This window comes from Eubalaena glacialis, chromosome 6 (assembly GCF_028564815.1).
Source record: "Eubalaena glacialis isolate mEubGla1 chromosome 6, mEubGla1.1.hap2.+ XY, whole genome shotgun sequence".
Taxonomy (NCBI): Eukaryota; Metazoa; Chordata; class Mammalia; order Artiodactyla; family Balaenidae; genus Eubalaena; species Eubalaena glacialis.
This window is the reverse complement of record NC_083721.1, coordinates 2,826,400-3,109,697: the sequence shown is the minus strand read 5'-3', so window position 1 is coordinate 3,109,697 and position 283,298 is coordinate 2,826,400. Positions and strand designations below refer to the sequence as shown.

The 283,298-nt window shown below is 51.3% G+C and overlaps 6 protein-coding genes, 2 long non-coding RNA genes, 1 other non-coding gene and 1 pseudogene across 24 annotated transcripts; 4 read left to right on the top strand and 6 right to left on the bottom strand.

Annotated features, from left to right (window-relative positions):
* Positions 1 to 1,303: 1,303 nt before the first annotated feature.
* On the bottom strand, positions 1,304 to 1,410 carry LOC133094214 (U6 spliceosomal RNA). The gene has a single exon (XR_009701427.1). It is a non-coding gene; the product is annotated as a U6 spliceosomal RNA (small nuclear RNA).
* Positions 1,411 to 21,920: 20,510 nt separating this feature from the next.
* WDR4 (WD repeat domain 4) lies at positions 21,921 to 47,786 on the bottom strand. Of its 5 annotated transcripts, XM_061193874.1 has the most exons (12): positions 47,652 to 47,696; positions 45,829 to 45,911; positions 45,654 to 45,719; positions 44,510 to 44,653; positions 37,485 to 37,641; positions 36,789 to 36,901; positions 33,366 to 33,426; positions 27,853 to 27,951; positions 26,340 to 26,404; positions 25,392 to 25,575; positions 24,613 to 24,682; positions 21,921 to 23,724 (listed from the first exon to the last, which is right to left on the bottom strand). In XM_061193874.1, exons 4-12 carry the CDS (start codon positions 44,635 to 44,637, stop codon positions 23,528 to 23,530), a joined length of 1,074 nt encoding a protein of 357 aa, XP_061049857.1. In that variant the 5' UTR covers positions 44,638 to 44,653; positions 45,654 to 45,719; positions 45,829 to 45,911; positions 47,652 to 47,696; the 3' UTR covers positions 21,921 to 23,527. The 5 variants fall into 5 exon arrangements, with proteins under 5 accessions (XP_061049857.1, XP_061049856.1, XP_061049858.1 ...); XM_061193873.1 differs by lacking the exon at positions 45,829 to 45,911 and having other exon boundaries at positions 47,652 to 47,786; XM_061193875.1 differs by lacking the exons at positions 45,829 to 45,911; positions 47,652 to 47,696 and adding an exon at positions 47,768 to 47,786.
* Positions 47,787 to 56,460: 8,674 nt separating this feature from the next.
* On the top strand, positions 56,461 to 66,623 carry NDUFV3 (NADH:ubiquinone oxidoreductase subunit V3). 3 transcript variants are annotated; one of them, XM_061193870.1, is made up of 4 exons: positions 56,461 to 56,601; positions 57,824 to 57,944; positions 62,961 to 64,055; positions 66,381 to 66,623. In XM_061193870.1, the coding sequence occupies exons 1-4, from the start codon at positions 56,548 to 56,550 to the stop codon at positions 66,542 to 66,544; spliced, it is 1,434 nt and encodes a 477-aa protein (XP_061049853.1). In that variant the 5' UTR covers positions 56,461 to 56,547; the 3' UTR covers positions 66,545 to 66,623. The 3 variants fall into 3 exon arrangements, with proteins under 3 accessions (XP_061049853.1, XP_061049855.1, XP_061049854.1); XM_061193872.1 differs by lacking the exon at positions 62,961 to 64,055; XM_061193871.1 differs by lacking the exon at positions 57,824 to 57,944 and having other exon boundaries at positions 56,518 to 56,601.
* A 20,153-nt stretch (positions 66,624 to 86,776) lies between these two features.
* Positions 86,777 to 96,886, bottom strand: LOC133093108 (uncharacterized). Of its 3 annotated transcripts, XR_009701229.1 has the most exons (4): positions 96,528 to 96,886; positions 96,241 to 96,343; positions 95,552 to 95,605; positions 89,309 to 89,600 (listed from the first exon to the last, which is right to left on the bottom strand). It is a non-coding gene; the product is annotated as an uncharacterized LOC133093108 (long non-coding RNA). The 3 variants fall into 3 exon arrangements; XR_009701230.1 differs by lacking the exon at positions 89,309 to 89,600 and adding an exon at positions 86,777 to 86,863 and having other exon boundaries at positions 96,241 to 96,886; XR_009701228.1 differs by having other exon boundaries at positions 96,241 to 96,886.
* Positions 96,887 to 97,272: 386 nt separating this feature from the next.
* Positions 97,273 to 146,037, top strand: PKNOX1 (PBX/knotted 1 homeobox 1). Of its 4 annotated transcripts, none has more exons than XR_009701314.1 (13): positions 97,273 to 97,373; positions 114,531 to 114,599; positions 115,567 to 115,673; positions 119,177 to 119,304; positions 121,316 to 121,487; positions 123,299 to 123,469; positions 127,595 to 127,694; positions 128,585 to 128,682; positions 134,521 to 134,649; positions 138,102 to 138,178; positions 140,349 to 140,521; positions 142,857 to 145,260; positions 145,641 to 146,037. XR_009701314.1 is itself a non-coding variant. In XM_061193867.1 (13 exons), the coding sequence occupies exons 4-13, from the start codon at positions 115,623 to 115,625 to the stop codon at positions 143,066 to 143,068; spliced, it is 1,311 nt and encodes a 436-aa protein (XP_061049850.1). In that variant the 5' UTR covers positions 97,273 to 97,373; positions 114,531 to 114,599; positions 115,008 to 115,102; positions 115,567 to 115,622; the 3' UTR covers positions 143,069 to 146,037. The 4 variants fall into 4 exon arrangements, 3 of the variants coding, with proteins under 3 accessions (XP_061049850.1, XP_061049849.1, XP_061049851.1); XM_061193867.1 differs by adding an exon at positions 115,008 to 115,102 and having other exon boundaries at positions 142,857 to 146,037; XM_061193866.1 differs by having other exon boundaries at positions 142,857 to 146,037.
* On the top strand, positions 105,550 to 109,205 carry LOC133092902 (small ribosomal subunit protein eS26-like; annotated as a pseudogene).
* Positions 146,038 to 158,036: 11,999 nt separating the features above from the next.
* Positions 158,037 to 188,629, bottom strand: CBS (cystathionine beta-synthase). 2 transcript variants are annotated; one of them, XM_061193865.1, is made up of 16 exons: positions 188,541 to 188,629; positions 184,584 to 184,800; positions 181,240 to 181,346; positions 179,102 to 179,236; positions 177,675 to 177,754; positions 177,445 to 177,579; positions 176,836 to 176,905; positions 175,480 to 175,571; positions 174,588 to 174,713; positions 173,997 to 174,081; positions 173,567 to 173,672; positions 165,917 to 165,994; positions 165,604 to 165,738; positions 164,786 to 164,894; positions 160,826 to 160,910; positions 158,037 to 158,893 (listed from the first exon to the last, which is right to left on the bottom strand). In XM_061193865.1, the coding sequence occupies exons 2-16, from the start codon at positions 184,790 to 184,792 to the stop codon at positions 158,784 to 158,786; spliced, it is 1,662 nt and encodes a 553-aa protein (XP_061049848.1). In that variant the 5' UTR covers positions 184,793 to 184,800; positions 188,541 to 188,629; the 3' UTR covers positions 158,037 to 158,783. The 2 variants fall into 2 exon arrangements, with proteins under 2 accessions (XP_061049848.1, XP_061049847.1); XM_061193864.1 differs by lacking the exon at positions 188,541 to 188,629 and adding an exon at positions 188,227 to 188,458.
* An 18,217-nt stretch (positions 188,630 to 206,846) lies between these two features.
* On the bottom strand, positions 206,847 to 219,712 carry U2AF1 (U2 small nuclear RNA auxiliary factor 1). Of its 4 annotated transcripts, none has more exons than XM_061193861.1 (8): positions 219,578 to 219,712; positions 216,083 to 216,170; positions 213,567 to 213,633; positions 209,244 to 209,293; positions 208,993 to 209,091; positions 208,330 to 208,463; positions 208,159 to 208,251; positions 206,847 to 207,131 (listed from the first exon to the last, which is right to left on the bottom strand). In XM_061193861.1, exons 1-8 carry the CDS (start codon positions 219,619 to 219,621, stop codon positions 206,990 to 206,992), a joined length of 717 nt encoding a protein of 238 aa, XP_061049844.1. In that variant the 5' UTR covers positions 219,622 to 219,712; the 3' UTR covers positions 206,847 to 206,989. The 4 variants fall into 4 exon arrangements, with proteins under 4 accessions (XP_061049844.1, XP_061049843.1, XP_061049845.1 ...); XM_061193860.1 differs by lacking the exon at positions 213,567 to 213,633 and adding an exon at positions 212,684 to 212,750; XM_061193862.1 differs by lacking the exon at positions 213,567 to 213,633 and adding an exon at positions 212,684 to 212,750 and having other exon boundaries at positions 208,342 to 208,463.
* Positions 219,713 to 250,961: 31,249 nt separating this feature from the next.
* On the top strand, positions 250,962 to 253,761 carry CRYAA (crystallin alpha A). The gene is made up of 3 exons (XM_061193859.1): positions 250,962 to 251,230; positions 252,437 to 252,559; positions 253,452 to 253,761. Exons 1-3 carry the CDS (start codon positions 251,042 to 251,044, stop codon positions 253,659 to 253,661), a joined length of 522 nt encoding a protein of 173 aa, XP_061049842.1. The 5' UTR covers positions 250,962 to 251,041; the 3' UTR covers positions 253,662 to 253,761.
* A 4,235-nt stretch (positions 253,762 to 257,996) lies between these two features.
* Positions 257,997 to 260,339, bottom strand: LOC133093824 (uncharacterized). The gene is made up of 3 exons (XR_009701313.1): positions 260,220 to 260,339; positions 259,433 to 259,624; positions 257,997 to 258,227 (listed from the first exon to the last, which is right to left on the bottom strand). It is a non-coding gene; the product is annotated as an uncharacterized LOC133093824 (long non-coding RNA).
* Positions 260,340 to 283,298: the final 22,959 nt, after the last annotated feature.

Sequence of the window (283,298 nt, the reverse complement as noted above, 5' to 3'; positions counted from 1 at the left end):
CTCTTGTGATCTTTTTTATTTAAAGTTTATTTTTTCTGATATTAGTACAGCCACCCTGCTGTCTTTTGGTTACTATTTGCATGGAATATCTTCTTCCACCCTTTTACTTTCAATCTATTTGTATCTTTGGATCTAAAGTGAGTCTCCTGTAGACAGCATATAGCTGGATTGTGTATTTTCATCTATTCTGCTAAGCTCTGTCTTTTGACTGCAGAGTTAATCCATCTACATTAAAAGCAATGATTGATGAGGGACTTACTTCTGTCATTTTGCTATTTGTTTTCTATATGCCCTATAGCTTTTTTGTCCCTGCTTTCCTGCATTACTGTCGTCTTTCGTGTTTAGTTGATTTCTTGTCATGAAATGTTTAAATTCCTTTCTCATCTCCTTTGGTGTATATCCTATAGCTATTTTCTTTGTGATTACCATGAGGATTACACTTAGCATCCTAAAGTTATAACACTCTAATTTGAATTTGTAGCAGCTTAACTTCAATAACATACAAAAATTCTGCTCCCTTACAGCTCCACCCCCACTCCTTTTCCTTGTCAATTTCACAAAATTACATCTTTATACATTGTGTCTCACAGGGCCCTCAGGCTCTGTTCACTTTTCTTCAATCTTTTTTTTTTTTTTTCCTGTTCCTCAGACTTGATAATTTCAACTGTTTTATCTACAATAGCACTGATTCTTTCTTCTGCTCAAATCTGCCTTTGAATTCATCTTTTCATTTGGAGCGGTAAGCTCCATTTGAAGCTTTGTAAGCTCCAACTTTTCATTTCAGCTCCATTTGTAAGCTCCAACTTTTCGTTTCAGTTGTAAGCTCCAGAATTTATTTTTGGCTTCTTTTTAGGTTTTCTTTATTGGTCTCTCTTTAGGTCTATTTATTGATATTTCCATTTTGTTTGCATATCATTTTCTTGACTCTCTCCACATCCTCCTCTAGAGCTTTGAGCCATCTTTAAGGCAGTTGCTTTAAAGTCTTTGTTTAGTAGATCTGCCCTCAGGTCTCTCAGAGACAGTTCCTGTTGATTTTTTTTTTTTCCTTTGAATGGACCCTGTGTCCCTGTTTCTTTGAATGCCGTGTAATTTTTTGTTGAAAACTGGACATTTGGATCTAATAATGTGGTAGCTCTGCAAATCAGATTCTGCCCTCTTTCCCAGCATTTGCTGGGTTTTATTGTTGATTTGTTTATTGTTGTTGTTGTTGTTGTTTTTTTGGAGTATAGTTTCTTTACAATGTTGTGTTAGTTTCTGCTGTACAGCAAAGTGAATCAGCCACACGTATACATATATCTCCTCTAAAAATATGGAACGCTTCACGAATTCACATGTCATCTTTGCTCAGGGGCCATGTTAATCTTCTCTGTACCATTCCAATTTTAGTATATGTGCTGCCGAAGTGAGCACTATTTGTGTGTGTGTGTGTGTGTGTGTGTGTGTGTGTGTGTGTTTTTAATTGTTGTAGGCTGTCTCTATGCTCTGCCTGAGGTGTAAACTTAGTCTTCTCAGGTCTTTTCTGAGCCTTTCCCTGGGTATATACAGTCACTTTCTAGTTTTCCCCATATATGCAGTTGTTTTTGGATGTTCTAATCTTTAACGTCTGGCTCCAAAAGAGGAAAAAGCAGAAAACGAAGGACGATGAAAAAAGATGCCAGCCCTTTAAGTGCTCTGGCAGTCACTTTGGTCTGAGGGGGAGGGACTTGCAGCGATGGGGGAGGTACAACGATGGCTAACCCCCCTCTGTGGGCCCCTCTGGGGTCGGAAGCAGCAACCTGCCGTCAGATCACAGCCGCCTGTATTTGGGGGCAGAGTCCTGTTTCCCACCCTAACTCCCACAATCTATGCAGGTGGCTGCGAGGGCGCAGCTGCCTGCCCTGGGCTGGTGATGGGGGTTGAGTAGCCACTACTGTGCAAGAGCTGAATTTTACCAAAATTAACCGCAATTTACAACCCAGCCCTTCCCCCTTGAAGTTGCAAGGCTTCAACAGACTCCAGATTTCGAGAACAGTTCCATCATTCAGATGCTGCCGGTGCAATGGTCCAGGTGGGGTGACAGATTCTGCCACTTCCTACTCTGCCGTCTTCCCAGAATCCTCCCACATAACTCTGGGTGCCTCCTGCATGGGGGAGAGAGGAGGCTCAGGGACGTAAAGATGAAGAAAACTGTGTCTTGTCTCAAGGAGACAACAACTGCACATGGGGGAGGTTGGACTTTGGAGCCAGAAAAACCAGTGCAACCCCTGGCTCTGGCGCTGCCAGCTGTGTAACCCTGGCCACGTCCCACGTCTCAGGCTCCTGACCCAGAAAGGGTGATAACAGTAACTGCTGTGAAAATTCAGCAAAATGGCCCATGAGAGCACCTCCCGTGGTGGTCAGCAAGTCAGCAGCTCAGCACTCAGGAAATCATTTTCTTCCCATCTCCATGGAAACAGCCCTCAAAGTCCTCAGGCTTGCTCTCCGCCAAATCTGAAGCTCTCAGAGGGGAAACCATTTTCAAAATCAAGAGTGACCACTCACAGCTGATTGCCCCAGCCTGCTGTGGTCCCATGGCTAGGTGTGCCCTGTGCCTGCCAGGGGACAAGCCAGACCTGCCCAACAATAGGTAAAACTTAGGAACTAAATAGGAGTTCCAAAACATTTAAACCTGAAAATTTAATCCTGGGTCTCCATCCATCCAATCAATCCATCCAATCCATCCATGTGATCAATCCATCCAATCAATCCTCCAATTGTGCTGTGACCACACTCACACACCAGGAAGGACATGCATAGGCATGCATCAGGCAGGGCACACACAAGGACAGTCACAGCGGCTCAGATGCAGTGGCCCAATGCTCCAGCCAGCACAGCTGTAAGGCAAGGCATCCTCCCAACAACGTGATGAATCTCATGCCGTGATGCAAAATGAAAAAGCCAGACACAATGGAGAACATAATAAAGGATTCCATGCATATCAAGTTCAAAAAAGACAAAACAATATATGATGTCAGAAATCGGGGTTGTGGTTACAGGGGAGTGGAGGGGAGTGAGCCCAAGAAGACTCGAGGAGCGAGGGGCTTCTCCTGCTGCTGGCGCCCTGTCTCCTGACTTGGGAGTGGACTACACATGTGGTCGCGACAACGAGAAATCAAGCTTGGCGTGCGCTGCGACAGACAGGCCAACTTACATTTTCAGGTTAAAAAATAAAACTAGAAAGGGCTGGGGAGCAGGATTCAACGGGCACAGGCTGTTTGTTCTGGACCAGAAGCAAAGAGCATTTGGCCCAGCGTGCAGTGCCGAATCCCAGCACAGCACTCCTGGTGAACACCCGCTGCGGCACTGAGAGCAAACCTCGCTGCCCCAGTGGGGTCTGGGAGGGACATCCGTGGATGCCCGCTGGCTCTGCAATTAGAGGGGACAGGCAGCTGGCGCACGGACATGGGAAGTCCCGAGGGCTCAGGTGGCTGATCCAGACACAAATCATATGGGCATGACACGCTTTACAACAGATGTAGACCAGACATCCAGCCCTTGCATGAGAATGCATTCCAGACTGCTGCACAGTCTCAATAAAATGATCTCTGAGCTCTGCATCACCGCCCTCCCCCAGTGCAGGTTACCTCTGGTTACCTGGGCATCCCCCCACCTGGCTCCCCAGCCTGACACTCAGTAAGAGAAGGTCAGAGAAAGAGGCAGGACAGTCTGTCCATATGGGGTTGCATTGCTGCAGGTCTGCGGCACCTCTTGACAACTTCCTATGACCTATACTTCCCTTCCCTCAATACATGTAGATTAAGAACGGGCTTAGAATTGCAATAACGATCCAAAAGCTTGTATCACTGACCAGCTTTGTATCCTCAGAGCTGGCACACAGTGGGAGCTCAGTAATTATTTTTTCAGTGATTTAATATAGTTTTCTCCAGTTTGCAATTTTACATATAGCAATATATACAACACACATATTTCTTAATCTGTATCTAATGAGCTAACATTTATTAAGAGCTTATTATGTGCCAAGCCCTGTTCTAAGCAAGACACAGATGAATATATGTAGTTTCTTCTACGTGTAATTTTCACGACTCTAGCAAGTGGGCATTCCTATTGCCCTCCCTGTATGGATGAGACACTGGCAGAGGTGAGTTATGTATCTCACCCATGATCATAGTTGGTTATCTCATCTAAGCCTTCTGCTACAGACTGTCTGTGTCTCCCCACAATTCATATGTTGACATCTTTCTTCTTATAAATTAATTAATTAATTTATTTATTTTTGGCTGCGTTGGGTCTTTGTCGATGTGCACGGGCTTTCTCTCGTTGCGGCGAGCAGGGGCTACTCTTCATTGCGGTGCACAGGCTTCTCATTGTGGTGGCTTCTCTTGTTGCGGAGCACAGGCTCTAGGTGCATGGGCTCTAGGCACGCGGGCTTCAATAGTTGTGGCATGCGGGCTCAGTAGTTGTGGCTTGCAGGCTCTAGAGTGCAGGCTCAGTAGCTGTGGCGCATGGGCTTAGTTGCTCCGCGGCCTGTGGGATCTTCCCAGACCAGGGATCAAACCTGTGTCCCCTGCATTGGCAGGCGGATTCGTAACCACTGCGCCACCAGTCAAGTCCCATACACTGACATCTTAATGCCTGATGTGATGGTGTTCGGAGGTGGGGCCTTTGGGGTGATGAGGTCATGAGGGTGGAGCCCCCATGAATGGGATCAGTGCCCTCATTACTCACAGTGCAGTGGCTCTTGGGAACCTGTTTTCATGGAAACAATCTAGGTCTTCCTGCCGCCCAGTTCCCTAAGACCACTTATTTCATACTGGTTCCCTCAGCACTTGGGATGCTGTACCACCCATCTTGCTGCCGTGAATAGCGACTTCCAATGGCTTTCAAACGTGTGGTTAATGGTGATCGCAGATGCAAATGTGAATGACAGTTCCTCTTCTGGCCGTGTTGGATTTACTGTTGGAAATTTCATGTAGGACAAGGCATCTTCCAGTCTTGTCTCCAACCAGCCTCCCCAGCTGTGATCACTACACTCCCAGAACTCTCTCAATGTTGCCACACCCATGCCCTCCACACTGCCACCAGTGGGAGGCCAGGAGAGGGGCCAGGGTGCAGCCAGAAGAGACGGCCCATTTGCACAAGGAAGGTCCATGCCTTTTCCCACAGGGTGAGCCTGACATAATTGCCTGGATCGCAGACCAGAAAGGATAAAGGTATGGGAGCAAGGGTCTCACAGCCCTCAGGGGAGATGGGTGTGGCCACTCCCAGGACTGCCTGCTGACAGCCAGGGGGGGCACACAGGGCAAAGGAGGCCCCCCACCATCTTGCTGCCCTTGGGTGCTTTCCCTGAGCAGTGGAACATGGAAGGGCGAGCAGAAGTTGGGCATGCAGACACACACACACACACACACACACACAGACATACACACACACATACACAGGGCTGCAGCCCATGAGCGAGGGATGCACTGGTCAATCCCAGGAGGTAGAGTATAGAGGATAACGAAGTGCCCCAAAAGGGAAAGATGGGGATCGGCCATTCCCAAGCATGAGAAGTACTTGGAAAATTCAGAGGAAGGCACTTCAAGGTGTGGGGCCCCGGGGAGGGTTCCCAAACCACTTTTATTTGCTGAACCCGTCAACCTACGCCCGAGGCATGGGGTTCCACTTGCCCTGGTCCAAGCGTGGTCCTGGGGAGGTACTGGTGTCAGGGGCCCAAGGAAAGTCTCCAGGGATGGAAGCCCTCAGCTTGGTTTGAATGATGGTGTGTGGTGTGCACGTCTGTCAGTACCCACCCAACAGCATCATGGAGCTCTCCGTCTTTCCGTGTGTAAATTAACCCCCGCCCCCAGATGCAACCAATCCCACGAAGGCAGGACAGGCAGCCACTGGTCCCACCCGGCTCCCCTTCCTGTGGACTCCCTCCTGCGGCCCTCCCCTCTCTCCTCCTTATCAACTGCCCCGCCTCTGCCACTCCATTCCCATAAACACACACCAGGCCAGGTACCTCCCATGTTTAATAAGTGTCCCACGGACGTCCTCTTCCTGTTCCAGGACCCAAGCCAGGCTCCCACACTCCCCCGGGTTGCCGGGTCCCCACTCACCTCCACACTGAGGCTGTCCCCAGTCCACCCGTCCATAGTGGCCATGACGCCTTGGAAGGGTGAGCCCTGTAGACTGTCCCTCCAAGAGGGCTTGTCTGACATTGTTTCATGGGTTACTCATGTTGGCAGGCGCTCCACAGCCATGACGTCAGGTCCTGCTCAGTGCATCAGGCAGGTCAGGGGGTGTGTGGTGTCCACAAGCCTGATTTACAGGGGAGGCTGACCTTGATCACCAGGCTAGGGGGTGTCTGCTGGGGGTTTCCATTGTAAAGGTATAGTTTCCCTTTGTAATGAATAAATATCTTGGAGGAGGTTCTTTAAAACTGTGCAACTGTCCTGTTGCTCCCCAAACTTTTGCCCTCTGAATTGAGCATCCATCGGTGGGTCTTGCTGGCAATGATTATTATGGTGGCATGTGCCTAGTGGTGATTTTGAATTTCAGTCCTTCCTTTTACATTTTAATTGGAACTCTTCTGTAAGGAAGAACTGTCTCTCCTCCACCATTTATTTATTTATTCAATACTTTATATGAGCTTGTGGATACCTATTTTATGCTAGGGTTATAATACAACTCAATCACCATTTATTTAGTTGCCCAGATTATCCTAGATTTGGCCTTTGGGAACTCCTGCAAGTTGGTTCCTGTGTACTTTCAACAAATGCCCCTCTTTTTCAAGCAATTCCTTATGTTCTCGTTCCACAAGATGTTTCAGGCTCAGCTTGTATTTCCCTAACACAGTCCTGGAATCAACCAGTTCTCCAAGGATCCTTGGTTCCTTACATTGGAGAATGGTGCTTAAACACTAAGATTTGGGTGCCAGGTGAGCTCATTGTGACTGAGATGGCATTGTCTTTGAGCAACGAGAGCTAGAAAATATGTATATATGCTAACCCAAGCATATGCATACTCTGTATTAATTTCTGTGTCTACATGTCTACATACTCCTATATCAAAAATCATAGATTCACACCGATTTCTCAGATGCAATCCAACACCACCAGGTTCCTTGCAGCTCTCCCCTTTCCTTATTTGCAACGTCTTTCTACAACAGTAAGAATCCTGGCCTCCTTCTCCATCATGTATTTAATTATTTATTCAGTCCTAATGTGCACACAGAGTAATTTTTTTTACAAGATATTAAATATAATTCCCTGTGCTATACAATATATCCTTGTTGTTTATCTATTTTATGTATAGTAGTTTGTATTTGTTAATCCCATACTCCTAATATGTCCCTCTCCCCTCCCTCTCCCCTTTGGTAACCATAAGTTTGTTTTCTATGTGATTCTGTTTCTGTTTTGTATATACATTTGTATTATTTTTTAGATTCCACATACAAATGATATCATATAGTATTTGTCTTTCTCTGTCTGACTTACTTCACTAAGCATAACACTCTAGGTCCATCCATGTTGCTGCAAATGGCATTATTTCATTCTTTTTTATGGCTGAGTAATATTCCATTGTATAAATATACCACAGCTTCTTTATCCATTCATCTGTCGATGGACATTTAGGTTGCTTGCATGTCTTGGCTATTGTAAATAATGATGCTATGAACATTGGGGTGTATGTATCTTTTTCAAAATAGTTTTCATTTTTTCCCAGGAGTGGGATTGCTGGCTCATATGATAGCTCTTTTTTTAGTTTCTTAAGGAAGCTCCATACTGTTTTCCATAATGGCTGCACCAATTTACATTCCAACCAACAGTGTACAAGGGTTCTCTTTTCTCCACACCCTCTCCAGCTTTTATTATTTGTAGAATTTTTGATGATGGCCATTCTGACCAGTGTGAGGTGATACCTCATTGTGGTTTTGATTGCATTTCTCTAATAATTAGCAATGTTGAGCATCTTTTCATGTTCCTGTTGGTCACCTGTATGTCTTCTTTGGGAAAAATGTCTATCTAGGTCTCATGCCCATTTTTTTGATTGGGTTATTTGTTTTTTCAATATTGAGTTGTATGAGGTGTTTGTATATTTTGGATATTAACCCCTTGTCAGTTGCATTGTTTGCAAATATTTTCTCCCATTCCGTAAGTTGTCTTTTCATTTTGTTGATGGTTTCCTTTGCTGTGTAAAAGCTTGTAAGTTTGATTAGGTCCCATTTGTTTATTGTTACTTTTATTTCTTTTGCCTTGGGAGACTGATCTAAGAAAATATTTCTACAATTTTTGTTCAACAATATTTTGCCTATGTTCTCTTCTAGGAGTTTTACGGTGTCATGTTTTATGTCTTTAAACCATTTTGAGTTTATTGTTATATATGATGTGAAGAAATGTTCTAATTTCCTTGATTTACATGCAGCTGTCCAGTTTTCCCAACACCACTTATTGAAGAGACTGTCTTTTCTCCATTTTATATTCTTGCCTCCTTTGTCATAGATTAGTTGACCGCATGTGTGGGGGGTTAGTTCTGGGCCCTCTATTCTGTTCCACTGATCTGTGTGTGTCTGTTTTTGTGCGAGTACCAGGCTGTTTTTGATTACTGTAGCTATGTAGTATTGTCTGGGTAATACTACATTTGTCTAGTAATTGTCTAGTAATATTGTCTAGTAATTCTGGGTCTTTTGTGGTTCCATATAAACTTTAGGATTATTTTTTTCTAGTTCTGTGGAAAATGTCATGGGCATTTTGATAAGGATTGCATTAAATTCGTAGATTGCTTTGGGTAATATGGCCATTTTAACCATTTTAATTCTCCTATTCCAAGACCATGGGATATCTTTTCATTTCTTTGAATCATCTTCGATTTCCTTTATCAATGTGTTTTTTGTTGTTGTTGTTGTTGTTTTTGCCACGTGGCATGTGGGTTCTTAGTTCCCTGACCGGGGATCAAACGCACGCCCTGTGCATTGGAAGCATGGAGTCTTAACCACTGGACCGCCAGGGAAGTCCCTCCTTTATCAATGTTTTAGAGTTTTCATCATATAGGTCTTTCACCTCATTGGTTAAGTTTATTCCTAGGTATTTTTTTATGCAATTTTAAAGAGGATTGTTTTTTTACTTTCTTTTTCTGATATTTCATTAATAGTGTAAAGAAGCACAATAGATTTCTGTGTATTAATCTTGTATTCTACTACCTTGCTGAATTCATTTATTAGTTATAATAGTTTTGTGTGGAGACTTTAGGATTTTCAATATAGAGTATCATGTCATCTGCAAATAGTGACAGTTTTACCTCTTCCCTTCCAATCTGGATACTTTTTTAAAATTTTATTTATTTATTTATTTATCTTCGGCTGTGTTGGGTCTTTGTTGCTGCATGCGGGCTTTCTCTAGTTACGGCAAGTGGGGGCTACTCTTTGTTGCAGCACGCGGGCTTCTCATGGTGGCGGCTTCTCTTGCTGTGGAGCATGGGCTCTAGGCTCGTGGGCTTCAGTAGTTGTGGCACGTGGGCTCAGTAGTTGTGGCTTGAGGGCTCTAGAGCACAGGTTCAGTAGTTGTGGCACACGGGATTAGTTACTCTGCGGCATGTGGGATCCTCTGGGACCAGGGCTCAAACCCGTGTCCCCTGCATTGGCAGGCGGATTCTTAACCACTGTACCACCAGGGAAGTCCCTTGGATACCTTTTATTTCTTTTTCTTGTCTGATTGCTGTCGCTAAGACTTCCGATACTATGTTGAATAGAAGTGGTGAGAGTGGGCATCCTTGTCTTGTTCCTGAATTTAGCAGGAATGTTTTCATCGAGTATTATGTTGCCTGTGGGTATATCATAAATGGCCTTTATCATGTTGAGATATGTTCCCTCTATACCCACTTTGGTGAGTTTTTATCATGAATGGATGTTGAATTTTGTCAAATGCTCTCTCCGCATCTATTGAGATGATCATGTGGTTTTTGTCTTTTCTTTTGTTAATGTGATGTATCACATTGATTTTGTTTATATTGAACCATCCTTGTGACCTGAATGAATCCAACTTGATCATGGTGTACGATCCTTTTCATGTGTTGTTGGATTCAGTTTGCTAATATTTTGTTGAGGATTTTTGCTTCTATATTCATCAAAGATATTGGCCTGTAATTTTCTTTTTTTTTGTAGTGTCTTTGTCTGGTTTTGGTATCAGGGTAACTGTGGCCACAAAGAATTGATTTGGGAGTGGTTCCCTCCTCTTCAATTTTTTGGAATAGTTTTAGAAGGACAGGTAAACATTCTTCTTTGTATGTTTGGTAGAATTCCTCAATGAAACCATCAGGTCCTGGATTTTGTTTGCAGGGAGTTTTGGGGGGTTTTTTGTTTGTTTTGTTTTGTTTCGTTTTTAACAGATTCTGTTTCACTTCTAGTGATCAATCTGTTCAAATTATCTGTTTCTTCTTGACTCAGTTTTGGTGGGCTGTATGTTTCTAGAAACTTGTCCATTTCTTCTAGGTTGTCCAATTTGTTGTTTATAGTGTTCTCTTATGATTCTTTGTATTTCTGTGGTATTGATTGTTATTTCTCCTCTTTCATTTCTTATTTTATTTGGGTCCTCTCTCTTTTCTTCTTGGTGAACCTTGCTAGAGGTTTGTCAATTTTGTTTATCTTTTTTAAAAAAACAAAACAAATCTGCTTTTAGTTTTATTGATCTTTTATATTATTTTTATCTCTCTTTATTTCCTCTCTGACATTTACTATTTTCTTCCTTCTGCTGACTCTGGGTTTTGTTTGTTCTTCTTTTTCTAATTCTTTTAGGTGGTAGGTTAGGTTGTTTATTTGACATTTTTCTTGTTTCTGGAGGAATACCTGTATCGCTATGAACTTCCCTCTTAGAACTGCTTTTGCAGCATCCCATAGGATTTGTAAATTTGTTTTCATTTTCCTTTGTCTCTAGGTATTTTCTGACACAGAGTAGTTTCAGTATTACTAACCCATAGCCCTGTGTGAAACAAATTTACTATCTAAAGGACAGTATTTTGTCCAATTCTGTTTGTCTTTAGACCTAACAGTATCCTGTCAAAATACTGTGTTCCAAAGTGACTTAAGTTGGTTCTTTCCTTCTTGGCCTCCTTCACAGGGGCTCATTACTCACTGTAAGAGAGTTAGGTTCATTTGTTACTGTTTGTATTCATTTCTCCCCATATAGTGCTTGGTTTTCATCGTTTATTTGGGGGTGCACTACTATGGTTCTAAGAATGGGAGCTTTAAAAAAAAAAAGTATCCAGTTCCCTGGTAGTCCAGTGGTTAGGACTCCACGCTTCCACTGCAGGGGGCATGGGTTCAATCCCTGGTTGGGGAACTAAGATCCCGCATGCCACACCGTGTGGCCAAAACAAAACAAAGTATCCTTAGACGAAATTTGCTCCCACTCCCCCCCACCCCCCGCAGGTAACCAACCACCCTCTTTAGTTTCTGCTTTATCCTGTATTTCTTCTACACAAATAAGCAGGTGCCTGTGTCTTTTCTTCTAACCCCATCTTTCTCACATGAAGGGATCATGCTACAGACACACTTGTGCATGGTATCCTTACACGTAACAGTATGTCCTGGTAATCACTGTGTCTGTTCACATAGATCTTCTTCATTCATCACTACGGCTGCACAGGCTCCACTGTGTGGGTGTGCCCTGTTTATTTAACCTTCCCTATGTGGGCATTTGCACTGGTTCCTACACTTTACAGTGACAAATCATGCTCAATAAATAACCTTATGGGTGTGTATTTTCATATTGTTGGACATGTATCCTCAGGGTAGATCCCAAGAAGTGGGAGGAGAAGAACATAAGTGCATGTGTGGTTTTGCTAGTTATTGCCAAATTTCCCTCCAAAAGAGTTGTGCCGATTTGCATTCCTTCTAGCAATGTACGAGAGGGCTTTTCCCCAGAGCCTCACTGAGTGTGTCATTTTATTTAAGTTTTTGGCAATCTGGTAAGTGAGAAACAGTATCTCATTGTCGTTTTAATTTGCATTTCTCTAGTTATGAGTGAGTCTGAACTTTTTTTTTTCATGTTTGAGAGTCATTTTTATACCATTTTTGTAAATTATCTGGGCATGTCTTTTTCCCCTTTCTCCCCGGTTTTTAATCCTTTTGTCACTCAGTTTTTTAAAGAGCTCTTTATATGTTAGAGATATTACAAAGAGACAGCTCTTCGGTCTGTGTTGCATATATTTCCTCTCAGTTTATCAGTTCAGTTTTTATTTGGTTTATGGTGCTTTCTGTGATACAATTTTTTTTTTATTTGTACGCAGTCAAATGTATCAATACTTTTCTCATATTGACTCTGGATTTTGGGTCATAGTTAGACCTTCCCTACACCGAAGTTAAGAAGAAATCCACCTATATTTTCTTCCATTACTTGTGTAGTTTCATTTTTTACTTCCTAATCTATTTGGATTTCATTCTTGTGTATGGAGTGAGATAAGGATCTAATTTTACCTTTTTCCAAATGGCAACCCAATTGTCCCAGGACATTTTCTAAAGAATTCATCTTCACCCAATGATATGAGACACTACCTTGTCACTCACTCAGCTTCCACATATACTTGTGGCTACTTCTGCATTTTCTTTCTTATTCTGAGCTCTATTTATTCATGTGCCTGCACCAAACGGTCTTGACTACAGAGGCTTGATGGTGTTAATGCTGGTTGGGCTGGTCCCCCTCATCATTTTTCCATGTTTTTCTGGCTATTTTTGTTTGTTTTTCCATATGAACTTCAGGATCAACTTGCCTAACTAACTCCATAAAACAGCTAATATTTTTAGTGGGACTGCTTTGAATTTGTAAAGTTAGGGAGACCTGGCATCTTTGTAAAGCTGCGTCATCCCATCCAAAAGGAGACATGTCTTTCCATTTCTTCAAGTCTACTTTTGTGTCTTTCAAGACTGCTTTAAAATGTTAATTGTAGAGGTTTCCACATTTCTGGTTAAATTTATTCCTGAGCAAACTTTGCTGCAATTGTAAACGGAATTTTTCCTTATTGTCTCTTATTGTTCATATCTAGGCAGGCTATTGACTTTTTAATATTAACTTTGTATCCAGCTACTTCACTGAATTTTTTTTTTTTAATCATTGATCCCCTGTTTTCCAGATATACCATCATGTCATCTGCAAATAGAGATGGTTTTACTTCTTCTTTACCAATTGTTATGCCTCTAATTGACTCCTCTTGTCTGATACGTGCAGGATAGTAGAAAAGGTAGCGGGCATTCGTGCCTTTTTCCTGATCTTAATGGAAATGCCTCTAAGTGCCTCTTCATAAAGTAAGGTACTGGCTTTAGGACTAAGGTGTAACGTGTCAGATGGCTGTAAACAGTGTGACTGTACTTAATGCCACTGAGCTGTACACTTAAAAATGGCTAAAACGGCATATTGTATGTATATTTTACCACAATTTTTTTTCCCCATTCTTTTATCATGGTACTGAATTTTGTACAAGACATATCCATGGTGAGAACTATGAATTTTTTTCTTAGATGTGTTAATGTGATAAGTGATACTAATATTGAACAAACCTTACATTCTTAAAATAAATCCTATTCAGTCATGATGTATTATTTTTGTAATGCTATTGTATTATTTTTATGTTAGATTCCAGCTGCTAATACTTAGCAATTTTGCACTGATATTCATGAGTGATACTGGTATACAGGTTTTTCCCTTTATACTGTCTTTCTCTGGTTTAAGTATCTGATATTATACTAGCTTCACAAGAGGAATTAGGAACTGCTTTCCTTCCTTTTCTACACTCTGGAACACTTTATGGTGCTCTGGGACTATCTGGTCCTTGAAGTTTGGTAGAATTCCCCTGTGAATGTCTGGGCCTGTGGTTTTTCTGGGGTAGTTCCTTAATAACTTTCTTATGTATACTTATTTCTAACATGCTGTTGTCCTCATTTAACAACATACAGTGAAGAGCTTTCCAACACGCACCTACCAGAGAAAAGTCTGCTCTCACCTGTGCTGGTGGCTTCAGGGGTCTTTTGAATACTGAACTTTGTTCAGGTTCAAAGCAAGCTTCCCAGCAAGGCTTAACTGCAGAGGGGCCCTGACCACACGGTGCTGTACAGTCAGACTTGACCTGGCAGGATTCACGGGTGCAGGGCCAGCAAGTGGGGGGCCTGCTTTGTCTGCTCTTCGGGTCAGATTAAGAAAGCTGGAGAGTTGAGGTAGATCATCACGTGATCCTAAGTCAAGGGCGCTGTCTGCCCGCCTGCTGTGCAGAACAAGCCACTTCACTGGAATATTCAGTCATTGGAATATTTCACAAAAGGAGCAGATGTTCTGAGCAGGGTCACCGTGACCGATGTCTCATAGCCTTTTGATTTCTCTGGGTAACAGTCCGTCTGAGCCAGTAACCTCAAAGAACACTGACCTAAGAGATGCTTGGCCCGGAACCGCAGGCTTCCAGGAACCCTGACCTCCTCGGTGGCCGCCCCTGCGCACCTGGCTACTGCCCGTGCACTCTCAGCTGCGCTGGCCGCTCACAGGCCCTTCCCCCTCCGGACGCCTCCCCTCCCCGTCAGGCCAGCAAAAATCAAAACCAAACACCCAGAGGAGCCATGAATACAGCTTTATTATTTTCTTTCATTTCTTTGTCATGGAATTGGAACCAGCAAAACATAACATCAAATGTCAGGCTGGTGATTTTCTGCTTCAAAAATTGGCAAATCCCACTGTGAATCTTAGCACCACTTTGCTTCCATTTCACGGGTAAAAAGCCAGGCTTGGGGGGAAAAATAAATGGCTTTTGATGCGGAAATCACAGTCTTCCCACACGTTCCTCCCCACGTCAGGCGGGCTTGTCCTGTCCTTGGTACCACGCTTCTGCCCCCCCGCCCTTCCTAAACCAGCTGTTTCAAAGGTATGCAGGGTGGAGAAAACCTTCCCAAATACAGTGTGATACCCAAAATCATAAAATGATGGATGAATCTGACTACCAGAAAAGGCCATATTAAAAAGAAATATCGGGCTTCCCTGGTGGCGCAGTGGTTGAGAATCTGCCTGCCAATGCAGGGGACACGGGTTCAAGCCCTGGTCTGGGAAGATCCCACATGCCGCGGAGCAACTTGGCCCGTGAGCCACAATTACTGAGCCTGCGCGTCTGGAGCCTGTGCTCCGCAAGAAGAGAGGCCGCGATAGTGAGAGGCCCACGCACCGCGATGAAGAGTGGCCCCCGCTTGCCGCAACTAGAGAAAGCCCTCGCACAGAAACGAAGACCCAGCACAGCCATAAATAAATAAATAAAAATAAATAAATAATTAAAAAAAAAAAAAAAAGAAATATCTAAAAAAAAGCCAAAAGTCAAACTGCGAAAGATGCACAATTCACATTAACAGAGGAAAGGCTAGAAAGATGTCCTTCAGATCAGCCCCCACCTCCCCCCAGGAAACACTGCCAAGCAACTGGGTCAAGGACGGTCACAGGCAGGTCAGAGACGAGAGGCCAGGCCTCGCTCGTCACAGGACAAATGTGACTCAACCGCGACCACGGGGAACACGGCGGGCGCAGACACACACCCCCCGCCCCCCAGGACCAACTGGAAACCTGGCGACACAGGCCTAAGGACTTTTTGCCTCAAGCAATCCTTCGGCCGCAGCACAGAGGGGGGCAGGTCCAGGTGGAAGGGAATTCGGAGGCAGGGCAGCTGAGTTTGGGACAGGGCGCCTGAGAGGAGGGAGCTGCCCGGGGCCCCTTGGGTCTTGGCTTCAACAGCACCCTGCGCACGTGTGGCGAAACCCCGCGAGGCTCACGCGAGTACTTCCGAGGACAGGACAATTCCCAGACCAGGCGTCATCCGAGGCCCCTCCGGCCAGCCCAGCATGGGGAGACTTCGTGAACATACAGGGTGTTCCCCAGGGATGCCAGGTGGGCCGGCCTCAGAAAGCAGAGTACACTATCCCTCTAAAGGCTGCTCCAGACCTGCCCCGATGAGCTCCAAAACAGACCCCAAAAGGATCGACTTCATCCACAGGAGCTTAACTGCCTGCCAGGAAGAGTGAAACATTCTTTAAAGGAAGATAATAAAGCTGAGCACTCAACCGTGAAAGCGTCACAATATCAGGCACCCGATAAAATCCTCCTGGACGTAGTAGCAGGAAAATAGGTGCCATAAACAGAAGGTAAACCAGTCAGCAGAAACAGACCAGACATGAAAGACGAGGTGGAGTTAACGTAAAAGAAAACAATCATTTTAAGTAGGCACCATGTGCTCAAGGACACTTTTTTAATGAGTATGATGAGAAAAATGAAACATATTTTTAAAAGAACAAAAGGGAAATTACAGAGATGAAAAATACAATATCTGATTCAGAAAATACTCAGCCTTGGATTGACAGCAGCTTACACACCACAGAAGAAAAGATCAGGGAACGTGAAGATGAGAAACAGAATCCATCCATGGAATTCCCTGGTGGCGCAGTGGTTAAGAATCCGCCTGCCAATGCAGGGGACACGGGTTCGAGCCCTGGTCCGGGAAGATCCCACATGCTGCGGAGCAACTAAGCCCGTGCGCCACAACTACTGAGCCTGCGCTCTAGAACCCGCGAGCCACAACCACTGAGCCCACGTGCCACAACTACTGAAGCCCACGCGCCTAGAGCTCATGCTCCGCAACAGAGAAGCCACCCCAATGAGAAGCCCGCGCACCGCAACGAAGAGTAGCCCCTGCTCACCGCAACTAGAGAAAGCCCGTGCGCAGCAACGAAGACCCAACGCGGCCAAAAATATATTTTAAAAAAAAAGAATCTATCCACAATGAAGCACAAATAGAAAAAGGCCCGAAGAGGAACTGCCGAGACTGGCTGACCTTGGTGCCCGCATCAAACAGTCTGAAATACAAGTACTGGAGTTTGCAGGAGGCAAAGAGAGAAGGGGGAAGGAAAAGAATATTTGAAGAAATAATACTTGGAAACTCCCAAATTTGATAAAAATGATAAATCCACAGATCTAAGAAACTGTTAGACTGTTTAGCAAATGCTAAACAGGATAAACACACACACACCCCCAAAGCACATCATGATCAAATTATAGAAAACCAGTGATGAAGAGGAAAACTTTTTAAAAAGCCAGGCAGAGAAGACACATTACGTACAGTGGGGAAAAGAAGGTGTATCAGTCAAGAGATAGAAATCACACAGATAATTTAAGGAGGAAAACTCTAATATAAAGAATTGTTAAATAGGAACAGAGGGTTGCTGAGTAAAGCGTAAAGAACTTTAAAGAACAAAGGAATCTGAGGTCTGGGAGTAGCCAGCACCTCCAGGACTGACGCAGAGGGTCCAAGAAGGAACAAGCCAGGAGAAGCGTGGCATCTGTGGACCTCGGGGAGATGGCAGCATCCCACTGGGGGTCTGGGGTGGGGACTGGACCTTGTTTGAGGGGGTGTGGCTGTGGTGTGCCGGCTGGTGGCGCTGGCGAGCAGAAAGCCGCCTGCCAGGGTTCCAGCAACTCACTGGGGCACCAGGAGACAGACTCCCTGGGAGCTGGACGTGGTGCCAGGGCACGTGCCAGGGCGCCTCCTGCTGGGGTGCGGTGGACGCTCACTGGGAGCCCACTGGGGTGTCACGGAGCAGCCCGTGCTGCCGGCCGGCATATCACAGCCCAGGAAGAAAGGGCCCTGGGCCCTGGAGCAGCAGCCCCATCCTCCTGCAGTGCCCCCCCAGCCCAGCCCAGCACCCTCCACTGGCCATGCCTGCCACTGTGCCAACCCGCAAAGGAAAAGGCAGAGGGTCCAGCTGCACGGGCACGAAGCTGGGCACGGACTTTGTGCACAGACACTGAGGCCACCAGCACAAAGGAAAACAGACACTGGGGAGACGAGGGCGGCCCCGAGACAGAGCAGGAACATCTCCAAAGAAATGAAAATGAAAGAACTACATCCCGCGAATATATCCTTCCACAATGAAGGCCACAACAGCAATTCAACGGAAGACAGCCAGCCTTCCCAACAAGTGGTGCCAGGGCAGGCAGACGTCCACAGTCAAAGAACAGAACCTCACATCTTACATACAAATTAACTCATGATTGGGCTTCCCTGGTGGCGCAGTGGTTAAGAATCCGCCTGCCAATGCAGGGGACACGGGTTCGAGCCCTGGTCCAGGAAGATCCCACATGCCGCGGAGCAGCTAAGCCCGTGCGCCACAACTACTGAGCCTGCGCTCTAGAGCCACAACTACTCAAGCCCATGCTCCTAGAGCCCATGCTCCGCAACGAGAAGCCACTGGGATGAGAAGCCCGCACACCGCAACGAAGACCCAACGCAGCCAAAAACAAATAAATAAATAAATTTCAAATTAACTCATGATGGATCATGGATTTAAATGTAAAACATGAAACTATGAAACATCTAGAAATATCATAGGAGAAAATCCTTAGGGGCTAGGGCTAGGAAAAGGATTCTTGACACCAAAAGCACCATCCGTCAAAGGAAAAAACTGATAAACTGGAGCCCATCAATATTACATGTGTTTGCTTTGCAAAAGACCCCGTGTTCAAAGGATGAAAAAAGGAATTGCGCCCTGGGAGAAGACGTTTGCAAACCATATCTGGCAAAGAACTTGAATAAAGAACTCTCAAAACTCACTTAAGATAAAACAGTGACACCAAATGCGGGTGAGGATGCAGAGAAACCGGGTCAACGTGCATCACCCACAGGAATGTAAAATGACACACCCATCTGGAAAATGGTACGGAGCCTTCTTACAAAACTGCGCCTGTGCTTCACACAACCCGAATTACTTAGAGGGAGCCCCCAGACGTTTTCCCCACCAAAGCCAAGGTTGTGGCTGGACCAGCCTGTCTGGTTCTTACGGTTGCAGGACGCGCTTCAGCAAAAGCCATCAGGGAACTTTGAGAAATGAGGTTTATTACTCAGTCCTAGAGGCACAGCATGCCCGACGGCCACACAGCGAGGCCGAGGAGAGAGTGACCGTGCAAACGCATGAGCCTGGGGCGCTGCCTCTATTGGGGTCGACGCTGGGGGTTTCAAGGGTTCACTGTGTATTGGCTACTTTGAGGCTTAAGAGTGGGAATTAGGGTGTGGGAAGGGCAAAGCAAGGTCATTCACGCAGTTTATCTAGGCTACCAAGGCTTTCTGAAAGAGGAACCTTATGTAAAGTACACGCCGTATTTCTGACAATTAAGATTAAAAATAGAATGTAAAATAGCTCATGAATAACTTTTACATAGATTATATGTTGAAACACTATTTTTGCTGTATTTGGTTAAACAGACTATTCTCAAAATTTTATCTGCTTTTTCAAACTTTTCAAAGTGACTACTGAACACTTTAAATTACATATGTGGCTCAGCTGAATTCCCACTGAAATCCAAAATTTGGAGGATAAGAAGACATTGTCTACAAAAAACAAAAAAACAAAAAACACCACTTTAAATATAAATACATACATAGGTTAGAAGGGATGAAAAAAGAAATTCCATGCTAACACTAACTTTTTACTTGGAGTGGCTGCATTCACAGGATAACCTACACTTCAGAACAAAGAATAGGACTAGGGACAGAGGGGTATTTCAGAATGATAAGGCATCATTCATCAAGATGACACACTACTCCTACGTGTGTACGCACCTAATATCAGAATCAAAAACCACTAGGACAATGGAAAATTAGTTCCTCAATTAGACATTTAAGTACTGCTTTCAGTACGTGAGAGAGGTACACAGAAATTAGGAGGATGGCTGTGCTCCCGAAATTGGTAACAACCAACAGCATCACCAACTTGACCTGATGGACATTTACAGAACACTCCTCCAGCCAGCAACGATGGACATGTTCTCTTCAAGGGCACGTGAGACCGCCACCATATTGTGGAACATAAAACAAGGCTCAATAAATCTAAAAAGAAAGGAATCAAAGTATGTTGAGACCACAATGGAATTAAAACCACAAATCAATTCTAAAAATCTGAAGAAAAAACATCCAATGTTTGGGAATTTAACCACACTTCCAAACAGCCCATGCAGCAAAGAAATCACAATGGAAATTAGAAAGAAAAATGCATGTCAACACGTACAGAATTCAAATAACAGTGCTGCAGGAAAAAAATCCACAGCATTCTCTCTACATTTATACTAGAAAGCTCTCCCAAGACAGTCAGTCGCTAGCTGTTGGTAGGAGGCCTCAGTTCCCTGCCACGGTGACCCATGTGCAGGCCTGAATGTCCCCATGACCGGGTGCTGGCATCCCCCCGAGCGGTGATCCACGCTTTGTTAAGGCGACTTTGCTGAGAACAGGGTCAAGGTTGAGTCTCGACACGAAGTGGGCAGCTTCACTGGCCCGCACACAGCGGCCCGTAACTCCAAGTCCACCCATTTGTGAAATTAAACCTCAAAGGCTGAGCAAGAGAATGTAGCAAGTTTCATGTTTTGCGTTCACGGTAGGGGTTAAAATGAACGAGGCTGGACAGCACTGTCCCAGGAACTGCGGGCCAGCGAGGGCGCTCCCGACAGAAACGCTTATGCGTGTTCCAGGAGAGTGACCATTATGCTCCTCGCGGCCGAGGCGCGGGAACTACTCAAACGCCCACGTGACAGGGGGATGAGCGCGCCGTGGTGTTTTCACACGAGGGAGCAGTGAGAGTGACCACCACAGCCGTACACAACAGCATGAGAGACGGCAAACCAGCGCGTTGGGTCGGCCTGGCCTGGGGGTAGGGGTGGGGGCGGGCGGTGACTGCCAGGAAGGAACCTGGGGACCACTCTGCTATTGCTAAGCGTCCTGGCTCTGGCTGGGACTGTTACACACGTGTATGCAGTTGGTGATGTTTGTGCATTCCATGCACACTTGCCAGCCGTACACTAGGATGAAAATGAAGGAACAAAACCGCTTAGAATTCAGAACTGTGGTAACCAGGTTTTTAAAAAATCAGTAAATGAGCTGGAACAAAGCCCAAGGAATCTCCCCAAACGCAAAACACACAGACACTGAGAAAGAATGGAAAATAGGAGATAAGTAAAGGGGTAAGAAAGCCAACTCAACTCCTCAGTTCCCGTCGGTCAACAGACAAACCAAAAGGAACTGCTTTTCTAATCAGATGACGATGGACCGGTCTTCTCAAGGCAAAGCCACGGAGGGAAGCACGGATGCTGCTGCTATGTGTGAAGAGGTAAGAGATGAAAACCCAGGAAATCCAACAGGTGGCTCCTCACGGGTCCGGGTTCCGCCAACCGTAGAAGAAACTTCGGGACAACTGGGGGCACATGAGCATGAATGGTTCCTAAGTCAGGGCTCCAGCGAGAGTTCGGCTCACACTCACCTGAGATTTGTTAAGGTCCTTCGATGGAGAGACTAATTCCAGAGACGCGGACGGGGTTTCGGGACCAAGAAGAAGCCACGTCTGCCCCTGGGGCTGGGTGGAGCCAGGGCCCCCAGGAGGCTACAGTCCCAGAGGGATGCAGCCCACAGGAATGGGCACTGCAGCAGAAGAGAAGGCCGCTGCCTCCCTCCCCCTCCCCCTCCCCGCCACCTGCTGCCGGGCTCCCAGCGGCCGAAGCCCCGGGAACAGAGGCATGGATCACCCAAGTGGGGAGGGGGTGTGTGGGAGAAGGAGCAGACCAGATCACGGCCACAGTCAGCCCGTCAGTAGTTTGGTCTCTGACACGTGCGTGTGTAGCTTCGGTAAGAATGCAAGTAACTTTAAAGCAATGCCCGGAAAGGCGGGAGATTTTCGTGGCCCCTCACCTGTGCTCTGCTCTCCCGGATAGGCTGCCTGGTGCTACCACTGTCGTAAGTCTGAGCCTCCCAATCAGGTGCAAGAGGCCAGCCTCACACACCCCTCGGCGGCGCCCCTGCTGCCCGGAGCTGGGACACCAGGGTTCCAGAGGCCTGCTCCCCTACCTGCCCTCAGGGACCACACGGAACGCGGTGAAAATTAACCAGTTCATTTAGAACACTACACAGACTTGAGAGAGATCGCATTAGGGACTGACAAGGCTCTCTGCAGAGGGCCAGATAATCAAGGTTGTAGACTGTGCAGGCCATGTGGTCTCCGTGGCAACCATCCCACTCTTCTGCTGCAGCCCCAAAGCCCACGCCGAACACCCCCAATCGAGCAGGCGTGGGCGTATCCCAGCAAAATTTTATTTATGGACACTCACATATCTCGAAATATTTTGCTTTTGACTTTTTTCAACCCTTTAAAAATGTAAAAACTACGCTTAGCTCACAGACCACAGAAAACTGGTCAACGGGCGGCATGTGGCCCGCGAGCCCGTTTGCTGACCCCTATCTTAGACCAAGACACCAACAAGGACAAACCTAAATTGCTCCTAAAACCAAGAATTCAGAGCCGACTACTGACGAAAACCCTTCCTGTGCCCAATGCAGAGCTAACGAGGTCAGGCTCCCCCGCCAGGACCATGGCCAGGGCACCCCACTCCGCCCTGGGGACCCCATTCCATCCCAGGCACACCCCCTCTGCTCTCCTTTGCCCGAGACAGCCCCCAGTCTGGGGAGGTCCTCATGTCCCCTGTGGGAAGTTACCCTGGGCGGTTCACAAACAGCATTGTTTTCAGATCGATGTTTAAAGTAAAATAAGGCACTTAGGGAAAGTCTGAAGCTTTCCAGCTTTCGATACACAAAATGGTTTGTGTCCAAGTACCCTGTGAAACCCCACACCAGAGAAATGTTTTCCTGCAAATCAAAAAGCAAACGTTTCCGTCGGAAACAGCACACTCATCAAACACGCTTCTGCGCGTGTATTTTGAGATTAGCTCCACGTGTTGCTGCTAAAATTTCTAGAAGCTGCAAGAAAGCTCATCTTTATTGATCAGTAATTAGAATTCAGCCGACCCTCCTGCCTGCAGCACGTGCACAGAGTTCATCCCGAAATCAAACAGACACAACGTCACCCGTCACTTCCCTGCGGAGTAAGTGTGCAGCCGGGCTTCTCTGTCCTCACGCGTCGCGGACAAGCCCGTCTCCACCAGCCCGGCGATGAGCTCTCCGCACCCCGAGGGGCCTGAGCACCGGAGCCAGCGCTGCCCAGGGAACCGAGGACTTAACTCCGCTCAGGTTTACGGCCCCCGAGGCGCGCAGCCGCCTGCTGGACAGCGTAGTGGACCATCGAGAAGGGCGAGGGGACTGGAGAAAAGCGCAGATGTGCACCGCGCTGCTGGAAAGACGTCCGTCCGCTTCCAGGCTCCCCTAGAGGAAGCCGCGTGGACGAGCGGGAAAGGACAGCGCCACAAGTGCAGGGTGACGTGCCCTCCAGTGTGAAGGGAAGGGGCTCGGAGGCACTTACTGCTCAGGCATGGCGGCTAACACGCTGCATGGCCTCCCTCCAGCCAGAGGGCTCTGCTCAGCAACAGAATGTTCTAGAGCCCAGGGTCCCGTCCAGCTAGCCGGCAGGGCCCCAGGTGTCCGCGGAGTCGGGATGGACCTCGCCGCCCCCCAGCCCGAGTCGGGAGTGAGGTCCCCTTTGCCTGCGTCAGGGCGCTGCGGGCAGGAGGGGCGAGCACAGCGTCCCGCCACCCGAGGCTGCGAGCACCCCCGAGGGGCATCCCGAGCCGAGCTAGGACGAGCAGCTCCGTGGTGCGCGCCCCGCCTTCATCCTCTTGGTCTGCCCGCTGGACCCGTGCGGTGGTCCCCCGCGTCGCTTCCTCTCCAGCTGCCGCTGCAGCCGCTCTTCCTTCTTCTTCAGGTAGGTGGTCATGTTGTCGCAGGTGGCCTTGTAGAGGCTGCTGAAGCCACCGTCCGTGCCAGCAGGGCCTGTGCGGAACAAGAATGGGTGCCAGCGTGCCACAGGAGCGCAGGGGCTCTGCTTCCAGCAGGGGACGTGGTGGGCCGCAGGGACCCTCCTGCGACACTGACCACCCGGCTCTCCGTGGACCTGCGGCGCCTCCTCTGGCATGGCCGCAAGGATGCCCACCTCCTGGTGGCCACGCCTGGCTGCACCGAGGACTCGCTTCTAACAGGACACGCGAAGCCCGGGGGTCCCCGGGAGGCCAGGTGCAGAGGCTGTGGCTGCGTCCTGTCGGCACCGTGCCCCTGCTCCTCTGCGCTGGGGACTGGGGTGTCCTCCAGCCAACAGCCAGCGGGGACCTGAAATCCGCCAACCACCGAGTGGTCCGGACGCAGACCCCGCAGGACCCACAGAAACAGTGGGACGTGCGGGCCGCTCTAGCGTCTATACACACCGAAGCTGCGTTTGTGTCCCCAGAGCTCGGAGGACCCAGACCTCCATCCGGACGGTGGTTTGTCTTCCCAAGAAGTCTTCTGAGCAATGATTTCTTTATTTGAGTGAAGGCACCTGAGTTCCAGGGCTGAGTTAAAAGCATCCCCCAGACACAGCCAGAAGCTGCGTCCCAAGAGCCTGCCTTCTGCCAATACAAATGGAGGGGCTCTCGGCACCTGAATCTCCTCTAAGGGAACCAAGGGCGCGGCCCACCGTGGCCCTGCAGCCAACCAGGCCCCGTCTCACAGCAGCTCTGCTGTCCTGACGCGGACGCGGACGCGGACACACACCGCACCCACCACAGGCCCTGCACCCTCACCCACAGGGACGGCTCCCTGCTGCGTTCCGCGCTCTGGAACCTGCCTCCGCCCGCGCCCATGGCTGAACATGACCCTGCCAAGCAGGCCAGGGCGGGTCCTTACCTTCCAACATGGCCCAGTTCTCGCGAAGGTGAGCACAGACCCTCTTCGACGCAGCAGTTGCGGGAACAGACTGAGAAGACGAACGGAAAACCTTTATCGGAAAGAGGCCGGTGGGCAGTGGTGAGCCCTGCGCTCACAGGAGGCGGCAAGGCCGCTCTCCCCGGTTCATCAGGCACGGCAGCGACCGCGGCTCGCCACGCGGGACTCCGTCCAAGGTGTCTGGAACCTGGCAGGCACCAGCTGGCGGCATCGCTCACTGCTGGCTTTCACATAAAGACACCGGAGCGAGCTGTCGGGCAGCTCTGAGCACTCGTCAAGGCCGTGCAAGTTTGCAAAGGGCTCTGCGGGTGTCACCTGCTTCTCCCCATGGCACCTAGACACAGGACAGGCGGGAGGTGACATCCCTGCTTTACGCACAGGCTCACCCAGGCCACCTGCAAGGAGGGGCCCCCTCACTGTCCAGCGGGACCACTGCCCCAGCGCAAGGCCGTGCTGAGGCTGCAAATGTTAAGGATACACACCCAGGGCTCACCAACTGTGGGCTTTTCTCCTAAAAAGACGTGTCAGCAGAACAATCACAGGCTTCTAACAGGACATGCGACATACCAATGACAACAATTCGCCCCCGAGACACCCGTGCAGGCACCATGACACTGAAGAACCCGGCCAGGCACCCAGCTCCCTGTACCCACGCCGCAAGCCCTGTGGCTGCTGCCCCCCGAGGACACAGCCGCTGGCACGGGCGTGATCAACGGAAACAGCGGGGCCGCCCATCTCACCTGCCACTGGCCGCCCACAGGCCTGCAGAGCACGAGGGGGGCCTCCCGGCAGTCCTGCAGAACCCACAGCCCCTGGGCCTCCTCAAAGGCGGCGTCCCACACTCTGTGCTGGAAAGTCAGCTGCTGCTGGTAGACCAGCTGCCGCCGGGGGGCATCCAGCTGGAAGAGGCAGACCGCGGGCAGCCTTCCCAGGGAGAGAGGGGACGATCACGACAGCGCCCACGGGGGCGCTCAGCCCCGGGCCAGCCCCGCCAGCACCTCAGCTGCAACCTCGGGACGCCCTGAGCCCAGAGCCCCCAGCCAAGCCACTCCCGCTTCCCCAACCCCGGGAACCGTGAGCTAACGAATGCTCCAGTCCCGAAGTCCGGGGGCAGCTTACTAGGCAGCAAAGACGAAGCCGTGCAGGTGAGACAGCCGCCCCGCCCGCCGAGCAGCGGACGGAACCCCGGGCCGCGCTCAGCCCTCCCCAGCAGGCTTTTTACCCTCTGACCCTGCGTCCTCATTTCCAACACGAGCTCAGCCGCCCACCCCAGACCTGCTGTCAGGACAAGTGACAATGTGGGAAGCCCCCAAACACCCCCCCGGCATGCAGACAAGGCTCAGGACGGAACAGCTGAGTGGCCCGTGCTCCCCACACCCACCTCGTCAGCACCGCCAGCCCCCGACGGGTCTCTCGTGCCGAACTGGGACTGACTGAGGTGGATTCTACCACAGCCGACCCTTCGTTGGGATTCTATCTGCACAAAAGACCAGCCGGGGGCCACTGCTACCTTCACCCTAGCGGATTAAGATGCAGCGCATAGAAAGGAAGCCACCCGGCCCGCAGCAGCAGGGCTCGTAAAGTGAAGTTCACTGCGGGGAGATGCCAAGCCAACGTCGCCGTCCAAACCTCCCGACCCAGGAGCCACAGCCCGCCGCTCCCTCCCGCACGGGTCCGCGTGGGCTTACCCGTCACACAAGAGCGCCACGCAGTCCTCCTGGCGCCAGTAAGTGATCCTGGACGCAGCAAACCTCTGAAAGGAAAAGCAGCGGCTTCAGAGATGTCAGCCTGTCAGGACCCGACGCCGGGCTGCTCTGTTCAAACTGCGAGCATCGCTGCAGGATGGACGGTCCCCACGTGTGGTCCATGACAGGCAAAGAGAAGACACTGCAGGACTCTCTGGACACCAGTGAGGGCACAGTTCACAGGGAATTCCAACACACAGGGCAGACGGCAGAGGCCGCTCCGTGGCTCTGGCCCTCCCTCCGGAGCTGTGTCACATCTCCAAGGCCAATGGAATTGCTCAAAAAGGAGGGAGGACAGAGCACACGGGGAAGAAAGAAAGGCGTGCACGTGAGCGTCCACACGTTCCGGCAGAGGAAGCAGCCTGGGGTCGGCGCCAGCAGGGGCGGGGGGGACACGGCAGCTCCACGCACAGCTCTCGGGGGCTGCCCTGGCTCCTGCAGGGAGCTGCTCGTGCGGACCCCCTCCCTCTATGCTCTCTCCTTGCCGTCCAGGGGCGTCAGGGGTGAGGAGGGCGCGGACGGGAGGAAGGCGGAACGAGCAGGCCTCTCTTCGCCGCAGCTCCAGCGCGGGCACCGTGGCTGCAGAAACGCAAGGCAGAGGCGCGCACGGGGCAGCAGAGCAGCTGGAGGCCACTGACCCAGACGGCCCTGCAGCCACTGGGCTGGGTGGCCTCAGCCCTGGGGTCCTGGGGCTCTGACCCACGTCAGGCCTACCTGCCCACGTGCTACAGAGAGGTCTCGGGGTGGATGAGAGAACCGAGAAGCCAAGGACGAGGCAGGAGAGCCCTTCGGTTCAGGCCCAGGTCTCGTTAGACACGCGGCAAAGCCCCGTGCCACGGGCTGCCACCCTGGTCATCATGACCCCAGCCCCCAGGCCAGCTCTGCAGGCCCGGGAAATGTGTGAGCAGACCCTCCCTCCCCACCAGGCCCAGCTGGGCCTCTGGAAGCTGCCAGAACCATCCACGTGTGACCAGCTGGACCCCAGCCAAACAGGGCACCAGCCCGGGAGCATCACAGCGAAGAACCCCAAGCACCTGAAAAGCAGCCCACACCTTCTCCCCTGCAGATCCCCTGACAGCTGAAGGCCCAGGTGACCTGACCTGGGGATGCACTGGCCAATGCGCCATCCTGAGGACATGAGGTTGACCCACGATGGACAGAGGTAGGGAACCCTGGGCATGCTCAGCTCCCCGCCAGGCACCACTATTTTTTCCATTTCCAAGCAGGATTAGAGGCCTTTCTGTAAATTAGTGGTTTGAATGCAAACATGGTAAGATATAAATTTTTTCCCATTTACATGACTAGGTGCCTTCAGAATTTGAAATACACGATTCCTCTCAAGCTGGAAGAAGTTTGCATTGACAGGAAAAAAACTTTTCCAACGGAAAACAAATTTTTTCCACAGGATCCATGACTGGAGAGACACCCTATAAACCAGAGACAAACATGAGGTTACCTTGTCGCTCCAGGGCTCCGTTGGCTCCTGCAGGCTGGGCAGGTGACAACAATGCAACTCGCGGCCGCTTCTGTATTGCCAGAGCCTCAGGGTGCGGTCCTGCACACACCAAGGACGGGTCAGCACCCAATGAGGCAGCCAGGCTTCACCGGGTAGTGGGAATAACTCAGCGATGGCCACTGCGCCTCTCTCCCAGCTAAAGGCTCTTTGCTTAGTAACAACTGTGCAAAGAGTTGCACAAACCAATACGTAAACATGGGTGACCCTACACAGCCAAATGGGCAAGGACACAAGACACCCTGTCACGTGCCGGAGGTCAAAGACAACACCTGCTATGCTCGGGCTGGGAGTGAACACACACGCATGCACGCACATACACACACGGACCCATCAATGAGCATGCATTCGCACAAGGAGAAACACATGGGGTTAATGAGCATGTGACAACTGTCCACATCACTGTTTAAGAATGGGTGAAAAGAGGGCATCCGTTTTTTACCCATGAGAGTGTCAACTGGCATGGCCTTGATGTGTGCTCCAAAAATAACATAAATGCAAAAAAAGGAGGGTTTATCAGGAACAAGACAAGGATGCCCACTTTGGCCACTTTTATTGAACACAGTAATGGCAGTCCTAGCCACAGCAATCAGACAAGAAAAAGAAAAGGAATCCAAATTGGAAAAGAAGTAAAACTCTTACTGTTTGCAGATGATGTGATTTTATATATAGAAAAGACTCCACCAAAAGACTACTAGAAATAATAAATGAGTAAAGTTGCAGGGTACACAATCAATGTAGAAAAATCTGTTGTGCTTCTACACACTAACAACAGACTAAAAGAAAGGAAAATTAAGAAAGCAACCCCACTTACAATTTATTTAGGAATAAATTTAACCAAGGAGATGAAAGACCTGTACTCAGAAAAGTCTAAGACATTGTAGAAAGAAACTGAAAACACAAACAAATGGAAAGATATTCCTGCTCATGGATTAAAAGAATTAACATTGTTAAAATGTACATCATTAACTAAAACAATTGAAGACTCAGTCCAATCACTATCAAAATCCCAACATGTTTCAAACATAAGACAAAAAAATCCTAAAATTTATATGAAACCACAAAAGACCCTGAATAGCCAAAGCAATCTTGAGAAAGAATAACAAAGCTAGAGTGTATCACGCTCCCTGATTTCGAACTATACTGCAAAGCTACAATAATCAAAATGGCATGGTATTGGCAGCAACACACACACACAGATCAATGGAACAGAATTGAGAGCCCAGAAATAAACCCATGCACATATGGACAATTTACAACAAAGGAGTAAAGAACATACAACAGAGAAAGGACAGTCTCTTCAATAAATGGTGTGGGGTAAACTGAACAGCCATATGCAAAAAAATAAAACTGGACCACAATCTCAAACCAAACACAAAAATGAACTTAAAATGGATTAAAGACTTACACGTAAGACCTGAAACCATAAGACTCCTAGAAGAAAACACAGGCAGTACGCTCTTTAATGCTGGTGTTAGCAATACCTTTCTGAATATATCTCCTCAGGCAAAGGAAATAAAAGCAAAAATAAACAAATGGAACTATTTCAATCTAAAAAGCTTCTACACAGCAAGAGAAATGATCAACAAAACAAAAGGACAATCAGCCAAATGGGAGAAGATATTTCCAAATCATATATAAGTGGTTAAAAACCAAAACAGATAAGGAACTCCTACAACTCGACAACAAAAAACCTTTAAAAATGGGCAGAGGAAAAAAAAAAAAAAGGGGCAGAGACTATCAATAGACATTTTTCTAAAGACATAACAGATGGCCAACACGCACATGAAAAGGTGCTCAACATCACTAATCATCAGGGAAATGCAAATCAAAACCACAATGAGATATCACCTCACATCTGCCAGAATGGCTACCACCAAAAAGACTACAAATGACAAATGTTGGCGAGGATGTAGAGAAAAGGGAACCCCTGTGCACTGTTGGTGGGAATGTAAACTGGTGCAGCCACTGTGGAAAACAGTATGGAAGTTCCTCAAAAAATTAAAAATAGAGCTACCATATGATCCAGCAATTCCACCTGAGAAGAAAACAAAAACACTAATTTGAAAAGATATACGCACCCTTCTGTTCACTGCCACATTATTTGCAATAGCCAAGATCTGGAAGCAACCGAAGTGCCCATCAACAGAAGAATGTGATACACACACACACACACACACACACACAATACATTACTCAGCCATAAAAAAGAATGAAATCTCGCCATTTGCAGCAACATGGATGGACCTGGAGGGTATTAGGCTCAGTGAAATAAGTCAGATGGAGAAAGACAAATACCATATGATTTCACTCATACGTGGAATATAAAAAGTAAACAAACGAAACAAAAACAAACATGCAGATACAAAGAACAGAGTAGTGGTTACCAGAGGGGAAGGGGGGGAGGGCAAGATGAGTGAAGGGGGTCAACTGTACTGTATTGTGATGCACGGAGACTAAACTTTTGGTGGTGAGCACACTGTAATGTATGAAGAAGTCAAAATGCAATGTCGTCCATGTGAAACTTACACATTATAAACCAACGTTACCTCGGTAATATAAAAAAGAGGAGAGGGTCATATTAAGAAACGTTTGTTACAACATTCATTAGGACGGCAGGAAATAGAACCACACGTCTAAGGAGAAAGACCAGACAGTGAGTGAAACGGAGCAGGGTCCACGCCAGCATCCGTCTCAGAAAAACCCCTCCTGTGAGTGGGATCCCTTTACTAAAACCAGACATGCACAGGCCACGTCCACCTGCGGAGCAAATACGAAGTCCAATGAGAAGAACCTCTGTGTGATTTAAATGACCAAGAGAGAAAGAGGAAAATTAACTTCCCCCGAATGGTTAAGGCAGGAATCTCCGGATGCTGGGATGTGAGTATGAATGTCTTGCCGTGACTATGGCTGATAAACAGGGAGACGAACGCACGTCTACAGGTGTCCCCACTCGCCCCTAGTCCCCCCAGGCGACAAGGGGTGTTTTAGAGCAGAGCCCTCCAGGACAAAGACAATCACGGGTAGATGCAGACAGAACCCAGCTGCTGGGGACAGACGATGCGAACAAGAGGCCTTGGTCTCGGGGATGCTGGGACACATGTAGAGAAAAGACACGGGGCCCCTCCCCACAAAGGGTGAAGACAGGAAACCGAACCCCACCCCCATGAGAAAAGGAGGACTGACTGACCCAGGAGGGCTCCCACAAGGATGCAGCCGGGTGCCCGAGTCTGACACCCGGGCTCATAAACCCAGCCCCAATGCCATAAGCGGACAGACGGACCACCAGACATCGAGGAAAACCTCCAGCTGGAAAGGCGGGCGACACACAGGGAGGAAAGGAAACACACATAGGAAAATCCCTAAAAAAAAACACACGTCACACCACCTCAAGGAGATCCAAAGTCTGCATTAGGATGCAAGAATGGGGGCTATGAAGAAAGAACATTCCAAGGACGAGAAAGAGCCTTGAAAAGTAGAAATCACGGCAGAAATTAACATTCCCACAGAAGGCTGGAAAATAAAGTTGAGAAAATCTCCCCCAAAGCAGAACAGGGAGCAGGAACATGAGAGAAAAAATATGAAAGGAAAGAATCAGGAGTCAGACAGCGGGTCAAACATCCAACTGCACAAACCCCAGGAAGAGTGAGGTGGGGACGGCTCCAGAGGGAGGGAACCTAAGAAAACTCCCAGGTCTGTGGACCTGAAGACTCAGAATGGAAAGAGCCACTGACTGTGCAGCTAATTTCAGGGCCCCCATGACACCCCCGCCCTGCTCCATCATTCTTCAGAGCACGGGGTGAGAAGGCCCCCAAAAAACGGCCAGAGAGAAGGGCGATCAGACCCCACATAAAGGACTCAGACTTCTCAAAAGAAAAAGCGGGCAGAAAACCAAGCAAACTGAAAACCAGAGAAAAGCCTGGAGCAACGGCTTGACAATCTGCAGGGAAACATCTGACTGAGCATCGTACACCTGCCTGAAAACCGAGTGCTGGGGGCGGGCGAAGGGCACCTCCCGAAAGGCAGGCTCCTAACCACCCTCCCTGCACCTTCAGAAAGCCGCCCCATGACGTGTGCCCCAAACAAGGTCGGGGGCACCTTCGGGAGACAAAGAGCCCACCAGCGAAGAGGGGGGGGATGCAGGCAGGAAACTGCTGCTTCCCATGCAGACGGCAGCAGCTGACAGGAAGAAACTGCTCATGCTTGTTTCTTGATGACTCGTGTCGTCTGGAAACACGGGCCATCAAGAGGACAACAGCTGAAGGCTCCCAGGGCCTGCCTTGGAGGCCATGGCGGGTGGAGTGCTAGTTTCCACTCTAAGCCTTACAGCAGCATCTGACTCTTTAAATAAACATACAATCTGCACTTCACAGCGTGCAGGGCACGCAGCACACCACGCCCCGGCCGGGTGGCCCGTGAGGAGGTAGGACGGCAATGGGATGGGGCACCCAGGACGGCCAGCGCCAGCCCTACTGCATTTCTGTAAAAAGGAGTAGAAGCAAAACGCTGGACTTGACAAAGCTAAGTGGGAAGATCAAAGGTGGTCACTACGCTTTTCTGTGTGGCTGAGTATTTTTTTTTTATTGTAAAAGAGGCTTACAGCAGAATTCACAGAAACTGGCTATCTCTGGGAACTCCAGCACGTTTACTTTCTTCTCTTTACTTACACAAGTCACTTTCAAGAACAGGACAAGAGAACGGAAAAGCAAAAACCTGTGAGAAACCACACTTGGTGAAGGAAATGGGACATGGCCACCGCCTGGAAGGCCTGCCTGTCAGGAGTCCATGAGGCCCCCAGCCCGCCCCAGGCCCCTGAGTTGCATAAAAAGCTAAAGGGTGGAAAGACAAAGATAAAGGGCTGTGGGCAGAGCTTCTGAAAAGAAAAGAAGAATCAGAGCCAATTAGGAACTCAAAACCTGCACTTCAGCAAAAGTGCTGCTTGATGGTCCTTCTAAAGAGTATTCCTTAAAGAAAGGTGCCACTAATCACTCAGCTGTTCAGGCTTCCAGCTCCTGGGACAGAGCTGCTGTACTTACTGATCAAACTTCCACCAAGGCCAAGTGCCTGGCCCCTCTCCACGCACTCACACAGGGGCGGGTCAGGGAGAAGGGCTGAGAGCAGCAGCGACGGGGGGGAACCAGGTCCCTCTGGGATTCGGAAAGGGCCGTCTACCAGCCGTTTTAACGAGGTCATGGTGCTGTAAGGACCCCTCAGACCGGAGTCCCTGCACACGCACTCACACGCACAGCCCTGGAGCAGGGAGCGAGCCGGCCAGCTCTACCCTGCGGCCCACAAGCACCACCTAGTGGACGGCCACCCAGGAAAGGCACGTGCTGACCTCCCAACCACACTGCGAACAAGACAGGCTGCTGGCTGACAGGTCCTCCCCCAAGCGAGGCTCCAGGCTGCGTCCCCACCGAGGGGAGCGGGGCGCGCGTGGGGAGCGGAGCACTTACCCCGGAGGAGGACAAGAGCAGCTCGGGGTGGTCGGGCACCACGAAGATGCGACTCACAAACCTACAGGTGGAGAGAAGCAGAGGGTGAGCCGGGCTGCTGTGACTCTGCCCCGCCCATGTCACCTCGGACCCTGACCCCAACAGAAGGCGAGAGGAGTAGCGTGACTGCGTAGGGAACACGCCCTGTCACTCGGGCCGAGATGCACTCCCCGGCCGCGCCTGCCAGGAAGGCCCCAGCGGGTCTGCCCTGCTCGGGAGCTGCCCAAGCACGCACGGGGTCTGTGACGCCAGGGTGACCTGCGAACAGGGCGGGGTGGAAGGGGAGCCCCACCACTGACCGCAGCCAGAGTCACACCCATCGAGCCTCACCCGAGCAACCCAGCTCCCCCCAGAAAGCAGCCTCGGGGCTGCAGGCGTGCACCAGCATCTCTAACGCGATCACTAGCTCACGGGCACCTGGGGACCCCTGGGGAGGTGGGGACCCCTGGGAGGGGGGCCCCCGTGGCTCCCTCGCCTCCATCGGTTCCCATCCCAGCCGCCTGGAGCTTCACCCCAGCCTGGGCCCCATCCTGCCTGCAGCCACCCTCCCTCCCCAGGACAGCCTTCCCCGAAGGCCCTCAAAAAGGAACAAGTACACGTTGCAGGATGAATGCAGCCGGTGTCCCCCGCAATGGCACGTCCACGACAGCGGGTACGAGCCACCTCGATGTCTCTACAGGAAAGGAGTGGAACCACAGTTTCCAGGGCCTTCACCAAGACTCTTAAAGAGCAATGACTGGTCATTTATTCGCCGAAATATCCACTGAGCACCTACTGCGTGCCAGGCGCTGTGCTGAGGGCTGCAGACAGCAGTGAGCAAACCTGACAAAGACGCCCCCCAAGTCTAGGACTCGGGGGGAGACAGGCCATAGGAGACCCTGGGTGTCAGCGGAGGCTCAGAACGGCCCGTCCAACAGAAACATGGCCCCAGCCATGATGTGAGCCACGAAGGGCATTTTACATTTGCTGATAACCGCGATAAAAAGGTAAATAGACTCAGGTGAGACTAATTTTAATACTATGTTTTGACTTAACTCAATATACCCAAAATGTTATCATCTCAACCTGCAATCAATATAACAAATTAATAATGAGCTATTTTTACATTGTTTTTTCCCACTGTCTCTGGAATCAGGTGTTTTACACTAACTACTGGCACATCTCACTTGAGACCTGGTGGCTCATGGCTCTGAACTGGCCGCACAGGCTGAGAAGCCCAGCAGGGAGGGGCCGGGGGGGGGGGCTTTTCCTGAGAGGGCAGGTGGCATCGGGCAGAAAGCTGAGTGAAGGAGGGCGCTGAGCAGCATGGGCAAGAGCTCGCCCGGTGGAGAAAACGGCAGATGCAAAGGCCCCGAGGCAGTGTGCCCAGTGGGGTGGGGAGCAGCAAAGACCCCCGAGAGACGGCAACGGGCCGGGGGGCTGGCAGGTCACAGGAACCCTGCTCACAGGATTACTAGACAACTGAATAAAAGCTAAAACAACGCTATCATGACGTACAAACCCAGCAACCATCGACCTTTAAGGTCAACGTTTACATTCCATTCAAAAACCAGGAAATAGGAGCAATCTCAGAATTCAATTAAATCCCTTCAATTCTTCCCCTGCCTCAAATAACGTAGTTTAAAACACTTCAGCCAGTTAAACTAAGTGCTTTTCCTTCCTGCAAACTGTAATCAGCCTTTTGCCTCAGGAGAGCGACATTCTTCAGAAACGCCACCCTCACATAACGTCAAACCTCATTTACTAAACGAGCGCTCACCTGCCAGAAGACAGATCGCAGAGCAACGCCACCCGCCTGGACGACTTAAATTACTGAAGCACGTTCCTCGTCCCCCGACACACACCCCACTGACCGCTGACTACTGCCAGGCGCTGATGGGCATCTACGCTGGCCTGCGGTGACCACGAACTGGGGACTGAGACCTCGGTGCCACCAAGAAAACCTCTGGGAAATAGATTCTGAATAGGGAAGGAGGTTCTGAAGGTTCTGAAGCCCTGGGATCAGGGGGTGAGCTAGACCGGAGCCTCATGAGGAAGCAAATCGATGCAGGCCAGGCCACCCAGGCTGGTCCCCTCCTCCCAGGGGGCACCTCTCGCTTCGCGACCAGCTTCCCCAGCTGAAGGGTCTGCCGGCATTTCAAACCTGAGCCTCGCTCTGTGGAGGGTGAGGGACTCACTGGGTACGGGGACGGGGACACTCACTCGGTGGGGGGACGGGGGACACTCACTCGGTGGGGGGATGGGGGCGGGGGACACTCACTCGGTGGGGGGACGGGGGCGGGGGACACTCACTCGGTGGGGGGACAGGGGCGGGGGACACTCACTCGGTGGGGGGATGGGGGCGGGGGACACTCACTCGGTGGGGGGACGGGGGACACTCACTCGGTGGGGGGATGGGGGCGGGGGACACTCGGTGGGGGGACGGGGGCAGGGGACACTCACTCGGTGGGGGGACGGGGGCGGGGGACACTCACTCGGTGGGGGGACGGGGACACTCGGTGGGGGGACGGGGGCGGGGACACTCACTCGGTGGGGGGACGGGGACGGGGACACTCGGTGGGGGGACAGGGACAGAGGACACGGTGCAGGGACAGGGGACACTCACTAGGTGGGGGGACGGGGGACACTCACTCGGTGCAGGGATGGGGACGGGGGACACTCACTAGTTGGGGCGACGGGGACAGGGGACACGGTGCGGGGACGGGGGACACTCACTAGTTGGGGTGACGGGGACAGGGGACACGGTGTGGGGACAGGGGACACGGTGCAGGGACAGGGGACACTCACTAGGTGGGGGACGGGGGACACTCACTCGGTGGGGGGACGGGGGCGGGGACACTCACTCGGTGGGGGGACGGGGACGGGGACACTCGGTGGGGGGACAGGGACAGAGGACACGGTGCAGGGACAGGGGACACTCACTAGGTGGGGGGACGGGGGACACTCACTCGGTGCAGGGATGGGGACGGGGGACACTCACTAGTTGGGGCGACGGGGACAGGGGACACGGTGCGGGGACGGGGGACACTCACTAGTTGGGGTGACGGGGACAGGGGACACGGTGTGGGGACAGGGGACACGGTGCAGGGACAGGGGACACTCACTAGGTGGGGGACGGGGGACACTCACTCGGTGGGGGGACGGGGGCGGGGACACTCACTCGGTGGGGGGACGGGGACACTCACTCGGTGGGGGGACGGGGGCGGGCGACACTCACTCGGGGGGACGGGGACGGGGACACTCACTCGGTGGGGGGACGGGGACAGGGACACTCACTCGGTGGCGGGACGGGGACACTCACTCGGTGGGGGGAGGCGGGCGGGGACACTCACTCGGTGGGGGGACGGGGACAGGGGACACGGTGCGGGGACGGGGGACACTCACTCGCTGTGCCCAAGGCAGAAGGACTCAATGTTGTGCGGAGCCGCAGCCCAGCTCACTCGGATTTTCTCGTCCCGGTCGGCGGTGAGGACATAGCGGTCGTCGGGACTCACGGCCTGTGCACGAGGGTTAGAAGGGGCTGGTCAGCACGGCCGGCTCCCCCCGCCACCCCAGGCCTCAGCTCAGGTGTCCCCCGAGGGCCACAGCTGCCCCACACCTCCTGCTCCCGCCCCAGCCCGGCCATGCCCACTCCTGTCTCCAGCACCTGGTCACCTTCCTCTCCTTCCTTTCACGTGTCCCCATGTCCAGCCCGCCACTGAGTCCTGGTGATCTGTCCTTCATGACACCCCCGGTTCCTGTGTGCCCCTGCAGGGTCCCACCCCGCCCGCCGCCCCTGGCCGCAGCCCGGCCCTTGTGGGCCTCTCGGGGCCTCTGTGGGGGCAGCTCGTGGCTCGGGGGCTCGGAGGACGCCTGCTCTTTCCACACCCCTCCCCCTCGTCTCCCCGACCTGGGCCTCCCCCACATCTAGACCACCCAGCTGCCCCTAACTTGACCGTCCTCCTTCAGCCTGCTGCCAGCTTCACCTCTGAAATTGGGGCCCTGCTCACAGCGGAGCCCAAACCCGCCCCCCTGGCACACAGGCCGCCCCCTCCTCGTCCCGAGCCAGACTGTAGCCAATGAAGCACGTCGCCCACATACCACATCCAGCAGCATCGACAGGTGTCCCAGTTCAAGCTTGCCGCTCCCGTGCGGCTCCAGCACCGAAAAAGAATAAACGTCCCCAGACTTGTCTGCTACCAGAACCTTCTCCTCAGAGGCCGTGAAGGTCAGGGCTGTGCACCTCCTCACCACAGACCTACAAGGCCAGAGACGCCCACGGTCGGCCTATACGGTCGGCGCCAGGGCCGCCCGCTGACCTGCAAGGCTCCTGCCACGTGGCAGTTACCGAAGACGGTGCCAAAAACATAAAGGATGGAAACAGAGCCAATGCCTCAGACAAATCTACTTTCGCGATATTTTTTCTTTTAAAAATGTGCTAATGGCAGAATCTGGGTGGTGGGTATCTACGTGTCCAACGTGAGACCCGCTCAGCTTGACAGTGTATTTGAAGGCTGTCGTGATAGAGTGCTGGGGGCGGGGCTCCCTGGCCTCCCTGTGCGTCGGGGGGACGACAGCAGCCAGCTTCCTAAAGGCCAACACGCTCTGGGCCGCGACCACAGCTGCGGAGGGCCCTCCTGCCCCTGTGGCTTCCCATCCAGCACCCCACCCTCCGCGCCGCCCACCCACTGCCGGCTCTGCCGCCTGGCCAGGACCCTGTGCGCGCTGCTCGTGCGCACACGGGAGGGCCGGCCCCCTCCGCTGGGGGCACATCACAAATCCAAATCCTTGATCCGGAGCCACAAGAGCTGGCACGTCTGCGAGCTGGCTCAGTAACGACGTCAGCCACGAGGAGCGAAACCTCAAGCTGTGGTGACACAGGCCCCATCGCCAGCCTGCTCGCCCCAGGTCGGGGTCATGCCGTTCCCTCCTGTCGCCATTTTTCATTTTGTTTCTACTGGGACGTCTTCCAGGTAGCAAAATAGGCTCTCCACGACAAGGTACCCGTATTTTTCATTCTACGTTAGAGACAAGCCGTAACGCTGCTTTACACACAAACGCCTTCCGTTTATCTACACGCGTGGCCTCTTCACAGAAGGGCCGGTCTCAGCTTTGCCGTCACCCGAGGGCTGGAAGGGCACCCACTGTCCCCGTAAAGAGCTAACGTCCGTGCAGACGACACCCAGCTCACAGCAGCCGGGACTCCAGACTTCCGCCTGAAACGGAAACTGAACATTACGCCCCCCACGCAAGGCCCATCAGAGCCCTGCCCGCCTGTCGGGAGGTAGGGAGGGACGAGAGGACAGAGAAGCGAGCGCGAGGCCCTGCTGGGTTCCAGGCGCCGCCACGGGGCTCGGCAGCTGCTGGACAGCCCCCACTCCTCGGTCCGGTGCCACCCGGCAAGGATGCCATGAACGTGGGGAAACAACAACAAGGAAAGGGAGTCAGACCCCAGGGCGAGATTGATGAGAACACGCAGTGCGCCCATCGTTTAAACAAATGGCCTGCACGGCACCAGCACCACAGCCACACAGCCTAGTGGGCCGGCTGAGCACCTGCGCGGAGCGCGGCCACGGCCTGGGGGGCGGAGGGGGGGGCATGACCCGCGGCCACAGCCTGGGGGGCAGGGGGGGGCATGACCCGCAGCCACGGCCTGTGGGGCGGAGGGAGAGGCACCACCTCCTAGGGCGCACTGGCCTAGGACAGTCCTCGGGAAGCAACAGGCTTGCATCCCAATGAGCTCGCCCACCCCAGGAGGAAGTGAGCCCTCCAGAGCCGGCCCCCTCCCCACTGCAGCCCCCCCTTCCCACTCCGCATCTCGCCCCTTTGTCCTCTGCCAGCTGGGGGCTTCCAGCTTCTCAGGCTAAACCGGTCCTGGCAACGATTCCAGGATGCGGCTCAGCTGTGCAGTACAGGTGTAGGAGTTGGGACCCGTGGGCATCAGGACACAGGTGGCGGCAGGCCATCGGACAGGACCGTCGGCGGCTGGCCATGCCGCCCCAGCAGAACGAGCCCCGCGGGCACCAACCTTCGGCCTCCGCAGGGTCTGGGGCCTCCGCGCTTTCCCTTGCTCCGCGGAGTCACTGGGTGCAAGGCCCAGGCCCATCTCCTCAGGCCCCCCCAGGGTGGGTGTGGCCCCCTCCTCCGTGCCAGGGGCAGAGGAAGGGGCCGCTAGAGCGAGCTCTGAGCCGTGAGCAGGTCCCACAGCCGCTCGGGGCCCCGGCCGGTCAAATGTGGATGAACTGGACGTCAGATGTACCGAGGGTGGGTGCTGTTCTGAGGGGGCCCATCGGATCCCAAAGGGGTCTGTGCCCCAAAGGTGAAGAGCTGCCGCACCCCCTCCAGGGTGACGTCCACTAGACCAGCATGGGGGGGACCGCCCACTGCATATCGTCGCCCCGGCGACTTCAACTCACCCCGCTCCTGCAAAAGCGTAATCAGAGAGGGAAGGCGCTGAGCTCAGGGTAAACGCACAGGAAAAGGCAACGGGAGACACACGACCCCTGCCCCGAGCTCGCCCCGGCCCAGCCCCTTGGGCCCATTATCCGAAGGCTGTAACACGAGGGAGGCCCTGGAGTTGTAATTTGGTTCCTTAACTTCATCCAATCACATCGTGCCTTCCACACCACCTAATGCAAGCATTTCCTACACAAAGTTATTCTGTGGATATCAACTTAAAAGCCAAGAGAACATACAACTAAAGGGAAAACGCCCAGCACCAAGACCGCTAAGGTCTATGGCCCCGAGTGTTATTGGGTCTCACGTGGAAAGAAGCCCCGACACACGACCTTCCAGAGACAAAACAACACGGCACCTTCCCTTCAGTGCACACCCACAGGCCTCAGGGTGGAGGGACCCAGGCACGGTCACGGGGACCAGGCGTCTGAACACCCGCCCTGCCCCGCACCCGAGGAGGCCTCACCTAAACTCTCGCATTAAGAAGCCCGACGCCACGCAGACCCCCTGCTCCCTCCTCAGACCCTGCACGAGGCAGGACCCTTCTAGAACAGCCAGAGCCCCACAGAGCCCTGGGCGCTTGCCGTGCCACCCCGGCAGAAGGGCAGGAGCTCCGGAACCAGGACCCAGGAGTGCGGCAGGCTGCGTGGACACCCCCATGCCCACGTCCAGAGTGAAATCCCTACCCGCCCGCGGAACGCATACAGAAGTGGCAGTTCACCCGCGTGTCTGCCTTCCAGCAAGTCCAGAGCTGCCACCTACAGAGCGAGAGCAAGCTGGCTGCCAACTCTCCCCACCACCAGCAGGCCCTGCGCCCACACCCACGCGTCACAGAAGTGGTCAGTGGGCCTGCGAGGGACCCAGGGGTCAAGAGCCCTAACAGTGGGCACACCCCCTCGGTGAAGAATCACCCTCATCCAAAGAGAGGTCAGGCCCGTGGCCTCACGGCCTGGGAGGAGGTGATCTCGAGGAGGACAAAACAGGTCTCCAGGGGCAGAAACAGATCCCGCGAGGAAACTGTCGCAGGCGAAAGGCAGGTGCCAGGGAGGCAAATGCCGAGTTGGAGGGCCGCGCGGTGTCTCTTGCTAGGGATCTCTGGATGATGAGATTCAGGGTGATTTGTTTTTGTTCCCACTTTGGCCTTCTCTGAGGTTCCCAAGTTTTTACATGAACCAAAAAAATTCAAGGGGGAGAATGGAAAAAATTGCTGTGGTAGGAAAGCACACTGCTCCAGGGACCAGACAGGACACCTGCGAACCTGCCCTCAGCTGCCCTCCCGCAGACCCCACAGGGGCAGGTCTGCACACAAGCACGCCCGTGGCAGCTCTGGACGGCGGCCTGGGGGAGCCTGTCGGCCGAGGCTCACCCGAAGTGTCTCGCTCAGCACGCGACGCTATATGGACGGCCGGGTGACAGGGCAGCCGCAGTGGACGGACTCGTTTAACACAAATGGGAAAAACCCACGTTCCCCAACAGAGACTCAAAGGGAAAAGGAACAACCACCCCGCGGGAAAGCACAGGGCGTGAGAAGACAGCTCACAAGATACAAGCAGTTCTTCAGGGTGAGGCTGCTCTCCTCACTCCTAACAAGGCGAGCACGCAAGGTCCCACTTTTCTTCTCACACAGCCCCAAGTCCAAGGTTAGACGCTACTCAGTGCTGGGGTGTGAGGCGCTGCTCCTGCACTCGGGGGGGTAAAGGGAAAAGCCCTTGGGAAGGCCATTTGTGATAAGCGACATAATTTACAAATACACATCTTCAGACTTGGCAATTCAGTTTTGGCAACTTTTACAGATAAATGAGAAAAATTACGTCTGTATATGATAATTCACTGAAGCACTTTTTGGAAGAGCAGAACAAGTGAAATGCAGGTAAGACATGTCCATGAAGAGGGAGGTCAAGAAAACGACGGGACCGCACACAGTTGCTGCTCTTCACAAAGTACTGACCAGCACAGATGTCTCTGCCATCGGCTCCATCGGGTGTACCTCCAACACGCCCTTCAGTCCTGAAGACCCCGAGTCTCCTCTGACCCAGGCCGGATCCCCTGGGTCCTCTGATCATTGCCCAGGTCCCCTCGTCAACCTGGGGGTCAGACGCAGATTTACGGATGTCCTTGGAGGGCGATCAGAGCTCTGAAACATCACGCTGCAGGGAGAATCAGTCTGCATGTCCTCAAGGTACACCGGTGGGCGTACCAGCAGCACGGCCAGACAGCCTTTACTTCAGCAAAAGAATTACTGCCAGATTCCTTTAGATCGTTTGATTTTCATCTTTTGGGGCAAAGCCCCCTTTGAGAATCTGGTGTAAGGTATGGAGACTCCACAGACAAAAGTCAGCAGTCAGGGGCTTCCCTGGTGGCACAGTGGTTGAGAATCTGCCTGCCAATGCAGGGGACACGGGTTCGAGCTCTGGTCTGGGAAGATCCCACGTGCCACGGAGCAGCTGGGCCCGTGAGCCACAATTACTGAGCCTGCGTGTCTGGAGCCTGTGCTCCGCAACAAGAGAGGCCGCGATAGTGAGAGGCCCGCGCACCGCGATGAAGAGTGGTCCCCGCTTGCCACAACTAGAGAAAGCCCTCGCACAGAAACGAAGACCCAACACAGCCATAAATAAATAAATAAATACTTTAAAAAAAAAAAAAAGTCAGGAGTCAGGGTCAAGAAAGGAGATTAACTACTGTTACGGGCTCAACTGTGTCCCCCCCCAGATTCATGTTGGAATCTAAAACCCCCCCCAGACCTCAGAATGTGGCTGTATTTGGAAAGACAGCCTTTAGAGAGGTGATTCAGGTGCAATGTGGCTGCTCAGGTGGACCCCAATCCAGCGTGATGGGCATCCTTACAAGAGGAAAACAGCACACAGAGGGATGACCGTGTGAAGGGACAGCAAGAGGGTGGCCACCTACAGGCCACGCCCAGGAGAAGCCAATCCTGCTGACGCCTTGATCTTGGACCTCAGCCCCCAGAACTGTGAGGACTAAATACCTGTTGTTTAAGCTGTGGTGTTCGTTACGGCAGCCCTGGCTGCCTCATCAGCTACCATCACCTGCCATCACTGTCGCGGGTCTGCCCTCCCCGCTCCCTACAGGCTGTGGAAGCAAAACCAAGGCTACCTGCAAGGATCCCTGTGGTGGAGCTCAGGGTCAGAAACCCCAACGTTCCCAGCGATGTTCAACCCTGAACCCCGAAAATACATGACATCGTCTGTGCTCTAAGTGACCCGCTAATGTTTCGGCTATGTTGGCAGGAGGATGCTGCCTCACAGGCCTCTCCGGTTAAGGGTGATGTGAATTCACATCGGCAGGAAGGAGCAGTTCATCATCAATTATCCTGTGGCTATACGGCAACACACATTTAAAAGTCATTTTGGGGCTGGAAACTGTAATTGACTGTGGGCGATAGCTGGAGGGCACGGGTGCAGGGAGATTCCCTGTACATGCTTTTAATTTTCTGTTTTAAGCTTTTAAAACATGAGCATCTATTGCCCATCTAATACACAAAAACATGCATAAGGTAAAACAAAGTAATGTTACTGGACTTTATTTTTAACCTGACTGGAATCGAGGGCAGAGTGGGTACTCCTTGCCTTTGATGCCACCTGGAATCTGGCTTTTTATCCTTCTCTTAGCAAATTAGATGAGATAAAAATCTTAGAAGTGTAGCTGTCCCAATACAGGTGTGAGTCGGCTACAACAGGAAATTCCTTGACCTTGGCCCTTCAGTAGTTAGAACGTTATAACCGCACACGTTTATCTCTGATTATGAAAGGGCAGTTAAACCCTGCAGCCGCAGGGAGGCGAGGAGGAGGGGAAGGGCCGGCTCTGCTCCAGGTGGGTGTTTCCATCAGTGTCAAAGAACAATCAAAATAAAGCCAGCCTGCACCCTCCTAAGGAAACAGAGAAGGTGCAAGTTAAGAGAGTATCAAAGCCAAAGGACATTTACATCTGCCCCCAGCCAACTGTCAGCATCACCCACCTCCTCTCCAAAGACGAGGAAGCTCTCCGGAAGCGAGCGCTCAGAAAACCGCAGTGCCCCCTCCCTTTGAGGAAATGATGGAGAGAGAGGCAGGAGAAGAATAAAAAGTCGGAAGAGCATGCACAGGACTTGGCTGGGTAAGAAGAAACACCTAGGCCCAGTGACAGCTATGTTCTTGCTGAGTTACTGACATCATCTCCCATCAATGCCGAGCCCCCAGCCCTTGAGATACTCAGGTAAGTACACCAACTTAAAAACTCACCAAGTTAAAACCGTGGCCCAGGTGCCTTAACTTACACGAAGCCCCCGACACACTCTCAGGGGGCATGCTGGCGTTCTCTATTTCTGCCACAAGACTGGCGGAACACTGTTTGGAAAGCACGATGGCACAGTGGCCAGGGGCACAGACTCTGTAGCCAGTGACCAGGACAGGGCCCAGCTGAGCTGAGTAACTGGAACTGCTTCAAAGTTTCCTGAGCAGCGGTGTGGGTGAGAACACCGCCCCGCCCCACTCACGGGCCTGTTATGAGAATTAAATCAGTTAACACAAGTACAGCACTCGAAACAGCTCCTGGCACAGAACTGGTGCTCTGTGTTAGCTTCTTACACTATCGCTACTGTCACTATTGTTATTGGCATGCAAGTGTAAGCCGTGCGTTCAACATCGTAATGATTCAATGTTAGCATTTCATACCTGACACTCAGACATTGCCATGGTTTTGTACGGAAAAGAATCAGACGCTTACTGTCATCAGTTAAAGCAAAATAGCTGCCAGACTTGGAGAAGGTGGACGCCAGAATCGTGTCACTCCCCTTATCCATGGGCTGTCCGTCCTCCCTGAGAAAGAGAGGGGACAGGTCAGGCCTTACCTCAGCAAGTGAGACTGCGCCCTCCAGGCCAGCCCTGTGCGTTTATAACGCGATCGGACGCAGAAAATGTGATGAGGTTCACGTAGCCAGAATATAAAACATATTAAGGGGACATGGGGAGGTTAAAGACCACTCTAATGTTTAAGGAGTAAAGCTAATTAAACAGAAAAGTCTCTCGGCATACACACCAGAATCCCAAGGGCTGAGCTGCAAAGACCCTCAGAGGCCCACTCCCTCAAGGACATGAACTGATCTACAACTAGAGGCAGGGATCAAATCATATTAAGGAAAATAAAGTGGGCCCCAAGCCCGATTCTTCTAAAGAAAACCACCATACAGAATGACCATACTCTGAAAACAAACCTATGGTTACCAGGGGGGAAAGGTGGAGAGGGATAAATTGGGAGATTGGGATTGACATATACACACTACTATATATAAAACAGATAACTAATAAGGACCTACTGTATAGCACAGGGAACTCTACTCAATACTCTGTAATGACCTATATGAGAAAAGAACCTAAAAAAGAGTGGATGTATATATAGATGTATAGCTGATTCACTTTGCTGTACACCTGAAACTAACACAACATTGTAAATCAACTATACCCCAATAAAAATTTTTTTAAAAACCATACTCTACTTTTATCTTTCAGTTGCTAAAGTTAATTTCATATACATGCTTTCAATGCATTTAAAATTGCCCTGTTATTTCAAAGTGCCAATAAAATAGCTAATTACTGACAAAAACGAATTTAAAGTATTTTAAAAGGTGCTAATATTCTTAATGCCGAATTTGAAAGGTAGTTCCACATTTATCTCCTGAGGTGGCACCTGGTTTATCCACACAGCCGGGTCACAGAAATGAAGAATTCAGCAAATAAGACAACAGCTTACACCTCAGACTAAACGGTCCCATTATGCAAACCATGCATCAGCCCTGAAGAGGTGCCACTACCATCTCACCCTTTCTGCTCTTGTGTCTCCTTTTCTGCAGCACTGCAATCATATATGAAGAGGCTGTCATCATCACTAAAGAAAAAAATAACAAAAACATTTTAAAGGAAGCACTTCGTTAATTATAATGCTCATTTCTTTTTTTTTTTTTAAACCTGGATCAAAAAAATATTTGCATACTCACTAAGGGTCTTATCCACAAGAAACTGTCTCCATAAGATATTTCAGGGAGGGGCTTCCCTGGTGGCGCAGTGGTTGAGAATCTGCCTGCCAATGCAGGGGACACGGGTTCGAGCCCTGGTCTGGGAAGATCCCACATGCCGCGGAACAGCTGGGCCCGTGAGCCACAACTACTGAGCCTGCGCGTCTGGAGCCTGTGCTCCGTAACAAGAGAGGCCGCGATAGTGAGAGGCCCGCGCACCGCGATGAAGAGTGGCCCCCGCTTGCCGCAACTAGAGAAAGCCCTCGCACAGAAACGAAGACCCAACACACCCAAAAATAAATAAATAAATAAAAAAGATATTTCAGGGAACAGTTAAAGAGCTTTATTTGCTTAACCTATTTATATTTGCCATACATAACTGACATGGTCTGTCCATAAAAGTCAGTTAAGTGAAATAAGTGAGGACAAAAACTCAACAGGAAGTAATATACCGTTCTTTGATAAGCAGAACATCAGTGCAAGATGGCTATGTAAGAAGAAGTTATATTCTGATGTTACTGAGTTTTCAGAGGGTCTTTTGCACCCAAGTTTAAAACCGCCATAACTTGTTTAGAAAAATGTCTCATCTGCCCCAGAAAAGCTCCCATGGCTGCCAAGCATTTCCAGTATAGAAGCCACCCACCTTCCCTATCAGACCCTGAGCTCCCCCTCCAGTGCCTGGCACAGAGAAGACATCGTGCAAATTTATAGCCTTTAAAGTGACTGCAGCCAAACTCTTTTCACGTGGAACACTGCAGTGCAGGAAGAGAAACAGTCCTCCAAGCCAGAAACTGTGCCAGCCAGCCACTAGATTTCCTCAAAAGGTATGGAATGAAGCAACCAGATGGAGTCTAATTTAGCCATCTCTCACTGTGGCATGTGTTAGATACTCCGAGGCTCTAAAACAAAATAACCTGGGACAGACAACAGGTTTGTGAATAAATCTGTGAAATCTAAACTTAACATCTTATTGGATCTCTGAAACCAAACACTGAACAAAGAACACAGAGAGTACCTTTACATTTGACAGACACATTGTTTCAAGTATGGAAGAATCAAAACTACCCTGGGAAAGAAAACAGGGGCCGAAACTGACCACTACTAATATCCAAGAGGCTCCTGGGTCAAGACTATTCGATCAACAAACATTTACTGATTTAAAACTCCCGGGAACGATAAGGAAGGGGCGTGAAATTAGGGAACGCAAAAGCAGGACCTTGTAATGGGCCACTAGGGAGGTGCGCGCAGTGGCTCTGGAGTACCCCCGAGCGAGGAGGTGTCAGATAAAACCCTCCATCCCCAAAGGGCAAGTAGGGCGGGGTCGAGGGATGTGGGCTGGGAGGAGAAAACAGGCACCTACGCAGGAAGAGGGAGGGGAGAGAGGGAGTGCGCCGAACTTGGTCCCCGGGAGTAAAGCCCTCTCCCGAAGGGAAAGCAAGGGCTGCTTTCCACCCCTCTCTCCAGAGAGGGTCTGACCAGCGTCCCCCGGACCCCGCAGAGCCCGGAAGTGTCCCGCGCCGAACCCTCAAAGAGCGCCGCAGACCCACCGCGGAGGGCGCGGGGCCCTGGGCAGGCGGCTAGGGGACCCCTGGGCGGGTCTTGGGAGAAAGGCGCGGAGAGCGGACATTCCGCGGCGCAGGCACGCGGCCGGGCCCAAGTGGCAACGGAGAGCTCACAGGTAGCAGTGGGGCTCCCCGGGGTCACCCCAAGGCGGGTGCAACCCCGGCTGTGCGGGAGAGCCGGGGTCTCAAGGCCCCGACGCGCGACCGCAGCCTTGGCTCCTGCTCCAGGCCCAGACCCCTCACCTGCTCGAAGTGGAGGTAGCCAGCAACCGGCTGCCGCCCCGCACCACCAGCGCATGCCCGCACAGCGACAGCCCTGCAGAACCCGCCATGTACCCGCCCGCAGTGCAGCCACCCACATGCGCCGCCTAGCGCTTCTTCCTGCCAGCGCCGAAAAGTGACGTCAGACGTAGACGCCGCGAGGAGACGTCATCCGGGCTGGCCCAGCGAACGCGCCAGCCCCGGGCATGCGTAGAAGGTGCATTCTCCCTTCAACTCGCGAGCTGGCCTTCGCGCCTCTGGTGGCTTAGGGTCGGTTGTTGATCGCGTTTGTCCGGATGGAATACACTTGCTTGTTTATTGTTCGTCTCTTCCTCCAGACTGCGTAGGGCCAGTTCTGGATCTTTCTCACGCTGTGGCTGGGTGACTTGGCTGGCCTGGCACCTACTTGGTCCTTCAAAAAGTGAGAAGGTCTGAGTTTGCATCCAGGTCGAGGACGCGGTGTCTGAGGTGGGCTCAGAGCTGAGGGAAGAGAAGCCAGACGCGCCCGAAACGCAAAGCCTCTGAACTGCTATTTTAAAACCCAAGATAGGGCTCTTTTCCTGTGTTCTTATGCTCATGGAGTGGCGTCACCAGGCACCAGTTATGCGGGATGATTTCTCGGGACTCTCCGCCCCCACATTCCACACTGTTCATCTAATCTCTTAAATCCTCCTGGACGCCCCTTCTCTCCACCTCCGTGGCCTCCGCCACGACACAGCCCACAGGAGTACCGCTGCTCACTGGTGTCACCTCCGCCCTTGTCGCCCCGCCACCCCACCCCCCCATGCACTTTCCACACTAAAGCCAGAGGGACCTTTTCAGAACACAGTTCCAATTCCCTGCTTAAAATCAACAAGTGGCTTCTCATTGTTCTCAGAACAGAAACCAAATCCTAATCTTCCACCATGAGACCACGTGTGGTCTGCCTCCTAACGACTCTGCAGCCTCCTTCCCTACCAGGCCAGCTTCAGTCTCAGGGCTCTAGCCATGACTACCCTTCCGTTCACTGGAACAATGGTCCTACTAACCACAGGACCTTAGCACGTGCTATTCCTTCCGCCTGAAATGTTCGCCCCCACACCCTGTCTATGTCCCTAGTTAATTCCAATCTCCCAGTTTCACCACAGTGGAGTCATCACTTAATCAGGGAAGCCTCTCCTGCCTTTCCATTATTTGCATCCACAGCACCGTGATAACTTGTTTAATGTATGTCTCCAGACTACAAATGCCATGAAGGCAAGCAGGCACTGATGCCTACTAAATTGGCAAGTCACTGATCAATGCCCCAGCTTGCACCACAAAACCTGGCATGAAGTCAGTGCTCAATATTTGCTAAGTAAATAAATGGAACAACTAATTGACGGTCTTAAAAGATCAGCTATTTTTGCATAAGAGGAATTATGATAGGCATGAGGCATGGAAACTCTGCCTGACCCAAACCCCACCTCCGGTTTGATTCAAGGATAAATTTACACCCAGACTTAAAGCAGAATGCTTGGGGGACTTCCCTGGTGGTCCAGTGGTTAAGAATCAGCCTTCCAATGCAGGGGACTCAGGTTCGATTCCTGGTCGGGAAACTAAGATCCCACATGCTGTGGGGCAACTAAGCCCCCACGCCACAACTACTGAGCCCACGTGCCGCAATGAGGAGCCCACGCACTGCAGTGGAGGATCCCACATGCCGCAATGGAGGATCCCGCGTGCCGCAACAAAGATCCCAACGAAGAACCCGCGTGCCGCAGCTAAGACCCGATGCAGCCAAAAATAAAATAAATATTAAAAAAAAAAAAAAAAGCAGAATGCTTGGGAAAAGCTGGGCTTCCTTTAAGGCAATGAGGTAAAAGGGGCTTTCATGGAGGCAGAAGATGGAAGAGAGTCTGTATCACAGAACGGAGAACACAGAGGGCTGGGGGCGGGGGGTGGGGGCGTGGGGAGAAGGGGCAGGAGCTAAGCTGGAGACTCACATGAGATCATTGCAAGGGAGCTTCCACGGAGGGATTGACGCTGGGCAGCAACCAGAGGAAGCAGGAGGCTCCACAGTGTTTCTGAAGATGAATCAGCTATAAACATCATTTCTATTCAGCTAACCTAGCCGGTACAGTGAAAGTCCATACTCATGGTCTGGGGTATTTTTCAGGCCTGCAGGTGAATTTACAGTTTCTCTTCTGGGTGGGATAACAATACCAAGACCACAGAGCTCCTCGAAAGGGGCAGCCAGTCATCAGCAGGCTTGCAAGCAAATTTAACTTTCTTTACAATCGTGGTTTACATCGTTTTAAATGTTCTGTAACACACATTCTAACAGATACAATTAACTGTAATGTGCGTATTTAAACTGACCTTGAAGTTCACTACTTTCATGTTATAGGTTACAACCTTGAGAAATAACTACAATTTTTTTGGAGTTGCAGTATTCCTCTTAAGTCTTTATTATTTGTTATTTGGAGGAAAAATAATAAAGACTTAAGAGGAATCCTGCATTGTATCAAAAGACGCAGAGCAGGTATAAATGAAAACTTAAAGATCTGTACTTGACCATCAGATGTAAACAAAACTTAAGCATTTTGAACTTTTTGAGTTGATAAATCACTTGCCTCATACTTTGAATTCTTACAGTACTTGTGCCAACAAGACTTATATTCCTCAAGATATTTTTTCATCAAATTTCATGATAACATCTACCTTTTTAATTTTAATCAAATCTAATTGAAGGGGCTTCCCTGGTGGCGCAGGGGTTAAGAATCCGCCTGCCAATACAGGGTACACGGGTTCGAGCCCTGGTCCAGGAAGATCCCACATGCCACAGAGCAACTAAGCCCGAGAGCCACAACTACTGAGCCCACGCACCTAGAGCCCGTGCTCGACAACAAGAGAAACCACCGCAATAAGAAGCCCGCGCACTGCAACAAAGAGTAGCCCCCGCTCGTGGCAACTAGAGAAAGCCCGTGCGCGGCAACGAAGACCCAATGCAGCCAAAAATAAATAAATCAATTAATTAATTTTTTAAAAAGTTAAGAGAATAGATCTTGAAAGTTCTCATCACAAGAAAAAAAAGTTTGCAACTATGTGTGGTAATGAATGTTACCTAGACTTACTGTGGTCATCATTCACAATATATACAAATATTGAATCATTATGTTGTACACCTGGAACTAATACAATGTTATATGTCAACTATATCTCAATAAAAAATAAAATAAAAATTTTACGGAAAAGAGAAGAAAAAAGAAAATGTTACATATATATGTATATATATATATATACATACATATATATATGTATATATAATTCAGCCATAAAAAAGAAGTAAATCCTGCCACTGCACCATTGCAACAACATGGATGAACCTAGAGGGCATGATTCTGTGTGAAATAAGACAGACAGAAAAAGATGAATACTGTATAATCTTATTTATATGTGGAATAAAAAAACCGAACTCATAGAAACAGAGCAGATTGGCAGCTGGCAGGGGCAGGGGTTAGAGTGGGAAATCAGGGGAAAATGGGTGAAGGTGGTCAAAGGCTACAAACCTCCAGTTATAAGATGAATAAATACTGGGCGTGTAATGTACAACACGGTGACCATAGTTAGGAATATTGGATTGTATACTGGAAATTTAATAGAGTAGATCTTAAAAGTTCTCACCACACACACACAAATTATACCTATGTGAGGCGAGGGGAGTGTTAACTAACCTTACTGTGGTAATAATTTGCAATATATACACTTGACCCTTGACCAACTCAGGGGTGAGGGGCGCCAACCCCCTGTGCAGTCGAAATGCATGTACTGCTATCTCTGCCTCAAAGGGCAGGAAGCTGATGCAGTTTGTACCAAATCAGGACTCAAACCCCAGTTCTTTTGATTCCGCATATTGTGATTGCTAATCGAACACAAACTTTTCCCTACACTTACTTAATGTAAAGATCTGTAAAAGGAAAATACAGGTACTATATTTATTGAAAAAAATACAGGTATAAGTGGACCCATGCAGTTCAAACCCTGTTGTTCAAGGGTCAACTGTACATATGTCAAATCATTATATTATTCACCTGAAACTTACACAATGTTTTGTCAATTATATCTCAATAAAGCTTAAAAATTTTTTCCATTAAAAAAAAATAAAGTCACTCATAATCTCCCATTTGGTGTGGTTTTGACATATGTTATGGGTTGAATTGTGTTTCTCCCAGATATACTGAAGATATATGGAAGCCCTAACCCCCAGGACCTCAGAATATAACCCTATTTGGAGAGAGGGTCTTTACAGAGGTAATCAAGTTATAATGAGGTCATTAGGGTGGGCCCTAATCCAATATGACCAGTGTCCTTATACTACGGGGAAATTTAGATACACAGACATGCACAGAAGGAAGACTCAGTGAAGACACACAAGGAGTACGCCTTGTGAAGACAGAGGCAGAGACTGGACTGATGCAGCAGAAACCTAGGGACAGCAAGGACTGCTGGCCACCACAGCCAGGAAGAGGCAAGGAAGGATTCTACCCAGGATCTCAGGGGGTGCGTGGCCCTGCTGACACCTTGATTTAGGACTCCAACCTCCAGGAAAAACTGTGAGACAATAAATTTCTGTTGTTTTAAGCCACCCAGTTTGTGGTCCTTTGTTATAGCAGCCGTCGCAGGCTACTACGACATATTTTCATCTTGAGGACACTGGTATTATAACAACTAAGTTCTTAGTGGCAGCACTCAGCTTCTCGCTTAGTTGGTAGCGACCTTTGTCCATCAGAGGGTTGGAAAGTCTCCAGTAACAGTCACTTGGTGAGGTGGGAGAAACGTGACGGCAGATCTTCCAAGCTGGATGCAAGTTTTATCCTGGTTGGTCCATCTAGGATGAGTTAGAGCATGGTTATATATGCAGGATTCATAGACACAGGACCTTGCTGGATAAGCCTAGTCATCATGTCAGTGTACAAGAAGACAGACTTCCTAGTAGTATCATTGGAATCCACATCTTTTCCATGAAACAGTGGGCATCTAAAACGATCATATCAGGACTTCCCTGGTGGTCCAGTGGTTAAGACTCTGTGCTTCCACTGCAGGGGGCACGGGTTGGATCCCTGATTCGGGAACTAAGATCTCACATGATTCATGGCACGGCCAAAGAGTAAAAAAAGAAAAAAGAAAAGAAAACGATCATATAACTTTGAAGCACCAAATGAAACAAAACATTTGTGGGTTTTTTTAACTCATCAAAATGCATTATGAAATATTTCTTACAAATCAAAACCGTGTACATAAGAGAGCAAACGCTCATGTACCCCCAATATACCTTAAGAACTAACCATTACTGGACTTCTAACCTCCAGAACTGTGAGAAAATAAATTTGCTTTAAACCACCAAAAAAAAAAAAAAAAAAAGAACTAACCATTACAAATAGAACTGAAGCCCCAAGGCTCCCTTCCATGTAGACCTCACTCCTGTCTCCCAAATCCCCTCCAGAGGTAGCCCCTATCTGATTCTTTCGGGTGGCTTGTCCTTCTTGTTAATAAGTAGGAAACACTTTATGTATTTTGGATACCAATTCCTCACGAGTTAAATGATTTCCCGGTTTGTGGCTTGTCATTTCACTTTTTATAGTATGTTTTGCTAAAGAGAAATTTTAATTTTAGAGCTTGGCATGTCCTGGACCATGGGAGGCATGTGTATGTTTTAACCCCAGACTCAAGAGAGAATAGGCCTTGAGATATTTATCCCCACCTGAGATAGACACACTTCCTGTGGACTTTCTTTGCAGGGTTTTTGCTCACGGGTGGCTTTGCCCAGGTTCACCCTGTCACTGAGAGGAGCTCTGCAAGGGCTTCCTCTGGTGCTCTCCAGCCCACTCGCAAGTGTCCTCAGGGCCCAAGTCTTGTCTCCTCTTCTGATGTCAGTTACACCAACGCTTTGGCTTACTGAGATCAGCAAATGCTCCCAGGGCAGTGCTGGCTTCTTGTAGTTTCTGGCTTCTGTTTTTTGGCCCCTGGAGACACACACTTCCTGTGGTCCAGGACACACCAGACTGTGAAAAAACATGATCACACTAGACCAAGACAAGCAGCACTAAGAAGAGTATGGCAGGCAAAACCCAAATCCACTCTGGAGGAATGCACATTCAACCCAGAACTTGGGAATTCCCACAGAGAAGAGCCCAGAAACACGAGCTTCCAGTACATCACTTCACAGCAATCATGAATAGGAGCCAGCAGAGACCACGGAAAACAGAACTGGCGTGAGAACGGAACTGGTCGTTTGAAATTATGCTTGTAATATTGTACCCAGCATTGCTACATGTTTTGTAACCCGAGGGTTTTTCATTACGTCTCGTGGCCACATACTGCCAGAAATAGAAGTCATTACATATGTTTTAAAACACAGTTTTAGGTACATCCAGTATAACTTCAACTTTATTTTCTTATTTTTTCTTTATATAAAAGCTTTTAAATTTACTTTTCCTGTTTGCTGAGCAACCTGTTTCTTTTTATTCTATTATTAAAAAGAAAATTATCTTACTAACTTAGTAAGGCATACTATGTATGGTCATTCTAAACAATAGTTTAAAACTACACTGTTATTATATACACACTACTATATATAAAATAAACAACAAGGACCTACTGTATAGCACAGGGAACTATACTCAATATTTTGTAGTAATCTATATGGGAAAAGACTCTGAAAAAACAAAAAAATATATATATAACTGAATCACTTTGCTGTACACCTGAAACTAACACAACATTGTAAAATCAACTATACTCCAATAAAAATAAATTTAAAAACTACACTGTTATTGAAAGCTTTGTTTTAAAAACATCTTAATTTAAGACATCATTAAATCATACTTATTTACATAGGATAATGCCATAATACATTTCCTTTGGGGCTTACAAAGTATGTACATATTAGCCCAGGATGCAGAGCGAGGTCATGCGTATGGAAGGCGTGATAGCTGAGTATGTTTATTTTCCTCTTTGGCCCAAACACCTTTGAGTTCAGGACCCATCACTGGGTCCAAGTGATGCCCAAGTTATCTAGTTATCTTAAAAAGAAGTTTAATTCACCCTTGGTTGGGTAGGTGGTGGATTCCTAATAGTTTAGATAGAATTTTATGTGATTCATTAAGGAATACAGACAAACAAGTTTTTGAGGTTTTGCCTAAAAACGCTGGATCAGCACTTGCTAGAACTTCAGGCAGAGGTGACGGTGCCTGCAGAACGACTAGGGCAGAGAATTAAGAACTGAGGAACAACCCCCGCTGTCAGCAGAATCTAGCCTACACTTTTCCAGCTGACTGTGAAAGACGATATAATCCCCTCTCCACAAATACTTGTGAAACCACCGGCCCTTTCTCTGGCCTCTGCTTGATTTTTCTATTTCCTATTTGCCTCTTGCACTTGGCCCTGTTGCTTCTGTTCCTTTTGGCCAAATGTCGTGTAGGCCTGCCTTAACCTCCCCACCTGACTGCAGCAGCTTCCGAGGAGGTCCTGCTCCCCCCAGGCTTAGGTGCTGGTGCCAACTAAAACTTGTCACTTGCCATCTGCCTCTACAAAGATGAGGTCACCCACCACTGCAGCCGCTCACCTTCAACACCCCCTGGAAGGAGCTCAGGGTGGAGATCAGGAATGAGGCCCTCTGTGCTCTGGGAGAAACTGGCAGAACAGGCCTTCAGATAGTTAGAGATTTTCAGGAGGAGATTTTATGAGCCAAATATCTAGAAAAGCACTAAAATCACTCACGGTGACATCTGCTCCTCCTGATTAGCATGACCTGAGGGTGGAGTTTTCCGCCCTCTGATCTCAGAAGGTCATTCGTCAGACACCTGGCCCGGGCCCAGTTTTAGGGTTGGTGATCCCAACCAGTCTTAGCCGGCTTGAACTGGACAGGAGCCCACCCCAAGCTCCTGAAAAACCACTAAAGCCTCCGTTACTATAGTGACCCATAGGTCAGAGGTGTTATCTGTAGGGGTGACTAAGGAGTCAAAAGTAATTAAGGTGAGCTCTGTCAGTGAAGGCAGGTTAAAAGAGTTTTTAGCAAGCTGTTCCTTTAGCTGCTATTCTGTCAGACAAGCTCAAGTATTTCTGTTAGTCACCAGTTTCTGTTAATCCTATGCGGATGCTTTTTTTTTTAACCCTATGGGGCACGGTTTCATGGGGTATCTCTTTTGCCCATTTATCTGGCACTTGAATGAGTCTCCAGCCTTAGCCAAGGTGGAGGGCCTCTCCCGGGTGGAGTTGAGGTGTGGGTATGCTCCTCTTGGTTGGAATGCTTCCCGGCACCGGGCATGGGCAGGAGTGGGGAGTGAAGGCACGATCAATGGGGGAGAAGGAAGCCAATAACTAACTACACCTACTCCATGTCTATGCCTAACTTGGGGGGAGTCTGCACCGCAAGTTATAAACACTCAAGTAAACTAAAGCTTGCACTTCTGATCTGCTTGGCTCCGGGACTAGTGCGGTCACAGGCCAAAAGAGCGTCCACGGTCCCACCTGAGGCTGCCCTGCAGGGTGACCACAGGTGACCACTCCGGTCGGAGGACAGGAAATGGCACCCACAATGACCACTTCGGTGACCCAGCGCCCAGGCCGCCGCGCCGTCCGGGTCCGCGGGCCCCACCCGCCAGTGATTGGTGGCTCTTCCCGGGGGCGTGGCCTCGAGGCGCAGCGCGGGGAACCTGGAGGCCGCCAGGATGCGCGCGCAGGACCTCGGCGGTGGTGCGCGCGCAGCAGCCGGAGCCCCGCCCCGCCCCGTCCCTGCCTGTGATTGGCGCCTTCATCCTAGAGGGCGGGCCCTCAGGTGGCAGAGAGCGCGCTGCGGCTGCGTCTGTTAGGTGTGACCTTCTCCCGCCCGGCCTCTCCCCCGGTCCGCGCCCCCGTCATGGCCATGGCGGCCTCGCTTCTGCTGCGGCAAGGACTAGCCGGGGGGCTGAAGGTAAAGGGGGGCCGGGCCGGCGCCCGGGAGCCCGCGGAGGGCGGGGCGAGGGCCGCGGCCCTGACGGTCACCTCCAACCGTCCGGGGACGCCGCTGACCCCACTTCCCGGGCCGAGGAGAGGACGCCGGGTCGGGGGCCGGGCCTGGGGAGTGGCGAGGGTCCCGGCGACCCCGGCCACCGCTCCCTCTGGTCCTGGATCACCGGGAACCTCCGGTGTGCGGTCCGGGCCTCCGACAGGCGTGGGGGCCGCTGGTGCCCCGCGCCGAGCCCTGTCCGAACCCTTGAGGACAGTGTCTCTACTGCTTATTTAACCCGCGAGGAAATGAGGGCACTTTCAGGCACCTGGTTGACCCGGTAACTTACGAGGCAGCCATGTGAAGCCAGCTTAGGTTACCTCATCTGTGAAAACAAAGGAAGAAAGAAGGGCTTTCTTTCTCCATATAGGAAAAGCGAAGTCCCCTTCACTATCTTTAAAATTAAAAGGGGCTCTTATTACAAAAGCAAGAACTGTTCGTGGCAAAATAAAGTACAGATGGTTGGAGGGGAGATCTGTCGTCAGAGAGGCCACTGTTTACCTCTGCATATGTAGTCCCAGTTCATTTTTTTTTAGCTTTCATGTACACACATACACACGTGCTGACGTCATAACCATAAGAAGCAAATGTTTCACTCTCATATGTGGGCTGTAGGCACCTCTGTTCTGTGTCCAGCATCGGGAACAGTGCCCAGCACATAGCAGGCCTTAGTAAGTGTATGCTGAGTGAATTAACGCTCTGTAAAATGTTTTCCACTTATGATATATGGTAGGGAGTTTTGAAGCAACTATTATTCATCTACATTATTTTTCATGGCTAGATAGTGCTTCTACTTTATATTCTAAGTACAGGAAAACATTTTATGAAAAGAATCAGTATTTTGTAGGTTGATAGGTAATTGGAGAGTACAAAACTGTACGCTCAGGAGAAAGTCTGGTTGGAGAAATACCCAAATGTTAATAGTGACTGTCCTTGAACTCAGGTGTTTTTTTCTTGCAGCTTTTTTTTGTATTTTCCCACATTTCCATAATACACATAGATTAAGAGAATTGTAACAACCGTTAGAAACATGCCATATGTATGCAAAGCATTTATATGTCATAATAATACATAGTATTCATGTCGTAATAGCTGTTAAAAACGGTATTACTCTAAAATATTCGTATTTGTGCCATTCTTTTGTCAGACTGTGCTCCTAGAAGCAGGAGTGTTTCGAGGACTTGCTTCTACAGTTTCTCTCTCTGCAGAATCAGGAAAGAATGAAAAGGGATTGCCACCGAATCCCAAGAAGCAAAGTCCACCAAAAAGTAAGATTTTAGTGGTTGTCATAAGGGAGACAGAATACAGAGTAAATCATTCAGCTTCCCAAGCAGGAAAAGGAGTTTACTAGCTACATAATTGGACTCTTCGTTTCTAGCAGTGTCCAGGTTATAATCAGACATAGGATCTGTAACAGGCTTTAGACCAAACACATCAGTAACATAACAGTTAACTCTGTTAAGGCTGAACTCAACGATTAGCCCTGAACTGTTCTCTCTGTATTTTCTAAATGCCAGACTCCACGGATAGCAACGGGATGCAGAGTATGCAGGCTCTGTGGCATCTAGGTGGCCCTAATACCCATCCCATACTCCTGTGAAGTAGATTTGAACCCCACCTTTTTTTCTTCCCTGATGGTGACTTTTCAGTGTCTCTGGGACTTATCCGTAGTCTCCCAGGCTTTGCTTGGTCATAGCCCAGGATTGCAGGCATCCTTTTATGACTGTGGAGAGAGAGTTAGGAGCAGGCACCGTTTTCCATTATGACTCACTTTGGTGACGCATGATTCTAATCTGCTTCCAGCTCTTTCCATAGTCATTTTGACTTTTTCCCCTGAATCCACTGTAGTATACCCTCATAGGAGGAAAACAGGAAATGCAGCAGTATAAACCTGATTATAATCCAGGTCTATTGCGTTTAGTCTTAACTGATGAAACCCTAGTTAACTCTTAATATATACATATGATATATACAGTCTCTTTATAAATCTTTGACTGTATGGGGTTTAGAATGATAATTTGAGTTTGTCTTATTTTCATCAAAGTATCATTTCCTCAGTTAGAATGCTTGAAAGTGTGTAGACACTTTTGTTTAGTCCCCCTTCATCCGCCCACGGAGACGTGGGCAGCTTATAAAACGTCCGCGCGCTGAGAGAGCCAGCCACCCACTGCCTTTCACACGCCATCCATCCACGCTGAGGCGGCGTACCCTCCCTGTGGTGTCTACGCGTCCCCGTCCGAATTCAACAGGAACGTTGTTGTTTTCTGCCCTGTACCTGCTGTGTTTTTAAAGCCAGTATTCCGTTTTCATTTTAATCTGTACGTTTTTAAACAGGTATCTTAAACATAAGGACTCTTCTTCTTTTTTCCAAAGATCCCCCTTTTTACAAACGTGCTTCTGTATATGAGTAGAAATGGAATAGTTCATCCTGTGGCGGTTTTGGGTGCAGTTACGAAGGGAACACTGAGCTGGGAGTTGGCCTTGGGCTCTTGTAGCTTCTGCCTCTGGGCGTGGCAGGCCCTGCCGCCCTCGGAGTTCCTCCGTGCTGAGTGGGATCAGTGCGCCAGTCTTGGCCTGGTCGATGTGAGACTGATGACCAGCGTGTCATGTGTATGTGCGGTCAGGTGGGAGGACAGTTTTTAGAGCTACACCGTCTTTAATGCACATTATGTTTGTATCTCAGAATTTAAAAAATAATTACAATCCCTCCATGAAGAAAAAGAAATCATGCTTCTAAGTCAACATGTGCAGGCCTCGGTATTTCTCCCGAAGTGTCAGTGATTGGTGAGTGTAAGATACAGAAATGCCTTGGCCCGCCAGTGGCGCATTGCCACTGTGGGTGGTTTTGGAAGCTCTAGGGAAAGTTTCCTGCATGCAGACGGGGCCCTGAGCGCTCACCCTTGGGTTCACATCTAGTCCGGGATCTGCATCCGGGGTGAACACGCTCTCCATTGTTCCACCTGGGGCGCCAGCCCATCGTTGCCCACGCTTCCTTCCTGAGGGGAGCTGCCAGCACGGCGAGCACAGACATCAGAAGCCGGGTCTCCAAGCGGGTGCCTCCCCTGCACAGCTGCCTGGCTTGCCAGCTTTGATGTTCTGGTGAATTCCATCACTAGGCTGAATTTGCAATAATCAGTAATAAACCATTGACTGGATAACTCCTATGTCGCTTTTTAAAGACTCTGTCAAGAAGCCAAAGTTAATTATCTACTTCAAGTCCCTGTTCCAGTTTGAGAAATGAGGACTCTCCGGAAATAGGGGTTTGATGTATTTAATTCTAACCAGCGTTGCTGGGCACTGTTCTAAGCAGTCCGTATCTCCCTTCCACACCCTGTGAGAAGGTACCATTAGTATCCCTGGGTTATAGATGAGAAGGTGGTGGGTGGGGACTCCTGAGCTGCCCAGGGTCACACAGACGTCGGTAGTGGAGCCCAGTCTGAGCCCAGGCAGTAAGGCCCCACACCCCATATTTATAAGCAACGTGCTGTCTTGCCTCTGAAAAAAGTCTCAGTTCTCGCATGTTCATTAAAACCAAAACCAAAACCAAAAAAAAAAACTTTTTTTAAAAGTAAAAAACATGTAAAAAGAGGTTTTAGTTACCATATAGAATTTGAATAAATATTCTTTCACATCTTGTTGAAATGCACCTTTGTTTCTGAATGTGCTTTGTTTCTGAAATTAGTTTTGTGACCCACTGACAAGATGTGGCGGTATTGTAAGGCTGCTGATCTGTTTCAAACACCAAAGTCATTTTTACTTTCAGTAGGGGACTACTAAAAAGTTGAAGGTCATGCCCTCCCTTGCTTTTCAATGAGCAGAAAAGAAATTCAGGAAATTCAAAGTGAGAGGAGATAGAGAAGCAATAAGAGAACTCCTGTCTCTGCGCTGTCACTGGTGTTTGTAGACCTTTATTTACGTGGGTTGTGATGGTCTCTGAGGGTTCGAAACCGTCCCCGAAAGCCCCCCTCTTGTGCTGGGAGGGGTGTCTCCATGGCTAGTCTTATTTAAGTAGCTTTGTGTTTTTGTATATTTATCTTTCAAGGAAAGTCACACTGAAACTAAAACGTTTTCAGAGTATGCAGGCATCCCGCCTCTAGAAACGCCAGAGGTTTCATGAAAACAAACAGGTAAAGTCATACTTAATATTCAAAGTGAGAGCCATTGTTCCTGTACCCGATGGTTGTGTCTCCAGGTGACATCATCCTGCACTGTTGAATGCAGGCGTGGTGTCCACACTGGCACTTTGGCACAGAGGTCACTGGTGGCAGCTACAGATCATCGTGGCAGGCTTCCTGCTGAGTCACAGAGGACGCTGGGCCTGTGCTGCAGCAGGTCAGAGGCTGGCTCTTAATAAAAAGCAAATATGCTACTGTGGTTTATTCTGTTAGCCTTTCCATGGAATTGTCCCAATAACTAAGCCTGAATAAAAGATATTTTAAAACATTAATGTTCTTATTAACATTATATGTTAATGTTAATAAGAACATTAATGTTCTTATAACATTAAATAAGACAAGTTTCCTTTTTCAAACAAAATAAACTATATCGTTTGAAATTTTCTTTCTGTTTTCAATAGGTGATAAATCAAACTCTAACGTTTTAATAACTTATTTACATTTTAAAAAATCTCCACAATAAATTGGAGGCATAATAATTAGATAGCAGCCTATCTAAAATAAGCCTTACTTTAAGTTAATTTTTTACACTTGGAAAATTCATGCTCAGCATAAAAGTGGATTAATGATACAGGTGAGCAGGCTAGCAGGGTTTGGAGACCAGCCTATGTTACCCATTGCTTATAGGAATTTCTGGGCTATATCAGGTATGGTTTAGAAAGACAGAGAAAGAGAGAGTTCAAGTGCATGTGCATGCCTTTGCCATGTTTTTATGTTTAACATGATCCTGGAGCTCTGTTCTGCTCCTGCAGTCAGAATGCAGATTCTGGGGTGGCACACGGCCACAGAATCAGACAGGGCGTGGAGGAGGGGGTGGTGATGGGGGTGGAGGTGATGCGGTGATGGTTTTTTTAAACAGTAACCCACTGCTCTAGCTGTTCAGTCATATCCTCTTACACTGCCCATTAACCTCTCTCTGGCCCATTTCTGATTATTTCTGGTTATTCCTCAGTTTTCTTTGACCATTTTCTATCATTCTGTTTTATATATAGAGAGAGAGAGAGAGAGTTCCTGAGCTCAGAAAACAATTAGAAACTTTTTTGGATACCAGTAAGATGGTAAAGTTAGAAATACATTTTTTTCCACTTTAAAGAAGTAGTATACTTTTTAGTATAAAATAGACTCCTAGACTTGAAAGTAAGGAATGCATTTAGAGTTTGCTCATCTGAAATATATTTTTTGAAGTTTTGCTTTAGATTTGAAAAGTAATTTCAATTTATAAAAACTTGTCCTGTATTTTTCTTCTAATCTGTATGGTTAAAAAAGATTTAGCACCTGAGAAAATTGAATGAAATGAGCTCTCATGAATGTACTGTGGTGGGCTTTCATTTTCTTTTGTAACTGACTCTACAAAATCTAAGACTTTTATATCAGCACCTTTTTGTAACAGCTTAAAACTCATTGTTTCCAATGATATATATGATACTAAATTATTTTCGGCTTTTCTGGTCTTGTAATACTTTTCCTTGGCAGAAGAAATCGCCAAATGATATGATTTTGCAGGACTTTTCTTCCTCTCGGGGCACCTTCATTTGAATCACATTATCCCCTCTGTCTGATCTCCCACTCTTCAACTCATGCATATGCTCACCCCAGACCCAAACCAGGCTACTGTCTCTACTTCTGCTTTGCTGTTTTGTTCAGAAAGTTCAAGTTCATACAATACGGGTAATTTTTTAAAATATTTGAGGTGCACCAGTTTTTTTAGGGATTTAAGAAATGATACATTTCTAAAACTTCATCATCTGAAAATATCTTTATATTATAGTTTATCTTAAATTTAGATGAAATAGTAGCTTAAAAAATAATTACCATCCAGAAGCTCTCGCTGCGAAAAATGGAGACAAGATTTTTACTTCTATTGGTAAAAATCCCATCTTAAAAAGTTTCAGCTACCAAGAAGAACATCTACCTTTTTTTGCTGTTCTCTGTCTTGTGTGGCTTGCCTTTCACTTAAGAGTGGGTTTCGACGGAACAGTTCCTAAGATGATTATGTTGAAGATACTATCAATAACAAGGTGATAAGTAATGAAATGTCTGTGGCCTTGGTGAATTTTCACTGTTTTACTAAATATTAAAAATAATCTTCCTCTTTATGCCATTTCCTAGATGTAGTGGAACCAAAGGAGAGGGGCCGGCAGCTAGCCACCCCAGCAGCAGATGAATTGTCTAAAAACGTACCTTCACCCACTTCTTCCCCACCAGTTGTGAACCAAGGCAGGGTGCTAGCTGGCCCTAACCCCGATGCCAGCATGCCGCTCACAGACCAAGGGGTTCTGAAGTTTTTGCCAAGAAAGACTTTGGTAGAGTTTCCTCAGAAAGTTGCACCTCCGTTCGGAAAACAGGGTTCTGATTCAGAAGCAACCCAGCAGAGCAGGAAAGGGACAGATGATTCATCTTCGTCTTCATCTTTGTCCAGCTCCTCTGATTCGGCGTCTGACGAGGAGGGTGACAGCTCAGAAGCGGGTCCTCAGGCGAAGAGCAAACGCAGAGGAGGGTTTCCCATAGCAGAGGCCTCCCACTCCTCTGCAGACGGGGCCCCCCAAACTGAAATATCTGCACAAGAGAAGAGTGTATCACAGCAGCCACATCCGGACCTCGTCTCCGCACAGAGGCCCCACCAGGCAAAGAAGAAAGGGGCCTCCAGTCAACCATCAGAGGACAGAAAAGACCCCAAACCAAAGACCACAGCACCCAAGTCACACGCAGCTGAAAAGTTTATGGAGCAAAATGTAAAGGAAAAACAATGGCAGAAAGTATCTACATCAAATGAAATAGGTAAAGAAAGCCAGAAGCCACTTGAAGTTAAAAAAACCTTATCTGACCGTACGAAATCAGGATTATCCACGCAACCGAATGGCAGCCCAGCGCCCACTCAGCCTGCAGAAACCAGAGCAGGAAGACGGCTGCCAGCGACTCCTGAGACCAAAGAAAGGCCTTTGGAAAAACAAGTACCAGAACCTGATGGGGAAGTGGCTCTTTCCCTGTTCAAAAAAGAAAATCTGGGAAAGCAAGTAACAGAAGGAATCTTGAAGGCTAAGGAAGAGATTTTGGAAGATCAGTTACCAGTGAAAAATTTGAAGCCAGTCCCTCTTCACAATAAAGACGTTTTTGATGAAAAGACAGCAGTACTAAAGCTTGAGGAAAAGGGCAGAATCATCGAAGACTCAGCAACTCAGATGGAAGGCCAGGACGGCACACAGGGTATACCTTGACTTGTGGCCGAGAGCTCTTGTCCTGTGGTGGTGGGTGAGACTGAAGAGCTGTGTGATCTGAGGAAGCATTGCGCTTGATCAGATTCTGTGATAGGAACATGGCCTATAGCACTGTCTCAGATAAGCTGAGGGATATATGTTAATTATGGATAAACATTCCTGAAACATTTAAAATTTATATCACAGTGGAAGAGTATGCCCTCAGCACTCTTGGACTGTCCCTTAGCCAGTATAACTTGTGAAAATAGGCAATTTAACATCATCACCCTTAACTTCTGAGGGTGTTTAAGTGTTCATTTCTTGAACCTGCAGAGCATGTCACCGAGTGGAGGGGGGCTGTCCTATTAAACTCCCACAGGTGAGGAGCGATAGTTACACTTGTAGTGATGGTCTTCAGGTGAGCCAGACAGGCTGTTGCTTTCAGCATCTTTATGCCTAAGGGAAAATCGCATTTTACGGAGTAAAGCCGTGACGTGAAGGCAGCCATGAAATGCACGAGTCTAATTTACACTAGACGTTTCCTGCTCCTAAAAAGCGCAACGGGCTGCTTTGTTTTTCTATATTGAATTTTTATGAAGCGCTTTTTTGCTACCCTAAATTTTTAAAGGGAAACTTTATTCCTGTTATTTTACCATTTTCTTGCGCTTTGAACTTCATAAAATGCAGTGTGCTTTAGGTGGATCATGGCAAAACAGTAAAGCAGGTCTCCTGTTTTAGGATCTGTGGCTCTTGAAAACGCATCACTGACAAACCCCGCTCCTTCCTGTTTGCTCTCTTCTCTTTAAAGCCTCCCCCTTGCCGAATTTACATTGCCTGTAATTATACTTACTGGTTGCACTATGTTGACAGGATTTATGTGTTTTCTTCCCTCTCCATCTTCTCCCTCTTTCATAAATATGCGAAGTGCCAGCGCCTGCCAGACTTCTCCAGACATCAAGAACCACTTTCCTGATGCTGCTGTTTTAGTCATTCTGCTGTAAATTTGTAAAACCTTCAGGATGATAACATAGAGAATTGGGGGTTTTCAGACTGCAGTCTTTTTGAAAACAATTTGACTCTACTTTTTCATGGTTGTGTTACTTTTCCAATATTCTCTTTGCCCTTCAGAGGCTAAAGACACTGCCCAGGAGTGCAGCTCACTTGCAGGGGGCAGCGTCTACAGGGGGGCCGACTTCGTAGCTCTCCCAGCCCAGCTGCCTGGCTCCTTGCCCTCCGGGGGGATTGGTGTTGGACAAGAGTTCTCCAAACCCTCGTTCCCTCCAGTCAGCACCTTCCCCACTTGGGCTGTAAGAGTGCATCTGCTTGGGATGTCCCTGCACCACATCGAAGATACTCTGCTTGTTGAGATTGGAAAGATGTCACTTCTTTAAATAAGACATCATTTATTTTAATACAACCAAAAAAATGAAAACCAGAACTTTTGGTATGAATCCAAATAGTGGAAAACTAGTTATTTTTTGTGCCGCATGAGTAGAAGTGGCGCGAGTCCCGATGGCAGTGGTTTAGGGTCAGTAAGAGCTTAACCAGCCTGAGCCGTCACGCAACGCCAGCTTCGCTGTGCCTCCATCGTGTCGCGTGTCACGTTGCAGGAGAGCCGGGTGTCTTTTGCTTCATGCACGCTCTTAGTTTTAAGATCACCAATTGTGTAGGTGTGTGGATTTTAATTCTTTTTTCCACTTAGAGAAATAAGGCTAAGTATTTCTTAGTCTGTGAATCTAAAGTATACCAACAACTTCTTCAAAAAAAGTTAAACAACAGAAACTACACATCTCATTTCCAGTTCCCCTTAACTGTGTCATTATTATTAAAACCACTGGGCTTTATCTAATTTTCTTGCGTTTAGAGACTTAAAAGGCTCACTTAGTTTCTGCTTTTAAATTTCTCTTCTGTGAATGGTTTATTTCTATTAGAGACAGATTTTTAATAGATCTGCTTTTTTTCTGCGTCTTTAAATGACCTGAAAGTCCCTCCATAACTGTTCTTGGCATTTTCAAGTCTAGAGGTATACAAAGTTAAGATGTTAAGACACGTTGTAAAAACTATTCCATTTCTTACATTATTGAATCTATATGTTTTAGTATAAATTTTCAGCTAATTTCTTTATTTTGCTTTTGAAGACACTTGCTTTATGGGCTTTTCTAAGTAGACAGTGCATTCAGGAAGGGTTCATGTGGAATGCTTGGTATGCGAGTGTGTGTGAGTGCGTGTGTGTGTGTGTGTGTGTGTGTGTGTGTGTGTGAGAGAGTGTGTGCTGACTCATTCAGAAGCTCCCTCCCTGTCGGAGGTCCTCACCGGCGCTGTGTTTCCCCCGCAGAGTCCCCGCTGGCCGCCACCCTCACTGAGCCATTTGACAACACCACCTATAAGAATCTCCAGCATCATGACTATAGCACGTACACCTTCCTGGACCTAAACCTGGAGCTCTCGAAGTTCAGGATGCCTCAGCCCTCTTCAGGACGAGAGTCACCTCGCCACTGAGAGCTCAGTTTAAAGATTAACCTTTCGGTGTCTTTCTGCATTCTTGCGTGCGAAAATAAAATCCGCTCAGTGGTCATGAGGCCTGGTGTGTAGGATTGCTTTCCCTTCCACACCTTTCATAGTGAGTGGTGAATTGGCAGCAGTCCTGCTGATGATTTATTCACCGTGTGTTTAGATGCATCTATGTGCAGGGAATTTTTTTCTTTTTTTTTTTTAATTAAAAAAAATTTTTTTAATTAATTTATTTATTTTTGGCTGTGTTGGGTCTTTGTTGCTGCGAGCAGTCTTTCTCTAGTTGCGGCGAGCAGGGGCTACTCTTTGTTGTGGTGCGCTGGCTTCTCATTGCGGTGGCTTCTCTTGTGGCGGAGCACAGGCTCTAGGCGCACGGGCTTCAGTAGTTGTGGCACATGGGCTCAGTAGTTGTGGCTCGTGGGCTCTAGAGCTCAGGCTCAGTAGTTGTGGCGCATGGGCTTAGTTACTCCGCGGCCTGTGGGATCTTCCTGGACCAGGGCTCGAACCCGTGTCCCCTGCATTGGCAGGCAGATTCTTTTTTTGTTTTTTGTTTTTAATTTTTTTAACATCTTTATTGGAGTATAATTGCTTTACAATGGTGTGTTAGTTTCTGCTTTATAACAAAGTGAAAGTTATACATATATATATGTTCCCATATCTCTTCCCTCTTGCATCTCCCTCCCTCCCACCCTCCCTATCCCACCCCTCTAGGTGGTCACAAAGCACAGAGCTGATCTCCCTGTGCTATGCGGTTGCTTCCCACTAGCTAGCTATTTTACGTTTGATAGTGTATATATGTCCATGCCACTCTCTCACTTAGTCACATCTTACCCTTCCCCCTCCCCATATCCTCAAGTCCATTCTCTAGTAGGTCTGTGTCTTTATTCCTGTATTGCCACTGGGTTCTTCATGACCTTTTTTTTTTTTTTTCCCCTTAGATTCCATATATATGTGTTAGCATACTGTATTTGTTTTTCTCTTTCTGACTTACTTCACTCTGTATGACAGACTCTAACTCCATCCACCTCACTACAAATAACTCAATTTCATTTCTTTTTATGGCTGAGTAATATTCCATTGTATATATGTGCCACATCTTCTTTATCCATTCATCCGATGATGGACACTTAGGTTGCTTCCATGTCCTGGCTATTGTAAATAGAGTTGCAGTGAACATTTTGGTACGTGACTCTTTTTGAATTATGGTTTTCTCAGGGTATATGCCCAGTAGTGGGACTGCTGTGTCATATGGTAGTTCTATTTTTAGTTTTTTAAGGAACCTCCATACTGTTCTCCATAGTGGCTGTATCAATTTACATTCCCACCAACAGTGCAAGAGGGTTCCCTTTTCTCCACACCCTCTCCAGCATTTATTGTTTCTAGATTTTTTGATGATGGCCATTCTGACCGGTGTGAGATGATATCTCATTGTAGTTTTGATTTGCATTTCTCTAATGATTAATGATGTTGAGCGTTCTTTCATGGCAGGCAGATTCTTAACCGCTGTGCCACCAGAGAAGTCCGGGAGTTTTTCCTTAATTATAAAGTATGGCTCGCTGGACAAATGCACACAATTAGAGGTTGTAAGTGCTTTCCCTCAGCGTGATTCTGCTGTGCTGGGCCCCTGGTCAGTTTAGCGTTTTCTGGTTTACCAGCAAGGTGTTGATAAGGGCAGCAGGGCCTTCTGATTTGGTAGACCTAGTTCTTGATGAATTGGAAATAGGAGTTTTACACATTTTAACTAACTGCTGCATTGCAAAGAAATTATTAAATTATGGCATTTTATTATCAAAAGGATCGGAATTCTTTTGCTCACTTGAATCAGGCATGGGATGTAAACTCGGGGAAGTTTCGAGCGGTGGCATTACAGACAGGTGAAGGTTGTATAGGGTCCAAAAGCAGCTGGGTTCCCAGGTGGCCCGGTAGACTGAGCTTCTTTAGCCACGGAAGGTTGCTGGGTTGGCCGAAGAACTCCGTCACTCGCGGGAACCTTACCCAGGCTTGGGGACGTGCGCCGTGCGAGCAGGCTCCCGTGTGTCACTCAGTGCCTGCACCAGGCCCCTGTGAGGCCGGAATAAACAGTCCGCTCTGAGAAGTAACAAATCCCGATGACGTGTTGCTGGGATGAGAGCCTGCACCCATCTGTTGGGGCCTCGCGTCCCCACCTCCGAAGCAGCATGTCCGTCTGCACACCGGGGACGTTTCCTGGTTTGCCCGTTCTCACACTTCCCTGATGTTTATGTGCCCAAACTCGTGGGCCTTATTTCATTTCAATTCTGGTTCTTGGCCTCTAGTCAATTTATAGCAAACAGTACAGTGTATTATAACTTCTGACTCACATTTCTGTAATCCTGCGTTTCTTAAAATGAGTCCAAGTAAGGATACCAGGACTGAAAACATGGTGTTGAGAACTAATATTGTGATCGTATGTCTCAGATTTTGTTACCACCCCAGAGGCTTAGCAACTCTGCAAGATTCTTCTAATCACATTTTTTATTATAATAGCACTAAAACCCCATTACCAAAAGAAAGAAAATGGAAAACACTAAGATTACGTAAAATCCCCTCTGCTAACCCAACCATTATTAACACTGAACAGGTTTTCCTGGTGGCGGTGGTTTTGTTTAGATACGACCATATAATGTATGTGCGGTTTTCTATCCTTCTGGGGTTTTTTCATTTGATAGCTTGCTTCTCACACAGGCCCCCAGAACCCCTGTGCTCTGTGGTGGCGTGGGCGGGGCCATGGACTGCTGCCGCGGGGTGTGTCTCCCTGGGCTGTGAACGCCACGGAGAGTTGAAGTTCTTTTTACATAAAAACCAGTCCACATATATTTTAAGTTGCATGAAGTTTTCCCTTGGAACCAGTGCTGTTGGGCTCATCTTTCAGTCTCTCTGGGAGTTTGGTTCCCTCTGCCCCGCCCCCTGAGAAGGCTTCATGCGGCCACAGTAAACCGGGCATGGCTCTGCATTTAGACCCCCGGATCCTCCATCTGGGGGCAACACCGTGGTTACCCGCCAAGTGCAGCTTTTTGGATTCGTGTAGTTTCCCATGTTCTCCTTTAAAGAGTGCTACCAGAAACATCTTTGTGAATGTAACTCATTTTGTATTTTGTATTGTTTCTTGAAGATGAATTTCCAGAAACCGAGCTGATGAATCATAAGTGATTCATGAACACACGTATTGCTCTCATTTCTGTGAGATTTTTAAACTGGCTTAATATGTTTTTGAGTTCAATAAGGTAATGATTCTACCTCCTTTTATATTTTTCCCATCACGTCACCTGCACTCTGACATCTTCCTAGATGTTGGTTCTCTTACACCTGTTACAACACGTACCCTGGGACTGCAGGACGCTGTACAGAGACCCTCAGTCCAGCCCCTGCTTGTTGTGGACCCTGGTTCTAATGCTTACTGGCAGCTGCTTAACCTGAAACTCAGCAGGTTATCGTGTGGCTTTTCTGGTGCTGCTTCCAAGCCCGAGGTTTGTGTTTTGATAGTTTATGTGTTCTCCTTCTTGTCTCCCAACCCAAGAAAGTGCTCGGTGGCTCCCTCGCTCACCCCCAGCGCTGTGTGACCGTGGCCCCGTACCTTGCGTGTAGGATGCAGGCAAAGGTTTGTAAAATGAGTTCGCCGACACCACGATGTGCTACACCCTGCAGGGAGGCTGCATGAGATAAAAACGATGCAAACCGATTCAGTCTGTTAAAGCAGGGGTGGCACGCTTTTCCAGAAATGGGCCAGATAGTAAATATTTTTGGCTTTGACACATACAGTCAGTGTGGCTCAGTCATTCTTTTTTTTCAACCCTTTAAAGATGTTAAAAACCATTCTTGCTGTGGGCCTTACAGAAAGAGGCAGAGAGCAGGGTTTGTCTGAGGGCCACAGTTTTAAGTATTAATACCCCAGTATTGTGTGGCGGCCACAGATCATTTGATTCAATGGAAGGCCAGCTAAGTGGTGTGCTCAGCACCCCAGTTCTACTGCCTTCTCCCCTGCCCTGCTTCCCTCTGCCCTCCTCTGGCCTTTATTCTAGAAGGGATCTGACACAAAGACTAAGATGTAAAATATTAACCACCAAAGTGATGCCCCTTTTGGAGTAGTTTTCACTCTTGCGGGCCTGTAATCAGCATCAGTCTAAATGTCTACTCCACGCTGGGCTCGGGTCTGGGCCTTGGGTTCACAGATGGTAAAGGCCGCTGGCCTCTCCCGAGTTCACAGCCTGAGAAAGAAAGGAGGCATGTGAGGCACATTGCAGGCCACGTGCCGAGTCTCACGACATGAGTCAGCTGTCTGGAGAAGAGGTGAGGGTGGGCGTTCATCAGAGAAGGCTCTGTGGGGCGTGATGTCTCACCTGCACGCTGGCAGGGGGCCAGGGACTCACCAGGGCAGGTGTAGCTGGTGGAGGGAGCCCTGAAGGTCAGTCTCCGAGGTGCGGGGGATGGGGGGTGTGATGCACGGGCCTGGATGCTGGAAGAGTGTTGTGTTTTCGGGAAGCTGTAAGTCCTTTGGCATTGCTAATGTGGTAAGTACTGGCGCTGAACCACGCAGCCAGGGCTCCGCCTGCCACGGCAAAATGCAGCAGATTCAGTGGCTAAACCACACCCATTTACTGTCTCAGTTCTGGAGGCTGGACGTCCAAGATCAAGGTGCCGGCTGATTCAGCGTCTGGTGAGAGCCCTCCTCCTGGCTTGCACGTGTCTGCCTTCTCCCTGTGTCCTCACATGGCAGAGTCAGAGAGCAAGATTTCTGGTGTCTCTTTTTATAAGGGAACTAATCCCATCTTGGGCCCCCTACCCTCCTGGTCTCTCTAGCCCTAGGATTCCTCCCATCACGTCGGGGGTTAGGGCTTCAACATATGAATTTGAGGGGGACACAAACATTCAGTCCACAACAGGCTCTGTGCTGTAGGAGAAGAATTTCACTGTCTGGTTTTATTTTTTTTTTAACTGGTAATTTGTTTGAAATACTCTGACAAAAAGTATGGGAAGGGGGCTTCCCTGGTGGCGCAGTGGTTAAGAATCCGCCTGCCAATGCAGGGGACATGAGTTCGAGCCCTGGTCCAGGAAGATCCCACATGCCGCGGAGCAGCTAAGCCCATGTGCCACAACTACTGAAGCCCGCACGCCTAGAGCCCGTGCTCCACAACAGGAGAAGCCACCGCAATGAGAAGCCTGCGCACCGCAACGAAGAGTAGCCCCTGCTCGCCGCAACTAGAGAAAAGCCCGCGCGTGGCAACGATGACCCAACACAGCTGAAGAGAAATAGATTTATTAAAAAATAAATAAATACATTTCCTTTCCTCTTTCTTATCCATGTGTCTGGACATCTAGCCTTCGGTGATAGCATTTCTGTCTGTCCCCACACCTACCATCTTCTAACTCCTTTCTGCAGAGAGTGTATCACCCCGTGCCCTTGGTGGGAAAAAACTAGGCCGTGACATCCAGCTGCTCGGGTTGAATGAGCTCGTTTCCGACCCAGGGATTGGAGAGCGCGGAGGGGGCCGGGCTGACCACACAGCCCCTCTGCACGGAGCTGGGACAGGGCACGGGGTCAGGGTGGCAAGACAACGGAACTGTCACGAACCCCGACTAAGGACGAATCCAGCCAAGGGGTCTGGAGGAGGCAGTGGGGTCGGGGGGAAGCCTGAGGGGGTGACTCAGCCGGACCTTCAGAGCAAGGTAGCCGGGGCCTCGAGCAGAAACGCGGAGAACAGCCACCCGGCTCTGCAGGGCTGGCACGGGCTGTTTCTCGATTCAGTGGGATTTTTAGGAACCAGTGTCTTGAAAAAAAACGTGTTTCTAACGTTTAGGAATTCCTTCTTTTTTACTTCAATTTCTTTCCATCTGTTAAAATTTAATAATTTAATGCTTTTTAATTTTGAAAGTGTCAGATGAGTTCTTTTATGTGTGACAGATTCTTGTACAGAAGAGACTTTTTAAATTAATATTACATTTTTTAAAAAAAAATTTTAAATTTAAACAAATTTTTTGAAAACATTAAAGTTTTTAAAATCCAGTATTCTTAATAAAAAGCTAATTTTTCTTAAAGCCTTTTTTTACAAGTCTCAGTAACCTACTTATAAAGTCCAATTTTAACAAACACTTCTAAACTTATAAAGTAAGTTTTTACTGGATACGTATTTCTTAGTGATTTGTATTGAAACTATTTTTTTCAATTAGTTCCTATATCCATGAATGACTAGTACTTAAGGCTAGTTAATTTCAATGAAAATTAACAGGGAAAAAAAAAAAAAAAGAGAAAGTATAGACCACTCTTGAGGATTGATTCAGGTCTTGTGGGCCTGAATCTGACAGAATATGGAGAGCTCTTTTAAATAAAAATAATGCACAATTATGAATTCAAAATTAGGTATGAAAGTGATATTATTTAGAATGAGAAAAAATAGCTTACAAATTTTAAAATTTGGTAGATACCATAAACCTCACAAAATCCAGAAAAATCACATGATATTTTGATTAATGGCTTGACATACCTCTTTATGTGTCAAGCAGTTAATAAAAAAGTAATTTTTGGTTGAGTACTTTTTTTTTTTTTTAAACATCTTTATTGGAGTATAATTGCTTTACAATGATGTGTTAGTTTGGTTGAGTACTTTTTGATTGCTTCTTCACATGGCATTTTTATAGTACTATTTTGATAGAATAGAAAGATAATTCAGTCCACCTGCAGGGTTGATCAAAATTTGTTTTTGATAGTCTGGATACATAAAAAATGTGACCGCACACAGGCATCCTTGCTGTTTGTAGTACTGCTTCAAGCACAGGAATTCTGATAAATATGATTTCACATGATTGATTCCCATCAAAAAAGAGAAAGCAAGGCCTATGTTTAATTGCATGTACTGTATTATGGAGTTCGTTCCCCACGGAGAGAAGTTCTGTTCGTCTAGGTATGGAGGGGAACCAAATCCTGATACCATATTTCATGATTTAAAGAATTTTCCATGACTAGTTTCTGGCTCCCTGCATTTCAAAATTTGCTTCTCAGGACTTCCCTGGTGGTTGAGGCTCTGCCTTCCAATGCAGGGGACTCGGGTTCAATCCCTGATCCGGGAAGTAGGATCCTACATGCCCGCGGGGCAACTAACCTGTGCGCTGCAATTACTGAGCCCACGTGCTCTGGAGCCCGCGGGCCACAACTGGAGAGAAACCTGTGCGCCACGAGGAAAGATCATGTGTGCCGCAACTAAGACCCGATGCAGCCAAAAATAAATAAATAAATAAACATTAAAAAAGACAAAAACAGGGCTTCCCTGGTGGCGCAGTGGTTGAGAATCTGCCTGCCAATGCAGGGGACACGGGTTCGAGCCCTGGTCTGGGAGGATCCCACATGCCGCGGAGCAACTGGGCCCGTGAGCCACAACTACTGAGCCTGTGCGTCTGGAGCCTGTGCTCCGCAACAAGAGAGGCCGCGATAGTGAGAGGCCCGCGCACCGCGATGAAGAGTGGCCCCCACCTGCCGCAACTAGAGAAAGCCCTCGCACGGAAACGAAGACACAACACAGCCATAAATAAATAAATTAAAAAAAAAAAAGTTTAATTAAAAAAAAAAAGACAAAAACAAAAACTTGCTTCTCCTCCTTCCCCACCTACTGCTGCCGCCAAACCTCTCAGGACGTGCTCACAGCTCACGTTCACGTCACATGTCTGTAAGCATGCTGCACGTTCACGGTCATGGGACGTGGTCATAGCACGTGTCTGTGGTGCTCATACTGCAATCTCCCCTCTGGTCACCACCTGCACATCCGCGTGCCTGGCGGGTCGGCTCGGTGGGAAGCAGGAGCGTCCCCGGAGGCCGCGCCCACGGCAGACAGCTCTTAGTAGCGCGGCCACACGGGAAGTCGGTGTGAACCCATAGACATGTCTCTAAACCAAGACAAAGTGTGCCCTGCCAGCCACTCCAAGCCGGCCAGGAGGGGAAAGTGATGGGGGACCCTGGAGTGGAAACAGGCTGTGGTTTGGTTTTGTTTATTTGGCACATGGGATCTTAGTTCCCTGACCAGGGATCGAACCCGTGCCCCCTGCAGTGTGAGCGCAGAGCCCTAACCACTGGACCTCCAGGGAAGTCCCAAGAGACTGTGGTCTTAAGTGATTGTAGTCAAATACCCTCCTTTTGCAAGTCTGACGCCACCTGACTGTGTGAAGCCTTGGCTGGCCCCACCACTACTCCCGGGAGGGGCCTGAGGCTTGTCTCCTTAGCCACGGGGGAGCCGCCCCTGGGCTGGGGTCAGCGTCCAGCTTGCACACGTGCCATGATGATGGCCAAGTGCATCTTCACACAAAAGCCTCAGCACTTCCCATTCAGCTCATTTAAATATAACACATTAGTGTGGGCAGGAGTGAGTGAGAGCAGGCAAGATTGCCCCATGTCAAAAAGAAAAAAAAAGAGTATGGATTTATAGTACCCAATTATCTTTTGGCAAAAATCAGTGACTGTTTTCCCAAGTCTGGAGAACACATGAAACATTCACTTTTCTCCAGTATCTGTTTCTTTTACTTGAGGATGTTACCTTGATCTGTCAGAAGTGAGGACTTCTCCCCGCCTCCCTGAAATCATGAAAACTGTGCAGCTGAACCCCAGTTAGTGAGAGCACTCACCACACACTTCCTCGTGGGAAACGTGCAGCAGGTGCCCCTGCATCCTGCAAATACTGAGTATCCCAGCTCTGTGATGGACACACGGCTAGGTGGGATCTGCGACCTGCCAAAGGTTATCACCTGGATGAAGCCGGGAGTCGTACCCTCAAGCCAGGGGAGGGGGTCTGACTTTGAGTCTGCTCTGCTCTCTGAGGACCCTCGTCCTTCTTCCCTAATCGGAGGTGGAAGGGGCACAGCTACATGTGACCACTGTTCTCAAGCCCCCCCCCCACCCCAAATACCCAACATCCTGACACAGGCCAAAATGTCTGTGTCTGATGCTACATTTTGTTCATAACAGAAATACACATATAAGCCCAGGGAAGATGGGAGCCCCACTTGGGGTCCTGGGGCCTTGATTAGTGGGGCGTCCTCCGACATTGCGAGTTGTTTCTTTGCAGGGTGCCCCGGAGATTTCTTTTTTTTAACATCCCTGGGATGATGTATCCGAGCAGGCTCCCAGACGAGTGAGAAGCCAGCCTTTCTTCTGTGGGGGGAACAGGGTGCTGGTGAAAGGGGAGATGGACAGGGCAGGCACCCACCACAGGCTTCTCCAGACATCAGGGCACAGGAAGCGCCAGGGGAAGGTGAGGGGTGCAGACTCTGCCCTCCAAACCACCCGTGCCCTGTGCCCCGAGCAGCCCCTGCTGCCCAGCGCATATTAAAATACCTTCCATTTATACCGGGTTCGACGCTTACAAATCAAGTATTAACCTAAGAAATGTTGGGAATGAAACAGTAAAACCGAATCAGCCCCTCGGCCACTGCGGGGCTGGGTGGTGGGGTACCTCGGCTGGGCGGAGGGTGAAGACGGAAATGGGTGTCCCAGAAAGTGGGCTGTTCGGGATCTGGTTAAGCAAGGTCTACCCACACTCAAGGAGCGGACCTTCCACCAAATAGATACTAGGGCAGCATGAATGATTAGGTCCATGTTAGAATTATGCCTGTGACAGATGGAGACGTGGGTTGGAACACAAATTCTCCATGTATGTTCCTTTTATCCATTTGGATTTTTGAAGTATGTGAATTTATTACTTACTCAAAAATAAAATTTTAAATCTTTGGGAAAAAATTTTTAAAGAAAGAAAGAAAGAAGCAACTCTTTTTACCAAATGAGGTTGAAGCTATTTCTTCTGTTGACCCCGCCTGCTGAATCCCCAGCTGAGCAGGGATGTAACTGGTGGAACAAATCAGGGACAGAATATGGCCAGGCACAGCCGTGCCAGTCTAACGTCTAAAACAGGCAACCAGGCAAACACATTAAAGGGGCAAACTTGGGCAGCCTGGAGAGAAGCTTCTTTGTGCTTTCTTAGGTGGTCGAGGCCGACTGACCACCTGCATCCCCTTGGCAAGAGCTGCCTCCAGGCTCTGAGGGCCACGGAGCGGCTTCCTGGACCACCACGCTCTGTCCTGGGATGCCAGCCCTGCCCCGGAGCGGGACCAGCCCTCGAGGGATGGAGTCCGACCTGTCACTTGGGCTCCCCCAGTCCTTTTTTCTCTCTTTTAAGCACTGGCGTTAAAACCTTACAAAATCCAAACTAATCAGAGCCCAGGTTACAAGTATATCTTGATGTTTTTAGTTCATCAGAAGCCTTGCCAAGGTTTTTAAAGTGTGGGGCTTAAAATACATCATCTGCTGCTCCGAGCCAGCTGGGGGAAGCCAAAGGAAAACACCATCTCCCTCGGAACATATGGCAAGTCGCTGCTGCCGGAATAGGGAGAAATCAGAAAAGAAAGGATGCTCTGGCACGAAAGTAAAATGTGGGTTTATTGCATGGAAATAGACAAAGCTTCATGCCACCAAATGCTGTTTTGAGAGCGAATTTTTTTTTTTTTTAAAGCTGAGATTTCTTTTTTTTTAATTTATTTATTTTTGTCTACACTGTGTCTTTGTTGCTGCGTGCGGGCTTTCTCTAGTTGCGGCGAGTGGAGGCTACCCTTCATTGCGGTGCACGGGCCTCTCATCGCGGTGGCTTCTCTTGTTGCGGAGCACGGGCTCTAGGGGCGCGGGCTCAGTAGTTGTGGTGCACGGGCTTAGTTGCTCCTCGGCATGTGGGATCTTCCTGGATCAGGGCTCGAACCTGTATCCCCTGCATTGGCAGGCGGATTCTTGACCACTGCGCCACCAGGGAAGCCCTTTCAGAGCGAATTGTTAAATGATAAGAGTTGATGAAAAAAAGAAAGGGAGAAAGGCATTGCTGAAACCTCACGTGGGTGCTGGGGACCCGACCGTCCTACCTGAGATGGCGACCGGAAGGGAAGGAGATGGATCTGGATAGAGTTAACATGTACACACTGCACAGCGAGGTTTGTGGGCAGGACGAGCTCCAGCCTGGGCCTCATGGTCCTCCAAGCAGATCCTTTTCTTTCTTTTTTTTAAAAATGTATTTTATTGAAGTATAGTTGATTTACAATGTTGTGTTAATTTCTGCTGTACAGCAAAGTGACTCAGTTACACTTATATACGCATCGTTTTTCATATTCTTTTCCATGATGGTTTATCCCGGGAGATTGGATATAGTTCCCTGTGCTCTACAGCAGGACCTTGTTGTTTATCCATTTGAAATGTAATAGTTAAGCAGGTCCTTTTCTGGCTCGTGGCTTTCAGTTCCCACCATCCCCCTTCTCACTGTGCCACCGGGTCCTTTAAAGCATCGTGATGGCATCAGCAGGTGTACTGCTGCAAACGAAGGTCACCTGCACGCAGGGGACAGCTTACAGGGCTTGTGGTGCTTGAACCGTATTTAAGGTTTATTTTTCAGCATCTTTGGATGTCCCCTGTATTCCTGCTCAGTCTTTTGGTTATTTAATCTAAAACGCATAATTCTCTTTTCCACACTTTTAGCATTCCTGGGGTTTCCACCTCGCTCTCCTCCTTTCACTGAATGTTAGACTTGTTATTGTTATTAAGGATTTGACAACACAGAAGGAGGAAATTTTATGTAGTGTCACTGGGTAGTCAACGTTTTACTATTGGAGTTGGAGCGTCCTTAGGAAAATATGTGTGCAACAGAAGACTGTTGGTGGTGTAATTGTAGAGGTATTAGGTTAATATATAATGCATAAGTCTGTGTCATGGATCGTTTTTATTCATCATAAAATTTTCAAATGACTCGAGGAGGTGTGGCCCTCGCAGCTGTTCCCCCGCGCTAACGGCCTCGGGCTCTGACTCAGAGAGGAAGTCCGTGCCAAAGCACCTGGCAGCCACCACAGTTCTTGGGATACTCCCAGGGAGGAGATGACTCGTTGTCAGCAGGGGTGATGATGACAAACCAATAAAAGGCTGCGTGGGGAGGACCTGGTGAGGATAGAAGTCTGGGTCCCTGGCTTGTGAAGAGGCTGCTTTGACCCCAAAATGCTTACCGTTGATTTACTTAAATCAGTTTCTATTTACGAAGTCTGATTTTTGCCCCCTGGAGCAGATCAGAGAGGCCTGTGAACACGAGTCCGAGGACAGACCTGCATTTGGAGAGCGGATCCCCCAGCCTGACGCCCGCGTGCCCCTCACCTGGCGGTGCACAGTGTCTGTCTGAGGTCGGACCGTGCAGCCCTCGAGATGCCCTGAGGCTGCTGCCTCTAGGGCTGAGCTGCTCAAACTTGACCCCGCAGGAATCACCCAAGGACGCCGGAAGCCGGTGACTCCTGGGCCCAGGGTGGGAGCTGCGGGGACAAAATAAACGAGAGGGGAGATTGATTTTATTCAGGCTGCTGAGGTAAGGGGATGCCCAAGATCAGAGCGTCTCAGCGGAGGGGGACTGCCTCAGGCTTTACAGGCAGGGCCATCGAGAGACGGCTCAGTTCGCTGAACGGAAATGTTTGTCTCTGTGTCCAGCTGGTTTCACAGGGACAATTCTAATCTCAGCTCACCCTTCACAAGACAAAGAACGGGACATTGGAGGGCCTGTGTGTAAAAGGGCATCTTCTGCGAGTCCTGCGGGGGTCGTGAGGAAGCGCGGACTCTAAGTCGTGTGGGGCAGGGGGGTTTCCTGGGGCTCAGCACCAATAATCCGCACTTTAGACAAATGCTCAGTGACTGAGAGGCAGGTGGGACTGGACCAGACGTTGAGAAACTCTGCTCTGGAGCGTCTGAGAGATGCGGGAAGGCCCCTGTTGCCCTGGTAACACCTTCGACATTTCCTGGTCCTGTGATAACCTGACACACCGTGATGCAGGTATCGCGGCCTCTCCAGCGTTTGCTGCTGTCGGCCCATGAGGCAGGTCTCCCCCATCTGACACTGGGGAGACCCCAGGCCCACGATGGAGGAGGGGCCTCCCCGTCCCCGCCACACAGAAGGTCTGCCAGCCTAGGGTACCTGCCCTCTGCCCTCTGTCCTCAGTGACCTTTGCGGGCCTGTCCCCTCTCACCCCAACCTGGTCGGACCAGAACCACCCGGGCTTCCCCACCATGACCCTCAGTGCTGGGCGGATGGCGGCTGCTCCCACAGGGCGTAGGCTGCTTTCTGCTGCCCCCTCCCTGTTCCCAGCGGAACACAGTCCCAGTCATCTGAGGACACTTCCTGTGGGCACTGGCTGCAAGCTGGGGCCAAGGGACGAGGCACCGCTGGTTCCTCCCATGGGGTCATGGAGAGCTGAGAGCCCCCAGAGGGAGGGCAGGGGAGGGGCAGTCCCAGAACCGGGGAGGCAGGCGAATGCATGGGGCTGTGACAGCGGGCGAGGACCCTGCACCCATGGTGACCCAGGCATGACCCCTCGCTTTCCGCCGACCTTCTGCCTTCTGAAGGTGCCCACGTCGGCCAGCCCACCCGGGAGCCAGAGGAGGATCCTGGGGGCAGCCAGTGCGATGGTCCCTCAGGGCACAGAGCAGGAGGGGGCAGGGGGAGGGTTGGGGGCGGGGGCAGCATCCCCGCCTTCCCTGCGGGAACCAGGCCAGCCTTCCTCCTTCTCCCCTGAAAAGGGCACCTCTTCCAGGGCACAGCGAGAGCCCATGGGGACACTGGGGGTATTTTCATTTATCGGCATCTATATTTTTGTTTGCTTCTATATTTGAGCTTTCAACGATGTGTGTTATTCGATAACAAAATCTAATACAACTGGTCCGTTCTCAAACATACACGAAGCAGCGACAGGGGGAAATGTTAGGGCAGCTGGCCCATCCCTGACCCATCCCCGGGTTTGCGGTTGGGCTGGAGGTACTGCCTCCTCTTAGGAGGTGGCCCCCAGGCCCCCGAGGTGCTATGTTGAGACCTGGGGGTGGTCGCAGGACTGATCTGGACCAGGTACCTGGGCCCAAGGTGAGTGGGCTGGGGGTGAGCGGTACGACACCAACTCCGGGGTCAGTGCAGACCCTGCAGGTTGAGGACATGGTCCCCCCACAAGACCGTCCTCACTCCCGACACCAGCTGCACTTTGGGGGTTCCAGGCCCCTCGTGCTTCTGACTAACTGGCTACAAATTTGGGGGTTCCCAGCACCCCCTCCAGTTCCATCGGTCGCCAGAATGACTCACGGAACTCAGGAAAGCAGGTCCTGATGACTACAGGTGAGGTCCCGGTGGGCCCTCGGGTGCGCCCTCCGCCCATCAGCACAGCCACGTGAGTCGCCGATCCAGACGCCCATCTGAGTTTCCAGCACCTGGAGTTCCTAGGGGTTTGTTACATACGCATGATTGAACCACTGATCTTGTGATTGAATCCAGTTTCCAGCCCCCACTCCCCTCCCTGGAGGTCAGAGGTCAGCCTGATGTCACTCGACACCAGGTCCTCACCCTCTAAACCCATGTCTTTCTGGCACGATGGGCCCCCCCCAACCTGAAGCTCTCAAGGGGCCACGGTTAGTCACCTCATTAGCATAAACTCAGGTGTGGTCTGAGGGGTGGAGCAGGAACCGGAGACAAAGACGCCAAATTCTTGTTGTACAACAGCTGCCCAGGGGGTGCCTCGAGGCGCCAAGGAAACTCCTGAACTGGCCTTCTCGCCTCTGGGAGCTGCCCTGAAAGCCCCACCCCTGTGGGGAGGCCGGAGGGGGGGACGCGTCTGGCAATGTTTCCTCGATGCCCCGGCATCCAAAGCTCAACAGAAAACCCCAGACACGCAAGATGTCTTGGCGGGAGATGGTGTTTGCTGTCATTCTCCTCGCAGGAACGTTGGAGCTGCCAGTGCAACAACAAAAATAAGTATTTTTAGGGTTGCAGTTAAACAAAAGGTCACACATTTATTCTTTATGACTCCGTATGTTTGGAATTTAAATCACATTCTTCTGAGTAAATGTAATTCGGGGCATTTAGCTTCCTAGTTATTCTTTAGAGGGACTCTGATTTTTACTTTCAGGAAGTAAGCTCTTAATTTATTTAAATAGTTGTGGGCTGAGATAAATCTATCCATGTGATGGATCTGGTTGAAGACCTCTGTCCCAGCTGACACTGTGTCGTGGGTGACATGCTCTCTACATGACCGAGTCAATCTGTGTGCAGGATGGCTGCGTCAGTTTGCAGGAGCACAGTTAGGACGGAGGGAAGTTGGCTTCTGGTACCTACCTTCCCCCACAGACTCAGTGTATCATTCTGGGTGATACTTTTCAGTGCTTCTGTTTTCCCATAAAGTGGAATTATTAACACTTGCATCCTACTGCAGTGAAATAGCATGATGTCTGGGATTTGCTTTAAACTATGTAAGGGGAAAAAAGGATGGGAAATAGATGAAACAAGATTGGCAAAATATTGACAGATGAATGAATAAAGAAGATGTGGTGTATATATATAATGGAATACTACTCAGCCATAAAAAAGAATGAAATAATGCCATTTGCAGCAACATGGATGAACCTAGAGATTATCATACTAAGTGAAGTAAGTCAGAAAAAGAAGGACAAATACCATATGCTATCACTTATATGTGGAATCTAAAAAAATGATACAAGTGAACTCATTTACAAAACAGAAATAGATCACAGACATAGAAAACAAACTTACGGTTACCAAAGGGGAAAGGGTGGGGAAGGGATAAATTAGGAGGTTGGGATTAACATATACACACTATATATATAAAATAGATAAACAACAAGGGCCTGCTGTACAGCACAGGGAACTATATTCAATAACCTGTGATAAACCATAATGGAAAAGAATCTGAAAGAGAATATATATACATGTATAATGACTCACTTTGCTGTACACCAGAAACTAACACAACATTGTAAATCAACTATACTTCAGGGAATTCCCTGGTGGTCGGTCCAGTGGTTAACACTCCATGCTTCCACTGCAGGGGGCATGGGTTCGATCCCTGGTCGGGGAACTAAGATCCTGCAAGCTGCATGGAGCGGCCAGAAAAAAAGAAAAGAAAAAAACCTGCAATACAGAGTTGTTTGTTTGGGGGAAAAAAAAGAAAGTCGTTAAAAAAGATTGGCAAAATGTTGATAATCTTACAGCTGAATGATGAGTCCACACAGGTTCATGATACTCTTCTCTCTACTTTTGTGCATGCAAAAAATTTTGTGAAAATTTCCAAAATGAAAAGGTTAAAAAGATAACAGTAATACCTGCCCCTGTGTACCGCACATGAGCTGTCCTTAGAGCACCTTGCATCCCTTGGAGAAGGATGTCTCGTAAATACAAGACCGAGTTACTACTCCGTGGCCCTCAAATTAATTGCATCACACCTTGAGGTATTGTTGACGAGGAGATAGAAAATAGATTAGACCCCACGGGAAGCATGGCCATGAAAGAGGAAGACAAAACTTTCAAAGCATCGGATGCTACGAGGGAAGAGCTCGTCTTCAACTGACAAACTGGAAGGCCATCTGGGCAAATCGTTGACGTGGGAAGTACATTTGCAATACATCAAAAATATGTTTCCTGGTCGCTGACAGTTTATTTCTGGAGTTCCATAAATGTAACATTTCCGATCTCATAAATGATAAATAATAAATGTTTATTTATAAATCACTGGTTCCCAGAGGCGGATGAGCACACAGAATAAAAACAAGCTGCAGAAGCTGGTTAATTCCCACCAGCCTGACTCACGGTGGGGATTCACGAGCCCGCGGGAGAGGCCAGTACACCCAGGAAACTGTGTTCATCACAACACCAAGGCTACCAAGCGCGGTCGGCGACACACAGAGCATCGGCGTGCGTGCAGCAGAGGAAGGCACGTCCTTGCAGATCAACAAACCTGCCCCTGCTTGGAAAGATGCATGTTTGAGAAGATGTCGTTGGCTTCTTACAAACCCCTGAGCTTTCTGTGATAGGAGACAGAGCATCAGCTAAAGATTGGTGCAAAAAAAACCCTGAAAGGAAAAGAACGCCTCACGGTTCTATCAGGAGCACCCCTCCCGGGTCAGGGTGTGCGTTAGTCTGTGTGAGCTGCCCAACCGGCTGCTGGAGGCGGAAGCAGTTTATTCTTCCAGGCCTGGGTGACAGGGACCCACAGCTGTTTCGAGAAATGATAATCGTGGAGAAAGGTGATGTGGCTCTTGCTGAAAATGAGCCAAAAATGTACCCCAAATTACTCTGTAACTCAAGGCCTCCCTAATTTTTAAAAACAGCTAACGTGTCTTTGGGAATGCAGGATGGCTGAGGATTGGAACTAGGCCGGAGTGGAAGCTTATCTTAGTTAGCAAACCCTTTGGCCATGAGATAATAAGATGGTGTAGATAAGCTTATAGCGGAATCAGAATAAGTAAGAAATGCTTTTTTAAAGGCTTTGAAAAGTTTTACATACAATTGGCAAAAGCTTAGCTAATTTTAAGTGATTCCACCCCATTGTTAAACAAGCCTTCTGAATCCTTACTAGGGAAGCGTTTGTGTTCTTTGTTCACTCTGAAGGCAGTAAAAGAGGACGCCCAGTTAGTTAAGCCCTGAAGAGCACTGGCTGGGATGAGGGCCCGGCCCCGGCTTCGTGGCCTTTCGGGGCTGCTGAGAGCCCTCAACTTGTCCAGACAGTTTTCTTCCCATAAAAGGACCCAGGGTTTCCTTCCAGGTCTCTAATTACATGAGCACTTTCTGTTTTCGGGTAACAAATCTATTCTTTAATCTTTCCACTGATCCTGACTAATATTTGCACATAAGAAAAGTGCATTGATCTGCATGATCTAAAAGTGCATTTACATAGCACAGGGAGATCAGCTTGGTGCTTTGTGACCACCTAGAGGGGTGGGATAGGGAGGGTGGGAGGGAGACACAAGAGGGAGGAGATATGGGGATATATGTATATGTATAGCTGATTCACTTTGTTATAAAGCAGAAACTAACACACCATTGTAAAGCAATTACACTCCAACAAAGATGTTAAAAAAATAAAGTAAAAAATAAATAAAAGTGCATTTAGATAATATCATACATGGTGACGCAGCCAAACAAGAGGCCACCCAGCCCAACGGGCAGTGAGAGGGCGGCACAGCCCCTGAGGGTGGCGAGCTGTCGGCCAGCCCACCACCCAGCCAGGCTTGGTTCTTTCTTTTCTTCTCATTGAAAATATGTTGTAGAAACAGCAGCTCTGTTCTCTGATGTCTCAAGAGATGGTAAACATTCATTTCAGCAAGATCAGGAAAAGAGCCAAGAATGAGGGGGCAAGAAGAAAAAGAAACATTTTTTCATTTTAATGCTCCTTTTTGTGCTAATTTCGTGCCGCCCCGAGTGCAGGAGGACAGCGTGCCAGCTCCGCCTCCCTCTCCCCTTGAGCCTCCATCATCAGCCTCCCTGGATGAGCCGCAGAGACCCCAGGCCCTGCAAAGGTCAGTGCAGCCGGCCGGCGGGCAGGGGTGGGAGAGGGGCCCGCAGCCAGGCCACCATTTCTCTGTCCCCCCTCATCCTCTCTACCCACCTCCCCCACCGCTCCTCCTCGGCCAGGTGGGCAGCCAGAGCCCCTCCAGGCAGGAGGGCACCCTTCCCAAGGACACTGATGGCTGTGGGCAGAGAGGAAGCAGGACTTGAAAGCACATCTTCTGAGGCTGAGCCTCAGCTGTATCATCCCTGTAGGAAGAACCTGGACCTGAGCCTTCCAGGGTCCTCCCACGGCCGCCTTGCCATCCACAGTAGGGAAGGACGAAACGGTGCAGCAAGTAAATGAAGCCTGCCTGTTCTCGTGGTGGCCTCAACGTGCCATTCTAAGGGCCTAAATAGAGACAGAAAGGGGTACTGTCTTACTCAGGGGTCTCCAGAGAATCAGAACCAATAAGATGGAGAGATAGATAGATAGATAGATAGATAGATAGATAGAGACATACAGACACACACATAGAGAGAGACAGACACAGAGACAGAGAGAGATTGATTTTAAGGAAGTGGGTCATGCCATGTGGGTACTGGCAAGCCTGAAGTCTGCAGGCAGGTTGGCAGGCTGGAAATTCTGGTAAGCAGTCGGCTGGGAGAATTCCTTCCTCCTCAGGGAAGCTCAGTCTTCTCTCTAAAGGCCTTCAACTGGTCGGATGAGGCCCACCGCATTACGAGGGTGCTCGGCTTTACTCCAAGTCAGCTGATTCAAACGTTAAATCACATCTGACAAATACCTTCACAGCAATATCTAGACGGGTATTTGACCACACAACTGGGCACCCCAGCACAGCCACGCTGACACAGGAAACTAACCATCCCAGGTGCCGAAGCCCAGGAAATCCTGTCCTGACCCAACGCAGCTGAGCCCATGCCCAGTGCCAGCTGCACACACTGGGTCATCTCACAGCTCTTGCCTCTGTCTTCCTCCAGCCTGAGTGCATTGTCTCTCTCTTTTAAAATAAAGCACAATTGGGCTTCCCTGGTGGCGCGGTGGTTAAGAATTCGCCTGCCAATGCAGGGGACACGGGTTCGAGCCCTGGTCCGGGAAGATCCCACATGCAGCGGAGCAACTAAGCCCCTGTGCCACAACTACTGAAGCCCACGCGCCTAGAGCCCGTGCTCCGCGACAAGAGAAGCCACCGCAATGAGAAGCCCGCGCACCGCAACAAAGAGTAGCCCTTGCTCACCACAACTAGAGAAAGCCCGCGCGTAGCAACGAAGACCCAACGCAGCTAAAAATAAATTTTAAAAAAAATAAAAAATAAAGCAAAAGTATTATTCAGCCTTAAAAGGAAGGAAATTCTGACCCATGCCACAACACAGATGAACCCTGAGGACACCATGCCCGGGGACATAAACCAGTCACCAAAAGATGAGTCCACTCAGATGAGGCCCCCGAGAGGCAGAGACAGAAGGCAGAACTGTGACCCCCAGGGGCTGGGGGGTGTGCGGGGAGCTGCCCTTCCAGGGCCCAGAGCCTCAGCTTTGCAAGACGACGGAGCGCTGTGGATGGGCAATGATGGCAGGACTACAGCGCATGTGCGCCAGGCCACTGACCTGGACGCCTGCAAACAGTTGGAAAGGCAAACCTTGTGTTATGCATATTGTACCCAAGTGTGTAATACGGTTTCCAAATATTGGGGGTTTCCCATTCTTTCTCTGTTACCGATCTGTAGTGTAGTTCCACTGTGGTGGGAGGACGGGCTTTGTACGACTGGAATCCTTTTAAATTCCCGGACACCTGAGCGCACTTGCTGGCTTGCTCCGTCCTGCTGTTGTCGCCATGTTCCCACTGCTCGGTGACCTCCTCAGCAAAGGGTCTCTTACAGGATTACAGAATCGAGTGATTTGCAGAACGACTGGAGCGGACACGATATGACGATATTTGTACGGTTCCCGGCGTGTGGAGGGAGAGGCCCTGGAGGGGTGTATGAAACGTGGGCTCCGCTCAGAATAAAAAGAGGCAGCGTCACACCGGCCACTGAACACCCGCACGGGACCTCGCACCCCGTGGGCTCTCAATTACAGGACAATAGCAGGTGAACGATGGAAAGGAGGAAAAGACATTGCTGAAGAGGTCCTGCGGGGAACTAACTAGACATCAATTTCAAGGACGTCATTCTTCCGTGCGGCACCCACGTCTAACCAGCTTCTCTCAATGTGTGGCCCATGGGCCCCGAGGGCCCCCAGACCCGTTCAGGGTTCAGCAGTTCAGGGTCAAAGCTACTTTTATAAATTAGGAGTTTGGGATTAACAGATACACACTACTATATATAAAATAGGTAAACAACAAGGACCTACTGTATAGCACAAGGGACTATAAATCACTTATAATGGAAAAGAATCTGAGAAAGAGTAGATATTTGTGTAAGTGAATCACTTTGCTGTACACCTGCAACTAACACAACAGTGTAAATCAACTATACTTCAATTAAAAGATACCTGATACTAAAAAAACTACTTTTCTAATAATACTAAGACGGTCCTTGCCTTTTCGCGGGGACATAATGGTACATACATATATCACCATCTTTATCCATTCATCTGTTGATGGATACCTAGGTTGTTTTCATATCTTGGCTATCGTAAATTATGCTGCTATGAACATTGAGGTGCATCTATCTTTTCAAATTAGTGTTTTTGTATTCCTTGGATAAATACTCAGATATGGAATAGTTGGATCATATATGGTAGTTCTAGTCTTAATTTTTTGAGGAGTCTCCTCACTGTTTTCCATACTGGCTGCTCCAATTTACATTCCACACAACTGTGATTTTTAATATTGTCTAGTGAAATGGGTCATTATTTGGAATAACTGCATAATTCAGTGAGTTAATATTTTCCAAATGACCAAATGGCCATGTTACAAAATCATGTGTGGGTAACAGATCCATCCAAAGTGCCAAAGAGACCAGTGGGTTTTAGTCTAACAGCAGGAAGGGTACATTGCAGTGCTGCTGGAGTCCACATTGCAATGAACCTGTAAGGAACATTCACGTTGTCAGTTTTGGTGGAGAACCTATATAAATGCTCCTCCATTTTCCTGCTACACACCCCTGCGAGGTCAAATTTTCTTCACAGACATCAACTAAAACAATATATTACAAGAGACTGAACACAGAAGCAGCTATGAGAATCCAGCTGTCTTCTATCAAGCTAGACATTAAAGAGATCTGCAAAAATATGAAACAAGTCCCTTGTTCTCATTAATCATTTTTTGAAAATAATGATTTTTCATAAAATGTTATTTGTTGAGTAACATGGAATTGGTTTCTTATTGTAAGTTTAAATACATGAATAAAAATCTTTGAAAAACAATCTTTTAGTCTTAATTTCTAATACTGTATATGTTTTCATGAACCCAAAGCCAGCTGCGAAGTGGGACAGGGCAGGCTCTGGCTGGGAGAATTCAGGGTGGTAAAAAGGGACTCATTCCAATCCCTCTGGGAAATTAAGTCTAAACTTCCCAATTCCTCATTTTTAGGAATTTCTTTATCTTATACATTTAACCTCTTAAGTATTTCATAAGATAGGAGGGGAGGGAAAGACAGCTAAAGAAATTGGGAAGCAAAGGAGTCTTAAAAATCATTGATACCACCTCACACCCACGAGGGTATAGACCCAAAAGAACTGAAAGCAGGAACTCAAACAGATATTTGTACATCCATGTTCACAGCAGCATTACTCACACTAGCCAAGGGGTGGAAAGAACCCAACTGTCCACTGAAAGGTTAATGGATGAACAAGATGTGGTCTATCCAGACTATGGCACATTATTCAACCTTAAAAGAGAAGGAAGTCCTGTCACCTGATACAACATGGAGGAAAGTTGAGGACATTGTGCTTGATAAAATAAGCAGGGGCCTTCGAGTAATGTTTAAATCAGATCACTCTTCATAGCAAACAATAAAGAGAAGTTGGATTCTGCTTGTTAGTTCTGTTTCTCAGACCAGGAAGTGGATGCACACCTGGCTGGATGCTTCGGGCAGAGGTGGGCTTCATCCACCCACCATCCTGGACCCACTACGCTGGTGGCAGCGATCAAAAAAAGTGAGCTCGGCCCTGCGAAAGCTCGTGTTGTCATTACTTTTGTAACTTCAACGAGAAACAGATTTTTACATACGTGACATCACAGACCATGCCTCTTGACCGTTACCCAATTTAGAAACTGGCCCGATCACAAAGGAAGCTGAAGCAGCAGCTGGTTTGGGAAAGTCGCTGGTTGCAAGCGATCAGCTGGGTCACTGTGCCACTTGCAGCTGCGTGGCCCGAGGAGGTCTGTTCTGGTCCTGCTCAAAAAAGTCGCCACCCGGCTCTCCTCGGGAGCAGCCAACTCCAGAACCTGTGGCCCATCGGAGGGGTGGGCAGCCATCATGGTGTGACCCGCAACGAGACCAGGGAGAGGGGACCGCTGTGAAATAGGAGCTGCGGAACGAAGCTTTGTGCCATCGACACAGCTGCACTGGGGCAGGTGGTTGGAACAAAGCTCTTTCACTGGCAAAGCTGTCCAAAGGCTGTGCAGTCAGGGGAGAGCCAGGAATCGTTGTCCTCTACGACGGTGTTTCGTACTCTTTTTTTTTTTTAACTGGACAATATAGTTTAATGTAGCAAAAATCTAGGGAACGATCCGGTATTTCAGTTAAGGCTCTGGGTGCCTGAAAATGATAAGGAGAAAATTGGTTTCACAGCCTAAAAACATGAGGTTGCATCAGGGAACGTGTTTATGTAAATAAGACTTAGTTTAAAACCTTGGTTAATAAAAGGTCAGGATAAAACCAAGAGGAAGTTGGCTTTTCACTGTAGCATCTGCTGTTTGTTTGCTTGTTTTGACTGGTATTTCATATCCTTGGCTTCATCTCAGGGGAGCATGCCTGGCCAGGAGGCAAGCCTGGGAGACAAGGGCCACCACAGCACCCCTGTCCCCAGAATGCCTCCTCAATAAACATTTTCCTGATGAGCAGATTTTCAGTTAGTGACAGAGAGTCACCCCAAGTAAGCCGAGTCATTCTGGTGCCAGGGCTGGAGCCCACTGGCCAGGAGAGGCCTTGGTTTGGAGGTGTGGTGACCAATCATAAAACGGCCATGGGACCATGCTGACCTAAGGATGGGGAAGGGACCCACACAGCACGGACCTGGTGCGATTTGATGCTGTGACCAGAGCTCAGGCCCTAGTCCCCCTCACAATTCTGCCTGGCCAGCTGTGTTTCCATGGTCGGATTTCCTGGTGTGAGGATTGGATTGTGTCCCCCCAAAATTCATATGGTGAGTCCTAACCCCCAGGACCTCAGAATGTGACTGTATTTGGAGATACAGGGTCTTTACCAAGTTACAGTGAGGTCACTGGGGTAGGCCCTAATCTAATAAGACTGATATCCTTAAAAAAGGGGGGGAAACTGGGCACACAGAGGCACACAGGGAGAACACCACGAAGGCAGAAATCAGGGTGATACTTCTACAAGCCAACGAATGCCAAAAATTGCCAGCAAGCTACCAGAAGCTAGGGGAGAGCCTGGGACAGATTCTCCCTCACGGCCCTCAGAAGGAACCAACCCTGCTGACACCTTGATCTTGGACTTCCGGCCTCCAGACTGACAGAGAATAACTCTCTGTTGTTTAAACCACTCAGTCTGTGGCACTTTGTTACGGCCGCCCTAGCAAAGTAATACACCTGGTGTAAGGACACCTGGAATAAGCAAAAACGTTTGCTGGGCATCTCCAGTGGGCAACTATGCATTCTTTAGAGCTCACCCTTCTGGGTTATCTGATTCTAGCTTTTCCTTGCCTTTGAGCTCTCTTACACTTGTAGAGAACGGGTGATGATGCAAATTATTTCTGTCTATGGACTCTGTGATGGAGGGACAACCCTCACCCCATGGTCCCCAAATCCTCCCACCCAAAGCCAGATTTGCACAATTTGCAAGTTCACGCCAATATTCCTGCCTATATAGGTGTCTGTTCTTTGCATTTTCCCTTGAACTGGCTGGAATGTCTCACCAGTTCCCTCACTCAATTAACAAGCTCAGGAAGCTGTTTGCCACCTGCTGATTGCATGTCCGCCTGAGAGTCACAATTCTTTCTTTGGTCAACATTATTTTTTAACATTGGCCATGGCTGCCATTTCCCTGTTGCGTTGTGCTGGGATCCTTGAGGAGGAACTGTCACAGCTGGGGCAGTGTCTCCCACCCTGATCTTTTAGGGACTTAATTGTCCTCTTTAGAAAACCGGGGCTCCGGGCGGGGGGTGGGGGGTGGTGGGATGAACTGGGAGATTGGGATTGACATATATACAACTAATATGTATGAAATAGATAACTAACAAGAGCCTGCTGTATAAAGTGAATAAATAAATAAAATAACCAGTGGCAAAAAACCCCCCCAAAAACAAAAAAAAACCCAAATCGCTGACACAAGTGAAAGTAAACAAATAAAATTATTGTTAATTTTTTTTTAAATTTAAAAATAAAATAAATAAAAACAAAACCATGAGCCATGAAATAGAGAGAGACAGAGAGAGAGATAAAGTAGATAGACAGAAAGATAGGAAAGCACATCTTTCTTCAGCGTTCTAGTGACTGCTCCCTCTCCCTTTCCCTTCAGCCTAGGAGTTCACAGTGGCTTGTTGTTAATTAGTCCCCTGGATACTTAAGCATCTTTTTAAAATAGTACTTTTATTAAACTGCTCTTGAAATCTTCCTGATTGATACAACTCCCAAATTTGTATCTCTACCTATAACCTCTCTCACAAACTCCAGATTTGTTTACAAAATACTCGTTATTCTCAGAAGTCATTTTGAAAATACCTCAAAATCAACATGCACAAAACTGAACTTTTGAATTTCCCCCAAATACCATCTCTGCCAGAGCCTTCCCCATGTTATTTAATGGCAGCTTCATCTGGGAGTTGCTTTAGCCACTCATTATATCTTATGATCCAACAATTCTTTATTAGATGCACACCCCTGAGAAATTCTTGCACGTGTACCCCAGGAGACATGCAAAAGAATATTAGTATCATGTTTATAATTCTTGCAAAGAAAGAACAGTCTAACTCTCATTAAGAGTAGATTGGATAAAATGCTGGAGAGGGTGTGGAGAAAAGGGAACCCTCCTGCACTGTTGGTGGGAATGTAAATTGATACAGCCACTATGGAGAACAGTATGGAGGTTCCTTAAAAAACTAAAAATAGAACTACCATATGACCCAGCAATCCCACTACTGGGCATATACCCTGAGGAAACCATAATTCAAAAAGAGTCACGTACCACAATGTTCACTGCAGCACTATTTACAAGAGCCAGGACATGGAAGCAACCTAAGTGTCGGTCGACAGATGAATGGAGAAAGAAGATGTGGTACATATGTACAATGGAATATTACTCAGCCATAAAATGAAACGAAATTGAGTTATTTGTAGTGAGGTGGATGGACCTAGAGACTGTCATACAGAGTGAAGTAAGTCAGAAAGAGAAAAACAAATACCGTATGCTAACACATATATATGGAATCTAAAAAAAAAGTGGTTCTGATGAACCTAGGGGCAGGACAGGAATAAAGATGCAGATGTAGAGAACGGACTTGAGGACACGGGGAGGGGAAAAGGTAAGCTGGGACGAAGTGAGAGAGTGGCATGGACACATATACACTACCAAATGTAAAATAGATAGCTAGTGGGAAGCAGCTGCATTGCACAAGGAGATCAGCTTGGTGCTTTGCGTCCCCCTAGAGGGGTGGGATAGGGAGGGTGGGAGGGAGATGCAAGAGAGAGGGGATATGGGGATATATGTATACATATAGCTGATTCACTTTGTTATACAGCAGAAACTAACACAACACAATTATACTCCAATAAAGATGTCAAAAAAAAAAAAAGAGTAGATTGGATAAACAGTGGTTATACAGATGGAATAGTATACAGCCCTAAAAACGAGTGAACCTCAGTACTGTGCAGACTCATAAATGGATGTCTCAAACCAAAGATTAGGTTAAAAGAACAAGACTCAATAAAATTCAAATATTGTTTTAAAACAGTGAAAAGTAAAATATATTATTTGAGATTTCAAATCTAGATGGTAAAACTATAAGGAAGGGCAAAGAAATTACAAAACAAAAAACAGAAGTCAGGATATGTTTCTTTCTGGTTAGAGAAAAAGAAAAGCATTTAAGAAAGCGGACAGTGGGTTTGAAAGGTAATGGCATTGTTCTATTTCCCAAGATTGATGAGTGTATTTATATTCCTTTTATTATTATATAAATATACGTACATGCTATCTGCTCCCTTGTAGATAGATAATGTTTCATAATAAAAAAGATACACAATTAAAAAAAAAAGGAAAATGGGGCTCAGGCGTGAAGAACCGTGGGTCCTCCAGTCTCGGCCCTGGGCACCCACTGTGTGCTGGGAGCCTTCCACATGCAGCTCATCGCTCCTCTGCAGAATCCCCTGAGAGATGTACGACAGTCCCCACTGAAGGCAGGGAGCTGGGTCTCAGGGAGGTCAAGTGCCCTCATCCACATCCACATGGCAAGTGGCAAAGCCAGACTCCACCCCCAGCACTGTGGACTGTAAGCCCAGGGCTCTTCTGACTATACCACAGTGCTCTCTTTTACAAAGAAAAAGAAATATCACGTGGGTGGGCCCTAAAATGGTCCTGGGGGATCCTCTCTTCCTGGTGTTTGTGTCTTCCTGTGACCCCCTCTCCTTGTGTGTGGGCAGGACCTGAGACTTGCTTTTAACCAATAGAATAGACAAGGGTGATGGGAAGATGCTTCTGGGATTACTTTACATAACAGTGTAACTTCTGTCTGCCTAGCAGACTCTATTCCTTGCTGGCTTGGATGAAGCAAGCTGCTGTGTTCCTCTCTGGACAGGTCCATGTGGCAGGAAACTGAAGGGGCCTCCAGCCAAGAGCCAGCAAGGACCTGAGGCCCTCAGTCCATCTGCCCACAACAATGTGCCCTTGGAAATGGATCCTTCCCCAGTCAAGCCTTCAAATGAGACCCCAGCCCTGATGGCCACTCGTGACAGGCCCTGAGGCAGAGGACCCAGTCAAGACACGCCCAGATTCCTGACCCACAGAAATTTGAGATAATGTATGTTGTTTTCAGACACTAAGTTTGGGATAATTTGTTATGAAGCAATAGATAACCAATACACCATGCCTTAGAAGCATCGTTCATGCATTCAACAAATATTTACTTGCCAGGCACTAGTACAGGTGCTCGGCATACATCAGTGAACAAAACAGAGTAAAATTCTTGTTCTCCTGGAGCGTAGATTCTAGTGTTTATGTGTGTGTGTGTTGGGGGTGGGAGTGTTGGACGATAGACATAATAAACAAGTTACATGGTTATACAGTTACATCATACGTTACGTGTATCTACACAAGTACCACAGAGGAGGAAGCAGGGTGAGGAGGATAGGGAATGGGTTGGGAGTTTGCAATTTAAACCTCTTTTGAGAAAGTGATGTTGAGAAAGATTTCAGGGAGTGAGGGAGAAAGCCATGCAGGTATCTTTGGGAAGAGTGCTTCAAGCACAGGGAATAGGAAGTGCAAAGGCCCTGAGGCTGAATCACGCTTGCAGAGAGCAAGGAGCCGCAAGGTGGCAGACTGGAACAGAGTGGGTGACGGGAAGGGTGGTGGGAGCTGAGGTCAGAAGTGCAGAGGGAAGACAGATCCGGGAGACCCTCAGGCGCTCTGCATGGACCTTGCTTTTGCTCTGAATGAGATGGGTAACACTCGGAGGGGTTGAGCACAGCAGTGATGAGGTCTGACATATTTTTAAAAGGATCATCCCCTACTCATCGCTGGTGACTTCCTGCTCACCCATGCAAACTAAAGCAGCTTACACATCAGCCACACTGGCCGCCATAACAAGCCAAGAGACTTGCCCTTATTTTTAGGTGTTTTTCTCACTCGTTCTTCTTACCAAAGCCCCAGATCCCAGCCATCCTGAGGATGGCCCAAGCCCTGCCTGCCCCCGTCACCTCCTCCAGCCTTCACCCCGTAATCTCCCCCACACAGTGCAGCTCCCCGCACCCCATCCGGGCTGCCACAGGCTTTGTGCACTGGCTCATAAGCTCCGCCAGGCAGGGTCCAGGGCTCACCTTTCTCCTACATTCTCCCCAACCCGCTCCAGCTTGAGACAGGGCTGCACAGAGCGGGGCTCTGTCAGGCTGGCTGGCACCTTGGCAGAGTTCTTTCTGCCTTTCCCTGTGGGTCCCTCAAAGCGCTCCCCCGCCTCCCTGCCTGCCCCCACCTACTGCGCCCTCCCCTCCTGGCCTCACAGCACCTGCTGTCATCTGGATAGTTCTATGAACAATTATACGAGGCTTTTCATTTCACACACCTAGACGTGGTCCTTGGGAAAATAGTAGCAAATCTTTATAAAAAAGAAATTGGAAGGAGAGTAATCAGAAGAGCTGCTTGTGCACAAACGTTCCTTTTCTGTTAGTAAACCGCACTGGTGCCAATACTAGGGGGCAGGCTGTGGAGGGAGGCAAACGGAAGCAAAGGAAGCCTTGCCCCCCGTGACCCCACTTCTACTTCATTTTGCATTATTTTTCCTAAAGAGGGCCCCCGAATGTGTGAGCCTTAGAGCCACAAACCTGGAGGGGATCACTGACGGCACTTGCAGCTCTTCCTCTTTTCTGGAGATGGCCCTGTAGAGAGAAGGAAAGGAAGGGCGGGCGAATCATGGGGGGCACGGGTAGAGGAGACCAGGCGCAGAGGCCAGACTGGGATGCAGGGCCTGGGCCCCATCTGCCTGGTGACTTGTACCTGGCTATCAGGGGGCTGCACACCCCCAGGTCTTCCTGGTCCGAGACCCCTGCTGCCTCACACACTTGATGGGAACCAGGTGAAAGTTTCAGCCCTGGGCCAGCACTAGGATGAGGCCAGTGAGGCCAGGGCTGCTGCACCGCGCCTGTGACCAGGGCAGACGGTTGGGCCCGAGCTTCATATAATGCTCTGCTGTCCCTGCCTTAAAATTCTTAATAAAAAAATAAAATTCTTAATAACTTTTGAACAAGGGACTTGCATTTCCATTTTGCACTGGGCCCTGCACATATAGGTAGCCGGTCTGCATCACTGAGATTTTGGGGTCCCCTCCCTCCAACTTCCACTGGTCAGTGGCTCACTGGCCTCCCCCGAGCCCAGGCGCTGCTACAACCTACTCTCTGGAAAACAGAGCCGTTCTGCAGGGCCACACAGACTGTCTGTGGCTTCCTGGTGTTGGTGGAACCCTGAAGACTTAGAGGAGGGATGTCCTGACAGAGCTGTTCACAACTGAACCCACCCCAGGGACCTTCCAGCCACGTGTTCCCGTCCTGGGTCTGCTTCTTCCCGGAGCAGCGCGGGAGCCCTTCTCCAGACAGCGATCCCACACAGGAGGAAGGTTTCTGCAAAAATGGACAGTGGGCCAAGCCCCGTGCCTCTGCACTAGGGAAGGCCTGCCCTTCCCTTAACGTCTTGGAGCGCACGGCCACCGGCAGGGCCCGCGGGCGCAAGGCAACACCGCCTTTTAAAGTCCACCTTGAAATACGGACCACACTTTTCGGGTCGCTCTAAGGGAGGCCACTTCACCTGCAGACGGGGCCTTGCGTGAATCACCGGGGGACAGGTGCCTGAGGGCAGAGCGCGAGACCAGAGGCGAGCGTGCTGCGGTGGCTGGAGCCCGGACCAGGGCTAAGGGCGCCCGGGGTCAGGCGGGTCTCTGGGCGCAGCCGCCGTGCTCGGGACGCACGTGCGCATCCGCGGGGAAGAAAGCGGGGGGCTGCCGCGGGCCTGTACACAAAGAGGGCGCCGCGCAGAGTAGGGGGCTGGGCGCCAAACGCCCGCGCAGCCCGGCCTCCGAGGGCAGCCCGGAGATGGCCGGGCCCCGCGGCGCCCGGGCGCGCGAAGAGGACCCGAAGCTCCTCCCGCGGATGGTACAGCCCGCCCTCCCCGCCGGACCCTCGCGGATGGTCTCGCCCACCCGAGCCCCACCACACACCTCCCCCGGCGCTGAGGAGTGAGCGGAGGGGGCGTGGCGCGCGCAGGCCACGCCCCATCTGCGTAGTAGTGAGGCGGGGCTCGCGGCCAGCGGGGTGGGCCTCTCCTCGCGCCGCGGCGCGGCGGTCGTGGGCGGGGCCCGACTGGGGAGTGAGGCGGGGGTGGGGCCGGCCGCCGCCAGCCCCCGGCTCACTCTCCGCCCCCGGCGCGCAGGCCCCGCCCCCGGCCGCCGCGGCGCCGGGACGGGGCGGGGCCCGGGCCCGGAAGGCCCCGCCCCCTCTGTGAATATTGATGCGGCGCGCGTCGGCGTCGCCCTCCTCCCATTGAGCGAGGCTGTGTCGCGTGGCCCAGCGTCGGCGTGACGGTTGGACGCGGGCGCGGCACTGCGGGTCCCGATTGCTGCAGCCGCTTGTCAGTGTGATGAAGATTGGCACCCAGGTAAGCTGTCACTCAACCGCTCTGCCGCCGCCGCCGCTCCGCCGCCCCGTCACTATCAATCACGCCGGCCTGCAGGCGCCGCGGCCGCCGCCCCGCCGCCGCCGCCCGGGTTTCCGCGGGTTGCCGCCGCCCGGGAGGGCCGCGCCAGACCCGCCGCCCGGGGCAGAGGGCGGGGAGGGGGCGCGGGTGGGGGAGGGGAGCCGCGGCCGCGGGGAGGGGCGCTGTCCGCCGGGCCGGCGCGGGGGCGCGCCCCGCTTGTTTTTCGGTGTGGGCTTAGGGACGCGGAAATTTCTGGAAGGCGCCGCCGCCGCCGCCGCAGCGCGGGGCCAGTGGTGAGGCGCGCGCTCCTAACCGTCCCTCTCGGAGCGCGGCGCGCACCCCTGCGCGGGCGGGGCGGGGGGCGCGGGGGCGCGCGGCGGGGGCGGGGCCCAGGCTGAGGAGGCGCGCGGGGGCGGGGCCGGGAGCGGGCGCGCGCGGGGGCGGGGCCGGCGTCGCGGGGGCGGCGGCGGCGGCGGGGGTGCTCCGGCGGTCCCCGAGGCCCTGCGGTGGCCGCCGCCGAGTCCGAGGCTGGGAGGGAGCCGGGTGCCCGGTGTCTGGAATGAGTGACAAATGCGTCGCGAGTAATAAACGGCCGATGTGAAGTAGAGGCCTGGGCGCGTCGGGCACGGTCCGGCCGCTCGCTGGAATTCCACATTCCTTTAGAAGGAGATCGTGAGTCACTTCAGAAAAGGCAGGGAGCGTTAGTCTGCTTTATATCATCGTCGGGGCTGTTGAAACGCTGTTTTGTTAGCGGTTCCGAGCCTCGGCCAGCCAGGTTCTCCTTCGTGAAGTTTGACTCCTAGAATGCGTCTCAGCGCGTGCTGCTGGGGTCGGAGTCCCGGGCGGGGGCGGGGCGGACGGGGGGCGGCGGGTAAGGGCAGAAGGCAGATCCTTGCGGGGGGGGGGGATACCTGTACATGCGCGAATATGCATTTGGTAAATTTGATCGCACACCTGCAACCATCCAGGATAGATTAGCCATTCATAAGGGGGTTGAAATTAATTTTGATTCCAAGACTTAGTTTTTAATAGAAACTACTGGTTTTTCCTTAGGAAGGGAGTGCTTTCTACTTTATGGTAAATGAAACCTTCAGCTTTCGTTGGGTATACTTGTATGATTTTTCCTGACATATTGAAAAGGGATTTATGTATTTATATAATACATAATTTTATATAATGTATTCTGAATATTGTATGGAAGAATCGAAGTGAAATGTAAAAATTTTGCCAGTACAGTTATTGGTGATACTCTCAAATCTAGTTGTACATGCATTTGGAAGATGGCTCACTGACTCAAATCTGCCTTGCATCATTTTTTTTCTTAATTTACCGAGCGTGGAGAGTGGTATGTAGATCGTTTAGTTACAGTATTTGGTTGAATCAGCGGTGCAGGGTTGTGTGATACTGACTGACACAGGGCTTTCGGAAGGCAGCAGTGGAAGGACCCTTCCTGCTTCAGAGATTTACAAGTGGCAATTGAAATACGGTAGGTGAAGTATGACTCGGAAGATTAACGTTCTATGCTGAGGATTTAAGTGTCAGCACTAATGGAACTGGGTGTAAACAGCTGTCCTCTAGTGTACTACATTTACATTTCTGTATCAGTGTGTTGTAACTTTAGGAAAGTATCACTTAGGATTAGTGAAAGGTAACATTCTGGTTATAACTTTCGCTTTTGTTTCAAACTAACTGAAACTGTTTCGAAGAAAACCTTGAAACTTCTGGACTGATGCAAATCATGCGCCCCAGGGGACATTTCCCTGCGCTCTGCTGGCCTCCAGACTCCTCCTCTCCTCCTCCTACAAACGGTTTAGAAAAAATAAGAGAGGATCAAGAAGAGAACCGATTACACTGAAATACAGTTATCAAAATATTGAACCAAACTGGTGATAAATTTCTTTACATGCTTTTTATTAGCTCACTTAGTAACAGATTGAACACTGGCTCTAATAATTTCTTTTTGAGTATATGATGCTAATGCTTTGTGAAAATACCTGTGGTTTCTGTTGGCGAAGAAGTCACAGGTGCTCTTCAGGATTTCATGTCTACCGGTGGAATTGAATGAGTGTTAAATTTCAGCCAGGTGTTATTGCAAATAAAGATGTGATTTTTTTTCTCATTCAGGTTCACAGAGACCAAGTTAAGAACCTCTGCACTGGAAGGCTGTGTACTCTCAGCCCATCCCTTAGGAGGAATATGTATGTGCCTCCTTTTTCCTTCCTCAAATGCTTATACTGATGGCAAGGGTGATGAGGAAGTACAAACAGTGCAGCCGAGGGAACCCAAAGCTTCACAGTATGGGGTCATAGTGGGGTGAGGCCACGTGGGGTTACTGCCTGACACCGGTTGTGATGACTCACAACTGTGATGGGTTACTGTTCTGTCTTGTACAATCTGTTTAGGAAGACGTGGAAAGAGAAATATAGTGTAGAAAAGGTTCAGTTTGGAAATTGTTAGAATAAACATTCAAGGGCCGGGAGGCATGGTTTTTGGTTGGAAAGGCCTGGCTGCAGAGGCCATCAAATGAGGCCCCTCCGGCCATGTTGTCTGCCCTCCAGCAAGTGGATAGGGTGCCTAGCTGCTGGGTGCCCTCGGCCGGCAGCCGTTCCTGGTGTCGGTGTGTCAGCCCCACTGGTCTAGTCACTGTTTCTGGGAGTTTCACTCACAGAGGGCCTGGTACTGACCCAGCAGACCTGCCGTCTGACAAGGTGGTTTCAGGCTCCTGATGCAGAAGCACTGTGGCTCTGAGGATGCGTCCGGGGGACCTGGAGAGGGGCCAGAGCAGCTGCTTCATTCCATCTAGGATTCCTTGGGGAAAGGGTCCTACAGCTTTGTCAGAATCTTGAAAAGTACTGATCAGTCAGGTTGCAGGATTGAGGGCCAGGGAGGTAGTGAACCTTTCAGATGCCCTTTGCCTTGAGTCTCCCTTCAGTGTTGGCGTGTGCTCGTCTTGACGGGTCCAGCAGCAGGCCTTGTCATCCATCCCCTCAGGGTGAGCTGCTAAGTATGCGGTGATGCGCTCCTGTCTGGGGGATTATTTCTGTTCAGGGCGACCCTGCCACCCAAACGGTGTGTGTCCTTTGGTGTAACCTCTGGCCTAGCAGAGCCTTGTTGGGGGCAGGCTGCAGGGCGCGTGGTGGGAAATGCTTTTATCGTTTGCGTCTGTCTTTGATGGACGCCTGGCTGTTGTAGTCAGGCCCCAGGACGGCAGGGAGCGGGCTGACTTCAAGTCCAGGGGTTTAGGGTCACACAGGAATAAGGAAAAAAGGAATCTGGCGGGGTCCAGGGACCAAGGTAGTGCTGGGCCTCGGGGCTGATGGAACTGCAGCTTGGGCCCTGGCGGGATCCGGCTGCCACCCTGGTCTTGACCTTCCCCGTTCACTTCCACTGAAGTGGAAGCGCTCTTAACCATTGGCTGCTTCTGCACTCTGTCTGCTGCATGTTCTCCGTTTCCCAGCTCTGCCCACCTCATCCTCTTCCTGTTTCCCAGCGCACATCCTGGAGACAGGGTGACAGCTCTCTCGCCTTCCACCGTGTCCCCCAGGTGCCGACCTGGGCGCCAGGGGCTCCTGGTCCCCGAGCTCTCCCCAGGGAGCGGTGGGCTCCTTTCAGCAGCGTCTGCAGTGGTGGGTGGGGTCACCCGGAAGGGACTGTGGATGGTAGGAATTGTGATCGCAGCTTCCTGAACAGTCTGATGGGACTTGCAGAGATAACGCCTTCACGAGAGTTTAGTAAGCCCTCACTATATGTCACACATTGTCTGAGACATTTTACCAAAGTTTGTATTTTTTTTGCATTAAAAAAAATCAGGAATTTAACTTTGTGATAGTCTAAGTTCAGTTATGTGTTTGTGCACAGTTTTTTTTAAAACAAATACATGGGCTTCCCTGGGGGCACAGTGGTTAAGAATCCGCCTGCCAATGCAGGGGACACGGGTTCGAGCCCTGGTCCGGGAAGATCCCACATGCTGCGGAGCAACTAAGCCCATGCGCCACAACTGCTGAGCCTGCGCTCTGGAGCCCGCGAGCCACAACTACTGAGCCTACGTGCCACAACTAGTAAAAGCCCGCGCACCTAGAGCCCGTGCTCCGCAACAAGAGAAGCCATTACAATGAGAAATGAGAAGCCCGCGCACCACAACGAAGAGTAGCCCCTGCTCGCCGCAAGTGGAGAAAGCCCGCGCACAGCAACGAAGACCCAACGCAGCCAAAAAAAAAAGAATAAATAAATAATGTTGAAAAACAGAACCCTATAAAACAAATATTTATTTCAGCACAATTTATTGCAGCCTAAGTGAAACACCCCTGTGATCCTCTACGGCAGGCGTTCAAAACTGGGGCCCCGCTGACATTTGGGGCTGGGTACTTCGTGTCCTGTGCATTGTGGGATTTTAGCAGACACCAGAGGGACCCCCACCCCCAGTTGTGACGACCAAAAACGTCTTCGGATATCGTCAAGTGTTCCCTGGGGGACAGAAATCCCCCCTGGTCGAGAAGTACTGACCTAGAACAGCATTTCCCAAAATGCCTTGTGTGGAACCCGAGTTTAATGGGATAGGCATGAATGTTTACAGATTCATCAGTTCAGCTCCTTTGAGTTGTGTTTTTAGTCAGTGTTATTACGTATGTTTTCACGTATTTACACAGTCAACACATTTCTCATTTTAAATATTTGCCTACAATCTCTTTATTTTCTGGCCGTGCCCGGTGTTGTGAAGCCTTTCAAGCATTTAGGTCTTATTGTTTCCCAGGTTTATTTGATCATCCTCTGGGCTGCCAAGCTGAGCGCCAGCCTGATCAGGGTAGGGATGGTGCTGCCAGGCCTGCGTCCATGGTGCTCTGTCCCTGAGCTCAGACAGTGCCCTAGGGAGAAAGATTGTCCCATGAAAGAGCCCTGGCCTTGAAGGGTTGGGGTTCCTGTTTTTCCTACAACGTATTCATTGACCGTTAATAGCAAGTATATCATGAAAGTGTTAAATATCGGTTTTTAATGATGCCAGTGATATGGTCCTAAAAACAAAGCTGTGGTGTGAATTTAAATTCTAGCAGCCGTGAAAGGTCGTTCAGCTCAGAATTTACTGAAATGGATTCTGAAACCATTAAACACCTTTGTTGTTAGAATTTTGCTGTGTCTATTGTGGACATAGGTGGTTGGCTTGGAAATATTTTGGGGAGATAGATTTTAACAGGATTTAACATCTGATTTTATTTGAATATTAAACTTCAAGTGGTACCTCCCAAAACCTTGCTTGAAAAATAAAGTGATCTCTTGATAAACGTTTTCCTCAGAATGAGTTCTTGACTGAACGCCTCCCTGGGATGGGACATGGAGCCAGGATACAAGGCAGGGGACATTTGGCTGGTGTTCTCGAGTGGCAGTCACCTCAACCCTCCCACACACAGAATGAAAATTGATTGCACTGTAACGTACAGCTGGTGTCCTGCAAGGTGTCTTGGAAAGGATCTGTTTTTTTGAATATAGAATTCTGAGAGTCTTGGCTTCCTTGACAGCTTTCTTAGCTTTATTAATACACAGGTTTGGTTTAGAAAAGGATCATCAATTAAATGTTTTGGGAAAGATAAGTAACTGCCCCCCAAAATCTAGAGATATAGTTTGTATTGTCTCTCAGCCCTTTTCTGGCTTCGTAACCGGCTCTCACAGCCACTAAGACTGAAATTACCCCAGAATTTCCTGCGTTTCTCGGTTAGTGGAATTGGTGGAACTCTTAGAGCAGCTTCTGAGAGCAGCTGGGGAGGTGCCCTGCTGGGAAACTGGAGCCTAGCTGGGTGGGCCTGGCAGCCTGGGAGGGAGGGGGCTGCCTGGACGCACCAGCATGTGTGTAGATTAAATGAAAAGTGCAAGAGACTTGACATCACCAAAACTGAGTTAGAGAGTGCACTGTAGTTGGGGTTATATTTGTCAAGTATAACATGTCTCTTGGGACAGCTAAACTTTAGGCCTGGGATTGGCAAACTACAGGCCTATGGGCCATGTCCCACTGTGGCCTGTTTTTGTACAGCCCTAGAGCCATACATAGTACATTTTAGAGGAAAAAGAAGATGGGGACTTCCCTGGTGGCGCAGTGGTTAAGAATCCGCCTGCCAATGCAGGGGACACGGGTTCAAGCCCTGGTCCGGGAAGATCCCACATGCCGTGGAGCAACTAAGCCCGTGCGCCACAACTACTGAGCCCGCGCGCCTAGAGCCTGTGCTCCGCAATGAGAAGCCCGTGCACCGCAACGAAGAGTAGCCCCTGCTCGCAGCAACTAGAGAAGGCCCGCGTGCAGCAATGAAGACCCAACGCAGCCAAAAATAAATAAATTAATAAATTAAAAAAAATAAAGTAAAAAGGGATATGACTACAGATACGAAAATTTTACAAGTAAGAACATCCATGTACAATTTGATGGCAGTAAATTTGAAAAGCTGTGGATGGTTTATGAAAAAGATATAAATGATCAGAATTGACCTTGGAGGGACTTCCATGGTGACGCAGTGGATAAGACTCCGAGCTCCCAATGCAGGGGGCCCAGGTTCAATCCCTGGTTAGGGAACTGGATCCCACGTGCATGCCGCTACTGAGAGTTTGCATGCCGCAGCTAAGGAGCCCGCCTGCCGCAACTAAGACCCGGTGCAACTAAATAAATAAATAAATAAATAAAATAGAATTGAACTTGGAGGTAGTAAACTTGTACAGACCAGCAACTTTAGATGAAATGGAGAAGGTAATCAAGATTTATCTTTTTTTATTTTTTTTAGTAATTCTGTTTTAAAATTATTTATTTATTTATTTATGGCTGTGTTGGGTCTTCGTTGCCGCGCACAGGCTTTCTCTAGTTGCGGCAAGCGGGGTCTACTCTTTGTTGTGGTGCGTGGGCTTCTCATTGCGATGGCTTCTCTTGTTGCGGAGCACGGGCTCTAGAGGTGCGGGCTTCAGTAGTTGTGACATGCAGACTCAGTAGTTGTGGCTCGTGGGCTCTAGAGCACAGGCTCAGTAGTTGTGGTGCATGGGCTTAGTTGCTCCATGGCATATGGGATCTTCCTGGACCAGGGCTTGAACCCGTGTCCCTTGCGTTGGCAGGCGGATTCTTAACCACTGTGCCACCAGGGAAGTCCCAAGATTTATCATTTTAGAAAGGCACTGGCGTGAGTTAGATCAGACTTTCATGGAACATATACTTACTGTGTTAAATGTAACAACCATTCACTAACAAAATTACTGTGCACCTGCTGTGTACCAGACATTGAGATGGTGGTGGGGAGTATAATGGTGAACAAAAACAGACACGGCTCCTTCCTGCCAGGAAGTAGTAAAGGCACAAGTTAATCCAAGGCCCATCCGAATAATGTAAGATTACAGCTGTAGGAAGGACTGTAAAAGGGAGGCATGTTTTGCTCTGAGACGTGGGTCAGAGGTCAGGGGCAGCTCTTCTAAGATGGGGATGACTGATGTGAATGGTCCAGGGGAGCAGGAGTGGGCGAGGGGAGGAGGATTAGGGTGACCAGTCCAGATGGGGGTGGGAACTGTGCTCAGAGGCTTTGGGGGTTGGGGAAGCCCAGGGCTCCGAAGAACCTGGAAGGGCCTGGTATGCTTGCGGTGCGGGGAGTGGGGTGATGGGGGCAGGGGAGGGAGGGGCACAGTAAGGACCCAGTCATGCTGGTTAAAAGTTATGATCTGTATCTTGTAGGCAGTAGGAATCCTCTGAAGGGTTTTAAGTGGGTGTGTCTTGATCAGATTTGGGTTTCCAGAAGATCCCTTTGAAGACTTGGAAACACACCCATGTCCACAGGGGGGCTGGAAAATAACTGCATTGAGTCTGCTACACCTGTAGTACTCACTCTGCAGCTGTAAACAGGAGTGAAGGTGATGACAACCTGCTGTGAAGCATCTTTAGGATATGGTAAGTGAGAAGAGGAAGGCTCGGAGCTGAGAAGAGCATGCACTTTTATCTGAGAGAGGTGTATAAATATTTGCTTATGATAAAAAAGCTTAAACCCCAGGCTAGTTAAAATGGGGTTCCTTATTGGAGAGGGAGGGGACAGGGTTATAGATTAGGTTTCTAAACGTATCTTCTATAGTAAAAGTAAATCAAAAGGAGGGGGGAGAACTACCTAAAAATTAAAGCAAAATGAATCAAAAGAACCTAACTAGGGCTCCCTTGCCTCCTTGCTTCCAAGATGACCAAGAAAAGAAGGAAAAATGGTCATGCCAAAAGGGGCCGAGGCCACGTGCAGCCTTTGGCTGCACCAGCTGTGCCCAATGCATGCCCAAGAATAAGCCCATTAAGAAGTTCATCATTTGGAACATAGTAGAGGCCGAAGCTGTCAGGGACTTTTCCGAAGCAAGTGTTTTCGACACCTGTGTGCTTCCCAAGCTATATGTGAAAGTACATTACTGTGTGAGCACAGCATGGTAGTCAAGAATGGTTCTCGGGAAGCCGGAAGGATGGAACACTCCCACCCTGACTTAGACCTGCGGGTGCTGCCCTATGGCCTCCACCAAAGCCCAAGTAAGGAGCTAAGTCCTTAAAGACTGAAGAAATACTATTCTCTGAAAACACAATAACATGGAAATTATACTTTAAAAAAAAAAAGAAAAGAGGACTTCCCTGGTGGTCCAGTGGTTAAGAATCCGCCTGCCAATGCAGGGGACACGGGTTCAATCTCTGGTCTGGGAAGATCCCACATGTCCCGGAGCAACTAAGCCCGTGCACCACAACTACTGAAACTTGTGCACCTAGACCCCGTGCTCTGCAGCAAGGGAAACCACCACAATGAGAAGCACGCGAGCCACAACGAACGAAGAGTAGCCCCCGCTCGCCGCAACTAGAGAAAGCCCACACACAGCAACAAAGACCCAGCACAGCCAAAAAAAAAAAAAAAACAGAAGAACAAGAACCTAACTAGGAATTGAATTGGTGGCTTAAGTACACGGAGAATTATTATTTCCAGTGACTTCAAAACAAATTGGATTGTACATCTATCCTAGTGGGATAAATCCTAAAGACAAAGGAACTACAAAGAAATCTTAAACAATTTTTAGTACTTGTATTGTTAGTAGTAATATTCATATTATTTTGAAACTATATATATATATATATATATATATATGTAGACATACACACATATATAAAATGATAAGTCATTATGTTACTGTCATTTGGAAATTATTTTCAGGGTAAGCAAAGAGATATACAAATATTAATTTGAAGTAAAGTAAATACCCTGTAATCCCAGATTTGAATTGGAGGTATCAGTGTTAATTTGTTTTTAAAATATTTTTATGAGAAAACATTTCTTATCCCTGTCCATTGGAAAGGCTAGAAACAGTGACCAACCAGTAGCAATGAGCACACAGCACCTAGATTGTGGTTTCTATGTATCATTTCCCATTGGAATCAAAGCCCCTTGGATCAATGGCAAAGTCTGGGTTTGCCACAGAAAATAAACAATATGAGCCTGGAGTATCTCGTTTTACCTGAAAGCAAGAAAGCTATCAAGAATTACTAGAGTGTGTTAAAAGCTGTAGGAGGTAACTGAAGGGACTTACATTGGAAAAAGATGGGATAATTTGGAACACCAGAAAATATATACATATATAAAAAAGCTGTACTTATTTTTTACATGTTTAAACCCGTGGATCACAGCCTCACTGGTCACTATTCGGGAACGCTAGGGAACCAGCACGTTACTCTGAAAATTGATACCAGAGGGAAAGCAGCAAGCCTTAAGAAATCCCATCACTGGGGCTGCAGTGTGGAGAATGGACTTGGGGGTCGGGTGGGGTTGGGAAGAGTGGCCATGGGAGAGAGGTCCGGAGGCATTACTGGGAGCTCAGGGAATGGAGGTGTGATGGTTGCTGATTGTTTCTGTAAGCTTAGTTGTTGAATCAACACCAGATGGCTCTTCTCCAAAGTGAAATTCTGGAAAATAAACTTTACGGTTGCAATTGGGGTCTTCATCGCCCAGCATTTCAACTCTTACATGCTCATGGGTAGTATCGTTACCATGTGCTGGCAACATACGGTGGCTGCATCATGTATTTCTCATACATGTTGATTGGGCAGGAAGGAGGAGTTCCTTTCCTTTTCAGTAATTGTTACGATATTTTGGAGATGTCTGACTTGCAAACCTTGGCTGTTATTGGGAGATGCCACTTGTGCCCTTAGCACCAGGCCGTCATTTTCTTTAGACTCGTTAATGTTTGCAAAGCAGAGTTACCCATGTGTGCAGCGTTGAACGTTACATGACTGAAGGTCATTTGTGGTGTGTACCTACCTGATGGTTCACCTTCTTCATCCATTCTCTTAGTGTTTCCCGTTTTGAATGACACTATAATTCATAGATTGAATTGATGTAATTAACATTTGTAGGCATCAAAGTTGTCAGATTGTCAAACATTCGCCTGATTTCCTTGTGGGTTCTACAGTTATCTTAGAAACGGTTGCCATAAAACAGACAGACTGCTGGTTATTTCTCCAGCAAAATTGGGTTTATTCGGGACCAACGAAGAATTGCAATCTGGGGTCTGCAACCATGGGGAGCCCGTGCAAGTCCCTGCGTGGCCAGGAGAGGAGAGCTCTTTTAAAGAGCTCTCGACTCTGGAGTCGAGAGTCTGCTGGAGGAATGGGGTCCATCCGGCGGCTTTTCACTGCTGGGCTGGGCTGGGACAGTGTCTCTTTGGCTGAGGCCTTGCCAGGCGGGAAGAAGACTCTGTCCACTTTCTGTCGGGCGGCCCTACTGTCGGGGCGTGGGAGAGCCCCTGCTGGCCTCCCAGCTCTGTTTAATTAAGGTTTCTGTTTATTAATTTTTACAAACAGAGTTCTATTGTGTTCTCTGAAATAGCACATAGAGGGAATGGGGGGGCCTGGGAGCCAGACAGATCAGCCTCTCAGAGGCGCTCAACCTCTTGGTACCTGTCTCCTCGTCAGCAGTAGGAGGACGGGGCTCCAGAGGTTGCCGAGTGTTCGGTCCCTACCGGCGAGGGCACGGAAGGAGGACCACCTCATTCTGCTCACGGGCCTGTGCGCCAGGAATCTGGAAAGGGTGCGGTGGAAACGGCCTGTCTCTGCCCCGCAAGGTGGGGTCCTCAGCCAGGAGGACGGCGGGCCGGGGATGGCTTGGTGGCTGAGGGCTGGAGTCTTCTGGAGGGGTTTTCTCAAATCTGGAAGTTGGTGCTGCCTGTTCGCTGGGACGTGAGCTGGGCTGCTGACCAGAGCACCTCTGAGTGGACTCTCGCTGTGGCCTGGGCTTCCTCACAGTGAGCGCAGGGGGCGCTCTGTTTAGTCAGACTTCTTACTTCTCGGGGCTCCAGAAGTGAGTGTCCCAGTGAACACAGCCCTGGAGTCACACAACGTTGCTCCGATGCGCTCTCCTGGTCCCCAGCAAGTCACCGAGTGTAGGCCACGTTGAAGAGGAGGGGACAGAGACCCCCATCCCGGGAGGAGTGTCAGAGTTTGGGGATGTGCTCTAAAAGTGCCTCACTTGGGTCTGGACATATATAGACCCCTGGAAGATATCTCCTCCCTCGTTTTCCTTCCTGCCCTCACTAAGCCCCGCCGTGACGCTGGCAGTGCAGAATGAAGATGGAGCCTCCTGGACCGGTTCTCTGTGCGTCTCTGCGTTAGCGTGGGCCGCGTAAGCAGGACCGTGGTGCGGAGCTCGGCTCCTGCGGGAGCTTCCGCTGTGCCCGCCCAGGTCACCGGGAGTCCGCGTGGCCGTGGCTAAGCGGGAGCGCGTGCGGGGGGCAGCACCAAAGCCCCGGGTTCACCAGCACTTTGCAGCAACTGATTGAGTCCAGAGAGGTGTTTGTAAAAGCATCAGAATTCCAAAGCTTTTTGCATCTGTGGTGCTTTTCCTTCCAGCCCTGACGAGTCCAGTGTCTCATTTCTGCTGTTCCATTGGCCTGTTTACCTGTTCTTGTGCCGTTACCCACTTCTTAGTTGTTCCTTGTGGCCTTGTAGGATATTTTGAAATCTTCTGAGTTTTTCAAAAACAGCAGGAATCTTGATTGGGATTGCATCTGCGTGTGCTGAGAAAAGCCAGTAGACTCTCCATAAGCTGTTAGAAATGTTGGCGGGTACAAGGTTAGCCTGCACAGACTGGGGGCATTTGTTACCCAGCAGTCCACCAGAAAGTATAGTGACAATGAGATACTTTTGACAGTAGCAAGAAAAACCATGACGTGTTTCAGGATTAATTAACCAGGACTACAGAAGACCTCCACAGAGAGGACCATCAACTTTTTTTTTTTTAATAAATTTATTTATTTATTTTTTATTTTTGGCTGCGTTGGGTCTTCGTTGCTGCGCGCAGGCTTTCTCTAGTTGCGGCGAGTGGGGGCTGCTCTTCCTTGCAGTGCGTGGGCTTCTCATTGCGGTGGCTTCTCTTGTTGCGGAGCACGGGCTCTAGGTGCGCAGGCTTCAGTAGTTGTGGCTCGAGGGCTCTAGAGCGCAGGCTCAGTAGTTGTGGTGCACGGGCTTAGTTGCTCCGCAGCATGTGGGATCTTTCCGGACCAGGGCTCGAACCCGTGTCCCCTGCATTGGCAGGCGGATTCTTAACCACTGCGCCACCAGGGAAGTCCCTGGACCATCAAACTTAATAAAGGGTGTAGGAGAGGACCCCACGCTCTTGGTCCTAGAGAGCTGTCTCTTCTCCCCACATTAATACCCAAATACTTTTTCAACATTGTTATAAAGTTGTTTCTTGACAGCAGGGACTGTGTTTGGTTTGCTGCTCCATCCCCAGCATTTAGAACAGAGCTTGGCCCAGAGAAGACTTTCAGTAAACATTTGTGGATTGAATGAAAGGCACAGTTATGTGCACAGCAGATTGTGTGCCCTGCTTTTCCACTTGACAGCACCCATGAGCCTTTTTCCTTGGACTTAACCTTCATGTTCGTGATTGATGGTCGGAACTGTAATGGATTTCACCATTCCCCTATGGATGACGTGTAGGTTCTGTTTCTCTTTTCTATCAATGTGGATAAGAAACATTATTTGCCTCTGACTTTCTTGCCATGAGTTTTTTTTTTTTTTTTTAAACAAATGACTTCATTCTTTTTTTAAAAATTTATTTATTTTATTTTTGGCTGCGTTGGGTCTTCGTTGCTGCGTGCGGGCTTTCTCTAGTTGCGGCGAGCGGGGGCTACTCTTCGTTGCGGTGTGCGGGCTTCTCATCGCGGTGGCTTCTCTTGTTGAGGAGCACAGGCTCTAGGCGCGCGGGCTTCAGTAGTTGTGGCTCGCGGGCTTCAGTAGTTGTGGCTCGCGGGCTCTAGAGCACAGGCTCAGCAGTTGTGGTGCACGGGCTCAGTTGCTCCGCTTGCCATGAGTTTTTAATGCCCTTTGCAATGAGGCTTTTGAGCTCTTCTCTTTTGAGAAGAGATTATTTGAGGTTATTTCAAAATCAACCTTTATTAAGGCTACAAAGCTACAGGCCTGTTTTTTCCTCTATGCTTTTATGTTAGAATTTGTAGATTTCATTTTTCACTTTGTAAGTTTAGTAAATTTTGATCTTTCACCCATAAGACAGCCTTTGATCAACTCAAGATGATCAGACTACATGTACCATTTTTAATGATCAGTCCCATATACAACTTAAGTCTCCTTATGCATTTTAACCCTAGTTTTAAGTTTAGCAGATACACTTTTCGTTTTAAGCACCTTAAATATGGGACCAAATAAATAAAACCTTCTCAGTAGATCTAGTAACTTAAAATTACACATGTAGTGAATCTCAAGTTCTCAAACTTTCCAAACCTTCTACCAGGAAGTGACGTTCATGGGATGAGGAACTTGGTTTTGTTCACTGCTGTACCCTCAGGACCTAGAATAGTCCCTGGCAGTCAGTAAACTTGCATAAATGAAGAAATGTTTACAATCTTAGTAAATTTCTTGTGCCTTTTCACTAAAAAAGAAATGTGTAAAATCAGTAACTCAGTTATACTTTTAAATTGGAATCAAGGCTAAAACCTAAGATTAATTTGCCAAATTTTCTTGCGTACTGCAAACAACTTAAATGTCAAATACATAGATTATTCTGAAGCTAAACACAAAAAAATTAAAATCTAAATCTCCCACAGGGCTTAGAGACACCACTAAGGCAGTAAGGAAGTCATCTCAGGCGAGTGGGGCTTCTCATCTGGGGGACCACGTGGGCTGGGATGAGGGGAGCTGGGGTGCTGCTGACCTGGGGCCCCCTCCACCGTCTGACCTGCATGCTGCACCTCCTCTTCCTGTCTCTGCGGACTGAGCCAACCTGGACCTGCCCGGACTCACCACCTGCTCTGAGCAGGAAGGCCTTCTCCACCTGGTGGGGCTCAGCCAGTCTGGCTGCCTCTGGCTCTTCCCTGATTTGTCGGTTGTGCTGGACTAGACTGCTTAGAAATGTTCAAATGCCTGCCTGCTGGATTTGGCCCGCATTTCATTTTGTGTCTGCCTTTCAGGTCGCGACACTAACGCTGTCTTCTTAGCTGAGTTTGAGAAGAGTGTAACTTTTTTTTATGGGTAACCGTACGTGTGGTCAAATCGCCTTCCAAACCAGTTACACGGTTTGTGAGACCTAGGATTCCTTCAGGGTGCCGGGCTTCGCTTCATCTTTGCTAGCAAAGTGGCGCACTGTTGTTTTAAAGTTAATAATTGCTAGCTGAGAAAGGATGTATAGTTTTAAATTTTGTATTTCTTTAATTACTTTTAGTTTTAACGTTTCTGTACATGAAGATTGGAAAGTTGTGTTTTCTGCATTTGTGTTAGTCTGGCTGGAACTCTTGAAAGGGTACCAAAGTGACAGTTTCCATAAATGTGTTCTTTTTTAACTGGATGAAACTTGTAGAAATAAAATGGACAAAAACCGTGTCTCACCCTTAAACACCATGGTATTGTAAGTCTGTTGGGTTGGCAGTTCTTTGACTTGGATTTTAGAGCCTCGCATGACGTTAAGAAGTGAAGACAGTTGGAGGAAAGGGAACCCGTGTGCACTGTTGGTGGGGATGTAAAGTGGTGCAGTCACTATGGAGAACAGTATGGAGGGTCCTCCAAAAACTAAATATAGAGCTACCATATGATCCTGCAATCCCACTCCTGGGCGTATATCCGGAGAAAATGAAAACACTGATTCAAATGTTCACAGCAGCACTGTTTCCAGTAGCGAAGAAATGGAAGCAACTGAGGTGTCCATCAGCACGTGAATGGATAAAGATGTGGTATATATTTACACAATGGAGTACGACCCAGCCATAAAAAAGAGTGAAATCCTGCCATTTGCAACAACATGGAGGGACTTGGGGGGTGTTATGTAAGTGAAATAAGTCAGAGAAAGGCAAACACTGTACGTTTCCCTTATATGTGGAATCTAAGAAATAAAATAAACTAGTGACTATAACAAAACAGAAACAGACTCAGAGATATAGAGAACTAACTAGTGGTTACCAGTGGGGAGAGGGAAAGGGCAGGTAGGGGTAGGGGATTATGAGACATAAACTACTAGGTATAAAATAAACAAGATACAAGGATATGTTTTACAGCACAGGGAATATAGCCAATATTTTAAAATAATTATAAATGGAGTATAACCTTTAAAAAAAGAAGTGAAACACTGTTGTTGAGTTTGAATATAATAGAAGCTTACTTTTCTGTGTAATGGGGGAGAGAATTAGGGATTAATTGATTGTTCAGAAATCTCAAGTTAACCTTGGTTTTCATATAATGCCTGAAAGAAGAGTTTTTGCTAAACGAAGATGAGCCTGCTGACCTTTCACCCTTGGGTTGGATGCTTTATTTCCCAGTGAATGGTAGGTTTCCCTTAGTCACTCAGATTCTGTCTTGGGCCTGCCTTGGGCCTGCCTTGGCCCTTCCTTGGCCAGCGATGGGAGGGCCTGCAGCTGAGTAGCTGAGGTTGCCAGAGGCCTGGACCAGGGCACACGCTTCCTCCCAAGCCCAAGCGGCTCTGCGGGATGACCCTGTGAATTCTGCTGGGGGCTGTTTGCCTGCCCGCTTGCAGGTGCCAGGCAGTGTTTCTGCCCCAACATGGAGGATCATTTTGCTGCAACCTGGAATTGAGCACCTGAGGACTTTGCAGATAGATGGCTGCCGGCGGGCCTGGGCCACCCTTTCAAGCGGACAGCGCCATCTGCTGGCAGCTTCTTCCGGGCGCCTTCGGTGTCCTGCGGGAGTGGGACCTTGGCACTCTGTCCCCATCTTTTTACTCAACAAAATGTTAGTCATATGGAGTTGCCTTTTTTTTTTTTTTAATTTTTCCACTTCCTTGCGTGGTGTTCCATTGTAGAGAGAGCATGTATTTTCAAAGCTTTTGACGCAAATTTCAAAATTTTTCCTTTAGAACAGTTGTACCAAGTTATGTCAGATATTGAAGTTTTAACCAGGTTGGTAGAGAGAAGGACTACACATCTATATGTTTTTAAAATGAAACGTTGACTTGTCCCCAATATTTATTATGGGCACTTTGAAAGCCCCCAGAGTTGGAAGAGTGATCCGCCACTGCCTAGATCCGGCAGCTGCGGGCTCGGCTGCAGTGTCGTCTCGTGGGGCGGGCTGGCGGAGGCTGGAAAGTAACCGTGGAGAATTGGCCCCCAGCCGAGACCCACTTGGCTGTGGCTCTGCCTTCTTGGTCTAGGCCCTTCCGGGGCCTCTGCTGTGCATTTTGTTCAGGTCAGCTGTTGGGAAGCCACTGTCAGGTGGACGCCTGTAGGTGAGCAGCTCGGGCTCCTCCCGGCGCTGGGCTCAGGACCGGCTGGCTCCGGTTGTCCTCGGCCTGGCTCGGCACCACTCCAGTCTGCTTCGGATTCACACAGGTTCACGTGGCCATCCCCTCGGCGCCTCTCAGAGCCTCCCCTCCCCCTCTCGGCAGGACACGCCTCTCGAGACCCCTAACGTGATTACCCCTGTAAAGACCCTGTTTCTAAGTGAGGCCCCACTTGCAGGGCCTGGGGGTTAGGACCTGGGCTATCTTGGAGGACACGTTTACACCGCTGCACGTGCTGGCCACGCCCTGACGGCTACCGGGCTTGTACTGGTGGCCCAGACTCGCTCGTTCAGAATTCCCTCGTGGGTACTGAGAAGCGCCTGAAACCTTCAGCGTCCCATCTCTTGCTCTCTCCTCCCAGGCCGCAGAACCCGCTGCCCACCGTCGGCTCCACCTCGGGACATGCGGCTCTGCTCTGCCGGTGGCTCAGGTGGGAACTGTCGACCCTCCCCGGACCCGCCCCCCGCCCCCTATCCCGGGCCATCGGCACGCCCTGTGCTCCCATCGGCCCCGCCCCGTCCACACGGCCTCCGCCCTCCTCGGCCCTACAGCCCTTCACCCGCCCTGCCCACCGTCAGAGGGGCCGTCCTGAGCCGGGAGCCTCAGTGCCCTTCTGGTCAGACCTTCCTGGGGCTTCCCCCCCCCCCCCCCCCCCGCAAGAAGGCACACAGTCTTCATGTGGCCCATGCGTGGGTGTGACCTGCTCCCGTGTCCCCCACTGCCCCCCAACTCTGCCGTCCCGCTGCACATGGCTCCGCTGTCCCCCTGCCTGCGGGGGGCACGGGTGGCATCCCCAGCTGGTTTCTCTCGTCTCATTTACCTGTGTGTGTGGTGACAGGTGAATGACAGCGTTCCCACCTTTGCATCACGTGCAGATGTGAGCCGATGCCCGGCGCAGCCTCCCTGAGCTCACCTGTGTCCTTCCTGCCTGAGGTCGGCCTCCCCGGGCTCAGTGTCAGTGCACCTGCCCCGTCACGCAGCCGTGTGACCCGCCAGCTGCGCGCTCACCCTCTGTCGTGTCACCCCGCCCGAGCGCCCCTACCCCCTCTGTGTGCTGCCTGGCCTTCCTCTTATTTGTGGCCCCGGGAAAGCCCCAGGGCCCAGGACAGTGTCCCGCACGTGTAGACATTACTAGGTGTTTGCTGGGTGAGTGAAGGAATAAACCCAAATGCCTGAAGACATGATAACGCGTCCGGGCCCGGGGCAAGTACAAACACGCAATCGCCAGGCAGGTGCGGGGATGCTGAGTAGGATTTGGCTTATACCGTAGTGTGAAGGATGGTTTTTACCCTCCGTGTGAAGATATGTATTTAAAAAGGTATACGGGTGCTGTGGAATAAGGGGATAAGAAATGCTCTGAGTTATTAACCGATGCTTCTCTGCTTTTGTCTTCCCAGACACCGTTTGCTTTTGACTCAAGATGATTTGATGTTTTATAAAGAACTCACTCACCATGATGGCTACACAGACGTTGAGCATAGACAGCTATCAAGATGGGCAACAAGTGAGCGCTGGCGCTCTGTTCCACATCCTAAGTAGTCAGCCGACCTAGTACTGAAACACGAACAGTGCCTTGTGTGTTCACAAGCTAGTTTCTGTGAGGGTGCAGGTTCAATGTTGAACGTTTGGTGCATTTATTGTATCTTGGTGCTCAGAAAGATTAGCTGTAGAATTGTTCAAGTTATTTCCTAAATGACACCGAGATTGCCAGTAATTTTGACTCCGCTGAGTCATAGTTTCTTGGGAATTTACCTTTCTAATGTCAGTGTTAGCAAGTATCGTTGCTCTTAAAAGTTGTGGTGATAATCATAGACTCCCGTGTTGCCCAGTTGCTGGCCTGGGCGGCAGCTGTGTGGTTTCGTTCCCCTGCATGTGGGTGGCAGAGGGGACCGTCCGATGGCACGTGGGGTGCAGCTGCGGTGCTGTCTGTACGTCTCCTGCCCCTGCAGGAAACGGTCATGACGCCCGGCTCCCCGCTCAAGGGTTTAGGGACCCACCCCGCCCCAAGCCTGGGGCGCCTCGCCCACCTGTCACTCCCCACTTGGTGAGACTCAGGGGGTGTGTAGGACCTGGGCTGTGACCCTGTCCCCTTCCCAAGTCGGGTCTTTCCTTGATGGACAGTTTTGTTCCATTCCTGGGATGTTTCCTGTTGCAGTGATTTTGGTTTTGTTGATTTAAAAAAATGTTTTAAGTGTTTTTGCTTCTTAGAGGTAGGGAATTGTATTTCAGGCTGCTCTCTTCACCAGGAAGTCCTCTGATATTTCCAAGAGATTTTGTTTCACAAATGCACATCTAACGATGTCCCCGCTGTCCCTGGGCCCTGCGGTGGCTCCTCGTGGACTCCCTGCCCCGAGGGCCCTACGACCTCACAGGCTCTCACCTCTGCCTGCCCCGGGGCCCTGGCTCTGCTCGCCCCTTGGCTCTGCTCCGCTCTGTCCTGCAGGTCTTTGCTTCGCCCCGCTTTCTGCGAGGACCCCCCACCAGCCCTGGTTACCCCCACGGCCCGCTCCCCACCTGCCAGCCGCTTCCCGGTCCCTTCCTCTGATCTTTGTTCTCCATCCGTGGCAGTGATCACCTTCCGACACAGCCTGTTACGTGTCCGTCTCCCTCCCGCTGGTCCCTGCCCTGATGCAGGGAGTCCAGGGCAGGGCTGGGCGCAGCGGGGGAAAGACCTCGCTTGTAACGGCTCAGCACTTCCCGTGACGTGGAGAACCGCTTGTGAGCATTCCTTTCAGTAAGCATTTGATCTTCTACAGTACAGACAGACCGCATTTACTTAGCCGGTCCTCTGAGCTTGAACGTTTAGATTCCTCTTTTTTCACGATCATTTTTTTAAAATCCTGAAATAAATCCTTTAAGGCTTTTTTTTTTTATAATACTGTCAGACTTCTCCCAGAAGGACTGTGTTTGATTGGGCTTTAGTCAGTCGCTTTTGGTTTTTTTTTTTTTTGTCTGCATTGGGTGTGGGGTGAGCAGGGTCTACTCTTCATCGCGGTGCGCGGGCTTCTCATTGCGGTGGCTTCTCTTGTTGCGGAGCACGGGCTCTAGGTGCACAGGCTTCAGTAGTTGCAGCATGCGGGCTCAGTAGTTGCAACACATGGGCTCAGTAGTTGCGGCACGTGGGCTCTAGGCGCGCGGGCTTCAGTAGTTGTGGCACGCGGGCTCAGTAGTTGTGGCTCGTGGGCTCAGTAGTTGTGGCTCGCGGGCTCTAGAGCGCAGGCTCAGTAGTTGTGGCGCACGGGCTTAGTTGCTCCGCGGCATGTGGGATCTTCCCAGACCGGGACTCGAACCCGTGTCCCCTACGTTGGCAGGCGAATTCTTAACCACTGCGCCACCAGGGAAGTCCCACTCAGTAGTTGTGGTGTACAGGTTTATTTTTTTAAGAGAGAAGCAATTCCCAAGTATACTGTTCCATCTAAAGGCAGCAGAATGGAAGTAACCTGCTCACTCTGGCCTGTTGGAGAGTTGAGAACAGGGCCCGAGCCTGGATCTGCAGGGCTGCTCTCTCGGCTGCAGCCCCGAGCACCAGGCTGGGTTCCTGGCAGGATGCAGGCTCTCCCATCTCCGTGGATGAGCTCCCCCACCCCCCACCCCGCCTCAGGTTCCCCAACAGGCTGCTTCCTTGAGGGGCGGGGGGTGGCAGTTGTGGGCGGGGCAGGTGGATCCCAGATACCCCAGTCCTGAAGAAGCTGAGGAGGGCGGTGATCTGCTCAGGGATAACGAGAAGTTTACTGTAGCGATTTTGTTTTATTTGTAAACTGAATTCTTTATGTTGAAGGATTTAAATACTTTTCCCCTAAGTTACAAACAACACGGCCAGTTTAAAGCAATTTCAGTGGTAATATCTTTAAGGCTTCCTCTTACGTTTAACACTGTTTCTTTAAACACAGCTGGTCTTTGCTTTCTGGATGCAGTGACTTTCCTTAACATTTAAAAAAAATTTTTTATTTATTATTTTCGGTTGTATTGGGTCTTCGTTGTGGTGTGTGGGCATCTCATTGCGGTGACTTCTCTTGTTGCGGAGCACGGGCTCTAGGCGTGCAGGCTTCAGTAGTTGCAGCACGCGGGCCCTAGAGTGTGCAGGCTTCAGTAGTTGTGGCTCGCAGGCTCTAGGGTGTGCGGGCTTCAGTAGTTGTGGCACGTGGGCTCAGTAGTTGTGGCTCATGGGCTCTAGAGCGCAAGCTCAGTAGTTGTGGTGCACGGGCTTAGTTGCTCCGTGGCATGTGGGATCTTCCCGGACCAGGGCTCGAACTCGTGTCCCCTGCATTGGCAGGCAGACTCTTAACCACTGCGCCACCTGGGAAGTCCCCGTAACATTTTTATAGCTTGTGTATTCCTGAGTTTAAGGATAGGTAAGGGAGAATTTCAGCCCTGTCACAAATATGGAGCATCTTGGGTTTGAGTTGTTTTTGTGACAAGATAAGAGAGCTTGGATTATTTGTTTATTCTTCTCTTCGTGCAACGTTACTCAGTGTGAGGACAGATAACAAGGAGAGGCAAACGAGAAAGACTGCGTGTGTACCAGTTCCCTTCAGGGATGTAGAGTTATTACGGTTTTGAAAATCATAAGCATTTCACAGATATCGGTCCTCTCAGTTTTTAAATGTTTTGGAAATTTGACCTTTGTTTTAGCCATTTAAAAGCACATTAAGTTCAAAGGAGTTTGTTGGTAGTATTCTTTACGTATTATTGCCTGTCATATAACTGTCTTGCAGTTTACCATTCCACTGCATTTCTGTTTGAGAATAGAATACAGTAAGTCCTCTGCATACGAACGTGTTCCTTTCCAACAGCGAGTTTGTGTCCAATTCGTTCATAAGTCCAATAAAGTTAGCCTAGGTATCCAACTAACACAATTGGCTATATAGTACTGTACTGTAATAGGTTTATAATCCGTTCGCCTCTTTGAAAGTTCACAACTTGAAGGTTCGTACATAGGGGACTTACTGTACTTGGTAGCAGCTTATTTTCTTTTTAGTAACAAAAGTTCTCTTCCTCTTTTCACAGATGCAAGTAGTAACAGAGTTAAAAACGGAGCAAGACCCCACCTGCTCTGAACCAGATGTGGAAGGAGTGAGCCCTCCCCCTGTGGGGTCCCAGACCCCGATGGATGCAGACAAGCAGGCCATTTATAGGTAGCAATGAGATGTGAAGTGTGTGGGTGTTCAGAGGTGTAAAGAGAATGGAAAATCTGGTTAAATGGAACGTGAGCTATTAGCCAGGCAGAGTAGTGAGGCATGATGTGATAACTACTGGGGTGAAAGTTTTCTCAGATTACAATGTTATTCCTAATATCTTTTTTAAAAAGTTTTGGAATGTAAATCTACATTTTAGTCAACCTTACAAAAAGCAATCTTCAGGCCCAGATAGTTGTACTGGAGAATTCTACCAAAAAGAAGGAAAAGCAGTAAGTCGACACAGTCTCTTCCAGAAAATAGAGGAAGAGGGAATGTTTCTGAACTCATTCTATGAATTGAACATCACTCTGATACTAAAGCCAGACAAAGACAATATAAAAAAAGAAAAAACTAAAGACTAGTATACCTCATGAACTTTGGCAGAAAAATCATTCATAAAATATTAACAAATAAAATCCAGTAACATGTAGAGAGAAGAATATTTAGTGACCAAATGGAGCTTATCCCAGGAATATGAGACTGGTTCACCATTCAGAGATCAACCAATGAGACCCACAACGTGATCATATCAAGTGATGCAGAAAAGCATTTGACAGAAGTCAACAGCCAGTTATGATTAAAAACTGTCAGTGAAGCAGTAATAGAGGGGAACTTTCTTAGCCTGATGTAGGGAAACTACAGAAGAACCCTGCAGCTCGCATCATACTTAACGGCGGAAGACGGAATGTTTTCCCCCAAGTTTGGGGATAAGGCAGAGGTGTCCACCCTGGCTCCTCCTGTTCAGCTCTGTAATGGACGTTTAGCCAGTTCACTGAGGCAAAGAAAGAAAAGGCATATCAGGTTAGCAAGGAAGAAATAAAGCTGGCTTTTTGCACAACTGACATGACTGTCCACATATAGAAAATCCCAAAGAGTGTACCAAAGAACTTCCAGAACTAAATAAGTGAGTTTAATTAGGTCACAGGTTGCAAGGGCAACACACAGAAACAATCCTATTTCTCTACCAGTAATGTACAATTAGAAACTGAAATTAAAACGAAAATACCACTTTTGAGAGCTCCAAAAAATTTTAGGTATAACTCTAATAAAGCACATACAGAACCTTTATGTTGAAAACTATAAAATGCCAATGGAAGCAGTCAAAGGAAACCTAAATAAAGGGCGTACCATGTTCATGGATTGGAAGACTCAACATAGTGAAGATGTCATTTCTCCTAAAATTGCTCTATAGCAATTACAATTAAAGTTGTAGCAGGATATTTCTGTACATATAGACAAGTTATTTCTAAATTTTATATGGAAGTCAAAAGAACTAGACCAGCTAAAACAATTTTGAAAAGAAGAATAAAGTTGGAAGAATCAGTCTACCTGATTTTCTCAGTGGAGAAAAGGTGGAGTTTCCGACAAATTGTCCAAGTTGGAACAATTGGACATCAACATGCAGAGAGAAGATCCTTGACCTAATCTCACATCCTTTACAAAAATCTACTCAAAATGGAGTATGGATCTAAAAGTAAAATTTAAAACTGTCCAACTGGTGTTAACCATACAGTGAAATATTATGCAGCCATAAAAAAGAATGAAGTACTGTTACATGTTACAACACTGATGAGCCTAGGAAACATCACGCTAAGTGAAAGAAGCCAGACACCAAAGGTCACATAGTATATGACTCCATTTATATGAAATGTCTAGAATTGGCAAATCTGTAGAGACAGAAAGTAGATTAGTGGTGGCCTGGGGCTGGGGTTTGGTGGAAAATGGAGAGTGACTGCTAATAGTTACAGGGTTTCTTTGGGGGATGAATATGTTATAAAATCGACTGTGGTGATGGTTGCACAACTCTGTGACTATACTAAAATTCGTTGCATTATAAACTGTAAATAGATGAATTGTGTGGCGTGTGAATTATATCTCAGCAAAGCTGTTATATAAAACGTTGCATATGTACATACTAAAACATTTTCATGAAAGTGTAGAACACATATTTTAAAATTTTTCCCCCCAGGCATCCACTGTTTCCATTATTAGCTTTGTTGTTTGAAAAATGTGAACAATCTACACAGGGCTCGGAAGGCACAACTTCTGCCAGTTTTGATGTGGACATTGAGAACTTTGTAAGGAAGCAAGAGAAGGAAGGAAAGCCCTTCTTTTGTGAAGATCCAGAAACTGACAATTTAGTAAGTAAAATACATGTTTTTAATTTTTATTTCTTCTAAATTTAATTTGTTCGATAAATTTTAAATTTCTAATTAGAACTTCAGATTGTTTGTGGCTCTGCCGAAGGGGAGAACTGTACAATTCATGAGATAATTTTCTGTGTGTGACTTGAATGTCGCCAGGTCTCCAGCCTTCTTTGTTGACCCCTTCCTGTAATAATCCAACAGGATGGCTTGAGCCTGCATCCTGCATGGGCTGGGGGTTCAGTCCCTCCCATATGTTCAGGAAGGTCCACTGGGGTCAGTGTGCCCTGTGTCTTGCTTCCTGGGAACGTGTCTGGGCCCAGCTTCAGGTGTTGGCTCTTCCCTGATCGCGGACCACAACTTTGTTCTCCAAGACAGCTCTGTCTGGAGGCTGGCACTGGTGGTGGGTGACAGACTGTGTGACGACTCGGAGTGGCCTGTGAGCACAGAGCAGGGACGTGAGTGTGGAGCAGGGACGGGCCTATCAAGGGTCCGACACCCCTCACGGCCTCCCTTAGGCTTTCTGTCTGAAGCCAGCCTGGCTCACGCGGATGCCCCCCTCCCAGGTCCAGTGCTCCAAAACCCTGGGTTCTCTGTGCTTCCCGAAAACAATGGAGAGTTCCTTGGGCTGACATCACTGCTGTGCCCGAGGGGAGCGGCATCCTTCAGCACCGGGCAGCCCTGGCAGCCTGTGTCTGGGGCTGGATTCCCACTAGAGTTGGCCAGCTCTCAGACCAGAGCCTTAGGCCCCTCATCAGCAGGAAAGGGTCTTTGGAAAACTTTTCCCTGAATAAATTGCCTTGGTCTTAGGTGTTATTGTTTTTAATTTTTCATTAATAGTCAACCCTTACAGCCAAATAGATTCTATAGGTGAGTTGTCTGACTTTGAGTCTGTCCCCTCATCTTCGAAGTGGGAGCAACAGTGCCTGCCTTTTGGGGATGAGGACCAGATGCTCTCTCTGCCTCCGCACCTCTGTTGTGCGGCCATCAGCGAGGAGGGAACGGGGGTAGCCAGCGTGCGCCAGGCCGGCAGGGGCCAGGGCTCTCCTGCCTGGTGCCCTAGCACAGGGCCTAGCAGAGCTGGATACTTGGTCATTCTCACTACTGACTGGCTGACTGGTTCATTCCACAGAGATGTGTGAACTGTCACCACCAAGGTCACGGGGAAGGAGCTGAGTTTTAGGTTGTTCGTTCACAGGAAGTGGTGTTTATGGTAATGGTTCATCACTAGTGTCAGTTATCTACTGCTGGGAGACGAATTACCCCCAAATTTAGTGACTTTGTATAAAACTGAAGAACTTTTAGAAAAATTGTAAGAGAAAATCTTTAGGATCTGGGGCTAATCTAGGGGCAGGCAGAGTTCTTAGACTTGATGCCAAAAGCAGAATCCATTAAAGGCAGAGTTGGTAAGTTGAACTTCTTCAAAATTAAGAACCACCCGGGAGGTGCGTACGGATTCATCCCCATTTACAGATGAAGGAGGAGGAGCAGGGCGAGCGCGAGTCGCTAGGCGAGGCCCAGGTCGAGGGCCGGCTGGCTCCCGGAGCTGTGACCACCTCTGTCCCTGCACACCAGATGGGGCCGAAACACCAAGCCACAGGTCAGTGGGGCTGGCACGCTTGGTGGTTCTGCATAACGTCCGGTGTCTTTCTCCTCCTGTCACTGGCGGTACAGGCGGCCTCGGCTGGCTCATAACCAAGCTGAGCCATAACCAAGCTCCTAACCAAGGAGAGTCGTGTGGTGATGATGATAACTTACCGTCATGCTCCCTTTTTCTGGTCTGAAAGTCTTCATTTTCTTGCTTCTAGATGGTAAAAGCAATCCAGGTTCTGCGTATTCATCTTCTTGAGCTGGAAAAGGTTAATGAACTCTGCAAAGATTTCTGCAGTCGCTATATTGCTTGTCTAAAAACGAAAATGAACAGTGAAACTCTCCTGAGTGGGGAACCTGGCAGCCCGTACTCCCCTGTCCAGTCCCAGGTATTTACGGCGGGCCCTGTGCTCCTGCTTGGTCACTGCGGCATCGGCGAGGGTGAAACGTGCTGATGTCTGAGGCCAGCAGCCCTTTCAGCATTGTGGGGCTGTCCTCGGCTGTTCTGCTCTGAGGATCCTCTAGGTCTCTGAACGTGGCCTGTGCTGGGAACGTGTTCCCTCAGGCCAGAGAGAGAGCCCACCTGGGCTTCGTGCCGTGAAAAAGGGAGGCTTCACTCTGTGTCCTGGACCCTGGAGCCCATGTTTCTGGAGGCCAGAGTACCAGTCATTTCTTTCTAATTCTTTTTTTTTTTTTAAATGGATTTTTAAGATTGTGGTAAAATACACAAAACACAAAACTGACCATTTTCACCATTTTAAAGGGCACAGCTCAGTGGCATTAAGCACATTCACCTTGTTGTGCAGCCATCCCCACCGTCCCTTCCAGAATTGTCTCACCTCCCCAAACTGAGACCCTGTCCCCATGAAACACTGACTCCTCATTCTCCCTCCCCCTCCGCCCCCAGCCCCTGGCCCCCACTATCCTGCTTTCTGTCTCTATGACCGTGACTAATCTAGGTACCTGACGTAAGGGCAGTCATACCGTATTTGTCCTTTTGTGTTTGGCTTATTTTACTTAGCATGATGTCCTCAAGTTCATCCATGTTGAAGCACTGTAATATTTAGCCATTCTGAAGGTGTGTAGTGACATTTCATTGTGGTTGTAATTTGCATTTCCCTGATGGCCAGTGATGTTGACCATCTTTTCATGTGCTTATTTCCCATCTGTATATCCTCTTTGGTAGAATGTCTGCTCGTGTCTTTTGTCCATTTTCTAATTGGATTTTTAAAAAATTGTTGACCTTTGAGAGTATTCTAGATGCAAGTCCTCCATTGGATATATGGTTTGCCAATATTTTCTCCAAGTTTCTAGCATATCTTTCCATCCTCTTAACAGGGTCTTTTGCAGAGCAAACCTTTTTCATTTTGATAAAATCCCATTTATCAGATTTCCTTTTATGAGTCATACTTTCAGTGTCAAGTCTAAGAACTCTTTGCCTAGCCCTAGGTCCCAAAGATTTTTCTCTTATTTTTTTCCTAAAAATTTTATATTTTACATTTAAATCCATGACCCATTTTCAGGTTTGTTTTTTTTTTTTGCCTATGTTCGTCCATTTGCTCCAGCACCATTTGTTGAAAGGGCTGTCCTTCCTCCGTGGAATTGCCTTTGCACTATTGTCAAAAACTAGTTGGGCATATTTGTAGGCCCTGTTGCTATGTTCTCTGTTCTGTCCCATTGATCTGTGTATCTAGACTGTATAGTCTTGATTCCTGTGGCTATATAAGTCTCAAAATTGGGTAGACCGATTCCTCCTACTTTATTATTTTTCAAGATTATTTTAGTTATTCTAGTTCCTTAGTCTTTTCACATGAATTTTAAAATAATCTTGTCTATATCTGCAAAAAAATGTTACTGAGGTTTTGACAGGAGTTGCGTTAAACCTGTGTGTCATCTTGGGGAGAGTTGACACCTTTACTGTGTTGACTCTCCCAGCCCACAGTCGCGGCGCTCTCTCCACTAATTTACTCTTCTGTGATTTCTTTCATCAGTGTTTTCTCGCTTTTGACATAAAATTCCTGCACATGTGGTTTTAGAATTATACCTAAGTATTTCACTGTTTTGCACAATCGTAAATTGTATTATATTTTTAACTTCAGAGTCCATGCCAATATGTAGAAATCCAGTTGATTTTTGTATCTTTATCTTGCATCCTGGGACCTGGCTGAACTTCCTTATTAGTCCTAGGAGATCCTTTTTGTAGATGCTTTAGGATTTTCTACCTGTTTAGTCTTGTCATCTGCAAATAGGGACAGTTCTATTTTTTCCCTTGTGATCTATATACTTTGTTTCCTTTTCTTGCCTTATTGCTCTGGCTAGAACATCCAGTACTATCTTGAATGGGATTGAGGGGACATCTTTGCCTTCTTCTCAGTCTCAGGGGGAATAGTGGTAGGTTTTTTTTTTTGCTAGATGCTCTTTATCAGGTTGAGGAAGTTCCCTTCTATTCCTGTTTTTCTGAGAGTATTTATATATATATTTTTTTTCTTTTATAAATTTATTTATTTATTTATTTATTTTTGGCTGTGTTGGGTCTTCGTTTCTGTGCGAGGGCTTTCTCCAGTTGCGGCGAGCGGGGGCCACTCTTCATCGCGGTGCGCGGGCCTCTCACTGTCGCGGCCTCTCCCGTTGCGGAGCACAGGCTCCAGACGCGCAGGCTCAGTAGTTGTGGCTCACGGGCCTAGCCGCTCCGCGGCATGTGGGATCTTCCCGGACCGGGGCACGAACCCGTGTCCCCTGCATTGGCAGGCGGATTTCTAACCACTGCGCCACCAGGGAAGCCCCTGAGAGTATTTATTATGCTGAATTTTGACAAATGCTTTCCTGCATAGATTGATATGTGATTTTTCTTCTTTCATCTATTAATATGGTAGATTTACATTACTTGATTTTTTTGAATATTAAGCAAGCTTTGCATTCCTGAAATAAACTCCACTTGGCCCTGGCACATAATTCTTTTTGTATAGATTCCTGAATTCTGTTTACTGATATTTTGTTAAGCATTTTTGTGTCTATATTGAGGGATATTCGTCTGTAGTTATCTTTTTTGGTACAGTCTTTGGCTAGGTTTGGTATCAGGATAGTATAAGCTTCATAAAATGAATTGGAGAATGTTCCCTCCTCTTCTGTTTTCTGGAAGAAATATGTAGAATTGGTTAATTGTGTTAATTCTTCTTTAAATGCTTGATAGAATTCTCCAGTGACACTACCTAGACCTGGAGATTTCTTTTTTGGAAGTTTTAAAATTACTAGTTCAGTTTCCGTATTAGTTATAGGGCTATTCAGATTATCTGTTTCATGTTGGATTTTGTCTAAGATGTCAAATTTATGTGTGTTGAGTTGTTTACAGTAGTATTCCTTTTTCATCTTTTGATATCTTCAGGGTCTGTAGTGATCTCCCCTGTTTCATTCCTGATATCGGTAATTTGTTTTTTTCTCTCTCTTTTTTTTTTCTGTCCGTCTTACTAGAGGTTTGTCACTGTATTGATCTTTGCAAAGAACCAGCTCTTATTTCATTGATTTTTCTGTTTTTCTATTTTCAGTTTCATTGATTTCTGCTTTAATCTTTATTATTTCCTTCCTTCTGCTTGCTTTGGTTTTATTTTGCTCCTCTTTTTCTAGGTTCTTGATGTGGGAGCTTAGAATACTGATTTGGATTGCTTAATTTTTATTCTGACCAAGTTTATATAGCAAACTTTATATAGACCTACCAAAGCTTATATGTTCAAATGGATGTGATAGCCCACAGAGTAATTGTCTTTGAAGGGTATCTACTTAGGCTATTTAACCGCTCAGATATCTGGGTGCCTGCTGTGTGCCACAGCCTGTGCTGGATGCCAGGTGCAGAGGTCCGTCCCTCGCCAACTCCCAGTCCAGCCATCCAGGAAATGGATAAAGTGGCCCATTTGTATCTGACTTCAGATGGGTAGATTCTCCGACATGGTGTTTACGGACATTTGCATGGAGCCTGCAGTAGGCCAGGCCCAGACCCAGCACCCCACAGGCGTGGACACTGGGGGGTCCGGTGTGCTCTGTGCTGTGGGAAGGGCAGGTACCGGCTGTGCCCCCGGGGGTGACTCCCCAGCCTGTGGCATCATCGTTTGAATAGCTCATCCTGTCCGGGAGGCTTTGGTTCTTGGAAAACTCTGAGCCAAGTTGAATGGAGAAGGTGTGTGACTCGATCAGGTAATTTTAGTCTTCCTAGTTATACCTCCAGGGCTGTAGGGTGTGTTTAGTATGCTGATGAGGTGAAAGATAATCTTTTGGAAGCTAAGTTGAAACTAATATCTCAGTATTGATCACATCATGTTTAACATTCAGTCAGTTTGGCATCTCTCGCTTCCGGTTGTGTCTGTAACGCATGCCTTACGAAGGCTGTCCTCTGATGATGCCCTTTGCCTCAAGCATCTTTCCTTTACTGATGGTGCCATTATGCCACGTGTTTTGGAGTTTTAAATATGAGTTTTCTGTTTTCTGATAACATAACCCGTTCGCTGTGTGTTTATGACTTACAGCAGATTCAAAGCGCCATCACAGGCACTCTCAGCCCCCAAGGAATCGTGGTGCCAGCATCCGCTCTGCAACAGGGGAACGTCACCATGGCAACAGTGGCAGGTATGATGACAGAAAAAGGGACACTTTCCTTGAGCTTTTGCAGAAAGAAGTCCTTTATATTAGAATGAAGAAGTGCATAAACGTGGTTTCTAATTAATGCCAGTTCCCGATACCGGAGTGTCAACGTCTAGAGCTCTTTGAATGCCTGGTTCTTGTTCATTCTCAGTAACAAATATTTTATACAAATTGTGTTTCCCTCTCAAAAAATATTGGCAGGAAAGGTTTTATATGGGAGTTGAAAACATATAGCAAAAACCAACAGAAATTTTCAAATAACATAGTTTCTAATTGTGCTCTTAGCAGCACCTGGAAAATCTTAAGTAGCGTCATTCATCGATGATAAGCAAATGAAAATGCAGCCTTAGTGTTAGTATTACTTGTTTTGGATGTACCAGGGAACTCTAGAATCTGTCCTCTTCCTGTGATGGTTTTTCTTATACGTTGCACATACAGAACCATCATGAAAATGGAATGGGCACAGGAGGGGGAGAAATTGAACGAAATCCCTCCACACAATCACACAAAGGGAAACCTCCTCAGGAAGATGAAAGCACGTTGGATGAAAAAAATAACTAGAATAAAAATATTTGTTATCTAACACCTTTGGCCAAGTCCTTTAATACGTGCCAGGAAATGGAGGCGAACAAAGGAGGGGACTCACAGACTGCTCCCCCAGCCGCCCCACCCTGAGCTGTCTCGGGAGGAGCCATGGCTGCCCGCCCCGCCCCGCCGCCGAAGTGAAAAGTCAACTAGCAAAGTGCTGTTGACCGTTCAAAATGATTTTCAAAGCTCATAAGCTACAGATTTTGTCCTTTCGGTGAGCACACCGAGAAGAGCGGTTATAATCGTTGGGACTGGGGAGTGATTCAGCTTTTCGTGTCACTTTCTAGGGGGCACAGTCTATCAGCCGGTCACGGTCGTCACTCCCCAAGGCCAGGTAGTGACGCAGGCGCTGTCGCCCGGCACGATCCGGATCCAGAACTCCCAGGTGCGTGAGCTGGCCCCGCGGGGTGCTTGGGGGCGTGTCGGCACAGGTGTGGGGGCACAGGCGGCCTGGGCTCCAGCCGTCCCCTTGGCGTGAAGGCCATTCGGGCGGTCTCCAGTTAACCTGAATATCGGTGTCGTGCGTCGTCTTCACGGTTCATCTTACGCATTGTTGCAGAGTTCAGAGAAGCCTAAGGAAAGAGGAAAAGGTCCCCCAGGATCCCTCCCCGCGAGGGGCTACTGCTGTCCCGTCTAACGTGGGGCTGTGTGGTTGTCTCCACTTCAGGAGGGCGGAGGCTGTGTAGACGCACCCTGCCCGGACCCCCAGAAGTTCACCCCGCCCCAGGCCTCCAGCTGAGGAGGCGGGCTTGGGCCGGCAGAAGCGCCAGCGCTGGCAGTGCCGTGATGTGCCCCAACCTGGGGGTCGTCTTACCCTCTCTGTGCCTTTGTGGTGACGTGAGTCCAGTCCCCTCTACGTTCTAGGGATATACACACACATTTTTAAAATTTTTTACACTTAGCTAGGTCTAAATCGGAAGCAGTGTTTTCGCCATCAGTTCTTATTTAAGACCATTGATTCGTTCTTTATGTTAGTTCTTTGTCTTCGGCCTGCAAGATGCTTTGTACATCCTCGTTAACCACTTCGAGGCCCGGCCTTGGGGATGTCAGTGTTTTCTTAAATCAGAAGCAGGTGTGAGAGGGCCTGGGGCAGGGGCCGCCTGGGCACACCCAGGGCCAGGACACGAGGTGGCCCCCAGGCCCAGCCACGGGGGGTGAGGGTAGGCACCCAGAGCGCTGGCCTGCCATCCCCCGGCCAGCCTGTCATCCCTGAAGTTTTCCATTTACAGTGGCTGGGAACAGAAAGCTGGTTTTCAGAGCGTTTCCTGGCCTCAGAGTGAACTGTTTTTAGAGGAAGGAAACACTGTGAAGTCCAGTGCTTACTTGTACAGTGGAGGCTCATTCGTTCTGCTGTTTAAGGAAGAACTTGACCGAGTTTACATAGCAGACGTGCAGAGTTTGGGTCATGTCCGCGGAGCCCCTGCTCCCTGAGGCCGGCTGGCCAGGAGCCGCCTCTGCTCTGGTCCTCGGTGACCCCGCAGCCCACCCTGCACTTGTCCCCTCCCCGTCACAGCCCCGGCGTCTGTCCCTTGCAGGGCGGCAGGGCCGGGGACCTGGAGAGACAAGCCCCGCGCGGGGCGGGCGGGGGGTTTCACGGAAGAGTAAATAGACCGGCTGGGGCCCGGTTGGGGCGTTCTGTGACCAGGGGGCCCACGCGTGTAGGTACGTGATCCTGCAGAGCTGTGGTGGCTGCTCTGGGCGTTCTTCCTTCTCACTTGGCCGACGTCTGGGTTCGTGCTGGGCTGCAGGTAGTTAGGGTGAGTCCCTCAGCAGTGACGGCTTCTGTGTCCTAGAGACTGGAGGTCAGGAAAGCGCGTGGTTGTCTCTGACGGCGCACGGTGGTGCCGGCCCCTCCCCACGCCGGGCGCATGGGCCACGGGGGCAATTTCTGACTTGGCGCCGGTCACACGGAGGAGCCGGACGCTCTTCCTGGGCTGGGCCGTCTCTACGGAAGAGTCCCCCCGTGTGCTCGTAGTACATACTCATTGAAAAGCATTCTTCTCCGAGAAAGTAAGAGTAGCCAGGGGAGTGAGACTCCACTGATTTCGCCTCGCTCCACCCTGCTCCCCTTTCCCGGGATAGTCTTATTTGTACAAAACCGTCACGCGTATGGTTCGGGCTTGTGCTGTTGTCTGACGCATGGCAGGTTTTCGCCTCCTTTTCGCGATTTACAGTGACGCTTGACTCTCTGGTATCGGGTCGCCCTGTGCCCACGTTGCTGAGAGGCCTGGACCACACGCACAGCAGCTCCCGCCTCCACCTTCGCTCCCCTTGGGCGACCACTTTCAGGCCTCCTGGCCACTGCTTCTGCTGTGCCCTCCGTGTTTGAGTTAAAATCCCCTCCCCTAACTCACCCGTACAACCTGTGGCGTGGGCTTTTCGTCCTGCTGGGGGCTGTGCTCTCTGCCGCCCCCTCGCGGGCCGGGTGCCGGGCATGTGGACGCAGTGCAGCTGGTGCGTGTTCGGCGTGGGCGTCCTCAGGAGCGCGGAAGTGCCGGCTTCTGCTGAGCGGCGTGTATAACCGTGAGCACGCGGCCCGAGTGCGCAGCTGGGTTCTCTCCCCTCCGCACAGTTTCCACGGCGTCGGTGGCTGAATCCTCACGGATCCCCCAGCGTGCTTTCGGTGTCGCCGTCAGGTAGCTGGTCGGGGCCGCGTGGCCTCGGGGCTCTCGGCCTCCTGGTCTCCACCTCGGCCGGCCGGCGCGCGTCGGGCACCCGGCACGTCACCCTTCTCCGCGAGCCCACGTCTTCTACTTTCTAGGCTTTACTCCCCCTTTGAGAACTTGTGACGAAAACGTGCGTGGGAGGTGCCTCGTGTTGGCACTTAGCAAACCTAAAAGTGACTTAGTTTTGGTCTCATCCTTGACACGCAGTTGGTTTGCATGTACAATTTCAGGTCGGGAAGGGGCTCCCCGGGCGCTGTCAGTGTGTCCTAGCAGCCGCGCTGCCTTCGAGAAGGTCAGTGTGAGCTCTGCTTTCCTGTCTTCTGTGTTTTCTCCTCTGTCAGACGCGTCTCTTTCCCCTGAGTTTTTGGCGCGGGTCTTGTTTGCCGGCTGCGCTGGGCACTGCCGGGGACCTCGTGTCCTTAAGGCTGGGACATTTTCCTGAACGCTCTGTGGCAGCCCCGCCCCCGCCCCCAACCTGCACATTCTCTCCTTCCAGAGCCCTTACTGATCGGACGCTAGACCTTCTGAACCGAGTCTCTTGATTTTTCTGTATTTTTATATTCGTAGTCCCGTTGTCTACTTTCTATCTACTTTCCGAGAACTTGCCTTTTATCTTCCAACCCATCTGTGAAGTTTTACATTTCAAGTGTAGTTGTAATTTCTGAGACTCTTCTTTACCCACTGTGCTCTCCTACTCTTGGTTCATGGATGGTTGACATGTGCTTTGCTTTCTGCACTCTCCCTGTTTCCCCCACGTCATACCATTCATTCGCTTTGCTGTTGGCTTTTTGTGATGGAGGCATTCAAGTGTTTGGGGGCAGTTGGCTGTCCTTCTAAATGTAAACATGAGGCACTAGAATGCTCTTTGGTGCTTGTCAGGTGCTGGGCTTTGGCAGGCCGGCTCACCTGTGGCCTGGCCTCCAAATTCTGCCCTCCCTCAGCCTTTTCTTCCTTCCGTTTCCCCGGAGCAGGACTCTGATCTCTTGCTTGGGGCGGAAGCGTAGTTGCAGGGGCAGGAGTGGGCGGGGTCTCCCACCTTGTGTGCAGATCTTCCTCACCCTCGTTCTAGCCTTGCCCCTCCTCCCACCCTCCAGCTGTGCTCGGTCTTCAGCCTCTGGTCTGTTTCTTTGGGAAAGAGACCCCGAGTCTCTGCAGGGCTGGGGGCAGATCAGTCACCTGCAGAGAACGATGGGGAGTGGTATGGGGACCCCACTGCTTCTTAAATGGGTTTTCACCCAGTTTCCTAGGCTTTTAAATCCCCCTGCCATGCGCAGGCTCAGGCTTTGCTGGAGGGCGGTGGGCCGGTTGGCCAGTCCCCCCGCAGGCCCTCGGCTTCGTTGGCCTCCCCAAGCCCCCTTGGTGGCATCTGTGAGGTCGAGTCGTGTGGCCAGCTGTCACTTTCCCTGTTCATGAGTCCACATTTGTTTTAACGCTGCACAAAAAAAGCAACACTGAAACTGAAATACATGTCACATTGCATGAAGAAGGTCATGTATTAAATGGAGGCAAACACAGCAGACAGGTTCCATTTTGGCCCTAGTGGAACTAGTTTTAAAAGTCCATTTTTCATTCTTTTTCCTGTGCACACAAACGTGAGCATACAGGCAGTGCTTAATACTGTTCAGTCCTTGGGACTTCCCTGGTGGTCCAGTGGTAGAGAATCCGCCTTCCAATGCAGGGGACGCGGGTTCTATCCCTGGTCGGGGAACTAAGATCCCACATGCCGTGGGGCAACTAAGCCCGCGCGCCGCAACTACTGAGCTCGCGTGCTTCAATGAGAGAGGCTGTATGCCGCAAACTACAGAGCCCATGCACCCTGGAGCCTGCGCACCACAACTAGAGAGAAGCCCGAGCGCTGCAACGAAAGATCCCTCGTGCCTCAACTAAGACCCGACGCAGCCAAAAATTAATCAATCTTTAAAAAAAAAATACTGTTCAGTCCTTTAATGAACAAACACATGCATTCCAGAAAACAGTTATGCCCTTAGTAATAATCTTAGGTTTTAAGAAATTTTAGGTATAGTTAGTGGTTGTAATGTCTCCTTTAAGTCATAAATTCTGTCTGTTTAGATGTGTTCAGTCTTTTAAAGAATTATCCAGGGGCTTCCCTGGTGGCGCAGTGGTTGAGAGACTGCCTGCCGGTGCGGGGGACGCGGGTTCGAGCCCTGGTCTGGGAGGATCCCACATGCCGCGGAGCGGCTGGGCCCGTGAGCCACAACTGCTGAGCCTGCGCGTCTGGAGCCTGTGCTCCGCAACAAGAGAGGCCATGATGGTGAGAGGCCCACGCACCGCGATGAGGAGTGGCCCCCGCTTGCCACAACTAGGGAGGGCCCTCGCACAGAAGCGAAGACCCAACACAGCCAAAAATAAATAAATTAATTAATTAAAAAAAAAAAAAGAATTATCCAAAATGATGTAAATCCAGAGGAAGTACAAATAATAGAAACCTCTCCAAAATAAACTTCCAAATCCTGTAAATTATGTTTATGACTATATTATACTGAAACTGACCTACAGAAGTTGATGCTTATTTATTGATTTTTACTTTTTTTTTTTTTTAGTACATCTTTATTGGAATGCAGTTGCTTCACAATGCTATGTTAGTTTCTGTTGTACAGCAGAGTGAATCAGCCATATGCATACATGTACCCCCATATCTCCTCCGTCTTGAGCCTCCCTCCCACCCTCCCTGTCCCACCCCTCTAGGTGGTCACACAGAAGTTCTAAGGTAAAGCGTGGATCACGGTGGAGAGGTCCCAATGTGTCTGTGTGGAGGCCCCGGCGCGGGGCGTTGGTTTTCTCCCTGGTCTGGGGGGTGAACGACACTGGCACCACCTCTGCAGCTGTTGGGAGTGAGGTGCTGCCCCTGGCTGGGCGCGTGGGGCCTGATGCTCTTTCCTCGTGTTTGTGTGAGCGGACAGACGCTCATCTAAGGGGACTTACACACGTGTCCTCTCCTTCCGAGATGGAATGAACAGGCTGTATCTCAGGCTCTTCTCAGGGTGAGGGGGGCAGTGTCTTGAGTGGCTGCGGAGCCGTCTGGGCAGAGGTCGCCTTGGCCCCTTTGCTTTGTGGTCCCTCTGTCCGCACTTTGTGTGTTTCTGTTTCTTTCTCTCCTCCTGGCCAGTCTCCTCTAGTTAGTGGCCCTTCCAGCTTCCCCGTCCGTCCTTGTCGGTTGTTTGAATCCTGCTCCAGGCCAGGAAATGGGCTGTTGTCGCATCTGTCGCTAGAGGAGACAAGCTGAGGACAAGTGCGCGTGAGGGCGGGGCTCAGCTGCGTGCGGAGTGGGACACTCGGGGCTTCTCAGTGCCCGTCCCACCTGCGTCGCCAGACGGGGGGGCCCCTGCGCGGCTGAGACGCGAGTGTAAAGGGTTACAGCGCGAGGGGCCACATCCTCAGAAAATCAGCCCTACAGGGTCCCAGTGTTTATGCCTTTCCTGTAAATAAGACGTTTAGCCGTAAGATCCTTGGTTATTCTCTCCATCTGCAGTCGTAAGCTACTTGGATATGTCATCATTGTCTATGCTTTCTAACGTTATTTTTCAATTGTTTAAAAGCTTCAGTTACAGTTAAACCAGGATCTCAGCATCTTGCACCAAGATGACGGCTCATCTAAGAACAAGAGGGGGGTCCTGCCGAAGCACGCCACCAGCGTGATGAGGTCCTGGCTCTTCCAGCACATCGGGGTGAGGACGCGCGCTCCGCCATCAGCCAGACCTCCGCCATGTTTGCTTTCTGGCTTATTTTCTAGAAAAAGTGGACTTACATGGGCCGGTAGGCCTGGTTTTAAGAATCAGTGTTTTGTTGACTGTCCATGATGGGTCGAGCACAGGACAGAAGGGAGGGTTACCCAAAAACTGGTGACGGAATAAGTTCAGCTGATGTTAACGGTACACGCCCCTGAGAGGAACTGCCCATGGAGGGTGCCTGCGGGCAGGTGAGGTTAATTAGAGAAGTGGGCAGAGAAGAGGTGCTCTGGGGCAAAACCTGGAAAATAGCGATGTTTGATACATTGGATTTGGGAGGGAGATGAGGAGTTGAGCTTGTGGACGGAGGGGTTGGCACATGGGCCTGTGACCGTGAAGGGGAGCTTGGCGTGCCTTGTCTGCGTGCCCCCTTTCCTCACCTGGACCTCAGCATGTCCTCCTGAAGCCGTCCTGTCTCAGGGCGCATGCTTGCCCACCGATTTCTGGGGAAGGCTCGCTGGTTACCCGCCTGAGCCCCAGTCCCCACGCCCCCGACCTCGAGGGAGGGTGTGACCACGAGTAGCTTCCAGGAGTGACAGCCTTCTCGCTGCTGCCAGGTTGGGAAGGACCAGGCTGGCCCCGGGGGGTGCGGCGGGATGGAGGTGGGAAGGCGGGTGCACTGCTGAGTTACAGCCTGTGCAGGCAGAGGGAGGGCGCCCGGGGGGCGTGCGGGCAGATGCGGAGGGCCGGAGGGCCGGGAGGGCCGGTAGGGAGAAACCCCTCTCCGCGGACCTGTCCATCCGCAGCCCCGGCCCGGCCGCTCCTGAGAGCTGAGCTGGTCGGCCCGGACCTGCCCCTGGGCGTCAGCGCCGCCGTCACCCGCTGCGGCCGCGTCCTCACTGCCCCGGCCTCCTCACCTCCACCCCGTGCGCCGTGGTGCCCTCGGGTCTCCGCAGCACCCCCTCGCCCCCGGGGGCTCCCCCCGCCCGGGCAGAGGCTGCGTCCGTGCCTGGGCACCCGCCTCCGTCCTCACCCGGCTGTCGCCTCCGGTCCCCCTGGGGTTTGGCCCTGGTCACGGCTGAGCCCCCTTCCTCTGCCCGGAGCGGGCGGCTCACGTGCCGCGGGAGAACGCGGTCGTCATCGGCAGTGCGACCCCGCCTAGAAGCTGGTCCTAGCGAGGGTCACAAGCAATGGAGAAGTTTAGGGACAGAATGTTACAGTGCTGTTCGTTGCGATGATGGGAAATGGGTTGGTGTGTGAGTTAGGACCTGTCAATTTGATGGAAGGTTGTGCAGCGAGTTAACACGATAAGCGAGGGCCAAAAGCACTAGGAAGCTTTAGGTACGTGGACATAAGTGAAAAAGTAGAACATACATGTTTCTAAATACATTGTGAGTATTACAACCGATAAATGTGTCTGTAATGTAGTGATTGGACTACAACACAAGTAAGTGATGGAATTGGCTGTTTTCCTGTTAAGTTTCCTTTAATGTTTTAATCGTTTCTGAAATAGACCCTGCTCAGAGGTTCAATTAAAATGCCTTTTTTTTTTTTTTTTTTCCTATGAAGCATTTTCTATGTCTTCTTCTTGACCTCATTTCTCTGAAATACTGTCCTCTCCTTGTAGTTTTCCTGATACTCTAGGCAGCACTTATTACTGTTTTGGTGGGTTTTTTGTTTTGTTTTGTTTTCTGGTTTGTGTACTTGCTTCCTGCCCCCTTTTTATTTTACGAGCTTTTCAAAGGACAAGAACAATATTTCTGTTTCCATAAACTCTCCCTTGGGGCCAGATGCTCATCTGTAGAATGAAAGTGAACCACTGTCGGTTAGTGTGAGGAGTCGGACCACTGCTGTTGAGATAAATGCGGTGCTGTCCCGTTATCCCCAGAATGCACCGTGCCTTTCCGGACACACTGAGTGTCCCTTACAAACCAGAACGGACCCCACCTCCTTACTTCGTTGGTGCCAGTCACTCCCTGGGGTCCTGGTCGGTGCAAAACAAGGGCCTTCAGCGCGTGCAAGTTTTAGAGTGAATGTCGTACTGGTTTCTACATGCAGATGGTAACCGACCTTGGAGAAGTTGCTTATTACTGTAGATAGAAATTGTTTTCCTCCGGTACGTCTGTGAATTTTGGTACAAGCATACTGCACTTCATTGCGCTTCTCAGATGTTCGTTTTTCACAAACTGAAGGTTTGTGGCGACCCTGCATGGATCACATCTATCGGTGCCGTTGTTTCCAACAGCGTTTGCTCACTTCATATCTCTGTGTCACATTTTGGTACTTCTCTCAATATTTCAAACTTTTCCATTATTATTATATTTGATATGATGATCTGTGCTCAGTCATCTTTGACATGACTTTTGCAAGAAGATTACAACTGAAGGCTCAGATGATGGTTAGCATTTTTGAGCAATAAAGTATTTTTAAATTAAGGTACATACATTGTTCTATTAGATGTAATGTTACTGCACACTTCGTGGACTACAGTAGAGCGTAAACATAACTTTTATATAACATTTTTGGAAACACAAAAATTCGTGACTCGCTTTATCGCAATATTCGCTTTACTGAGGTGGTCTGGAACTGAACCTGCAGTATTTCCTAGGTGTGTCTGTATTTATTATACTTCTGGCTTTTTCTGAGTGAAATATTTCAGTCATACGTGAAATAAAGAGTAAATAGCAGACACCCCGTCCCCAGCCCTCAGTTCAGTTCTCTGCCGGCCGCACACGCGAGTCTAGCGACGCCGTAGGTGACACCCGTGCATCCCGGTGTCAGCTCATGCTTGCACTTCCCGTGACAGAAACGTGTCGCCTGAATGTGACGGCCTGGAGCAGCCCCATCCGCTTCCTGCCTCCTCTTGTTCAGCCGGCCCAGGATGCGGGGAGGGTGTGGACTGCCCTGCTCAGTTTCCTCGTCGTAAAATTAAGGTGACGACAGCTCTGTGACTGTGAGGAATCAGTGAATCCCTGTAGGATGTACAGGGGTGATCTGCGTGCTCTGTCTTGCTGTGGGTCAAAACTCAGCCATTTATCTGCTTTAAATGGATGCAGTTTATGGTCCTTGAATTACACCTGTGACGTTGATACAAAAGCCGTAGATTGTCTCGGGTGCTTAGAGCAGCACCTGGTGCAGCCCAGGAGCCCCTCTGCGTGCCCCGCGCTCTTCCCTTCGCCGTGGCCTTTGAGCGTGCGGACTCCTGTCTGCGTCACACCTCTGCCTGGGCTTTCACCACCTGCTGCAACACCTGTGTTCTTGGGTAGCTGGGAGAAAGGCTTCGTTTTAGGCATTTCTGGAAAAAATGATGAGACTGAAGTTAGGTTTTAGCTACAAGCACCCTTGACACCAGTTTTTACTAACGATTATTTGTGTGCTTCTGTTTTACCAGGATGGTCTTGAGTTCCTTTTAAAAAACTGAAGTTCACGGTGACCCTTCTTTTTATTTTCAGCATCCCTACCCGACAGAAGATGAGAAAAAACAGATTGCTGCTCAGACAAATTTGACACTACTCCAAGTTAACAACTGGTAAGCTGTGCCTGCTTCCTGAAATTGTGCCGTCCGCCTAACAGAGCACCTGGCAATCCTGACACCAATAAGTAGTAAATTTTGGTTGAAGTATATGAGTTCTTTTAACTAGCATTCCTGTGTTATCAGAGTCTGGAATTGGTGGCAGCCAGGTAAGCATAAATCACACACACTCTCACCTTAAGTTTTCCATGCTCGATACCCCACTGAGGACCTTTGGCTGACATCCTCCTCCCTCGATTAGAGATGGGCTTCTCCAGGGCGTTAAGCAGCGCCCCTCACCCCAGCCTCCATTCAGAAACACGATGTTTCCGTGGACGAGCTCCTCTGGGCGGTGGACGGCCGGGGTGAGTTCCCCTCACCCCTGGTGGCCCCTCCGCACCCCTTCCACCTTTTGAAACCTGTGTCACTTGTTCAGCCGTGACTTGGGGAGGGAGTCCCACGGCTGGCCGGCCGCACGGTGGTCCTGCCCCGCAGCAGGCCTCAGGGTCCTGAGAGGGAAGCGTCTCTTTATGAAACACCCTGTTCTGGTTCTTGTGTCACATGTCAGTGTGGACACTGGGACCCTGACCGTGATGGTTTTTCCCTTAAATAAGAGGCGTTCACGTCACGAAGCGGCATTGAGGTCTAGGTGTGCCCTTGCATTCTGCTTGGTAGTCATTTGCCTCATTTTTATTTACTTACTATTCAGATGTAGGAATTGATTTCAGGTTAATGAAATTGGCTTGCGTAAAAGAAAAGGAAATACAGATTCTACCACTTGTAAACATTGTTATCTTTTCATTTTAACTGTTAAAATTTAAACTTGAAGGTCAGGTGAGTTCCAATATAAATGATAAAATCTTCCATTTGGGGCAATTGTGTATGCAGGAGGTATGCTTTGGCGTTGCATCAAGTATTTCTAGTATCTTGCATTTGGGCCAGTATTTTTTACTTAGGTAGCCATAATAGACCATACTCTCTGAATTATTTCCTGTTAGATCTTTTAGATAGAGTGTTAACAAGAGTTCAAAGGTTTCGAGTACTGTGTGGCTGTGAGTTTTGTAACGTCTTAGCATGTTCTCCGTTATTTTCACGCGGTCCCATGTAGAGACTGTGTCTGGTGTAGTGATGGGTGGATTGAGGGATGAGAGGCGCAGAGGTGCGTCTCTGGATATTCTGATGCGTTTGTCGCCAATCAGCCTTCTCCTCGCTATTTATTCCTCATTTGTGGACTCCCTGCCCTTCCCTAAGTTGCTCCTCTGCTGTCTTAACAGAACTGTCTTATCTAGAAGGTTTGACCTCAACTTTTAATTTTGAAATTCATCACAGTTTAAAACATGACTTTTATAAATTCTAAACTTTCTAAAGTCTTTTAGTTAATATTTGGAGCTATTTTTACCTTTTGTGACTTTCTTTCCTTTTATATTTGCAAAAATTATATCTTGGAGCGAGATTGGGCAACACTCATCATTAGCTTATGCCTCTGCCTCGTAGCAGCTTTGACAAAGGTGGATAAAGAGACAGATTGAAAGGCAGCAGCGGGGTCCCTTCCCAGGCAGTGCTGGGTCGGCGCTGAGCTGCCGGGGCTGCCGTGACCCTCCCAGTCCTGCTCACGCCCAGCTGCAGGGCCCAGAGATCGACCCTGAACAAAGCTCTGAGGCGCCAGCCCGTTCATCTGTATTATTAGAATATGTCCTAGTGCAATTGTAGATGTTTTTGAATCTTAGGACTTTGAAGTTAGGCAGCCTCAGAGCCGGACATCTGTCCACACTCAGGGCTCGGCCGGGTGGGACCCTCAGATAAGAGACGCACAGCCTGCAAGGCCTCGGGCGTCACGAAACTGCAGGGTATGTAGTTTTGCCGCTTTGACCTTTCTCTTCCTCAGAGAATATCATGCCACATTCACAACTTTGACAGTATCATCAGTGTCATTATGAATATCAATTTCACAAATGGAATAAATCAATTGAAGTGGAAGAAAGGCACCATGGAAGAGTTGGTCTTTATTCAAATGAATTACTTTAAAAACAGCCCTGTTCTCTGGACATTTAGATAATATGCGTGTCGTTACTCTGAGTGCTTCTTCTAACAGGGAATACGTGTTTCTGCTTGTGTGGTTTGTCAGGCGGGCCTGTTACTGCCTTGGGTGGCCTCGGAAAGGCCGTTTTGACCTGTTTCCTGCGCACAGGTTCATCAACGCGAGAAGACGAATCCTGCAGCCGATGTTGGATTCTAGTTGCTCAGAAACTCCAAAAACAAAGAAGAAAACTGCTCAGAACAGACCCGTCCAGAGGTTCTGGCCTGATTCCATCGCCTCAGGAGCCGCACAGCCAGCCGCCAGCGAGCTGACCATGTCCGAAGGTGGGGACCGGGCCCGGGCCTGTGCCCTCGCAGCTGGTGGGCGGCCGCCGTCCTGGGGGCTGAGGGTGTGTGAGGCCGCGAACCAAGGGCAGGCAGTGGTCTTTCTGCATCTGACCATGAGAGAGCGCTGGTCCTGGTGCTTGTTAGGGGCGCAGGTGTGCCCGGGAGAGCCGGGTCCAAGGCCAGTCCCCCGAGGTCCCTCCCGTCTCTTTGTGTCCCTCCTGCTTCAGTGCAGGGAGTGGACGTGTCGTGCGCTCACCGCCTGGCGCTTCACCCTTTATGTCCCTGCGGCCCTCATTCGGCTTTTCTTCTTCCCTTTGACCCCCGTCCCCTCATCATGGGCCACTGTTTCTGTGTTTAGTTGACGAGCATCTTCTGTGTGCGTGAGTTCCTCACACTTCAGCTGGTTGTGTGTGTGTATTTTTAAATGCAATGAGTTGTGTTATTATCGCATTCTTACCTTCTCATTCTCTTACTTCTTCCGCTCAGCAGTTTACTGTTACTCAGTTGGGAAAGTTTGGGGCCATTATTTCTTCAAATATATTTTCTGACCTCCCCTCCCCCAGGGGCTCCAGTTGCCCACATGATAGGGCGTTATAACTCACGCAGTTACTGCTGCTTTTTCCAGGATTTTGGATTCTTTTTCTGTGTTTCATCCTGGATAGTTTCTGTTTCTATTTTTAAGCTTCCCCAGTCTTGTGTTCTGATGTTTAATCTTCCGCTAATCCCATCCCTGTGTGTTTCATGTTGGACGTGGTCTAGAAGCTCCATGTGAGCTTTTGTATCTTTCACGGTCTACTGAAGTTTCCAACAAACAGCACACAGTCGCCAGTCACTGTTTTGATGACCTGCTCTGCTAATTGTAACATCTGTCAGCTCTGGGCTGCTTTCTGTTGACTGAATTCTCATTATGGGTTGTTTTCCTGCCTGTTTGCGTGCCTGGTAATCTTTGACTAGAGGCCAGATGTTGTGGGTGTTAGCTTATCGGGGGATGGGTGTGTCCGTGTCGCTCCAGGTCTCCCTGAGCTGTGTTCCAGCAGTTAGGTTACTCGGCACTCTCTGATCCTCTTGTGCTGTGCTTTTGCAATTGGTTCTTGCCTGGTGGTCCCAGCAGTGCTGGGTCCCGGCCTGCTTTTCCCCCTCGACAGAGGCAGGACCTGTCAGTGCCCGGCCCGGGGCCTGTGCCTCGGGGTGTGTCCAGTCCAGCTCTGCTGGCTCTGGACAGCGTGCTCTGTCATCTTTGGGGCTGATTCTTTTCCCGGCCTCAGTTGTTTCCTGCACACGTGCGCTCATCTGTCCTCTGCCAATGCTCAGGGTGTCCCAGAGCCGGGCTGGCCCTGGGCTTGGAATGGGCCCCTCATGGTATGTGCGTTTAAAGCTTTGGCTTCTTTATTTGGGTTTTGTTAGGCAGTGGTTTTACCTTCATACTTAAATCATTTGTATTTTCCGTTTTTGTTTTCCTTTTTAATTCAAGAATTAGTTGGAAAGGTTTTTTTCCTCTCTCTCTCCCCCTCCCTTACCCCGCTCCTGGAAAAGGCAATACCTATCTCCTGGGGAAGAAGTTCAGGCAAGGATATCCAGTGAGAAGTAATCTCTCCTCCACCCTGGCTTCTAATCTTCTCCAGAGATGACCCTTAGTACCAGTTTCCTATGGCGGCTCCCAGTGCGTGTCTGATGCCGTGGTCTGTGCACAGACAAGAATGAATGCATGAATGAATCGTTTCTAAAATCTTCCTAAACATGTTATGCTATATGAGTTATATATGCCACAGATGACATTCTCTTGCTTTCTTCACCCGTTGGTGCTGTGGAGATTTTTATGGACGGGCACGTGTGACCCACCGTGTGGGCTTCCCTAGCGCCGCGCCGTCCTCGGCCCCGCGTGTTTCATCGGTGTCCCGCTCGCGGGCCCTTGGTGGTCTCCCCTCCTCCGCTGTCGGGCCGGAGGTGCAGGAGCACGTGTCGCAGGTTCTCCTTCTCCCTCTCAGACCGGCCTGCCTTCCTCTGACCCAGTCCTCCCACCCCGTCTCCCCGCCTGTGTCGTCTCGTGGCCTCTCCCCTGTGTCCTGGGTCTCTTGTCCTCCGTGTGGCGCTGGCTTTGCGCCCTGGGCGTCTGTGCCCTTTACCGTCCTGACCTCGGACCCTCTGTAGACTGAGAGCTTAGCCGCGCAGGGTCTGGGGCCCGTCCTAGAGACGGGTCCTTAACTCCCTGCGGATGGTCCCAGGGACGTGCAGGGGGCTTCGCGGGAGGTCGGGCAGCCCGGCCCCACGGGTCGAGGGGTAACGGTTTGCATCCGAGCGCCGATGGCGTGGTGACAGCCGCCTTGTGCCGCAGGAGCCGTCGTGACCATCACCGCGCCCGTGAGCATGAACGTGGACAGCCTGCAGTCCCTGTCGTCGGACGGGGCCACGCTGGCGGTGCAGCAGGTGATGATGGCCGAGCAGAGCGAGGACGACTCGGTGGACAGCACGGGGGACGGCGGGGCGGCGCTGGCGCCCGGCCACCTGGGCGGGCTGGTGCTGGAGAACAGCGACTCCCTGCAGTAGGGCCGCCCGCCCCGCGTTTTATAGTTTGCACAGCAAACATTTTACACAGTTTTATTTCTAATATGTTTTATATGTAGGCATAGAAGAGTGCACTTTTGTATTTCCTAGTAAGCTTCCAGGGCGTCTTTGCTGGTGCAGCGACTTCTTTCAAGGTGTGTGTGTGCGTGTGTGTGCGTGTGCGTGTGTGTGTGTTTTTAAGGAAATTCTTTCAAGGTTTAACGCTAAAAATATGATGAATGACAGACCCCCTCCCCCGCCCCCTGAACCCCTGACTAGGTTAAGGAATAGTGCTGCCGTTTTCTAAAAAATGATGCAGTTTCAATTTAGTTCTGTGGTGGAAGCAGGTCTCAATGGGCTGGTTTATTCGTGGAGCCCGTGGATTAGGAAGAAGCTTCTGCCCCTGAAAACTGCCAGTGCGAGGCGGATGACAACACACAGCAATAAACCGCGTGTGACCTGGTGGCGAATGTATGGCGAGTTAAATGTGGTTCCGCTCTCTCGTGTTCCGTGAGCCTGTGTCATTTGCTATATGTGAAAAGAAACTCCTATTTTTACCTTGCTGGAATTATTGGATAAAAAGCTATTTTTATAAATTCGCTATGAATTGGGTTATGACTATATCGAGGATAAAATTTCTAGAGGAGAAACAGTACATGCTTACTCTCTCGATTTGGAACGTTCTGAATTGACCAAATTTCACGAACCTGCCCAAAGTTAGCTAGCATTCCATGGTTCTCTGCTATCCCAGGGTAGCAGTTTACATTTACTGCTGTAAAAGAAACACCTATTTAATTAAGTTTTGATACCTTCAAATTTTAGTCTAGACATAAATGCTCAGATTGCATCCTACATTTGATCTTAAACATACATCTAAAGGTACTTGCTAAGTAGAGCTTAGGTAAGTTAAGAAATGGTAGCCAGTGGTCAGTTAAAAGCTCTTACTGACATATTTCAGTCTAATTTAAATTTGACCACAGTTAAATGGTTAGTGTACCATGTTAGCTGGGTGTTGTTTTAGAATTTTTTAGTCAGCCATATGTTACGTGTAGAATGTTTATGATAAACGAATATAAAGTGTCCTCTATCCCGCTGGCTCAGAGCCGGGGTAAAGCGCAAACCCTCGGCTTTGTTACACGATTAACAAACATCCACTGCGGGACGGGAACGAGCGGGGCCCGGAGGATGGGGTGACGGGGGCCCTCCTGCCGCCGTGTCTCACGCTGGTCCTGGGGTCGGTGTTCTCTCCTGCACGTGGTTCTTCCCTCTGACTTGATCACGTCAGATCTGGAGTAGTGTTGGGACTTCGGTTCCTGGTGACCAGACGAACCACAAGAGCAGACTGGGTTTGTTTCCTTGGGTTTTGATTTGTTTCCGTTGGTTTGCTTTCAAGTGGGGCTTTTTCTCAGAGAGGAAACAGAGCCCCTGGTTTCACGGAGGAAATCTTGGTGTAACCGTCAAGCTCAGCGCACTCCTCAAGGACAGTCTTACGGTCGGGAAGGTCGCCAGTTCCTGAGAAGCAGTGACAGTGACTGGTGTGGACCAAGGCTACACGGCGGGTGTTTTGAGCTGGTGCAGGTTGTTTTCTGGAACTGACTTTCCCCCCCCGAAATTGTTAATAATTAAAGTCACTCACAGGAGAGCACTTCCTAGGTAACTCAGAAGGAAGCAAGAAACACACAGAAATTTCTTTTAAAATATTTCAGGAGATTTAAAAGAAAAACTTGATTCTCGACTCTTTTGGGGGAGAAAATAACATTTTAAAGCAGCTATTGCGTTCCTCATTTGTAAACAATTTCAAATATTTTAAGTCAAGTCTACACCAGTTTAAAAGCTCATTTGAAGTCCAACGAAGTTAGAATTTAAGACGAGGCCCTGTGGAAGCCGGCCAGCCCCTCCCTCCTCCCTCCCTCCCTCGCCCCTCCGCCCCCCCCTTCCCTCTGCCCTTGGGCTCAGATCAGTGACCGCGGCAGGTGGTCGCTCCAGGTCAGCGTTTCCCCGCAGCAGAAATCCTGTCCCGGGCTGCGTGCTGCACAGGCCGCGGCAGCGCTTACGCGGGGCCGCATGGGGGTCCAGCCGTCGGTGCCCGGGGTCTCGGCCACACTCCCTCCAGCTGAAGTCTGCGTGCTGCTCGCCACATTCAGAGGACAAGGATGAAGATCATTCGAGAGAGGGCGCTCTGGACACAGCCTGAGGTTCCGAACCTTAAGCTCTTCCCATGAGTAACTAAGGGGATTTTAAACGACCCGACAGGCAGACTGTTAACCGCCGCCCGGCGTATTGGGGGTCAGTTGGTACCTAATAAATACCCGTTTTCCAGCCCTTGGATTTTTGAGAGCATCTGTGAGAGCACGACCCCATTGAGCTTTCATTTTAAATGAACAAATTCGATCCTGACTTTGCTTTTGTTAAATTCTTTCCCTGTGAAGGATGCTTTTGACGGTGGTTTGAGACCCAGGTTAAGCGTGACGTGTTACCTGCTGCTCAGCTCGTGAGCCGGTAGCGGACGGCTGGGCCATGCCCCGGCCCCGCTCCAGCCGCTGCACTAACGGAGCTTTCCGTGTTTTGATTCCAGAAATAAGACAGTGTAAGCATTTATCCAGCGTGCAAAGTGAGATGGGCCCCGGCCCCAGCTCGCTCACAGACCACAGAGCCCTGATGCTGGAACCTCAGCCCCGAGGGCTCTGGGAGTCATCTCTGCATAACCTGCCCGTGACCCGACTCTTACCTGGGCGAGAAAGTGTTGGAGCACTTTTTCTTTTAGACAAGCTCAGACATCCCCGGAAGGTGAGAACGGCCCACCTCTGGCAGTTAGGGACAGAAATAACTCCGCCATCCTCCCCCGTTTTAGTTCTGTTTGGTCTATGAACTGACAATCTTTAAATGTGAATACTGTAACAATTGTTTTCTTGGATTGTTGTCTTTGAAAGGGATTTTTGTGAAGCAACTGATTTATCAAAGCAAACAAATTAAAAACAGAAACATGCTTCATGGACGTTTTATTTTCTAAAGCTCGTGTCACCGCAGCTGCTTTTCCATTTTAAGAACAACATTCAGATGTTGACATGTTTGCTGGTGGCACTTGGGGTCCGTCGTGACCCCCGCACATTCTTAAAATTAGGATTGCACCGCCCTGGCGCATTCAGGCCCATTTACATTTTCAAGAATCTTTTCTAAGTTTCTTCAGGTCGTCATTGGTTTTCCAGGAGAAAAATTGCCAAGTTTTTATTTGTTTTTTATTGTAGTTCACCACAAATCGAATTATTTTGATAGTAATGAGAAAATGATTCACTAGTAAGGTACCGCCTTCGATAGTTCATGTTGTCACATTACCCGCCAGAGCAGTTCCCGGACATACTGAAGCGGGGGTGTCCATGAAAACACTGTCAGAGAGTTTTAACTCCCAAACCGTTTATACTTACAAGCTAAAGCCAGCAGACTTAAGTAATTTTTTAAAGTGCATCTGAAATCGTGAACTTGGCTGGAATGAGGAGTGACAGCTGTGAAATGTGTTGTGCCAAGACATTGTTCTGATCCATTTGACAGAAAAAGGGAGTCACCCTCTTCTCTCTCCAGCTCTTTTTAGGTCAGAGGTGAGAGGGTAGGCGTGAAATTTCACCAGGTGAGACCTTGGCTCAGCCCTGGGCCCCTCTAGGCTTCAAGTGCTTCATTTGTAAATGGGAAGAAGTTGGTTTATAAAAGGAAGAAATTGGTTTATAAGATTTGGTCTAGGGGGCTTCCCTGGTGGCGCAGTGGTTGAGAATCTGCCTGTGAATGCAGGGGACACGGGTTCGAGCCCTGGTCTGGGAAGATCCCACATGCCGCGGACCAACTAGGCCTGTGAGCCACAACTACTGAGCCTGCGCGTCTGGAGCCTGTGCTCCGCAACCGGAGAGGCTGCGACAGTGAGAGGCCCGCGCACCGCGATGAAGAGTGGCCCCCGCTTGCCGCAACTAGAGAAAGCCCTTGCACAGAAACGAAGACCCAACACAGCCAAAAATAAATAAATAAATAATAAATAAAAACAAAGGAATTCCTTAAAAAAAAAAAAAAGATTTGGTCTAGCTCAAAGTAATACTTGATGAATAAAATTCTATCTAGAGAAAGGTGAGTGAATACGTAATGAGCTAGCAAATCGTGAAAATAAGAACGGAGTTTGGACCAAATATTCAGTGTTTTGCATTTTGTTGCATTATGAGATGTCCTAAATAATGTATGTATTATGTTTAGCCCACGTGCTGTGTTATATATACTCTTAAGAAGAAATTCTTAGCACAAGTTAGTTTTGCCCTTTTACAAACAGATCCTCTGATTTTCACTAAGACCTAAGGTCTCCGTACCATTTTAAAATTTAAATTTGCAAAACAGTAGAGCTATAGCCTAATCACTTAATGAATGCTGGCCTAGGGGGCGGGCCCCTCAGCCTGTGGCTGTGAGCCTGCTCTGCTCGTGACACTGACCCCCAGCCCAGGCCCGGCCTCTGCAGAGGAGGGTCCAGGACCGTCTCTGCTCAGCAAGATCTCTCCCAGCTCTTCCCTGTTAGTCTATAAAGGACTAGTTAGTGTTGCTTAATGAAATAATTTGGTCAGTATTTTACATACAAATAGTATTGAGAAGGCATTTCTCGCACAGATGTTTCCATTTGTTTCAACGAACCCAAGAGTGCAGCCTATAAAAGCCAACAATGGCTTTAATATACAGGGATAAATCAGGAATTCTTTTATCCCAGTGTCTTTGAAAAGGAACATTTTAGTGATGTTGATGGCTCTAGGTGCTTACACATTCTTAGAAAATGGTTGGTAGAAAAAAATCAGGTATATTTTAAAAATATTTCGCTTTATGTTAACTCAGTTTTTTTTTGTTTGTTTTTGATATTAACACTGCAGTCAATCCAAGTAAGTGGTGAAGCCCTTCGTAGTTTATGCTCTCAGTGTAGACCTGAGTTTTCCAGCCAGAGAGTTGTGTTGCAGGAGGACAGCCCTGAAGCTGCAGGAAATGCTCCCCGGCCTCGAGCCAGAGAAGCCAAGGAAGGGGTGTTTCCAGGAGGAGCCGAGTGTGGAGGACGTGGGACGGGGCCCCTGGCGCTTTGATGAGAGCAGCCTCAGGGACGCGGGGCCCGGGCCGAACCAGACGGCCGGGCTCCCGGGGCCGGGGGCTACGAAGCCAGCGGAAGCTAATGGAGGAGCTCACCGTCATTACCACAGGGCGAGGAGGACCTACGAGGCTGAGTGCATGAGTCAGAGAACGAGCCCTGGTGGATGCGGCCAAATCAGAAGGTCGACAGCCTGGACCGCCGACAGGCGACACTCGGGGAGAAACGCTTCTCCCTCGCTTTCTTTGTTAACATCTAAAGCTGACAAGGAGTTCATATTGAGGGTAAAGGGAGAATTCTTGGAAATCAAAAGAAAATGGCAGAGGATCTTAAGTCAGTTCCCTGAAAGGAAAACCCGTGCAGCCAACAAGCATGTGAAGACGTTGTGGGCCTCACCCCCATCAGAGGCTAAATCAGGACCACGACGAGACTGCCCCTTACCCGGCAGAAGTCAGGAAGGTGGCACCGAGTGTGGCAGCATCACTGGGACGGCCGTCGTGGAGCCCTGGCGGTCCCCAAGGAGATGGGCCTGGACTCTGGTCCTACAGGCTCTGCCGGAATTCCTCTGCAGGGTCACGTGAGGACCTGCCGAGGTGCCCGCGGCCGTGCTGTCCGCGGCGGCAGGAGTCACGGAAGCGCCCCGGAGGTCCCTGCCGAGTGGAGCGGCCGTGCGGTCCGCCTCGGGCAGCGACGGGCGGCACGTGGACACTCTCCGGGCAGGTTCTGAGGACGAGGGGTTGTCTTCTCTTTGCCGCGTGTCTCACGATGTGATCGAATGCCGGACACTTTTTGTAGAACAGCAGAGACCAAAGCCGAGAGGCCTCGCGCGCGCAAGTGGGCGCAGCCAGCGGCAGGCTCGCGGCGCGGGGCAGAGTCCGTCTGTTGGGCCCTCTTGCTGGGTTTGGGGTTTAGTTTTGTCGCTGCTTCCGTGGCCTTCAGACTCCTCCTGCCAGAGGCTCTCCGTCCGTGTTCCTGCCCGGCCTCCAGCTTTCTGCCGGCCCTGGGGCGGGGTAGGGGGTGGGGGAGGGTGGGGGGCGTGCCTCTCTGCTCTGTTCCCCCCCGCCCCGCCCCCCAGGTGGAGGCAGGTGTTCTCCTGGTCCAGGTTCGGTCGCAGGCAGGTCCTGCGTCCTGGGGCCCAGGGGTCAGCCTTTCCAGCCATCCTGCCCCCTCCCGCCTCTGCCGCAGCCTCTGCCTCGTGTCTGGGTGGGGTTTGGGGGCGTGTCCCTGGGGCTGAGAGGCTCCCTGCTCCTCCCCAGAAGCGGCAGCCTTCATCTGGGTGGGGTTGGGGGTGTTGTCCCTCCCCCGCTGGATTAAGGCTTTGCTTGAAGGAGGGGAGGGTCAGGATGGTGGGCGGCGTTTCACGCCTGCTCCCCCGGGGCACCGGGCTGGGTTGGGGGGGAGGTCTCCAGCCCCTGCCCTGCTCCCCGGCACACGTGGGAGAGAACGCTCGCCGGCAGAGGCGGTGCCCTTCGCGGCTGGGCTGCCAGCTATGCCACAGGGGAACCAGTCTGCAGCCCCGCCTCCCGCCTTGGGGGGCTTGTCTCTCTTTGGGATTCAGCCACCTGCTCGCCTTGCAACCGCAGCTCTCTGAGCTCAAGCAGAATTAAAGATGTTGTAGATTATCCACTTTTTCTCCTTGACAGGCTGTGAAGTGTTCTCATGGCCTCTACATCCAAAATGCAACTGGGGCCCCAAAATGATTACTGAAAACAAGATTTTACGATCTGTTTGAGTGGAGAAAAAGGAAGTGGAACCAGACCTATTTCACCATTTAGGCACATGGGAAATGTACAAAATGCTGTTTTTCAAGGATACGCATCGTTCCAAAGGTCCCAGGGAGGACGCCTGGGAGGGAGGGGGGAGGGCAGGCATTAGGAGTGGGTCCTGAGGATGAGCCCATCTCAGATGAGGTGGGGCCTTGTCCAAACGGGGGCGGAGTGCACAACGAGCTCTCTGCACCGCAGGTCAGGAATTAAAAGTGGGAATCGGGAGTGGGAAGAACTGTGCCTAGAGACTGTTTTTACTGGGAATTTAAGGGGCCGTTCGGTCGCCTCCCACCTTACTGTTGAGCGACCTAAAGCCGTTCCCGTCCTGATTCTTTGCCTGGCAGTGTTTGTTCGCGGCAAGCCTTGGGGTCTCCATAGGTTAATTTCCCCACAGTGGCCACAGCACTCTTTCCAGGCCCATGTGCTCTTCTAGAACTTTGTCCATCAAGCAAGTCCCCTTCTCTAGAAACTGGGTGAGGTCTGGCTCCGCCTTGACGTCAGGCAGGATGTGTGTCTGTGACGCTGGTGACTGAGGTTAGAACAAAAGTGGACTGCGTCCTGTTGGCGCTGTACCACTTGGGACGCGTGTCCTTGTAAGGAAGCCCAGGCCACGTGCAGAGGTTCCAGCCACGGCATCAGCCTCCTGCCACGCACGGGCGGGTGGCCTCGCAGACGCTGGGAGCTGTGCTGTGAGGTGGGGCAGCTGCTCGACGTGGGAAGTGTGAGCAGATAGGTGTCGTCGCTGCCCGATGCTGCTGGGGGTGCCTACCTGGGCAGCCTCGGTGCCCGCGCTCCGCGGTGCCCTGCCTTCGCGGGGCCCCTTCTCCCTCACCACGTCAGGCACTATGGACCCAGGAGAAGACAGTGAGCCACGTCGATTTTGATGCCGGTCTGGATCCAGTCACTAACCTTCCCCCCACTTTCATACTGGGCCCAAGAAGAGGAACTGAGAGGGGCTCGAAGGGCCCATCTTGCCAGGGACGCCGCCCTCCAGCCAGTCACCTGCCTTGTCCAGGGTGCGGAGCTTACGTTTGGCTCTGCGGTGGTGTCTTCAGCGAGGACAGGCATCCGGGGCTGTGTGGCGGGGGGCTCTGCTTCCCACCCGCTCCCCTCCCGACTGGTGTGCTTATAACTGAACCCTGCCTGCTGAGAGCCTCCCGGCCACGGCCTGCGCTGGGGCTGCAGGAGGCCCGCCCTGCCTGGGACACTCCTGACCTGATGGAGGAGGTGGATGTGGCGATCCCCACGTGGGCCGGCCCGGTCCCACCGGGGCACATGGGTGGGCTAGATCACAGAAGCCGGAGGCGTTCATGAGAAGGCTGAGCCATAGACTGCAGAGATGATAGACCAGTCCTGTCACTAAAACGCACAAGAAACGCTCCAGCTGCAAATCAGGTGTCCCTAGGACGAAGGCTTTAGGGCCTTGTTTCAATAACGGCCCGTCTGTAACGAGCAGCCTGTGCGTCCTGGCGATTAAGCGCCGCTGCGTCTCTGAAGCAATGATGCGTGTTCTCCAACAGCCGACGGCTGCACAAATGCGCACGCGGCTGCCCTCCACGGACCCCCCCAGTGCCTGCCTTGCCCAGGAGGCTCCACCTGCTGCAGTGGCGGCCGCAGCGACCGGGACTGCGGGCTGCCCGTCCCGCGAGGTCACGTGCCCGGCCCAGGACGCAGGCACCGAGGGCTTGGCTGAGCCAAGGCCCCTCCCCGGGTGGGGGAGTCACTGCCGCCCCCATCCCCAACGTCATGGCTGCAGGGAGGGGATGGAGGCTGGGAGAGCCCCTCAGCAGCGTCCAGGACCCCGGCTTCCTCCTCCTGTCCTGCCTTGGGGGCTCCTGCAAGACCCCGGGCAGGAAGCAAGGAGACGCGGTGCCTCCGCGGGGGCCCACCCGGCATCGTGTTCCCCTTGCTGCTGCATCACACGTGGAGGGGGTGGAGCTGACAGTCCCACAGCGCTTCCTCGTCTCCTCCCAGCTGCCCTTCCCTCAGCTGCTCCCCTTCGGAGTGTGTTCGTCCCCTCGGGTCTCATCAACGGGTCTTTGACGGTTTTGATAGTCTTCCAGTGTCAACATGTGGTTCATCCATCTCTCCCTTTCTTTACAGTTGTAAACCTTTAAATACATACGTGTTCCAAAAAACTGCACTCTTCACTTTTGCCCACCCAGTTAAGTTAAAAATAGCTGACATGTATTTGTTATTATTACACAATACTGAAATTCTAACTTAATTTTAAATTTCAAAAAAATTAGAGAACTTAAAAAGTTCTGAGGAGATCGACTCACAAACACACACCGCCCGCCCGCCTTGCCCACGGTGCTGGTCTTCGTAACTCAAGGGCGGGGCTCCTGGACTCGAGGGAGGCGTGTCCACTGGCAGAGCCCACGCGAGCGTCCTGCCCGGGGCACCCTGGGGGACCCTGGGGGGCACACTGAGCCTTCTGAGCAAAGCTCCAGTTCCACGGCCAGCTTTTAGGGACCCCGGCGGGGACCAGTCTCTGCGGCAGGGCCAGCCTTCATACAGAAGCGACTCCATCACGCCCACTGGCTCTCCCCAGCGCCCAGACGCCGGGCTGTCTCTCCCTGCCTGGCCTTGCTGATGGCCCGGCCTCCCTCTCTGCTCCCCTGCTGTCCTCCCGGCCATTCTGGTAAAGCAGTGGTCCCCAACCTTTTTGGCACCAGGGACCGGTTTCGTGGAAGACAGTTTTCCCACTGATGTGGGGTGGGGGATGGTCCAGGTGGTGATGTCAGTGACGGGGAGCGATGGGGAGAGGCAGATGAAGCTTCGCTCGCTCGCCCGCTGCTCACCTCCTGCTGTGCGGCCCGGTTCCTAACAGGCTGCGGACCAGTAGCGGTCCGCGGCCCAGGGGTTGGGGGCCCCTGTGGTAAAGGACTGAGGAGGAGCTGGCGATGCTGCTCTGACCACGCCCGCCGGCCTGGATGCCTCCTCTATTCTCGTGGTTTCACGGCCTCTGCTGTAAGAACAGCATCAGGAGATGCTCGCCAAGACCTCTGCGCACCGTGGACTTGCCCTGTCCAGAGCACCGGCACACACATGCCACACGGGGCTTCCGTTCACCAAAGACCCGATGTGAACTCCACCAAAACCAGCCTCTGGTGGGTGCACGGCTCAGAGCAGGGCAGAGATGCTCCTGCAGGAAACAGAGCACCGAGCCAGAAACAACGGGCCCCCTCAGCTGCGGGGCTACCCTCTGACTCGGCTCTGAACCTGCTCCCTCTGCGCATCTGGTCCCTCGGCCCATCCCCCGACTTGGAGAGCATCTCCTGCCCCAGGACCTTTGCACCTTCCGTACCTTCAGCTTGCTGGGCTCTTCCCCTGCTGTCCACCGGGCAGCCCCGCCAGTCTGTTGGGAAACGCGGCCACACTGCCTCCCAGAGATCTCCAACCCTTTCCTTGCTTTTTCTTTCTTTTTAAAATTGTGGTGAGGGCCTCCCTGGTGGCGCGGTGGTGAAGAATCCGCCTGCCAACGCAGGGGACAGGGCTTCAAGCCCTGGTCCGGGAAGATCCCACATGCCACGGAGCAACTGGGCCCGTGCGCCACAACTGCTGCGCCTGCGCTCTAGAGTCCGTGAGCCACAACTACTGAGCCCACGTGCCACAGCTACTGAGCCCATGAGCCACAACTCCTGAGCCCATGTGCCACTACAGAGCCCGTGAGCCACAACTACTGAGCCCACATGCCACAACTACTGAGCCCATGTGCCACAACTACTGAGCCAATGTTCTAGAGCCTGCAAGCCACAACTACTGAGCCCACGTGCCACAGCTACTGAGCCCGCGAGCCACAACTACTAAGCCCACGCTCTAGAGCCTGCAAGCCACAACCACCAAGCCCGTGCTCTAGAGCCCGCGAGCCACAACTACTGAGCCTGCGCTCTAGAGCCCGTGAGCCACAACTACTGAGCCCACATGCCACAACTACTGAGCCCGTGAGCCACAACTACTAAGCCCGCGCTCTAGAGCCTGCAAGCCACAACCACCAAGCCCGTGCTCTAGAGCCCGCGAGCCACAACTACTGAGCCTGTGAGCCACAACTACTGAGCCCATTTGCCACAACACTGAGCCTGTGAGCCACAACTACTGAGCCCATGAGCCACAACTACTGAGCCTCTGCTCGAGAGGCTGCGTGCCACAACTACTGAGCCTGCGCTCTAGAGCCTGCAAGCCACAACTACTGAGCTTGCGTGCCACAACTACTGAGCCCGCATGCCACAACTACTGAGCCCGCACTGTAGAGCCCACAAGCCACAACTACTGAGTCTGTGAGCCACAACTCCTGAGCCCACGTGCCACAACTACTGAGCCCACTCTCTAGAGCCCGCAAGCCACAACTACTGAGCCTATGAGCCACAACTACTGAGCCTGCACTCTAGAGCCTGCGAGCCACAACTACTGAGCCCGCAAGCCACAATTACCGAGACTGCGAGCCACAATTACTGAGCCTGCACTCTAGAGCCTGCAAGCCACAACCACTGAAGTCTGCGCGCCTAGAGCCCATGCCCCACAACAAGAGAAGACACTGGAATCAGAAGCCCGCGCACCACAACAAAGAGTAGCCCCCGCTCCCACAACTAGAGAAAGCCCGCGCACAGCAACCAAGACCCAACACAGCCAAAAATAAATAAATAAATTTTAAAAAAATTGTGGTAAAATACACATATCATAACATTTACCATCTTAACTATTTTTAAGTGCACAGTTTATTTCATCTTCCCAAACGGGAACTCCGTCCCCGTTAAATACTCGCCCCCTGTCACCCCTCCCCCCCAGCCCTGGGCCCCCACTATTCTCACTTTCTGTCCCTATGAATCTGACTCCTCTAGGGACCTCTGTGAGTTAGGGACCGTACAGTATTGTCCTTCTGTGACCAGCTGATTTCACTCGGCATAATGTCCTGCAGGCTCATCCACGTTGTGGCACGTGTCCGAATGCCCCTTTTCGAGGCCGAATACTATTCTACCATGTGTATAGATGGTACTTTTTAATCCACTGTCCATAGGTCTCTCGCTTTTTCCTGGTGGCACAGATCACCTTTGCAGTTGTTTTATTTCTTCTTTGATTCCTCCCACGAGCAGAGGAGCCCCGGTGCCTGATCAGTGGTTGGAGCTCAGTGGCTATCTGGTGAGTGAGTGAGTGAATGAGAGAGCATTTTAAGGCTCCTGCTGTCAAGCCGCCCTCCCCAGGGGTCGTCCCGATTTGATTTCCCCTCATCGGGAGCTGGTGGAGGCCCACGCCGGGCAGGCAGGGATGTCCAGCACCTCCCCCCGCCCCGCTTCCTCTCTAATACTGACCAATTTGGTAGATAAAAAAGAGCCTCGCTGTAAGCCTGCAGGTCTCTGTGTACACGTGGAGGCACGTTACCAGTCTCCTAAGGAATGAAGGGCTGCTGACAGTATTTCAAGCCGAGGAGGCAAAGATGGGGAAATCAAATCCCTCCCGTCCCTGTCTCCATGGCCACATCCTCCTCCTCTCGTCCATGTGTCTCAGGTCTCCCCTCCTCTCCCCTAGACGGACCCTTGTTGGCACACACGTGAGGGCCTTTAGGCCTACCTGGATGACCCAGGATAATCGCCCCATCTCGAGAGCCTTACCTTCATCACACCTGCAAACACTTCCAAAGAGGGGAACATTCTCAGGTTCCAGGGATTAGGACCTGATATCTCTTATTTGTCCTACCACAGTTCTACTGAAAAATAATTTTTTGAAGAAACTTCCCCATCCTCAGTCAAATCATCAAATGAGTCCCCCCCCAAGGTCAGAGCACATCTCCCGCCAGCTCTGTGCAGTCCCAGGCCCTCCTTGGACCTGGTGGGGAAGGCCTCCACCTGCCAGGTTGTCTGTGGGGACCGGGACGGCTTCCCGCACAGCCCCCGGGGGGACAGTGGCGTGTGGCCTGCTCGCGGCTGCCGGGGGCCCAGAGCTGCAGGACACCCGGGAGGAGCCTCGGTCTTAGAGACAAATAGCTGACGACTAAGGAACTGGCCATTCCCAAAAGGCACACCCAGCTGTACCTGGGGCTCTTTACAGAGGAGTGAAGCCGCGTCCACGACAGGAGGCCTTTCCCGGAAGATGGATGGAGCGCGGTGGCTGGGACAGGGTCAGGCAGCTGTGAGCACCCCTTCCACACAGCCCAGCCCCGCCAGAAAGCTCCCAAGGGACGGTGGCCTCTCCCGTTGAATCTTCGGCCTGCCCATGTGGTCTGAGGCCTTGGAAGGGGCCGTCTCCGGCGTGTAGGAAACAAGAGCGGGCCCTCAGGGCTGCGTCTTCAGCATGTCCTGCACGCTGTGTCCGTCTATTGAAATCTATGGCTGCCCAGCCCTGTTTCCCGTCACTCTGGGGGTACCTGTCTTGATGGCCTGCTGGGGCCCTTGTTTTCCCCCTTCATTTTGGTGGAGTGCATCTTCCAGTGCTCCCCTGGGCCCGGAGGCCACCTGCCTCGGGGGAAACGTCTACATCCTCCCTCCAGGGTTAAGGGAGAGCGTGCTTGCATCCAGGATTCTGGCCCACGTCCCTTCCTTCAGATGTTTTGAGGCTTCGCTCCCTTGTCTCCCAGGCTCCACATGCTAGAGATGGAGAAGCTGGATCCCTTTCTCATTCCCTAGACTCTCTCTGTGAGCTGGGTTTCCCCAACCCTAACTGGAAACTTTTTCTGATTTCTTGTCCCAAGTGATCTAACATTTCACAATGATGTTCCCTGTGTGGGTCTTTCTCCATCCGTTGCGCTGGGTACTAGGTGGAACCTTTCAATCTACAAACTCGTGTCTTTCAGTCTGGGACAGTTTCTTGAATTATTTCACTGGTGATTTCCTTCTCTCTTGTCTCCTCTTTTCTGGAACTCCTACAAGCCAGATGTTGGAACCCAAGAAGCTCAAAGAATTCCAAGCACAAGAAGCATGAAGAAAGATACATCACGATTCCCAAAACAATACTGAACATAAACAAAGCCAGAGGACTCACACTTCTTGATATCAAAACTTACTACAAAGCTACAGTAATTAAAACAGTGTGGTACTGGCATAAGGACAGACATAGAGACCAGTGGAACAGAACCAAAAGTTCAGAAATAAACCCATACATCTATGGCCAACTGATTTTCCACAAGAGTGCCAAGACCATTCAATGGAGAAAGAATGTCTGTTCCCCAAATGGATAGCCATATACAAAAGAATGAATTTGGACCCCTGCCCACACCATGTACAAAAATTAACTCAAAATGGATCAATGAACTAAACGTAAAAGCTAAAACTATAAAACTCTTAGAAGAAAACACGACCTTGGATTGGCAAGGATATAATACCAAAAGCGAAACAAAAGAAAAAACAGATAAATTGAACATCATCAAAAACAAAACACTGTTGTACACCAAAGGTCATTATCAAGAAAGAGGAAAGATACCCCACAGAATGGGAGAAAATATTTGCAAATCACATGTCTGATAAGGCTCTAGTATCCAGAATATATAAAGAACTTCTACAACTGAACAACAAAAGGCAAACAACTCAATTTTTTTTTACCTCAATTTTAAAATGGGCAAAGGACTTGAATAGACATTTCTCCAAAGAAGATACACAAATGACCAAACAAGCACATAAAAAGATGCTCAATATCATTAGTCATTAAGGAAATGCAAATCAAAACCACAGTGAGGTAACACTTTACACCCACTATCATGGCTATAAAAAACAAAACCCAGAAAATAAGTGTTGGCGAGGATGTGCAGCAACTGGAACCTTCATGCACTGCTGGTGGGGATGTAAAATGGTGCGACCGTGGAACACAATTTGGTGGCTCCCCAAAAAATTAATCATAGAATTATCACGTGGCCCAGCAATTCCAGTCCTGGGTGTATAACCAAAAGAACTGAAAACAGGCGCTCAAACAAATCCCTGTACACGAAGGTGCATAGCACTACTAGTCACAACAGCCCAAGAGTAGAAACAACCCAAATGTCCATCAACTGATGATGGATAAACAAAATGTGGTCTATCCGTATAAGGAATACTGTTCAGCCACAAAAATGAAGTACTGATTCATGCTACAGTGTGAATGAATCTCAAAAACATCAGGCAAAGTGAAATAAGCCAGACACGAAAGGTCACAGATTGTATGATTCTTTTTATATGAAATATCCAAAACAGGTAAATCCATGGGGATGGAAAGCAGAGTAGTGGGTGCCAGGAGAGGAGGGGAGAGGGGAGTGACTGCTTAACGGGGGGATGAAATGTTCTGGAACTCGACAGAGGTGGTGGCTGGACGACGTCTAATAAACGCTACTGAATTACACATTTAAAAATTGATCATTTTAGGTTAAGTGGATTTCACCTCAATTAAAAAATCCCAAACACTCAAGCCACTCCAACCAACCCATCCCCAAGTGGGCCACGCTGCTGGGAAAAGGCCACGGCACCGAGCCACGCTTCCTGGGCCCCATTCTTCTGCTCCCCCCTCTGGACTCCCGGGAAAGGCACTGGCCTTGGCCTTCAGCCCCCCTACCCCAGTCATGGCAGGGGTCCATCCGCCCGGCTGAGTTCTCTTTTACAAGATTTGCTTGCTGAAACATCTTAAGAGAAAGTCAGTTAAAGAAAAACACATCTAATCGAATAAATCATAAATAGATTCATTTAGGTGGCCAAGTGTTAATGATGGGGAACTATAACATCTCTGCTGGGCCTGGGCTAAGCAGTAAGCATCCTTGCTACCCATTGTGACAGAGTGATGCCCAGTGCCAGGTGGCTAAAAATCACGTGTTTGTTTGTTTAGTGTTTATGAAAGCAAAAGAGAACAGTCGCGCAACCTTGGGGGGTAGTCAGGGCTGGGCTGCGGGCCCGGCACCTCCACTTCCTCACTTTGTCTTCTGGTTCCGCTCGCGGGCAGCCACGAAGTTCAGCAAGTCGATGGCAGTGACAACTCCGAACACCATCTGCCTCTTACTGGACTCCCCATGGCTGTGGTCTGAGGGGGGACAAGGCCGCAGGTTCAGAGGGGCCTCCACACAGAGCGGATCTGAGGCAGCCACATCCCCAGGCACAGGGTAGCGGGGGTGTGCGGGGAGGATGCCCTCTGTCCACGGGCACCTGTGTGCCCTGGCAGCCCAAGCACAAGTGTCGTCCCCTCCCAGCACAAGCCACTTGGGCGAAGCTGCAGAGAGCAGGGCCCTGAACCCTCTGAGCCACGCCCACCAGGGACGCCCGAGGGTCGCATTCATTCAGAACAGCCGGTGGTCGCCCCCGGGGCCCAAGGCCTGAGTCGTGGCATGAAATTCCAATCCTACTCACACCCAACACCACCGGCTCACATCTCTGGCCTACAGTTGTGTTCAAACCCACGCCTTTCTCTCAGGCTTAGAATGAACGCAGGCCCCTGGCCCCCTGCCCTGCCGCCCAAGGACAGAGAGGGTGATGGAGATGCTTAATTTTACATTTCAACTCGACTGGGCCACGGAGTGCCCCAATACTGGGTCGAACATCATTCTGGGTGTCTTTGGATGAGATCAACTCTTGACTGGATGGACCTAGTAAAGCAGATTGCACTCCCCAGTGTGGGTGGGCCTCATCCAGTCAGTTGAAGGCCTGAATAGAACAAAAGGGCTGACCCACCACGAGTAAGATGGAAATGTCCGGCCTTTGGACTCGGAAACATTGACTCTTGGGGTCTTGAGCCTGGCCACTAGCCCCGCAGGTCTTGGGACTTGCCAGCCTATGAGCCATTCCTTATAGCAAATCTCTGTACACACACATCCTACTAGTTCTGTTTCTTGGGAGAACCCTGACTGACAGCTGTCGTGAAGCACACAGCGGGCCGGGCAGAGCTGAGCAGCAGGTGGTAAATGCCCAGGTAGCGTCCCATTCCACCAGACCCCGCTGCCCTGCCTGTCCCTCACGCCTTTGAGGGCAGAGGTCACACAGGGTGGGCTGCTGGAGACACAGAGAGGCGAGGCATCCTACTGGCCGGCTCGGAGCACCTCAGGAAAAAGCAAGGGGCACCCAGAAGAGATGAGGGGCTTCTAGGCAAAGGGGCAGCTTTGGAGAAGCACTGAGCCCCACGGGGGCGGGCAGTCAGAGCGGTCTCCAGGTCCCCCGGGAGACGCTGGCCAGAGCCGGTTGGCAAACTTTCTGTAAAGGGCGGTATGGTCTCTGTTATGACTCCTCAGATCCGCCCACACAGCGCGAAAGCAGCCGCTGCTGACCGTGCTTTCTGGCAGGGCGGTGTCAAAGGAAACTTTATTTACAGACCCTGAAACCGGATCCCACGTCAGGGTGTGTAGATGTTCAAACATGAGTGTGTGACACAAGAAGGGGAGCCTCCCTCCCAAGCTCGGGGTCTGGGGCCTGGACGCCCTCCTTGTCACTCGGAGGCTGCGATGCTGATCACAGCACAGCTCCCCAGCTCGAGGGGTGGGTGGGGCGTACACACCTGCAGGTCCCCCCCACCCCCAAGGCCAGGCCCCGCGCTGAGGAGCCAAGGATGGGAGAGGGTTAGATGGGGGGGCCCAGGCCCCGGGACCAGCCCTCGGTGGGCGGGAGGGCGGGCTCCAAGGCCCCCCCCCAGTTCTCGGGATTTCTATAACCCTCGTCCTCGCCCGGCACCAGAACGACATCCCCGGCCTCTGGAGATGCGGCCAGGAGGCCCGGGAAAGGCTTTGTGAGCAGGTTATAAAGCCCTGTGATCTCACCGGGAGCCGGTACCCAGGTTGGCCCACAGCGGGGTCCCTCTGAGATCTGCACCCAAGGCTGGGGATCAGCACCTCCAGCTCCCAGATGCCCTGTGAGCTCACGGCAGGAAAGCACGCACACGCAAGCCTGGGGCCGGGGGCCCGGTGGCCAGCACCCCACAGGGCTCCTGCTCGCGCCCCCCAGTCCCCAGCCCCCAGAGGGCCCCACTTACACTGGATCTGCTCGTGGACCACCAGGGCGAAGTGGTCCATCTCCAGGATGTGCGAGAGCTTGCCCAGAGGGTCTGTCAGGTGGATCTGGAAGAGAAGCCGTGGTCAGTGCTCGCCAGGGCAGCCCAGCTTGGCCGGAGCCCGAGGAAAGGAGCACAAGGCAGCAGGAGAGGCTGGCGTCCCTCCAGAAGGTTCTTCTGGAGCCTCTTGCTGACTTAGAAACTGAATGAGACTCGACACACGTGAAAGGACATTTGGATGACGTGGAAGAGTCCGTACGTATCACTCAGTGCAAAGAGCCAGTAGGACAGCTTCCCCCAGTATGATTCCACCTCTATGAATTTCTGGAAAAGGCAAAACTAGGCAGATTGGTGGTCGCAAGGTTCAGGGAGTGGGGAATGGGTGCAGGGATCCAGGGCACGTGGGGCACATACACTACTCTGTGTGATGCTGTAATGGGTACAGGTCACTGTACATTTGTCAAAACCCACAGAGCTGCAGAACCCAAAGACTGAACCCTCAGTAAACTAGTGACTTTAGTTACGAACAGCGTAATATTCACCATCCATCGGAACAAATCCTACGTCAGTGCAAGATGTAACAGTACAGGGCGTGGTGAGGCGAGGGGGTACGGGGCGTGGTGAGGGGAGGGGGCGTGGCGAGGGGAGGGGGGCGTGGCGAGGGGAGGGGGGCGTGGCGAGGGGAGGGGGGCGTGAGCATCCACTCTGGGCCATCTGCTCAATAGACACATGATGAGAGCTTCCAAGAAAAAGAAAGGACACTTAGGTCCATCTTTCAAACCCCAAGGTGATCTCCAAAGCTGTTAGCCCCACTGGAACCCTTTCTAGTTCGGCTCTGGCAATGGAGGCAAGTTCCCTGTGAGAGGACGCAAGCTCCGGGGTGAGTGGAAAAGCGCCAGCGGTGCCTTCGCCTGTGTAAGGAGGGTTGGGCACCACCTGCCTGCCAAGCACTAGTGCACGCTGAGCCGTACACAACACAGCGGCCCTGGGCTGTGGAAGCAACTTCCCCCGATGCTTGCCTTTATGAGGTCAGATGCTGGGCGTGGTCAGTAGACCACGGGGGTCAGGATTTCTCCTCTCCGCCGGGAGAATAGGGTGGAAAGGGGCGCCACAGCTCCACGGGGACCTCCCCGTGCTGCTCACTGCCGGCAGCCAGACCCCCGTGGCGGCAGGAAGGGGCAGCCCTGGATGCGGAGGGTGTACGCAGGAGACAGGACCCACCCAGGTTTCCTCGGGGCTGCATTCTCCTCGGGACACTATCTGGACCAGGGATGCCGGGGACCCTGCTGAAGGACGTCCTGTGTCCGCTTACACCCACCGCTTGGTGCCTGGAGCAGAGCAGGCACACACGGCCCCACCCAACATCTCGGTGGCAGGGCATCGAGACCCCCGAGGGTCTGGATGGCACTAGAGCCCAGGGAACTGGGGCTCGGCTACACCCCGGGGGAAGGCTGCGGCTGGAGGTCAGCCTCGGCACTAAGGGGGGTGACCTAGTGGAACAGGGAAGAGCCAATCCTGACTACATGCTGGATCTGTTTCTTTTACTTTAACCTTTGCTTCCCGTTGCTTTTGTTCGCTAAAAGGATACTGTCTCTATGGAACAGTCTGCCTCGGGGAACGCCGCCCCTCTGCCTGAAGGTTAAACCCAAGTGCCTTTGTTCAGGGAAGCATCCTGACGCTGTCCACCTGTGGATGGCTGCAAGAAAGAAGACACTAACACGTCCCCTCCCCGAGGCTGGCCATTCCAGGGGATATTTGCAAATCTTAGGGCCTTTTTACTTTACTTCCTCACCTCCTCTCCCTCTCTGTTCTATGAAAGAAACTGGCATCCAGACCCCGAGAAGATGGTTCTTTGACACATCAGTCTGCCATCTTCTGGGTCTGCTGGCTTTCCAAATAAAGTCGTATTCCTAGCCTCAGCACCTCGTCTCCCGATTTACTGGCCCGTCGTGCAGCGAGCAGAGCGCGCTTGGACTCGGTAACATTAGAGCGCTCAGCTCTTCCCCGGGGGAGGGAAGGGCGCGCACAGCAGAGAATCAACAGGAAAGGCCAGAGACACAACAGAACTGGACTCAGGCACGGGAAGGGGTGGACAGCACGCACACCACACCTCGGAGGGACCTCAAAACACTCTGCTGGGCTTCCCTGGTGGCGCCGTGGTTAAGAATCCGCCTGCCAATGTAGGAGACACGGGTTCGAGCCCTGGTCCGGGAAGATCCCACATGCCATGGAGCAGCTAAGCCCGTGTGCCACAACTACTGAGACTGCACTCTAGAGCCCGCGAGCCACAACTACTGAGCCCGTGTGCCACAACTACTGAAGCCCTCGCGCCTAGAGCCCGTGCTCTGCAACAAGAGAAGCCACCGCAATGAGAAGCCCTCGCACCGCAACAAAGAGTAGCCCCCGCTCGCCGCAACTAGAGAAAGCCTGCGCGCAGCAACGGGGACCCAACGCAGCCAAAAATAAAATAAAATAAAATAAAAAAGTTTATATAGAAAAAAAAAAAACAAACCACTCTGCTGCATGAAAGAAGCCAGACAAGGGTACACACGGTGGGGCTGCGTATGCGCACGAGCCCGGGGAGGGCGCACAGTCTACGGGACAGGATAGACGTGCGGGGAGGGGAGAGGAAGCCGGGGTAGAAGGGGGGGAGGGGATGGATACGCTCACTCTCGACTGTGGTTTCGCGGGTGTGTGTTCATTTCAAAATCATCAAATGGGACACGCTGTGTTCAGCTCAACGCAGGGAAGAGGAGGGGCAGAAACTTCCAGAAATGCTGGTGGGCAATGGCATGGGCGGAAAGGTTGCCCCCGCTCAGCCTGGCTGGCCACCCACATGCATGTGACGCCGGGCCCTGTGCTCCCCACTCAGGGGCCACGGGGGCCAGGATAGCCTCTTGGAGCTTCCACTGGACTGGGGGGCAATAAGTGCTCCAAGAACACACCCCGTGTGCTAGGTGCTCGGGGCCTGGGCGTCAGAGAGGCCGAGAGGAGGGGACGGGGGCTGGGGGGCAGGAGAGCAGAGACAGCTGGTGCAAAGGCAGCAGGAAGGGACCGGCCCGTCTGAGAACCAGGGCAGGAGGACGGGAGGAGCGGACGGAGCCGGGGGTCGCAGGGCCGGGACCCTCCCGGCTGGGCTTGGCAGGGAGGGACAAGACCCCACCCACGTCTCCTGTGGTCTCTCCAGCCGCAGAGAGTTAGGGCCAGGAGTGAGGGGCCGTGCAGGGACCACGCTAGAGGCGATGGCAGGGGGGTGGATATGGGGAGAAACACACAGATTCTGGTGACATTTCAGCTACGTGTGGGGTGGGGAGAAAGGAAAATCAAATCCATTCCTAGATTTGGGCTCCACCCGCTAGCTTCTCAAGCTTGAGACAGCCAGCGACCCACCACTCCCACTCAATGGGGGTCCGAGGAGAAAGGGTTTGTGGAATGTCAGGAGACCAGGGAGAGGGGCTGCCCTGACCCCAGGCACCCTCGGGGACACGGTCGGCTCTGTCCTGGCCCATCACAGGGTGGCCATCATCTCAGGATGACCACGGGGTCTGACCAGCCCCGGCTCAGCCCCCAGAACGTTCTAGTTCTTATTAAATACTTAGGCGTGCCAGGTGATCTTAAATGACGTGTGCACAGGACAAAATCAGGGCCCGGTGCTCTGGGAATGGTCACGCTGGCAGATGCCCGGCTCGGCTGGGATGATGGTCCCTGGGCTTGCCAGTGACCACAGGCATTGCCAAAGTACGGGCGTGGGTGAGCCCTCACCAGTGCTGGCCTTTCCCCACCTGGGGCTTCTCGCTTTGTGAAGCTGGGGCGAATTCTCCGATTTAGGGGTCTGATGGGGTCTGGGGTGGTGTCAAGGGTCGAGGCGAGGGACGCGCGGCCCCGCCTCCCGGGACAGAGCTGGTCTCAGCACTGACTGCTCAGGTCTCGCGGGGCTCGTACCTGTTTGAACTGCTTGTAGATGATTTTTCGAACTTGGTCCGATGGCTGAACCTTCCCCGCGAGCAGGGACGACAGCATGTTCCCCAGGGTCACCATCCCCAGGATCACCCTGGGGAAGTGGGGACGGGGCAGGAGTCAGCACTGGTGCCTCTCCCGCACTCTCCACACCCCACCCCACCCCCCGCCAAGACAGCAGAATCCAGCACAGCCACCCTCAGGGTCAAACCCAGAACTCCTCTTAGAATCAACCACTGTCTGCCCAGGGTCTCTGCGTGGCAGGAGCCCAGCAGTGACCAAACACCCCGCCCTTGGAGCTGACCGTCCAGTGCAGGGAACGGTAAACCAGTGAGCCCTCTGGGCATCTCCATTCTGACAGGTGTCAAGGGTGACCAGCTGGCCAGTGTCCTGGGACATGGGACTTCCGGTGCTAGAATTGGGACAGCCCCGGGAGAGCCCTGATGGTGGGTCACTGTCACCAGGGCACGTCTGTCACGGCCTTCCGCTGTCCGGCACGTGCCCAGAGCCAGGGCAGGACCCTACACCGGCCTCCTGTGCACATGCTGGGCGCAGTGGGCTGGGACCAAAGCATTAAAGTCCAAAGGGTTAATACGAGCAGCCCCCATCCTGGCCGGTGCTCAGGGACCAGCCGTCCAATGCTCTGAGCATCTGAGTGCAAAGTGACCAAGGCCAGCCGGCCAGCTGTGGGGTCCACTGGGCTGCCCCGTCCAGCACCGCTGACACAGAGCAGCGTGGGGCACAGGCTGGAGGCGCCCAGCAGGGCCCAGAGGGCAGAGGTCTGGATGGAGGCTGAGACTGACCCCGACTCGTCCACCACGGGCGCCTGGTCGAAGCCCTTCTCCCGGAGGATCTCGATGGTGTGCTCACAGGTGACTGTGGGCAGCACCGTCAGCGGGGCCGACAGGCTCAGCTCCTGAACTCGGAGGTGCCACCACCTGCAGGAAGAGGGTGGGGCAGGGAGGCCGTGAACCGGGAGGCTGAGTCCAGGACAGGGAGACCGCAGGGGCGCCCAGCCAGGTGCAGGACAGCACACGTGCCCTGGGTACCAGGAACGCAAGTCCCGAGCCACACGCGTGTGGTCGGGGAGAGATCTCTGCTCAGAGGCGTCCTCACCATGGCTTCTTCACCAAGAGGTCCTCCTCCTTCATGAAGCCCTTCTGCAGCATCCACTTGTCACTCAGGAACTTGGACCTGCGGCACCAGAAATCACCAGGGTCTCACCACCACCTCTGCCCACACTGAGGGCGGAGGTTCTCAGAGAGAGAAAGCCCAGCATCCCTCCCCAGACCCCACGGTCCAGCAGAGACCCCAAAGGGGCTGGCTGGAGGCTCCACGAAGAGGCCTGAGAGCCAGATTCCAGAAAGTCCCCCTAGGGAACTGTGGTCGACGGGGGCATCCGGTCAACCAGGGCTGAATGAGCTCAGAGCACAGCAGAAGGTTCTGTGGTACGCTGGGACCTGGGACCTGGGACCCTTTGCTGCAGTGCTTGCACCTGGACAAACGTCTTCTCAAGCAACAGATACAAAGAAACTATGAGGGACTAAAAATAACAGCATGCATGCACAGTTGGGGCAAATTAAGGACAAAACAAGATACAAAAAGACCAAAAACCTAACTGCCACTTCTGAGTTGCTGCGAGCAAAAGCAGGGTACTGCAAATGCCCCATGTACACAGCACCACAAAGGGGTGGGCAGACCACCTAAGCCACCCCTCCAGCCCTGACCCCTGGACCCACCCCTACCCTCACCCCACTTAAGGGACCAGCTCACCCCCTCCTCAGCGAGTGAGCAAGGGAAACTGTTACTTGTTTTCACTCCTGCCTGCTGCTGAATGAGTCCCAATAAAGCCTTGCCTGAATTTCTTGTCTTGCCTCTTATTAATTTCTATTGATTAAAGAGTCCAAGAACCCAGGCGGGTAACAGTTCTGTCCCGGATCCTGTGCCATCATGTCCCCTTGGGGCTCCTGGGTGGCCTCGTCCCTGGCTGTCCTCATGTCTGCTCTGGCAGAGGGGGATGAGGGACCCCATGCCACCTGGGGTCAGAGGACACCAGACCAGGCCTTGGGGTCTGCCAGAGACCTGCCCTAAAAAGGCAGATGAGAAAGCACCTGACAAATAGCAGCTTAGGCCTGGAGCTAGAGGGGCAGGCTTGGAGGGAAGACCCGTTGAAAGCCCAGCGTGACTCTGGTTTATGGGTGAGGAAACTGAAGCCCAGAGGGCAAGCAGAGTTGTTGACCCTCACCAGCCATGTGGCTGACAGGGTATTGGTGCTCCGGCCGAGTGTCAGGCCTGAGCCTCTGAGGTGGGAGAACCAAGTTCAGAACAGTGGTCCATCAGAGACCTCCCGGCCCCTCGTAATATCAATCGGCGAGAGCTCTCCCAGAGATATCCGTCTCAACACTAAGACCCAGCTCCACTCAATGACCAGCAAGCTCCAGTGCTGCACACCACATACCAAACAACTAGCAACACAGGAAGACAACCCCATCCATTAGCAGAGAGGCTGCCTAAAATCATAAGTTAACAGACACCCCAAAACACACCACCAGACGCAGTCCTGCCCACCAGAAAGACAAGATCCAGCCTCATCCACCAGAACACAGGCACCAGTCCCCTCCACCAGGAAGCCTACACAACCCACTGAACCAACCTTAGCCACTGGGGGCAGACACCAAAAACAACACGAACTATGAACCTGCAGCCTGCGAAAAGGAGACCCCAAACACAGTAAGTTCAGCAAAATGAGAAGACAGAGAAATACGCAGCAGATGAAGGAGCAAGGTAAAAACCCACCAGACCAAACAAATGAAGAGGAAATAGGCAGTCTACCTGAAAAAGAATTCAGAGTAATGATAATAAAGATGATCCAAAATCTTGGAAATAGAATGGAGAAAACACAAGAAATGTTTAATAAGGAACTAGAAGAACTAAAGAGCAAAAACACAATGATGAGCAACACAATAAATGAAATTAAAAATTCTCTAGAAGGAATCAATAGCAGAATAACTGAGGCAGAAGAACGGATAAGTGACCTGGAAGATAAAATAGTGGAAATAACTACCGCAGAGCAGAATAAAGAAAAAAGAATGAAAAGAACTGAGCACAGTCTCAGAGACCTCTGGGACAACATTAAACGCACCAACATTCGAATTATAGGGGTCCCAGAAGAAGAAGAGAAAAAGAAAGGGATTGAGAAAATATTTGAAGAGATTATAATTGAAAACTTCCCTAATATGGGAAAGGAAATAGTTAATCAAGTTCAGGAAGCACAGAGAGTCCCATACAGGATAAATCCAAGGAGAAACACGCCAAGACACATATGAATCAAACTATCAAAAATTAAATACAAAGAAAAAATATTAAAAGCTGCAAGGGAAAAACAACAAATAACATACAAGGGAATCCCCATAAGGTTAACAGCTGATCTTTCAGCAGAAACTCTGCAAGCCAGAAGGGAGTGGCAGGACATATTTAAAGTGATGAAAGGGAAAAACCTACAGCCAAGATTACTCTACCCAGCAAGGATCTCATTCAGATTCGACAGAGACATTACAACCTTTACAGACAAGCAAAAGCTAAGAGAATTCAGCACCACCAAACCAGCTTTACAACAAATGCTAAAGGAGCTTCTTTAGGCAGGAAACACAAGAGAAGGAAAAGACCTACAATAACAAACCCAAAACAAATAAGAAAATGGTAATAGGAATATACATATTGATAATTACCTTAAATGTAAATGGATTAAATTCTCCAACCAAAAGACACAGACTGGCTGAATGGATCCATAAACAAGACTCGTATATATGCTGTCTACAAGAGACCCATTTCAGACCCAGGGACACATACAGACTGAAAGTGAGGGGATGGAAAAAGATATTCCATGCAAATGGAAATCAAAAGAAAGCTGGAGTAGCAATTCCCATATCAGACAAAATAGACTTCGAAATAAAGACTATTACAAGAGACAAAGAAGGACATTACATAATGATCAAGGGATCAATCCAAGAAGAAGATATAACAATTGTAAATATTTCTGCACCCAACACGGGAGCACCTCAATACATAAGGCAAATGCTAACAGCCATAAAACGGGAAATCGACAGTAACACAATCATAGTAGGGGACTTAACACCCCACTTTCACCAATGCACAGATCATGCAAAATGAAAATAAGTAAGGAAACACAAGCTTTGAATGCTACATTAAACAAGATGGACTTAATTGATATTTATAGGACATTCCATCCAAAAACAACAGAATACACTTTCTTCTCAAGTGTTCATGGAACATTCTCCAGGATAGATCATATCTTGGGTCACAAATCAAGCCTTGGTAAATTTAAGAAAATTGAAATCGTATCAAGTATCTTTTCTGACCACAACGCTATAAGACTAGATATCAATCACAGGAAAAACACTGTAAAAAATACAAACACATGGAGGCTAAACAATACACTACTTAATAACCAAGAAATCACTGAAGAAATCAAAGAGGAAATCAAAAAATACCTAGAAACAAATGACAATGAAAACACGACGACCCAAAACCTATGGGATGCAACAAAAGCAGTTCTAAGGGGGAAGTTTATAGCAATACAATCCTACCTCAAGAAACAAGAAAAATCTCAAATAAACAACCTAACCTTACACCTAAAGCAATTAGAGAAAGAAGAACAAAAAACCCCCGAAGTTAGCAGAAGGAAAGAAATCATAAAGATCAGATCAGAAATAAATGAAAAAGAAATAAAGGAAATGAAAGCAAAGATCAATAAAACTAAAACCTGGTTCTTTGCGAAGATAAACAAAATTGTTAAACCATCATCCAGACTCATCAAGAAAAAAAGGGAGAAGACTCAAATCAACAGAATTAGAAACGAAAAAGGAGAAGTTACAACTGACATTGCCGAAATACAAAGGATCATGAGAGATTACTACAAGCAACTATATGCCAATAAAATGGACAACCTGGAAGAAATGGACAAATTCTTACAAAAGCACAACCTTCCGAGACTGAACCAGGAAGAAATAGAAAATATAAACAGACCAATCACAAGCACTGAAATTGAAACTGTGATTAAAAATCTTCCAACAAACAAAAGCCCAGGACCAGATGGCTTCACAGGTGAATTCTATCAAACATTTAGAGACGAGCCAACACCTATCCTTCTCAAATATAGCAGAGGGAGGAACAGCCTTCCAAAATATAGCAGAGGGAGAAACACTCCCAAACTCATTCCAAATATAGCAGAGGGAGGAACACTCCCAAACTCATTCTACGAGGCCGCCATCACCCTGATACCAAAACCAGACAAAGATGTCACAAAGAAGGAAAACTACAGGCCAAGATCACTGATGAACATAGATGCAAAAATCCTCAACAAAATACTAGCAAACAGAATCCAACAGCACATTAAAAGGATCATACACCATGATCAAGTGGGGTTTATCCCAGGAATGCAAGGATTCTTCAATATACGCAAATCAAACCATGTGATACACCATATTAACAAATTGAAGGATAAAAACCATATGAAAATCTCAATAGATGCAGAAAAAGCTTTCGACAAAATTCAACACCCATATATGATAAAAACTCTCCAGAAAGTAGGCGCAGAGGGAACTTACCTTAACATAATAAAGGCCATATATGACAAACCCACAGCCAACATCATTCTCAATGGTGAAAAACTGAAACCATTTCCACTAAGATCAGGAACAAGACAAGGTTGCCCCACTCTCACCACTATTATGCAACATAGTTTTGGAAGATTTAGCCACAGCAATCAGAGACAAAAAAGAAAGAAAAGGAATCCAAATCAGAAAAGAGGAAGTAAAACTGTCACTGTTTACAGATGACATGATACTATACATAGGGAATCCTAAAGATGCTACGAGAAAACTACTAGCGCTAATCAATGAATTTGGTAAACTAGCAGGATACAAAATTAATGCACAGAAATCTCTTGCATTCCTATACAATAATGATGAAAAATCTGAAAGAGAAATTAAGGAAACACTCCCATTTACCATTGTAACAAAAAGAATAAAATACCTAGGAATAAACCTACCTAAGGAGACAGAAGACCTGTATGCAGAAAACTATAAGCCACTGATGAAAGAAATTAAGGATGATAAAACAGATGGAGAGATATACCATATTCTTGGATTGGAAGAATCAACATTGTGAAAATGACTATACTGCCCAAAGCAATCTACAGATTCAGTGCAATCCCTGTCAAACTACCAATGGCATTTTTCACAGAATTAGAACAAAAAATTTCACAATTTGTATGGAAACACTAAAGACCCCGAATAGCCAAAGCAATCTTGAGAAAGAAAAACGGAGCTGGAGGAATCAGGCTCCCAGACTTCAGACTATACTACAAAGTTACAGTCATCAAGACAGTATGGTACTGGCACAGAAACAGAAATATAGATCAATGGAACAGGACAGAAAGCCCAGAGATAAACCCACGCACACATGGTCACCTTATCTTTGATAAAGGAGGCAAGAATATACAATGGAGAAAAGACAGCCTCTTCAATAAGTGGTGATGGGAAAACTGGACAGCTACATGTGAAAGAATGAAATTAGAACACTCCCTAATACCATATACAAAAATAAACTCAAAATGGATTAAAGACCTAAATGTAAGGCCAGACACTATCAAACTCTTAGAGGAAAACGTAGGCAGAACACTCTATGACATAAATCACAGCAAGATGCTTTTTGACCCACCTCCTAGAGAAATTGAAATAAAAACAAAAATAAACAAATGGGACCTAATGAAACTTAAAAAGCTTTTGCACAGCAAAGGAAGTGAAAAACAAGACGAAACGACAACCCTCAGAATGGGAGAAAATGTTTGCAAACGAAGCAACTGACAAAGGATTAATCTCCAAAATATACAAGCAGCTCATGCAGCTCAATATGAAAAAAACAAACAACCCAAACCAAAAATGGGCAGAAGACCTAAACAGACATTTCTCCAAAGAAGATATACAGATTGCCAACAAACACATGAAAGGAGGCTCAACATCACTAATCATTAGAGAAATGCAAATCAAAACTACAATTAAATATCACCTCACACTGGTCAGAATGGCCATCATCAAAAAATCTACAAACAATAAATGCTGGAGAGGGTGTGGAGAAAAGGGAACCCTCTTGCACTGTTGGTGGGAATGTAAATGGATACAGCCATTATGGAGAACAGTATTGAGGTTCCTTAAAAAACTAAAAATAGAACTACCATATGACCCAGCAATCCCACTACTGGGCATATACCCTGAGAAAACCATAATTCAAAAAGAGTCATTTACCACAATGTTCACTGCAGCACTATTTACAAGAGCCAGGACATGGAAGCAACCTAAGTGTCCATTGACAGATGAATGGAGAAAGAAGATGTGGCACATGTATACAATGGAATATTACTCAGCCATAAAAAGAAACAAAATTGAGTTATTTGTAGTGAGGTGGATGGACCTAGAGTCTGTCATACAGAGTGAAGTAAGTCAGAAAGAGAAAAACAAATACCGTATGCTAACACATATATACGGAATCTAAAAAAAAAAAAAGTTTCTGAAGAACCTAGGGGCAGGACAGGAATAAAGATGCAGACATAGAGAATGCACTTGAGGGCGCGGGGAGGGGGGAGGGTAAGCTGGGACGAAGTGAGAGAGTGGCATGGACATATATACACTACCAAACATAAAATAGATAGCTAGCGGGAAGCAGCCGCATAGCACAGGGAGATCAGCTCGATGCTTTGTGACCACCTAGAGGGGTGGGATAGGGAGGGTGGGAGGGAGACGCAAGAGGGAGGAGATATGGGGATATATGTATATGTATAGCTGATTCACTTTGTTATACAGCAGAAACTAACACACCATTGTGAAGCAATTATACTCCGATAAAGATGTTAAAAAAAAAAAAAAAGGCAGATGAGGACCAACAAAGTGGGGAGCAGAGAGGATCCACAGCCCCCCAGCCTAGACGTGTGTGCCCGAGACATGACCATTCAGTCACACTCTCGCCATTTCTCTCTCACACACGCAGGCAGGCGTGTGCACGCACAGCAGGCCGGCCCGGCACACGGGGAGATGGCTGTCCTCACGTACTGCGTGGTGTGAGCGGATGGCCATGCTCAGGGCAACCTGGCAGTGGACACCCAGATGTGACTCACCCCCTGCTGGAACGGGCGCCCACCAGGGGCAGCTGAGCTCACCCGAGGTATGTAACCTGCCACTCCTGGGCCAGGGAGGAAGCCCGCGGGTCCGTGGGGGAGGTCTCTAGCCCACTGTGCCCTTGTTCCCGCACAGCAACCCTGGCTCTTTCGGCCGGTGGCCCCAGACAGGGGCCGTCGGCCCAGAGGACGGGAATTGGAAGCAGGAGGCTGCAAGCTGCCGCCTGGGCAGGTGTGCAGATACTCAGCACCATCGGACTCGAAGGGGCCTCGGAGGCCGCCAGGCAGACATCGCACAGCCCGTCCCTGGGGCCGCCGACCCCAGCCTGGGTCTCGCCAGGTTGGGGCTGGAGTGTGAGTGAAGCAGCAGAGCCAGTGCTCCCTGCAGCCGGGGGTGGGGAGGCGTTCTGAGGGCGGCTACGTCCTCCTCCTCGTCCCCCGCGGCCTCACAGACCCCCACGCTCCCTCCCTCCCGCTGCCGGGTCTCAGGGGAGGCCTGGCGGGGAGCAGGGCCGGCACAGGCGCTTGGGAGGCGGAGCGCGGGAAGCCGAGGGGCCGGGGGGAGTGCTCCTTACATGTAGTTCCGCACAGAGTCCGGCAGGATCACCACGCAGCGCTGCTCCTCCCTCAGCTCCTGGGCGGCCTTCACGGCCACCGACATGGCACTGCCGGCACTGCCGCCTGCCGGGAGGGTCGGGGTCAGACCCGCCGGGGGCGGGGGCGTGCGATGCGCGTGCGCATGCGAGTGTGCGTGCACGCCCGAACACGCCCTGGGGGGGTCCTCGGGGGAGGGGCCGGGCTCGGGGTGCTGGGGGGACCCCCGCTTCTCTCTGTCCACCCACATTCTCCTCGTTACCACCGAGCGTCACGACCAAACCCTCACACAGAGCCTCCAAGCCCTGCAGCAGGTGGGGTGCAGGTGGGCCGGGCAGCCCCAGAGCGAGGGTGTCCTTCAGGCGCCGGACCAGCAGTCGGCAGAGGGCGAGCGCCCGGCGCCTCACTCACCGCACAGCAGCCCCTCCTGCGCGATCAGCATGCGGGCGAAGGCAAAGGCATCCTCGTCGTTGCTCTTGAACCACCTGTCTACCACCTGCGGGGGGCGGAGGGCAGGCGGTCAGGCCGGGCAGCGCCGGGCGCTGGGCAGCGGGCGTGTGGACCACCGCCCAGGTTGCAGCCTCACAGAGGACCTCGGTCCAGGAGGCCGTGACCCTCCAGGGATGCGGCCCAGCCCCTCGCCTGGGATCCGGGACTCACATCTGCAGACCCAGATCGCGCCCCAGCCCCTCCCACCGGGTCCAGCACACTGTGCACGTGGCCAGTAAAGCCGCCCACCAGCCCCGCTGCAGGGCCACACTTCTAGTCCAGGTCCCTGACCGAAGCATCCTTTAGGGTCCTTAAAAGGAGCCTTCTCTGCGGTCCTCAGCTCTCCCACATCGGCCTGCTTACCCGCTCCAGCCACCTGGCTCCCTCCCTCTGCGGGGGCGGTCTGTGCCACCCGCCACCCCCCAACGGCCTCCGTGTCTGCCCAACAGGGCCGTGGCACACGCTCGTCAGGGTGTGGCCTGAGGGCTGGGCTTGTCATGCCGCCCCGCCTACCGTCCGGTCCAGCACGGTGGGGATGAAGTCGTAGCCGATCCCTTCCACCTCGTAGGCCGTCTGCTCTGTCTGGTTCAGCTCCTCGGGCTCTGCGAGGATGGAGCCTTCGGGGTCCACCCCGATGATCTGCAGAGTGGGCAGCCTTAGGGCTCAAGTCTCACCTGGACGCACCCGGCTGTCATCAGGGCGCGGGCCCCGTTCCCGGAGCTCGGGCACGAGGCTCGAAACCCACAAACCCAGGCCCGGTCGCTGGGAGATCACAAGGTAAATAAATGTCCAGCTCAGGGCACTCAAGGGGGCAGCACGAGGCTGGGGGAAGTGGCGTCCTGGAAAGCTCCTCCTGCGCAGGGTGCCCCAGGACAGCCCCAAGAGACGCCCCGGGACAGCAGGAGCCTGGGGCGAGGGGGGTGCTAGGACTGACCTCTCCTGGACGGCGGAGAAATGGGCAGAGAGGAAGGGTGCGCTCAGCACCTCCAGTGGGGGTCTCTCTGAGCCCCTCCCCAGGCTCAGGTGCCCCTCCCCTACTCTCAGAGCCCCGGTGGGGCAGCGGTAGGACCTGAACCTGAGAGCTCTCGGCTTCTGGAATGACCCTTGGAGGCCACCCAAATGGACTCTCCCACCCCCAGCTCATCTGGGCGTCCAGGTTGCTGGGTCCTTTATCTCCTGGGCAGGTACGGGTACACCCCCCCTATATAAGATGCAGGGCCGTCTACGCAGAAGTGTCAGAAATGGGAACTTCCAGCTCTAAAGCAGAGGCCACTCTGTGGGCCCAAGGCCAAGGAGCCCGACAGTTAAGCCTCCAGCTGCAGTTCAGGCCACAGGTGGGAAACGCGCACACGTCCAGGCCCACCTCTCCTGGGCAGGGCAGGGTGGCGCCCTCGCAGCCCCTCACCTGGCATCCAGGGCACTTCTCCTTCAGCTTCCTGGCGATGCCCGTGATGGTGCCCCCCGTGCCCGCCGACGCCACCAGCATGTCCAGCCTCCCTGACAGGGGAGAAGGCATGTCAGGGAGAACATCCTCAGGCAGGAGCGGCCGACCCCCACTCTTTTTTTTTTTAAGCATCTTTATTGGAGTATAATTGCTTTACAATGGTGTGTTAGTTTCTGCTGGGCCCTCCACTCTTAATAAGAAGCAAGAAGGTCCTCAACCACAACGAAGGCAAGTTATCAAAAAGGGCAAAAGCAAACCTGTTCTCAAATTTAAAGCCTCTCATCGCAGTCCTTCATCTTTAAGACGCAGTCACAGTAACAGGGCCCCAGGGAGCCCCATTTAAGGCTAAACGGCAGCCAGTCCCTGAAATCCCTATTTGTCGTGAATCGTGCACGAGGTGACTTCCTGCAGGAGGTGGGCCCCAGGTGGCTGAGGGCTGAGCCCAGGGAGGCTCTTCACACTTTCTTAAGCTGTTTGGTTCAGACGACGTGGAAAAGTGAACTGAATTATCAAAGGAACCAGAATAAGCCGCTCAGCTTGGCTCGGATGTCGTCTGGGCTCTCTCAGTGCCCGGTGGCCAGCTCAGGCACCTGCAGACAAGTCAGTGCGGGCACCCGTGCCGAGGCAGAAAGGCTGTTTTTACCAAATGAGAGGATTCTCACACATAAAACCTGGGCGAGCAAATGCCTGGACTTTGCTGCCTGGCTCCTGGGCACGCAATGAGGGCACTGAAGCCAACGCCAGGCTCCAAACAGGAAGCCAGGGGTGCCAAGCCCCTGGCAACTCTTCCCGAAGACCTCTTAGGGAAACAGCCTGTCAGAAAACATCGCAACCCCCTTGGCCTTGGCACCAACTGTGCGGAGAGGTTCCAAGCAGCCTCATGTACAGAGTAAGCTAATTGCAGATGCCACCACCCCAGTTCTGCAGATGAGAAAACCCCAATGTCGAATTCAGTGCCCAGGCTGGGGCTTGAGGCCAAGTGCCGTTCAGCAACGTGAAGCCCCAGCTGTGAGCCCAGCACCAGCCTGGGACACCCTTGTTCCCTGCACTCAAGAGCTCCTACAGGTCTGGAGGAAAGGCTGCTAGGTAAACAAATACAACTACATGATATGTTTGGTGCTATAGGAGAGGCACGGGCAAAGTCCAAGAGGGCACAACAGAGGGAGGAAACCGCTCTAGGGAAATCCTCTAGAAAGCACTTCACGGAGAGGGGACATTTGAGCTGGGTTTTGAAGGATTAATAGGAGTTTACGAAGGAGCGGGTAAGTGACTTGTACACTCCCAGTCAAGATGGAAAGCAGGGTGAGAAGTATACACCGTCACACTGCTGCAGGATCTCCTCGGCCGTGATGTCGTAGTGAGCGAGAGGGTTGCTGGCATTGCGATACTGCAAGGAAAGAGAGCAAAGGAGTCGTGTTGAAGTCAAGGCACAGAACCGGCAGCAGCCGCAGGGCACCAGGCAAGCAGCTCAGTGCAAGCCAGAGAGGATCCCGGCAGCTCAGGGAATGGCCCGGGCACATCAACAGACACCAAGCATGAAAACCAGCTCTCCAGAAGATGCGATTTCTGAATTAACCCAGATGTGGAGTGAGTGACAAAGAAGAGCTTCCAGTCAAAAGGTCTGCATGTATTTTATGCCTGTAGAGAGCTTCCAGGGTCCTCTGCCAAGGGCATTCCAGCGCACTGAGCTGAGCCCTCGAAGCCGGCACACAGACAGCAGAGCCAAAGGCTTGGCCGACCCTGCCGGCCACACGCTGGGCTGGGAGAAGCCAGTGACCGCGTCCCAGTGCGTCGGTCACTCCGCAGCCTCTGCTCCTGCTGCAGATGTGACACCACCCCCAAGCCCCCGACAGACATCCCCCAGGGAAGGCCCCACTTGGTCCCAAGCCTCTGGGCACACACTGGCCCCCAGGGCCCGGCCCTCACCTGGTCCAGGATGTGAGAATTGGGGATCTCGTTCCTCAGCCTCCAGGCCACGCCCACATGTGACTCAGGGGAGTCGAATCTGGCGTTGGTGGGCGTCCTCACGATCTCAGCCCCCAGGGCACGCAGGACGTCCACCTGCAGAGGTACGTGGTGACCTTCACCTCCCCACCGGGCCTGTAGCGCAGGGGCAGTGGGCCGGGGAGATGCCCCACCCCTGCCCACCCGCCTACCTTCTCAGTGCTCATCTTCTCTGGCATCACGATGATGCAATGGTAGCCCTTCACCGCGGCGGCCAGGGCCAGCCCGATCCCTGGGGACGGCACATGGAGTGAGAGGGGGCCACGGTGCCCCCGAGACCCCGCTTCCAGCCCCAAAGGCCCAGGGGAGAGGGCGCTGCAAAAATGCCCTACGTCATCCCCTTCTGCCCTCAAATGAGGGGATAAGAGGAGAATGTGGAGGCAGAGATAAAAAGGCAAGTGTGCCCACCATGAACCCCAATTCCTCCAGCTCTTACTGGGCGCCTGGGAGGTGACGATAGCAGCAGACATTGTGGAGCCCGCGTGTTCCCGTCCCCAGCCCCACCACGGGCCCAGGGCACAGGCCCGGGCCGGACGCCTCCTCCCTGGTTCCAGAGGGGTCAGGGCCACTGCCCAGGGCTGAGGGGAGGGGCCACCCCAGTTAGTCTGAAGACAGAACATGGAGCCAGAGAGGAGGGTTCTGGAGCCTCAGGATCTCCCGGAGTTTGCCCCACTCGGCTTCAGACCTGCTTGGGACCCACGACCCCTTTCTGGGTTTGGATGGAAATGTCTGTCCTGTGCCTGGCCTGCCACTGGGCTTTGGAAACACATAACTTGTCCGGTTTGAAGGTTCACAGCCTGAGAGGAATTTTGCTTCAGGAGGAATCGAGCCTCAGGTCTCATCCACCTCTGATTTAGGTGATCCTTAGATGAGACTTAACGTCGGTGCTGGAATGGGTTCAGACTTTGGGGGGCTGTTGGGATGGGGGTGAATATACTTTGCATTCGAGAAGGACATGAATTCTGGGGGCCAGAGGGTGGAGTGTTATGGGCTGAACTGTGTCTCTCCAAAATTCATCTGTTTAAGTCCCACCCTGCAGCCCCCCTCAGAATGTGACTCTAACTGGAGATGGGTCTTTGAAGAGGAGATTAAGGTTAACCGAGGTCATATGGGTGGGCCCTAACCCCGTATGTCTGGTATCCTCATAAGAGAGGAGATCAGGACACAGACACACACAGAGTGACGCATGTGAGGACACAGGGAGAAGATGCCCAGGAGAGAGGCCTCAGGAGGAACCAGCCCTGCTGACACCTGATCTCAGTTGTCCAGCCTCCAGACTGTGAGATAATAAATGTCTGTTGATTAAGCCGCCCAGGCTGTGGGATTTATTACCGCAGCCATAGGAAACTAGGACAGATTTTTACTACAAGGTGTAGTTGCCCACATAACAGACTCCAACATCACCAATGCAGCTGGGACGGCAAGACATCAGAGAAAGCTGGGCTCAGTCACACACCTGCACACAGGCATCAGGTGCCGAGCAAAGTGCGTGGAGGGAAGGGAAGGGCCAGCCGGACAGGCCAGCGCGTGCAGCCATGGGTCACCCAGGCCGGGAGCTCTGGCCCGTGGCAGCGCCCACCTGTGTTCCCCGACGTCGGCTCGATGATGGTGTCCCCAGGCTTCAGGGTCCCCTCGCGCTCAGCATCCTCAATCATTCGCAGGCTGATGCGGTCCTTCACGCTCCCGCCCGCGTTGAAGAACTCACACTTGGCCACTGGAGCCAGAGACGCATCATGAGAGAGGAAGAGGCCCCCGACTGCTAAGGGATGCCTGCCGTGCCGACCCCTCCCCAGCACCCGATACGCCCAGGATGCAGGGACAAGCTTCAGTGGTCCTGAAAATCATCGCCTTTCCATTGCCACCTCCCACACCTGACATGGGTGCGGGTGCTCGCCCACGGGAGCTTCTGCCACCTGCCCATCCCACCCCCCATGGACCACGTGGCAACTCCAAGTGTATGAGACAGAGGAGCCTAAGGAGCCCCGCCAACTGCATGGACGGAGCAGAGCCACGCCCGTGAGGCAGCACAGTCCCAAAGAGACTGGCTGGGCGTGCAGGGGGCGGCCGACTGGAGCCCAGGCTTAAATCAGGGCAGACAGCCCCGCCGTACCCAGCGGACCATGACAGGCGACCTGATGTCCTGAAGCCACAGCTCGCCCGTCACACCCCCAGACCAGGACCCGCACACCTTCCACACCCGCCTCCCACCATCTTCCCCACCTGGCAGATACGACATCCTCTCCTGTGCCTAAGCCTCTGCTTCTGCTCTTCTTTCCTTGGGGGAGGACTCCCTCCCACCTCTTAAAAATATGCAGTGTTCGTAAAAGGGGGAGAGATGGCACCAAATGTGACTGAAGGACCAGGCCGGCCTGCAGCACCCACAAAACGAGCCCCTCCTGCTTGGTCCTGGTTTCTGAAATCCACAACCATAGACAGGCTTTCTCCCCTAAGACCCAGAGAGGCCCCTGCCGGGACAGTGAAGGAGGGGCTCGTGAATGTCTGACCGCTGAGGAGCCCTGCACTCCAGACTCTTGTAGGCCACACACTTGAATTACTTGTTAGAAAATTCTAATGAGCCCATGGGAAAGCCAACAGAGATGCAGGGATTCAAGCTGATCGATCAGCCGTGGGCAAGCCAAGTGACCAATCTGAGGCTCGGCTTTTCCATCTGTAAAATGGACACAGTAAAACCTACTTCAGGGGCTCCTGCCAAGTTAAAGCGCACGCAGCAGGCCCATGCCTACGGGGTACTAGTTACTGGTCTCTGTTATCTGACGGAGGAGCACAGAGCAGACGATAGCTCTCCTGGGCTGTTCTGATACACCCTCAGCAGCGCCTGGGAGTGTGTACTGCTCGTTGCTTATGACAGAATTCTTCACCAGAGGGGTGCGCGGGAAGCCTCTGATGGCGATGCCTCTGGGGTGAATTGACCACGTGGCCTCGGTCCCTCCCCTAGGAGGTGTTGACCCCCAAGGACCCCCATGCTCTCCCCTCCCCAGCTCTCTCTGCCCCAGCAGCACCGGGCCTGGTCCCCCCCAGGGCCTCTGCACCTGTCACTTCCTCTGGGACAAGGCTGACATCTACCTGGGCTCCGAGCCCGGGAGAACAGTGGAAGTGAAGAAAGCCCCCCACCCTCTTGTGTTCCTGGGAACAGCCTCCTGCAAAGAAGCCCCTTCTCCATAGGACTTGGATAAGACTCTCAGGTGATCCCCATGTGTACCAGACACAGCCCCCAAATCCCCACTCTGTGTCTCATAAGTGAGACGCGAACTGTCTGAGCACCGGGGCAGCCAGTTCCTGCCCGGCTGATGGCTGGGACCCTCATCACAAAAACCGCCCCAGCTCTCACGTCAGCCCACCCCACCCACAGCATGTCTGCTCCTCCCTACGAGAGTCCGAGACGGAACGGCGCCGCTCTGCTCCCGGGATCAGGCCTCCCGCTCCTGCAGTGGCCGGGTCAGAGCATCCTCCTTCCCGGCTCGGGTTCTGCCCCCGACATCTGCCCGGACACGCTTCCCTCCACAATTCAGGCCTCGGCTCACAGGCCACGGCCTCCCTTACAGCGGCTCCGGAGAGGGCTCGCTCACCCTCCAGCACCCCGCCCTGTCCTGTGTGCTTCCCGACCTCACCTGATGGGGTCCAACACCCCTCCCCCAGGGTCTGAGGGGCCCACCCGCACCCCAGGCCTGCGAGCCGCGTGCGGAAGCCGGTACTCACGGAGCTCACACTTCAGGCCGAAGTTCCTCCCGATCTTGTTGACCCTCACCATCGGGGTATCCCCAATTTTCTTCAGGATGTCTGGCAAGATTTTGGGAGACTTTGCCCTAAAACAAAGGAGTCCACGATTACTCAGACGAACAAAGAGGTACCAGCCTTGGCAGTCCAGCACATTCTTTTACATAAAGCAAGAAGTAAATCAAAGAATTGCCTTTCATGAGGATCTGGGTGGCAATTACACAAATCTACATTTGGTAAAAGGTCACACACATATGCACGGGCAAGTACACCTCAAAACCTATGAAAACGAGTGCAATTTAGTGAACAGCTGCACCAACGTTTCCGGGGTTTGAAAATGCACTGTGGTAACAGACATGTATCAGTGGGCAGCTGGGTGAACGTCCCCACGACCTCTCTGTATGATTTTTGCAACTTCATTTGAGTGTTATTTCCAAATAAAAAAGTTAAAACAAACAAACACTGACTTCAAAACAACATCACATCCTGGTCCACATTTTTAGGTTTTTTTTTTTTTTTTTTGGCATATGGGATCAAACCTGCGCCCCCTGCATTGGAAGGTGGAGTCATAGCCACTGGACCACCAGGGAAGTCCCGATCTTTTTAGGTTTTTGATCTTCAATTCATCTCCTCTCTCAGCACCTGCCTCCTGGGATACCTCCCTTCCTTTTCTTCGATGAAAAAACTGGTGGGGACCCCTGGACAGAGACCCCCTCAGACGGTCTGGCCACCGGGCAGACAGTGACTGCAAAGAGCCCACCCAGGCACCTGGCATCACTCAGAGTGTCTGGCACAGGTGGCAGGAAGCCTGATACTCAGACCAAAGAACAAAGGCCTCTGGCTGGTCATCTCTTGTCCTTGGGGCTAAGGTCAGGCGAATTCCCAGGCGGGCCTCCAGGCTCAGAACGGGATTCGCTTCTCATGGGCCAGCTGTCCCCCTTCACATTCTAGTGACTGGCCCCCTCCCAGTGGTTCTTCCAACTGAGAAGCCGGTGACAGGTGACAGGAAGGTGTGGGACAGCCCAGCCGCTGCTCAGCTGTGTGCACGCCGTGATGCCTGTGTTTCCTGAGTGGCCCCCACGATGTTGCCTCCATCCTCATCCTCAGGGACCAACTATTCATCCCGGAATATGCAAAACTGACGTGAGCTCCAAGAAACTCAATGGCTTCCTACACCCTGGATTTCTCAGGTGCCATCCCCACGGCTCTCAGGCTTGCGTGAGCCGTGGTCCCCACTGCAGGGACCCATTAACCATGTAGATTCCTCTCCCGCTCCCAAGTTGGTGAGCCAGCTCCCCAGGAATGCTGCCTTCCGCCCTGGGGCCCAGACAGGCAGCAACATGGCCTGGCTGGAGCCCAACTGCACCCTCCAAGGCGGCACGGACGCCCCGAGCCACCCCAGAGGCAGGCTTGGCCAAGAGAGGTGCGGAAGTCGGGGTGAGGGGAGAGCCCGGGCGGGGGCAAAGGGCTCCTGACCCCAGACTTGGAGGGAGACCAAGCTCTAGGGGCGACCTCGGGGTTGACTTATTAACTAGTTAAAGCCAAGGCAGGAGGGGTAAACACCTGGGAAGGACCGGAGGGCGGCTGAGTCATCCACCCCCAGCAGAGGTTGTAGCGGCCTGAGAAGGGGGAGGCCCGGGCCGTCCCCCCGCCCTCGGGCAGGGGATGGTGGGCCAGCGGAGAACTCAGGGTTCCTGACTCAGCACCAGGCCCTGGGGGGCCAGAAAGTCACCTGGGAAGCTTGCCTGAGGTGATCAGGGCCGGGGCCTGGGGAGGGAATTTAACACCTTATCTCAGCTGCTTTCCCTGTGACAGCCCAGGAGGCTTCCGGGAGCAGAGCCCTACAGCCCCCTGGAATAACCTGAAAGCCCTCGCCTGGCAGGGCGCCTGGCTCTGCTTCCCCTCCGCAGCCCCTCCCCTCCCTCCGCTGCTCCCACTCTGTTCCTCGTTCTAAGCCCACCCTGCCTGGGAACCGTCTGGAACCCCTTCCCCAGATACCCACAGGGCTGGCACCTCCTGCCCATCCAGGTACCGGCTCTGAGGTCTCCCCAGGCCGCCCGGCCACATCACCTGTCTCATCAGCCCTGTGCTCTCACCACCGGGATCGCCTAGGCTGCCTCGTCCCGGGACCCGGGTCCAGTGTCCTGACAGCGGGGGAGCCCCGGAGCCTCAGGCCCGAGCCCAGCTCCTCAGAACCTGAACTGGGACAAGCGGTTTTAGGATGGGACAGCAACCCCGCCAGGGCGTTTTAGGAGGGTTAGGCCACCACGTGAAGTGCACGTGTGATGCTAGGTTGCAGCCTGGATGGGATGGTGTCCCAGCCACCTCAGGCCCAGTGAGAAGCTCACGGAGCCATTTCACCCCCTGCTCTGCTTTGTTCTGGAAGCAGGGGCTCATGTGCTATGGCCGGCGGCCAACTTGGCCTCCTGAGCTCCCAGAATCGAGGTATGTTTAACGCTGGGAGCTTCTGGGTTTGTAAATGTTACTTCGGTCCATTGGCCCCAGTGAGGAGAGCACCCCCTCCCCCTCCCCAGTTCTGAATCGAAAATCAATAATCATAAACGTTGGTACAGCAGTGTATGAGGAATAAGAACCGAACATCCAAAAGGCATGTTCTTCTGACTCATTTGCTGTACTTCTGGGAGATAACGCTAAGGAAATAAAGATAATCCTAAGATTTAGTGAACTCAGTTTGAGTTTCATGATGGGTCAGGGATTTTTCCCTTTTTTTTTTTTTTTTTTTTCCTTTCCCACTGATTGATCTCCTGCACCTAGAACAGGGCACAAATGTAGCAGGTGCTGTGATCAAATGCATTGCATTTTCCACTGCAGTTATTCATAACGAGATCATTGCAGACACATGAATACCCAAGAGAGGGCTTAAAGTCGTGGTTTATTCATCCAACAGTCTCAGTCCCACCACAAAGACCCCGCTACAGAAAAATATTTCACGGCCTGGAGTTAAGCAGAGAAGGGCAGGCATGGTCCTAATTACAAGAGTGTGCACCCGGACGGATCTGGATCAGAAACCTCCCCCCTACCTGTCACTCAGAGCGTGGGACCTGGGCACATCCCTTTGTTTATTGAGCATCTGCTCTTGGGAGGCACTGAACTAGGTGCTGTGTTACAGCACAAACAAGCCTTGGCCTCTCTGAGCCTTGGGGGACTCAGCTATAAAATACCTCCCACCCCAGCTCACCATCCATCCAGAGTGACTGCAAGGGACGGGGGTGGTGGGGTGGTGGTTCACACCCCAGGTCCGTATGGCTACCTGGCTTCAGGTAACAAACTCTTCCCCCCACCTTATGATCATAAAGGGGACTCACAGAGCAGTGTGGTGATGTGGAGAGTTGGTGGCAGGCCTGCCCAGCTGCCAGGAGCACCTGCTCGGGGCGTCGGGACGGATCCACAGGACCTCCTTGTCCTCCTTGTCTCCCGGAGGCTCCTTTTCCAGGCTCCCTTTCCCCAGGTGTGCCCCTGAGAGGTGGGGGCACCCTGCAGACCTCTCTTCTGCTTGGGGTGTCTCAGAAGGCATGGTGGGATCTGTCAAAGGCAAGGGGAAGAGATGCCGTCAGTTCGGGCCGTTTCCAAACACCTGCAGGAGAGCCTGCTTCTCTGTTGCCTGTCCTGGGAATCCTGCTCGCCCAGCCCCCTCTGGGTGTGGAGCTCCATTCACTCAAGTAGCTCGGCAGGAAAAGGCATGACTACGCAGGCACCAGCTGCTGTGGACAACAGCTGGACAGTTTCTCAAAGGGTTAAGCATACAACTACCGTGTGACCCAGCAATTCCACCCCTACGCATATAGCCAAAAAAAATGGAAACATACAGTATTTGCCCACCGCATTCATAACAGCACTATTCGCAATAGCAAAAACCTGGAAACAAGCCAAGTGTCCGTCAGCGGATGAATGGATAAACAAAATGTGGTTTACCCATACAGTGGAATAGTATTTGGCCATGAAAAAAGAATGAAGTTTTAAAATCTTCTCAACATGTGAGCACATGCACACACACACAGACACACACACACGGCAACTATGTAGAGGTGGTGAATGTTATTCATCTTGATAGCTTGATTGTGGTGTCTTTTCATAATGTATACATAAATCAAAACATCAAGTTGTACACCTTAAATATATATACAACTTTTATATAGCAAAGATATCTCAATAAAGTTGTTTTAAAAAGACTACATTTAGGAACTCCCCTGGTGGTCCAGGGGTTAAGACTCTGCGCTTCCAATGCAGGGGGCCCAGGTTCGATACCTGGTCAGGGAACTAGATCCCGCATTCCACAATGAAGATCCTGCATGCTGCAACTAAGACCTGGAGCAGCCAAATAAATAAATATATATATTTTAAAAGACTACATTTATATGATGGAAATAATAAGAGGAAGATGAAGATGATAATAAATATATTTTTACCCTAAAAAAAAAGGAATGAAACATTCTGCTAAGTCAAATAAGCCAGACAAAGAAGAATATTGCATGACTCTACCTATATGAGGTACCTAGAATAGGCAAATCAGCGAGACATGAAGCAGAATAGAGATTCCCAGGGGCAGGGGGAGGGGAGTCACTGTTTAATGGGTACAGAGTTATGATGAAAAAGTTTGGGGTACAGATAATAGTGATGGTTGCACAACATTGTCAATGTGTGTATTGCTACTGAATTTTACACTTACGAATGCTTAAAATAAACAGTATATTACGTGTATTTTATCAAATTTTAAAAATCTCATGGAACCTTAAAATAGATGACCAAAAAAAAAAAAAAAACACGAAAGAAAGAAAGAAAGAAAGGAAAGGGAATGGGCACCCTCAAAGAAGAGGCTGCAGCCCTGCCCGGATCCTTCTGGTGACAATGAGCGGACGCCCACCTCTCATCTTCAGAAACCAGGACTGAACTCAGCCGCTCGGCTGCCTCCCTGCGATTTCCCACACTGAACAGAGGACCGGTCCACGGCCGGCAGCCGGCGCGGAGCCATCACTCACCAGGCTGATGACCGAACACTCACCACGGCTCCAACTCCGTAAGGAGCAGTGAAAACTAAATGGAATGAGGTCTCCTGGATGGAATCCCAGAACAGAAAAGGGTATTAGGGGAAACTAAGGAAATCTGAATAAGTAGGGACTTTAGTTAACCATAATGTTCATTAACTGTAAAAATTGTTAAGATGGTAATAATAGGGGGAACGGTGTGTGAGGGGGGAGGTACGTGAGAACTCTGCTCTCTTCTCAATTTTTCTGCAAATCTAAAGCTCCCCCCCCACCACCAAGTCTCTGGAGCCCTGTGGGTTTGGAAGGTCCCTGCGAGGAGCTCAGAGTGGCTGAGGGGACGTGGCTCGGAGTGACCTCTGAGTGCAGCCCTCACCACTCCTCCGGGAAGCTGGAGGGACCCCAGCCCCCAGCCTTGCTCCTCTGCTCCCCAGGACATTTCGGCAGGCAGCTTGCTGTGAAAAGGTCGGGTGGCCCAGCGGAACTGGGCTGAAGGTGCAAAGGGCCCCTCACTTGGAGGTGCACATGCAGGCTCGTGGACCCGCTGGATTTCTCCTCGGGAGCGGCCCCATCCGGGTACCGCCGCCATCAGCAAGGGCAGAGGCCGCCCCAGCTGGTTCCCTGTCTCCCAACGCTGGGCCAGGTGCAGACCAGCGCCCAGCAGGTCGCCCCAGATGCCCAGGCCGGAGCCTGCGCGCAAGGGAAGCGGAGACCCACCCCCCCACCCTTGGCAATCACATCCGTTTCAAATCCACGAGGCCCGTGGCGCACGGTTTTCCGGGAGAAACCAGCCTCCCAGCCGATCTGCCCCCAAACGTGCCTAGAGCGGAGGTTCCTTCAAGTCTTTGGATCAGCAAGTACTTTTTCAGGCTCTCAGTTCCCCTCGTGAAACCACGCAGGGACGTCCCGCGTCCTTCTTCCACCTTTCAAAAAGCCCCCGAGGTAAGCGGAACACTGCCTTCGTTCCGCGGTGCGCCCGCGGGTAGGTGGTTCTTCCGTCGTGCAGAAGCGCCCCTGTCGTAGACCTCTCTCCCCATCAGAGGCCGACAGGCCGGCAGCCCCCTGGCCAGGACACCCCGCAGACCGGCCCGGCAGACGCAGGCAGCCCTGCGCCTCCTATGTGGCGACTTGCCTCGCCTGTAGCGACCTCCCGAAAGGTAAGGGGCTGCTGGGAACTCAAATCGAGACCGACAGAGACTCCGTAGAACCCACAGGCACTCGGCGGGACCCTCGCTGGGCGACCCAGGTTCGAACCCGCGGATTCAGTCCAGCGCAGCCCGTCTCAGCTCCCGGCGGGCACAGCGCCCCGCGGGCACAGCGCCCTGCGCGCCAACGCACGTGCGTGCTGGGAAGGCGGGCTCCCCTGGCGCGGTCCTGCTGGCTCCTGCCGCACCTCAAACCACAAGACCCTCCTGGGGTCACGCCCCCCGCCCCCCCAGCACCCTGCACGCGCGCACCAGTCGGCCCAAGGGGGCCAGTTAGGGCCAAGGGTGCGGAAGGTAGTAAACTCCCGTTTCAAAGGGAGACTTTTCAGGCGGGAAATTGAGACCCTACAGAGGATCTGGAGACCGCCCGGTCACCCGGCCTTTGGGAGGGGCTTTTGGGGATACCGTCTGGGATAAACACCCCCAGGTAACCCTTGAGAGGCTAAGTTTTGCGCTCCCACTCCTTCCCCACTACCCCTCCCCATTTTCCAGCTCAGCCATCCGCCTTGCCTAGGGCTCGAAGTCGGGGTCTCAGGGCACCCTCCCTCATCCCCTTAGTACGTGCTGGAGGCAGGGCCCTGTTTGCCCTGCGCGCCCGGCGCTCCCTCCCCTCGCGGGCAGCCACCTCCCATGCAGCCTACGCAACTACATCAATATTTTACACCCCGCCCCCCCCCCCCCCACTCCACAGAACTGGCAGAAAAGAGCAATTTTCGAGACAACCATTTCCCATCCAAAATGCAGCGAAAAATCAATGATGGCACCATTGGAGCGCATCTTCCGAAAGTCTCAGCTCGACGCTCCCCGGCTCGCACCCCCTGCCGTCCCCTCCGCAGCCGCAGGAGTTGGAGTGGAGGCCCTGGGCCACGTGGGCGCGGAAGCCCCAGCTTCAGGACAGTCTGGACTCGCGATAAGGGGAGGGTCCGGGACGCGGGGGGCGCGGGACCAGCTCCGCGGCTGGCAGATGTAGATGATGCAACGCCGGCCCAGCGGTTGCCGAGGTGGCGACCCCGTCCCAGACCCCGGCCAGATCCCTCCGCCTAGGGGTGGGGCGAGTCTCGGTCCGTTAAGTGCTCACCTGGACCGAGATCGGGAAAAAGCGGCGGGCTGGGCGCGTCCGGGAGCGGCGAGCGGTGACCCGGAAAGCGCAACCCCGGGGCTGGGTGGCACCCCGGGGACCGGGCGGCCAGAGTGGAAGGAAGGCGATTGGCCGAGAGGATGGGGCGGGGGCCGGCTTCCGGCCAATCCCGAGTTGCGGATCGCGGGGCCACCACCTCTCTCGTACCCGCCTCTCGCCACGCCCACCCCGCCACGCCCCCATCCCTCCCCCACTGCCGCACCTTGGGTCAAGACCCCACCCCCATCACCTACTCTCTTGACGCAGCCGTGGGCCGGTGGCCTCTGTCCCCTCTTCTCCCCTCACTCCCGGGACCCCCGCACGCTCCGCCTACCCCTACCCTCTCCCCACCCCCCGCCCCGGGACCCCAACCAGAACCGCGCATCCAGGGGTGTGCGAACACTCTCTACCCAATGTCCCGATTCTGTTTTACTTGGGTAAATCCTTGCTCTGCGGGAGTGTAATAAATAAATACTGATTGATGAGTTAAAAACGTGCGGTCTGGAGAGAGGAAGGACTTGGAAGGCCCTGAGGATGAGCCTCAGCACGCATCCCGCCTGCTGGGTCCCCTCACGCAGGCCCCGGTCCCGCGACCACCGGACACGGTTCTGTCTGGTCGCAGGACCCCGGGGGGCTGAAAGCTGCGGGCGGGCCCAGCGCGCAGACAGTAGGCGCTCTGAACCTGGGCTTCGGATCCACCCCGGCGGGTTTGCCCCGACTTATTTCCTGCCCCTCACAGTCCAAGGGCCCAGCATACACAGTGCTTCGCCGGCCGAGCCCCGCTGTCTGCCCAGCCCGGTGACCGCTCCCATGAGGGAGGGAACCTGAGCGCACGTGGACATGGCCAGAAGCCACAAAGCCGCTGCGAGCCGGGCTGCCGGCAGGCTCTCACCAGGCACGGGCGCCAAAGGCTGACGGCCAGGACGGCCCTGGCCGCTGGGAAGGCCACCGCTAATAACAATATTCCAGACTGGGTGCTCTCGACTTTTAAAGAGCCTGGCTGCCTCTTGAGGTTCCCGAGCTGAATGGAGAATCCCTGACCCTTGAGTTTCTCCTGCACTGTAGTGACTAAGTGAAAGGCGGAGCCGCCGGGCTTGGGCAGACATACAGGATGGAGTTACTTGGCCCAGCACCCAACTGTTTAGTGCGCTGGCCACGTGCCCGCATTGCTCCCAGCACTGCATGGGAAACAGAGGAAGCTCAGACAAAAGCTCTGCGCCTGTGGGGTTGCTGTTCTAGGGGAGGGGGCTCAACAGACATCACTTCATAAAAAAACTTCCACTAATGAGACTGATAATAAAGAATGATACAGCGGGGAATGGAGAAAGACAGGAGTGGGAGAGTCCTAGATCAGGTGGTCAGAAGTCTCTGCGGACAGGTGACCCTTGAGCAGAGAGCTTAGGAACCACATCTCGTCCTGGAGAAGGATGTCCCCGGCTGAAGTTAGCCAGTGCAAAGGCCTGGGGCAGGAACAAGGCAGGGTGTCCGGGGAAGCAGGGAAGGTCACTGTGGCCGGAGCGGAAGCAGGTGCGGTCAGAGGTGGGAGGGGAGGCGGAGTCCAGGCCACGATCCGGACTTTAGCCTCAATGACCTGGGGCGCTTGGGAGGGTTTCCAGTGGGGAGTTTTTGATTATGCTCCGAATTATTTTATCTTGGCATAAGTTCAGACTGCCACAAAAGTGGCAAGAATAGTATAAGAATTCCCAGATACTCACAGATTCCCAGATGTTAAACTTTTACTAACCCCTGAATCTTTGAGTGTGATCTTACTTGGAAATAGGGTCTTTGAGGATATAATCAACTTAAGATGAGGTCATAGTGAATAAAGAGGGGAGCTCTAAATCCAATATGACTGGTGTCCTTATAAGAGGGAAATTTGGACACAGACCCACAGAGGGGAGATGGCCATGTGAAGACAGAGGCAGAGACTAGAGTCATCCAGGCACAAGACAAGAACACAGGCAACCAGCAGGAGCTGGAGAGGCAGGAATGACCCCCCGCCAGAGCCCTCAGAGGGAGCAAGGCCCTGCGACACCTTGACTTTGGACTTCTGGCCTCCAGAACTGTGAGAGACAATGAATTTGTGTTGTTTTAAAAGGCAAGCATAAAAGTTTTAAAAAAAATTTTGACGTAATTTCAGAATGTCAGAAAAGTGGCAAAAATAGTATAATTTCCAGGTGCCCTTCATCCAGATTTTCCAAATGTTAAATTTTTATTATGTTTGCTTTACACTTCTCTCTCTGTGTCTCTCTCTCTTAGATTCTTACATATAAAATATGTATCTAAGTCTCTGTCATCAATTTATCTACCATCTATCTATCTGGTTTTTCTGAATGGTTGAGAGTAAGTTGGAGATACAATGTCCCTTTACCCCCAACTACTTCAGTGTGTATTTCCCAGAAACAAAGAATTGTTTCCTATAACCATAATTCAACTGTCAAAATCAAGAAGTTAAGCTAAAACTGATTTTAAAAAATTAAATAAAGACTTTAAAAAACAAACAAAAAGTTGACGTTGATACAAAACTATGATCTAACCAACAGACCTTACTCAGTTTGCCAATCATTCCAACAGTGTCCTGCATATAGCCAGTCCCTGACCATATGCCACATTCAGTGGCTGAGTCTCTTTAGCTATTCTTTGTATTAAGACATTGACATTTTTTCTTCCTTCCTTCCTCCCTCGCTCCCTTTTTTTTTTTTGGCTGCGCTGTGCAGCTTGCGGGATCTTAGTTCCCTGACCAGGGATTGAACAGTGAAAGTGTGGAGTCCTAACCACTGGACTGCCAGGGCATCCCCAGGACACTGACATTTTTGAAGTGTACAAGCCAGGGATTTTGTAGAATGTCCTTGGTTTGGTCTAATTCCACCCAGGGGATGCACTCTGGATGGAGACCACAGGAGTGGTGCTGAGTCAGTGTCTGTGATGTGACAGGGGCACCTGCTGTCTGAGTGTCCCATCACTGGCAAGGTTAACTTTGCCCACTTGCTTGCTCCACTGTAAAGTTACCATTTTCACTCTTGTAATTAGTAACCATCTTATGGGGAGACGCTTTGAAACTATGCAAGTACCCTGTGACTTGTCAAATCTCATCCTCTAATTATAGCTTCCATTGATGATTTGTCTGAGTCAATTTCAATTAAAATGGTTGCCCAGGGGTGGTTTTCTAATTCTATCATTCCTTCTACATTTATTATTTGGCATTCCACTATAAGAGTTTTTCTTCTCCCCCACTCATGCATTCATTCATTTATTTACACCAGTGTGGATTCATAGATTCCTGTTTTTAAAAAACCATACATTCTACCATTGAAAGTGAACAGACCAATGGGTTTTTGCACACAAGCACTAATATTTAGTATTCACAGAGTTGTGCAACCATCACACAATTTTAACATTTGTGTCACTCCAAAAAGAAACCCTGTACCCATTAGCAGCCATACCCCCATCAACGCAGCAGCCATAGGTAAACCACTACTTTATGTTTTTATTTATATAAGGTAAATTAATGGATTCTAGCCATACTATATAGGTTATAATCTTTCACGAGCACTTTTTGATGGAAAATGGTCCCAGATCAAGAATCAAGCTGGATCCTGTTGTTACCTGAAAACAGGGTGCGCCTCTTGGTGGGTGTCAAGCCAAAAGACACAACCAAGCCAAAGAGTGGGAGAAGGATGTATTATTTGCAGCAAGTAAGGAGAACACCGGGGATCCTTCCCAAAGCACTGTATCCCCGAACAGCAAAATTGGGTAAGTTTTAAGCTAAGGGTACATGCATATTCATGAGGGGCTTGGGTGGTGTATGCATGTTCATGAGGGGGCTTGGGCAGAGGAGAATTCAGCACAGAACTGGGGCCAAGGTCGACAGAATCCAATCTTTAGTTGATTGAAGCCAGGAGAGTCAACATCATTATCCCATCCTGTACCTGGTGGGGGTCTCAGTTCCTGCAGAACTCAAAGACTGTATCAGATTGTGATGTACATTCCTTGAGGAGGAACTAGGACTCAGTTTTACCAATGAACTATTGTTTCTTTCTTTTTAAAAAAGAAACAATTAATTAATTAATTAATTTATTTATTTATCTATTTTTGGCTGCATTGGGTCTTCGTTGCTTCGCGTGGGCTTTCTCTAGTTGCGGCGAGCGGGGGCTACTCTTCGCTGCGGTGCGCAGGCTTCTCATTGCGGTGGCTTCTCTTGTTGCGAAGCATGGGCTCTAGGCGCGCGGGCTTCAGTAGTTGTGGCTCGCAGGCTCTAGAACGCAGTGTCAGTAGTTGTGGCGCACTGGCTTAGTTGCTCTGCAGCATGTGGGATCTTCCCGGACCAGGGCTTGAACCCGTGTCCCCTGCATTGGCAGGCGGATTCTTAACCACTGTTCCACCAGGGAAGTCTGGAACTATTGTTTCTTGACTGCTTTTCCTGTGTTCCTGCATTCCCTCACTTCCCCAAAGATCATTAATTACTGAGACCTGTTTAAGGGCAAGCACTGTGGCCAAGCTTAGATCACAAAGTGGCTTAGGGGACTTCCCGGGTGGCACAGTGGTTGAGAATCTGCCTGCTAATGCAGGGGACATGGGTTCGATCCCTGGTCAGGGAAGATTCCACGTGCCATGGAGCAACTAAGCCTGTGCACCACAACTACTGAGCCTGCACTCTAGAGCCCGCGAGCCACAACTACTGAGCCTGTACGCCACAACTACTGAAGCCCGTGTGCCCTAGAGCCTGTGCGCTGCAACTACCGAGCCCATGTGCCGCAACTACTGAAGCCCGAGCACCTAGAGCCCGCGCTCCTCAACAAGAGAAGCCACCACAATGAGAAGCCTGCGCATCGCAATGAAGAGTAGCCCCCACTCGCCACAACTAGAGAAAGCCCAGGTGCAGCAATGAAGACCCAACGCAGCCAAAAAACAAATAAATAAAATAAAAGTTTAAAACAAAAACAAAAACAAACAAGCAGAAAAAAACAAAGTGGCTTAGGCCAAAAATGGCTTCTCTTGTGTTGAGAAGGCCATGCCTGGTTCTCTTTCTCCGGGGACCCCCTACCCTATCTGCTTGCACGATGGGTCCTTGTTATGGGCTGAACTGTGACCTCCCAAATTCATATGTCAAGTGCCACCCCCCAACACACACCTAAGAATGTAACTATATTTGTGGATAAAGTCTTTGAAGAGGTGATTAAGTGAAAAAGAGGCCTTTAGGGTAACTAAGACTCCTTGCCCAAACCTTGGTCAGGCTCCTCTGAGCCCTCTTCTCCACTAGCATCCCCCCAAAACACACCTTGTCTTGGGCCCGCCTAGGCCAGTTTTAGCAGGAATCCTGCTAAGTCAGTTTAGAGAGACTGCCCCACCCCATATCTGATCACCCTTGACATCCAATCAAGGTCCCCCCTCCTTTGATGTAGAAGTCCCTGGCCTGCCTTTAGCAAGAACTCTACAAGGTCTGTTTATCAAGAATCTCCCCGCCTCAGGGCTTCCCTGGTGGCACAGTGGTTAAGAATCCGCCTGCCAGTGCAGGGGACACGGGTTTGATCCCTGGTCCTGGAAGATCCCACATGCCGCGGAGCAACTAAGCGCATGCACCACAACTACTGAGCCTGCGTGCTGCAACTACTGAAGCCCGTGTGCCTAGAGCCCATGCTCCGCAACAGGAGAAGCCACCACAATAAGAAGCCCGCACGCTGCAACGAAGAGTAGCCCCCGCTCGCCGCAACTAGAGAAAGCCCATGCTCAGCAACGAAGACCCAATGCAGCCAAAAAAAAAAAAAAAAAAAAAAAAGAATCTCCCTGCCTTGATGTCTCCTAGTAGTTTTCCATCCACTGAGCCCTCACTCTGCTCCTCGGCTGCAAATCCCCGGCTTCCTCCTTGTACTTGGAGTTGAGCCCCATCTCTCTCTCCTATTGCAATAGTCTCAAATAACGTCTTCTTTACCCTTTTAACAAGTGTCAGAATAATTTTCTTTAACAAGAGTAGGGGCTTGGCTTAAACAACAAACATTTATTTCTCATAGTTCTGGAGACTAGAAGTGCAAGATCAAGGCACCAGCCTGGTGAGGGAGGCCTCTCTTCCTGGCTTGTAGATGTTGGGGGAAGGAGCAGGGGACAAGCTCACTTGTGTCTCTTCTTATAAGGGCACTAACCCCATCACGAGGGCTCCACCTTCACGACTTCATCACCTCCCAAAGGCCCCACCTCCAAATACCGTCACATTGGGGTTTTTTTGGTTGGGGCACGGGGGCACAAATATTCAGTCCATAGCAGGCTGGAACCCAATCTGACTGGTGTCCTTATAAGACAGGGAAGGGACACCAGGGATGCACTCACACAGAGGGGAGACCACGTGAGGACACGGGGAGAAAGCGGTCATCTACAAACCAAGGAGAGAGAAACCAATCTTGCGACAACCTGATCTTGGACTTCCAGACAGTGAAAAAATAAATGTCTGTTGGGAGGAGTTTGCTGTCCCTGCACCCGAGGTCCCTAGGGCCCAGCAAAAGGGCTTGCAGCTCAGGAAGAGGCAGGAGATTGAGGCAGATGAGGGACGTGTGAACTCTCCTGGGAGTCATGTCTGGGTGGCAGATGGCCGGCTGGCCCCTCCAGTTACAGGGCAGCAGGAGGAAACGGTTCTCATCCACAGGGTGACAAAGCAAACGCAGAAGAGCTAATGGTAGAAGTATTACACGACAATGTAAATCAACTATACTCCAGTAAAATTGGAGTCTCTTTCCACCCCCAGTTCCAGGTCTCAGAGACAATTTATTTGGCCATTTTCATTTTATTTTATTTTATTTATTTATTTATTTTTGGCTGCGTTGGGTCTTCGTTGCTGCGCACGGGCTTTCTCTAGTTGTGGCGAGTGGGGGCTACCCTTTGTTGCGGCGCGCGGACTTCTCATTGCGGTGGCTTCTCTTGTTGTGGAGCACGGGTTCTAGGTGCGTGGGCTTCAGTAGTTGTGGCACGCGGGCTCAGCTGTTGTGGCTCGCGGGCTCTAGAGCACAGGCGCACGGGCTTAGTTGCTCCGCGGTATGTGGGATCTTCCTGGAGCAGGGCACGAACCCAAGTTCCCTGCATTGGTAGGCGGATTCTTAACCACTATGCCACCAGGGAAGCCCTGGCCATTTTTAAAATGGTATTCATCGCCATAATGTAGACGATATCCTGTATTTCTTTTTCTTGATTTATGAACTTTAGGCCATATCTATTTTAACAATAAAAATAAATGATCTTTCTTATGCCAGTAACTTTTTATATTTGCAACAGTTTTATTGATACAATTCACATACCATACAATTCACCCATTTAAAGTGTACAATTCAATGGCTTTTCATGTATTCACAGAGTTGTGCAGCCATCACCACACACTCAATTTTAGAGCATTCTCATCACCATAAAGAGAAACCCCAACCCCTTAGCCATCACCCCCACACCAATCCTTCCATACCCCCCCCCCCAGTGTTTGTCTCTGGCCACTACTAATCTACTTTCTGTCTCTCTAGATTTGCCTACTCTGGACATTTCATATAAATGTAATCGTATAGCTTGTGGTCGCTTGTGACTGGCTTCCTTACGTAGCATGCTTTTCAACGTTCATCCATGTTGTCACATGTATCAGTACTTTTCTTTTTATTGTCCAATAAAATGCTGTTGTATGGCTATACAATGTTTTATTTATCTATTCATCAGTTGATGGGCATTTATGTTGTTTCCACCTTTTGGTTATTATGACTAATGTTGCTATGAATACTCATGTACAACTTTTTGTATGGATATATGTTTTCATTTCTCTTGGATATATACCTAAAAATAGAGTTGCTCAGTCATATGATAATTCTATGTTTAACCCTTTGAGAAATTGCCAAACTGTTTTCCACACAGCTGCACCATGTTACACTCCCACCGGCAATGTAGGAGGGTTCCAATTTGTTCACCCGCTCACCAACACTTCCCATCATTCCTTGTTTTGATCCTAGCCATCCTAGGGGGTGTGAAGTGCTATCTGATTGTGGTTTTGATTTGCGTTTCCCTAAGGACAAGCGATGTTGAGCATTTTTCATGTGCTTGTTGGTCATTTGTATATCTTCTTTGGAAAAGTGTCTATTCAGATCCTTTGCCCATTCTTACTTGGGTTGTCTGACTTTTTGTTGTTGAGTTGTGAGAACTCTTTTTATATTCCGGATACTGGACCTTTTATCAGATATATAATTTGCAGATATTTTCTCCCATTCTGTGAGGCATATTTTTCACTTTCTTGATAGTGTTTTTCAATGCACAAAAGTGTTCAGTTTTGATGAACTCCAGTTTATCTATTTTTTCTCCTTTTGTGACTTGCACTTTTGCTGTCATACCTAAGAAACCACTGCCTAATCCAAGCTCGTGAAGATTTACCATGTTGAGTTTTATGGGTTTATATTTAGAGTTTTGATCTACTTTGAGTTAATTTTTTGCATATGGTGTGAGGTAAGAATCCAACATCATTCTTTTGCATGTGGATAACTGGTTGTCCCAGCACCATTTGTTATAGAGATTATTCTTTCCCCATTGACTGGTCTTGACACTCTTGTCAAAAGCAATTGACCATAGATGTTAGGGTTTACTTATGGACCCTCAATTCTAAATATTTCGTTGATCTATACATCTATCCTTATGCCAGTACCACACCATTTTCATTACTGTAACATTGTACTAACTTTTGAAATCAGGAAGTGCAAGTCTTCCAACTTTGTCCTTCTTTTTCAAGATTGCCTTGGCTATTTGGATTTCCTTGCAATTCCGTAAAATTTTAGGATCAGCTTTTCCATTTGCACAAAGAGGCTGTTAGGATTGTGAGAGGGACTGAACTGAATCTGTAGATTGTTTTGGGGGAGTACTGCCATCTTAACAATGTTAAACCTTCCAACCTGTGAACAAAGGATAACTTTCCACTTATTTAGTTTTTCTTTCATTTCTTTGCAATTTTTTTGTAATTTTCAGTGTACAGATCTGGCACTTCCTTGATTAAATTTATTCCTAAGTATTTTATTCTTTTTGATTTGGGGAATAAGTTTTCTAGTTCATGAATGAACATGGGAGGTCTATTTATTTAGCTCTACTCTAGTTTTCCCAGCAATGTTTTGTCAATTTCAGAGTATGTGTTGTACTTAGTAACTGCTTTTTGAAAATTTTTATTTATTTTTTATTTTTAAAAAATTTTATTGGAGTATAGTTGATTTACATTGTTGTGTTCATTTCAGGTGTACAGCAAAGTGAATCAGTTATACAAATACATATGTCCACTCTTTTTAAGATTCTTTTCCCATATAGGCCTGTCCTCAGTAACTTCTTACACCACCTGTCAAGTCCTCACCTTGTAAAACAAGCCTATTAGGGCTCCTGGTTACTCCTCTGCTTGTCCTTCTCCACACCACCATGTCCTACCTTCAGCTACTAATAGTGTTACCCCTAATAACAACAACTAACCCTGCTTGAGCACTTACTATGTGCGTGCCACTCACTGTTCGAGGAACTTTACCTAACTTTAACTAATGGAATCTTCATAACTCTCCTAGGAGGAGAGGCTGGGTGACTTGCCCAAGGTCTGCAGCTAAAGGAGAGAAGAACCAGGATTCGACCCAGGCAGTCGGATGCCTGCATCTCTGCTTTTCTTGCCCGTCTTGCAATGGCAATCAGCCCAGCCTTGGGATATGTTAGGTTGACCCACATGAAACTGCTGATGTTTGACCATTTTTAACCTACAAAAAAATGGCAATTTCATTTGATTCAACTTGTTAAACAAACAAAAGACCTGGGATTTGAAGCAGGTGCCTGAATGTCTGTTCACCAGATGCAGGTGGGGATTTTCTGAGTTTAAGGCTCTGCTGTGTCAGGTTTGAACACGCTCGCCAAGGAAGGTCCAGCTGGGAGTGAGCCAAGTTCACCTGGATGAGCCTGGCATCTTCTGAGCGAAAGACCGCAGTCTGTCCTGAGATGGGGGCCCTGTTTCGGAGGTGAGAGCTCCTGAGCTCACTCTAACAGTAAGTCCCAAGCGGGGTGGGGGGGCATGGTAGGTCCCCCCGAGACCCATACTGTGCCATCCACGTGAGTCATCCGGCCACCAGGAACCCGCCACCAGGGGCGGGTGCAGCTCTTACGTCCCGGGCAGGGAGCTCTCCTGGCGGGCCACGTGGACTTGCAGGGCTGTGTTTTCAGGCCTGTCCTGCTGCTCCTGGAACAGGTGCACGGGAAGGCAGCCACCTGGTGGCCTCAGGACTGTTCGGCTGAGAAGCTTCCATTACATAAGATGCCATAGGAGGAAGAGACCTTGAGCTTCAATGTCTTTGAACTTTATAGGGGCAGGTGATTTCGGCTTTGGACTACCCTCTCTTAGGGATTTGATGTGGGAGGAGGGTTACACTTTCTCAATTCCGGCAGTTTCAGATTGCTGGCTTTGTTCTCATTTGGTCTCCTGCACAGGTGCTGGGAAGCCTCCCTGGACAGTGGGACGGAGGCTCAGGGGAGACAGGTGCTCGGGGAGTGAAGTTTCAGCCTTGACCTCAGGGCGGCCCGTGATTACTGCACGGTTCTCACCTGTTCGAAACTTTCTTGGGATGAAGCCAACCGCCCATCCGTGGAACAGGATGGGTAGGGGTATTGGGGACGTGGCCTGTGCGTGACGGAGGGCAGCCTTGAGGGATGAGCCCTCCCCAGCCCACTCTGGACCCCACCCGCCTCCGCCCAGGGAGCTGGGAGAGAGCACTGAGGAATCCTGGGGTGGGGAGTGACGCCCCTTTAGCTCAGTACTGTGTTTCCACAAGGAAGCAGCACCCATCACAGTGCCGCCCCTCCCGACTGCAGGACACTGATCAGTTTAAAAGGTGCGAACCCTGGGGACCAACTCTCCTGGCCCCTCCCCAGGTTGGCACCGGCAGCATCCTGGAGACTGTGCATGTCCTGCGGACACAGGCTGCCCCTCAGGTGGGCTGCCCCAAGGTCAAACCATGGATGGAGGTGGTAGGACGAGTTCTACGGGCCTTAAAACCCACATTCATGTTCTCCAATCAGCTTTATCAGTAATGAAATTGATAAAGAAAAAAAAAAATCTGCTGAGGTTAAAGCCCGTGGAGGCGACCTAGAACCTTCTCTCTGACCACATCTGACCACCAGCAGGTCCTATGGGCTCTCCTTCATTCTGACTATATGTGAGGCACAAGGAGGTACACGGGACTGGAGAACCTGGAAACGGACCCATCTACATGTGTGGTCACCTGATTCAACAGAGGCCCCCTCAGCTCTGCAGGGGAGGTTGTGGCTCTTTCCACAATAAAAGTTGCTGGAGCGATGGGCTAACCCTGTAGAAAAACAAGCACCCCTACACCATACACACAAAACGATCAGAGAGCAATCCTGCGTGTACCCTAAGTGTGCACGCTAAGACAATAAGCTTATGGCGAAGGCAGAATATCAGCAGGAACTCGGGAGCAAAGGTGTGTTAAACAGGACCCAGAAAGCACTGTCCACAGAAGAAATATTGCTGAATTCGACTAGTTACATTGGAAGACATGCATTCATCCCACCACTGAGAGGGAAAAGGAAGCCCTAGACCGGGATAGGTATTTGCAACCTTCAACAAAGGACTCAGACTGTGTAAAGAAGTGCTAGAAATATACAGGAAAAAGACAAACGACTTGATTTTAAAATGGGCAGAGACTTGAGCAGGTACTTCACAGAGACATGCAAATGGCCAATGGCACGAAAAGGCACCAACCTCATCCGTCCATTGGGGACGTGCCAGGTGAAGCCAGGGACCTGCCAACCTGCCACTGCAGCCACTGGAAGAGCTAGAAGACAAAGGGGACGGAAACCATCTGTCCCAGACTCAACTGCCCCCAACACCTGCCACAGTCCGAGCTGCCCTCCCCGCCTGCCTGGACCACAGCAGAAGCTTCCACTCTGGTCCCCTTCCAACACCCTGCGGTGAGACACTACTTCAGAAACATGAATCAGAATGTATCATCCTCCTGCTCAAACCCTTCCCACCACTCAGAACGAGCTCCAGGTCCTTCCCAAGCTCACGAGGCCCTGTACAATGTCACCCTGACTCTCTTTCCCGTGTGCTGTGCCTTGAATGCGCTTTGGAGGATGCTGCTGTCCACCCAGCATCCCAGGACGCCTCCCTCTGGCATCCCTCCCACTGCAGTGCTGAGTGGCCTTGTGACTTGCTTTGACCCATGAAGTGTGGAAGGAAGTTCATGTGTCTCTCTGATCAGAGCTGAAGAACTGGCAAGGGGCTTTCCTCTCTTTCTGCGCCGGCGGGCTGGCCACGCTCCATCCAGGTGGGGCTGCCCCACCAGCCGCCCCAGGGAAGATGACGGTGCTGGGAGTCAGAGCAGCTGGCCCTCGGCCGATATGTGGGGTGAGCGGGAATGAGGGCCACGTGTTTCCACAGCACAGCCTAGTGCCAGTCTTTCCTGATCCACGCATGTCCAAGCTCATTCCTGCCTCAGGGAACGTGTCCCCACTGACCCCTCCTCCTCTTCCTCCTTCTGTTCCTCCAGCTGGTCAGTTGTGCCAGTAACATGTATTAACTACTCGATTCATATGCCTCGAGCTGCAAATTTCAAGTCAGCGGCGTCCAAAAACATATTGAATGTTGCAGACAAGCTGAGTCAAAGCAAGGCAAGGCGATACGCAATGATTCCATTTATATAAAATTCAAAAACAGGCAAAACTGTAATGTTTGGTGAAGCCTACGTAGATTTTTAAATTATTATTATTGGAATATAGTTGCTTTACAATATTGTGTTAGTTTCTACCGTACAGCAAATTGAATCAGCTATACGCATACATATATCCCCTCTTTTTTGGATTTCCTTCTCATTTAGGTCACCACAGAGCATTGGGTAGAGTTCCCTGTGCTATACAGTAGGTTCTCATTAGTTATCTATTTTATACATAGAATCAATATTGTATATATGTCAATCCCAATCTCCCAAATCCTCCCACCCCCTAGATTTTTAGTTTTGTTTTTATTGAAGTATAGTTGATTTGCAATGTTTCAGGTATACAGCAAAGTGATTCAGTTATACATATATATATTCTTTTTCAGATTCTTTTCCATCATAGTTTATTATATCGAATATAGTTCCCTGTGCTATACAGTAAGTCTTTGTTGGTTATCTATTTTATTTTTATTTTTTTTGATTTTTAAAAATTAATTTTATTTTTGGCTGCGTTGGGTCTTCACTGCTGCATGTGGGCTTTCTCTAGTTGCAGCGAGCGGGGGCTACTCTTCATTGTGGTGTGTGGGCTTCTCATTGCAGTAGCTTCTCTTGTTTCGGAGCACGGGCTCTAGGCATGCAGGCTTCAGTAGTTGTGGCACGAGGGCTCAGCAGTTGTGGCTCACGGGCTCTAGATTGCAGGCTCAGCAGTTGTGGCGCACAGACTTAGTTGCTCCGCGGCATGTGGGATATTCCCGCACCAGGGCTCGAACCCGTGTCCCCTGCATTGGCAGGCGGATTCTTAACCACTGTGCCACCAGGAAGTCCGATTGATTATCTATTTTATATACAGTATTTTGTATCTGTTAATCCCAAACTCCCAATTTATCCACCCCTGACCCTTTTCCTCTTTGGTAACCATAGTTTGTTTTCTATGTCTGTGAGTCTATTTCTGTTTTGTAAATAAGTTCATTTGTATCGGTTTTTTGGATCCCACATGTAAGTGATATCCTATGATATTTGTCTTTCTCTGTCTGACTTACTTCACTTTGTATGATAATCTCTAGGTCTATCTATGTAGAGTGTTTAATAAAACCAAAACTAAACAAGACAATGGCCACACGTTGAGATGGTCGTTTTCTTGAGGAGGGAGGTGCTTTGTGGCTGGGAGGCTGGTCTGGGCGTTGGCCGGTGCAGCTACTTCTTGACCAGGCAGGACCTACTAGGGGGTTCACCTCAATAACAGTTCTCTAAGTATTGTGCGGTAGGCATCATGCAGCTCATTAAAAATATGACAATTATGGAGCTGGCTAAAAGATACAACACAAATGTGATTGGGAGTCTCCTAAGAAAACTTAAATAGAACAAATTAAATATTTGTTATCATTCATCCTTAATTCCTAGAAAAAATCCCACTTAATTGTGGCATATTTAATATGCTGCTAGATTCTGTTTGCCCGTGTTTAGGACTTTTGCATCCATATTCAGAACTGAGACTCCCCTGTAGTTTTGTGTGTGTGTGTGTCCCATTTTTGAGAGATTTTATCAGTATCGTACTCATTTCATACGAAGAATTCGGAAGCTATAAGCAGCACCAATTTGGGTGAATGAGACGCCAGGTGCTGGGTGTCCTGGGGGAAGGTGTCCTTCCTCTGGAACGTGAAGCCTGGATAAGCTGCAGCCGGCTTGCTATTGGCCTGGGGCGATGCAAACCCCTACGGGGTGGAGCAGGCAGAGAACTACAGCTGGAGCGGTGCGGGGACTTGCACGTGGCTCCTCATGGCTACAGACCCCAGCTGGAGTCTCTGCTTATCCTGAAAAAGCCCATCTTTGCTGGAGAAATAACTGGCACTCTATGTGTTTTGGGTCAACACAGGCAATACATCCTCTATTTTTGTTGCTGGAACTAGTTCACCATATCTGCTGTTACTTGCACTGGGACAACCTGATCAATTTACCTGATTTCTAGAGCTGTTCCCTCCTCTCTCTCAAAAGGTTATGAAGATCAACTGGAATAAAAAGCCTGATCCAACAAGGTGCCTTCTCTTCCTGCTTTGTTCCATGCTGCCTGTGTCTGGATTGACAGGCACAGGAATTCAGCCTCCAGGGCTAGTTCCTGTTGCCACTTGCAAAGCCCTCAGAGAACCTAATCCCCGCGCCCCTAGACAGACCCAAGCCCTCTTCCCAAGTTGCTTGGCTGGACCCAAGAGTTCTCGGAGCACCTGGTCTTCTGAAGCGCCTCTTCTGGTTGAGCATCCTTTTCTCAAGTGTAGAGCTTTGCCTAATTTTTGCCCTGAAATGCCAGCCAAAAATGCCAAGTGCCAACAAGGCATTTATTCCGCCTTGCTCACTTTTGGCTGGTGCACAAGCGCGCGCGCAAACACACACACACACACAGGCCACAACACCTTGATGGACGGTGCTGGTACACCCCAACCCCAGGAGATACGAAAGGAAAGGCAAGGCAAGGCACTGTGGTTCATGGAGCCAAGTTTATTCCGGACTGTGCTTTCCTGAGGCGGCAGCATGGAAAAGTCCTTACGTTTCAGGGATGCAAACATTTTACGTACACAAGGTTTAAGTATCTGGGGCTTCACCACAATTTCTCTGCTTTTGAGTATGTTTAAAAAACCTTCATAATAAAAAACTGAAATGCTCTTTCAGGAAATGATGGATGAAATTTGATGAGAGCAATTTAAAAAGTCCCACTTAGCAAACCAGAAGTTGAGAATCTTATATTGACCACAATCCTATGTTGTTTCTTTGGGAAAATCTAAATGGTCTGAAAACCCCCAAGACTGGGAACCACTGGACTAAACAAAGCCAACCTCACTAGGGTCAGCCACGCTGAGTCCCATGTGACACTCTGACTGCCAAGACCCCAGCCTGACTTTCCATTACAAAGGCTCTAGAAGCACATTTATAATACCAGTGTTTTCTGTGTTTTGAATAGACTTTTTTTTAAAAAAAAATCATTTGCTGTTTCATCCCCTTTTGGTAAATAAGGACTCCTGAACTGAGAAGGGAAAAAGTGATACTGCAGTGCCAACACCAGCAACCCTTTCTCCAATACTATCTTGTTCAAAGGAAGTGAATTTTCTCCAATCAATAGTGGTGGTGACCTCAAACGCCAATGTTTGAAATATTTAAAATGATTTTCAACTATTATATATACACACATGCATAGGGTAAGCTTGCTACACCTGTGTCAAAACAGCAAGCAAAAATAAAAAAAAAAGGCTGTAAAAATTAATTGAAGTAATTCAACACAACTGTTGAATTAAATGTGTTGATACTGTATTTAAGAGTTTGTTTCAGCAGCTATTCTCTATTTGGTTTCAGTCTTAATATACATCGTGTAATATTCAGGACAAGAAACTTTTGCAGTAATATTTGGGCCCGTCCTCATTACAAATCACAATTATTTCAAGTGGCTTTTTTAAAAAAAAGAAAAATTTATTTATTTATTTACTTATTTTTGGCTGCGTTGGGCCTTTGTTGCTGCGTGCAGGCTTTCTCTAGTTGCGGCGAGCGGGGGCTACTCTTCGTTGTGGTGCGCGGGCTTCTCATTGCGGTTGCTTCTCTTGTTGCAGAGCACGGGCTCTAGGCATGTGGGCTCTGTAGTTGTGGCTCATGGGCAGTAGTTGTGGCTCGCGGGCTCTACAGCGCAGGCTCAGTAGTTGTGGCTCATGGGCTCTAGAGCACAGGCTCAGTAGTTGTGGCTCGCGGGCTCTAGAGCGCGGGCTCAGTAGTCGTGGCACACGGGCTCAGTAGTGGCATGCGGGCTCCAGAGCGCAGGCTCAGTAGTTGTGGTGCATGGGCTTACTTGCTCTGCGGCATGTGGGATCTTCCCGGATCAGGGCTCGAACCCGTGTCCCCTGCATTGGCAGGCGGAGTCTTAACCACTGCCCACCAGGGAAGCTCCCCCACTTTTTAAAAATAAAAATCCCCTTGGACCTGGGACCTACCGCTTTTACTTGGGCCTATCTACTGAGCTGCTCTTTGCTGACGTGGGTAGGTCCAAGCATGCCCAAACCAGTGGCAACACGGGGCAGCTTCAGGCCCAAACTGCCCTCAACGGCCTTTCACTCCAGACCTGCATGAGGGTATGGAGGGCGGGGTGGCAGGGCTCCTTTCCCTTTACTTTGTAAGCTCCTCTTTCTGACTTCGGTGACAAAGTTTTCAAGACACTTAAAAAAAAAAAAAAAGCCTATTTATTTTTGGCTGCAACGGATCTTAGTTGCTGCACACGGGCTCTTTCACTGTGGCGTGTGGGTTCTGTAGTTGTGGCACGCGGGCTCTCTCGTTGAGGCACGTGAGCTTAGTAGTTGTGGCGCACGGGCTTAGCTGCCCTGCGGCATGTGGGATCTTAGTTCCCGGAGCAGGGACCAAACCTGAGTCCCCTGCGTTGGAAGGCGGATTCTTAACCACTGGACCACCAGGGATCTTCATTTACTTTTGAAACTAGAGATGTCCACAGGAAAAGGTGACTCTAATCAAAGTTAAGAAATACAAATTAAAAATTTTGTCACGTTGCCTCCTTCAGATGCAGTGGAAATGACTAATTTCCACAACTCTGACCAAACTTAGGTAGAAAATCTGAAGTACTGGTACTGACTTTTTTGGGAGTATGAAAAATGATTTAAAGATAACTTCCTAGACCACCAACTCAAAGTGCCACTTTATCCAAAATCATCTGCCTACTACTGCAAAAAAACAAAAAAACCCAAAAATTTCAAGACAGCAAACCTGAACAAAACTAACGTAATCACTAAATCACTTTTTATAATTTATCAGATAAAAGTTGACTTCCATGAAACAAACTGGTCAGGGAAGTAGTGTCTCCCCCCACTCAGCAGGCACACCTCCCAGGAATGGATAAGAGGGCCGGACGCCTGCGGGAGACTGTGCTTGAGGCTGTCGTGAGGAAACACAGGGATGCCGTGCAGTGCCGTGTGCTGGTCACCTGGAGCCGTGTTTCGGTTTGCCTTTGGGTAAGACTTTCTCTTAAGAGAATCTCTGTGCTCCCAGCCGAGGCGTGGCCACGGGAGGAACCGGGACACAACTCCACGGCTGCCTCGAGTCACACTGCCCTGCGTTGCCATGACGAAGATGGTTTGGGAAGGTGACACACCAGACAGGAAGGTTCTGCCGAGGCAGATGTGATCACAGGGCTTGTGCTCCTGTCCCTTAGTGGTTTACGACGCAGCCACCAGTAGGTGAAACAGAAACGCGAGGGCCTGAGCGCATCCCCGTGTTATGTGCCACCCGTGTCTCAGGACACAAGGCGGCCCCTGGAGCAAAACTAGAAGCTCACGGATAAGAACCCAACACTGCAGGCTCCACTCCAGTCAGCTAACAGCTGCAGAAGAGAAACACTGGATTACCTGTTAACATACAGATCACAAGAAACAGGCCTTTTTCGCATATGAATTTTCCCTTAACTGGTAGGTGTGTCATTTATACACGAAGTGACTGATGTAATACCTTCACCTCAAGGGCTGATGATGTATGTGCAGGTCTGTAAAGGAAGAGACTGGAAACAAAGACTTGGCACAAGAAATCAGTCACACAGGAATTCTGTATCACTACAAATTTTATTCAGAAACCCATCTTTGTTTTTTTTGTTGTTTTTTTAAAAAAAACTCCCATTATGAACTGGCTCGGTCAACCAACGACGGACGACACTTCCCAGCAGACACGCGGCAAGAACAGCACGGCTCAGAACCGCCCAGATCTCTCTCGGTCTCTCGACCGCCTCCTGTCGCGCTCCCGTCCCCCGCCGCCACCGCCGCCGCCGCCGCCACGGCCACGGTCTCGAGACCGAGAGCGACGCTCCCGAGAGCGGGACCGCGATCTATGCCTGCAACCAAGGACAGGAAAGGACACCATGGCACCCACACCACAGGACGCAACACACAGGACGGGGACTGACATGTCTGAACACTGCAGCTCACTGCGCTGACGAGGCCAACAAAGGAGAAAAACGCTGCCAATTAAGCCACAAGCTGGAGCTGTACGATGTGCCCTCATCTCAGATGTTAAAGTGTCAGGGATAAAAAGGGGCACCTGAAGACTGAAGAGCTATGACATCTTCTCTAGCATATCCTCCTGTGGCGCCAACTCAAACGGCCAGGGGAAACCCTAATCCAGAGTGAACGGGACATACACACCCCTCGCCCCACGTCTGACCCCAGTTTCAGGTCCCGCCCCGGCCAAGCCGCCGCCCCGACATGTACGCAGCTCAGCGACGGGGTCCATCGGGCCCACTGTGGGCGAGGGGAGGCCAGGGTTCTTTTTCTCCTACGCTTCTTTTTGTTGACAATGAAACAATAACCAATAAGGTCTGCATCTCCAAATATTTGTTTGACAGGAGAGGGACGAGAAGCCCTCTGGGGTCAGAACTCAGTCTGGGTAGGAGAAGTGACTCATTACGCTGACACCTTGGCCTTTTCTCTGCTTGGTGACCCCCTGCACTTAAGCAACAGGACCAGACACGTAACGGTGCCCAACTGTCGGTGGTCCACAGGGCGGTGCCCCCGTCCCCAGCCAAAGAAACCTGCCCAAACCAATAAAAACCAAGGAACCCCAATGGAAACAGGCAGCATGTAAAGGAAGTCCAGATATCTGAGAATAAACACCGTGTAAACAAACCTAATTTTAGTGGTCACCAGCTTAACGGTTCCCTCAGTTACTAAGGTCTGATCTCGACCTGACAAGGAGGAAGCCGTGCGTGCGTGGAAAATGTCCTTCAAAGAGTACATGTTATATTTTAAAATATGCACTACATTCTAAGCAGTGCCTTTTAAAGAGAAATGACACGAAAGCCAAGCTTTACTTGAAAACAGCATTTTGGTTAAGAAACGATCACGGTTCACTCGAGTACTCACTTCTTACGGCGGCGCCCGTACAACTCCCGCCGCAGCTCCCGAGAGATGGGCTTCAGGTGCATGAAGTTGCAGAAGCCTCCCCGCGTGCACTCCCTGCGGGAGAATAGACGGGGTCATGCGGTGCATGCCCCCCACCCGCCCAGGGTGCCCCTGGGGCCTGCCCACACCTACCCCATCTCGTACTGGCGGCAGCAGGCTTCTCTGAAGTCGGTCACAGGGGAGAGCTCGGCGTGGATCGGCTGGCCATTAAACCAGCGGTTGTTCAGGTCAATCACGGCCTTTTCCGCATCTTCTTCACGGCGAAACTGAAAAGACAAGGCAAAAACGCTGCCGCCCACACTTCAATGACAACTGTCTTCAACTACTGACTCAACTATGCGTCACATGCTCACAGGTAAAGTAATTCAGGTGGGATAATGTCGGAGAGCAATTTAAGAACCAGCCCACCCTTTATTTACAATGAGTTAATTTTTCTACAGTCCAAGCTCACGCCATGTATGTTGCCATGGTTTTCAAATTCAACTGGTTAAAAGAACACGTCATGATTTATGCAGGCGACGAAAGTTTTATTAAAAAAAAGGGGTGGGGGGAGAAGAAACCAAACATATAAACCAGCTTCTTCTCCCCACTCCAACAGCCGAAGACACCCGCCGACCGGGGCCCTCCCTGCGTCTTCCCAGCACCCGCAGGCCGGCCACCGGACCCAAGCCGCAGCCAACGAGGGCCAGTCAGCGCATCGAATCCATGGGCAGGTCCGAGCACGTGGAACTTCGAGGTTAGCGGCTCAGGGCACTAACCCTTCCTCAGCCCCGTCATTTGCTGTCTCACTCCTACCTTGACATACACGTTCCCAACGAGGTGATCTCCGAGGTTGTCGCAGACGTTCATCTCCTCCACCTCCCCGTACTTCTCCTCCATTTCTGTGAAAACCTCCTGAAGGGAGGACAGTGGTTTGAGGGTCATAACAGAGATAAAAGAGTAACCGAACGTAACTCACGTCTAGGCATTTTTATTAATGGAGAAAAGTCCTAGTTCCAGATACAGAGGGTGAACGACAGGTCAGGGGGTTTCAGTCAACAGCTCACCTCAAAAAACTCATCATAGTGTTCCTGCATCTCGACATCGCTCACAGCACCTGTGAACAACAGAAATCTTGCTGGTTAGAGCAGGGAGCCGTGACTGAGACAGCTCTGCGCTTAAACTCAAACTGCTACACAACACACATCAGATTATCTAGAGAGAAGAGGAGAGCTGCGTCCTACTGGAGACTGAAGACTCTGCATTACACAGCCACTTGTTGGAATTTTAAAGTGTGGTGAGATTTTTAAATGCCCCTTACGACAATCTCAATTCTGGCTGTTAAAATGTTAAAATCACAACAAGTTTTAATCAGCATCAAAGGGCCAACATTTTCAGAAAGTGTGAGGAAAAGGTTGACTCTCAAATTAAGAAATTTTTAAATGAAAATTTTCTTCCTTTTTAGATTTAAGATGCAGGCCAAGTAATCACACTGATTTTTTTCCTTTCCTTTATTAGGTTAAAATGAAAGCTGAAATCAGGGTAAATGATTAAAAGCTTATGTTCCTGACTAGTTTCTTTTACCAATTAGCAGCCACACAGAATGTTACTAAAGTTCTTTCTGATGCGATTAAAACCCAAATGACCGAAAATAAAGACTCAGTAGGATAATTACCAAGTTCAATTACAGTATTCTGAACGCCCTCTTTCGCAGAAAGGGAAAGTTACAATGCTTCGTTGAAGAAAGCATTATTTTATATTTCAAACTATTTTCATCAAGTTTATTCTTCGTAATCCACATGCACTAAGTGAAATCAAGTCAGTTGTGTGGATAGATTTTGCAAATTTACATTCTATCCTCGTCATCCTCCTACCAAATCTTACCATCAAACTCTCAACGTTCTCTGAACCTAAATCTGAGAAAGCACAAAGCTGGTGTGTCAGTAAACTGACGTTCCAAACAGCCAGACCAGGGAGTGGCTTCGAGGCTGGGACAGCCTGTCTTTAATTGTCACCTTCCACAGGCCACCTCCTGGACTGGCGGTCCCCTCTGGGCACCCGCCAAGGGCGCTGGGCTGTGGCCATGGGCTCTATCCACACTGCGTTGCCTGCGCTGCCTGCGAGCAGTTCCCGAGCTCTCTGGAAAACTTTTTACCTCAAGGATGAGAACTAACTTCAGTTTTTGATTCTGACAATGATTTAAGTTCACTTTCTTGCCACTGGAGCTGGGCAGGGGGGTGTCCCTGCATTTTAGTTATTTTTGAATGTCTAGGAATCCAGCTTGCATTAGAACACAGAACTTACTGAATGCATTAGGCAACAATGGCTACTCGACAGCTCGTGTCGATTTAAAAGCTACTGTGAACGTACCTTCTTCCCTGACCAGAAATCAAGTTCTGAACAACAGAAAAGCTAGTCAAGTGAAGCCCATTCCAAAGGCAGATTTTAATGTTTAAAATTTCCTTCTCCACATCAGAAAAAATGAGAAGACGGAAAATATTTACACACTCAAAAAGTTTTAGCAATATTGAGAATCAAATTTTGGTGGCTGTTAAAATACTGGCTATATTCTTAGAATTTCTATTCTGTTACTATATAACAGAATATCGTATTTTAAAAATTTATGTCAAGTTCATATTTTAAAATGCTTGATAGTGGGCATATCTTATCTCCTACACTCTGGTTAAAATTTTTGAGTCAATCAAAATGACCTAAAAGGCAGAGATGAGTGATTAAAAAACTGTTCAACTAAAAGAGTATTTACACGACTCAATATATTTTAAATAAGTACCCAGTTTTCTTACAGAAACGCTCTTAAACTGGGGTTCATATTTAAGTTTAATCCGAGCAGAGATAGCTTATTTTTCTACAGATAAAAGGATACGTTAAAAAGAGCCAGTAATTTTAGGAAACTGATGAACCTAGCTAAATTGTACAATCAGAATTGTGTTTAATTTGTACAATCTGGACCCCAGAACTGTAGTCTTTAGTACAGCTAAACTTTTATTTTTGTAGCATATGCAAAACAAGAGTCCTGTGAATCGCAAATATAGACACAGAGAACTAATCCAACATTCTTCTGTCAATAAAGCATACGCATCCCCGAAAAAACAAGCAGGGCAAAGAGAGATTAACTGTCATAACTCAGTCATCTACTTCTCATTCATTTCTACCCCAGGGTAGGGCTGTTACAAAAATTATTTAATCAGTCCATAGAGAAACAGTTTCTTCCACCCATTGACTTATTTCTTTAAAAAACAGAAAACCAGGTATTTTAAATCAAGGGCTACCAAGTAAATCCTGCTACCATCAGATTCAGGGAAAGAAATTAATTCTCTATCAGGTCAGCATTAGCATCGAAAAACATTTAGTGTCTCGGCAGGAAAAATGTACCAGTCCCTCCCCTGCAGACACAAGCACCGTGCACGCACACACACGGAACTGGGAGGCCTCCCAGTCTGGGGCCAGCTTGAGGAGGTGGTGGCTGCTGGGACCATTTCACCCACTGTAGGTCACCCTATAAACTGAGGGGCTCCGGGCCAAGGGTGTATTTGATCCAGGTTTGTGGCTATCCAAAGGTACCTCGTGGTGTTATTCTGTGATCTATTTTTTACAGCTTCAAAACAAATTGGTGAATGAGAAGCATCTACCCTTTGGTCTGGACCCCTTGATTTTAACACGAGTCCAGGATGTTCGTTTCAGTTTATCCTCAGATGACTAAATTCACTCTACGGTTCAACAGCTGTAAAACTTAAACTGTAGTTTAACTTTCCAGAGATAGTAATATTTCTCCTGTTCCCTAAAAGATACCCCTCAATAAATACCACATCAATAACTTAAATTCAGCATTTCCCATTACCTGAAGAAACCAGTAATGTCTACTGAATGCCCGGTCTAGAGCTATTCCCTACCAAGTATCCTTTATTTCCCAAATGTAATAAGCTAACTCCTGAAGTTGGAAACACCTACATAAAGTATCTGAGGAAGACAGGAGCCCACACAGGACTGGGGCTGCACTCGGGGTCAGTGCCACTTGGAGGGCCCTACGTGGGAAGCATTCTCACAATAGGGCTCTCGCAGTTAAAAGCATCATCTCCAAAATGGAGTTTAAGGGGGAAAAAGTCTAATAAGAAAAAAAATCTGAAAAACAATTTCAGAACAATTTTTTTTTAAGTCAGAGAAACTTTCCCTGTTAAGCGGGAAGCACGTGAGTCCACATTTAAGCTGACACACATTCCCCCCGGATGACAGCCAAGGTACCGGAAGGAAGAGCAGCAGCTCCACGCTCTTGTAAAGGGCACCCTCTCCAGTCCCTTTGTCCTTCCTAAATAAGTGGGCACGAGTCCCAATCTCAAACAGAGGTTTCCATGGGGTCAGTGGGACATAAGCTCTCGACACCTCTAGTGAAAGGTGGTCCTTGACACTACAGCAGCAGACCAGATGGAGTTGACGCTGAGCTCTGACACGCAAGCCCAGGGAACCAGGGAAGGAACTTGTATGAACTTACAGCGCAAACCGTCAGCAGACTGGGAAGAGTTTTGAGGGTTACGGTAAATGTTCAAGAGGGCAATGGTCTGAAATACAAAACGCAACAACTTTATATCATGGAAAATTAAATGTAAACACTTAACCGGTTTCCTGTGGCGATCACTTCAGTCAAGACTCAGTGCTGAAAAAAGATCAAGTTATTTTCTTTCGAAGCAGAGATGTTTTCTCTTAGTTGATGGCTGTCTTGGAGCACCCTGACACTGCAATGCAACAGAGATCCCATGACATGCTCATATTGTATTTCTGTCACAGACTGTAAAAATTCTCCATTTCAAAGTTCCAATCCAGTTAAGAATGCAAACAACTCGGCAGGCTACTACCAAAATATTCCTGTTATAGGAAACTTTTAATGAACAAATGAGAAAGAGTGCCTGTATCAACTGATTAGAGAAATACAATAATTACGTATCATGAAATCTCTACTTCCTAGAGGAAAAATTATAATGGTGAAATAAAACCCACACTTATTGGGCCACTTACCTTATTAAATCCTAAATATTCCTAAGGTTTTTGATTTCACAGAAAGAACTTAATAATTGCCAGGGGTTCAGTCACTGTGAAGACCAATGACTGGCTGGTGACGTTTGGGTGTCACAGGGCCGGACCCCTCTCGTTAACAAACGTCCACGGTGGGAAGAGGTCCGGCCAGTGACCTCCCGGCCAGCCTGCTGAACGCGGCCAAGTATCAAGTTCTTGCTGTGTGCGCCAAGGACCTCCAGCACCGTGTCCTGTTTGCAACAGCTCTATGTCAGCAGCTCAGAAGCCAACATTATTTGTCTCAATTAAGAGTGGGCTCTTTAACACCATTGTTTTAAAAAAATTTCTCCAACTGTGGGACTTACAGTGTGAGCCGTCAGCCGTCTGTGCACTGTTTTGGGGATTACGATAGATGTTTTGAATCAAGATGGTCTGCGGGGAAAAAAAAATAAAAAGGGGAATTCTACTGGCTGCTGTGCATATATTAGACAATTGCAAAGAGACAACTTGTTTGCAAATGGCTCAACGCCTGCTGTTTGTTTCCTGCAAGTCAGACACTTGTCTTCTGAAGAGTACACCCAAACCATCATATTATGAAAACAGAGTTTGAGCGGTGACTTAGGTCAAGTGACTTAGGTCAAGTCAGCCAGCAACCAAGAAGAAACTGTAATTGTTATTTTGAGTAGTCCCACGCCACTGAAGTGTTTTAAGACAAGGCAAATAATAGAGCACTAACATTTCCTCATACTTAAAGCTAGCAGACACTATGTCGTCGAAAAATTCACATTATAATCATATTCCCCATATGAAAAAAAATTTTAAAACCAAATGCATAACCCAAGTATATGTAGTCCATCAAGCTCTCTTGATCTCGTAGGAAACAGGCACACCGAATGGGTTTCCTAACTCTCGTGGACACCTATCATATTTACATTTTCTTGGTGGGATCTCTGTTTACATAATACAATAGCTTAAAACATTTGCTCTTTTCCAATCCTTCTTTTAAGGGAAAAAAATCCTTTTAGCCCTTGTGCTTTAAACTGGATCAGGCAGACTTGAAACCTTACATTGTACCGTTCTTCTCAAACTCAAGTTGTCTGAAAAAACAAACCATGTTTAAGTTAGTAGGCTAGCATCACATGAATCTTAATGTCCACATCACTGTAAAAGCTTAGAAAGAAGCCCACACTCAATTACGCTAGAGATTTACAAGCTGAGCCAATAAACCGCATGATTTTAAGAAAATAAACATTCAGTCTCAACGTGTACGCAAAGCAGTTTTGTAAGTGGTTTCACAGAACCTGCCGGCTCCGCTTCTAGCTGCGGGGTCAAGGGGAGTGGTCGTGCAGGTCCCCCAGCCGCAGGTCTGCTCTGGGAAACCAACCTGGGAGGATGCCCGCCAGCCACGCAGCACCGCTGCCACCACACAGACCCACCCCCAGGGCCTGGCCTCTCTGCAAACCACTGACACCGCCCCGAGTCAACCACTTCAGGACTCCGATGTTCCCAAAGCCAACCGCACTTGGTTTTTAACTGGAATCACCAGTGTGTGACAGCTCTGATGGAAAGCTATACTGAGACCAGTGATCCAACAGGAAATTCATTTTAGCTCTCACTCAGGTCATCTGGCAGTGGCTGTTTAATAATAAAAGAAACTTCACTTAAAGGGAGTAATTCAGTTCCATTAAAATCACAGGTGGTCAGGATTACCTAAATCCAACCAAATGAATCAAAACAAGATGTTCAAGTTAACACATACACCTGACCCCACCAAACTTTAACGGAATCATGGCCACTGGCCTAGTGGGGAAGATTTAGTTCATAAATGGAAGCACTTAAAAAAAAAATACAACAAACAGAAAACGTAAAGTGAATTCTCCAATATTCTGAATTTCGAAAGAGACACGTTCAAAGCTATTAAGTTAGAAAATACCGTCTCTTTCTTACAACTGACTGACTTTCCTAAATACTTATACTCAGTGGTTCTGAGGCTGCACATTCAGACTTCACGGGTGGCTTGAAGGAGCTCAAGGGCCCTCAGTCTGGAAAGACTGAAGTATAGATTCTTTTCAAATCCAAACATTCAGGTAAACACGGACAGAAGTTTTCTGTTCCTCCCAGAGGTGCTTTCTCCCTTTAATTCACTGGATCTGTTGCAGGGTGTAAACCCTTGCCTTTTCTTCAATTAGCCAAAAATAAACTATCAAAAATCACCATTTTTGACGGATCTGAACTCACAACATAGCCAAGCCCAAGGTAACAGGCATCTCTCAATTAACTGAACAGACTGGCCATGAATAACTGAAGGTAAATGCCTGTCTTCTAACGTTAACTTTCATTGTTCATGTTTCTAATGACATGATACGACTTGCTGTGTCCTTGGCTGGGGTCTCAGAGGGGACACACCCAGGAGTACTGGAGAGCCCCTGCATACACAGTGTGACGGCTCTGCTGACAATCGCGCCAGCGTCTCCTCTAAGGTGGCTCCATCCACCTCTACTGCCTGGAGAGCAACAAGCAGAGAGCCAGCTCTGCATCTACCAGCGCCCGGAGCAGAGGCGAAGGCAGCGCAGGCCCAGCCGCCCCTCCCAGCCCACACCTGTTAGAGGCAGGGAGGGTGGTAAGGCAGTGAAAACCAGTCACAGCCAACAAGTTTTTCTAATGACAAAAACAGGGAATGGTGCTCTCAGACCTTCCGCTAGGGGTGGTTCACCTGCCTCATTCTCATTTAAACAAACACATTTATGAACACAGATGGAAAATAAAACTATAGAAAAAACCCCCCGCTTATTAACACATGGAAATTAACTGCCTCTGTAAAGTACATGAAGTTTTGATCATTTACATGAAAATGGAAAAAAAAAAGGAAAAACAAACAAACCTGGCTAAAGGTCGGTTTATTGTGCAACCGAGAGCATCTGTCTCCATGACGACATGCTCCAATTTTGAAATAAAATGAACAGTTGACTCTGTAAGGGAAAATAAGAGCTGATTATTTTGCTGGGAAGATAACAAATAGATGGAAATATGTCATCAACATGATAAATGCTGTCAAACTACGTTTCTTTTACTTCACAAAAACACAGGCACATTGTTTTTACTGGTAATAGGTACCTTCCCATATTTTAGAGCTACTCAGCTTCAATTTGCCCCTCTAAAAACATGGTACTCTTTCAATGAAGAACACTCTTAATTCTAACCTGGTTCCTCCGCACTGGAATCCCCTCCACTTTCAACTACAGTTGACCCTTGAACAACACAGGCTTGAACTATGCAGGTCCACTTATATTCAGGTTTTTTAGTCATTAAATCCTACAGTACTACACGACCCATGGTTGGATGAATCGTAGGATTCGGAACAGCAGACATGGGCTGACTAGAAGTTAAACTCAGACTGGATTATTGACTGTGCAGAGGGTCAGCACCCCAACCTCCACGTGGTTCAAAGGTCAATTGTACTTCTCTATCGTTTCCTCTTAAACTGTATGTTAAGTTAATCTAAAACTGTATTTAACTTAAAACCTATCTGTTCTCTAGTCTTCCACAATGAAATTTTCTCTTGAGGACCTCAACACAGTGTAGCGAGGGGTCAAGATCCTGAGTCTGCTACTAGCTGCCTGGACTTGGGCCAGTAGCCCGTCCCTGTCCGGGTCTCAGGAGCCATCTGTAAACTGAGGAAAATGCCAACATGGCACTGTTCCGAGAACCAGAATCAGATGTACCATCTGTGTGCTCATTACACGTAGTCATTATTATCTAAGTAATCACAAAGTCCAGGTTCCCTCACCCAAGACACCAGACCAATAGGAAATTTCCAAAAAGAGGTCTGAAGTAAACCATTCCCCCTGGTTTCAATACACTGAAAACAAGCTATTGGGGAACTCCCCCCCGTCTGCAGGAACTACACAAGGCCACCTTCTGTCCCCGTATCGCAAAGCCCTCCCTTAAAATGCTCCAATACTTGGGCCATCCAGATAAAATCAAAACTAGCACTCCAGCCAGCGTGACAGCAATGCAAGGTGGCTTAGCATAATCCATCTATGATGAATTATGAACTCTTACTAGTGGGCCCCATTCAAATTTAGACTTGCAGAGGTGGGAAAGTTACCCTGTAGATTCAAGTTTTTAGCAAGGGCCATCCAGAGTTAAGGTCAAAGGGCCTCAGTGAAATTTGATGGACCATGAAGATCAACTAGCCATTGATTTACTATTAGATAGCAATAAAAGTGGAAAAGTCTGAATTTATCAGGAGAGGAAAATGATTACTACATGTATTTGCAAACTTATAGCTCTTGCTTCAGATTATTTCACTTAAGTATATAACATTACATCTTCAGGAAGTCACTCGAAAATAAAGAGCTTATTTTAAGAATATCCCAGAATAGACAAAACCCATCTCAACAATTAATACCCAACTATTCCATATAATTAAAACAATCCTTGGTCCTGTACTTCCAGAGATGACTCTCTTTTCATTATGCCCAGTTAATTACTGAATTTAGTCTATCAGTCAAAACTTTTCTAGTGTGCTCATTAAACTACTGAAATAAAATGAAAAGATGTAAAAGAAAAGACGTGATTTACTATCACAGAGAAGATATTAGAAAGGCTAATCTATGCTTAGATTTAGAAAATGTCCATAACCTCACATGTGTAATTAGCTAAATATTTTTAATTGGTATAGACCTACATTTTACTTCCAGCTTAAATTGAAAAAAAAAAAAAGAAAAGAAAAAGGTAAGCGGGAATCATCATCTTCATTTTTTAGGAGTCGAGATGTTTCCTGGAAACTAAAACCCCACGTCTCCCTGAAATGAGAAACCTAGATTAAATAATCAAGTTTCCTGAATTATAGCCATGATTTTTACAATACAGCACCAACAGATTGAAATGTGGTTATTTATAGAATGAATATATGAAATGAACCTCTGAAGTAAGAGTTTCATAGAGGAACAGCGAAGACACCACCTTATGCAGCTTTTTACCAGAACAACGGAAAAAAACTGCATGGGACATAAGTCATGGCCCACACTAACATAAGCTCAAGAGCGAAATTAACACTGCATGCTCTTCAGCAAACTCCGAGAAGCCTCTTTTTCCAGCAGAGCTGGCCAATCCATTCAAGATCATGTTCCCCAAGCTGCCGCCTCTGGAGCCACAGCCTTCGGGGCACACACTTCTTCCATAGCACTTAATACATTTTAATGCGTTTTACTTTAGTTATCCTTTCCATGATAAGTACCCCCTCACTCCTTGAGTTCCTTGAGAACAAGATCCAAATTTTACCCATCTTTGAGTCCCCAGAGATTGGCCTTGAGTTGACACTCAATTAATGTTTCTGGAGTGAGTATGACTGATGCTTTTGTCTTGTGAGTTTTGCTAGGAAAAAATATAACCCCCTCTTCCAAACAACACAGGAGATTCTAGAATGTGTAAAAGAAGACATTTTACAAGATAAACTGCATCCTGGAAAACAGAAACAATTTAAAGTGTTTGATCAAGTGGTATTAAAACATTATCTATAGCAAACTTAGAAGTTTATCATTAAAAACATATTCACGTAAGCCCTAAAGAATCCCAAGATGTTAACCATTTATGCAAAGAATAGATTAAGCTTAATCTTTGGGTTTTCAAAGTAAGAATTATCCTCCAAAATGTCTGGAAACATTCCCTTTAGTCTAAACTTCAGTGAATAAACTGGAAATTAATACGTGGCAAAGTCAAAATTATACGTTTTACTTTTAATCCAACAATTGATTACGAAAGATATACAACCTAAAAAAAGAAAAAACACCCACCTTACTCTTATATTGGAATTGCATCTTAAAGTATTTTAAAATCAGATTATGTCTTTCATGCTTAGTTAAACCCGTAATCTCCAAAATACCTTTTCACATCAAATGTCCTTATGATCAACCCGATCACCGCTTAACTCACACAAGAGGCTCGTGAAGCGGATAAAACCCTAACAGTTAGGACTCTAAGTTATCTAACGATTTAACGCGGGCGAAGCTTGTACTACCGCTTGCCCGACTCGACATTAAAAGATGAAAGTTGTGGGAATCGTTAATGTTGACAACTTCAGCACAACTCGAGGCGGCTTCCGAGTGCCAGGGGCGCGGGGGCCAGGGTCGCCTGTAGGTGGGCCGCCGAGCAGCCCCCGGCGGGAGATGCCGCGCCGCCCAAGCGGAAGCCCGCCACCCGCCCGGCCCATCGCCCGCCCGGGCGCACGAGGCGGCGGCGCGCGACTCCCGAGGCCGGAAGAGCCGCCCGCCCCTCCCCCCGCCAGCCCGCCGGGCCTCCCGCCGCCTCCCGGGCCCCGCCGCACGCCTCCCGCCCCCCCGCCCCGGGACCCCGGCGGCCGGCTCTCACTCACTTGTCTTTCTCGGTGCCGAAGATGGAGGCCAAATACTCCGCCATTTCCCACCCGCCGCCGCGGCCGCCGACACTGCTGCGGACGCCGACGACCCCTCCCGACGCCCGCGGGAGACGTCACCCGGACGCGACGACTCTCGCCCCACGCCGACGGCCTGGCGGCGCTGCCCAATCGGAAGAGACGCTGCCTGCGCGTGGGCGGGGCTTGGCGCGCGCGGGAGGCACCGCCCTCGCGGCCCAGGAGCCTGCGCGCCGCCCGCCTGCGCCCTCTCCCGGCGCCTCCTCCCGGCGCTCTCCGGCCCCGCTCCCGTGCTCCTCGCGCCACGGCCGAGGCCTCGTGACCCCCGCCGGCGTCCCCTGGTGCCCAGAGAAGCCGAGCGCGCAAACGGCGGTCAAGGAGGAGGAGGCGGCGGACGAGGGGCTTCTCCACGCTGTCCCTGGGGCTGGGCCCGGGGCGCGCCTGTCCTCTCAGCGGGACAGGCGCCTTCTCCCTGCACTTTCCATGTGGGACCCCCACCGTCTTTCGAACCCTTTCTCCGGGAAGATCCCTCCTCCAGCACCCTCGTAGGCGGGGAGCCAAATCGGGGCGCCCAGCCGCCCCCGGTCCGGGAGGTGCGCCGCCTGGGCCCGGTCCCGGGAAAGCCCGGCGGGTTCGGAGAGCCTCCGACGCCCAGAAGGCCGACCGCACGTCTTCGGGCCGGGCTGACTGGTCCGCAGCGCCGAGCGCGTAAACCCTAAAGACCGCGGAAAAGCTGGAGCGCGGGGGCCGCTGCGGGAAGGGGGCCGGTCGGGAGCCGAGCGGAGGTTACAGACCTACGGGGACGCCAGGTCCTTCCCCCAGAGCTACCGATCTCCGGTTTTCTTAGTTTATTCCGTTTTTTGGAGGACCGTCCTTTCTATCCACTGTTTCCTCCTCCTTGCCTTTTTTCATGTAACCGTCCATCCTTGAGGAGGCTCCATAGGGATCCGTGGTCAAGGTCGTGACTGCTTTTGTAGCTGCGCAGAGCTCCACTATGTGGTCAACCCGTCCCCTGTTGATGGGCCCATGGGTTGATCCAGCCTCGTCTCCACTAGCAGTCCTGCAACAAGTGGCCTCCTGCAGGCATCTTTTTGTATTTGGGGCAAATGCACACCTGGTGTGTTTGCCAACCAAGCTCTGCAGTCTCGGGTGTTCATAACTAAACAGAGAATGCAACAAAGTTTTATCCTGGGGGGAGGCCTACACAAAAGTGAGTTATCCTGGCAGAAATGTTTAATATTTTGGCCGTCTCTAGTGTGTTAAAATTTGGTATAGAACACATTTGAGAATGGGTTGCAGGTGAAGGGTAAAAAAAGATAATCAGGTCCTTCTGTAGCTCTCACAGCAGGTCTGAGGCCTCTTGGTTTCCTTTGGACACAGTCTGAGAACCACTTTTTTGGTTGGTGAGTGTCATAGCAGGAGCTATGATCCTATCTGTGCTCTTGGGGAGGGGGAAACTTCCCCTTAACCCCTCTTGGGTTCTTGTGGCTGGACTGATAGTACAGTTGGCACAAGACAGATTAACAGGAGAAAAAGAAACTAATTCTAATTCACGTGCACGGAGGCCCTGTAGAAATGGGACCTAAGAAGTGGCCAAAGCAGGAAACTTTTATACTTTTTAGACAAAGAAACAATAAATTTGTGAGGACTCGACAGGACAAAGAAACTTAGGTTTGGGGTGCCAGTTAAAGAATGAGGTTTGTTTGTGTTTCTCAGCCCCCAATTCCCCATCTTTGGGGATAAGGGTGTCCTGCCTCTAGATGCAGGGGATGCTCCTTTCACAGAAAAGATTTATGTCCTGCTTTCAGGGAGACAGAAAGGAGGGTCAGAGTGTCCCTTTGCATTGGCCGTTTCTTAAGTACTTTAATTCAAAATAATCAATATGCCATTAAGGCACATTTTGAGATGGCCTATCCTGGGCGCCAACGGTCCTCACGTGGGGGAAGGGAGAGCTCTCTGGGGTCCTTTTATAGGGGCATTAATTCCATATGTGAGAGCTCTGCCCTCATGGCCTGATTGTGACCCGAAGGCCCTCACCCCATTGGAGGTTAGAATTTAAATGTGTTGAGGGGGGGAGACGTAAGTCTTTACAGCACTTGGTTATGAACTTCTCTGGACTCAGAGTTTCCATTTGTTAATGGAATCAGCAATGCTTGCCTTGGAGGGAGCACTTCGTAGGTGCTCACTCTAGGTAAGCGAAGTGTGTCACCCCAAAATGTGTCCCTTTGGCATGAGGATTAATTTAGGCTGATTGCTTTTAAGAAAGAAGACTCAGGAAGTGTTTCTTTTTACCTCCCCCTTAGCTGCCTAAAGAATTTAGATAAAGGGCCCGTTCCTGGAATAGAGCTGTGGCCACAGATATCTACCAAGAACATGGCCCAATGTGGTGGGAAAACCTAGAGGTCAGAGTCCGCTCTGTGTTCCGCTGTCTCTGCAAGGCCCACGAACACTTGCTTACCACACATCTGCTTTTCCATCTCTGTGAATTGCCTTCCACCCCTTTGAAGTCCCAAACCACTACCCTCGACCTGCTCTTTCGTCTTCAGCTGAAGATGCTGTTTAAGGTGAGGGCTTCAGCCATTTTGGTGAGATACTCATTTTTCCAGTGCCTCTCCCATGTATACATGTTGTTAAACTTTTGTTTGATGTTCTCCTATTGATCTGTCTCCGGTCAATTTAATTCTTAGAGCAGCTGGAAAACCCTAGAAAGGTAGAGGGAAAGGTCTTCCTCCCCGACATTGCCGAACGATAGCTGCTTTCACTACTGAACTGTGCTCTGTTTGCAGACAGCTCTCTTTTGTTCAACTGGGAGCTCTTTGAAGACCCTGGTTCTGTCTTTTCCTTGATTCCCCAGTAGAACAGACCTACAGTCCCTTATCTGCAATTCCAAAATGCAGAAAGCTCTGGACACTGAGAAGTTTTTTTCCCATAGGTTTGGTGCCAAGATTCTCTTTGCTGCAAAATCTGACCTGACCTGACTGTAGCACTCCAGTGCTCCCAGGGGTGCAGGCGCCTCTATCAGTTGCTGATGTTCTGTGTGTTTTAAATTTTAAAGTTTATTTTTCCTTTTGTGACTTTGTGTTCAGTTGTACTATTCATGCATAAAAAAAGAGTTAAAGATACCCCACTGCTTGCTGGGGACACAGATAACACTGTCCTTGGTGATATCAGGAAGCCAGTGATGTTGGGACCCACCATGACATAGGACTTTGGAAATCAAAGGGCGGGCAGTTGAAGTTCTGCAGGATTGGTGATGACCAAGACCCACTGAGACCTGGAAACCACTGCCTGGGGCGGGGAGCGGGGGGCAGGGATGCTGACAGAAGTGGATGGTGGGGTTGGCAATGAAGACGCCAGCGTATGCCAAACAGCATTTGCTGCTCATGAAACAGCTTGGATAGCACAGGAAGAACTGATTTTTAAAGGTGAGCATGAATATTCACAAGGTTGGCTGTGGAAATTTAGGCAGTGATGTAGAACAATCTGAATGTCTGTGGTAGAAAAACTTCTCTTCAGGAACCATCTGAAAATTATAGTGGTGGATTTGCTAAGATTGTTTCGGGTTAAAACCTCAGTCTGCACTAGTCTTCAGAGCTGACGAGGCAGCTGGGTCCTGTGCTCCATTTCTAGAAAGGCATTAGAATGGTTGAGGAGGGTGCAGGCAGGGTTTCAGGATGAAAAGCACAGGCCGACTCAGGATGAAGCTGGCTGTGATTGGAAAAAGCCACAGGTGGCGGGTGAATGCGTCCCTGTGTGTGTCCTCTTATGCAAACGAACGTGTACTGGTAACTCAGGAAGTGTTTTCTGCCTGGCTTGATAATCCCTTTCAATCAGCAGCATGAATTCACTGAGAGAAGCCCAGACTGGGAGAAAATGGATATTTTATTATTCCTGCACACGGTGCCTTCCTGAATGTTTTTTGAAAAGTAATATTTCTGACATTCACTTTCCCCCGATTTGTGACAGGAGTTTTACACCCCATGAAGAGTGAATGTAAAAACTTTTTTTTGAGGTGGAATGGGGGGTGGGTAAGTGAATGCTTCCTGCAGTTGATGTAAACCAGGGCTTAAGTCAGGGGAAAGGGACATGGAAGAAATGCTGGGCATGGAAATGGAGCAGGTCTCCTGCCTCCCTTGAGGGATGGAGACATCGCTGGACTGGGTTAAATACAGATGAGGCCAAGGAGGGGAGAAGACGGTGAGGCGCTGTGAATGCTGAGGAGGCCCCTGGGGACTGTGCAGTCATGATGTGTGACCTGCCAATCACTGGCTTCGAGGACATTTATCAGCAAGCAGGCAATCACGGAGCCAAAGAGACGGCTTAGTTCTGAGCTGGTGACGCGCAGAGACGTGCTGAGAGGCACCATCTTTCTGGGGCTGCATGGTGGCTCGAGATGACCATCCTCCAATGCCCACCTCCAGCCTGGTGACCGAGGCTGTGCAGCGCTGCTGGGCCTCCTCGCAGAGCTGGGGCAGCCAGGCCTGGAGATGACTCACTGCACATGCACGTCTGGGCACTGAGCTTCGCTTGAACTGGCATAAGCTTGAAGCTTTAGAACATTTTCCTTGGGAGTAAGAAGTACTAGAGAATTTATTGTTTGTAGTTATCTCAGCATCTCACGAGCCACTTTATTACTATATAAATCAGCCGGAAGCAAGGTGTAATACTGTTTATGGGGTATTTATCCCACTTAGTGGGACAGATTTGGCTGCAGAAGTGTTAGTGTATTTCATGTTGGCGGTCCTGCCCCAGGCCCTGATGGAGGTTATATAATATGTTGTATGTCCTCTTCTTCTTCTTCTTATTTCAGCTCTGAATGCTTTGAACTCCGAAGCCCAGCTGGCCCCGGAAGACTCAGACCTGGAGCTTGGCAAAAGCATCCCAGGAACTATTTGTGAGCGAATGAAGCATAGCAAGGGGGGATCACTGTGGGGTGTGACAGACACTCTGATGGAAGGAGCCGTGGCCCAGGCCAGCCCCTGGGGAGGAGGGGGAAGGGCGCAGGGAATAAGTCAGTTCAGCCAGTCTCTGTACTTGACCGACGCTCTTGTGAACAGAAGATGCCGAAGTAAAGGCCTTGATGGGACTTACGTGTCTATCAGACTCTGTGTCCCTGAGGGCAGTGCCGGGGTCAGGGTGTCAGGTAAAACACAGGATGCCCAAATATCCGGAAAAAAGACGAAAACTCTAATTCAAAATGATGCATGCAACCCAATGTTCATAGCAGCACTATTTATAATAGCCAAGACATGGAAGCATCCTAGGTGTCTAACATTCAATTAGTTTAAGAAGATGTGGTATATGTGTGTGTGTGTGTGTGTGTACGTATATTAAAAAATAGAATATTACTCAGCCATAAAAAAGAATGAAATACTGTCATTTGCAGCAACATGGATGGACCTAGGGATTATCATACTAAGTGAAATAAGTCAGACAGGGAAAGACAAATATCATATGATACCACTTATAGACGGAATCTAAAAAATAGTACAGATGAACTTATTTACAAAAGAAAAACAGACTCACAGAAATAGAAAACAAACTTATGGTTACCAAAGGTGAAAGGGAAGGGAGGGATAAATTAGGAGTTTGGGATGAACAGATATAAACTACTATACATAAGATAGATAGGCAATAAGGGTTTACTGTATAGCACAGGAAACTATATTCAGTATCTTGTAATAACCTCTAGTGTAAAAGAATCTGAGAAAAATATATAACTGAATCACTTTGCTGTACACCTGAAGCTATTACAACATTGTAAATCAACTGTACTTCAATTAAAAACAAACACAGGATGCCCAGTCCATCCATAAGAACCCAAGAGGGCTAACGGGGGAAATTTTCCCTCCCCAACAGTTTCAAGCAGGAGAAAAACAAATCCAGATTGGTGTGACTAGACTAGGGCACAGGGGGCCTCTGAGGGACTTTCTTCTTTTGACAGCCTTAAAACCTGTCACCAGCCGGTGCTGACACCCTGCAGATCTCTAGCAGAAGACTGGGACCAGTGGATTAAGGGCAGCCACTGCCCGGGTCCCTCGTCAGCCAGAAGGTCTTGGAAGGAGACCTGGTTTGGTCAGTGGAGGAGTCTGGGGGCTCCGGGGGCTCCAGGGACTCTCGGGCTATCCTCAGGGATGGTCCTCAACCCCTCTGGGCTCTCCTGGCCTTTCTCTGGGGAGGTCCCTGCCTCTTATCATGGCTGGAAGGGCTCCCTGAGAGCCAGGTTCTGGGCTTATTCCAGTAAGGCGGAGTTGGGGGAATAGCAGGGCCCCTAGAGGCCCTGGGAGAGCCCCTGGTGTCCTTCAGCTTCAATCGATATCTCCATGCTGGGGCCTCTGAATCTGTATTTTTTGAGCAGCCTCTCCTTGGAGCTGCCCGGTGTGTCGACCTTTGAGTTGACCCCTCCAGGGTCTGGATTAACGGGAGCATTTCGAGCCCACACTTGTTGCAAAAACTCCCCAGAAGGTTTGTTTTCCGATTTTACCAGGGATGTCCTACTCAGGTTACAGGTCACGATCTGGTGACACAGAGTTTTCTCTTAGAGACTCGGACACCCCACTCAGTTCCTAAGGGGTGGGGGCTGGAGAAGTCACATGATTCTCACCCTAGCGTGGACAGACAACGCCCCTTTCATGACGGCTCCACCCACGTGGATTCCGTCAGCCCCAACCGAGGATGCCCCGGCAGCCCCACCAGACGGCCGCAGTGGGGCTGGGACAGTAAACCGAAGGCCTTGGGTCATTTTAGATGAGGAAACAAAATCCTCAGGCCTCTTTTTTCCTTAGGAGGGTTTTATCTCTATGAAGACTTTCGTCCACCTAAGCGTGTTCTGTAAGCCGTCTACAGGGGCTGCTCCTTGGTCCCCAGCCACAGCCCCACTGGACGTGCCCTGAAGCCACCCCCTTTCCTTCCCTCACACCTGAGGCATTTGGCTACAAAACCCTGCGTGTGAAATCAGGCAAACAATCCTTACATTTCTGTGTGTGGTAGAGGGGGTGGAGTGTCACACCTTGGCTTGGGCAAGAGGGTTAAGACCAGGGTGAAAGTGAGTACTTGTGGATTATGGGCGAGTTTAACCTTTCTCGGGTCATGGAGCTCTTTCCCATGCTGAATAAAGGCTCTGGTCCGAAGCATGAAACTTTGTACATTTCTGGGGGTTCATGAGCATCCTGAGGTCTGTGGATCTGGGTTAAGAAACATCAGCCTGGGTCCATGTCTTTTAACGTGTGGTCAAGGACCCTTCATGTCAGAATGGCCTGGGCATTTGCTAAGCACACAGCTTCCCGGGCCTCACCCCACAGAATCAGAAGTGGGGGAGAGGAATTTGCAGGTTAAGCTCCAGGCCTCCTGCCACGTCTGAGGCTGGTTCTGTGCTCTGGCTCTGCAAGGCTGTGTGCAGACTCTGTCACTTAGAGATGTGACTCCATGACTCCTCATATCAAGCCGTGGCGTCTTGTGTCCCCTCTCCGCAAGTGAGGCACGTCCAGGAGAATTGCTCTATGCGGTAGAACGTGGTGGAAGGGCTGCGGTGTGGTTCCCAGCCTGGCAAGTCCTCTGGAGGACTTCACACTTACTCTCTAGGGACTGCCAACGTGGGGGCCACCCTATTGGAGCCCGGAGCCCAGGGCAGCCATGCCCACTTGCACCAATGGCAGATGTGCAAGGGTGCCCAGCTGCCAGTGGACAGCCCTAGTGGACCAGCTTCAGTGGTCGATCCCCAGAATCAAGAGCTAATAAAAGCACTGTTGGTTTGGGGTGGTTTGTTACACAGCGTTGATTGTGGCAGAAGATAGCTGATACAGGCTCTTGGCCACATGTGGCCTTTCAAATGGAATTAAACCCTAGTTCCATCGTGGTAATGATAGGTCTACCCAGGGACTGGTGTCCGCTTGACCTGACCACTGACACCCATCTCTGTGACTGTTGAGGAGACAATAACACAGTGTGTGCTGGCCGTGATGGCAGACACATTAGGAGCTGATGCAGCAGAGATGGACCGGGCGCTGGCGTCCACAGCTGCCAGGGGGACGGGGCTTGGACACATCAGCCAAGTGTTCTCTCCCCTGGGTGGGAATGACCTCCTGGCGGAACCGACAGGCTGCTTTGTGCCTTTGCAGCTTCTGCTGGGCAGTCATTTCCATCCCAAAGCCACGTGCCTGATCTTTCTCATTTTACATTTAACGGAGAAAACGCTGCTTGCGCATGCTGGTAGCACCCGTATCCTACTGCATTACAAGTCACACAGGCCTGACGGAGGAGAGTTTATCTTTCTGCGTGGAAGGACGGATGTGCTCTCATGACACAGGAGAAGGCCCCCAAATCAAAATCACCAACGAACCAGCAAGCAAAACCACCCACAAACACAGCAGGCGGGGTAGGAAGTGGACAGCGGGCTTTGGTTACGGTCAAAGCAGCTCCGCGGGGCTAGGACTGCAGGAGTTTCCAGTCTTATTTTTCATTTCTTCATCAAAGTCACATGTTTTCCCGGCACCTCTAGGACCAGACATTCATTGCTGGAGGCCCTGGGGACACCAGGGCATGTGAGAGCAGGTCCTGTCCTCAGGGTTAAAAAGCAAAGTTCACCTGAGTAGATTTGAAGGGCTAATTGGCTTTATTCAACTATTCCTGGTCGAGCAATGTCCCATCTAGTAAACAGAAGGGCCCGAGGGGGTTGTAGGAAATGGGGGGTTTTGATACACAGAAGAAGGGCGGGGCAAGAAGGTATTAGCAGGAGAAAAGAAAGGGTTTTCTCTGGCCCTCCACCTTCTTTGGGGGAGGGAACGGCAGGGTCTGTACCCTGCGGACTGCCTCACTCTTGCTGATCCGGAAATTTCAGATTACCTGTTTAATGGTCACATTCCTGGGAGGGGTTGAAACTGCAATTAAGTCTTGGTTCCTTTCGCTGGGGGTGGGGTGGGGAGTCGGGGGTGTGCAAATGGCTCCATTTGGGGCCTGTTGCTGCATTTTAAGAAAAATGTCAGGGAGCCCTCATTCAGGGGAAGAGAGAAGACAAGCAAGAAAAAGCACGAGCTAACTTCAGACCACGCCAAGAGCTGTGAAGGGAGTTAAGAGTGAATGAGGGAGGAGATATGGGAACATATGTATATGGATAGCTGATTCACTTCGTTATAAAGCAGAAACTAACACACCATTGTAAAGCAATTATACTCCAATAAAGATGTTTAAAAAAAAAAAAAAGAGTGAATGAGCCGTTGGAGGGCCGGCTCGGGAGGAGGACCCCGGCAGCAGCTGAGCGGGTCGGGGCGGCCTCTGAGGTCCTGATGTTTGAGCTGAGACCTGAGAAGTGTGGAGAGCTGGGAATGAGTGAGCATCAGAGGCAACCGTGACCGCAGAGACCCGGGGAGGGAGGGAGCTTGGTGAGGGCGGTGCTCAGCGGACAACCAGTGTCCCTGGAGCTGGGGAGGGAGCGGAGGGCAAGGCAAGGCTGGCTGAGTTTGGAGAGGTGCTCTGGCCAGGCCAGGTGGCCGGAACCCCGAGATTGGATGTCGTTGTGAAATCCATAGGTGTCACCGGGGAGGGTGAAGGAGGAGAACTGAGGCCCGATCCATGTTTTTAAAAGTCTCAGGGGTGGAGTACATCATTTGAACTTCCCAGTGGCACCTACTGATTTTAGAATGACATCTAGTCTCATGCAAACTTGTACCTGAATGTTCACAGCAGCGTTATTCACAGTAGCCATAGGTGATGTGCACGGAAAAACATTGCCTGCTGCGAATGAAAAATATTGACTGCCATATCAGTAAACAAAGGATGTAGCAGCCAGAAGTCGGGGTGGAGGCAGGTGCCCGCTGTCAAGCCGTCGGCTGCTGCAGCTCACCGCCCATCCCCACAGCAATGCACCCTGCGGAGACTCAGGATGCGAAAGCACAGGACGCTGGCCCCAGAGAGCTGAGGTGCACATCAAAGGAATGATTTCAATGAGCCCAGTCTCCTGCGTCTTCCCATACAGAGAAAAGCACTAAGATCATTAACTTGATATGTCTGGTGTTTGTGATTTGCAGTAATCTTTTCATGTTCAAATACATGGCTTTTTTTCCAGCAATAACTCCTGCACATCCTGGTTCATCCCCTACCTCTTTGGAGCAGTTCCTCAGAGCTGAGAGGCTGCCTTCCCAGACTGTAGTGCTCAGTAAAGTCCCTGAATAAAACGTAATTCTCAACTTTTAGGTTGTGTGTTTTTTGTTGTTGTTGTTTTGTTTTGTTTTTAGTTGACAGTGAGAACAACCCAATGTCCATCAGCGGATGATGGATAAACACAATGAGGTCTGTCCCTACAGTGGAATAGTATTCAGCCATGAAAAGGAAGGGAATTCTGATACATGCCACTACATGGATGAATATTGAAAACACGGCTTTAAGTAAAATCAGCCAGCCAGACAAAAGGACCACATATTGTAAGATTCCATTTATGTGAAATGTCCAGAGTAGGCAAATCTGTAGAGACAGGAAGTAGATTAGTGGTTCCCTAGGGCTGGGGTGGGGGAGGGGAGAATAGGGAGTGACTGCTGATGGGCATGGGATTTCTTTTTGGGGTAAAGCAAATGTTCTGGAGTTTGCCAGTGGTGATAGATGTGCAGTTCTGTGAATACTCTAAACATCACTTAATTGTACACTGTAGAAGCGTGAACTTTGTGATATGTGAATTATATCTTAGTAAAGCTGTTTCTTTAAAAAGTAGAGCTTGGAGTGTTGCGGGTAGGGCAGCGAGCGGGGAGACTGGTTAGGGCACTGATCCCAGGAGGGTGACCGGGTTTGGCCCAGGGTGGGGGCAGGGAGGGGGGAAGGAAGCATGTCGGGGGTGGGGCGCTGGGCCCAGCTGATGGGTTGGACATGGAGGGCGAGGGTGTGAAAGGAAGGGGTTTTTGGCCTGCGTGTCTCCCCCAGGCAGGCGGGGTGGGGGGGCACCTGTGCGAGGAATCAGGATGGACAATGTCCTGGGGCCTCGTGTCTGCACACCCGCCAGCCTCAGACCAGACTGAATCCTGGCTCGGCTGTGGAAGGAGTCCATTTCTCAGGTGAGTTTCCCCACGTGTAAGATGGGGATGACGTCTCCTCCTCCGAGGCTGTGGTTAGGTTAGATGCAAAAGGCGGGGGGTGGGGGGGGGGCGGTGCTGAGCACAGGCCCGGTGAGAGCTGGGGGCGAGGCATTTCCAGCGGGGAGGCTCGGAAAAGTCGCTTCCTTCCCCTGGGCCTTGGTTTGTTGGTCTGTCTAATGGGGCTGGATTTTTGAGGTCTCCTCTCAAAGCCTCCTTCAGTGCTTTTGTGACATGGAACATAGCTGCCCTCCCTGGTCCGAGGAAAGCCATGAAACCTCACCCCCCCAGTCATGTTTAAGGAGGTAGAGTCTATCTCCCTGGAGGCCCTGAAGCAAAGCAGGGCCTCTGAGAGCGGGGAGTGGGATGGAGAGAACTTCATTTCCACCAGCGCCTGAACGGGTGACACGGGGTACTCCGAGTCCCTCCAGGGGTATCAGTTAACCTGGTCTCAGCAAAAGAAGCACGTTTGTGTTTTCTTTTATAAGCATGTGTAATAGACCAGACCGTGTAGTTGGACACTTAAGAAGGCTTTAGGATGTTGTACATCTGAAATCTTATAATATTGTACATCAACTATACCTCAATTAAAAAAAAATTTTTAAGGGAAAAAACAGAAAAAAAAGAAGTCTTCAGGTCTGCACCTGGGCCTCTGGGACACCAGTATTTCTGGCAGAGTAAAGACGGTCAGCACATACACACCACACCACACCCACCGACCACTCCCCCGTCACACACACAACCTCCGCCCGCCCCCATGGCTTTCTGTGGTGTGCCCTACATCTTCATTCTTTGCATTTGTACTTTAGTTAATGACTTTATGTGTGGGTGCTGTTGTCATGGTAGAAAATTCAGAAGTGACACCCCCTGCATCCCCCTCACAGAGAGCAGCCCTATCACCCACTCCAGTGGGTCCTAGAGATAGTCTTTGCAGTGGCTACACGTGTGTTTCCTTGACGTAAATGTTAGCGTACAATACACATTGTTCTCGACCATATTTTCTGGGTAATAACTTGGAGATATTTCCATATCACAAGGTAAAGGAATTGTCTCACTTTTTTATTGTGGTAAAATATACATAACATAAAATTTACCACCTTAACCATGTTTAAGTGCACAGTTCAGAGGCCTTGTTACCGACCCAAACTTTGGTCCGCTCGCCCGCGCACAGTAAAGCCAATTTACTGACACCAGGTTGTGGTGAAGGAAGGTGCAGCATTTATTGCAGATGCCAAGCGAGGAGTCCAGGCAGCTTGTGCTCAAAAGGCCCAAACTCCCTGATGGCTTTCAGGGAAAGGTTTTTAAAGACAAGCTGAGGGAAGGGAGTCGTGGGCTGTGTGATCACCTCGTGGGCGTTCTTCTGATTCGTTGGTGGTGATGTAATCGGGAGTCAGCATCATCAGCCTCCTGGTTCCAACTGGTCTGGGGTCTCCGTGCTGGTGGGCAGCACACAATGAACTTCTTCCACGTCGTGGGGGTTTCCGTGTCTGCAAAACAGCTCAAATGATATGACTCAGAATATCATCTATAGCCCTTGAGGAGGAACTAAAGGTCCTTGACTTTGTTTAACGGCTAAACTATTATTACTTTGTCTTGCTTGACTGAATTTTCTACATTTTCTCACTTCTCTGATTAAATTCATTCTTTGGAATTCAGGGCAAGGCCTAGGAGGCTAAAGTTTTTCTACAGACAAGAGGCAGGCAGAGGACATGGGGGGTGGTCTGTCCCAGGAAGACCCCGTAGGTTCCTGCTTGGTTACAGCATTAGGCTCTTTTACATTGTTGTGCAACTATCCATCTCCAGAATTTTCCATCCTCCCTAACAGAAACTCCATCCCCATTAAACACTCTCCCCATCCCCAACCTCTGTCCTTGGCACCCATCATTCCACTTTCTGTCTCTATGAATCTGACTCCTTCAGGGACCTCAAGTAAGTGGATCATACAGTATTTATCCTTTTGTGACTGGCTTATGTCACTGAGCATAATGTCCTCAAGGTTCATCCATGTGGTAGCAGGTGTCAGAATGTCCTTCTTTTTTGAGGCTGAGAAATATAAACAGACCACATTCTGTTTATCCATTCATCTGCTGATGGATGTTTGGGTTGTTTCCACCTTTTCTCTTCGTGAATATGCTGCTGTGGGCATGGGTGTGCAGATTTCCTTGGTTTTTTAGATGGTTGCAGAATATTCCTTGCAGTGGAATTTAGTGCACCTACCCTCTACGGATGTGCCTTTAGCTACTGTCCGCTTTTGCTGTCACAAACACAGCTGCACCAAGTGACCTCGTGCACTGGCTCCTGCGAACCTGTGCGACTCTATATTGTAGGATGCATTCCTGCAGGTGAAATTGCTGCATCAGACGGGAGGTCTGTAATTCTGTAAACCTGTGTCTTTGAACTCTTTCCATTTGGCAGCTGTTGGAAGCTGGTTTCAGATGCGCCAAATCTTATGGGTGATGGCGTGAGGGTCGTGGGAGTATTTACCAGGCAGCAGTCATGGACAGACTTTTTCATACAAAATTCAGACTTTTGCTGCAGTGGGCGCTGTACCTTTGACACCAGGAAGCGGAAACTCCCCACTTGCTGCGGCAATGGACACAAGGGGGTGCTATTCTCCCGCTTTTAGGCAGCCAGAAGGCTCAGCCCAATTCTCTACTTCTGTAGCTGTGCAGGTGATTATTTAGGACTCGAGTGGGAAAAAAAGCACGGTGTTTCCTAAAGAGATGCTGCACAGGACTGGTTGTTCGGGTTTTGGGTGGAGAAGAAGTATTGAAGTTGGAAACCGACTTGGGGGACAGAGAGATTCCTGTGATTCCATCCCAGCCTCAGCCCAGCGCGGGCTCTCCAGCCATTGCCTCTCCCTGGGCATCGTGCCCTAGGCCCCGTCAGAAACAGGGCCCAAGGTTGCTACTAATAATTCTTTTAAACAGATAATGGTGTATTTCTTTATTGTCTAATTTATCCAGTGGCCTGGCCTTCAGTGGCAGGGCACAGCTCACCTCATTTTGGCTGTTGACCAGGATGGGCCATACGGCCCCTCCTCACTGCGGGCAGGTGGCTTCTGGCCCTGGGTCAGAACTCCCGGTGGGATGCCTGCCGTGGGCCACAGCCCTTGGGGGTGGGGATGGGGGCTGCAGGAGGGGCGGCACCAGGTCCTTCCTCCCTGGATGTTAGTGGGAGTCAGTGGCGGGGGATTCACTGCCCTTGCAGCCTCCTCTCCTCCTCCGCCTGCCAACACGCGTGCAGGGGCCACCGTCCCATGCCGGGTGTCCAGGGATCCTAGATTTCGGGGTGTCTGAAGGAGCCCAGAGGGACTGGGGGGCTGCCAGCAGGAGAGAGGCTGGTACAGAGCTGTGCTGCCTCCAGGGTGGGGTGTGGGGTAGGGAAAGGCTGGCTGGGGGCTGCGTGGAGGCTGGCAGGGCTCCCGGGCTGTGCGCAGAGGGAGGCCTTCCTCAGTGCCCTGGCCCAGTCCTCACTGGCCAGTTCCCCCACCCACCGTACCGCTGCCCGCGTGGGTCTCAGGCTGTCAGCATCCCGTCTGGAAACCTGCCTCTCTGACGACCCTCTCCCCCTAGCAAGAGGGGACTTCTCTCCTCCTTCCCAGGACGAGGTCCTGACGGTCCATGTGAACCAGAGCCCCCGTCCCTGCAGCCGGAAGCATCTGTCTTTCAGCAGGTTTGCACTTGGTGGCGATGCCGCGGCTCTGCCTGCTCCTGCCCGCTGCAGCAAGGTCACTCTGTCAAAGAGGCCTGCCTGCCTGGTGGCCTTCGGTCCCCGTCACCCTGTGTTGGGCTCTGGCCCGACTGCCGTGCCGTGCGCCCCACACTGCACAGCAGCCCTGCCCCAGGGGGACGCAGCCAACCCACCCTGGCTGCGGTGTCACCCCACCCACCATGCCACCCTGCCTGCGGCTCCCACCTCGTCCCATCCGGAAGCCACCCGAGATGCTGGGGCAGCCCTGGGGCCGTGCTCTGTGTGTGCTCTGCTCGTGGCCACCTGCCGCCCCGATGGCGCCGGGCTCTCCGTCTAACCTGTGCCTCCCTGCAGGCGTCTCTGGGCAGGACGTGCATCCCTGCTCCTCACCGGGGAGGGCGGGTGAGGGATACTGCGTTCTGAGCACACAGAGGTGCGGGACCCGCTCAGAACCGGGGTCGCTGGAATGGAAGGGACCTCTGGCGGTGGTCCAGCCCCCTGCTTTATGGAGAGGAAACGGAGACCCAGAAACGGAGATGGAGCCTGCCCAGGCCTGCCAGCTGTGGGCGGGAGCCCCCGGGGTGTGGACTTGGCCATCCTGGCAGAGCTCTCCCCTCACCGTGCTGGACCCAGCTCTTAGGGCCTCGGAGAGGACAGGGTCGATGACACCCTGCAGGGGAAAGTGAAAGGGGCGTGTGTGAGGGTCCTGGGGCCGCTGTAACAAAGTACCGCAGACGGGGAGGCTTAAAACAAGGCGTTCACTCTCTCCCGGTCTAGAGACCGAAGTCCGAATTCAAGGTGTGGGCAGGGCTGGTGCCTCTAAAGACCCCAGGGGAACACCCTCCGTACCTCTTCCAGCTTCTTGTGGTGGCAGCAAACCCCGGAATCCCCTGGCTTGTGGCAGCATCCTCACCCCCATCTCTGCCCCCGTCCTCATGTGGCTTCTTCCCTCTGTGTGTGTCTCTGTGTGCGATTTCTCTTTTTTTTACTGGGACACCGGTCATTGGATTTAGGGTCCACTCGAACCCAGTCTGACCTCATCTTAACTTGACGACATTGCAAAGACCGTATTTCCAAATAAGCGCCCATTCACAGACTCTGGAAGTTGGGATGTGAACATAGTCTTTGGGGGGACGTGATTCAACTTCATACAGGGATTCGCGAACTGCCAGGTGTCAGGCATGAGTGAGCTGTCGGTGCAGACAGTCATTGGCTCCAAAGAGCCAGCGGCTACACTTGGGGATACGGAAACGGTAACTTTGTGGAAATTTCAGGCCGCCGTTTCTCTGAGACACATTTGTAGGCTCTCAGAAGGGTTTGGAAAAGCCCCTGGGACATCACGCAATTCCATAGTCATCACAATATCTATATTGCCTTCATCTACCCCATTTTCTTACCCCTCCTGCCCCTCAAGTATTTCAAACTAAGTCCAGACATCATGTCATCCCGCTCCCTCCCTGCTGCAGAATATTCCCCCACCGTGCAGAGCCGTGACACCATCGACAGACTGAACAAAATCAGCAATAACTTCTCAATGACACGTGATAGCCTGTGTCCAAATCTCCCCAATTGCCTCACAACTGTCTTTTTACAGCGAGTTTACTGGAATCAGGATCTACACCTTGAATGTGGTTGTTATGTTTTGCAAGTCTTCGCAGACAGAGCAGGAGTGTGGCTCATGCACAGCGACACCTGGTCCCACGGCGGCTGTGACAAATGACCATGAACTTAGTGGCTTAAAACAGCACGACTGTGGTGTCTTACGGGAGTGGTGAGGTGGCCAAAATGGGTGTCGCTGGGCTGAAATCAAGGTGTTTACAGGGCTGCCTTCCTTCCAAGGCTCTCGGGGAGAGTCCTCATGTTGTCCCGCGCCTGAGGGCCACCCACATCCCTTAACTCACGGCCCCGGCGTCACTCCTACGTGTTTCCCTCGTCACACCTCCTCCCCCTTCCCCTGTGATGACACTGGGCCCGCCCGGATCACCCAGGGTAACCTCCCCAGCTCAAGCCACTTAATGTGATCACACCTGCTTTGCCAGACAAGACAGCACAGTTACAGGTTCTGGGGATTAAGACCCAACATCTTGGAGGAGGCGGTATTCTGCCGACCACAGCGGCTAAGCAAAAACAGCTGGGAAGGACAGACAGCCGTGACCTCAGTGCGATTCTTTCAGCTTCTGCAGCCAAGTGGCACCTGCTGCTCGGCTGGTGAGGGAGAGGCAGGGACACGCGGGGGTCCGAGCAGGAGGGAGGCTGCGCAGGTCACTGTGCGCACAGGGCCACGGCTCAGCCCGAGAAATAGCTCAGCCGCTGCTGCCGAACACAGTTTGCGGATTGGAACTTCCTTTGGTCGTAGCCATCACTGGCGGGGCTCAGGGGTGTCTTCTGGGGCTCCCGGTGAAGTTTGTCACACCTCCTGGGTGGTCTCCAGGCGTCAGCATTCACCCTGATCAGAGCCTGTGATGGTCAGGTTTTGTTTTTTTTTTAAATGAAATACGTATAATATATAATAATATTTAGTGGTTTAAAAATAATTTTAAAAAATTTAAATTTAAAGATAAAAAATTTAGTGATTAAAAAAATTTTTTTAAGTGTATAGGTCTGTGGCATTAAGTACATTCACCTTGTCGTGTGACTGTCACCAGCATGTGATGGTCAGTTTTGTTCGTCAGCTTGGCCAGAACTGTAGACCCCAGAGATTCAGTCATCAGTAATCCAGGTGGTGCTGGGAAGGTATTCTGTAGATGTGGGTAACATCTACCCTCAGTGGACTTTGAGTAAAGGAGATTATTCCAGAGAATCTGGGTGGGCCTCATTCGATCAGCTGAGAGGCCTTAGGAGCAACACTGAGGTTTTTCTGGGGAAGAAAAAATTCTGCCTCAAGCCTGCAGCATCAGCTCCTGCCCGGGTTTCTAGCTGACCAGCCTGCCCTGCAGACTTTGGACTTGCCACCCACCTCTCTCTCCCGTTGGTTCTGTTTCTCCATGTCTGATAGTCCATCTGCATGTCTGTCCCTCCCACGGGACTCTAAGCTCTCTGAGGGCAGGGACTGTCCTTTTCATAGTTGTGTTCAATTGGTGTGGCACATAGTAGGTGCTTCATTAAAGTGTAGTTACCTTCTGACTTCATGGTGTTCACATGGAAGTAGACACATGGGAGAGAGCTGCTCCTGGCTGCACGGATGGATGAGTGACCTTTGATAACGCACACGGAATCTTATGTTTTCCCTCTCTCCTTGTTAATGTCACCCTCCCCTTCCTATTCCCAGTGGTTTTATTCACTTTGGGGACAGGAGTAATCTCCAGGGACTCTTCATCTGGTAGGTCAACCTGGCCACCTAGGGTTTCTGTTGCTTCCTCTGCGAGGACTGCCCTGATCTCCCGGGCTGGGTTACAGGTCCCCTTATATGCTCCCCTTGCACCCAGGACTTAGCTCTAGTGTCAGACCCATCATGTTCATTCACTCATTCAGTGATATTTGCCCAGTGCCTCCTGTTGAGTGCTGGGGATCCAGTGGTGAATGAAACAGGTGAAAATTCCTGTTCTCGTGGAGCTTACCTTCTAGTCGGGAAGGCAGACAATGAAGATAAATAAGGTGTATATAATGCACATTAGAGAATAATGCGTGTTGAGAAACAATTGAACTGGCAGGGGGAAGCCCTTGTGTATCCGTCAGCTACTGCTGTGGTGATGCGGCATAACAAACACCCCGAACCGCAGTGGCTTACAACCACAGACATTTATTTCTTGCTCGTGGGCCTGTGGTTTGGCTGGGTTCTGCTTCAGGCCTCAGGTTGGGTTTAGGTCTGCTCCAGGTGTTTCTCTGCTGGGGTTCAGCTGAGGGAGCAGTGGCCACTGGACATCCTCTTCTCATGGTGCAGGATCAAACCACACAAGCACATTGAAAGCCTCCAGTTGGATGTGGCCAAAGTTATGTCTGTTCACACTTCATTACCCAGAGAGAGTCACAATGCCAAGCAGCAAGTCGGAGGAGTGGGGAAGTGAGCTCTGCCTGCAGTGGACCATGACAACGTCACAGGGGAAGCTGTCCCTGACAAGGTGGCTTTTGGGTAAAGACCTCCAGGAAGTGTGTAAACCAGCCATGCAGTAACTGAAGGAAGTGCTTTCTGTGCAGAGGGGGCAGGAGGTGCAAAGGCCCTGAGGCAGCAGCACATCTGAGCAACCAGGGGCCAGCGTGGCTGGAGCCTCAGGAATGAGGGGAGGGCAAGGCCAGACCTGAAAGGCATCGCAGGTCATGGTAAAGACTTGGGCTTTTGCTCGGGTGAGACGGGAAGTCAGCAAGGTTTGGAGCACAGGAGTGGCCTATGTGACTTTAAGGGATCACCCTGGACGCTGGGTGAATAGCTTCTGAGGGGACAAGCACAGAAATGGGGAGCCCAGTGAGGATGTAACTGCGAAAAAGCAGGCAAGAGGTGGTAGTGTCTCAGAGGGGGGGCTGTGGGCTGGTGAGTAGTAGGTCAATTCTGGATATTCTTTGCAGGGAGAAGTGACAGGATTTGTTGAAAAGTCAGGTATGGGAGGTGTATTAGTTTCCTAATCCATCCATCATCCATCCATCCATCAATCTATCCATCCATCATCCATCCATCCATCCATCAATCCATCCATCCATCCATCCATCATTCTATCCATCCATCATCCATCCATCTATCAATCTATCCATCCATCATCCATCCATCCATCCATCCATCCATCCATCTAGCCATCCATCCATCCATCCATCCATCCATCCATCCTCTTGGTTCTGTTTCCCTGGAGAGCCCTGACTCACACACCTGGTTTGGTCTCTTTCATGGTCTTTAACTCCTTGACCGTTCACACCATTGGTAGATCCTGTTGCTGCCCTGCCCAGAGCCCTGGGCAGCCTCTGAACCCCCCGCAGCTAAGGGACTATTTTGGGGGGCATGGCCCCCCTGCTTCTCTGTTCTCAGGGCCCCCACATCCGCTCAGCCCATTTGAAACTCCCAGAGTCGACGTCCTCAGGAGCAACCCTCAACCAGGAGGGGCTGTGTCAGGATAAATGCCCCAGCTCTGTCCCTCGGTAGGGGGGAGATCCTGATGTGTATCCTACATGATTCCTCAGGGGTCCCTGTGGCCTGAGCCCCAGCCCCCCACGTTAGCGACCCTCTCATCAGGGGACACTTTACTGGCTTCCCTCCTTTCCTGTCCCACTGCCCTGCCTCACTTCTGCTTCCTGGGTCCTCCCCACACCCCCGACTAAGGGACCAGCACCTGCACCTTCCCTCAGGGTCTGCTCTTGGGGGGCCAAGCAGAGACCCTCTCCTGCGTCACTGCTTCTCCGTGACAGCGTCAACGGAGACGGAGGGGTCAGGGCCACTCTCTGGGTGCAGCGTCCAGGCTGGGAGATGCTGCGCACGGCTGACCACTTCCTTCTTCTAAGCAGACACAGAGCTACAGACACTCCTCTCCCATTTTGCATCTGGCTGCCATGTGAAGTCAGCAGGGTAGAGTCTCTGGTTAGGGAAGCTGTGTCTGTGGCTCAGGAAACAAAGGCTGACCGCCTGGCCTTGTCCTCCCTCCCCGGATGCTGACCCTGGGACGCTGCTGCCCTGTCCCTGTGCCCGCTTCCTCTCATCCCTGAGCACCAGCACCTACGTGTGTCCACAGCCACGCGCAGCCCCTTGGCCACGGCCAGGCCGATAGCCACTCACGTCGCTTCTTGCCGGCCGCCCGATCGCTCCCATCCAGGTGGAGGTAACGATGAGATTGTCCACCGAAAAGTCTGGGCAGGTCAAGTGAAGGTTTGGGCGGCGTGGGCTCTGGCTATCCGATTGTGATGACTGTCAGAGAGGCGTAACTGATCCAGAAAAGCAGAGCGTTTTACGCTGGGACCACGAGACACACAGCCCGCTTGTGGGCCCCATGGGCCTCCTGGTATCCACGCGCCTCGGCCCCTGCCCTGTGGATGGGGACTGCAGTGTCATTCATGCTAGCACTGAGTCCACCCCAGCCGTGGCGACAACGCTCAGAAACGTTTGCTATTCACACGTGCACACACGCTCTTCAGATACGAAACTTACCCAGATGGAAGGGTGGCTAAGTTCACTGTCACGGGGGGCTTTTCCAAAGGCCTCTCCCTTCATCTCAGCATTTCCCCCAGAATTGCTAGTTCCTCTGAACAGAGAGGATGCCAGCACTTGAGTCCTCATTATCTGCCTCTAAGCATTTTGGGGTCAGCGTGGAATCAAGGTAAACATGTAAGTGGGCATCCAGTCAAGCCAAGGGGTCTCACGGAGACCCCTGTGTTTGGCCTGCTCCGCGCTCCGTGTGAAGTGTCATGAGCTGGGCGGTGTGCTGGGCTCCCGGGTTGGGAGGCTGCCGCCACATGCGGCCTGACTGTCCCGCCGACTCCTGAGAGATGCAGCTGAGGGGATGGGGACGCTGATATCCCACGTGAGAGACGAAGAAAAGGGAAGAACCAAATACCTAAGTAACTGCGTAACGTTAAGGAAATTAATAGCAGCATAAATCCGGAAAACACAGAAGGAAGAATATAATAATAGGGGCAGGAGTGGATGCAACAGAAAACCACAAAGCCAAAAACTGATTCTTGAAAATTCAAACAAAATTGACAGACCCCTCCAGATGAACAAGGGAAAGAAACAAGCGGACCTAAGTAAACAGCAGTAGGAAGGAAAAGGGGAACGGGCCCCCCGTCGTGCTCATGGGGCCCAGAGGAGGTGCAGTCAGAGCCCAGCAGGAGCTCCTAATGCCGGTGACTCTGGACATCTACACAAAACTGTGTGTAAAAAGAAGGGAAACCACGAGTTGCCATAACTGACTCAGGAAAAAGAAAATAGAAAATCGGAAGTCCCCTGTAACCACTAAAAAAATTGAATAGGTAGAAAAAATGTCCCCAAAATAGAAAACATCAGGCCCAGATGTTTACAGGTGAGTTTGCCAACGTTTAAGGAAACTCTTCCAGAGAAAAGAAAAATAGAAAACATGTCCCTGCCCCCCATTTTATTATGAATCATAACCTTTTTATCAAAACCAGATAAGGAGAGTAAGAGAAAGATTATGGGCCAGTTGCATTCAGAGCATAGATGCAAAGTCATAAACGTACTAAGCAAACTTATAAACCCACTGGCCTTCTCCTAAGAGCCCTGGGGGCAAGGCTGGGCCTGGGCCCCCATCGCCACACAGTGGGGCTGCGGGAGCTCTGGCCCTCAGGCCGACTTCCCTGATCAGGGGCTGGGCTCTCCAGAGGCTGCCCAGAGGGGCCCAGGGAAGACAGGGCAGAAATGCAGGGAGTTAGTGCCCTTTGGAGCAGATTTGGCCCATGAGAGCGATGACATGGGAAGCAACCGGCAGTTAAATTCTGTTCTGAGGTTCTACCAGCTGTGCTCTTGTGAGGGCTGCTGCCAGCTCCAGAGAATGCCACCATATACTGTATTCTATTCTATATCATGTATCATATCACACCCTCTTTGCATCCCTTCATTCCCCACTTTCCTTTTCCCCACTTTTGCTTCCCTGGGATTGTACCTCCCAGTGAAATGTTAATACCCACGCTTTGCCCCTGCTTGGTTTTCTGGGAAGCCTGGGTTAAGACAACTCAACTGGGTTGATTCCAGCCTTGGAAGATTGGTTAACAGTAGACAATGAATCCATATGGTTCACCATTTAACAGATCAAAAGAGGTAGACACATGAGACCTTCTCCATAATGCAGAAAAAGCTTTGGAAAAAAGATACCTCTCCCTAACAACCAAAGAAGGGTGTGGATTTGGTTTGGGTCTTGATTTAAAGAAATCAATTGTAAAAGGACATGTTTGAGATGATCAGGATGTTTGATTAGGGACCAGGTGGTAGATGATACCAAGAAATGATGACTATAGAATATGAAATGGAATTTGTGCTGTTACAAGGAAATGTTCATCTTTTAAGAGAAGTTACTGAAGTATGTAGGGGTGAAATGACAGGAAGTCTGGGCTTTGCTTTAAATTAGGAGTTTGGGATTAACATACACACACTAATATATATATAAAATAATCAACAGGGACCTACTTTATAGCACAGGGAACTCTACTCGATATTTTGTAATAACCTATATGGGAAAAGAATCTGAAAAATAATAGATACATGTATATGCATAACTAAGTCACTTTTCTGTACACCTGAAACTAATACGACATTGTAAATCAACTATACTCTGATATAAAATAAAAATTAAAGAAATAAAATAAAATACTTTAGGAAAGAAAAAGAAGATGAAGCAAAAGGGACCAAAATCATTGCAATTGTTGAATCTGGCTGATGAGTATATGGGGGTTCATTGTACCACTTTTTCTACTTTTTAGATGTATGAAAAATTTTGTAACAAAAATAAACTCAATGAAATAGTACTTTATTCTCATGACAAAAATTATTGAAAATGCCAAGTGTTGTGGGCAGAAGTGGGTGACCCACTGGGTCAAACATGACCTGGTGTGTTTGGAACAGAACTGTCTCAAGTCCCCAGCTTTGCTCGTTTCCCCTTCAGGCGGTGTTTGGGGGGCCTCTGCGGGGTCTGCCGATGCCAGTGTCCTGGAAGGGGCTGGAGGAGGATGGCCGGCCCTCCCGTCCCTCCCTGGGGCCTCAGTGGGTGTGGGCAGGGGACTGTCTGTCCAGCCTGCTGGCCTCACGGAGGGTCAGGGGCGAGCGAGGGCTCAGTCCGCTGACCCACAACAATGCCTGTTGGCCTGCGTTGGGCAGATTTGTGGGTGAGCCCCGCTGGGCCCTGGAGTGGAAAATTGGGGTGCCGGGGCTTTGTGACTGCGCCTGCAGACTGCTGACGTCCAGGAATCCTGTAGATAAAGCAAATACCAGCCTTTGTGTGAGAAGGGCTGGCATTCAGCTGCTGTGCAGCAGGATGCAAAACTGCTGAGAGCAGGCTTAACCCGCCACGGAAACAATGCGAGAGGGGCCGGCGCGTCTCCGGGGGTCACCCTCCAGGCCCCACTTCCTGCCGGCACAGGGCTTTGCCAGCGTCCGGCACCGGACTCCCGACAGGTCCCCATCTGTTTAGATGTTAGAGAAAGATGGTCTCAGGGACTGGGGCTCTCGCTCCCTCAAACGCACACACTGCACGGACACACACACACACCCCACACGTGCACCCCCATATATAGACACACACACAGACATACACACAAGCACACACGGACACACAGACACACACACACCCCGCATGTGCACCCCCATATATAGACACACACACAGACATACACACAAGCACACACGGACACACAGACACACACACACCCCACATGTGCACCCCCATATATAGACACACACACAGACATACACACAAGCACACACGGACACACAGACACACACACACCCCGCATGTGCACCCCCATATATAGACACACACACAGACATACACACAAGCACACACGGACACACAGACACACACACACCCCGCATGTGCACCCCCATATATAGACACACACACAGACATACACACAAGCACACACGGACACACAGACACACACACCCCCCACATGTGCACCCCCATATATAGACACACACACAGACATACACACAAGCACACACGGACACACAGACACACACACCCCCCACATGTGCACCCCCATATATAGACACACACACAGACATACACACAAGCACACACGGACACACAGACACACACCCCCCCCCACATGTGCACCCCCATATATAGACACACACACAGACATACACACAAGCACACACGGACACACAGACACACACACCCCCCACATGTGCACCCCCATATAGAGACACACACAGACATACACACAAGCACACACGGACACACAGACACACACACACCCCACATGTGCACCCCCATATATAGACACACACACAGACATACACACAAGCACACACGGACACACAGACACACACACACCCCACATGTGCACCCCCATATAGAGACACACACAGACATACACACAAGCACACACGGACACACAGACACACACACACCCCACATGTGCACCCCCATATATAGACACACACACAGACATACACACAAGCACACACGGACACACAGACACACACACGTACCCCCCATACAGACACACACACACACACCACATGTGCATCCCCTCCTTACAGACACACACACACAGAGACATAATACACATACAGTCACACACACGCAACCCCCATATAGACACACACACACAGAGACGTACACACAAACACACACATAGATACACAGACATACCACACATGCACCCCCCATACAGACACACACACGCAGACATACATACACACACAGGCACACAGTGCACCCCTTCTATACACACAGACACACACACACAGAGCCACACGCTCGGGAGCTGAGGGTCCCGGCCCCCGCCCCCCGCTGCAGCCCCCGTGGGCCTGGTCCTCCCTCTCCAGGCGGGAGCTCCAGGGCCGTCCCTGCACAGACCGGGCCCAGGCCAGACACACACCTGTGCACTCCCTCTACTCCCTCGCCTGCGCTGCAGGTGGCCTTGGGGTCAGCTCTGTGGCCTTCCAGATGCCATGGCGGGGCCGGGTGGGAAGACCTCTGCTGGCATCTCCAGGACAGGCTGGAGGGATGGGAGCATTGGGGCACAGCTGTCCTGGTCACTAGAGGTTTGCACAAGGCAGGGTGCCGCCCGGGGGGGCCTGGCTCAGGGCTCAGCGCGAGGGCAGCCGGGGGTCCCTGCACAGACACGACGGGGGCGTCTTTGTCACAGAGAGGGTGGGTGGTCAGGTCCCTAGAACCCCTCCCCTTGGGGCTTCCTCAGCCGCTGGTCCCTCCACATCTCAGGAACACGTTGTTGGGATTTTGTGGCTCCGGCTTCCCTCGGGCACAACTTTTTGGTCGGCTCCCAAGACCCTGATAAATAGCCCAACAACCAAAATGGGGAAGACTCGCCACCTCCTCTGAGACAGCCTGTAACAAATACTCAGGGTTTGGTAGGCTTATGGGTATTCCCCCCACTTTGAGGTTTATTGGATTTATCCAGATTCTGAATGACAATGGATCACTTTTATAACAGCAATGTTATTTGAAATAGAATGAGTATCACAGGGTTCATCGGTCCTCTTCTAAAGACTTAGTACACAAAGACCTTCTCGAGAAAGCACCTCCTCGTCAGCAGTCTGCTTTTGTGTATGGGAATGATAGAAAGGACAGTGCAGAGGGGCCTCGGGCACCCGGGGATGTCCATGGGGCTGTGTGGTCCTCAGAGCTCAAGTCTGACCATTAAGGGCTGTGGCGCTGGAGCCGCTGCCCCAGGTTGGTTTACCAGGTGGCCCTCCCACCGAGAGGCAAGGGAAGGGTGGCACCTCACTCTTGTGACATGCTGGTGTGAACTCCTCGTGCATCCTCTCCGCCCGGGGGTCCCAAGGCTGCTGGTGACCAAGCGGGTTGCAGCCTGGGGCTCACAGAGGCAGAGCTGAGGTCCTGGCCAAAGGGCTCCATGTGTGTGTGTCCACCCAAGGCCTTTTTGAGAGCTGCGGGCGGTGGGGCGTGTACGGTGGGCCTCAGGTCTGCCCTGGACAGCTGCGGGGCCCACGTCACTGTTGCAGATCTCCAAGATGCTCTTGGGATGCCAGCAGAGAGCTCGGAGGAGCCCGAGGCCAGTGGTGTGCCTGGTGCATGTGACACCCAGAGCAGGTCACTCTGGGACCCTCCTCCTCCACACGACACAGTTATTTCCAGTGTAATCAGGGAATAATCATGAATAATCATGAGTTTCCTGATTTGTTCTTTAAAACAAACAATTAACATTAAAATAGAATATATTTCAATCTTAAAGATATTCCTCAAAATCAGTGAAATATTCCATTGAGAACTATCGTTTGCACTGAAACATCACACCTCACAGCCTGTGTTCTGTTTCACAGTTTTATATTTTAAACACGCAATAAAAGTGCCAAGAAGTCACACAGCATGACAGAACTGGGATAACTCCGGTGCTGAGTCTTCACGTGGGCTGTCATTTGCCAATCTGAAGCCCCGTGTTTAAGCACAGAAATCAGAGGCTGGAGGTAAGAACCGCCCCGGGAGCCTGAGCAGTTCCCGACCTTGGAAACCGGCTCCAGAATAAACGCACAGAGCAGGGTGGGCCAGCCTCGGGCTGGCCGCGTCACTGTGAGTTCTCTGGGTGATCTCCACTTAGCCCACGATCAGAGAAGGATAAGAAAGAAAATTCTGCTTATTTGAAGATTACACACATGCAGGCCCTCCTTGTATTTGCAGATCCTGCGTTTGAGGATCTGTCTCCTGTGTTAGGTGCCCAGGCCGCCACACCACAGAACCACACACGAGTGGCTTAAACAACAGAAATTATCTCTCAGTCTGGACTCTGGAAGCCATGATCCAGGTGTGGGCAGGGCTGGAACCCCTGAGGCCTCTCCCCGTTGGCGTGTAGACGCTGTCTTCTCCTGTGTCCTCACACGGTGTTTCATGTGTTTGGGGACCCCTGGTGTCTCTTCCCCTTATAAGGACACCAGCCCTCCTGTATAAGGTCTTCCCCTGTGTGTGTCTGTGTCCTCATGTCCTCTTTTCATAAGGACACCATCAGATTCGACTAGGACCCACCCTAGCAGCCTGATTTTAGTTTGATCACCTGTTTAAAAGACCCCTCTGCAAGTAAGTTCACGTTCTAAGTACTGGGGGTTGGGACCTCAACATAAGAATTTGGGGGGGGACACAATTCAGTCCATAATATCTACTCTCTGAAATTTGACCTCAAATCCATGCTCATGGCCCTTTTCACAGTCATTCACTGAGCAGAGCGGCAGAGGTGAAAAATCTGCGTGGCCGGACGTGCACGTCCCCAGCCGAGGGTGACAGGGCGACTCCGCCGGCTTGTCTCAGCTCGTGCTGCAAACCAGCGTCCTTTCCAGGGTCTGTTTAGTATCCCGTTTCCCACATTTTTCTGCTTTCTGTGGCTTCACTGTTTACATGGTCCCAAGCACAGTGGGAAGGGCTGTCTAGTGTCCCAAGTGCAGGAAGGCTGGGATGTGCCTCCCCGGAGAAAACACGTGTGTCAGGTGAGCTTCGCTACAGGAGTGAGTTATGGGGTTGCTGGCGTGGGTTCAGTGTTAATGAATCAACAACACGTATGAAATTAGCTGTCTTTGTACAGAAACACACGCCAAACAAGCTCACGTATTGATCGATGAAGATGCTGTTGCCCACGTAGTGACTGATGAAAATGTTGTGACCAGAGGCTGGTAGGACCTGACCCTGTTTCCCTGGGAGAAATGGCTCAGTAGTTACCAGTTCACTGTTCACGGCAACTTTATAGGACGTCACTACCTCCAATAAGGAGAACCGACTGTATTATTACGTATAGATTGCTCAGACCTCAGACTAACAGAAGAGGAGGCGTATTTTGCACCTGCATGATTAGAACGGACTTTTGGGTGGTTTGTTATTGTTTTAAATCTCCGCAGATGCAGACAGCGCACCCCTTAGCACATGGCTGTGAATTCACGGAGGAACCCAGGCCCGGAGAGAAAGGGTCTTGTTTTCCAAGAATCCAGGGTGGGAGGGTCTGGGCTGTGTGAGGTCAGGTGTGAGGAAGGGTGAGTTCGCACAGGTGAGCTGGCAACAGCCGGTCGCCCATCACTCCGTCCCGCATCACCTCCCATCCCTGTGGCCACTTTGCGGAGCTCTGGACCGCCTGCCATGGCACGTGTGAGCCACAGGTTTGGCCGATAGGTAAGGTCAGCAAACCAGAGAGGAAGTTGGAAGGGCTCAGACACCTGACGGAGATGTAAGTTGACTTGAACGAGGTGGTGGCTCTGAGTGATGTGAGTTTGTATTGGCCGTTACTGGTGGGCATTTCCTGAGCTGAGGGTCCCTCCAACTGCCCCGAGGGAGGGCGCCTGTCATCACAGCGTTTCTCTCCCTGCAGCAGGTGGTTAATGGCCTCCCCACCCTGATTCCAGAACCAGTGAATGTGTCACCTTACATGGCAAGGGGGGAAATAAGGTTCCTTCAAGAGCAGACGGTAAGACTGGGGGGTGATCCTGGATTCCCCGGGTGGGCTCAGTAATCACAGGGTCCTTGCTAGAGGGAGGCAGAGGGGGACAGCCAGAGGGATGTGATGTGACGGCTGCCTTGGAAGACAGAGGAAGGGAACATGGGTCAAGGGATGGGCAGCCTCTGGAACCTGGAAAAGGCAAGAAATGGAGTCTCCCCTGGAGCCTGCAGGAGGGCCCAGCCCTGCCGACACCTTGATTTGAGCCCAGTGAGACCCATTTGGACTTCTGACCTCCAAACTACAAGGTAATACATTTGTGTTGTTTTCAGCCACCAAGTTTGTGGTCTTTTGTTACAGCAGCTGCAGGAAACTGATACAGCACCGTCATCTTGGGTTGGAAAGGTCCCCAAGGGCTCTGCGGCCATCCTGGGCCCCCTGTCTGGGGCCTGCATGGTTGGGTTTGCCACCTTGGTGCTGGCTCATTCTGAAGGCCAGCCCTGGGCTCCCGCTGGCTGCAGCTCACGGGTCGGGGGCATGGGTGAGTGCCTGGGCACCCCTATGTGTCTGAAGGACCTTGGAGGACCCTCAGCGACCCTGGGCCGTGCATCCCGTGGGCCGAGGTTGTACCCCGCCCCTGCCTGCAGACCCAGCCTGTTTGAAGGACCACATGGACAGCCAGGTGCAGGGTGAGAACGTACCAAGTGTCAGGGGGACCAAACGCAGTCATCAGGATACATCACATCTTAATGTGATGTTTAAACAAATCAAAATGGGTGCAAAAAATCCATGATGAACAAAAGATCAAATTGTTCATAAAGGCAGGATCCTTACTGCTGACTTTGCTTTCTGTCTTCAGCTTCAGTGTGGCTCTGGCCCGCACTGACCATGTGCCTGGCCCAGCTGGACCCTCTCCTCAGCAGCCAGCTGGATGCCTGTGCCCTATCCTCCCCCTGCCCCACGCCCAGGAGCAGGCAGCCCATGCTGTGTGGGGTTGCCCACAGCCCTGCCCATCCCCTGGTTGACTCCCAGCCTGGGTGGGCAGCCTGCACCAAAGCCCCCTCCCCTTGCTCCATGCTAAGTGACTTGTTTAACCTTTCTATACTCCGCTTTCTCTGTCTATGAAGTGGGGAGATTTGGGACCTACATGCCATTTAGGGTGGCTGCAAGGAACCATGAGATCACCATCAGTGTGGGCTCAGGCAGGCCTGGGGCAGGGAGAGTGCCCTCCACCCCTCAGAGTATTGATTATCTGCCCCCTAATTTGGCCCTTGTTGCCTGACACCCTAGGGAATTGTACACTTGCAGGGCAGAGGTTGGCATTTCCAGTTTTTTCTGGTCCCTTTACCACAGGCTGGATGCACATCACAGGTGCTCAGAAAGGCAGGGAGGTGGGCTTTGATACTGTGCACCGCTAGTTAGGGAGGGGCTGTGTGAGGGAGGCGCTGAAATTCCCACTTTTGACACCAGTTGCTTCTTAGATGTGTGAGACAAAATCCTCCTTAGGTACAGGGTGAGTGCTCTTTCCTGACCCACTAAGCCCAGGGCTTGGAGGTAAATTTGCAAAGATCCTGAGTGCTTTGAAGGTGCGCTGACCCCACAAACAGGAGGTGGACGCTGGTCAGAAACTGCACGAGGACCTGGGGAGGCGCAGGGTGAATTAGAAGCGTCTCACCGTCTGGACTGTGCATGAAAAAGCTGGCTTGGGTAGGGCGTGGGTCCGGCACGCTCCTGTGCTGTGGGTGTGGAGGGGGTGGTGAGTCAGTCTAAGGCTCCCGGAGGCCAAGCTACTGAAAAGTATGAAAGCCTTAAAACCAGGAGTGCCCCAACTGTGGCAGGTCCCTCCAGAACGCATCCTGGGCCATAGCTGGATGGGCCACAGAGACAGGAGCCAACCAGTCACCAGGCCAGTAACAGGGACAGGGCACCTGCTCTAAGGACCCTGGCTCTGTCTGTTCCCAGGCCTCGAGGTTCTCAGGGATGGTGTCCAGAGGAGACCCCGGGATGCAGGGTTTCCATGTTTGTCAAACCAAACCTGCCTCCCCTCTGGATGCACACAGACCCCACAGCAGGGCTCCCCGGTGCTGGAATTATGGGCGCTTTTTAGTTTCTTCTCTGCATTTTGTCTTTGTTGAGATTTTTTACAAGTATGTATAATGTTTGTAATCAGGAAGAAGTAATAGAGGTAATTCTGTTTTAAAACGCAATGCAGCCTTGCCTCGCAGCGGTGGGATTTGGGGACCACTTGTCTAGCCTCTGTGTCTCACTCTCTTCATCTGTGAAGCAGGGGTACGAGCTCCCTCTCGTAAGGTGGCCGTGAGGTCACAGGGGACCACATATGCAGACACGGGCGTGGTACCTGGCACACAGCACCCTCGCCCAGGAAAGGGGAGATGCGAGGCTTCACTGCAGCACCGGCTGGGTGTGGGGGGCACAGAGAAGCCCCTTGGGGACGCCGTTCTCCTGGCATCCAGAGCTCTGGGCTGGTCAGCGCTGCAGCCCGGGGCTGGGAGAGGTGCGCGCTCAGCCCAGCCCACGTTTCTGCTGACTGGGCGGCCTCCCTCCTGAGCTCACGCCTTCCAGACAAATCCCCCTAATGCCTCCATTCTGTCCCGCCGTATATAGGGAGGGCATGAGCCCCAGCTCCCCAGTGCGCTGCCCAGAGGCCCCTGCCCTGACTCCCCGCCAGCCCCGGGTCCCTGCAGAGTCGACGCCCGCCATGGACATCGCCATCCAGCACCCCTGGTTCAAACGTGCCCTGGGCCCCTTCTACCCTAGCCGGCTGTTTGACCAGTTCTTTGGCGAGGGGCTCTTCGAGTACGACCTGCTGCCCTTCCTGTCCTCCACCATCAGCCCCTACTACCGTCAGTCCCTCTTCCGCACCGTGCTGGACTCCGGCATCTCCGAGGTGAGACCCGCTGCGCGCTGCACCCTCCTGCGGCGGCAGGGGGGCCGGGTGGGAAGCGGGGCTCTGTGAGGGCCGGCCCTGGGGCAGGCGCGGCACCCCTGCTCTGTGCGCTCCCGTCCTGCTTTGTGGAGCGGCTGGTGACGGCCGCGGGGCCACTTTCCCGCCTCAGCCCGCCTCGTCCGTCCTGGACGCACAGAGACCAGGCAGACTACCCCCCCCACCACCCCCCCCCCCCCGGCAGAGCCTCCCGTGCCTCCGGGGGGGTGGGAGGGGGAGCCCGCCTGCTGCCTTTTCCTCCTGTCATCAGCTCAGGACCCGTATGTGGTGGGTGGCTTCCCTCCACATGCTGGGAGCCCCCAGAGCAGCCCGGGGCACGGGCGCTGGTGGACGGAGCTCTGTGCAGCCTGGGGCTGCCCTTGCCCTCCAGCAGCGAGGTCTGGCAGGAGGCCTCCTGTCTGAAGCCCTCTGCGGCCACAGAGCTGCAGTGTGTGGGCTCTTCCCGAGTTTGCCCGGGCGCCCGAGGCCAGGCCCCGAGGGCAGGCAGGGTGGGCCACCGGCCTTCGCTCCCAGGGTCCAGTGTTCTGGAGGTGCCAGGGGTCAGCACTGCCTAAAACACAGGGGCCTGCTCGGAGCTGGTGAAACGCCGGCCATTCCGGGGCCGACGGGGCCCAAGGAGTGTCCCAAGCGAGGGGAGCGGGAGGGGAGGAGGCTGGAAGCACTTTCTGTGCGAGGAGCTGGGCGACCTGCGTAGCCTGCCGGGCACATCACATGCACGTCCGTGTGCAGAGACAAGGCCCCAGGCTGTTCACGGAAAGGCGGGCAGAGGCCAGGGGCCGCGACCTCATTCCAAGTGCTCAGTCCCACCGACCAGCCAAGCAACACATAACCAGCCAGCCAACCAATCTGTAACAGGCCACTCAACCCATACCAATCAGCCAGGCAACCCCTCACCTACCCGGCGGCCACAGACCCCCGGGGCTCTGGGTGTCAGCCGAGTGGCCACAGTGTCCTGAGTCCCAGGTCCCTCTGTCCCCCGGGCACGTGGAGGGAGAGGTTAGAGCCTTGACCGCAGGTTCTGTTCTGATAAGTGGGGACTGAGCCCCAGCCACCGCACTCCAGCAGCTCCGGCCAGGCCTGCAGGGGCCTCGGCCAGCCCCCTCCCTGAGCCGCAGCCCCGTGGAGACCCACACGGACACTTGGTTTCAGGTCCGATCCGACCGGGACAAGTTTGTCATCTTCCTGGACGTGAAGCACTTCTCCCCCGAGGACCTGACGGTGAAGGTGCAGGAGGACTTCGTGGAAATCCACGGCAAGCACAACGAGAGGCAGGTGAGCCTGGGCCCGGAGGGAGGGGCTGCATCCCCGAGCAAGGCCCCCTCCCGGTGACCAGGAGGCCACCCCGAGCCCGCAGCAGGCCCGGGCAGCGGGTGAAGGGCCAGCGGGGGCCCGTGGGGAACCCCACTCATGAACTGCTCGGCATCCTGGGCCCTGTCCAAATCCCCTGGGTGATGGGGTGGGACTAGGAAAGACCCCAGGAGACGCCAGCACCAAGGGAGCGAGCTCCAAGCCACGTAGGTTTTCACACCAGCTTCTCTCGGGAGGACGGTGCAGCTGACTCGTGTCGGAGCCCGAGTGCCCGGAGCCCGTTACCTCGAGGGGGCAGGGGCCCAGCCAGGACAGCTCGGAGACCAGGGCTCTGTCCAGTAGTGGGGAAGCTGGAGGCGGGGGAGAGACCACACTGCATCTGCTGCTCTCCCCTCCTGGGCCCCTGGAGATGCCCGGACACTACGCTGAGGCTCTGGGTCTTTCCACCTGGAAGGGAGGGAGTCGGGCCAGGGGCTAAGCTGGGTCCAGGGCGTCAGGAGAAGGGAACGTTGAGGCATGGCTTTCTGACCCAGCTAGATGGACGGCAGGGACCTGAGCCCAAGCAGTCGGTGAGGCCAGAGGTGAAGGGATAGCTGGACCCAAGGGCAGGCCCAGGGGCAGGACCACTCACACGACGTTGGGGTGACATTATCGTGAAGAGCCAGGGGCCCCAGGCAGGCCCAGACTGTACGCAGGGATGCAGGGTGGTCCCAGGGCCCTGGACACGGTCCAGCCCCCGCCGCGTGAGGGTATCGTGGGTCTGACCCTCGTGCGGTCCAGGAGGGCCTCCTCTGTGTGAGGCAGCCGCCACCCGCTGCAGCGGCGTCTCTGACCGCGCCCTCCCCTGGCCCCCCAGGATGACCACGGCTACATCTCCCGCGAGTTCCACCGCCGCTACCGCCTGCCTTCCAACGTGGACCAGTCCGCGCTCTCCTGCTCCCTGTCTGCGGACGGCATGCTGACCTTCTCCGGCCCCAAGATCCCGTCCGGCATGGATGCCGGCCACAGCGAGCGGGCCATCCCCGTGTCGCGGGAGGAGAAGCCCAGCTCCGCGCCCTCGTCCTAAGCTCGGCCTCGGCCTCGGCTGCCACCCGCTGCGGCCCCCGCCACCCATCCCTCCGGGGGAACCCTAGAAAGTGGGGTGTCTGTCTCCCCCACCTCCCTCTTTTCCGTTTCCTTTTCCTCTTCTCCGAGGGCATGAGCGTTTGAGAGAGTAGCCTGGAGAGCTCGGGGCCTTGGCCTGAGGTGCTGAGACCTCAGAGTGACCCAGATTCCAATACCAGCCAGTCGGTGGAAGTGACCGCCATCCCAGCTTCTTAGACGGCATCCCCATCCTCCCGGGCTTGCGGGCTGTCTAGGCTGCCCGGGAGGTCAGAGAACACCCCTCGCTGAGCAATCTCTGGGTGACCTCTGGTCTCCAGGGCCAGCCAGGTGCGTCTCAGCCCTCGGTGGCAGGCGCCCGCACTGGGGCCGAGCCGGGTGCCGTGAGGTCTGTCTGGCGGGGGCTCCCGTGCGCCTGGGCTCTCTGCAGGCTGCACCTCTCAGACCCCCTCCCCTCCAGCCCTCCTCTATGTAGTGCCGCTCTTGGGGCATCTGGTCACCCACGAGAAGGCAGCCCGTGGCAGTCAATAAAGAGCAGATGACACAAGCAACTAGCCGTGTGCTGGCCGTGCTATTTTCGGGGGCGGGGTGTTTGGGCTGGCTGTGCTATTTTCGGGGCCCGGGGGGCCATTTGGGGAGCGATGGAGAAGGCGCGAGGGGACCCGTAGTGGGGAGGCGAGGGGTGGGGAGGCGAGGTACAGGGAGGGGCGGGGGAGACTGGTCCGCCTGTCCCTGTTCAGCCCCGGCTGCCTCTAAGTGACCGGGTCGCCTCCTGGCTCCCAGACCCGGTGCTTCCTCGACGTCAGCTGTGCAGGCAGGAGGGGGTTCCTCCAAGAGCCCTGAGGGATGGAGGGAGGAGAGGAGGGGGCGGGGGACTTGGGAGGGAGAGGATCTGGGCTCCTTCTGTAACCCTGTGTGGGAACTGGGGTGCCAGGTGGGGATTTCCTGACCGCTGGCCTCCCCCTGGGGACTTCTGTCCCAGCTCCCTTGGGGTTTTGCTCCCTGGAAGTCAGAAGTGTCCATCCCTGTTAGGTACCATGCCCTGGGGGCCCCCCTCACTCTGGCTCCCCCTTCCCGGAACAGGCACGGGGGTTTCTGGTGACCAGGTCTGAGCGTCCCCCACCCAGAGGGGCAGCCTTCATGCTGTCTGCCCAGACTCCCCCGCTATGGGAGGAGATGAGAGGCTAGCGGCCTCCTTGGGGGAGCCGGCAGGGGGTGGGCGGATCAGCCACGGGCTGCCAGCTGCTCGCTGACCGTGCAGAGGGCAGTGGGCGGCCAGATGTGGCCTCCGGGAGTGGAAAGCGAGCGGATGCCCCGGCTGGACGGGCACTGCAGGTGTTGCCAGGCCATGCGGAGGGCCCTCTCCTGGGGAGCGGAGGCCCGGGGCCCTGGGCACCCCGATGGGGCCCAGCGGGACGCTCCTTGCGGTGGTGCCACGCTTCTCCTCCTGGGAGAAACTGGACACCAGGAGGGGAGGGCACACGGGAGAATTTCCAAAAGTGAGCCCTGCTTAACACACAGGGAAACCGTTGCTGTCACGTGGATTTCAGTGGCAAGCAGGGCATTCATGAGAACACACACACACACACACACACACACTTGCGCCCTTGTAGCTTGGGGTCACTCTGGTTTGGCCCCATGTGGGGAAGGGTCCTCACCCCATGGGAGCTTCTCCAGACTCCTTTCCACCCGCCCCCCCCACCCCCCAGCCTCCTTCCAACAGGAAGCCCCCCTGCCGCCGCCCTGCCTTTTCATCCACACCCGTGGAGAAGGGCATACCCTGGGTAGGCGGCATAAATGGCCACTGCACTTGGGGGCTGGGCCGGTATTTTGGAAAATCAGAGTCTCTGAAGCCCCTGTTCCTCCCGGGTCCCCCCAGAGGGCACCTTCCGTTTTGTACAGCCGGGTCTATCACTGCACCGGGTCTGGAGGGCTTAGAGGTCCTGTCGGTCTGGCCTCAGACAGAACTGAGCTGTCATTAGATGCTGCTGGTCTTGCGTTCACTGTGGTTCTTGCACAGGCCTGGTAACGGCCCGAGCTGTGATCCCCAAATCCATATGTAAGTAAGTCCTCACCCCCAGCATTTCAGAATGTGACTATTTTGAAGATGAGGGTCTCTAAAGGGGTGAATAAGTTAAAATGAGGTCATGAGGGTGGCTCCTAATCCCGTAGGGCTGGTGTCCTTACAAGGAGAGGAGGTTAGGACCCAGACGCACACAGAGGGATGACCATGCGGGGACACAGGGAGGGGACAGCCGTCTACATGCCCAGGAGGGAGACCTCAGAGGAACCACGCCTGTGACAGCCTGATCTCAGATTTCCAGCCTCCAGGACCGTGAGAAAATGAACTTCTGTTGTTTCAGCCTCCCTGTCTATGGCATTCCTCACGGCAGCTCCAGCTAATACAGGCCTGAATATGCAGACTTCGGCCCTCTGGGGAGGGGTGTGAGGTCACGCAGCAGGCTCAGCCTGGGGCCCAGCCCGGGCAGGGAGCTGAGAGGACTTTCCCTGATGGCAGCACGCTGGGAGACCCCACCTTGCCTGGACTCCTGAGGCAAAGCCTCGCCCCGCTGTCCTCCCAGGGCCCCCGGGCGGTACACTCCCCTTCTCTGCTCTCCTCCCTGCCTGGGTGTTTCTCAAGCTAAGGGGCCCAAGGGCTGGCCCACATCTGCTCTGCACCTTGGGAGATGCCCGGGACTCTGGGGCACGACCAGCTCCTGAGGCCATTGACAGAGGGCCAGGGTTGGCCCCTCCTGGGCCCAGGAGGCCCAGCCTGCATCCCGGTGGCCTTCGCCTGTCTGGTGCTGCCCCGTCAGCTGGCATCTGAGCTTCCTCGTCTTAGGGTCTGTTCTGGAACAGTCTCCCCGCACGGCCCACCCACCATGGTTGCCGTCAGCCAAGTTACGCGGACTCTGTGCAGGCACCCAGCTGACCACCGTCTTCTGAAGAGCCGAGGGCAAGTCTGCCTGACGCTGGCCGGACAGGAGGCCGCACTGATGCAAGCAGGGAGCACAGCTTGGGCTGCGGCTGCCTGGCGCGCTCTGGGATCTGACGGCCACTAGATCCCTGACCGTGGTGCTCCCACCGGTATCAGCCCCTCGGGCTGTTGCAGGAGGAACTTCTGAACCCCGGGGACTGTCTACTCCCCCTCCCTTCAAGCTCCTTCCAAGGTCGTGTCCGTCTACTGATGCAGGGCCTGGAGCTCATCACCTGTGCAGGTGCCAGGCCCCCACCGCCTGCTGCTGTGCCTCTGCCTGCCGGCCCTTCCTCACCCAGGTTAGGTGACAAGGGTCTACCTCTGGTCGCATCTCTCCTGGGGGGGGGGCACTGCCCAGACAGTCCTGGGCCACCAGAGCCTGGCCCTGCCTGCTCTAGGACACGTGTCTGTCCCCTCTACCAGAACCATGAAGGTGGGATGGGTCAGCATCCCCCATACCTGTCGGCCTTTGGGACCCACCCAGAGTGCTGCACAAATATAGATTCCTGGGCCCTGTCCCAGACCCAGCAAATCGGACCGTGTGGGGCTGGAGTCCAGGAGTCTGTGTGTCCGATAACTCTCCAAGAGACACCTACGACTAGGCTAATCCGGGACATGCCAGAGTAAGAGTGGCCGCCTCCATGGGTGGGGTGAGTGCGGGGAGAGCAGTCTCGCTGGAGGCCGCCTCTCCCATCTCAGGGCTCAGGTCGCATTGTAGATCTCTGGGAGGGGGAGGGGGCAGCTGATCACCCCAGCCAACAGGATGCTTGGCTGTGGCTAAGTACTTCTGGAGCGGGAACGATCCCTGTCCCCTCCTGGGGTCTCGTTTTCATCCTGAGCAGCAAGCTCGGCACCATCGTCATAACATCCTCCTCCTCCTCCTCCTCATCATCAGCAGGAAGAGCATTTACTGAGCACCTACTGTGTGCCAGGCACCGTGCCAACCGCCCTGGCAGCTGGCAGCCCTGAAGCAGCCCAGCCGCCTGTAACAGGCTCCACTGTTAGGGAGGAAACCCAGGCTTGGAGGCTGAGTCCCTTGCCTGGCGTTCCCCATCGATGAGGGCCTGGCCAGGGCCCAGCCCGTCTGCCTGACCTCAAAGGCGGGACTCAGAACCCTTACCCGATGGGTATTATACAGCCTCACCCCTAACCGGTAAGTCAGGAGGCACTGAGGAAGCCAGGCTGGTTGTTCTGCAGGCGGCTCGCTGCGTGAACACAGGCAGATTTATCAAGCCCTCTGGGTATCAGATTCCCGTCCTTACCGGTTCACGCGGGTGGTGGACTAGATTCTCCCAGGGGTGTCCAGTTCCCAGATGACCACCTGCGATTCCAAGATGCACCACCAGATGGCAGCAGAGGCTTTGCCTTGGCCGCCAAGACCTCGCCGGAAGGAGGCGCGGAGCTTGTCTCAAAGGTCACCTTCATGGGTCCAGCCTTCGGGAAGCAACCGCAGCACACATCCGCAGAGGGCCTCGCTCGTGTGGGCTGGGCCGGCCACGCAGAGCTCTGGGAGACCCCATCCCGACCCAGGGAGCCAGTGTCCAGCAGAGGACACTGAAACAGACACAAAAAGCCCCAAAGGGAGCCAGTGGTATTTCTTTATAATAAGCAGTTTTTGTTTCATTTGCTTGTTTGCAAAATCATCTGAAAAAGAGTCAGTCTCTGCCTGGCAGGCCAGCACTGTGCTGGGGTCCCTGCGGCTCTGGCGGGATCTCTTCCCACACAGAATGACGTGGTATGTCAGCCCTCCCAGGCCACCGGCCTCCCGGGCCCCCGCGGCCTCTGCTGGGAAGACTCTCAGAGCAGCCTTGGTCCTGCCACGTCCCAGGAAGGGACTCGACTCTGCAGGCAGCCCCAGAGCCTGACACAGGCAGCCGGATCACGGGGTCAGAGGTCCCACCAGCCAGATGCTGCATGTGGCCACCTGGGAGCGGGCTGAGACCCAGAGGCTTATGCATACGTGTCAGACCTCAGTTTGAAAGGGGGCCCGAGGGATGGGACCTGAGGGATGAGGCCTGCACCTGTTTCCAGGGGCCGGTGCCTGCCTCCAGTACCTGCCTCGGCCTTCAGGACGGGAGTGGAGGTGCGGGAAGTGGATTCCCACCCAGGCCAGGGCCAGATGAGGGGTGGCCTGCGGAAGGCTGCAGCCCCTACGTGGCCCACATCAGGGTCAACTCCCTGATGCTGGGCTTGCCAGGCTGCGGGTGGGGCTCTGCTGCTGCGGGGTTACCCCACGATCCCGGGCAGAGGGTTGAGTTTGCAGGGTCAGGGGAGGGGAGCCGGCCCTACACCTGTGTGTGCAGGCTGCTGTCAGGAAGACAGAACCGAATAGAGGACATGCACACGTGTGCACACACACACACAGAGCAAGTCACGTGCACACGTGCGCACACACAAATACACACAGAGCAAGTCACGTGCACACGCGCGCACACACACAAATACACACAGAGCAAGTCACGTGCACACGCGCGCACACACACACACAAATACACACAGAGCAAGTCACGTGCACATGCGCGCACACACACAAATACACACAGAGCAAGTCACGTGCACACGCGCACACACACACAGGCACACACAGAGCAAGTAACATGCACACGCACACACACACAAATACAGAGCAAGTCACATGCACACGCACACACACATGCACAACACCTGCACATACATGTACACACATGTGCACACAGAGGACGCCCCTCCCCCCACATGCCTGCAACAGACACGAGCAGGCTCCAGGCTCTATTTCCTACCTCTCACTGGCTTCCCTCTGTGTCTGATTCGTACTTGAAGACACAATCACACAATGACGTTTCCTGCTTGCTTCTCCACCTCGAGGAGAAACCTCCCGTGTGCTCTGGTCAGCAGACCCTTTCACATCAAGGTGCTTTTAGGGGGACCCGACATTCTTTGTGTGGCTCGAGATACCTGATGACCTTCTGCTGCTAGAGATTAGCAAGAGAGAAGGTGGGGCGGTGTGCTCAAGGGCGCCCCAAGGTCACAGGGAAGGAGCGTTAGGAGTGGGGCGGCCCCTCCTTCCCCGGAGCTGTCAGCTACTCGGAGCCCCGTGAGCACATTCCGGCACTCCCCCCACTCCCACTCCCACCCCACCTGCCAAGAGACAGAAATCAATTAAAAAAAAAGATCTGGCTCCAAAACGCAGCTTTCCGAAGACTTTTCAGTGGAGCCTCACTGCATGCAAGGGTGGGTTTGCAGAGTTTTGCTAAGTATGGGGTGGGGCACCGGGCACCGACCAAGGACACCAATCAGACCTGGGGGACCGAGGTGGGAGGTGGGAACTGGGAGGCCCCATGCTGGCCTGGTAGCGTCTGGCTGATGACGAAAGGGAACGGTTCCTGGAGGGGCTGGGGGCCAGTTTCCTCCCGATGGCTGGTAACAGCGATGTTTGGGGTTTTCTTGTGCCGGTCTGTGATGAGAGCTCACCCCTGGGCTCGCTTGTGGGGACTTACCAGGGGCTGTTGCTGCTGCTTCTGCTTGTTTCCTGTGAAAAACCGAGTTAAATGAAGGGTCTGAGGATACCTGGCCTCCGAGGGGGTGCAGGGATGTGAATCCCTGCTGTCTCCTCCTGAGCCCCGTCCTGGCTCTCTCCACTGCCCGTCCTGCAGCCAGTGTAGAGCTTGTTTCCCCTGGTGGGCAGCTCATGTCCCACAGGGCTGTGCTGGTTTCCTGGGGCTGCCGTAACAGATGACCACAAATGGGGCGGCTTCAAGCTACGGAAATTTATTTGGAGGCCAGAAGTGTGAAATCGAGGTGTGGGCAGGTCATTGCTGCCGCAGGGGCTCGAGGGCGGGGCCCTTCCGGCCTCTTCCAGCTCCCAGTGCTGCCAGCATCCCTGGCTTGTGGCCTCATCCCTCCCGTCTCTGTCTCCTCCAAGGTCACATGGCCTTCTTCCTGCGTCTGTGTCTCTGCTCTCCTTTTAAGGACACCACTCATTGGGTTTAAGGTCTACTCGGGTAATGCAGAATGATCTCATCTCGATCCTTACCTTAATTACATCTGTAAAGACCCTTTTTCCAAATAAGGTTGCGTTTGCGGGTTCTGGGGTTTAGAACTGAGACAGCTCTTTAGGGGTCACTATTCTGCCCACGGCCAGGACTGACCCCCCCCCCAAGTCACACGGCCCTCACCTGCTGGGATTCTTCAGGTGCACCACTCCTCTTGGTCCAGGAAGGGAGTCTCTGAGGTTGGCAGGACTGACACCAGCCCATTTTAAAGAAGGAGAGACTGAGGCTCAGAAACGTAGAGCCAGGGAGCAGGAGGTCTGGGGGTGGGGGGAGCCCCGGCGTGGCCACTGGCCGGGTTAACCTGAGTTGACGTAGCCGTGAAGTGAAGGGCAGTCTCCTAAGGTCCCTTTCTGAGGAAATGCTGTGATGCCTTGATTCCTTGGTAAAGGAAAGTGAGGGGTCTGCCATGCACTTGGTGACCCCTCCCCAGCCCCCCGCAGGCCAGGCTGCTCCATGGCCTCCATCTCAGCAGCCGCGCCTCTGCTTTAAGAGCTGGGTTTGGATGCGTACGTCTGAGGTGCCCCCCACCCTGGCTCCCCCAGAGCCCAGCCTGCATCCTAACACTCGGAGGCCTGGGGTTATGTTTTAGGCATTGCTATGGCAACCCTCTGTTGCCCAGCCATGGATGACCCGATGTCCTGTGTCTGTCAATGATTCACCTATTAACAGACCTGTGGGGCAGCCGCTGACCCGGGCCCGGTTATTGCCGCCCACGGGGCCCCAAACATTCCTGCCCGGAACCAGGAGACCGGCGGGCGCCACTCAGGGAACATCCCCGCCCTGCCAGCAAGACGGTCCTGGACCTGGTCTGGAACCTTGCCCAGGGATGAGGCCCCCAAGGCCAAGTGCAAAGGAGGCCTTGCTGGGCCCTGGGCACCGGGGAGGGGGCAGGGTGAGGGAAGGCCTGGGGCCCAGGTGGCTCGGATAGGCCCAGGGGACTCCGGGTCGCCACTAACCCCAGGGCGGGCACTCCCAGGGGGCTTCCTGACACACCTCCACCCTCGGCCTGTCTGCCCAGAGAGGAGAGCCAGGCCTTGGGTGATGGGGGCTCGAGCCCTGCCCCCCACTTCTGGTGAGAACGGAGGAGAGGGGAGCAGTGGCGTGTGGCTTCTGTGTGTGCCTGTGTGCGTATGTGGGGCCTGACGTCAAGGGGAGATGGGGAAGGGCCCACGTGATAAACTCAGTGCCCCTCAGACACCGCTTCCTCCAGTGACCCGAGGACTCAGGTGTTTCGGGGCTGGATGTGCCGGGGGGGGGGGGACGGCAATGTGGGTCTCCGGAAACGGGCCGAGACCAGCTGCAGGGTGGCAGAGAACATTCCACAGCGCGCCTCACGGAGGTGGCCTTTGGCCTGGGCCGCATCAGCCAGCCCCAGGAGCCCGCACCCTGCCTGACTGCCACGGGGACCCTATGGTGTGTTGGCCGGGCCGTGACTAGGAGGCCCCGGAGGGCAGCAGAGGCGGCCCTGCAGTTGGGGTGAAAAGGATGGGAAGTGGGGCGCCCAGAGCCCCCCTTTGGGGAGGGGTTGGGGCCACCCCCGCTCTCCCCCGGCCCTGCTGGGCGGCTCCCCCTCTGCTCCAAGGCCCCCCTGGCTCAGCCCACCTCAGCACTTCCTGCCCCTGGCCGCACTGGTCGCCACCCCTGAGCCCGGGGTTTAGTGGGTGATGGAGTCGGGGTGGGGCTGGGGGAGGGGAGCTGTGGGAGCCCCCAGGCGAGTCCCCGTGTGGCTGGTGACTTCTCTCCTGTGCGCTGAACCTGGGGGAGCTGGGGGCCCAGGTCCCAGCCCCCCGCCGTGCCAGACCTTCCCGTGAGAGCCCCCCGCCGGGCATTGAGGGTCCCCTTCCCCAGGTCACCTGGACACCCACCGGACTCCCTGAGCTCCAGGCCAGGCCCCCTCCCTCTGCCCACACTGGGCGCCTTCCACAACTCCCTCTCCTCTGGCTAATTAACGCGACTCAGGGCTACCAGATAAACTCAGGCCCCTGGACGCAGTGCGCGGGAGGATTTCCGTTTTGGAAAACAAGGAGATGCAAATCCTCACCCAAAGCCGGCCTTCTCCGCAGCCCATTCCCAGGCAGGTGGATGGCGGGGAAGGTGGGTATCAGTCCCTTGGGTCTGGCGGGAACTTGCCTGCACGGCAGTGGGAGTGAGAGATGGGGAGCCCCCCTACCAGGGGCGCAGCTGCCCTGCCCCTGGGGCTGCCCCCACCAGGGTGGAGCAGGGACATGGGCCCCTCCTCCTGGGGGTCCTGCGGGGAGGGAACGGGAGAGTCAGGCGCCAAGGTGGTGTGAGAGAGCAGCTTGGGCCCAGGTGGCCTGCAGGAGCGGCTCACCTGTCCTGAGCCCCGCCCACCACATGCGGGCAGGAGTGCTGGCTGTGGGAAACGAGCCGTGGCTGTGAATGGCTGGGGCAACCTCACGGCCACTGTGTCCCCACGACCCCGTGGCTGCTTCCTGTGCCCGTCTTGGTGTCACACCCCTTGAGCTCGGCTTGGACCAGAGGCCACACGGGAGGGGCTCTGCCATCCCGAGAGGCCCACAGGGCAGCGAGTGCTGGGGCTGAGGCTCCACAGGGCAAGCCATGACGGGAGGGGGTGGATCTGCGCCTCCTCGCCTGGGAGCCACCCCCGTGGAAGCCCGTGTGCAGAGCCCACGTGCCCGGGGGTGACGGCTGCTGAGGGCGCTGCGTCCGTGGCCTCGCGGCTTCTCCTGCCTCAGTTCCCTCCTGGCTGTCGCTGCCCTGGGCTTGCACTTCTGAATTTAAGCTGCTCAGTATTCGATCCGGACTCTGCTTTCTAGAGCAGCACTTCCCCGACATGACTGGCCATCACCTGAGAATGAGGCTCTGGCCCGGCAGGTGGAGGCTGCACCCCGCTTTGTAACCAGCTCCGGGGAGGACGCCACAGTGGACAGCACTTTAGCAGTGAGGAGTCTCGTCCGAGTCGGGTCTGCGGCGTTAGGGCTGCAGGTGGTCCTCCCTGGTCCCAGCCCCCAGTCACCCTGGGCCTGCTTTCTGACCGTGCAGCTGGGAAGAGGATGAGGGGCATCTACAGGGACAGCCTGGGGTAGGGGGCACTGTGGAAGTCTGGGGCTCACGCGCACCCTGATGTGGGGCCCGGATGCCCTCCCCCATCAATAATCCTCACGTGCGGGGTTGGGGGGGCAGGGCAGGGAGGATGCCGGGGACACTGGAGTCCTGGGCTGACCAGGCTCCTGGCTCTGTCCCCACAAGGCCAGCTCTCCAAATGCGTCCACTCCTCACCCTCCAAGTCCGAGCCGGGGGCCAGGTCCTGCTGCCAGCCCCGCTTTGCAGACACCAACTGAGGTTTGCAGAGGACAAGGAACTTTCTAGGTCACGTCTGGTTGCTGAGAGGCAGGGGGGGTCCTAGAACCCTGGTCTGAGCCCCCAGTCCGCTCCTGGTCACTCCTCCTTGTTCCTCGGGGCATCGTGGGCCCGTGCTGCCCTGGGGGGCCCCAGCTCATTCAGGCCGGGTCTTTTCTCCTCTGAACTTGGGCGGCTGGATGACCGTAGCCCTGGGCTGGGGGAGAAATCCCCGTGGCCCCTGCCAGTGGGGGTGACAGGTGAGGTCCCGACTGCGGGGAGGGAATGGGCCCGGGCCCCCTGAAGCTGCCAGCTGGGACAGCCCCAGCTAAGAAAGGGTGGGGGGCTTCACCCAGAAACTCCTCTGCCTGCTCCCCGATCCCTGAGGGACTCCCCAGAGGGAAGCTACTGGAAGGAGTGGTTTCTTGTGGCTTCCGCGACCCAGCCACACTGCCGCCTACACATACCCTGCCTGCTGTGGCTTCCCCTCCCCCCGCCAGCCCCTCCCACAAGCTCTGTACCTGGTGGGTGGGGCTGGGGGAGGGGAGCAGGGCCTCTTAGGGGGCTCCTTATCTGCGGCCTCCGTCACCCAGGGGACTGCAGGCGGTCAGACGCTGAGTCAGTCTGAACCACTGGCCCTTGTCGGGGGAGAACTGGGGGCCGGGGTGCTCACAGTGAGGACGTGAGGGGAGAGCCGGGTCCCTGCCTTCGGGGCCAGCAGGGCCGGGCAAATCTTGGAGCTTTGGGCTTCTTGCCTCAGTTTCTGAATCTGTCAAGTGGGACGCTGACACTGACCTCGTGGGGCCTGCTGGACGTGGGTGGCCCAGTGTCCTCTGAGGAGGAAGAAGGCCTGCTCTCAGGCCTACAGGGTTCCCACTTCCTTCCTGTCCCAGGCTCGGGCCAGTCGCACTCTGCACCAGCCGCCCTGCCCCTCACCGCAGGCTCCTGCCCCAGGACCTTGGCACGCTCCGCCCCTCTGGCTGGAGGGCCCTTGCGCACGGCTCCCTCCCTCCCGGCCCCGAGCCCCCCTGCTGGACAGCCTTGGCTGAGCACGCCATCTAGACAGCGCTTTTCCCACCCCATCACAGCATCCCGTGCTCTGACAGCCCAGAGCCCCCCTGTAGGATCTGAGCCCCACGAGCACAGCGGTGGGTCTGTCTCATTCACTGCTGTTCCTCCAGGGCCTCGGGCAGAGCCTGGCACCACAAAGGTGCTCCATAAATGCTGGGAACGAATGACTGAAAGAATGAATGAATGAATGAATGAATGGGGTGATGGTCAGAGGTGGAGGGGTGGTAGAATCAGAAGCTGAGTGAGTCCTGGAAGTTCCCATGGGAAGGTCAGCCCCGCAGCCTCCCTTCCCCACTGTGTTAACCTTTCCCCAGTTCCACGGTTCTCGGCCCCGGCTGGCCCTCAATACTTGGGGAGCTTTTAAAACTACTGATCCCAGGCCACCGCCCTGCTTCCCCATTTGGACATAGTCTGGGCAGGCCTCCACAGGTACGTCGTAAAAACCCTCAGGCGATTCTACGTGCAGGCGGGGTCAAGGACCCTGGTTTGGCTTCATTTCGATCCTCGACCAATGAGAGAGACATTCAGGTTAATCGGCAGGTCTGGCAGGTCCCATCAGCCATTCACTCTTGAGTCTGAATTGGTGGCGGAGCCTGCTTCTTTTTCCGAACACTATGCTGGGTTAGGCAGGTGAAGGAGTGGAATGTTTCCTGGGTGGGAGAGAGAAAAGAAGAAGGTAGTGCTGGGACGGAAAGTCCCTGGGGGGCACGTTCGGGTCGGGGAGGGTGATTTGAGGACCTGGAGGTGAGGCGGAAAGGGGGCGACCTTTGGGACCTGGAAGGGAGGGTGCGCCTTCTTTCTGGGTGCTTCTCAGGGCCGGACTTAGGATGGGGCCCCCTCCCCAAGGGCAGAGCAGGTTTTCCTGCCCAGCCTGGTGAACCTGGGGGCTCCGGGCCAAGGCTGACGACCCCGTGACGACAGTCAGGTTGGTGGCGGGGCCTGGCTGGCTTCTTGTTACGCTCTGACCCCTGGGACCACGGGAATCCGCACTTGCGGCTCTCGGTCTACAATGCCCTCCCCACCGGTGGCTTGCCCTTGCCAGTGACCTGCAGCTGTGGGTTTCCAGGCAGATCCCTGCATTGGCAGAGATTTCTGACTCTGAGGCGGCCCCGAAACTGCTGGGTGCGGCTGGGTTCTCACAAAGCCTCCAGGTGACTCTGTGCCCACTGGTCTCGCAACTGTGCCTGAGAGATGGGGTTACCCTATCGCAGAAAGGGAAGATGGGGGCTGAAAGATGGCTCATCCCCACAGCCCATGGTCCCCGAGTGCTCAGAGACACCGCTTATGCCCAGACCCTCCTGGTCACGCCACAACTGCTGCCCAGGTAAATCTCCCCGTGTGGCCCCTGGGAACAGATGACCCACACCCCCATCTCAGTGCCTCGGGAGTCTGTGGACCACATCCCTTAGAAGCCGGTGACCTTGAGCAAGCTGCAAGGTCACTGTCAGCAGGCAGCCGAAGCTGAGACCCACGGGAGCTTGGAAAGAGCCTGTGCAGGAGCGAACAGACACTAGATCTGCACCTCGAAAGGGGAAGAGTGACAACCTTAAATTGAGTCTGAAAGTGACAAATCAAAGGCAGTGACTTTAATGCATTTCACCATTTTAAAGTTCAATAAAATGTTCTTTAATTAGGGTGTCCCCTATCTTCACGTTAACGGCCCTGGCAGTTGGCACACGACTTCTGCGTGCAGGGCCCTCTCCTGTACTGCTGGGGCGGGTCAGCCTGGGTGCAGGGGGGTCCTGAGCCCTGCTCGCTGGGGAGAAAGCAGTGTGGCTGTGGGCCCAGTGCCTGGCCTGGGTATCAGAAAGGTTGGCTTCCCGGCAAAGCCACTGAAGTGGATTCCAGCGTGGTGGGGTTGAGGATTCTGCTGTGGGGACCCAGCCTATTCCACATGCCGAGCGGGGGTGTCCGGGTTTTGGCCAAGTTGTCTGGCCTCTCTGGGCCTCAGTCTCTTCATCTGACCAATGGGAATCCCAATACAGTCGTGGGGTTTGGGGGATCAGACAGAACTCGGCAGGTCAGTGGTGATGGGTTAGCCCTGGGGGATTCCTGGGGCCAGGAAGGGAGGGGCACAGACCTGCAGCGGGGTGTGGACACAGGGTAGGAACTTCTGGGGAGCAGGCTTGGTTCTCCTGGGCTCACCTGTGCCCTCACCTGTCACAGGGGAGGAGCTGGCAGAGCTTCCATGGCCGTTCCTGTGCTTTCTCTTCTCCCAGGACACCCGCGTCTCTGCAGTGTAGACACATATAACCCACATCCGAGGAGGGCAGTGCTGGGGGCTGACACCCCTCCTGCCAGTCCTGCAAACTCAGTCCCCTAGCCACGCCTGTCCTTGGCCTCCTGTGGGCCCAGCCCAGGTGAGGTCTGTTGGCCTGTAGACACAGGCACGCATGTGCCCACTACACACGTGCAAGTGTGTGGAAACCAAAGGGTGAAGTCATCCGATGCTGCCAACTGAGCCCTGGCCACCAAGATCCATGCCGATTGTCACTTGGCTAAGTTGTCACAGACCCACATTTGGTTCAACAAAACAGAGGCTGGAAGAGTCTCAGGAAGAGTCTCAGGCCACCCACACTGCCACATTTAGTAGGGAGAGGCAGTGCCACAACTTCATGTCCACTGAGGTGCAGTCCATGGGGCCTGGGAGCCTGAGTGTGTGTGCATATGTGTGTATGTGAGTGCACGCGTGCATTTGTGCCATGTGCCCACATGCATTTTTGTACCACCTCCGTGCACACGTACGTGCATGTGTGCGTGTGTGCATGTGCACACACCTATGAATGTGTAGACGTGTGTGCATGCATCCCCCGGGTAGAAATGCCCTAGTTCCATGACAGTGACCAAGACCTCCTTCAGAACTCTGTGCCCAGGGTGGCTGCAGCCTGGTTTTCATGGGATCATCCATGGCTTGTGGGTCCCCCCGAAGCCGAGCCCATGTTTCTGAGTGTGTGGTGAGCCTGTGTGTAGGAGGCCGTGTGCTCAGCACACACAGGGCTTGGTCAGCTAGGGGATGTGTGCCTTGGTCACCGACACAGTTCATGCTGTGAATAGCATGTTCTGCCCAAGGCAGGATACTGGATTCGTTCACTTATTCACCCATTCATTGGTTCACCAGTGGTTTATTGAGCATTTACTGCCTTCTGGGCTGGCCTGGTTTGGGGAGGCAGGTCCTTGTCCTTGGAAAATGCTCTACTAGGAAGGGAAGGAGGTGGGGGAGGCAGGAGGCAGGTGGGACATAAATGGAAAGCTACAGCTACCATGGGAACTGATGCCTTAACCGGAGCTGGGGAGGAGGGAGACATGTGCCCTCCAGCATCTTTTCCTGCAGCAGTCAGGAGAGACTGCTTATGCTGCATAACAAGCATGCCCCAAATCTCAGGGCCTCAGAGCAGCCTTGCCTCTGACACGGGGGCCGAGGGTTTAGTTCTGGTTGTTGCTGTCTGACCTCACAGTGTGGCATTATGTCCATCCCTTCATTTTCAGCACCTCTTCCTGAGAAAGGGACTCTGCCCCCTGGTGTGAGGTGGGCCATGAGTGAAGAAGAGGGAAGTGGGGCTTGTGGTCTCCTGCCCCAGTCTGGCACTGTGCAAGGCCAGCCCAGATTCAAGGGGAAGGGGGCTAGCCTGCGTCACTTGGTGGAGGAGCTGCAGGGTCCCGCTGCAGAGAGCATGGATGCGGGAAGGCCTGGGACACTGGGGCCACAGTCTACCCACCCCAGGGCTCTTTACACCCTCCTTGCAGAGGGGTGGGCCCTTATCCCCTCCCCTCCTTCAGTTTTGCAGATGAGCTGGGAGCCCAGCCAGGGAAGGCGCTTCTCTCTGCCCCAGGGGTACTGTGACTCAATTTTGAGCCTCTTGTCAGGGCTTTCCAGGCTCTCCCTGCCCTCCTCTCGCCCCATGCTTGTTACAACACAGGAAAGTCCTGCGTCTGGGAGGTGCAGGGTGGATTTTCCTTCTCCAGTCACCTGTGGGTGGAGGGTGCAGCTGGGTGGAGGGCGCCACTGCTGCCAGGGCTCTGGTGGGCTTGGCTCTGAAGTCTGCAGCCAAGCCCATCTCCTCTCTGCTCTGTTTGTCACCACTGGCCAAGGGCCTGTGGGTGTTCTCTCCACGGTGATCTGTCTGTGCTTGTGACACGTGTGGACGGCCAGGAGTGGGGGAGGGAGGGCACCGCCGGACACACGGGCGGGAGTGGGGAGCACTGGTCCAGATGGAGTCTTCCTGAGCTTGACCCCCAGCCCCTGCGTGGGGCCTTTGGTGTCTCTGGGGACCCTCGAGGTAGGCCCCAGGGGGCGGCTTTCCCAGGGGGGAGGTTCTTGGGCCAAGGCCTCCCCTTCTGGGCCCTGCCCTGGCTCCGGGCTGGGAGCACGTGTCGGGAGGAAAGGGGCGATGGCCCTCCTGGTCCCTGGCCTCTGGGTAGAGCCCTGGGGGCACAGGGCTGATTGGAGAGCATCTAACCTCCCCTCCCCCAGACTGGCTCAGACACCTGCACTCCTCTCCTGTGGGAGACCCCCATGACACGTCCGGAAGGGCGATGAGGGGGCAGCCGCTGGGTGCCCAGCGGTGGGGGCCTGGGGGGCTAGAACTTGCTGCTGGGGTGAGGGCAGGACCCTCGGTTTCTGGAACTGGCTGGCTCCTTTGCTTTTGAAATGGGTTGTGTGTGGGAGGACCTCAGCGTCGGGGGTGGGACGGACCTTCCGTTCTGCAGGACACCCTGTCACCCAGACCACCCAGCCCAGCCCCTGTCGGGGCAGTGTGAACTCCCCACAGAACCGTCCCCTCCGTGTCTCACCAGCTGGACCCCCCAGGACCGACAGGATGCACAGGGGGCGTGGGGGGGGCGTGCTCTCCAGGTGTCAGGACCCCTGCCGGGAGAGCTGAGCCGAGGGCTCTACACCTGGGCTTCCATCCCCACAGCGTGGAGCGGGGGCTGCTGGGCCAGAACCCCCTGAAGCTTCCCTGACCTTTTCAGATGAAAAGAACTGACAAGGAAAAGAAAAAGGAAACAGGGAGCTGGGGAAACCAGCTGCGAGGTAGGAGGTGACAGCGGCTCGCTCCGTCTTGGCAGCTTTGAGCTCAGCCCGGTCCCAAGGATGCTTAACAGCCCAAGAGAGGATGCAGGTTCTGAGCTGAAGCCTTTGAAAGCTGAGCATGTGTTGTTTAAGGGCACAAACTTGCTCCTAGTAGATAAATAAGGCCCGGGGATCTAACCCACAGCCCTGTGATTATAGTCAACAGTACTGTATTACGAACTTCAAAGTTGCTGAGAGACTACATCTTAATTGTTCTCACTGCAAAAAAAAAAAAAAAAAAGATAATTATGTGAAGGGATAGAGGTGTTAGCTAACATTATGGTGGTGGCAACCATATTGCTACATACAAACGTATCAAATCAACAGGCCAGTACACCTTAAACTTATACAATGTTATATGACGATTATACATTAATTAGAAAAAAAAGCAGGGTGCACCTTGGAATGGGGTTGGGACAGGGGTGGGCGGGATGGGTCTCTGGATAAGACGTTTCCATCGGGGCTGACAGGGGAAGGACCAGGAGAACCTAAGGATGGGGTTTCCTTGTGGAGAAGCCTGGAAGGCCCAGGGCACTGGGACAGCACTGAGAGGGGGCCGCCTAGCTACCACCCACGCTTTCCCCAGGCGCCCTGCTGGTCTACTCCTCTTTGGATCCTAAAGGAAATACCCTGGCTTCTTTCCATCCCGCTGAGTAGTGGTACGAGCAGGCGCTTTGGGGCGCACGGGCCTGGGTTCCACCGTTGTGAGCTACGGAACTTGGGCAGGTTGTCAAAGCTCTCTAAGTCTCAGTTTCCTTTTCTGCAAAATGACACTAATAATGTCTATCTCAGATAATTGTTTTAAATATTAAAAGAAGATGTATTGATAAAACACTTAAGGTTTAATTTAAGGTTAAGTTCTCAATGAATTGAAACAACATGATCACCACTATCACCATAATCATCATCATCACCACAATTATCATCATCATCACTACCATCTCCATCATCACCATCACCACCATCATCGTTATCACCACCATCATCACCATCACCATCACCACCACCATCATCATCATCATCATCATCATCATCACCATCACCACCACCATCATCATCACCATCATCATCATCATCACCATCATCACCACCATCATCACCATCACCATCACCATCACCATCATCACCACCATCTCCATCATCACCAACACCATCATCATCGTTATCACCACCATCATCACCATCACCATCACCACCACCATCATCATCACCATCATCATCATCATCACCATCACCACCACCATCATCATCACCATCATCATCATCATCACCATCATCACCATCATCATCATCACCACCATCACCATCACCATCATCACCACCATCTCCATCATCACCATCACCACCATCATCGTTATCACCACCATCATCACCATCACCATCACCACCACTATCATCATCACCATCATCATCATCACCATCATCACCATCATCATCATCACCACCATCACCATCACCATCATCACCACCATCTCCATCATCACCAACACCATCATCATCGTTATCACCACCATCATCACCATCACCATCACCACCACCATCATCATCACCATCATCACCATCATCACCATCATCACCATCACCATCATCACCATCACCATCACCACCACTATCATCATCACCATCATCATCATCATCACCATCATCACCATCACCATCATCACCACCATCACCACCATCATCACCAACACCATCATCATCGTTATCACCACCATCATCACCATCACCTTTACCACCACCATCATCATCATCACCATCATCACCATCACCATCATCACCACCATCATCATCACCACCACCATCACCACCACCACCACCATCACCACCATGGCCATCATTGCTGGGTCAGTCTGCCTGAATGCTTAGTACTCCTCTGGTGGTCTAGGCAAGGGTGCAAAAGAGAGAGTGTGAGAGAGGGGGTAGGACCAAAGACTGACCTCTACAAATCTGACCACAGATTGCTCATGAGGTGTGAGGTGTGGTGGGTGGAGATGGGGAAGGAGGAGGTGGTGGTAGGATTAACATGAGAGTGGATTCTGAATTCCTTCACCCAGCAGGGATCTATGGTGGGCCTTCTGAAAGTTAAGGTGCTACATACAGTGTGCTGGGCAGGCCCATCTGACTCAGGCTCCCTGACATGGAACAGGGAGTCAGGAGGGTCCGGGGCCCTGGGCGGCCCAGGGGTGAGGCTGATGGGAAAGAAGATTAAGAGTCCTTTGTGATGAAGTTCTCAGTTCAGAGAGTGTCAGACTCAGAGCACAGTGAACTGGCTGTGTGTGTATGTGTGTGTGTGGTGTGTATAGATGTATATGTGTTTACATGTGAATGTGTATCTCGGTGTGTGTATGTGTGCATCTGTGTGTGGTGTGTGTATATGTGAGTGTGTGTATGTGTATATGTGGCGTGTATTAGGTGTATGTGTATATGTGTGAGTGTATATCTGTGTGTGTGTGTGGTGTGTGTGGTGTATATAGATGTGTGTGTGTTTATGTGTGAATGTGCATCTCAGCGTGTGAATGTGTGTATCTGTATGTGGGGTGTGTGTATGTGTGTATGTGTGTATCTGTATGCGGGGTGTGTGTATGTGTGTATCTGTATGCGGGGTGTGTGTATGTGTGTATATGTATGCAGGGTGTGTGTATGTGTGTATATGTATGCGGGGTGCGTGTGTGTGTGGTGTGTCTCAGGGGCGGGTGTCAGGTTAAGCCACAGAGCCAGGAGGGAGGGGTTACGACGAGGGCGGGGCAGTGGGTGGAGGAAGCAGGCCGAGGGGCGTGGCCGGGTTGGGGCCGTGGGTCCCCGGGAGGAAGGCTGGCCCAGGGCGCTATGGGCAGAGCCGGGGCTGGGGCAGCGCTGGCTGCTCGGCAGCGTCCCGGGGGAATTCTGACCTGGAGACACAGGGACAGCCGGGCCGGGCGGGGCCCACACCCGGGAGCTGGGTGATGACGTCCATGGGGGGCGGACACTGGGGGTGGGGGACGCCTCGTGCTTCACGCAGGTGCCAGAGATCGGCAGCCTTCCCTCCCCGAGACCAAGCCGCCTGCGTGGCCTGAGGCTGCGTTTACGCGTCAGCTCAACCAGACTCTGCGCTTCCCCACACCGAGGTTAGGACTAGCCATGCACCTTAGGGGGTGTGTGTGTGTGTGTGTGTCCACTAACGTGTGAGCGTGTCCATGAGCATGTGATTGTGCGTTGGTGTGCAAGTGTGTATGAATGTGAGGGGGTGTGTGTGAGTGTGTGCACCTGTCCATGAGCACGTGACTGTGTGTGTGAGTGTGTGTGTGTCCGTGCACCTGGGAGCGGGCTGCAGAATAGGAAGTGGGCACCGGTCTGGAACCCAGGCACTTGGTCTTTGCAGGGAAAGCACCACGTTTGTGGGCCCTCAGGTGGCAAATACCCAACATTAACTAAATATCCAGCTTCCCAGAGCCACGTGGGAAGGTTTCTGGGGGGCGGCTCACAGTGTTCCTCCCCTTCTAGGCTGCAGCCAGGGGCCGGCCTCCCGTCTCGATGGAGCAGCTGGTCCCCGGTCTCTGGGAGAACCGGCTGTGCCCTGCTGCGGGTCATTTCCACATGCAGATTGGCAGGAGGTGAGGACTCCTTCCAGGGTACCTTGGTGGGAAGGTGGCTGTCTTCTCTGGCAGGTGGAACAGCAGGAGGGCACCGGGGCGCTGTGATGGGTGGGCCACAGAGGACAGGCTCCGTGCAGCTGGTTTCCTTGGCGCTGGCTGCTGGCTGAGCATTACGCGCGAAGGTTAAATGCGGAGTAGCACTGAGCGCGCTCTGTGGCCGTCCTGCCGGGCAACCTGCAGGCAGGGCAGTGGCCCCAGGGCCCCCGCGGCATCTCAGCATATGCCCTACCGTGACTTCGTGGCCAGCGGTGGCATCCAAGGATGTGGAGGGCGGAGGGTGTCCCTGGTACACTCGTAGTTCCTCAGGGGTCCTTGGTGCCCAGTGTCCACCCAGTGGAGGTGATGGTGGGAACAACCATGGCACGCATGTCTTGTGTATGGATGGCCTTGCTGCATGATCTGTGCCAACTGCAGACAGGCAGAGGCCCTTTAAGTGAATTCCCGCGCACCCCGTGGCGGGACCTGGCGGATGGCTCAGGTTGCCTGCTGGAATTGCACCTGCTCTAAATTGTGATCCGGCTAAATTAGATGGAAAAACATGCAAATACATTTGGAGGTTTTTGGCAAATTAGCATGCAGATGGGTGGAGGTGAGGATTGCTCTGGAAGGGAAGAGCTCGCCCCGTTTGATTAATTATCGAGGCGGTCAAATTAAGACAGCGGGCTCTCCATGAGAGCGTTTTTAAAGGGGGAATTATTTCAGCTACATCTTCTAGTTTTCCAAGGTTGCCTAAAAAGGCCAAGAAAAGATATTCCCCTGCTGGTTTCTTCCCCCATTGTATGGGTAAAACTGGGAAAGCTTTTTCATACTAAGAGTCTGGAGATTTTCCTTGGTCAGCCTTCGATCACAGGATATAGAATCCCAATATGTTTTACTCGGTGGGTTATTTTGGCTACGCTTGCTGAAGATGGAGCAGTCAGGGCCCTGAATCTGAGGTCATTCGTGTGTAGGAAGCAATTGTCGGGCTCCATTTGTGTGTGATGCCATGATGTCTTAGATACCGCAGTTGCACAGAGATGGTGTTAGGTGTTAGCTGTCTGAGGGTGAACACACGGGGTGGGGGTCACGTCAGCAAAGAGGACAAGTGGTAACATGATACCAGGCCCTCACGTGGAACGGGGCCATGTGTGGTTGGCATCCAATTCCTCACCTGGGTACCATAACTTAGCATCAGGTCAAGGCCAAAGGCATGTCCGGGGTGCCCAGTGGGGACAATGGACATGGCACTGTCATTTGAGGTGGGGTGAGGAGCCATCCCACATTACTCCAGCTCTCTCTGACCCCATCCTTCCTCTGGATGCCCCTAGCACTCCCACCCCATCACTAATGGGGCCCTTTTGTTTTTAGTGCATTTTCGTAACTCCCCATCCGAGGGAAGGACTGTGTTGTGCGCCTTCCTGTGATTTGACTCCCCTTCTCCCTCCTGCCCTCAAGGTCACTGCACACGCAGTGCTGGGGGGCTGAGCTCGCCCTTGTTCATCCAGGGTGGGTCCCCTGGTGAGGCGTCCGCTGCTCTCTCTGAACGGCTGAGAGTGGCAGGAAGGTATCCTGGGCATCTGCCCATCGCGGGAGACACAGGGGCGGGAGGGCTGGCTGGCCCGTGGGCAGGATCCCTATGATGGCATCACTGTTTGTCCTCTTGATCTCAGAACACAGCTAAGCTCTGCGGCTCACCCTTGTTTCTGGACAAGCCAACAGCAGCCTTTCCCTGAGTCCCTGAGGGTGCACACCTGTGGCTGGCGGGGCTGCCAGGGCTGCCAGAGCAGCTGCCTTTGTGTAGACGGAGGCATCGGGTGGCGACGGCCCCGTGGCTGGCCTGCACCTGCGTGCCCCTGCCGTAAGCAAGGCCGTGGGGTTGGCCACGTTAACGATCTCGCTCGTGGATGCTTGGACTGAATCCAGCATTTTTTCCCCTGGGATGGAATTTGGAGGTGGAAAAAAATCACATAAAGATTAATGTAGCTAATTATCAAGTACACACGGAACAATTCCCATCACGTTCTATGTGGATGGTCCTGCAGCAGGTAAGTCGAGGTTAAAACAACGATGACAACAACAATAACATCACATGACACAGAATTGCTGCGATGTGCATCCTGTGTTTAGGAGCTTGCAGTTTCAAGTTGTCCTCCAAGGTGACTGCCATGGTTGGAGAGACCCACTGTGCCACCTGTAGAGCTGAAGTAGAAAAATGGGACCCTGGGACCCTGGGGGAGATTGGACCCAAAGCACCTCAAATCCTGGATGAGGAGAGATGAGAACCCCCACTTTGAAGCTGTAGGAGCATCTTCTGTGCAGAACAGACTCACGTTTGCATTTGGGGGTGACTGTCTGCTTGCTCTCGTCCCTGGTGGTTGTGCACGTGTAGCCAGGAGCCACGTCTTACTCTTGGAAGATGTGAAGCTCTCCCCAGTGGAGGTAGGGGCTGTGTTTCAGCAGGTCTGTGTCTCCTTTACATAAAGTGTCTCTTTCCTCATTCATCACTTCCTGGGAGACCTGCTGGTCCTTTCCAAGCACCAGGCGTTGAGAAGGAAAAATAAGGAGCTGGAAGAAAAGACGTGGGGGAAGCCGCCCCCCTGTCTTGAGGCCTGGCGGCGCCAGCACTGCCCCAAGGTCGCCGAATCCACTTCAGCTCTGACGAGTGCCACGTGGCACCGTTTCAGGTTAAACAAACTTGACCGCGGACTCCCAGCTCCCAGAGAAGGTCTTGTTTCCCCTGTCTTCCTGCTGATTATGAACTCTGGACAAAATAGAAGCAGTAAGTACTTGAAGGCATTGGAAAGGGGCATAAAGCAAGAGAAAAGCCCTAGAGGAGTATAAGCTGTTAAAGAGGGCTCCTTCCAGGCCCCAGAGTGGATGCAGCTCAAGCCGAAGGCGGCAGTCCTGTCGGGCTGAGAGGTCCGAGGCTAGAACTTGGGGCTGCCAGAATATCTGGATATTTAGGGAGAAATCTCAGAAAAGCCACACGGGGCAGATGCCCCTACACCTGGCACAACCTCCCCTCAAATCCCTGGCCGGCCCCGAAGTGAGCGTGGATGAACAGGACTCCAGAAAGCCCAGGAGGAAGTGGCGGCCGGACAGTGGAGAAAGCAGTGTCCAGCTGGTGCTGGGAAGACCGGTTTGGGGTCACGTCCACCAGGTTAGAGGAACATGGCAAACACCTTGGGCTTTTCACCAGAACCCCTGACATGGAGTGAAATCTTCCATGTGCCAAGATAAAATGATTATTAATTATACTGATCCTGGGCGGCGGGAGGGAGAGACGTGCCCTCACTGGTGTGACAGGCTGGCCACCTGGCGCAGAGGGAGGTGGAGCCCTCCTGGACGCAGGAGCGGGGCACTCAGGTCGAGAGCCTGTGCTGAGGTTCCCTCTGGGTCCCCACGCCTTCCTTCTCTGAGGCCCTGATGCACGTTCTAGATGCCTCCCTGCCTCCCCCGTCCCTGGGGCATCTGAGGGAGGAGTCCGTGTCTCGGGGAGGACCCCGTCATCAGCAGGGCCCTGAGCTGCGGGACGAGGTGCACGGGGTGCCCTCGCCCTCGGAAGAGCGTGCCCAGAGGCCACCTCGCTCCCTCCGTCTCCTGCATCATCACATGGACCGGGCTTGCGGCGGACACCTGACCACCGGCGTGAGGACAAAGGCTACACATGGAAGAGGGTAGAGCTGGGGTGCCTCAGAGGAGCAGCGCCTCCTTTCTCCCCCCCGGATCCCCATCCTGCGTGCGCCAGTGGGGCTGATGTTCTGTTCCTCGAAGCCGAATGCTTCCCACCTGGCACATGGTGTGGAAGTGAAGTGGCAATTTCGTCACTCCGTGGCAGGCGCAATTAGGTGCTTGTGACCTTGGGCCTGACCGTGGGTTTATGGAGGATTGCCCACTGTGAAGTCCAGTCACTGTGATGAAATAATGAAATTGGATCGGCCACGTGGCCAGTCACTGGCTTGACCTCAGAGCCCTCTGCTGAACCCTGAAGGTGCCGCGGCAGGGCTCAGGGACGCTCGGTGTGGATGAGGCCCAGGGAAGGGGCAGGGGCCTGACACACACTGGCCCCAGGTGCTGGACTGGCCAGGCCTTGAATAGGCCACGGCAGGTGTCACTGTCACCACCCACACTTCGAGAATGTGCTCCCAGAGCCCAAGACGACTGGGCCAAGGCAGAGCTGGGGTTCAACTTGGAGCTTCCGACTCTGCAGCCAGGAGCCCGGAGTTCCTTCGGGACTAGGACCCCGTCCTCTGTGGCCCTTGGTCACGAAGCAGCCCCGCCTGCACGTGGTCCTGGGGCTCAGGTAACCGGTGCAGCTTCTGGGGAGACCTGCTTAAATATTCACGCGCCTGGCGAACCCGCCCCATGCGGTTCTCCTACTGGGGCCTCCGTGTCCCATCTCGAGTGTTCCTTCTTGCCCAAACGAGCCCTCCTGTTTTATATACTGGTTTAGTCTTTGCATAATCAGCCGCAGCTGCATTTTCCGCCCAGCCCGGACCCCTGCCCGGCCGGGTGCGGTGTGCGGCGTGTGGCGTGCCCTCGGGTGAGGGTTACGTTATGTGGCATTGGGCTCAGGGCTGGCTTCTCGGCTCTTTGAGGTGGTGGCTGCAGGTGGTGGCCCTGCGGTCCAGCTGGGCCTTTGCTCTTGCTGCTGCCTGGGGTCCTGGGCTGGGCGCCACCTGGCAGTGTGGTCTGTGCACAGCCGATCCCCAGGGCGGTGCAGGTAAAGCACGGGTTTCCAGGGGTGGACACAACTGGCCTGCCTCCCCCTTCCTGTAACACGGGGTGACCTCGGATTCCCTGAGCGCCACAGAAGGGGCTGGGCTCAGCCCGGGCAGGAGGAGGGAGGTGGGACTTGGACTCACTGTGGGCCTCCCTGAACCTTGGTTTCCTCGTCTGTGACGTATGGACTGGGGCGGGTGCAGAAGGTCAGGGGTGCCTCCGAAAATGTGATCGGAAAGCACTGACTCGTTTCCAGGAAAAGTGCACATATGCACACACACACAGACACATACACACACCTGCACACATGCACACACAAACATGTGCTTACACATGAGCACATGCTCACACACACAACATGCACACAGCACACACACATACGTAATTGTATACATATATGCACTCGCTCCAGGGGGCTCATGGCCTCAGGGAAGCCCGTCCATGGATCCCAGGTTGAAAACCCTTAGAGAGACCATATTTTTCAAGCGGTGGTCACATGTTATTAGCTATGAAATTCATTTGGCCACTAGCATTCCTTAAAAAAGAAACAGGGCTTCCCTGGTGGCGTAGTGGTTAAGAATCTGCCTGCCAATGCAGGGGACACGGGTTCCAGCCCTGGTCCGGGAAGATCCCACATGCCGCGGAGCAACTAGGCCCGTGCGCCACAACTACTGAGCCTGCGCTCTAGAGCCCTCGAGCCACAACTACTGAGCCCATGTGCCACAACTACTGAAGCCCATGCGCCTAGAGCCCGTGCTCCACAACAAGAGAAGCCACCGCAATGAGAAGCCCTCGCACCGCAACGAAGAGTAGCCCCCGCTCGCCGCCACTAGAGAAAGCCCACGAACAGCAACGAAGACCCAACGCAGCCAAAAAAAAAAAAAAAGAAAAAGAAACAGAATAGAGTGGAGTGGAAATGGCATAGTTTCATCACCCTTTCATTTCAGGGCTGCACCCTGGCTCACATGTGCTCTAGCCATGCGTCCCTCCCCCTCCTCTTCCCCTCCCCCCTGCAGAAACGTTAGCCAGAGGGGCCCCTCCCAACCTCTCTGCTAATGGCACTAATTAGCAAACTCGCTTCCATCCCGGTGGGCAGCTTGGCAGTTGGAGCCTTTCAGCGTGCCAGAGCTTCCTCCTCGCCCGTCCGGGTCTGGGAGGACCGCATATCTCAAAGAGGGCACGTGCCGACCTCCCTTGGCAAGCCCATGACGTTTCTCCACTTCTGCCAAAAATGTAGCAAAATCCAGCTCAGTTTCTTGAGCTCTTCTGGAACTCAGAAAAGAAAAATAATGATTCCATATTTTTCCCCTAAACTTTCTGTCCTCATTTTCTTCTGATACTTTTGTCTATTTCTGCACTAAAACCGCAGTGCTTTAGCTGTTCTGCTTCGATAGTGTCGGTAGTGTTAGTAGATTTAGTTATTCGACATCGATAAGTACAAGTTCTCCCCCAACACTGTTTCCTTCCAAATGTTGTTGTGATTTAGAACAATCTTATATTTTTATTGTGAAATGGAGAGTGCATACAGAGGAGTGTACACAATACATATGTGCCTCTTAAAGACTGCGTGGCCTCTTCCCAGATGAAGACACGGGGCATTCAACAGAACCTTTGAAGCTGCCTGGGCGCCCTCTGTGGTCATATCGCATCTCTCCATCCGTCCATCCATCCATCCATCCATGTATTCGGCACATCTCTGCGCCCTTGCCATGTGCCAGGCATCGTTCTGCATGTCTGGGATACACAGTGAACAGGATGTGAAAACCCTGCCCCACAGCCCGATGTGGTCCCTCAGGTAAAAGGCCTTTTGATGGTCGTGGCTTCGCTGCCCTTCAGAGTCTGTGTGCCTGGCTGCGTCCCTGATGTACTGTGCGGGTTTGCCAGTTTGGGAACCTTAGGTCAATGGAACTGTGTGCCTGGCCTGATGGTCCTGCCCCCGCACTGTCCTCATCTGTGAGATGCGTCCTGTCGTTGTTATGTGGGTGTCGCTCGCTGGCGTTCATGCCTGTGACCACAAACACCCAATCCATTTCCCCATCCTGCTGTGGATGGACAGCGGGTGGTTTCTGATTTGTGGCTCTGACGGAAAATGCTGCGTGAGCCTGACTCTCTGTGTCCTGGATCCCGGGAACGGCATTGCTGTGCCCCAGGACTCGCTTGCTCTACTACACCAGGTAATGGCAGCTCCGATTCAGTCCTGTTCGTGGTCACAAGGGATGTGAGTGCTGCGTGGATCTGCATCCCCTAATACTGTGAGGCCAAGTCTCTTTTCACAGGTTGTATCCTTTCCCATTGGTTCTTTTTGAAGTCTCTGCTCTTGTCCTGCATGTTTTGGCCTTTTTCTTTGACTTCTAAGCATTCTCTATATTGGCTGTTCTCAACAGAGGTGGTTGTGTCCCCCAGGGGACATTTGGCAGGGTGGTTCCTGCTGGTCGGGGTCCCTGTGGCACCCCCTTGGGCTCTCAGGTTGCAGCTCTTCTCATGAACACCCCAAGTGTGGCTGCCGGCTGAGTGGCTGGCTCCAGTGACCCCTTCCCTGGGGGATCCAAGCCCAGATTGGCGCTGGGTCACCACTGGTCAGGGTTCCTCCTCCTGGTGTCTTCCTTGGGCTGAGTTCTTACCCTAAATGGAAGAGGGAGGGGCCAGAGTCATTGTCACGTACAGATGTCCTTCCCCCCTTCCCAGACCCGCTCAGCCTGCACAGGCCACCTGTAATCTGTCCCTCCGTCCCTCAGGGCAGCAAGGACCTGCCCAGGTGTCACTGCTCAAACGCTGGCGCTCCTCCCCAACAAAGGAGTCTGCCCACCGTGACCTGCCGTGCCCACCCACCAGAGGAGGGCCGGCGCCTGTGGATTACCTACCTGTGGATTACCTGTGGGTTACCTGTGGATTACTTGTGGGTCACCTGTGGATTACCTGTGGATTGGGGACTGTATCGCCACTGTCACCTCCCGAGGAGTCTGGGAACAGCAAATTCGAAAGTACAGGTAGTTCCTGTAAACCACGATGGCGACAGCCCCACTCCTCGCCCCGTTACTGCCCAGACCCATGAGGCTTTGATTCAGAGATGCCAAGGGGTGGGGGAGGGCGGCGGTCCACACCCGCTCCTGTCAATCAAACCATATTTGGAATGAGATGCGGGAGTTGAGCATTCAGAGGCGTCCCGTCACAGACCTGTTGGTAAACGAGAGAATTTTTCTTTAAAACATGGATTTTCTGACATCATTCTGCTTAATAGACAAAGGTCAGTGAGGAGTGAGGAGGAGGCTATGGCAGGAGCACAGATGTCAAGTCTGCTGAGAGTCCTGACGTATAAGGGGAGGGGTGGCAGAAAGGAGCAGGATTGGCAGGTGGGAGAGGAGGTGGCGGTGGGCACAGGGGACACCCGCGTGCTGGCGGGAGGGGAGGCCTTCTGAGCCCCCAGGAGGAAGGTGCCCACCTGCTGGTCCAGGGCGGGGGAGGGGGAGGGCTCCGCTGCCGGGGGAGGTGACTCAGCTCCGTTTTAGGGACCATCCGCGAGCCCCTGCTTCCTGGGCCCTGTCCCGCGTGGAGCGAACTGCATTTGAGAAATGACAGCAGTGCCTTCAATGTTTTCTTTTACACCTTTGAGTCATTAGCCGTAAATTTCCTCCCAACAGCAATTAGTTCTATGCTAATGTAAGAAGTACCTTATACAACTGCCACCCAATTCAATTTTGTGCAAATGAGTAAAAACAGAGGTCAGGGCGGCCTCTCATCCTTTTGTGGATGGAGAGACTCCTGCCTTGGGCTGGTCTTCCGGGGTCTGTCTCCACCAGTCATGGCCATGGGGGCGGGGCACTGGGCCTGGGGGAGCCCCGGAGTCTGTCCACCCAGCCGGTGTGTGTCTGGCAGCCCAGGCTGTGGACCTGATGTCCTCTGCCCCTTCCTCTGCCAGGGCCACCTCTCAGCTCTGGGGATCCTCCAGGGAGCAGCGGCGGTGGCGGTGAGTGGTGTGAGGAGGGCTGCAGGGTCCTGAGAGGAGCCACCACCAGCTGGGTCCCTCCCTCCCGCCCCCTCCCCCTTTGTCTCAGTCGCCTGGGCTTCCTTAACGAAATGCCATGACTGGGCAGCTTGAACAGCAGACATCGACGGCTCACAGCTCTGGAGGCTGGAAGTCCAAGATCAAAGCGCCCACTGCTCCGGTGTCTGGCGGGGCCCCACTCCACTCGCTGTGTCCTCACGTGGCTGAGAGACAGCGTTGGTCTCTGCCTCCTCGTGCGGGCCCGGCCCTGCCCCATCAGGGCCCCGTCCACCCTTTATCAGCTCCTCACAGACCCTGCCTTCTCACATGGTCACCCTGGGAGGTAGGGCTTCAACATGTGAATTTCAGCCCACGGCACTCGCCCTGTAGCAGGGCGACTCCCAGGGCCTCACTCCAACCTCATCTGACTGCTTTCGAGTCTGATCTTGGGACCTTGGGCTTGGCTCACTGAGGGGCAGTATCTCCTAGGCTCCCTGTGTTTTGCTCAATTTCTCAGGTTTGTGTAAGCTTCTGTCCCTCTAGCAGCAACGATCCAGCCCCGAGGGGCCTCCAAATGCACAGGGGTCCTGTGTGAGTGGTGGGGATGCAGGGTGCATGGTGGAGACCCGGCACCATGTAAAGGGGGTGTTGCCTCTAGGCGCCAGGGTGACTATAGTTACGGGAGATGCAAGCCCAGTCTCATGGCATCTTCCGATTTTTTGAAAGAAACAAGAGATCAGGATTTAGTAGCTTATATTAAAAAGTGCTGCACAAATCAAACAAAACACGTCTGTGAATCAGCTCTTTGGCCACTGG

Bases quoted from the DNA above. Each gene is read 5' to 3' on its own strand.
- WDR4 (XM_061193873.1), bottom strand. From the start codon at position 47,740: ATGGCGGGTTCTGCAGGGCTGTCGCTGTGCGGGCATGCGCTGGTGGTG. The intron at 45,720-47,651 runs GTGAGGGGTCTG...TTTTTTCTTTAG, and splicing joins GCTACCTCCACTTCGAGCAG to TGATGATGACAGCCTCTTCA. The intron at 27,952-33,365 runs GTAAGTGCTCCG...TGGTGTGTGCAG, and splicing joins TGCTCTTGTCCTCCTCCGGG to GACCGCACCCTGAGGCTCTG.
- NDUFV3 (XM_061193870.1), top strand. From the start codon at position 56,548: ATGGCCATGGCGGCCTCGCTTCTGCTGCGGCAAGGACTAGCCGGGGGG. The intron at 56,602-57,823 runs GTAAAGGGGGGC...TTCTTTTGTCAG, and splicing joins GACTAGCCGGGGGGCTGAAG to ACTGTGCTCCTAGAAGCAGG. The intron at 57,945-62,960 runs GTAAGATTTTAG...GCCATTTCCTAG, and splicing joins GAAGCAAAGTCCACCAAAAA to ATGTAGTGGAACCAAAGGAG.
- PKNOX1 (XM_061193868.1), top strand. From the start codon at position 115,623: ATGATGGCTACACAGACGTTGAGCATAGACAGCTATCAAGATGGGCAA. The intron at 115,674-119,176 runs GTGAGCGCTGGC...CTCTTTTCACAG, and splicing joins GCTATCAAGATGGGCAACAA to ATGCAAGTAGTAACAGAGTT. The intron at 121,488-123,298 runs GTAAGTAAAATA...TCTTGCTTCTAG, and splicing joins ATCCAGAAACTGACAATTTA to ATGGTAAAAGCAATCCAGGT.
- CBS (XM_061193864.1), bottom strand. The intron at 179,237-181,239 runs GTGAGTACCGGC...CTCTGGCTCCAG, and splicing joins CGGCCTGAAGTGTGAGCTCC to TGGCCAAGTGTGAGTTCTTC. The intron at 174,714-175,479 runs GTGAGGGGCTGC...CCCACTCTGCAG, and splicing joins AGAAGTGCCCTGGATGCCAG to ATCATCGGGGTGGACCCCGA.
- U2AF1 (XM_061193861.1), bottom strand. From the start codon at position 219,621: ATGGCGGAGTATTTGGCCTCCATCTTCGGCACCGAGAAAGACAA. The intron at 216,171-219,577 runs GTGAGTGAGAGC...TTTCCCTTACAG, and splicing joins TTCGGCACCGAGAAAGACAA to AGTCAACTGTTCATTTTATT. The intron at 213,634-216,082 runs GTTTGTTTGTTT...TTTTCCCCGCAG, and splicing joins ATAAACCGACCTTTAGCCAG to ACCATCTTGATTCAAAACAT.
- CRYAA (XM_061193859.1), top strand. From the start codon at position 251,042: ATGGACATCGCCATCCAGCACCCCTGGTTCAAACGTGCCCTGGGCCCC. The intron at 251,231-252,436 runs GTGAGACCCGCT...ACTTGGTTTCAG, and splicing joins TGGACTCCGGCATCTCCGAG to GTCCGATCCGACCGGGACAA. The intron at 252,560-253,451 runs GTGAGCCTGGGC...CTGGCCCCCCAG, and splicing joins GCAAGCACAACGAGAGGCAG to GATGACCACGGCTACATCTC.